Source organism: Pyrus communis, chromosome 4 (genome assembly GCF_041283825.1).
Source record: "Pyrus communis isolate YQ-2024b chromosome 4, ASM4128382v1, whole genome shotgun sequence".
Classification (NCBI taxonomy): domain Eukaryota; kingdom Viridiplantae; phylum Streptophyta; class Magnoliopsida; order Rosales; family Rosaceae; genus Pyrus; species Pyrus communis.
This window is the reverse complement of record NC_142568.1, coordinates 20,506,283-20,789,591: the sequence shown is the minus strand read 5'-3', so window position 1 is coordinate 20,789,591 and position 283,309 is coordinate 20,506,283. Positions and strand designations below refer to the sequence as shown.

Sequence of the window (283,309 nt, the reverse complement as noted above, 5' to 3'; positions counted from 1 at the left end):
GGTTGTGGTTTCTTCCGCACAAATTGTTGTACATGGTACATGGTTTATTTTTGTCCTCAAATCGCATCTTACTTTAGATAGTTTTTTTCAAAGGTTGCTGCAACATGCAAATGTAGCTAGGCATAGGGTTTTTTCCACAGACAATAAGTACAGCTAGCAGAAACAAAAGCAATGGTAGAGAAAAAAATACCAGACCAACCCTCCAAAATAGGAGGAGACACATAATTAAGATCAATATGAACCAGAAACAAAGCATATTATATATGCATGTTGTGTGTCACATAACAAAATCTTCACTCCAGCCCGTGGCATTGAACCGAGACTCAAATCATGGCTAATCAGACAACTAGAGTAACTTGTTTTCAAAACATTCTTCACTAATGCTATTGGTTGTTTTGTTGTTTACAATCATGGAATTACACTTCTGATCAACCAAATTAAGGTCTCGTGTTAAAGCAAGCGGAGATTGTACTAATTTTCGTTAATCTGGCTGTTGTTTCGGTGTCTACAAGTATGCACGTTGTGTGTCACATAATAGCAGATTTTCCTTAAACCCTGAATCTTTAGTTCTTTACCCCTGTATTGAATCATAACTTGAATCAGCTAATCAAACAACTGGAGCAGCTTTTCAACATTCTTCACTAATTTGACTACTAATTAAATGCTATGATGTTGGTTACAGGCTTGATGAACTAATGTAATATCTCATATTAAAGTAAGTGGAGGTTGTACTAATTTACATTCATTAATTCGCTGTTGGTTCAGATAGATAACTTTTCGTTCATGAAGTTCTCAGTCATTTGCTGCTAGTTTCTGAATGTACTAATTTAGCAGTATTCGAAGGGATTATTTCTTTCTCTAGTCTGTCTCATATTTAAGTAAGAGTAATGTCAAAGAGATTAAATTTTTTAAATCAAATTTGCAAACTAAATAATTTGGTTGTAGATAATTGGATTAAAATATTGATTAACGTGCTTGTTTCTTATTAGTGACACATCATTTGGTTTAAAAAATTTGGTCTCTCTCTAGCATTGCTCTTAAATAATTAAGTAGAGATTGAACTGATTTTCGTTCATTAGTTGTTGGTTTGGATTACTAATTTTTCGTTTCATTAGTTCATTAAGGTCTCAGTCATTCGTTGTCGGTTTTGATTTCAGTCGTCCTTTGTATTCCACTTCTTTTTTTTTATCGATTTCTGAATGGCTCCGCCTCCATTAACGTACACATTCGAGACATAAAAACAAATTGAGACAAGTCACTAGTGATTCCAGCCTAGTTGTTGGTGCAGTGAGAGTTGGATTTCAGTTCATTAAGGTCTCAGTCATTTGTTGTCGGTTTTGATTTCAGTCATCCTTTGTATTCCACTTTTTTTATTATTTTATTATTTTCTTTTATTATTTTTTTTTTATTTTTTTAATTTTATCGATTTCTGAATGGCTCCGCCTCCATTAACGTACACATTCGAGACATAAAAACAAAGTGAGACAAGTCACTAGCGATTCCAGCCTAAAATTGTTGGTTCAGTCAGAGTTGGATGCACTTCTGTATAGCTGTATTGAACTGTGATCTTTCTAAACCTGTATAAGTTTCACTTTTATAAGATCCCTGAGGAGTACCTTTTGATGGTTCATATGCATCGAATAATTGATTGTCTAGGGTTAACCCTTCAAAGTTCCACATAGAATAAGAACCTTCTTTACATTTTTCAAAGCACATTCCAGAGAACAATTTCAGATTCTTACACCATAAAATACAACTACACTGTGGAAAAAATATCTCACTTGCCATTTGAGGAATTTTAATTTCATATAGCCCTCTCCTTTAAGCTGTAACAAAAGATACTTGGAGAATTTCTAGGTAACGAGATGAATGTAAAAGTTATTATCACCGTGTTTAAACTATTTACATGTCTTGATGAGTGATCACTATATATTAGGATGTTTAGACAAGAAAATTTGATGTAATTTTTGTTGGAACATCACCCTGGAATTGAATAGGGCTTCTTATGATTGACAATTGTAAACTCACTTAAGGCAAACATCACACTGTTAAGCATTGCATGATTTTTCAAAAGTTTCTCACACAACTTAATGAGTCTTCCATGTTTATATTTAATTTGAATATCACAGACAGGTTACATATTAGATGTACATTCTAACTTGAACATACCAAGTGGAATATGCATTACGAAAATCTAACATTCAAAGTTTGCATGTGTAATTTATAAATAATTTGTAGAACTACGTAGGATTGTCGATGGTGATGGCTAAACCCGAGTGCCTTTTACATTTGATTTTCCAAAACATTTGTTTTCTTATTGCCGATTTCAATCCTTGTTAATTTAGTTGTTTTTATTGTTTGTCTTTTACTTTAATTCACAATTACAAATCTTTTCTAAATCTTGTGTTGAATAGTTAATTAACAGTGGGTTAAAATACAAGTTATTCATATCAATCCTTATAGAAAACGATTTTAATTGAGCTTTCTTTACTATGATAACCTTGTTATTTTGTAAATATTTTATGTTTTTGAGCTTTTTTATACTATGATAATCTTGTTCACGTATAAGTATTTTTAAATATTTTTTACCTTAATTTTGCAGGTGGTAAAAATTCTATGCAGTAGTACATAGGTAGTCTCCACATCAAATAATTATTACTTACATGATGTGGTTCGTGAGTGGGTTATATATTACAAACATATATATTAATTAAATATTTATTGTGCACAACCACGGGCAATATCTCTTTCGTACAATACGGCATCAGTTATATATATATTTTTTTATAGAAATAATAGTGTTAATGAGTTAAATGGTTAATTTTTAAAACAAAGAAAAATCAGTGAGAATCGAACCCATACTATAGCATTGATATGATTATTTTCCAAAATTGCAGTAAAGTGATGACATCTGCCAATATCAATTATATTTGGTTCCGCTGATTATTTTTCTTGACTACTTGTGGTTCTCATAACAATAACCAAAACAATAACTAAAATAAACACGGTTATATTTTCTCTCCGAAAGTGTTCTCATGATACTATAAAAATTATTATTCAATATGAAAAGTATGAACATTTAGAAGTCGTCTTTCAATATTTAAGTTGTTCTTTGTGTAAATGTTTTTGAAAATAATATAGAGAACTCTTTACGAAAACGTCTCCAACTACCTGCATGCACTTTTCTTGTCAAAATAGGTCATCTAATTTTGTTTACTTGTTGCTTAGTTGGTTGTTTGATTTTCTCATACCATATCAAGAAATTTTATATCCAAGAGGATCCACATTCAACCCTTCCCCCTCCCAGACATGTTTATATATATTTCCATGGATCTTGGAGAAACTATTTTGTATTAAAAGTATCATAGAAACAACATTGGATTATGGAGAAATTCTACAACACCATTAAATGGAGTAGCTTTATAAATCTTAGAACGCCACTGTACTCGACAAGTTTTATGTTAGTTCCAAGTACTCCATGTCTTTTCTCAAAGTCCCTTTGCAAGTCTTCCTTTACCCCTTTTACCATGAGCCTATCTCACAATCGCATTTTTTCACTGGAGCATTTGTAGGTATTCGGTTCACATGTCCAAACCACCTTAACAACTCATCTTATCTTCAATTGCAATCACTTCTACTTTACCTCCGATATCCTTAATCTTAATCTCATACTTTACATCTAACGAAGCATTCTCATCTATGTTACCTTATTTTTTACACGTTTTGATGCTTAACCATCCAACATTCCGTGCCATAAAGTATTGTTGGCTTTATTGTCGTCTTTTAAAATTTTACCTTAAACTTTAGTGGCATACAACGGTTGCACAACACATCCAATGACTATTCCACTTCATCCATTCAACTTGTATTCTATAGTTGAGATCCCTTTCCAATTCTTGGTTCTTTTGCAAGATAAATCCAAGGTAACAAAAGCTTTCACTCTTTTGTACTTCCTAATCTCCAGTCATCACCCCTATCATATTCTCACCTCAATTCTCATTGAACTTGCACTCCACTCTATCTTTGACCTACTTAGAATCCAGAACTTCCTTCCAAAGGTTAAGCTTCGCATTCACTCCGTCAAGCGTTTCATTTATTAGCACTACATCATCTGCGAAAAGCATACATCAAGAGATATCATCTTGAATATATCTCGTTAATTTATTCATTACCAATGCAAAAAGGTTAAGGCTTAAAGATTAGCCTTGGTGTAACCCTATGGTAATGGGAAAGCTTTTAGTTTGTCCTTTATGAGTTCTTATTACAGTCATTGCTTCATTATACATATCATTTATTGATTGAATATATGATACTTGTACTTCATTCTTCTCTGGAATTCTCCAAAGAATTTCTCTTGGGACCCTGTTATACGTTTTTTTCAAATCTACAAAGACCATGTGCAAATCATTTTGAATATCTCTATGTCGTTTCATCAATCTTAGTAAGAGATAGATTGCCTCAATAGTCGAGCGCCTTGACATGAATCCGAATTTATTGTTTGAGAAATGTATCTCTTTTCTCAGTCTATGTTCTATTATTCTCTCGCAAAGCTTCATTGTATGACTCATTATCTTAATACCTTTATAATTCATGCAATTTGTATGTTGCCCTTATTCTTGTAGATAGGGATCAAAGGACTTTTTGTCACTCATTTGGCATCTCTTTGTTTTCAAAATCTTATTGAAAAAGTTTATGAGCCATACTATACCCGTCTCTTCTAAGACCTTCCACACTTCGATTGGTATATCGTTGAAGTTTTCCCTTAAATCCTGTATATATCGTTGAGACCCACTGCTTATTTATGCTTCATCTTTTTCAAAGCTAAAATCACTTCCTCTTTCCTAATTCGGCGGTAGAAAGAGTAAATTTTACACTGTTCCAAGTTACTCAACTCACGTAGAGAAGTAATCCACTGCATGTCCTTCATTGAACATATTATAAAAATAATCTCTCCATCTCTCTTTAATTGCATTCTCCATAGCTAGAACATTTTCATTCTCATCGTTGATGCATCTTACTTTACAACATTCCTTTATAGCCTTAACCTTTTCTTGTACCTCCTTCTTCCACCATCATTATTCTTTTTGGTATAGAGCACAACTCTTGAACTCCGAAACGTATCATAAATCTTTACTGAGTATGACATTTGGATCTATAAATTTTTGAATGTCAGAAAGTTTCGAACTAGTAAACTTAAATAGATTATATATTTAGACACCAAAAGAATCAATAATTTATCATAATTTTTCCAATCAATCTACATATGCAATAATTTTACAAAAGTACTCACGGAAATTAGTCATCGATTAAATTCTTTCATATAATACACCTTTTTTTTTCTTGTTCAATATAGTACATATAAAAACAGAAAAAAGTTATAATTTGCGTTCTCAACGTTTTCTTACATTCTTTTAGTCCATAAAATTAGATTTGACTAATGGGTGGAGGTTTGCTTTCTAATGTTATAAACATTATTCAATAAGAAATGGTACAAACATACATTAATTAGTAGAATTCCTGTCTTTTTTTCTTTTGTCAAATAGTAGAATTCCTCTTCAAGTTATAAGTTACTAGCATTTGCCTACACATTTTGTGTGTATGAACATATTTTTTTAGAAAATGAGAAGGAGAGAGAGAGAGAGAGAGAGAGAGAGAGAGAGAGAGAGAGAGAGAGAGAGAAAGAGAGAACGTGGGGGGGGGGAGTGGTAGGTTTTTGTTTTTGGTCTTTTTTTTTTGTTTTTTTTAATTTTAAATATTAGAAATATTTTAACATCACATGTAGGTGAGGTTTCAATAAAAAACAGTAAAATTTGGACCTATGAAATTACATTATTGCCCATCATTTTTATTTTATTTTTTTGTGATAGAAGACTAAATTATCTTTTCACCCTCTTTTAGTTGACAAAAAGATTTTCATTAATTAATAGAGATTCTTTGTGTAAAGTATTTTTTATAAATAAATATAAGAGATCTATTTTTGAAAACATCCAACTCCATGGACCTTTATGATTAATTGTATTTTTTTTATAAATAAATATGAGATCAATTTATGAAAATATCGAGCTCCGTGGACCTTTATGATTAGTTGGTCCTATGATTTTGTTTGCTTGTTGACTGGTTGTTATTTCTTTGATTTTCTCATTAACATATCAATGTATCTTATATCCAGCAGGACCTACAGAATATGAATACAAAACAAACGGCTCTTATATAATTAATTTTGACTGCATAAAATTTAAGAAATAAAAGACATAAAGACACTCTGGTTTTGATGTCAAGGTAATCATGCATCAAATTGGAAACAACTTAAAACACTGTTTGAAACAAAATAACATAATACAAAACTACTTAAATAGTTTAAATAGTTGGACGGAAATTAAAGGGGCGGGATCTGATCATCAACATAGCCGAAATGTTGGTTTGACCTAAGAACCATGGAGCCGTCTGCATGGCGTCCATGTTGTTTAGATCAAACGTTTGTGTTTCCATTGCTGCATGCATGTTCTGATCAGTTGAGGGTGCTAGCACTTGTGTACGTGAAACTTAGGGTTGGTTCCTCTCCGCCAGATTCTCCTCCTTCCGGCTCTTGATCTGTGCGACAATCTCTGTCACGCACTCCTTGATCATACACTCCATATCGTTCAAATCGTTTAAGTCCAAGCCAGTCAGGGGCCTTCCAGTAAGGCACTGGTTCATGAGCATCCGAATTTGCTTCTCCCGGTTCTCTTTCTTCAGATTGTTCAGCTTCTCCTGCTGCTTTTCAATCCTCTGCTTCAAAAACATTTCATGCGTCACCATCTTCTTATTCCGCTCTGCCTCGGGCATGCTCCTAAACTTGGTGATGAGGCGTTGCGATTCCAAAAGATTGGGCCAGACAACAGGTTGAGACTCATATGGACTGTAAATAATACCACATACTGGAACATCACAAAGAATATTGATTTCATGCATCTTCTTAATGAAGCCGTTCTTCCTTTTATTGTATGACGTTTTTCGACTTGCGTCGTTCATGATGTAGGCTAGCTTCACCTTCTTCCTCCCAGCCATGATTTTTTCAAAGCGAGAAACTTTTGAGAGAAACGGAAACTAGGGAAAAAGGAGGGAAGAAAGCGTTAGTGACTTTTTAGGGTTTTAGTTGCTGTGCTTTAACGCTAAACCGCCGATGCTATTTATAGTAGTTTGCAAGGGCTTACCTTAGTCAATCATGGAAGATTTTATCCTGAAAAAGAAATTTAATATTTTTACAATGAAGAAATACAATAATTAATGTAGACTATTTTGGTATATATGTACATGTTTTGATGAATTTTTGTTTGATATTATCCAACCTTTGGTTTTATATGGAAGTTTGTCTGGAAATTTTCATACATAGATGCATGTATGAAAACGCAAATTTTTCTGTATGACTTATCCATTCATTAAATAGAGTTATTTTATCGCTATGCATTTGGTAATTACCACTAATAAGGTAAATCCATTTTTTAGGGAATTTTTGTTTGTCTCTCTTTTCTGGCACACATTACGAATATACTATAAAAATAAAGACAGCTTAAATTTCTAATTTTACCTTTTTCGTATTTAAGAGAGGGAATCAAAACATCTTAAGCTAAAAACTCTCAAGCGCGCCGGTCATGTTGGCCACCCATCCCTCCTCTGAATGCTAACCTACCACTCCGAACGAAATGATCTACTTGAATTTTCACCGTGACTAAAAAGAATATTAGGAGTGAATTTTGCTTGCTTTGGATTTTGAGGAACCTAAACGGTACGACATGAAATTATTAATCATCGAAATTTTTTTTGGAGGCGGCGAAAGCCTGACACCAACTACAATAACATGGTGTCCTGAATTAAATTAGAGCGCACCTCATGCCAAACAAAAAGGCAACCCAAAATAAAGAAAATTTGGCGTCGATGGTTCACCGTTTGCTTCACGACGAATTTAGGGTTCTAACAAAGCCACAAAAACATTAATTGTCCTCATATTACAAACATAGCCAAAGTTTTGATAATTAAAACATGTAATAGCATGAATAACTAAGTAACACTACGTAACTTATTATTTGCGAAAATGAAATTTTCCCTAAATAAATAACATTAAGTACATCATTCAAATTGCTATTAGCAATTGTGATTGTTTTACCCACTGTTCTAAAAATCTCTGCCTAGCACTGCTTAGGCCCCGCCTAGGCACTAGGCGGTTGGACATCACCCCGATTAATGCTTAGGCGTTTGAAAATTAAGAAATGGCGCTTAGACCTGTTGAGGCACCCGTCTAACCCACCCAGACCTACTTAGACATCTACCTAGGTTGCAACTCACTTAGATAGAAAATAGATAACTTTCCTTTTGTATTTTATTGTTTCCATGCAATAAATTGTATGAGACTTATTGAACACTTAAATAAACACACATTATACGATTGCTCCCCATATTTTCATTATGTTCCAATACTTCATAATATATGTCATTCTAATTTCTAGTGTATGATAAAATTATATATATTTTAAGTATAAACAAACACTTATTTACACGAAATACAATAGATTTACTTAAATCTGCCTAGTCCACCTAGGCGCCCGCCTAGGCTCCACCTAGCCACCTAGGCACTAGACCCCAACCCGCCGCCCGACTAGCGCCTAGTGTCCACATGAGTGGATATATGGGAATCAAAATATGTTGAATAACTCATGTTATGCTCATCTACACCTCTCATAAGTTCGAGCTTGATTGCAAGACCCACCTGTAGAGCAAGGACAAAAGTCGGCCTTAGTGATCTAACAGTGCCGAATGGAATGACCATCGCTCAACGGATAAAAGTTACACTAAGGATACCAGGTTGATCTTCCACAATAGCTCATATCGACGAGAAGGTTTGGCACCTCAATGTGATCATAACCACTGCCTACATTCCACGAAATTGTGCACCACAAATAGGAGCTAATAAAAAGACATGTGATCCCATAGAAAGAATCATTGAGTCTTCATCTTTCCGGACAACACATACAAAGAGACCTGCCAATAAATAGTTAAGTAATTAGTGAACTTATGAGGGATGTTTAGACTTAGTTTTTTTTCCTCTTCCATCTCCCATTTATCAATCATAAAATTAGTTCCTTAAAAAAAACACGAAAGGGCTACCACTTGATACAATGGTAATATGATTTTAGATATCGGCGATTTTTTTTATAGAGATAATTTTCGAGGAAATATCTTAAAGATATATAGGGAGTTCGATTATTGAAATACACTGAGCACCACAAGAGTCGCTCAAATGATTTTCTTTGAAGGATTCTTCAACGAGAGAGGATTTTATATATTTACATTAAGAGGTGAAAAATAAATTAATTTCAAACTCATCATTCATAAGGTACAAACCTATTATATCTTAGTAAAAAGTAAAGAGGAATCCCATTATAATGTAGCACTATTGGCTGAATAATGTGAAATACAAACCAAAATTACCAAACAACTCTTATATAATTACACAGAACTACCTCAACTATTGGTCATGAACAGTTTCATACCTCATCTTTAAAAAGTTTCAATGTCATACCTCATCTACGAATTTGTTACAATTTCATACCTTCCGTCAGTTGTCTGTCAATTCATTCGTTAAATGCTAACGTGGCTTGTGACGTGGCATGTGACGTGGCACACTTTCTATTAAAAAAACTAATAAAATATTATTAAAAATAAAAAAAAATCATTTAATATTTTTTTAAATATAATAATAATTATTATTATAATTAAAATAATAATAATAATAATAAATAAATAAATAAATAACCCACCCATGTTCATCTTCCCCCCCCCTCCGCTCCACCACTTTCTCCCCCCACCCCCTACAACCCAAAAAGAAAGAAGAAGAAGAAGAAGAAGAGAGAAAAAAAAAAAAAAAACCCATCTTCATCTTCATCTTCCTCAACCCCCCATTCGCTGCAACCCACCCCTTTCTTCCCCTTCCTGTTTTCCTCTTCCCTCCTCCTCCGCACCCACCCTCTTCCCTCCTCTACACACCCCACTCCTTAAATCCACACCCATTCCCCCTATTTTCTCCGTGCCCAATTTCTCCACCCGCGGAATCGGCGAAAGATGGGATTTGGGTTGTAGGGAAAGTGGGATCGGGGAAGATGAAGATGGCTTTTTTTTTTTTGGGTTGCAGGTAGTGGGTGCGGAGGAGGAAGGAAAGGGAAGACAGGAGGAGGAAGAAATGGGTGGGTTGCAAGGAAGGGGGGTCGGGGAAGATGAAGATGGGTTTTTTTTTTTTTTTTTTTTTTTTTTTTCCCCTTCTTCTTCTTTCTTTCTGGGTTGCAGGGGGTGGGGGGAAGACAAACATGGGGTGGGTGTTTTTTTTTTCTTCTTCTTCTTTCTTTCTAGGTTATAGGGGGTGGGGGAAGAAGGGGGTTGCCCGGGGGGGGGAAGACAAACATGGGGTCGGTTTTTTTTTTTTTAATTTTTAAATAACTTTTCTTTAATTAATTATTATTTTAATAATTAACAATTATTAAATGATTTTTTTTAGTTTTAAATAATATTTTATTAGTTTTTTAATAGAATGTGTCACGTCAGCATTTAACGGAGGAATTGACAGACAACTGACGGAAGGTATGACATTGCAACAAATTCGAAGATACGGTATGACATTGAAACTTTTTAAAGACGAGGTATGAAACTGTTAATGACCCAATAGTTGAGGTAGTTCTGTGTAATTTATCCTTAATTTTTCCTACGTAAAATTCAAGAAATTAAAAGATAGAAACTCCGTGGTTTTGATGTCAAGGTAAACAAGCATCAAAATAGAAGCTTAAAACACGGTTGAAGCAAAATAACGAAAATAAATACAACAAAAACTTCTTAAATAACTCAAGGGAATTTAACGGGGTTATAAGACCACCTAACACCATCTAACATGGTGGTCCTAATCCTTAAACCAACATGATCCATATCACCAGATTGTGGGGTCGGCACGTCCCCAGTGGACCATGGAACCACCTGTATGGCGTTCTGAATGTTTTCATCAATTGTCGCTGAAGTCACTGACGGTTGTGCACCTAAGGGTTGATTCATCTTCGCTAGCTCCTCTTCCTTCTTCTCTGAATCGCGACAACTTCCTTCAATCTCCCGTCGATCATCCACCCTATTTCCTGTATATCAGTGAACGCCAAGCCGTTCAGGGGCTTCCCAGTGAGGCACTGGTTCATGTAAAGATAGCTGAAATCTGGTTTTAAGAAAAGAGATAGAAGAGATAGAAGAGATGAGATAGAATTGTATTGATTGAGAGAATGTTTTTCTTCATTGGAGAACATATGATTTACATAGTTCACTTATATAGAAGTTTACAAACTTGCAGCCCAAGTACTCTTCTTTAACTACCTCCTTATACCAACTAACTCACTCTAGCAATATTCTAACTAACCAACTATATGTATAACCACCTATTTAATCTTGTGACAAGTGGCTTTGTCTTGACCATACATAACTTCCTCACATGGATCACTTTTATTCTTCTTACATCCCCCCTCAAGCTGATGCTCGAGAACACTAAGCATCAGATTGTGGCAATGGTGTTGAAATAATGGGGCAGACAGTCCCTTGGTTAGAATATCAGCTGATTGATCGGTCGAAGACACATGATGAACTTGAAGATCACCCCGAGTGACTCTCTCACGGACAAAATGATAGTCGATCTCGATGTGTTTGGACTTGGCATGAAACACAGGATTAGTAGAGAGGGCAATAGCTGAGATATTGTCATAATAGATCATCGGAGAGGCATGTAAAGGTATATGCATATCACAGAGTAATTGGCTAATCCAAGCAAGTTATGCAGCTGTGATTGCCAAAGCTCGATACTCAGCTTCTGTGGATGATCGAGATACCGCGTGTTGCTTCTTTGATGCCCATGAGATGGGGTTAGAACCAAGAAAGACAACAAAACCTGAAGTAGATCGTCGATCATTTGGATCACCTGCCCAATCTGCATCACTATAAGATTGCAGATGCAATGGTCCAGGTTTAAAATGAATGCCATAAGTTGATGTCCCTTTGAGATAACGGAGGATTCTCTTAACGGCAATAACATGAGAAATCATAGGATTGTGCATAAACTGACAAGCTTGATTGACAGAAAATGCAATGTCAGGTCTGGTGAAAGTAAGATACTGCAGAGCGCCAACAATACTTCGATATTGAGCTGGACTGTGATATGGCTGCCCATCATCCTTGAGAAGTCTGTGGTATGGGAGACATGGTGTAGCACACGGTTTAGAGTCCTGGAGGTCAACTTTATCAACTAACTCATTAATGTACTTTGTTTGAGACACAAACAAACCCTCTGAGGTGTAACTGATCTGCAAACCCAGAAAGTAGTGCAGAAGACCCAAGTCCTTCATTTCGAATTCTGCAGTGAGAGCAGTGATCACTTGGTTGATCAATGTAGAGCTGCTACCTGTGAGAATGACATCATCCACATACAACAGCAACAACACCGTGCCCTTGGAAGACTGTTGTATAAACAGTGAGGGATCAGCCTGTGAGACTTGAAAACCCAAGCTTGGTAAGAAGCTAGTGAACCTGTCATTCCAGGCTCGAGGAGCCTGTTTGAGACCATATAATGATTTGTGAAGCTTGCAAACATAGTGTGAAGGATGTGTGACACTCTCAAACCCTGGTGGCTGGGCCATATACACTTCCTCTTGAAGGATACCATGTAAGAAGGCATTCTTGACATCAAGCTGCCTAAGAGACCACTGGAATTGAGCAGCTAAGGCAAAAATCAACCTTATAGTTGTAGGTTTGACCACAGGGCTGAAAGTCTCCAAATAATCAACCCCCTCCTCTTGACTAAACCCTTGTGCAACAAGTCGGGCTTTATACCGAGCCACAGACCCATCTGCATGTGTTTTGATTTTGTATATCCATTTGCATCCAACTAGGTTCTTATTGGGTGGTAATGGAACCAAAGACCAAGTCTGTTGAGAATGAAGGGCCTCTATTTCCTCTTTCATGGCAATCTGCCATTCAGACACTTGGGAAGCTATTTTGAAAGTCTTTGGTTCAGAAGCAATTTTAGCTAACAAAGCTTTCTTTTTTAACACCCCATTCTTGGACCGTGTTTGCATGGGATGCACATTCATGGGGATAGGCAGAACCACATTTAGTCGCTCAGGGTGGAAATCAGGATCCACAGGGATAGGGTACTGTGGACTGGAGTTGGGTGGAGATGAGTGTTGTAAGGATGATGCACAGGGTATGTGTAATGCAGGTGTGACATGAGTAGGAGAAGCAACAAAATCTGGAGATGCAACAGGTTCCAAGGATTCTGAGGCTCGAGATGCAGAAGAGAATTCCGAATCAGGAGATGAATGCATAGACAATGATTCAGTAGTGGGAGATGAGATGGAATGCAATGAAGGTGTGACTGCTTGATTTGTGGATGTAATTATTGGAGATACCACGGGTGAATGCAATGAAATAGGTGATACAGAAGATGGCTTTGGAGTGTGTGACACTGTGAAGGTGGAGTAAGGGAAGCTGGCTTTATCAAATAAAACATGTCTGGATACTCTAATTTTCCCAGTGGCAATATCTAGACATAGGAACCCCTTGTATTGACTGGCATATCCCAAAAACACACAGGTTGCTGTCTTAGGTTGAAGTTTAGAAGAATTATAAGGTTTGAGCAAAGGAAAACATGCACACCCAAAGACCCTGAGATGATTAACCTCAGGAATAGTGTGATAGAGCATTTGGAAAGGAGACTTCATGTGTAAAGAGACACACGGCATCCTATTGATCAAGTAGGTAGCTGTAGCACAAGCATGAACCCAAAATTGATTAGGGAGTTTGGCAGTTTGAAGAAGGGTGACAGTTGTTTCTACAATATGCCTGTGTTTCCTCTCTGCTAAACCATTCTGTTCAGGTGTATAGGGACAGGATTTGTGATGTAGAATTCCATGGTGTGCTAAAAATTGTTGGAACTGGGTACTTGTATACTCACCACCACCATCACTTTGAAAAATCTTAAATATAGCAGAAAACTGTGTAGTCAAGTAGGCATGAAATTGAACAAAAGTAGCAAACACTTCTGATTTATTTCTTAATGGAAAAATCCATGTGTATCGAGTACAATCATCTATGAAGGTTACATAATACCTAAATCCTTCATAGGATAGGAAAGGGGCAGGTCCCCATACATCACTGTGAATTTGTTCTAAAGGATGTACAGATCTGGTTACAGGGAATTGAAATGGTAATTTGGTGAATTTGCCCTCTAAACATGGTGTACAAATGTATGAACATGTGTCTAGTGATGCAGGTACTTGAGATTGATGTAGGATCGCAGAAGTGATGGCATTGGATGGATGCCCTAGCCTTTTGTGCCATATGCTTGAGTGAACAGGTTTTGCAAGGAAACATGAATGAAATGTAGGTGATGCATCTGGCTTCTATGAAATGGGGAATGGTATAGGGTAGTGACCAGCTCTACACAGCCCCTTGAGTAGGATTGTCCCTGTGGATTTGTCCTGAACCCAAAAAGACACATCATCACAAATGAATCTGCAGCTATTGTCTTTGCATAGTTGATAAACGGATAACAGATGCTGAGAAAGCTTTGGAACATGTAATACATTCTTAAGAGTGAGAGAATGATTAGGAACAACCAATTTAGACGTGCCAATATTGGAAATATGCAAACCTGCACCACTGGCAGTGGTAATTGTATCTGTGCCTTGATATGACTGAGAAAGATTCAAATTGGCCAAGTCAGAGGTCATGTGTGATGTAGCACCAGTGTCTGCAAGCCAAAACTGGTCAGATGATGCTGAAGTTTGATGATCTACATGCATAACACTGAGATTAGTGGTTGGAGGCCTTCCTTGATACGCAAAATTACTTATGTGATAGCATTGAAGAGCTGAGTGGCCATATTTCCAACAGATCTAACATTGAATAGGAGAACTCGAGGCAGTGTTGGTATGTCTTTGAAAGCAATCTGCAGCAACATGACCCTTTTTGTTGCATATTTGACAAGTGGGAATCTCGGAAGGATGATCCTAGCAGTGAGATTGATACGGCTTTGGAGTACCAAGAATGCCTGGATTACCATTGGAAAATCGAGGACCTGAATTATACTGAAATCTGCCTCTCCCTTTGCCCCTGAAATTGTTACTCCTAAAGTGACCAAAGTTGTGAGAACTGCCAGTGTGATATGAGCCAGGAGTCTGATTGGAATTAGGAAGACTGGAACCTCCATTGTGCCTAAAGGATGAATCAGAAGAAGGTCGAGGTTGATCTTGATCAAGAACCAGTGCTTTCCCTTTGTCAGAGTGGATTCCAGTAACCATAGCACTACCAAAAACCAACCCAGAAGAATGATCACAAGACTGATCAATGATGGCTTCTTCAGCCAGAAGCTGAGACCTGAAGTCTTTAAGAGATATCCCATTCTCCTTGCCTCTGATCACACATCGAAATGTGTTAAATTCTGCAGGTAGACCTTTTAAGGCAAGAATGATAATGTCGTCATCATCAAAAATTACCCCAGCTGCAGCAAGATGATCTCTGGCATCCTTAATCTTTTGGAGATACACAGACACCGATTCTGACCCTTTCTTGATATTCTGAAGTTCGGTCTTCATTTGAAAGTTCGTTGCTTTTGTCACAGCAGAGAATCGCTCAGTGAGATTCAACCACATCTCGGCAGAACTGTTGCATCCAATGACACAGGAAATGGCAGTGGTGGATAAGGTTGCAATGAGCAACTGCATTAGTGCACGATCGTGCATTTTCCAAACCAGGTAGTCATCATTTTCAACCCCTTCAACATCAGAATTGTCATTGAATCGTGGAGGGCACTTTCTTGAATGATCAAGAAATCCCATAATACCATGGCTTTCCAGAAGCAATCGGACCTGAAAGCTCCAAGTGAGATAATTGGAATCATCAAGCTTTACTGTAACAGAAGTGGAGACAATGGAGAGAAGACTTGTAATCGGTGACTGAACAATCTGTAACTAAGCTGCAGTGACCATGTTGCAAATTTCGTGAACAATCGTTCTCTGAGACTTTTAATCAAACAGTTGGTGGGCAGACGGAAAGAAACCAACTTTCGGAGCGATTTGTATGTTTATCGTCGCCAAAAATTATCACAGATATATGCAAACTAGAGGGTAGAGGAGAGAAAGAAATCCTTTAGATGTTGAGCGGAAGCACCGGATCGGCCGGCGATGATACCATGTAAAGATAGCTGAAATCTGGTTTTAAGAAAAGAGATAGAAGAGATAGAAGAGATGAGATAGAATTGTATTGATTGAGAGAACGTTTTTCTTCATTGGAGAACATATGATTTACATAGTTCACTTATATAGAAGTTTACAAACTTGCAGCCCAAGTACTCTTCTTTAACTACCTCCTTATACCAACTAACTCACTCTAGCAATATTCTAACTAACCAACTATATGTATAACCACCTATTTAATCTTGTGACAAGTGGCTTTGTCTTGACCATACATAACTTCCTCACATGGATCACTTTTATTCTTCTTACAGTTCATGGCCAGCCAAATTTCCACCTCTCGGTTCTCTTTTTTTTGCTTGTTCACCTTCTCTTGCTCCTTTTTAACCATCTGCTTCAGAAACATCTCATGGGTCACCATCTTTTTATTTCGCTCCTCCTCGGGCATGTTCTCGAACTGCTCAATGAGGCGTCGCGCTTCTGAAGGATTAGGCCAGACATCAGGTTGAGGCTCATCTGGACTGTATATGACAGCACATGTTAGAAAATCACAAAGTTTATTGATTTCAAACATCTTCTTCATGAATCCCCTCTTCTTTTTCCTGAATGTCACTTTTCGCGACGAGTCGTTCATGATGAAGGCTAAATTCACTTTCCTTCTAGTCATAATTTCTCAAAGAAGAGAGAAATGAAAACTAGGGAAAGGGGCTACTTTAATTAATTATGACATATTTTGTCATCAATAGAAATTTAATACTTTTGAGGTGATAAACAAGCACAATTTTAGTTTCTCAGCATTTTTGTTTAATCATGTCCGTTATTTCTATTTGATTTATTAAATCCGATGATAAAAAATAAAATGAAAGTGTCAAAATTATCTCACAAATATTTATGCGACTAACAAATTTATAATATGAAATCTAGGCTGGAGATTTATTAGCATAATAGAAATTTATTTTCATGAGCTTGTGTTGGATTTTTGTTTGATATTATCCACCATCTGGTTTTATATGGAAGTTTATTTTGAAATTTCATTCGTAGGTGTAGGTATTACAACTTATCATTCTCCCGAACTTACACCACCCAAGTGATGTTTAAATCTAGAAATTGAACCCATCATTTGTGGTTAAAAAAAAACACAATAGAAGTGCTTGGTGACAGGATCCAAATCTTTTTGTCCATTGCCAAGCAAAATCTTTCGTAGAAGAAGAAGCCATATTCTTCAATGCCTAAACAATAAACATTCGATGCATACAGTTAAGGAACCAACAATCTATTAATTTATGCAACAATTACAGTGATGACCAATGACCATACTCAATTACTTTTTTGAATGAGATAAAGCAATCCAATAAAAAGCTTAATAGAACACTTTGAGAAGTGGACATCCAACAAAAATTGTTTGGAAAATGACTATTGAATAAGAATCAGATAATGTTCATGAACACGTACTGATTTTGGCATATATGCAGAGCAAAAATGTCTAAGACTGAACTGTTTATGACGCCTAAGCAAAAATTGCCACTAGCTCTTTTGGATCAAAAAGAGGTAATGTCTTATAGCATCTCATCTTTCCATAGCATGTGGCTATTATTTACCTCCTGATTTAATTACTTGGACTTATTTGTACATTAGGCTGGTAAAAAACTTCTACTCATTACCAGCTTAGATTATCATTAAAAATTCACATGAGGCATATTAGAGATGCACCACATAATCATGAAGAAACAACCTCATTAGTAAAAAAAAAAAAAAAAAAAAAATGGTATCACATACAGTTGAAGTTTTCCAACAATAGTACAATACTAACATGGGACTAATTTTTCAATTATTTTTATGAAACACCTACAGTCCAATCCCCTTAAGCCTTTAGCCATAATCCCGAATCCTTCTCCCATCCCCTTAAGCCTTTAGCCTCCTCCCCTTATACCTCCACTCCTCTCTATTTTTCTGCTTTCCAACTCCAAGGCTTCACACCAGTTAAAAAAAAAAAAAAAATTCAAAAAAATCAAATCCCTAACTTTTGCAGAATTTCAGAAACCTTAACCTTTAAAATAGGGGATTTGATTGTGGGTTTGCTAACAGCGCTGGGGTGATGACGGCAGGGTGATGACAGTGTGGCGACTGGGAGAGGACGATCGACTGGGGTGATGCGGCTGTGTGTTTCTGGCACGGGAAAAGAGGGTGAAGAAGGAAGTGGTCGAATCTGTATTTTGAAACTGAAAACCCTTACCCAAATAGTGTCGTTTTGGTTTGGGTGGTATTTTTTTTTTTTTAAAAAAAAGGCCAGACAAGGTGCCTGAGACGCCTTGAGGCGCGCCTCCACCGCCTAGGCGTCTCCGGCAAAGCGTTTTGCCCACTTCAACAAAACAGAGGCGTTAGCCTCACTGCCCGGTCTCAAAGATGCCCTAGGCGCTCCCCGAGGCTAGTTTTTTAAAACATTGGGTGTAGAAAGATGTTATATAGTTCAAATAATAATTTTCATATTATGTCTCTCGCACATTTCTTGTTTCTCTTTTCCGTGCCTCTTCGCACAGTCACGTTCTCTCTCTTCCTCTCTCTCACCTCCGTTTGCGCCAACTCTGACTTTACATGCGTCAGGTGTTGTAGCTGCCATTCACCTAGACTCTCTCGTGCCATTTACATATATTGATTCATTGAATATTGATTAAGATGAAAGATGACCTCAATTTTAGATTATGGAATTATTGAGTTGTCGAATTTGGTTCCGGGTTTTCTTATTTTTGATACATTGGTCTGTGACGATGTCAATGCCATGATTACATAAATTTTAACTTTCCTAAATTCTTAATGCAAGTATTTTTTTGTAGAGTGCAAGTAGGCACCTATTTATATGTTATATAGTAAATTTCATTAAATCCTCCTAGGTCCAACCTAGCCATCCAGGCATGAGGCCCCATATTGATGTCCGGCTAGAACTTAGCATCTTTTTGAACTTTTAAAAACATACGCGCGCGCACACACACACAGATATATATATATATATATATATATATATATATATATAGCAAAACTATAACACACACACACACACACACACACATATATATATATATATACACACACACATATATAGGCTTTGATTAAACCGTTGGGCATTGCACAATAGTTTAAATGAGTGTAATGTCTATATGTAAGAATCATGCAACCTAACTTTGATTTGTGTTACATTATTGTCATAATAATGTGAGTTTGATTTATATATTAAGGAAAGAAAGATAAATTGACTCCACCATCCATGAATTACAGACCTATGACCTCTCACTTACAAATAACGAGAAACACCACTAGATCTTAATACCAATAAGTAGTCTAAGAATGTTGAATACAAACCAAAGTTACCAAACAACCTTATATAATTAATTTTTTCTAGATTAAATGCAAGAAATTAAGAGGCATAGGAACCATGTGGTTTTGAGGTCAAGATAAGCAAGCATAAAATTAGAAATAACTTAAAACAACGATGAAGAAAAATAACATAAAAATAAAATACAAAAACTACTTAAATAGCTCAAGGGAAATTAAGGGGGTTCTTAGATCATCCAGCACCACCGAACATTGTGGTCCTAATGCCCAAAAGTCGACACATTATCATCCACATCAAGAACTTTTGGTCGGCACGTCCCACATGGACCATGGAACCATCTGCATGACGTTCTGAATGTTCTCACCAGCTACTGTAGGTTGTGCACCTAAGAGTTGATTCATCTTCGCCAGCTCCTCCTTCCAGCTCTTGATATTCGCTTCAAATTCCTTCAATTTTTCTTCGATCATCCTCCTCATTTCCTTTAAATCAGTGAACTGCAAGTCGTTCAGGGGCTTCCCAGCAATGAAGTGGTTCATTGCCATCCAAATTTCCAATTCTCGGTTCCCTTTCTCCAGCTTGTTTACCTTCTCCAGCTCCATTTCGACCATCTGCTTCAGAAACATCTTAGGTTCACCATCACTTTGTTCCGCTCCTCCTCGGGCATGTTTTTGAACTGCTCGATGAGGCGTCGCACTTCTGAATGATCAGGCCAGGCATCAGGTTGAGACTTATTTGGACTGTACATGATAGCGCATGTTAGAACATCACAAAGTTTATTGATTTCATACTTCTTCATGAATCCCTTCCTCTTTTTCCTGAACGTCGCTTTTTGCGACGAGTTGTTCATCATGAAGGCTAGTTTGACTTTCTTTCTGGTCATGATTTCTCAATAGAGAGTGAAATGGAAACTAGGGAAATGAAGGGAAGAAGGCAACTTTAGGTTTCAGACTTTCAGTCGGTGTGCTTTAACCCTAGATAGCTTATGCTATTTATAGTATTTACAAGAGGCTACTTTAATCAATTATGAAATATTTTGTCCTCAATCGAAATTTAATATTTTTAAAATAATAACACGAACCATTTTTAATTTCTCACGCAACTTTGTTTAATCATGTCCATTATTTTTATTTGATTTATTCAATCCAATGGTGAAAAGTAAAAAAGAAATGTGTACACATCACCTCCACTAATATTTGCGCTGAAAATCAAATTTAGAATATGAAATCTAGGCTGGAGATTCATTACCATAATAATATTTTGTTTACATGACCTTGTTGGATTTTTGTTGATATTATCCACCATTTGGTTTTATATGGAAATTTATCTTGAAATTTTCATACATAGATGCATGTATTATAACGCAAATTTTTCGGTATGGTTCATTCATTCATTAAAAGAGAGTTATTACATATAAATACATTTGGTGATTATCACTTACAAGATAAAATTCATTCTTCTTTAAGAAATTTTTGTTTATCTTTCTTTTCTGGCATACATACGGATATACTTTATATAACAAGACAATTTAAGTTTCTGATTTTTACCTTCTCGCATTTAAGAAAGAAAAACAAAACATCTTAAGAAGAAAATCTCTCGAACGAGTCAAACTCCAATAGAGATTCATGCCTCATTTAAATGCTCACCCACCCTTCTGATGCGATAATGAATTTATAATTTATTTATAAAAACATATCTCTTTTCTCGTGTGCCCATACATCCAAACGAAACATTATCATCTTTGCTGCATTCATTTTTTGCACGTATTGGTGTTTGGCTGTCCAACATTCGTGTTGTAAAGCATTGTTGGCCTTACTATGCCCTATAAAATTTTATCTTGAGTTTTAGAGGCATAAGACGGTTGCCCAACATACTTGATGCATTCTTCCAGTTATCCATCTAGCTTGTATTATGGATGAGAGATCTTCATCTATTTCTTTGTGATTTTCCAAGAAGATCCAAGATAACTAAAGCATTCATTCTTAGGTACTTCATGATCCCCTTGTCTCATTTGAACCCTCATTTCCACTGAACTTGCACTTTATCTACTCTGTCCTTGACCTACTTAGGTTAATATCTTTTGATTCCAAAACTTCCTGCAGAAGGTTAAACTTTGCATTTACTCCCTCATACGGTTCATATATTTCATTGTATCATCTGCAAAAAGCATACACCAAGGGATGTCATATTGAATGTTCCGTTAACTCATCTATTACCAATGCAAAAAGGTAAGAACTTAAAAGCTGAGTCTTGGCATAACCCTATGGTTATGGCAAAGCTTTCAGTTTGTTATTCATGTCATAGTCCTTGAATCCTTGATCCATCATACGTATCATTTATTGCTTGAATATATGCTACTCATACTCATTTCTTCTCTAAAATCCTCCAAAGAATTTCTCTTAGACCTTGTCATAAGCTTTTCCCAAATATATAAAGACTAAGTGCAAACATTTTTCATATCTCTATATCGTTTCATCAATCCCTATAAAAATATTGGGATGTGCAATCCACACACCCCTTGGTATTTTTTCTTCTTTGATCTTCTTAAATTCATTCAATTTAACAGCTGAAAAATAGAAAGGTGTGTGAGAAATAAAAAAGAATGTGTAGATATCATATCTCAAAATATTATAAATTTAAACAATAATATCAAGTGTTAGTGTGACATCTGATCCAAAAATTTCCCATCTACTATTGGGCTCGCGTGCAAAATGCTAAACACTATGAATTCAAATCCAGCCCAATTAAGTGCCGGTCTCCCAACCCGCCCAAAACTGCACCGCGACTTCTCCTTTTATACATTGCAGACACAGGGATTTCGAGATGGGAACCGGAATCGGAATCAGAACAGAATCGGACTTTTGCAGTGATTTGCCACACTTTTCAGTCCCCAGAGGGTTCAGTTTGCGATCTCCCTTGAGTTTTGTGTTAGCACCAAACCCTAGCAAGGCTCAAACCTAAACCTGCTTGCAAGATCAGAAATGGCGGGAGAAGTCGAAGAGAACACTGAACAGAATTGGTTTTGTAAAATTGTATATATGCCTTACTCAGAGAAACACAAATGGTTATATAGTAACCCAGTACAACATGAAACCTGTAAAATTGTAAACAAACTCCCTTAAAACTACAAATAGGAAAATGACCCCCAAATCTATCTCACTTATTACATTTTGGTCCAATTCCAGATCATAACAATGCCTTCCCCTTCAGAACAACCTTGTCCTCAAGGTTAAACTACAAAATCTGGAAATCGTTTCTGGAACTCATCAAAGTCTTCCCAGGTGGCATTTGCAGCGTCCTTACCCTGCCATTGCACTAGGAGTTGAACTCCAGCCACACTCCCCTTTTTATACATCCTTCTCGACAAAATTGTTGCAGGTATGTCCTGAACCAAGCCATCCTCAGACACCAAAGGAAGTTCAATCTGGGGAATCGCATTGTTTCCAACCTGTTTTTTGAGACAGCTCACATGGAACACAGGATGGATTTTGGACCCCTCAGGAAGTTTCAACTTGTATGCCACAACGCTAATCTTCTCAAGAACTGCATAAGGACCATAGAACCGTGGTTGTAATTTGTGATAACTATGATTCACCAATGAGTGCAATTGATAGGGCACCAACTTCAAATACACCATATCTCCAACATTAAAGTGTCTCTCAGTCTCTTTCTTATCTGCTTGCACTTTCATGCGATTTTGAGCTAGCTGCAAATTAGTCTTTAACACTGACAACAACCCATCTCTTTCAATCATGCATTGTTCCACAGAAGCGACTTTGGTAGAACCAACCTCATGTGGAGCGATGTAAGGCGGGGAAAAACCATAAACCACTTCAAATGGAGTATACTTTGAAGAAGTATGGTATGCAGTATTAAAACACCATTCTGCCCACGGCAACCATTGAACCCATTTCCTCGGCTGTCCTCCCACAAAGCACCTTAAGTAGGTCTCCAAACATCGATTCATTACCTCCGTCTGCCCATCAGTTTGTGGATGATAACCCGAACTCATGCAAAGTTTGGAACCTTGGAGTCTAAAGAGTTCTTTCCAAAAAGCACTTACAAACACTGGATCTCTATCACTCACAATGGAGCTAGGCATACCATGCAATCGGAAAACATGTTCTATGAATAGTTGAGCAACTATAGAAGCATTGTAAGGATGAGCAAGTGCAATAAAGTGGCTGTACTTTGAAAGCCTGTCCACAATCACCATGATAACTGATTTTCCCTTGCAGTTAGGCAATCCAACTATAAAATCCATGCTAATATCAGACCACACCCTTTGTGGCAGAGGTAAGGGTTGAAGCAATCCAGGAGGTGCAATGGTTTCAAACTTGTTTTGTTGACATATGGCACATTTAGCAATGAACTTCCTTATATCCCCTTTCATTCCCTGCCAATAAAACCCCTTTTTAGTTCTTTGATAAGTTTTAGCTACCCCTTGATGACCTGCGGCTGGTGTGTAATGATGCTCCTCCATGAGCTTGATTCTCCATTGAGAAGTTGGACTAATTACTACCCGTTTCTTGTAGCATAAAAATCCATTATCAAGAGAATATTTAGCTAAAGCAGGATTGGTGGTGCCCTTAAGTTTGTACTCAGTCACCTCCTTAATTTTGTCCATGATCCAAGTATCACTCTCATTATACCTTCTCAAGTCATCCATCCATCCAAAATACGGATAAGATATGGCAGCTAATTCCATATTGTCCCCTGCAACAATTTCCTGATGGTCTGGAATTCGAGATAATGAATCTGCCACAATATTTTCCTTCCCACTTCGATACTGAATTTCATAATCAAACCCGAGAAGTTTAGCCACCCATTTTTGTTGGAACTGAGTGTTAGTTCTCTGCCCCAAGAAATACTTCAAACTGCTATGGTCAGTTTTGATAACAAAGTGTCTCCCTTGCAGATAATTCTGCCATTTGTGTATGGCATGAACTATGGCAATAAGCTCCCTCTCATAAGTCGATAATGCCTGGTTTCTAGGCCCAAGTGCTTGACTGAAAAATGCAATAGGCCTGTGATTTTGTTGCAAGACAGCACCTATACCATTTCCAGACGCATCACACTCGACTACAAAGGTTTGAGAAAAATCAGGAAGTGCTAAGACCTGTGGTGAGAACATAATGCTCTTGAGCTGTCTAAAAGCTTCACTAGCTGAATCATTCCAAGCAAATCCCTCTTTTTTGGTCAAATTGTACAAAGGTTGACATACCTTCCCATAACCGGGAATAAATTTGCGATAATAGCCAGTAAGCCCCAAAAATCCCCTTAACTCCTTGACATTTCTGGGTTGAGGCCACTGCTGAATGGCTTTGAGCTTTAAGGGATATGCAGCCACCCCATCCTGAGACACTATATGGCCCAGATACTCAACACTACTTTGACCAAAAGAGCACTTAGATTTTTTGAGGTATAGCTGATTTTTGTGAAACACAGTGAGTACTTCCTTTAGATGAACCAAGTGGTGCTGCCAAGAGGTGCTATAAATGAGTATATCATCAAAGAAGACAAGCACAAACTTCCTGATGAATGGTTTAAACAGATCATTCATCACATTTTGGAATGTGGCAGGAGCATTAGTGAGCCCAAAAGGCATCACCAAGAACTCATAGTGACCTGCGTGGGTTCTAAATGCTGTCTTGCCCACATCCTCAGGTTTCATCAAAATTTGATGATATCCAGATCGCAAATCGAGCTTAGAAAAATACTTGGAACCATGCAATTCATCCAACAAGTCATCAATAAGGGGAATTGGATACTTATCTTTAATTGTAAGTGCATTCAATTCCCTATAGTCAATGCACATTCTCCATGTGCCCTCCTTCTTCTTGACTAAAAGTACAGGGAATGAAAAGGGGCTATGGCTAGCCCTGATAAATCCTGCATCCAAAAGCTCATGCACAGCCTTCTCAATTTCTGTTTTTTGAAGTGGTCCATAGTGATAAGGTCTTAAGTTGGGTGGTTTAGCACCCGAAGCTAAAGTAATAGAGTGATCCAGTGACCTGGATGGTGGCAGTTTAGTAGGTAGCTCAAAAATATCTTCAAATTCGCCCAACAATGCTTGTAATTCCTGCAGCTGTGAAGGGTTGAGAGTACTAGTGCCCAACTGAGTAGTGTCTAGAGAATAAAGACATAAACCAAGATTAGAACTGTTAAGTTCCTTATCAACGTTATGCAATGGAAGTTCCTGGATGAATGGGACTGTTGGAGGATTATGAAACAACTTAAACTTCTGAGCCCCCTTAGAAAATTCCATGGTTAAAAGTTGGAAATCCCACAGAACTGGACTCACAGAAGAAAGCCATTATACACCTAGCACTGCATCACATCCTCCCAATGGCAAAGCATAAAGGTCCACTGCACACTTGTAACCCCCCAACGACAGTGGCATATCCCTACAACACCCTGACCCTTGCACCTTTCCCCCATCTGCAATCATAACTTCGAAAGGCCTTGTAGATTGAACTGGAAATCCCCATTGTTTCAAAAGCTTGGAATCCACAAAATTGTGAGTACTCCCGGAATCCAAAAGGATCTTGACAGAATGGCCTTTCAACAGACCCTCGACCTTCATTGTTTGCAGTGTTTGGCTAGCAGTGGTACCATAAAAAACGCATTCACTAAGGGCCATGTAATACAATTCCGAAGTCTCGGGCAGCTCCTCAGGAAGACACTCATCAACACCATCCAATAGATCTAACATAAGAAGTTGCTTTAATCCACATTTATGGCCCCGTGTCCACTTATCGGAACAAAACCAACACTCGCCTCTCTCCCTCTTTCTTTGAACTTCCTCAAGGGATAATCGCTTAACTGGCAGATTACCAGGGCGTGGGGGCACGGGTGGAGGAGTAGGGGCAGAGACAAACTGATGTTTCAACACATGAGAAGGTTTAGCCTGACTACTCTTAAACTCAGTAAATTTCGCATCTAGTTGGACTGCAATGGCAATTGCATCATGGACAGTAGCAGGTTTAAGCAATTTAACATCGAACTTCAGCTCTTTTTTTAAACCGCCAAGGAAACAACTCTTAAGCAACACAGGACTAATATCAGAAGTACGAGTAGCCAAACGCCTAAATTCAGAGATGTAATCCTTCAAAGTACCTGTATGGCGCAGCTTAAAAAGTGTCTCCGCTGTGTCTTCAAATTCGAGTGGTCCAAATTCTAAGCACAAGGCATGAGTGAACTCTTCCCAGGTTGGTGTAGTACGCAAACAATCGCGCCACTTAAACCACTGCAACACTTCACCATCGAAATGGAAGGAAGCAGTAAGCACTCGAGAATCGGACGGAGTGTTGTAGTAAGAAAAGAATTGCTCGGCTTTGTAGATCCAAGCAATCGGATCATCTCCATCAACAAAGCGCGGAAATTCAATGCGCTGGGTCCATGGTGGTCGCGGCGGATGATCACCTCCAAAACGATTCGGACTCGGAGGTCGGAGATCAGGTGCAGATGCACGAGGATCAGAACAGTCAGGAACTATAGGCACAGGAGGACCACTACTGCTCGGAGGAAAGTGCAGCTCACGACGGAATTGCTCGAAATAGATCTGCAATTTAGTGTCGAGAGTAACAGCGACCGCATTGTCAATTAATGAAGGAAGAGAAACCATGGAAGCATCGACAGAAGCATTGAGCGACGCCATGGAATTCTCGAGCTCAGCAACTCGGCCGTCCATCACAGAGATACGATTGGTGGTAGTAGCACGGGGCATGCGCGGAAGGGAACCAGGACCAGAGGCTGATACCAATGTTAGCACCAAACCCTAGCAAGGCTCAAACCTAAACCTGCTTGCAAGATCAGAAATGGCGGGAGAAGTCGAAGAGAACACTGAACAGAATTGGTTTTGTAAAATTGTATATATGCCTTACTCAGAGAAACACAAATGGTTATATAGTAACCCACTACAACATGAAACCTGTAAAATTCTAAACAAACTCCCTTAAAACTACAAATAGGAAAATGACCCCCAAATCTATCTCACTTATTACATTTTGGTCCAATTCCAGATCATAACATTTTGATCGAGGAGTTTGTATAGGGTAGGTAGATTTGGGGTTTTACAATCAGCTAATCGAAATATCGAATTTGAAATTACTGAATTTTGGGAATATTGGGGATTTTTCTGCTAAATGTAAGTGTTTTTGGTTGTCCTAAAACGTTTTTAGCACTTCCAGAGAAACCAAATTCCCAGCCAGCAAAAAATGTCTCTGGCATTCCAGAAACACGAAAATTGAGCCAGAAACTGAACAACCAATACACAAAAAGCGAGTGATTTCTACAAATTGGTCCAAAACCCATTTCAAGAATCTGGTAAAGATAAATAATTTCGAATAGTTCAAATGATAATCAAGTAAAAAACCCCAAATTAGTAAAAAAAAAACAGGCTGTGCTGAACCAGAAAAGTGGGCCATTAGTTTATAAATCAAAACAATAGTAGATATGAACAATTCAATTAGGAAAAGAGTACCTGGATTGAACCAGAAGGTGAAAATTTCTGGCGAATGGAAGAACCGAAGATGCTCCGGAGCTCGAACCGACTCTGTTTTCTGACCCTCTTCGACTGGTTCAACACGCAAGAAATTATGACAAGTGAAATTGGGGGTTGAATAGCCCAAGTACAAATGGGTCAACCCAATGGGCCGACCCGTCTGTTGATTTGGTGGGTTTTAGTGAGAGACCACGCAGCCCAATTGACTATGGTGACGTTGCTCGTTTGGTGTCTATTATTGAATTGGAACGAATATCTAACTTTAATTTCGAACGTCAAACTTATCTTTTTGAATTTAATCCATCTTGGATAATACTAAAATTTGGCTTTGGGAAATTAGCTTATTCCTCCATTTTGAATAATGTATCTTGACTGTACAAATTTTATAATCATAAGTATTTAATTTCTTAATTTTTATTTGAAGATCATTCTTACAAAAATTCATTTCAATCGGAGGTTATTTAATCATTCAAATCTATAGAACAAAAATTGACGTTTTAGGTATCAAGTAACATATTCATGTTTAAAGGATCTCCAATTTGAATGATTTTTTGTAGGAGTTATATATGAGTGAAGATTAATAAATTAAATGGTTCAATCGTGATTTTATTCGGTCAAAATACGTTATTCGCAAATGGAGATTAGTTCATCCCCCCATGGGATGAATGCAAATGGGGATAAGTGCATCCCTCACAAGATTAATAAATTAAACGATTCCAATCCTACATATCAAAAGGTAGAAGTGAACGCTTTTTCATTTTTTCGGAATTAGAGTTGGATTAGAATGGATGTATTTCCTTTATAAATAACTCATCTTCTACCTTCAAGTTGGACATGAGTTTTTTGTTTCTTCCTTCAACATACAACCCATTCCCATCCAAATTTAGAGACCAAACAAGGCGCAAAATTAAATTATTCCCACACTGAAGGACCAATAAACAGAGGTTGAGTGCTTTCATAATTTTGTGAAATTGAATCAAAAACCATATCTAAGAATCGTGAAGATAATCAAATATTAAGAAACCCCAAACTAATATCAAAAAAGGGGATAAAAGTTGTCACTTAACTAACAAATCAAAACATTAGCACAATAGAAATAGAAAGCATTCAATTAGGCATTAGAAGTACTCGACTAAACTAGAAATTGCTCGAGAAACTTGGGTGCAACCGGAATACCTACTCTATTTCTGACTTTCTTGGAGTAGTCCAACAAGCAATAAGAAGTTTCTAGTGTGTGTGTGTGTGTGTGTCCTGCCTAACTTCTTTGCTGGCACTCATATATTTGCCAAATTAATCAAGAATTAACGTGTGAACAATTACTTAACAATTTAGCATTTTGATAATGAAGCAGCATTCTCTGCGCATAAAGAACTAAGATTTTTATTAACTTTAACTAATCAATGGGATTACAGCTTGCAAAGAAAGCATCAATATTTTAATGACTTGAAAAGCATGGTAGAGAGAAGTTGCAGGGAATAAGTTGGTGGACCATATTGCCAAACCCTGGTTTTTACAAGTAAGAGTTTTCAAATACCTTAAAGCTGGACAGCTTGCGTGCTATGCTACAACACTAGAAACTTTTGCGCACAAAATCCTTAACTGCAAATCACAACAAATCACAAGTTGACACAAATACTGAAGCGGTTTATAAAATTAGCAAAAGAAAAGATTTTTGTATATGCGTCGGACTATGATTTGTCTGTACGAAGGAAAGAAGGAAATGAGGGGATACCGAACTTTAATTATTAAAACTCTAGAGTACTTAACCAATGCATGAACCAAAGCTATCTTTCTAAAGAAGGGGGAACTTTTTACTATTATATATACCTTCTGCATTCTTGAATATCTAATGAAGTTTCCAGTATTTCTTATTCCTTAAAGTTGATGAAGGCCAAATAATATTTTTTTCTTAAACAAAACCCCATTAAATACTGATCAACACACGCTTAATCTTAATCTAAACAAGCTTTAGATCACGAGGGATGACTCGTTCTGGTGACAGAATCATATGCATAGTATCTGTTAATTAAATACATAGTAAAATGTATGCTAATCTGGAGCTAATCAAATAAAACTATACATCTCTCAAGAAAAGTAGGTCACATCCCAAAAACAGGTCAGATTTGGCTGATCATCACTGCTAATTAAATGATTTGGAAGATGAAGAAAGTGGAAAGGTTAACAATGAACTTTAGGTGGAATATCACTATTTAAAAGATTTATCTGTAAATTTTAATGCAATCTTCATAGTAGTACTTCTTTTTCCTTCTTGTGGGGAAGAGAATTTAAACTCGAGTGCATAAGGAAGCTAGCACATCCCGCTCTAGCAACATATGCAGTTTCCATGGCAATTCTTCGAAAATGAAAGTTACAATAATTGTATGAGTCTGCTTTGGTCAAATGAGAGACAATAATTCTATGAGTGTTTTGGTCAGTTGAGAAAGTAGAGGACCATAGAAAATGTACTTTCAACCTTTTTTTTCTCTGGTCTTATTTGTGAGCTCAACCATCCAAAAATTACTTCCTTAGCTGCAGTTTGAGTCCTCCAAGATTCTCCACTAGGATCACCTCCTACTATAAATACACACCACCTTCTTAATAGTCACAACAAACCAAAGTGAGTACTAAGAACTTTCTTCATCTCACTTAAACCCTTGTGTTTAATTATCTTTTCGTGTCGAAAAAGAGTTATGGCAGGCAACAGGCAGAAGAAATCCTCCTTCTCATTCTTCAACATGTTCAAATCGAGGAGGCCACACAATCGCAGAGGGGACGACATGATGGAGGATTCCTACATGAGTGCAAGGAAGGTTTGGCCGAGCGAGGAGGACAGAGGCCGGTTCGTGGCTGAGCCCGGGATTGACAACAAAGCAGCTGCTTTCATAGACAGAATCCACAAGAACATTGTCTCAGAATATGAGTGCCAAACCTTAACTGTGAACCCAGATGGAAAGGCCTAATGAGAAAGGAAAACCATGGATACCTGCATTACTTAATGTACTATATTGTGATATTTTATTCAAACAAGTTTGTATTTATTTGTAAATCACTATAATAAATGTCGTTTCTGTTGCTGTTATGCATTTTCTGTTATCTTAAGTTACAAATTTTTTTACTACCATTCTGCCTATCTTTTTCATTCTTCTATTTTGGTTTTCAAAATCAATTTAAGTAGAAAACTAATGGATATGCCGTAAACTTAATTATAAGCAGCATGAAGCTAGTGGAAGTTGTCAATGCTAATCAGCGTCGAAGTTTTCTGGTGTATTTTTTCAAAGAAAAAAAAATTAAATAAAAAAACATAGTAGAAGAGAGAAAACTAATCGGAAGTTTCAGCATGACGGTCACTACCCGAAGCACTTGTTCTCATAAGCACTTTTACCAAAAGTTATTTTAGTAGACATTAAAGTGTTTCATGGAAAAGTGCACCTCTATGACCTTGAAACAATGTTAGTTTTTCTGCCAAATGTAAGTGTTTTTGGTTGTCATAACCCGTTTTTATCACTTCCAGAAGCAGTCTTAGATATACCCTAGAATATTGTACGATTTCGTACCACCAGATATAGAATTATATAAATTACTTTCATCATCTTCTCCATGTTTGCAATCAACCATTCGTGGTTAAAAGAAAAATTCAGGTTGCTTTTGATCATTAGCATTATGCAGCAATTCCATAGCAGTCTTTGTGTGGTTTCTTCAGATTTTTAAAGATAATGTTCATGATTTAATTGTATAATCGAAAATTGGAAATTTAAGAAAATTTAAAGAGCACATAGAATCCTTTAGATTTTATACTTTCAGGCAAATTTTCAATAGATTTCTGATAAAGCAGCTGTTTCATCAAGTTCTTTTTTATTTTTGGCCTACATATTGCTTTAAAAAATTATCGTGCACAAGGAGCGTATGTAAGTTGTCTAAAGATACAAGACCGAACTCTGGCTTCGTAATTCAAGCAATTTACTCGGTTATGGAATATAAGTCAGTTCCACAAATAGGGTTTGTGGTTTCTTCCGCACAAATTGTTGTACATGGTACATGGTTTATTTTTGTCCTCAAATCGCATCTTACTTTAGATAGTTTTTTTTCAAAGGCTGCTGCAACATGCAAATGTAGCTAGGCATAGGGTTTTTTCCACAGACAATAAGTACAGCTAGCAGAAACAAAAGCAATGGTAGAGAAAAAAATACCAGACCAACCCTCCAAAGTAGGAGGAGACACATAATTAAGATCAATATGAACCAGAAACAAAGCATATTATATATGCATGTTGTGTGTCACATAACAAAATCTTCACTCCAGCCCGTGGCATTGAACCGAGACTCAAATCATGGCTAATCAAACAACTAGAGCAACTTGTTTTCAAAACATTCTTCACTAATGCTATGTTGGTATTTTACAGTTTACTAACTCAATACCAAAATATGTGGGTGATAAGTTTACAAACTCTATCACACCTCTTTCACTTTGCACTCTCAAATAAAATCGGACAAAGAAAGAAATAGAGAAAGGAGGGAAGCAACAAGCTTTGGCAAAACACTTGGACTTTGATATATGAAAAAGGTTTACAAACTGTTGGAATAAGAAAGCTTACAAGCTTCTTCACAATTGGAAGTGGGATTCGGATGGGATGATTTACAATGCTTGAGAACTTGGGTATTTATAGCAAACCAAATGATTAAACTAAGATTATTTATTACCACACAAAACACATTAATTGCACCTAATAATTTTTATTCAACCATACCTAACATTGCCTAACTTTCAATGCCTAACTTTGACATTGATTTTCAACAATAGCAACCTGTTTTGATTTGAATTTCCAACACACCTCCTCAAATCAAAACGCCTTCATTCCTAGCATTTCACGCAGTAGCCGGAATGTTTCAATTGGCAATGGCTTTGTGAAGATGTCTGCCACTTGTTCCTTGGTGTGACAGTAGACAAGTTCAATTGTCTTTTGCTTCACATGGTCCCTTAGAAAATGGAACCTGGTATCAATGTGCTTGCTCCTTCCATGTTGAACAGGATTCTTTGCAAGTTTGATTGCAGACACGTTATCTACGTGAATCACAGTCGATTCCACTTGTGGATGACACACTGACTTCAACAGATTTCTTAACCAAATTGCCTCACACACGGTTGAGGCTACAGCAACATACTCGGCTTCACATGATGACAAAGCAACAATTGATTGTTTCTTTGAAGTCCATGAGAAAGCTGTTGATCCTAGAAAAAACACATAGCCAGTTGTGCTTTTCCTTTCATCTTGGTCACCTCCCCAATCACTATCTGAATAACCAAATAATTTTGCATCTTCACCAAAATTATAAAATAGACCATAGTTTAGAGTACCTCTTATGTACCTCAAAATTCTCTTAGCGGCCAGCCAATGAGACTCCCTTGGTGTTTCCATGTATCGACTCACGAGTCCAACACCATAAACTATATCAGGTCTTGTGATTGTAAGGTACCTTAGGCTTCCAACGAGGCTTTTGTACACTGTTGAGTTTACAAACTCACCCTCTCCTCCTTTGGACAGCTTCAATCCAGTTGCGACTGGGGTATTGACAGTGTTGCACTTGTCCATATTGAACTTCTTCAATATGTCTCTCATGTACCTTTGTTGAGAGATGTAGATACCATCACTTTCTTGCTTCACTTCTATGCCAAGAAAGTATGATATTAATCCATTGTCAGTCATCTCGAATTCACTGAACATGGATTGCTTGAACTCATGGAACATTGCCTCATTGTTTCCTGTAAACAATAAATCATCTACATAGAGACAAATAATTAAGAACTCCCCTTTTTCACCATTCTTCATGTAAACTGAATGCTCGTATGGACATTTCTGAAATCCATTTTGGTGAAGGTAGTTGTCGATCCTTGAGTTCCAAGCTCGTGGTGCTTGCTTGAGGCCGTACAAAGCCTTCTTCAAACGATACACCTTATCTTCTTCTCCTTGTACTTGGAAGCCTTCCGGTTGTTCCACGTACACTTCTTCCTCAAGTACTCCATTAAGGAAGGCTGACTTGACATCTAGTTGATAAATTTTCCATTTATGATGTGCGGTAAGAGAGATTAGCAATCTTACCGTGTCAAGTCTCGCAACTGGAGCATAGACTTCATCATAGTCCACTCCATACTTCTGTTTGTAGCCCTTTGCTACAAGCCTTGATTTGTATCGATCCACACTCCCATCTGCAGTGCGTTTGATCTTGTAAACCCACTTGACACCAATAGCCTTCTGATTTGTGGGAGCTTTGTCAGCTCCCAAGTGTCATTCTTCTCGATGGCATGGATCTCTTCTTCCATGGCTTTCTTCCAACAATCTTCTTCCACAGCTTCATTGAATGAGAAAGGCTCGTGGTCTGCATACAAGCAGAAAAGGTTCGTTTCTTCTTCTTCTTCTTGTCCATAAATCTCTGTGAGACTCCTTAACCTCACTGGAGTTGAGGAGCTGCTTTCCTCACTAGATGTAGGACCACTCCTTGCAATTCTGTGCACTGGAGTTGTTGTGATTGTTTGAGCAGGCTGTTGCTCAATCGGTGGTACAACTTCTGGTTCTTCAAAATCAGTGGAGACGATCTTCTCTTTACTGACTTCTTTGTTGTTCCACGTCCATGTCTCTTCCTCACTGAAGATGACATCTCTACTAGCCACTAGTTTGCCAGTTAGTGGGTTGTAGAGCTTGTATGCCTTGGACTCTTCACTATAGCCCACAAACACACACTTCTCACCTCTATCATCAAGTTTCCTCCTCTTGGCTTCTGGAACTTGAGCATATGCAACACACCCAAAAATTCTTAGGTGTGTAACATTCGGCTTGTATCCACTCCAAGCCTCTTGTGGTGTCATCCTCTTGACACTCTTTGTTGGACATCGATTCAACAAATAAATCGAACAAGCTACAGCTTCTGCCCATAACTCTTTTGGCAAATTCTTCTCCTTAAGCATGGACCTTGTCATGTCAAGGATGGTTCGATTCTTTCTTTCGGCTATCCCATTTTGCTGTGGGGTATAGGCAGCAGTAAGTTGATGCCTAATTCCTTGCTCCTTGCAGTATGCTTGGAAAGCATTGGAGGTGTACTCTCCACCTCTATCTGATCCCACAGCCACAAGCTTGTGGTTACTTTCTGCCTCTGTGAGTGCCTTGAACTCCTTGAAAATTTTTAGGGCAGCTGACTTCTCCTTGAGAAAATAGACCCAAGTCTTTCTACTGAAATCATCAATGAAGGTAATAAAATACCTATTACCTCCATAAGACATGGGATCCAATGGACCACATATATCTGTGTGCACCAACTGCAGTGGTGCCTTTGCTCTCCATGTATCACCAACAGGGAACGATAGTCGTGCTTGCTTGCCAAGCACACAACCTTCACATACTTGGCGTGTGGCTTCAATCTGGGGTAGACCACGAACCATTCCTCCACTTGACAGCAACTTTAGGCCATTGAAATTAAGATGGCCAAATCGAAGATGCCATTTCCATGACTCATCTTCCATTACACCGATGTTGCAGCTTCCAATCTTTATGTTCAAATTCAACGGAAACATCCGGTTCTTTGACATTCGAACACGTGCAATAAGCTTTCTCCTTGCATTCCTGAGAGTGAGAAGCATGTTCTCCATATGTATAATGTACCCTTTCTGGAGCAGTTGACCAATGCTCAGAATGTTGCTCTTCATACCTAGTATGTAGTAGGTATCGGAGATGTATTCTTCTCTTCCATCCTTCTGGATGATCTTGATCTTCCCTTTGCCTTCAACTGGCAACTTTGAGGAGTCACCAAGACTTACAGATCCATAGGCCCCTTCTTTGAGTTCAGCAAAAAACTCCTTCTTTCCACACATGTGATTGCTTGCACCAGAGTCCAAATACCAAACATCTTGTTGGCTACTGGAATCATGGTGTGCTAGTAAGACTGTAAGTTCTTCATCAGTATTTCCACTTGATTCTGCCATGTTGACATGCTCACCATTTTTATGTGAACATTCATTGGCATAATGTCCATATTGCTTACAGTTGTGACACTGGATATGCGCCTTTCCTCGAGTAGATCTCCACTCCTGAGACTGACCTTGATTTTGTGCATAGCCTCGACCTCTTCCTCGGGCTCGTCCTCGGCTACGGTTGGATGAGCTCCCACGACGTGAGTTCCAATGCCCACGACCTTTATTTGGTTTGTCAATATTCAACTTTGACTCCAAAGCTTGCTCTAGCGTTGTGGGGCTTGCATTCTTTTGAATGCGTTGCTCGTGAACTAGGAGGGATCCTAGTAGCTCTTCTGCGCTCATCACCTCAAAATCCTTGGATTCCTCAATGGCAGTCACCACATGCTCAAACTTAGATGTGAGTGACCGGAGTATCTTCTCCACAACTCGTACTTCATCGAGTCTCTCGCCATTTCTCCTCATCTGATTTACTATCACAATGAGCCTTGAGTGATAGTCGGAGATGCTCTCCCCTTCATTCATATGAGCAGTTTCAAAATCTGCTCGAAGTGATTGTAACCTCACTTTCTTGACTCGATCTACTCCTTTGTAGATTGTACTGAGTGTATCCCATACTTGCTTGCTCGTTGTTGCTTCTGCAACCTTCTCGAACGTTGAATCTTCCAAACCCTGGTATAGAAGATACAGCGCCTTTTGGTCCTTCTTTCGTAAGTCCTTGAGAGTGTTCCTTTGATCCGCAGTATATACGGCTTCTTGCTCGGCAGTGGGTACAACATACCCACTACTGACAACTTCCCATAGCTCCTGTGATCCAAACAATGCTTTGAATTGGATGCACCATCTTTCATAATTTTCTTTCTTCAATGTGGGAACTTGGAGCTGCACTAAGTTGGACGCCATAACTGCTGCACCTGCCAGAATGGTATTCTGGCTCTGATACCAATTGTTGGTATTTTACAGTTTACTAACTCAATACCAAAATATGTGGGTGATAAGTTTACAAACTCTATCACACCTCTTTCACTTTGCACTCTCAAATAAAATCGGACAAAGAAAGAAATAGAGAAAGGAGGGAAGCAACAAGCTTTGGCAAAACACTTGGACTTTGATATATGAAAAAGGTTTACAAACTGTTGGAATAAGAAAGCTTACAAGCTTCTTCACAATTGGAAGTGGGATTCGGATGGGATGATTTACAATGCTTGAGAACTTGGGTATTTATAGCAAACCAAATGATTAAACTAAGATTATTTATTACCACACAAAACACATTAATTGCACCTAATAATTTTTATTCAACCATACCTAACATTGCCTAACTTTCAATGCCTAACTTTGACATTGATTTTCAACAATAGCAACCTGTTTTGATTTGAATTTCCAACATGCTATTGGTTGTTTTGTTGTTTACAATCATGGAATTACACTTCTGATCAACCAATCTAAGGTCTCGTGTTAAAGTAAGCGGAGATTGTACTAATTTTCGTTAATCTGGCTGTTGTTTCGGTGTCTACAAGTATGCACGTTGTGTGTCACATAATAGCAGATTTTCCTTAAACCCTGAATCTTTAGTTCTTTACCCCTGTATTGAATCATAACTTGAATCGGCTAATCAAACAACTGGAGCTGCTTTTCAACATTCTTCACTAATTTGACTACTAATTAAATGCTATGATGTTGGTTACAGGCTTGGTGAACTAATGTAATATCTCATATTAAAGTAAGTGGAGGTTGTACTAATTTACATTCATTAATTCGCTGTTGGTTCAGATAGATAACTTTTCGTTCATGAAGTTCTCAGTCATTTGCTGCTAGTTTCTGAATGTACTAATTTAGCAGTATTCGAAGGGATTATTTCTTTCTCTAGTCTGTCTCACATTTAAGTAAGAGTAATGTCAAAGAGATTAAATTTTTTAAATCAAATTTGCAAACTAAATAATGTGGTTGTAGATAATTGGATTAAAATATTAATTAACGTGCTTGTTTCTTATTAGTGACACATCATTTGGTTTAAAAAATTTGGTCTCTCTCTAGCATTGCTCTTAAGTAATTAAGTAGAGATTGAACTGATTTTCGTTCATTAGTTGTTAGTTTGGATTACTAATTTTTCGTTTCATTAGTTCATTAAGGTCTCAGTCATTCGTTGTCGGTTTTGATTTCAGTCATCCTTTGTATTCCACTTCTTTTTTTTATCTATTTCTGAATGGCTCCGCCTCCATTAACGTACACATTCGAGACATAAAAACAAATTGAGACAAGTCACTAGTGATTCCAGCCTAGTTGTTGGTGCAGTGAGAGTTGGATTTCAGTTCATTAAGGTCTCAGTCATTTGTTGTCGGTTTTGATTTCAGTCATCCTTTGTATTCCACTTTTTTTATTTTTTTTATTTTATCGATTTCTGAATGGCTCCGCCTCCATTAACGTACACATTCGAGACATAAAAACAAAGTGAGACAAGTCACTAGCGATTCCAGCCTAAAATTGTTGGTTCAGTCAGAGTTGGATGCACTTCTGTATAGCTGTATTGAACTGTGATCTTTCTAAATTTGTATAAGTTTCACTTTTATAAGATCCCGAGGAGTACCTTTTGATGGTTCATATGCATCGAATAATTGATTGTCTAGGGTTAACCCTTCAAAGTTCCACATAGAATAAGAACCTTCTTTACATTTTTCAAAGCACATTCCAGAGAACAATTTCAGATTCTTACACCATAAAATACAACTACACTGTGGAAAAAATATCTCACTTGCCATTTGAGGAATTTTAATTTCATATAGCCCTCTCCTTTAAGCTGCAACAAAAGATACTTGGAGAATTTCTAGGTAACGAGATGAATGTAAAAGTTATTATCACCGTGTTTAAACTATCTACACGTCTTGATGAGTGATCATATATTAGGATGTCTAGACAAGAAAATTTGATGTAATTTTTGTTGGAACATCACCCTGTAATTGAATAGGACTTCTTATGATTGACAATTGTAAACTCACTTAAGGCAAACATCACACTCTTAAGCATTGCATGATTTTTCAAAAGTTTCTCACATAGCTTAATGAGTCTTTCATGTTTATATTTAATTTGAATATCACAAACAGGTTACATATTAGATGTACATTCTAACTTGAACATACCAAGTGGAATATGTATTACGAAAATCTAACATTCAAAGTTTGCATGTGTAATTTATAAATAATTTGTAGAACTACGTAGGATTGTTGATGGTGATGGCTAAACCCGAGTGCCTTTTACATTTGATTTTCCAAAACATTTGTTTTCTTATTGCCGATTTCAATCCTTGTTAATTTAGTTGTTTGTCTTTTACTTTAATTCACAATTACAAATCTTTTCTAAATCTTGTGTTGAATAGTTAATTAACAGTGGGTTAAAATATAAGTTATTCATATCAATCCTTATAGAAAACGATTTTAATTGAGCTTTCTGTACTATGATAACCTTGTTATTTTGTAAATATTTTAGGTTTTTGAGCTTTTTTATACTATGATAATCTTGTTCACGTATAAGTATTTTTAAATATTTTTTACCTTAATTTTGCAGGTGGTAAAAATTCTATGCAGTAGTACATAGGTAGTCTCCACATCAAATAATTATTACTTACATGATGTGGTTCGTGAGTGGGTTATATATTACAAACATATATATTAATTAAATATTTATTGCACAACCACGGGCAATATCTCTTTCGTACAATACGGCATCAGTTATATATATATTTCTTTATAGAAATAATAGTGTTAATGAATTAAATGGTTAATTTTTAAAACAAAGAAAAATCAGTGAGAATCGAACCCATACTATAGTATTGGTATGATTATTTTCCGAAATTGCAGTAAAGTGACATCTGCCAATATCAATTATATTTGGTTCCGCTGATTATTTTTCTTGACTACTTGTGCTTCTCATAACAATAACCAAAACAATAACTAAAATAAACACGGTTATATTTTCTCTCCGAAAGTGTTCTCATGATACTATAAAAATTATTATTCAATATGAAAAGTATGAACATTTAGAAGTCGTCTTTCAATATTTAAGTTGTTCTTTGTGTAAATGTTTTTGAAAATAATATAGAGAACTCTTTACGAAAACGTCTCCAACTACCTGCATGCACTTTTCTTGTCAAAATAGGTCATCTAATTTTGTTTACTTGTTGCTTAGTTGGTTGTTTGATTTTCTCATACCATATCAAGAAATTTTATATCCAAGAGGATCCACATTCAACCCTTCCCCCTCCCAGACATGTTTATATATATTTCCATGGATCTTGGAGAAACTATTTTGTATTAAAAGTATCATAGAAACAACATTGGATTATGGAGAAATTCTACAACACCATTAATTGGAGTAGCTTTATAAATCTTAGAACGCCACTGTACTCGACAAGTTTTATGTTAGTTCCAAGTACTCCATGTCTTTTCTCAAAGTCCCTTTGCAAGCCTTCCTTTACCCCTTTTACCATGAGCCTATCTCACAATCGCATTTTTTAACTGGAGCATTTGTAGGTCTTCGGTTTACATGTCCAAACCACCTTAACAACTCATCTTATCTTCAATTGCAATCACTTCTACTTTACCTCCGATATCCTTAATCTTAATCTCATACTTTACATCTAACGAAGCATTCTCATCTATGTTACCTTATTTTTTACACGTTTTGATGCTTAACCATCCAACATTCCGTGCCATAAAGTATTGTTGGCTTTATTGTCGTCTTATAAAATTTTACCTTAAACTTTAGTGGCATACAACGGTTGCACAACACATCCAATGACTATTCCTCTTCATCCATTCAACTTGTATTCTATAGTTGAGATCCCTTTCCAATTCTTGGTTCTTTTGCAAGATAAATCCAAGGTAACAAAAGCTTTCACTCTTTTGTACTTCCTGATCTCCAGTCATCACCCTTATCATATTATCACCTCAATTCTCATTGAACTTGCACTCCACTCTATCTTTGACCTACTTAGAATCCAGAACTTCCTTCCAAAGGTTAAGCTTCGAATTCACTCCGTCAAGTGTTTCATTTATTAGCACTACATCATCTGCGAAAAGCATACATCAAGAGATATCATCTTGAATATATCTCGTTAATTTATTCATTACCAATGAAAAAAGGTTAAGGCTTAAAGATTAGCCTTGGTGTAACCCTATGGTAATGGGAAAGCTTTTAGTTTGTCCTTTATGAGTTCTTATTACAGTCATTGCTTCATTATACATATCATTTATTGATTGAATATATGATACTTGTACTTCATTCTTCTCTGGAATTCTACAAAGAATTTCTCTTGGGACCCTGTTATACGCTTTTTTCAAATCTACAAAGACCATGTGCAAATCATTTTGAATATCTCTATGTCGTTTCATCAATCTTAGTAAGAGATAGATTGCCTCAATAGTCGAGCGCCTTGACATGAATCCGAATTTATTGTTGGAGAAATGTATCTCTTTTCTCAGTCTATGTTCTATTATTCTCTCGCAAAGCTTCATTGTATGACTCATTAACTTAATACCTTTATAATTCATGCAATTTGTATGTTGCCCTTATTCTTGTAGATAGGGATCAAAGTACTTTTTGTCACTCATTTGGCATCTCTTTGTTTTCAAAATCTTATTGAAAAAGTTTATGAGCCATACTATACCCGTCTCTTCTAAGACCTTCCACACTTCGATTGGTATATCGTTGAAGTTTTGCCCTTAAATCCTGTATATATCGTTGAGACCCACTGCTTATTTATGCTTCATCTTTTTCAAAGCTAAAATCACTTCCTCTTTCCTAATTCGGCGGTAGAAAGAGTAAATTTTACATTGTTCCAAGTTACTCAACTCACGTAGAGAAGTAATCCACTGCATGTCCTTCATTGAACATATTATAAAAATAATCTCTCCATCTCTCTTTAATTGCATTCTCCATAGCTAGAACATTTTCATTCTATCGTTGATGCATCTTACTTTACAACATTCCTTTATAGCCTTAACCTTTTCTTGTACCTCCTTCTTCCACCACCATTATTCTTTTTGGTATAGAGCACAACTCTTGAACTCCTAAACGTATCATAAATCTTTACTGAGTATGACATTTGGATCCATAAATTTTTGAATGTCAGAAAGTTTCGAACTAGTAAACTTAAATAGATTATATATTTAGACACCAAAAAAATCAATAATTTATCATAATTTTTCCAATCAATCTACATATGTAATAATTTTACAAAAGTACTCACGGAAATTAGTCATCGATAAAATTCTTTCATATAATACACCTTTTTTTTTTCTTGTTCAATATAGTACATATAAAAACAAAAAAAAGTTATAATTTGCGTTCTCAGCGTTTTCTTACATTCTTTTACTCCATAAAATTAGATTTGACTAATGGGTGGAGGTTTGCCTTCTAATGTTATAAACATTATTCAATAAGAAATGGTACAAACATACATTAGTTAGTAGAATTCCTCTCTTTTTTTCTTTTGTCAAATAGTAGAATTCCTCTTCAAGTTATAAGTTACTAGCATTTGCCTACACATTTTGTGTATATGAACACATTTTTTTAGAAAATGAGAAGGAGAGAGGGGGAGAGAGAGAGAGAGAGAGAGAGAGAGAGAGAGAGAGAGAGAGAGAGAGAAAGAGAGAACGTGATCAGGGGAGTGGTAGGTTTTTGTTTTTGGTCTTTTTTCTTTTTTTTTTAATTTTAAATATTAGAAATATTTTAACATCACATGTAGGTGAGGCTTCAATAAAAAACAGTAAAATTTGGACCTATGAAATTACATTATTGCCCATCATTTTTATTTTATTTTTTTGTGATAGAAGACTAAGTTATCTTTTCACCCTCTTTTAGTTGACAAAAAGGGTTTCATTAATTAATAGAGATTCTTTGTGTAAAGTATTTTTTATAAATAAATATAAGAGATCTATTTTTGAAAACATCCAACTCCATGGACCTTTATGATTAATTGTATTTTTTTTATAAATAAATATGAGATCAATTTATGAAAATATCGAGCTCCGTGGACCTTTATGATTAATTGGTCCTATGATTTTGTTTGCTTGTTGACTGGTTGTTATTTCTTTGATTTTCTCATTAACATATCAATGTATCTTATATCCAGCAGGACCTACAGAATATGAATACAAAACAAACGGCTCTTATATAATTAATTTTGACTGCATAAAATTTAAGAAATAAAAGACATAAAGACACTCTGGTTTTGATGTTGCAAGGTAATCATGCATCAAATTGGAAACAACTTAAAACAGTGTTTGAAACAAAATAACATAATACAAAACTACTTAAATAGTTTAAATAGTTGGAGGGAAATTAAATGGGCGGGATCTGATCATCAACATAGCCGAAATGTTGGTTTGACACGTCCCCTAAGAACCATGGAGCCGTCTGCATGGCGTCCATGTTGTTTAGATCAAACGTTTGTGTTTCCATTGCTGCATGCATGTTCTGATCAGTTGAGGGTGCTAGCACTTGTGTACGTGCAACTTAGGGTTGGTTCCTCTCAGCCAGATTCTCCTCCTTCCGGCTCTTGATCTGTGCGACAATCTATGTCACGCACTCCTTGATCATACACTCCATATCGTTCAAATCGTTTAAGTCCAAGCCAGTCAGAACATCTTAAGCTAAAAACTCTCAAGCGCGCCGGTCATGTTGGCCACCCATCCCTCCTCTGAATGCTAACCTACCACTCCGAACGAAATGATCTACTTGAATTTTCACCGTGACTAAAAAGAATATTAGGAGTGAATTTTGCTTGCTTTGGATTTTGAGGAACCTAAACGGTACGACATGAAATTATTAATCATCGAAAATTTTTTTGGAGGCGGCGAAAGCCTGACACCAACTACAATAACATGGTGTCCTGAATTAAATTAGAGCGCACCTCATGCCAAACAAAAAGGCAACCCAAAATAAAGAAAATTTGGCGTCGATGGTTCACCGTTTGCTTCACGACGAATTTAGGGTTCTAACAAAGCCACAAAAACATTAATTGTCCTCATATTACAAACATAGCCAAAGTTTTGATAATTAAAACATGTAATAGCATGAATAACTAAGTAACACTACGTAACTTATTATTTGCGAAAATGAAATTTTCCCTAAATAAATAACATTAAGTACATCATTCAAATTGCTATTAGCAATTGTGATTGTTTTACCCACTGTTCTAAAAATCTCTGCCTAGCACTGCTTAGGCCCCGCCTAGGCACTAGGCGGCTGGACATCACCCCGATTAATGCTTAGGCGTTTGAAAATTAAGAAATGGCGCTTAGACCTGTTGAGGCACCCGTCTAACCCGCCCAGACCTACTTAGACATCTACCTAGGTTGCAACTCACTTAGATAGAAAATAGATAACTTTCCTTTTGTATTTTATTGTTTCCATGCAATAAATTGTATGAGACTTATTGAACACTTAAATAAACACACATTATACGTTTGCTCCCCATATTTTCATTATGTTCCAATACTTCATAATATATGTCATTCTAATTTCTAGTTTATGATAAAATTATATATATTTTAAGTATAAACAGACACTTATTTACACGAAATACAATAGATTTACTTAAATCTGCCTAGTCCACCTAGGCGCCCGCCTAGGCTCCACCTAGCCACCTAGGCACTAGACCCCAACCCGCCGCCCGACTAGCGCCTAGTGTCCACGTGAGTGGATATATGGGAATCAAAATATGTTGAATAACTCATGTTATGCTCATCTACACCTCTCATAAGTTCGAGCTTGATTGCAAGACCCACCTGTAGAGCAAGGACAAAAGTCGGCCTTAGTGATCTAACAGTGCCGAATGGAATGACCATCGCTCAACGTTTAAAAGTTACATTAAGGATACCAGGTTGATCCTCCACAATAGCTCATATCGACGAGAAGGTTTGGCACCTCAATGTGATCATAACCACTGCCTACATTCCACGAAATTGTGCACCACAAATAGGAGCTAATAAAAAGACATGTGATCCCATAGAAAGAATCATTGAGTCTTCATCTTTCCGGACAACACATACAAAGAGACCTGCCAATAAATAGTTAAGTAATTAGTGAACTTATGAGGGATGTTTAGACTTAGTTTTTTTTTCTCTTCCATCTCCCATTTATCAATCATAAAATCAGTTCCTTAAAAAAAACACGAAAGGGCTATCACTTGATACAATGGTAATATGATTTTAGATATCGGCGATTTTTTTTATAGAGATAATTTTCGAGGAAATATCTTAAAGATATATAGGGAGTTCGATTATTGAAATACACTGAGCACCACAAGAGTCGCTCAAATGATTTTCTTTGAAGGATTCTTCAACGAGAGAGGATTTTATATATTTACATTAAGAGGTGAAAAATAAATTAATTTCAAACTCATCATTCATAAGGTACAAACCTATTATATCTTAGTAACAAGTAAAGAGGAATCCCATTATAATGTAGCACTATTGGCTGAATAATGTGAAATACAAACCAAAATTACCAAACAACTCTTATATAATTACACAGAACTACCTCAACTATTGGTCATGAACAGTTTCATACCTCATCTTTAAAAAGTTTCAATGTCATACCTCATCTACGAATTTGTTACAATTTCATACCTTCCATCAGTTGTCTGTCAATTCATTCGTTAAATGCTAACGTGGCTTGTGACGTGGCACACTTTCTATTAAAAAAACTAATAAAATATTATTAAAAACAAAAAAAAATCATTTAATATTTTTAAAATATAATAATAATTATTATTATAATTAAAATAATAATAATAATAATAATAAATAAATAAATAAAAAACCCACCCATGTTCATCTTCCCCCCCCCTCCGCTCCACCACTTTCTCCCCCCACCCCCTACAACCCAAAAAGAAAGAAGAAGAAGAAGAAGAAGAGAAAAAAAAAAAAAAACCCATCTTCATCTTCATCTTCCTCGACCCCCCATTCGCTGCAACCCACCCCTTTCTTCCCCTTCCTGTTTTCCTCTTCCCTCCTCCTCCGCACCCACCCTCTTTCCTCCTCTACACACCCCACTCCTTAAATCCACACACATTCCCCCTATTTTCTCCGTGCCCAATTTCTCCACCTGCAGAATCGGCGAAAGATGGGATTTGGGTTGTAGGGAAAGTGGGATCGGGGAAGATGAAGATGGCTTTTTTTTTTTTTTGGGTTGTAGGTAGTGGGTGCGGAGGAGGAAGGAAAGGGAAGACGGGAGGAGGAAGAAATGGGTGGGTTGCAAGGAAGGAGGGTCGGGGAAGATGAAGATGGGTTTTCGTTTTTTTTTTTTTTTTTTTTTTTTTTTTCCTTCTTCTTCTTCTTCTTCTTTCTTTCTGGGTTGCAGGGGGTGGGGGGAAGACAAACATGGGGTGGGTGTTTTTTTTTTCTTCTTCTTCTTTCTTTCTAGGTTATAGGGGGTGGGGGAAGAAGGGGGTTGCCCGGGGGGGAGGGGGGGAAGACAAACATGGGGTCGGTTTTTTTTTTTAATTTTTAAATAAATTTTCTTTAATTAATTATTATTTTAATAATTAACAATTATTAAATGATTTTTTTTTAGTTTTAAATAATATTTTATTAGTTTTTTAATAGAATGTGTCACGTCAGCATTTAACGGAGGAATTGACAGACAACTGACGGAAGGTATGACATTGCAACAAATTCGAAGATACGGTATGACATTGAAACTTTTTAAAGACGAGGTATGAAACTGTTAATGACCCAATAGTTGAGGTAGTTCTGTGTAATTTACCCTTAATTTTTCCTACGTAAAATTCAAGAAATTAAAAGATAGAAACTCCGTGGTTTTGATGTCAAGGTAAACAAGCATCAAAATAGAAGCTTAAAACACGGTTGAAGCAAAATAACGAAAATAAATACAACAAAAACTTCTTAAATAACTCAAGGGAATTTAACGGGGTTATAAGACCACCTAACACCATCTAACATGGTGGTCCTAATCCTTAAACCAACATGATCCATATCACCAGATTGTGGGGTCGGCACGTCCCCAGTGGACCATGGAACCACCTGTATGGCGTTCTGAATGTTTTCATCAATTGTCGCTGAAGTCACTGACGGTTGTGCACCTAAGGGTTGATTCATCTTCGCTAGCTCCTCTTCCTTCTTCTCTGAATCGCGACAACTTCCTTCAATCTCCCGTCGATCATCCACCCTATTTCCTGTATATCAGTGAACGCCAAGCCGTTCAGGGGCTTCCCAGTGAGGCACTGGTTCATGGCCAGCCAAATTTCCACCTCTCGGTTCTCGTTTTTTTGCTTGTTCACTTCTCTTGCTCCTTTTCAACCATCTGCTTCAGAAACATCTCATGGGTCACCATCTTTTTATTTCGCTCCTCCTCGGGCATGTTCTCGAACTGCTCAATGAGGCGTCGCGCTTCTGAAGGATTAGGCCAGACATCAGGTTGAGGCTCATCTGGACTGTATATGACAGCACATGTTAGAAAATCACAAAGTTTATTGATTTCAAACATCTTCTTCATGAATCCCCTCTTCTTTTTCCTGAATGTCACTTTTCGCGACGAGTCGTTCATGATGAAGGCTAAATTCACTTTCCTTCTAGTCATAATTTCTCAAAGAAGAGAGAAATGAAAACTAGGGAAAGGAAGGGAAGAAGGCGGCTTTAGGGTTTCATACTCTTAGACGGTGTGGTTGAACCCTAAATAGCTAATCCTATTTATAGTAGAACGCTGCTTAACTGCTGAAGTTTCAGCAGGAGCTCCTGCTTACCTCCAATCCTGAACTTGAACACATGTTCACCTGGGATTGGGTGTAAGCAGGAGTTCCTCCTGAAACATTCAGTAGCCAAGTATTTTCCTTTATAGTATTTTGCAAGGGGCTACTTTAATTAATTATGACATATTTTGTCATCAATAGAAATTTAATACTTTTGAGGTGATAAACAAGCACAATTTTAGTTTCTCAGCATTTTTGTTTCATCATGTCCGTTATTTCTATTTGATTTATTAAATCCGATGATAAAAAATAAAATAAAAGTGTCAAAATTATCTCACAAATATTTATGCGACTAACAAATTTATAATATGAAATCTAGGCTGGAGATTTATTAGCATAATAGAAATTTATTTTCATGAGCTTGTTGGATTTTTGTTTGATATTATCCACCATCTGGTTTTATATGGACGTTTATTTTGAAATTTCATTCGTAGGTGCAGGTATTATGACACAAATTTTTCTCTCGTGCATTCATTCATTGAACAATAATTATTATATATAACTTTCTTTGATAATTATAACTTGTACAGTAAAATTAATTCTTTTTTGGGAATTTTTTGTTTCTCTCTCTTTTCTGGCATACATATGGATATACTATATATATCAAGACATTTTAAATTTATATTTTTTACCCTTTCGCATTTAAGAAAGAAAAACAAAACATCTTAAAAAAAAATTAGAAAACTTCATTTTAATCCTTAAAAAAAGATGAGTTTAGACTATGACCTTATGTAAGATTAAAATCCAATTTTAGTCCCTAATATATTTAATCATATCATATATTTTGATGTTTTATTTATTTATTTATTTTTATTTTAATGTATTAATTATATTTAAATTTATTTTTTTATTTCATTCATCATAATATATTTTAATGTCTACATTTAGGCAACTAATTTTTTTATAATATATATTCCGATAACAATTTTGTATGTTCTTCATTTAGGTAGATTAATACATTTGAATATTTTGGTATATCCATCGGTACAAACATATAGGTACATTGAACAATATAATGCATTTCATTATGTACATTTTGGTACACACATTTGAGTATTGACTTTTAGGTACATTAATTCAATATATTATATTTTCGGTACATACATTTAAGTACATACATTTTGGTACATACATTTCGGTATTGATATTTAGGTACGTACATTTCGATATTGACATTTAGGTACGTACATTTCGGTATTGACATTCGATACGTACATTTTGGTATTGACATTTAGGTACATTAATTCAATATAATACATTTCGTTACATGCATTTAGGTTCATTATAATATATTTCGGTACAATCATGTAGGTACAAATATTTTGGTACAAAAAAGTCAATTTTATATATTTCGGCATAGTCATTTATGTACACTTATGTATTTATATATTTTTGTATCACAAATTTCTTTTAATATTTTCTCATTTACGTTCATTTATAATTCAAAAACTAAATATGTGCATATTAATAAAATTAAAATTTAATGTGGAGAGAATAAATAAAAATACACATTAAATAATAAAAATTGAATGTAAATTTTGATAAAAGTACACTTCAAGGGATTAAATTGAATATGTAATCTAGCATCGGGTTTTTTTTAAATTTTAATCTTTTGTAAGGACTAACGTTCAAAAACCCCAAAAAAAAAAATCTCTCGAGCATGCTGATGCTGGCCATTCATCCCTCATTTTAATGCTCACCTACCCCTCTGATGCGATAATAAATTTACAATTTCTAATAATCAAATGTATTCGTTTCAACATAACGTCTCTCCGAAAAAAGTTTGCGTGTATTATTGGGCTCACTTGCAAAATGTAAAACACTATAAATTCAAATCCAACCCAATTAAGTGCTGGTCTCTCAACCTACCCAAAATTGAACCTAGACTTTTATTTTACAATTACGATTTTACAACTAAGCTCCATGAAGTCTTAACAACATTCTCTATATAAACGACACACTAGAATGGTCAAAGTATGCCCCACTAAGCTTAACAATCTAAGGCTATTCATTTCGGAAGATTCGCATATTGGATTTCCGATCCGTAACTTTCTGAAGACCTAAATAAGCTTCCAGAACAACATACTAAAAATTCACAACTATCTAAATGTCGGATTGTCATCAATTACGAAAATCATGCAGAGGCACAATTATCTCAAAAATGAAATATTCGAACCATCGTATCAAAATTCAACAAATGGACCTTGGATATGGGTTCAAGACATTGAGAACATCTCAATGTCCCAAATCTATGAAATTTGATTTCCTCCCACGCACCGCCACAACCGCCGCCGCACATGGTGGTTTCCAACGACCAAAAACCTAGTTTTCTGACATACTCCACTTCTATTAAAATTTACAAAAATATACATCTCAATGAGAGCAACAACTTTTATACTTGCCACAAAGTCCAAAACTGGATGGAAGATGATCAATTTTGTTGGTAAAGGCGGCGGGTACACAAAACTTCCCGTCGTCAATTTGCCGCATATGATAGTCCATTGGGATCGGGGTGGTCAAGTTTTGCTCCTAGGATGATGGGCTACAAAGCTTAGATGGTGTCATTCACCATCGCTTCACTAATTTGCCGGAAAAATGAGAAAGGTAGTTGGAGGCTGGAACTCTAAACTTTTGTTGGCCTGGCAATGCCATGTATGGTGTTAATTGAGGTGGTTCTAGTAGAGGGGAGTGAGAGCTTCAAGATGGTAGTAGTGGTGAAAATTTACGCCAGAGTTAGTTGAAATTAGCTTCGAAAAATCGATAGTTGTGGATTGCGATTGGGTTGGTTCTTGGGCTCGGCTTTGCTAATTTGGAAAGTTGGAATTTCTGACTTCTTAAAGTCAGACTTTCCACTTATAACTTTCGGTCAAAATGCCAAAACGCTCTCCAACTTAAAAAGCTTCTAACTTCATTCTAACTTGGAATTGGGTTCCGTTTGCGCCTACGCACTCGTGGGAGTGAGCTTTACCTATCCAACTTAAGAATTAGCCTAAAAGGTTAAGTAAAATTTGAAATGAAAATAATACACCCCACTTCAATTTTCTCAAACAGGAGAATTTAATGAACTAATTTCAATTAAATCTCTGAAATACTTCTAAAAATGAAATAAAATACTAAAATTTAGGATGGGATATCACAAAAAGAGAAAAGGGACAGTGAACAGAAGAAAGGTGGGGGCTTGGGTGCTTGAATGCTTGAATGCTTTAAAATTTTTAACTTTTTTAATGTCCATGCATTGTCAGATTAACATGTGGCACCCGATCATTGTCCATGGGCGCACATACGCATTAATGGAGGTTTTGACAGAAAGCGTAACAGGAGTATGAAAGTGTTCCACAATCCTTACTTTAAGTAAAAGACTGAGATGAAAAATACTTGATGTATAAAAGTTTGAAGACCACAATTCTTACCCATTTAGAAAAAAGAAAACTCAAAATCAATACTATGCAACTCATTCAAGGCATAAATAAAGCAGCATCTCTCACATATTTGTCTCGTGGTTCATCCTTTTTTTCTGCATATTTATCATTACTTGGATTCATCTGTTGACATTTGTTTGGATGTGGGGGATTTCTCAAGAAGAAATCCCATATTTGATTTTAGGTTTGTTTAGAGGAGAAATCATCTGACAAGCAGAAATCCCATATTTATCCGTAAGATGATTTCTCGAGAGGTGTAATCTATTCAAGCGTGTGAGGTTCGATATTTGGTTTGGAATAGCACTTACAATGATCACACTTGAAACAGTAGTCCACCTCTTTAAATTATGCTTTGGAAAAATTTGAGTATAAAGGTAACATAACAAATTTGTGAGCAATTATGATTTGGAAAAGGCGTTGATTTTTTTCTTGAACTCTAAAAAAGTTTTAATCAATTCATACCTTAATTGGAGAATTCAAAATGTTAAAATCATCATTAACTGGTACAAAAGAGCATGTTTTTCTCTATAAAAGCGTCTTATGGTTTCAGCTAGAATGAACGTAAGATGAAGATTGCATAGTGGAAACGTTTTATGTGATTATAGGTTTTGATTACTGGTATAGTTTTATTGATAATTTTATCTTGTACTGATGATAACTATGCAATAGGGTAAAAAATATAGTTAACATTTAAAGTTTAAGTTGGGTGTAGACAATGTATTAAAAGCGCGAGGCGTGGGTGAGGCGTCCGAGTTGAAGCCCGGCCTAGGCGTGAGGCGAAGCTTCACGGGATTAAATTTTTTTTTATGTATATGTTTTATATATTATACATATAATTGTATAAAAAAATAATACTACGTAAAATAAACATTCATTCTCAATTTTTCATTCAAAATTCATAGTCATTCAAAAGATAATATCATCTAAATTCATCATTCAAAGGTAATATCATCCAAATTCATCGTTCGAAAGGTAATACAAACAAAGAAAACAATCATTCATCCAAATCCTCTTCATATAAATCAAAATACAAACAAAGATATCAATCATTCATCTAAATCCTCTTCATCTAAATAAAAGGCAACATCATCCTTTTCATTGCCAATTCTAGATGAACTTGTTGGGTATGTCATCAATTCATCAAAAGAATCTTCCGAATCATACTCCACGTTTCTTCAACTTGAGGATGCTTCATTACCCAGTTTTCTTTTGTATGTAATAGGACCCCAAGGTTGAGTAGGCTCGCGAGGATGAGAGGTTCACGAGGAGGAGAAGAAGGAGGAGTAGGCTACGAGGAGAAGGAGGAGGAAAAGACTCTCTAGGCTCTCGAATGTATAAGCCACCTACATAAACCGGGGATGGCACATTCCTTACGGCCTCAACATTATACAATAACTCTTCCTCAAGCCATGTAGGATCTTCAGGAAGAACGGGATCTTCTGTCTCCATTATCCATTCATAATCGGAGGCAATTTCTTCCACAACAATAGGATCATACTTCTCCCTCATTTTCTTACTTCTCTGTTATAAAGCCAAATTGTACTTGGCATAGGCTAAAGCATTAAGCCTTTTGTGTTCAAGCCTATTCCTTCTTTTTGTATGAATCTACAAATAAATCAATTCTATTATTCAAGTCTAATCATCTTAAGCAAAAATGATACTTAAGATACTAATAATATATTTACTTACCATTGATAATGTGCTCCAATTCCTCTCACATCCCGACGCACTACAAGTAAAGCTTAGAACTCGAATAGCAAACTTTGTTAACTGGGGTGTTTTATGCCCAAAGCGCTCCACCAAGCAGCTAAAAAAGAACAATATTAGTAAGGTAAGTAATTTAAGGGTTAATGATAAAAAGATATTAACAATTAACTAATTAAATCTTACTTGGTGTTCGCTTTTTCCTTGTTTGCATAGCCATAGAATCCGCAAATGGACCACGCTTATCATTATATAAATCCAATTGAACATCGCCCTCTTCACGTTCTTTCCCTTTCCCAAGCATTCTATCCATGCAAGCAAACAACCCATTTCGCACTTCATCAGTATCTGAGAAATTATCCTCATACCGAAATTATGGGTTTAAGTAATAACCCGCCGCATGTAGTTGTTGATGAAGTTGATCATCCCATCTACAACCTATCTTTCTCCAAATAGGCATATATTTTTTCTCCACTTTGTTAAAATTGCTTGCAATTTTCTCTTTTGCAGCATCCATCTACTCATATATAAAACCCATAGGGGGTCTCTCCTCCGAATCAACCTCTCTCAAAACACAAGCAAGAGGAAGAACACCCTTAATGCAAAAGGAAACTTGACCCCAAAACTCACGATCATGTAACACATGATGCTTAGCCAACTTTGCTTCACGGGATTTTGCATAGGTACTTTCCGACCATTCTTGAGAGGTAAACAAAGCAAAGATTTTCCTTTTGCTTTTGTAAGCTTTGTAGTGTAAAGAAAGAAGTGGCAAACCTAGTGACCGCTGGATGAAGAATTTCTGAATTGTTGGTGTACTTTCTCATCAAAGCTAGTACCCATTGATGCCCATATAGATACTTTGAAATACACCTAGCACGTTTGAGCGTGTCATCAGACCATGCCATCTTAGAAATATCTTCTAGCATCAAATCAATGCAATAAGCCGCACATGGAGTCCACCACACCTTCTATTTCCTCTCTATAAGTTTTGTCGCGGCATTCTTGTAGTTCGAAGCATTGTCAGATATAACTTGAACCACATTCTCCTCCCCAATTTGTTGAATAACATCATCCAAATAGCCATACAACAAATCTCCATTCTTAATAGAGGCCAATGCATCAACCGATTTTAAGAACCAAGTACCTTGCGGGCTATTGACAAGAAAGTTGATTAAACACCTACTTTTGCCATCTGACCATCCATCCGACATAATAATGCATCCATATCTCTTCCAAGCCTTTTGATGTTCTTTCATCATACTCTGTACATCCTCAACTTCTTCTTTGAGTATCCAAGTTCTATATTCATGGCTTGTAGGAGCATCAAAGTCGGGACCAAAATTGGATACCAATTTCATTGCATTAACATAATATTCATTGTTTGCCGCATTGAATGGATAACACTAGTGTAGAACCATCGCGCAAGTGATTAGGATGCTTGTCTTCTTTCCTCTTTTTTGAAAGGTGCATTCAATGTGGTTTGACGAGCTTCTGATGTAACATACCTATCAAGTGGTCCCCTTGACCTAGGTGGTAGAAAAGAATCGGTTTGTTGTGAATGTGTGGCACTCACACTCCCACTCTCGCTACTTACATATGGTGTCCTTGTTGTGCCCATATCGACACTTTCACTTTCTTCTCCACCACCACGACCCAACTCATGGCTAGTTTTCCTCTTTTCTTTAGTTCTCATAACATTAACAAAGCATTCTTGGACTTTTTTACAACTTATCATTCTCCCGAACTTACACCACCCAAGTGATGTTTAAATCTAGAAATTGAACCCATGCATTTGTGGTTAAAAAAAAAACACAATAGAAGTGCTTGGTGACAGGATCCAAATCTTTTTGTCCATTGCCAAGCAAAATCTTTCGTAGAAGAAGAAGCCATATTATTCAATGCCTAAACAATAAACATTCGATGCATACAGTTAAGGAACCAACAATCTATTAATTTATGCAACAATTACAGTGATGACCAATGACCATACTCAATTACTTTTTTGAATGAGATAAAGCAATCCAATAAAAAGCTTAATAGAACACTTCTAGAACGTGGACATCCAACAAAAATTGTTTGGAAAATGACTATTGAATAAGAATCAGATAATGTTCATGAACACGTACTGATTTTGGCATATATGCAGAGCAAAAATGTCTAAGCCTGAACTGTTTATGACGCCTGAGCAAAAATTGCCACTAGCTCTTTTGGATCAAAAAGAGGTAATGTCTTATAGCATCTCATCTTTCCATAGCATGTGGCTATTATTTAACTCCTGGTTTAATTACTTGGACTTATTTGTACATTAGGCTGGTAAAAAACTTCTACTCATTACCAGCTTAGATTATCATTAAAAATTCACATGAGGCATACTAGAGATGCACCACATAATCATGAAGAAACAACCTCATTAGTAAAAAAAAAAAAAAAAAAAAAAAAAGGTATCACATACAGTTGAAGTTTTCCAACAATAGTACAATACTAACATGGGACTAATTTTTCAATTATTTTTATGTACACAGTACACAACACCTACAGTCCAATCCCCTTAAGCCTTTAGCCATAATCCCGAATCCTTCTCCCATCCCCTTAAGCCTTTAGCCTCATCCCCTTATACCTCCACTCCTCTCTATTTTTTCTACTTTCCAACTCCAAGGCTTCACACCAGTTAAAAAAAATATAAAAAAATAAAAAAAATCAAATCTCTAACTTTTTCAGAATTTAAGAAACCTTAACCTTTAAAATAGGGGATTTGATTGTGGGTTTGCTGACAGCGCTAGGGTGATGACAGTGTGGCGACTGGGAAAGGACGATCGACTGGGGTGATGCTGCTGTGTGTTTCTGGCGCGGGAAAAGAGGGTGAAGAAGGAAGTGGTCGAATCTATATTTTGAAACTGAAAACCCTTACCCAAATAATGTCGTTTAGGTTTGGGTGGTATTTTTTTTTTTTTTTAAAAAAGGCCAGACAAGGTGCCTGAGACGCCTTGAGGCACGCCTCCACTGCCTAGGCATCTCCGGCAAAGCGTTTTGCCCACTTCAACAAAACAGAGGCGTTAGCCTCACCGCCCGGTCTCAAAGACGCCCTAGGCGCTCCCCGAGGCTAGTTTTTTAAAACATTGGGTGTAGAAAGATGTTATATAGTTCAAATAATAATTTTCATATTATGTCTCTCGCACATTTCTTGTTTCTCTTTTCCGTGCCTCTTTGCACAGTCACGTTCTCTCTCTTCCTCTCTCTCACCTCCGTTTGCGCCAACTCTAACTTTACATGCGTCAGGTGTTGTAGCTGCCATTCACCTAGACTCTCTCGTGCCATTTACATATATTGATTCATTGAATATTGATTAAGATGAAAGATGACCTCAATTTTAGATTATGGAATTATTGAGTTGTCGAATTTGGTTCCGGGTTTTCTTATTTTTGATACATTGGTCTGTGACGATGTCAATGCCATGATAACATAAATTTTAACTTTCCTAAATTCTCAATGCAAGTATTTTTTTGTAGAGTGCAGGTAGGGACCTATTTATATGTTATATAGTAAATTTCATTAAATCCTCCTAGGTCCAACCTAGCCATCCAGGCACGAGGCCCCATATTGATGTCCGGCTAGAACTTAGCATCTTTTTGAACTTTTAAAAACATACGCGCGCGCGCGTGCACACACACACACACATATATATATATATATAGCAAAACTATAACACACACACACACACACACATATATACACACACACACACATATATAGGCTTTGATTAAACCGTTGGGCATTGCACAATAGTTTAAATGAGTGTAATGTCTATATGTAAGAATCATTCAACCTAACTTTGATTTGTGTTACATTATTGTCATAATAATGTGAGTTTGATAGGGGTTAGGTTTATATATTAAGGAGAGAAAGATAAATTGACTCCACCATCCATGAATTACAGACCTATGACCTCTCACTTACAAATAACGAGAAACACCACTAGATCTTAATACCAATAAGTAGTCTAAGAATGTTGAATACAAACCAAAGTTACCAAACAACCTTATATAATTAATTTTTTCTAGATTAAATGCAAGAAATTAAGAGGCATAGGAACCATGTGGTTTTGAGGTCAAGATAAGCAAGCATAAAATTAGAAATAACTTAAAACAACGATGAAGAAAAATAACATAAAAATAAAATACAAAAACTACTTAAATAGCTCAAGGGAAATTAAAGGGGTTCTTAGATCATCCAGCACCACCGAACATTGTGGTCCTAATGCCCAAAAGTCGACACATTATCATCCACATCAAGAACTTTTGGTCGGCACGTCCCACATGGACCATGGAACCATCTGCATGACGTTCTGAATGTTCTCACCAGCTACTGTAGGTTCTGCACCTAAGAGTTGATTCATCTTCGCCAGCTCCTCCTTCCAGCTCTTGATATTCGCTTCAAATTCCTTCAATTTTTCTTCGATCATCCTCCTCATTTCCTTTAAATCAGTGAACTGCAAGTCGTTCAGGGGCTTCCCAGCAATGAAGTGGTTCATTGCCATCCAAATTTCCAATTCTCGGTTCCCTTTCTCCAGCTTGTTTACCTTCTCCAGCTCCATTTCGACCATCTGCTTCAGAAACATCTTATGGTTCACCATCACTTTGTTCCGCTCCTCCTCGGGCATGTTTTTGAACTGCTCGATGAGGCGTCGCACTTCTGAATGATCAGGCCAGGCATCAGGTTGAGACTTATTTGGACTGTACATGATAGCACATGTTAGAACATCACAAAGTTTATTGATTTCATACTTCTTCATGAATCCCTTCCTCTTTTTCCTGAACGTCGCTTTTTGCGACGAGTTGTTCATCATGAAGGCTAGTTTGACTTTCTTTCTGGTCATGATTTCTCAATAGAGAGAGAAATGGAAACTAGGGAAATGAAGGGAAGAAGGCAACTTTAGGTTTCAGACTTTCAGTCGGTGTGCTTTAACCCTAGATAGCTTATGCTATTTATAGTATTTACAAGAGGCTACTTTAATCAATTATGAAATATTTTGTCCTCAATCGAAATTTAATATTTTTAAAATAATAACACGAACCATTTTTAATCTCTCACGCAACTTTGTTTAATCATGTCCATTATTTTTATTTGATTTATTCAATCCAATGATGAAAAGTAAAAAAGAAATGTGTACACATCACCTCCACTAATATTTGCGCTGAAAATCAAATTTAGAATATGAAATCTAGGCTGGAGATTCATTACCATAATAATATTTTGTTTACATGACCTTGTTGGATTTTTGTTGATATTATCCACCATTTGGTTTTATATGGAAATTTATCTTGAAATTTTCATACATAGATGCATGTATTATAACGCAAATTTTTTGATATGGTTCATTCATTCATTAAAAGAGAGTTATTACATATAAATATCTTTGGTGATTATCACTTACAAGGTAAAATTCATTCTTCTTTAAGAAATTTTTGTTTATCTTTCTTTTCTGGCATACATACGGATATACTTTATATAACAAGACAATTTAAGTTTCTGATTTTTACCTTCTCGCATTTAAAAAAGAAAAACAAAACATCTTAAGAAGAAAATATCTCGAACGAGTCAAACTCCAATAGAGATTCATGCCTCATTTAAATGCTCACCCACCCTTCTGATGCGATAATGAATTTATAATTTATTTATAATAACATATCTCTTTTCTCGTGTGCCCATACATCCAAACGAAACATTATCATCTTTGCTGCATTCATTTTTTGCACGTATTGGTGTTTGGCTGTCCAACATTCGTGTTGTAAAGCATTGTTGGCCTTACTATGCCCTATAAAATTTTATCTTGAGTTTTAGAGGCATAAGACGGTCGCCCAACATACTTGATGCATTCTTCCAATTATCCATCTAGCTTGTATTATGGATGAGAGATCTTCATCTATTTCTTTGTGATTTTCCAAGAAGATCCAAGATAACTAAAGCATTCATTCTTAGGTACTTCATGATCCCCTTGTCTCATTTGAACCCTCATTTCCACTGAACTTGCAATTTATCTACTCTGTCCTTGACCTACTTAGATTAATATCTTTTGATTCCAACACTTCCTGCAGAAGGTTAAACTTTGCATTTACTCCCTCATACGGTTCATATATCAACATTGTATCATCTGCAAAAAGCATACACCAAAGGATGTCATATTGAATGTTCCGTTAACTCATCTATTACCAATGCAAAAAGGTAAGAACTTAAAAGCTAAGTCTTGGCATAACCCTATGATTATGGCAAAGCTTTCAGTTTGTTATTCATGCCGTAGTCCTTGAATCCTTGATCCATCATACGTATCATTTATTGCTTGAATATATGCTACTCATACTCATTTCTTCTCTAAAATCCTCCAAAGAATTTCTCTTAGACCTTATCATAAGCTTTTCCCAAATATATAAAGACTAAGTGCAAACATTTTTCATATCTCTATATCGTTTCATCAATCCCTATAAAAATATTGGGATGTGCAATCCACACACCCCTTGGTATTTTTTCTTCTTTGATCTTCTTAAATTCATTCAATTCAACGGCTGAAAATTAGAAAGGTGTGTAAGAAATAAAAAATAATGTGTAGATATCATATCTCAAAATATTATAAATTTAAACAATAATATCAAATGTTAGTGTGACGTCTGATCCAAAAATTTCCCATCTACTATTGGGCTCGCGTGCAAAATGCTAAACACTATGAATTCAAATCCAGCCCAATTAAGTGCCGGTCTCCCAACCCGCCCAAAACTGCACCGCGACTTCTCCTTTTATACATTGCAGACACAGAGATCCCGAGATGGGAACCGGAATCGGAATCAGAACAGAATCGGACTTTTGCAGTGATTTGCCACACTTTTCAGTCCCCAGAGGGTTCAGTTTGCGATCTCCCTTGAGTTTTGATCGAGGAGTTTGTATAGGGTAGGTAGATTTGGGGTTTTACAATCAGCTAATCGAAATATCGAATTTGAAATTACTGAATTTTGGGAAAATTGGGGATTTGTTCTATTTCATTGCTCTGAAATGTAGGGTTGTGGGGTTTTGCAGTTGCAGGAGGAGAAGATGAAAGTCAACATCTTGCGTATCCTTCTCGCTGTGTTTATGTTATTTTGTTCTTTCTTTCAAACTACACTAGTTTATATACCATTTGCAACTAGCTCATGTAATTTTCTATACTTTTATTCCAAGATATTAACTTTGTTGCATTTAATCATATGGTAGAATGAATTTTGGCTTGATAGTTTCGAATTCCTGTGATTTTGATTTTGTTCTTTCTTTCAAATTTACTAGTTTATACCATTTAGAAATAGCTTTTGTAATGCTCTTTTCTTTCCCGTCTCTGAACTGTTGCATCTAATGGTGGTGGAATGACTTTCAGCCTGACGGTATTGAATTTCTATGATTTGTCATCCTCTGGAACTATGAATATTTAATGAGCTGTAGAGTTGTACTACCTTAATTGTAGTCTAATGTTACGAATGGCAATCACAAGATCAGTATATATTATGTTAGTCATGAATCTCTTGCATATGTTCCCCCTGTTTATGATTCGGTGCGATTATCTTTTTAACAACGATCGTGATAATTTGACAATCCCATTTGCTCCGTGATCTTATTTTAACTTGAAACATCTTTGATGGGAAATGGACGTATTATGCATTTTATCGTAACTGTTCTCTCTTGACCCTTCTCTCTTTGCGGATATCTGCTGGGGATTTTAAACAGAGTATGTCTTTTTTACCTCTTTTCGATCTCTTATGTTCATTAATCAATTGGAAATAATCAATTGCTGCATGTGTGAATGTGTCTAAATGTAAATTTGATGTGCCCTTTTTTCTGGGATATGTTTTATTTCATCTACTTTGGAGCTCTAACTCTTATCCCTTTGGACCTGCAGGTGGCATGCTGTCGCTTCATGGACATGGGATGCACAAGACGAAACATGTGGGATTTGTAGGATGGCATTTGATGGTTGTTGTCCCGATTGTAAACTCCCTGGGGATGATTGCCCGCTAAGTAAGTCACTAACATTACTGTCTTTATGCCTTGCACCATGTTTCATGTTTCACCAAATTCTTACATTTCCTCTATTATTAAGATCCAAGTCCACAAACTGAGGTTCATGTTGATCTGTAAACATGTGCTGGTCGAAAAGTGAAGCTCATGTTGCCTGTGTCCACATGGTTGTGCTTTTTTTTTCACACTTTCCTGTCATGATTTATGTGGGTAGTTCTATTCTTCCATATATAATGGCATCAACTCGTAGCAATGCTTTGATGCAAAATATTATGGAATATACAGATCAATGATAATTTACAGACATCGACATTGGATATTCTTTATTTTTCTCTTATGAAATTTCCCAGATAATACATAACATCAGATCTGTGTCAACACCTTAGAACATCATTTACACATGGTTTCATTGGACATCATGTTACACATGGTTTGCAATGCACACAGCTAGCATGATGTGCTTCTAAGCTAACAGTCAACCCCTGTATATTTGGTTATAGCATCTAGCTGCCCAACCAAATTGTTTACAGTGCAGGCATTTCAGGTAGGAAACCCTTTATTATTTTTTGCGTTGGACCAACCAGATTGTGACATTTCACGTTTTGCATTAGTAGTGTGATTTGCGTTTCTTTTAGTCTATGTTTTTTTTTCTTGTTTCCCGTTAAAATATATGGTTTCTATTGATATAATCTGACGATAAATTATTCTATTTGCAGTTTGGGGCGCGTGCAACCATGCTTTCCATCTCCATTGTATCTTAAAATGGGTAAATTCACAGACTTCTCAGGCGCATTGCCCCATGTGCCGCAGGGAGTGGCAATTCAAAGGATGAGGGAATTCTTGCTTACTCGCTCCCTCATCAAGTGCAGGTTTGCAAACGTTTGATTGTATACGGGTTGATGTAAATTATGACCACCTTATATCTGTTGTGTATTGGATGATGTGTGCTGAAGTAACTCCGTCTTGAGGCGTAACTTCTCAATCATTCTTTGTATCCCTCCGTAAAAGTGAACTTGAATCAGTAGAGCCTTTTACTCACCCCTATATGGTGTTTTTTGTTTTATAAATTTGTGCATCAATTGAGATTCAGGAAGCAGAGACAGAGCAAAAATATTTACCTTTTTTTGTCAGCGGTTTTCAGGATCGCCGCTAAAACATGCACCGAGGAGTTTTACTGGTGTTGGCGGCGAATAGAACCGCTGACAAAGACGTTCTCCCTTCAAATTGGTCATCCATTGTTTTTGCTGCTCTTAATCTTCTTACCTTGATTTTAATACACTAGATAATTTTTTATTAATGTCAATTTGGAATTGGATTATCACAAAGGGTACCGTTAATTGGGAAATATTTTCTAACTTGGTAAGCAAACGCCTAGATTAGACACCACCTGTGTTACTTCCCTACCCTTTCTTTTCGTTTTGTTTTGTTTTCACATCGGGGCAGGGAAACATAATATTTGACCAAGGATTAAAAACACAACTAAGAAAGTGACCCTTAAAATAACTTTTGTATTTCGTTACTTGATTTGATCATGCGACGAGAAAGATAGATAGAAAAAAATATACAATTGGTTATAAATTAAAATCTCTCGGGACTTGTATCCAAGGTTCTAAAAAATAATAAACGCTAGTTGGGCGGTAGGTTGGCGCCTAGGCACCTAGGCGGGGTCTAGATGGGCCTAAGCGGCCTAAGCGGATTTAGTTAAATTTTTTGTATATCTTGTAAATAAGTGCATATTGGCACTTACAAAAAACACATTAAGCATATATGTCATATAACCATAGTGATGAGTATTGTAAGATGACACATTTACAAGAAGTTCATAATTTTAAACCACTTAGACTTAGATAGGATTTTTTATTTTATTTTTTTCAATTTCATTGAAAAAACAAAAAAAATCGCCTAGCACCGCCTAGCCCGTCTAGAGCCCATCTGATTTTTTCCACCGATTTGTAAGAAAACGTCTCAGCTCACCACCGTCTAATGCCTAGACCGTTTTTTAAAACATTGCTCGTACCTTAGTTAGTTAAAAAAGAAAGGACGTTTACTTCTTGAGCTTTGAGGTAACGTCGTCCTGTTTGATTCTCCTCTGCTACTGTCGCTTGTACGATAAGAAAGCACATGGACTGGAGCCCCAACATTGTCGTTTTGCAATTGATTGGATGGTAGGTAGCTTCCTCCATTGTTTTTATTACAAATTTGCAATGTACAGGCGATCATCACGTATCGCATTTCAACAGAAAAAGTAGATGAACAACTTTTCTTTTTTGTTTTAAAAGTTAACATCCACTCTGCTCCACTTGAACATAACCACTACAAAGCCCTACATGTTTTTGTGTATATATTATTTATAAATTATATTCCGCATGGATATGATGGGGGAGCGGTTCTTTTCCTTTGTTTATTGATAACGCTACAAACAATAATATATGTTCTTTTCCTTTGCTTATTGATAACGTTGCAAACAATAATATATGAAGCATTGAAACTGGTGATATTGCATACGTGAATTATGTTACTTAGGGAGAGCATTATGCACACCCTTTAAAACTAAAGTTTCGGATCTCGTTCTCGTAAATTAATGAAGTTTAGAATATATTTTATTCAAAACACTAAAGGATAACTTGTAACCCAATTGAGAGTAATGAGAACACAAATCACATTGAAAAATAAATGATTAATGTTTTAAGAGACATTAATCAGTAATCACAAATACTACCATCCATATCCACCTTTACAACAGAGAGATTTGAAGGAAGGAGGATAAAAATTAAAAATGAGAAAAGAAAAACAAATAAATTGGACAATCACACCGAGACACACTACATGATACTATCAACCATCCACTTGGCTACACCAGATAATCAGACGGCTGAAAACAATCCCATACTGCAGAAACAAAATGACATATGTGCCCTTCACATCTCTACTACCTGTCCAACAACGGAAACAAAGAAAACAGAAATACGTGAGAAACTATTTGGGTAGATCGCATGACTTTAAGATCGGATTTTGAAGATTCGTGAATCGTGTCCGTTCACCATACATCGTGCGATTAATTTTTTATCAAGTACTATTTATGTTTATTTTTAAATAAATATATTTAAAATAATTTTTGACCGCACACACAATTAACAGATCCTCGAAATCTTCACAAAGAAGATCCAGATTCAGAATAATTTAGTAAGGAGAGATTATATTCACACACCTCAAATTACTCATGCCACATCATTTTAATTTTTTAATATTTTTTAAACATCAATAACACTTGGTAGAAAAATATTAAAAAATTAAACAGGTGTGTGGGAGAAGAAAAATTAAAATAGTGTGAGATGAGTAATTTAAGATGTGTAATTATAATCTTCCTTTAGTAAGTGCATGCCACGTCATGACTCACGTGGACCCATACCTACCCTTGGTCCATCAATGAAAGATACGTTTGCTTAATCATGTAATTTAAACTTCAACCCTCATTTTTAATTTAACAAAAATAAAAGAAATTTTGTTTTATTGGAATTCAAACACTTGAATAAAATGTCAGGGATTATAACGCTCCTCCTCAAACATTTTTCATGTGAGTGTAGAAAAAAATAGTAAAATGTTTGTCTCAAGAGTGCAGATGATTAATTAAAAGTACAAAAAAAATTCAATAAAATTTTCTTCGTCCCATCGAAGTTTAAAAATAAAAAGGGGTGTTTACAGAAATTAATTGAGGTCTTACTTGGTGATGGCATAGACGGCGTAGATAATCCCAGGGATGTAACCAAAGATGGTCAGCAACAAACAGATCCAGAATTCCACCTGAAAAAACATCAAATCCACCATATATTAGACCCAAGAAAACACATACATCACAATTATATTATATTTACAGATTAATTAGAGAAAATAACACTGTCTGGAACATCACGTCCGTAAAATTCTACTGGTCTAACGATTCAAACGGTGGTACCATGTGCGTTCGTGTGACGTATAATCTCTATAAACTAAACGACTCGGAAGAAAGAGTACTAACATGGCAGCCAAACTTGAGGAAGACACCAAGAGGAGGCAAGAGGATGGCGATGAGGATGTCAACGAAGTTTAGGGTTCCTTCGCTCGGCATACTTGCTGAGAATTTTTTTGCCGGAATGCTGAGAGAGTTTTAGAAGAAGAGGAAGTAGGGCAACTGGTGGATATGTGCGTGGTGGTGTCACAGAAACGGTGAGTGGTTTATATATACAGCTCCTCCGCGTGCTGATGGGAAACGTGGAGAGGGTTTCATTCGGTGGAGACACAGCAATACAATGTACTGCGCGGTTCCTTAACCCCGTGAAATCTGTGGATGATAAATTTTTTGGTACGTTAGAACATATTATAGTACATTAAATGTTATAATATACGCGATTGAAATTTTTGTAAGTGTTTAACTATTATGTTATACAACTTGATTCATCGGACCGTGTGTCCGCTACTGAATGTCTCTTTTTGTGGAGGACGAGTAAATCTTACTTTTGGGTTCGGGCCTTTGGGTGTTCAATCAGAATCATACACCGTGGTATGGCATGCTGCGGAATCCGAATCCGTATCCGAATAAAGAAGCAAGAATCATACAGCTAAGTTTTGATGTAGAAATTCAGATTCACGAAACGGGTGAACATGGCTCCTGCGGTTCTCACATCAGTCCCATGTGCTTCTTGTATATACAAAGTTTCATAACCCATATTGCGTTCCTTTTTTTCGGTCGAACTTATTGTGTTTCAAGTTTCAATAGTTTTGGATTAATCAAATTTTGTTCATTAAATAATGTATTTGTTCAACAAAAAAAAAAATGCTGCATTTATTGACATGTTACTGGCAAATACACTTATAAGCATATGAATATTTATATTTTTTTTCTCCATTGCACATGACCCATATATCACCGATGCTACTACCAAAAATTGTCGTTGGCCACGGGTAATTGTGGTGGACATTTTTTTTTTCTGGTCGTAAAAATATTCCAAGTTACTGTTCAACAATGACTTAAAAAAAACAATATGCGCAACTTTTTCATCTTCAGTTATATTTTGTTGTGTGAGTTTATTGTTTTTCTTCATATATACATAATATAATTAGAAAGCTTACGAGAAAATTCATTACTTAACATGTTTTTTTGAAGTTCACTGTTGAACAGTGACATTGAGACGGAAAAATTTGATCAACCGAACCCTAGAAAATTTGATCAACCGGTCATAAGAAAAAGTTGGCCAGTGAAAAAACGTTGTAGGATTGAGTGTCAATCATGTAATTATTTTGAATTATAGTAATATTTATATAATTATTTTGGTTGATTTTTTCATTGGTATCTAAATTTAAACTATTCGGTAGGGGATGACCAATTAGGAATTGTTGCATAATTCTAATTTGTTTCTAGTCTAATTTAATTTGTTGCACGAGCACTCCAATAAATCGAATTTAATTATTTGCGTGATGCTAATTATTTTCTCAGACTTTTATAAGACATGTTTTATAACAAAATAACGTGATCGGATACGTCTGCACCATTTTTTTTCTTTTCCTTACATAAAGATCCTTTCTTTCGTTTCTTTTTTCATTACAACACATTTTTTCACTTTGGTTGGGGGGTCTGTGAAATGTTGCAATGTTTGCCACCGACGACCATTGGCATGAAATCGAGTATCGACCAGCCTCCAGGCTGTCAGGAAAATCTAACGGCTCGTAGGTTGCCGCGGCACTCCGGAACTACGGCCGTGAAGGAGGCTTCAAGTATGCAGCGACCAATGAGGTATTGGAAATTTTGGGTAGAAATTTTATTGTCCCATATTAGTCACTACCAAAAGGTTTTCTCATTTTATAAGGCTTTGTCTTTTATAAAAAGTGATTGAAGTGATGGACCTTGGAGAATAAAATTTAGCTCACCCTTGGACTCTGGCTCTTTAGTAATTCAATTCTTTAATTTCGAATTTAATTTATTTTTTATTTTTTATTATTTTTAATCAACAGACTCATATTTTCAGATGAAGTCTAAAGAGTGATGAAAGAACGCAGAGAGCAAAGCGCCCCGCTGGAGAAGATGTCTCCCAACTGAGACATCCCTTTCTCGTACCTGTTGCGAATAGGCATACACCTACTATATATACATCCATATGCATGGCATTTAGCATACACAAAATCAACATTCTTCTTCTACAATCACAAATATCCTTTCTGAGAGAACCACACAAAAATTCGACAGAAGTCAAGTTTTCTGATGTTGGAATTCTGACTTGATCGTTGAATCCTGGTGAAGCAAACGTTCGTAGAACTACAAGCACTGAGTAAGGACGAAATTTCTGTTTCAATGACATTACAGTTGCAAGCCTCAATCTTCAATATTTCTATTTAATATTATTTTTTTGTTTATACACTATATTATTTATTTTTATTATAAATTGTTGACATATCTCCAACATAGGGTCTTATCTGAATCGCCTACACTATGCACGTGATCTCATCTGCATTTTATAACCTAAAGTCCAATCTATAATCTTCGTGAAGAAGACTAGACCTTCTTCTTGTCACATGGGACACGTGGGAGCTTATTAGTGGAGTAATGGGTTTGAAGTAGAAACCTGGCTCAGTTTGAAAATAAAAAAGGAACCGACGTTGATTAGACCAGTTGATTAAGAAAGGTTGATGCCTTGTGTGCTTAAGCATGAAGTTAGATGTCTTTTCTTATGAAAAAAAAAAAAAAAGATTAAAAAAAAAAAGAGAAAATACTATTGTCACATCTGATTAGTTATCCAATTGTATTTTAATTAAAGGAAAGCATCACAAAGAAAAAGAGTGGGGTTGCCCCTTGGGACATTGAGAAGATCTTATTAGATTGTTTATACCACAATTGGACAATATTATTCTTCATTTTTGTGATTCATTGGACAATATTATTCTTCATTTTTTGTGATTAGTTGGACGGTATTCCTATGAAACTTGGGAATTGACAATTTGGACAGTATTCAAGAGTGTTTACAATTAGAATGAGGTATTAAATACTAAAATCAAAATGCAAAATATCTCAATAAATTTTTGAAATGGTGTTTGATTAAGGGTTGAGATGTTTACACTCTTCATCTCTCTTTTAACACTCTTCCCTTTGTTTTTATCATTTGATTTTTCTTTAATTTATTGGATAGAGGAATTGAGAAAGGTAAAAAAACAAAGTCATTTTCCGTGATTAAAAGCTGAAGCCAAATTATGGTGTTTCCTAAGCGGTAGGAAGAATGTGATCAGTCCTCTTAAAGTAAACCTTTTGAGGTCTTAGTTTACAAGCCTTGGATTTGTAATGCTTATGGTTTACAACAAAATTGATGATGCTTGCAAAAAAAATTATGCTCAAGGAAAGGGACCAGTCAATGTCTCCGCACCCATAATTTATCTTTTTGGGGTCGAGAAGAATTACAAAAGTATTTCAATCTCTCCTCTAATCATTATGTGTAATTTACACGCATTAAGAAATTTATAACATGTCATATAGAATACAGATTTAAAATTCATCCTCAATCACTAACTCATCTCGAGGTGGTCGATGATGCTTGCAATTTACTTTGAACAAATGCGTTTTGAGGAAGGGCTGGGAATAGTCAAATCTGAGTCTTTTATTCAAATCAAAATGAAAGGACAAAAAAAAAAAAAAAAAAAAAAAAAAGGAAAAAACAATGAACAACTGCTCTAAATACACGCTACACAATTGAGATCAACCATCCATTTAGCTACACCAGATTAAGATCAATCCATCAAACTGTTGAAAACAAACCCTTGATACATAAACAAAAAGACATAGCTGCCCTTCACACACATCCTTTACCTACCTGTCCAATAAAAAACATTAAAAGGATCAGAATGTGATATGAGTCGCTAATCCTTCTTTGTTAAAGCATATATACCACATAATTATTGGTGGATGGCTATATATAAATTAGTGCAGGTCATTCAAGTTGACACAAATCATTTTCTCTGTCGAACTAAATCATATGGGGTTGATAAACCCAAAAAAGGCATATTTGCTTAAAGAGGACGTTTTATTCCTTTGAAAAATATTAGAGATAATTAGAGCAATGATCTTTTAAGTTTTAGTTTAATTGGTACTTTGATCTCTAAATTAAAATTCGTGAGTTCAAATCTGGATTTGTAATAATGTGGAGCAATGGTCATACTGGCTAAATCTGTTAGAATCTCCACATATTTTTTGCATCTTTAAACCCTTTATTTTGAATAGAAGCATTAACAGAGTTAGAAAAAATTAAAAAAACCATTACTCCACGTTATAAGAAGTTCAGGAATCAAAACTTGCGGATTTTTACTTCAAGAACAAAATCTCTAATTGAGCAAAGTTCAAGATCACAAAATCTCTAATTGAACAAAATCTCAATTTTCTCAAAAAATTAAGATATTCGATTTCATGAAATATCCAAACCAAAACAAGCCCAATAAAAAAAATTATCAAGTCCCCATTTTAAAGCACTTTATCCTCTTTCTACGTATTCCTTCTATCATCAATGAATAATTGAATATCACACTACAACTAAAAATAAATAAAAACAAGAAATATTGATTGATAGAGAAGTTGGTGCTTACACAAATTGAAAGGATCACTTGGTGATGGCATAGATGGCATATATAATACCAGGGAGGTAACCAAACAGAGTCAGCACCAAACAGATCCAAAATTCCGACTGCAAATCATCAAAATCCACCACATATAAACATCAAAATTTCTCATAAAAATAACTGCATGAAAATTCTGTTTCAAAACACACATAAACACAGACCATACACAAATTAGGGCAACGATGAACGTTAAATCTATGAATTCCACTACTATGATGATTCAAGCAGTGTTAATATGTAAGACGTGTTTGTATGATGGACTATCCACCATCATGACAGACAACATCTATAAAATAACAGACGCGAAAGAGAAAAACTTACATGACAGCCAAACCTGAGGAAGACACCAAGAGGTGGCAAGAGGATGGCGATGATGATGTCGATGCAGGTTGCTGTACCCATACTTATCAAGTTTGATCAGAGAAAGAAAACAACAAAGGGTAGAGAGTTTGACAGAAACTGCTAAGGGTAGGGGGTTATTATATAGGGCTGCAACTTCTGCTGCTGAAGGAGCCACGTGGAGGCTAACCACTGGGTACACGTACGCAATTTTATTAGAAAAACGATAAATGTTATTTATACTAAATTTTTATACTACGTGACATCTGACGTGGATAGCTGCATTATTTAAAAAATTTGCAAAACCCAAGAAAATGAAGGAGAAAGATTTCTCGTATACCACAATTATTATTTAATTAACTAGTTTATCTTAATTTATTAGTTTATTAAATAATGAATTAAATTTAAAAATATGATTAATTCAAATGATGTGACTGTTCATATCCTAATGCTTCTGATGCCTTGTGTAATTTGAGTTGTTTTTTGAACTTTGTTCTTGATAAGGACCCTCCACGATGCATAGTAAAGTATCTTTTTGAGAGGTTCCTTCGATCTAAAGATAGATAGTTCTGACTTGGAGAAATGCAATGGAAAACTATTGAAAGTGGGATTTTTTTTTTTTTAATTTTCTATTATCTTATTGTTTAATATTAATTTTCATGTTAATAATAAAAATATTGTGTTAAAAAAACATGAAGTATCACAAAGTAAAAATTTCATTTTTAAAAGAGCCTCCTAAGCATTTATATTCATAATTATGCAGTTCTCTTTTCCTCTTATTATTCAGTTGTCAATCTCTATGTATTTGTACCGTTAAAAGAACTGAATTTTAGTTCTAAAATACCTTTGCAACAGCAAGATTGATCCGAATAATTATGTTATTGCAAAGTTTCTTAATTTTTTAATTAAGGAATTCTTTGGATTTTCACATTCGAATTACGGATGCGTTTATAGTTTGGAAAAGTATGGTATTTTATAAAAGGATAAAATGAGAAAACCCATGACAAGCTCTGCTATGGTATTGTAACTATTGTTTGATATTTTGCAACTTTTTGGACAACAATACCCCTTATTTTTTTATTAATTTCATTATATACCCTCTCTCTTCCGCAGCCTTCCTCTCTTCTATCCTCCCTCGCTTTTGTAGTCTCATCCTCCTCCACCACAAACCCAGCAACCCAGGCTAACCCAATCCCAGTAAAATAAACCCATCTCAACCCAACCCCACCTTCCTCCCTGCTAGTCCCATGACGAGACCGTCGCCCTCCGTCGAGAAAACCTCAAGACCACCTACTCGCAGGACGTGGTCGACATCGTCGCTCGAGAGATGGGATGGCGATGATTAGGTGAAAGATGTGAAAGATGATGTTACTATTACAAAAAATAGTTTGCGTGATGCATGTACCTTCTTCGCACAAAGTAAAAAAATGTTGCCTGAAAATTAGCCCAATGACATCTTCGTTCCGCGCAAACCGTTGCGCAAAATCCGTAAAAACAGGATTTGCGCGACAAAGGAATAACGTGCGTCGCACAAAAGGACTTATAGCGACAACAGGAACTGCGTCGTGCGCAGTTTCTTTTTTTTTTTCTTTTTTTCAGCAAATATATTTTTTTTTGGCAAAATTTTTTTTATATTTAAATGCGTTGAGTAAGTGCTGGGAATAGTCAAATCTGAGTCTTTTATTCAAATCAAAATGAAAGGAAAAAACAATGAACATTTGCAGTAAATACGCGCTACACGAATGAGATCAACCATCCATTTGGCTACACCAGATTAAGACCAATCCATCAAACGGTTGAAAACAAACCCTTGATACATAAACAAAAAGACATAGCTGCCCTTCACACACATCCTTTACCTACCTGTCCAATAAAAAACATTAAAAGGATCAGAATGTAATATGAGTCATGATCCTTCTTTGTTAAAGCATACATACCACATAATTATTGGTGGATGGCAATATCTATGAAGAGAAACCTTCTTGTCATCTTTTATCTATTAAGAGAATCTTCTTTGTCAACTTTTTTTTTTTTTTTTTTTCCTATTTTACCTTCACTTTTGATGTACTATTGACAAAAGAAGGAAATAGTAATTTTATACATTTTGACAAAATGACAATCATATCCCTATTTTTCCTATTTTACCCTTTTTTTTTTTTTTTTGAGAAAATGACAATCGTATACTTATTTTTCTAATTTTACCCTCACTTTTGATACACAATATTTATATAAAGATGACAAAACAGTAATTATGTAATATTAAAAAAGATATTTATATAAGAACAAAAAATATTTTTCACACAAAATATATGCTCTCTGCTAGTATAAACTAATGCATGTTATTTTCAAGTACACCCAAATCATTTTCTCTGTCGAACTAAATCATAGTAGGGTTGATACGCCAAAGAAGGGCATATTTGCTTAATGAGGAAGTTTTATTCCTTTTAAAAATATTTAGAGATAATTAGAGCAATAGTCTTTTAATTTTAGCTTAATTAGAGCTTAGGTCCCTAAACTAAAAATTCGTGAGTGTTAAAATTTGAATTTGTAATAATGTAGAGCAATGGTCATATTGGCTAAATCCATTAAAACCTCCACATATTTTTTGCGTATTTAAACCCTTTATTTTGGATAGAAGTTCTAACATAGTTAGAGAAAAAGACCATTGCTTTACATTATAAGAAGTTCAGGGACCAAAACTTGCGGATTTTTACTTCAGGGACTAAAGCTCTAATTGAGCCAAAGTTTAAGGACCACTGCTCCAATTTTAAAGCACTTTATCCTCTTTTTACGTATTCCTTCGATCATCGATGAATATCATACTTTAACTATAAAAAAATTAAAAAAAAAATTAAAACAAGAAATATTGATTGATAGAGAAGTTGGTGCTTACATTACACAAATTGAAAGGATCACTTGGTGATGATATAGAGAGCATATAGAATACCAGGGATGTAACCAAACAGAGTCAGCACCAAACAGATCCAAAACTCCGACTGCAAGTCATCAAAACCACCACATATAAACATCAAAATTCCTCATAAAAATAACTGCATGAAAATTCTGTTTCAAAACACACATAAACACAGACCATACACAAATTAGGGCAACGATGAACGTTACATCTATGACTTCCACTACTATGATGATTCAAGCAGTGTTAGTATGTGAGACGTGTTTGTACGATGGAATATCCAGAGTCAATCAATTTTAGTATGTAATACGTGTTTGTATGACATACAACATCTATAAAATAACGGACGCGAAAAAGAATAACTTACATGACAGCCAAACCTGAGGAAGACACCAAGAGGTGGCAAGAGTATGGCGAGGATGATGTCGATGCAGGTCGCTGTACCCATACCTATCAAGTTTGATCAGAGAAAGAAAACTACAAAGGGTAGAGAGTAGTTTATACAAGAAGTGTCCGACTGCTTTGACAGAAACTGCAAAGGGTAGAGGGCGGTTATATAGAGCTGCAACTTCTGCTGCTGATGGAGCCACGTGGAGGCTAACCATTGGGTACACATGACATAAACAATTTTATTATTTTAGTTTCAAAATAAAGAAAAATGGATTATGCATTTCCATAAATGGGTAATCATGACACGTGTTAGTTTCCAATGTGCTTCTGGTGCATCGTGGAATTTGAGCGTGCCGACATGTTTTTTAACTTTGTTCTTGATAAGGACCCTCCACGATGCATGGTGAAATATCTAAGTTTTGAGAGGTTCGTTCGATGTAAACATAGATATTTCTGGCTTACAGAAATGCTAAGGACAAAGAAAGGTTATCATCTTATAGTTTAATGTTATTTTTTATGTCAATATTATAAAAAATTATGTAAAAAATATGAGATAACATAAAATTTATGAAGAATCTCACTTTAAAAAAAGCATCATAAGTCCTAAGTGTTTCTTTTCATAATTATGCAGCTCCCTTTTCCTCTTATTATCCAGGCTGTCAATCTCTACGTATTTATACCGTGAAAAGAAATGAGTTTTAGTTCTAAAATACATTTGCAACAGCAAGATTGATCTGAATAATTATAAATTATTGCAATGTTTCTTAATTTTCTAATTAAGGAATTCTTTGAATTGTCACATTTGTATGCAATTTCGTATTTGAATTTTCACGTTCGAATTACGGATGCTTTTATAGTTAAAAAAGTATAGTATTTTATTCCTAATCTCCAATCTCTAATATTAGAAAGCCAGAAGTGAGTTTTGGTATCTCAAGGCTTCACAAAAAAAAACTAGACCCTCTAATAATAAATCAATCCTGGTACTATTCACTTTACCTTTTATTTTGTCCTTAGCGTTAAAACTTAAAGTTTTCAAGCTCTTTTCATTAGTTTTTCTAAAAGAAATGGACATAAAAGTCCCTAAAACAAAAAAAAATTCAAACCTTACTGAAAATAATAGAACAAAATATGCAGGGATAATTTTGTCATAAAATAGATACAAAAAAAACTAAAGCAAAAAAAAAATTATTGGAAAAGATATCAAATAATTTCAAAATCAATAATAGAGACGTGCACATTCTCATCCCACGTTATGCCCACGTAGATTTTACAAATTGATCAACGTAAACTGCAAAAGTGGTTTGCTAAATCAATGGGCATTTATAAGAACCAACCTCACGTCCATACACCCACCTCTCTCTGTGTGAATCGCAGTTATAATTTTTGTATTTTCGTGTTTGAAGGGTTTTGTTGCGAAGCCAGTGACTTTACCAGATGAAAATAGTTAATTTGATGGTGTGGAATTACACGATTCATGGTGGAAGCGCTCTGACCTATGGGGCACTATTAATTTAACTGTTTTTATGTATTTTTTTTTTAATTTTTTTTTTTTTTTGGTAATATTTTCACTCAAAACTAAATTCAGGGTAAATAACTATGATGACATCAAGGGAAACTATAACCTGGTGTTTGTAATTCCATTATGCATTGGAGCAGGCAATAATCGCAAAATGTCTCTGATAGCTACCGACTGTGGAACCTGAGACTTGGCGGTTTCTAGTGAAATTGGGGGTGTTTGATTTGTAGAGATGAAGGTTTGGAGGGTGGATATTAGTGTTGATTTATGTTTTTATTCTAATTTTTCTTCTAATTCATGTTTTTAACATCAAATTTTCGTTCTTTTAGCATCTCCAAATTAGTGGTTAATATATGGATAGGTCATTTTCTTGCAATTCTGACTTCATGTATTGTGAGAATGAAAACGATTTCGATGAAGCAGGCATTCGGCATTTAATTTAAGAGCTTCCCTCAACATAACATATTCGATAAATTCTAATAAGATATTAGAATTTAATATTGTTTTGTATTTATGTTTTTTTTTTTTTCACTTTTGTATGGACGTGCATCAGCGCATGCAGGAATGTTAGTTAAAGGATAAAATGGGAAACCCATGACAAGTTCCGCTATGGTATTGTAACTATTGTTTGATATTTTGCAACTCTCAAACTCATGTCCTCGCGGTTATGGTCCAAACTACAGACTTTCATGCAAACAAGTTTATATTTACCATTGCATTTCAAGATATTAATTTAGGGCATGAATGGTTTAGAACGTCACAGTAAATAAGTGACAACAAACCCGTTGCACCTAATTCCTACTACAGTGGTACGAAATATATACAGGAAGCTCACATCATCACATGATATACAATAACAACATTCATCCACTTGATTGGTTGTGGGGTTTTGTTTCCCACGAGCATGAAATGGCGGGTAAATAGAGAGTCACGTTGTTTTTTTAAGAAGTGAGCTAAAGACAACATGATCGTGCCCCTTATTGAAGTTTTCCTTCAAGTTAGAGATTATGTCATAACGTTGATTGTCAGTAACCATAAAGCCCCGCAATTATGTGCTACAAGCATGAGTTTTGATACAATCAGTGTCACGTAAGTTTTACTTCATTATAGGAAGTACGTTGATAATTTATTTGTAAACTAATAGTTAGAAAAATGTCACATGTTATTTATGTGTAGAAGTTAAACAGTAAAAGAACCAGAACTTGGAGAATGAAGGAATTGACTTGAAAAAAATAAAAAAAATAAAAAAAAATATATATATAAATATATATATAAGTGGGAGTGGGACAAATTAGAAAGATAAATTTGATAGTGAGAGTTCTCCTAACAATAGTAATGATTAGGAAAAAAAGTACAAGTTACAATGAAATGGGGAAGAAAATGTTGAGGATGAATCTCATATTGATGTGAGGAGGGATCTTGTATGAACTTATAAATAAGTTGCCACTTTGCATATTGCCAATTAGTTTTATGATGGAACTTTAACTTTCTTCATAGGATCATAACAGGTTGAGTCACGTGCGAAGACCAATAGCCCCACGTGCTCCACGTCACCCCATTTACTCACGTGATAGGCTTGAAAATTCTCCATATGTGAGGGGACATATTGATAGTAAATACTATATTGAAGGGAACAGAGAATTTGCATGGACGTATAAATAAGTTTGATTATTCACCATATTATTAATGGATTTAATAGTGAAACGTCAACTTTCTTTATAAAAAAAAAAAAAAAAAAAAAAAAAAAAAAAAAAAAAAAAAAAAAAAAAAACTGGTTGGATTGCAATTGTTCCAATTAGATTGGCCTCAATCCAGTGGTGCACCAAAAATGGGCCCGTTGGTAAATGGGTTCTAAAAAACTATTCATTTATGAAACCCATGTTTTTGTGGGCCGTGTATTAATTGATTTGGTGGAGAAGGTGTTTGATGAAACCCTGAGACAGAGAGATGGCTTGTTCCTTACAATTCTACACTGGTGGGGTTTAGAAAAATAAATATTAACGATTAGGTCTTGGAAGATTGTGAAGAACCCATACTCCGGTGATTAAAGACAAATTTGTTTAGGTAGAATACACTGGCGATTGCTTCGTAGTCTTCTGTACTTGATACATGCTTCTGCTAACCTTGCAGCATCCCGTTCCAATTATTCCATGATCATGTAATTAGACATGGGAAGATATTTAGGGCAGGTTTGATAATCATTTTTAATTTTTTTTTTGTTTCTATTTTTTATGCTTGAGATGGGAGGAACTATATGTGGGAATGGAGGGGTGAAGAAGGTTGGTGGGAGAGATATAGAAGAAATAGGAAGAGCCAAAAATTAAAAAAAACAAAATAGTTATCAAACGGGCTTCTAAATGTGTTGTAGGTTCATCGAGTGACAAGTTCAATCATGGAGCCTAATTGATGTTAGCAGCTGCTAGTAATGTAAGATTTTGATGAAGCCAAATTAGGTAGTTGGAGTTGGAAAGCTTAAGGAATTGAGCAACATTAGGATATCTCCAACTGAAAGGGGGCCAAAGGGCCACGTTTAGTCCTATAGCCATGCAAGAAATTATTTTTTAATGAACAGTGACATGCCATATTTTATATCATCTCCAACCGAAGAGGGCTAGTTTTTAGTCCCCTTAATAATTTATTGTTTTAATTGAAATAATATGGTTAATTGAATTAAACTACCATATTAAAATAAGGTTTTCGGACATATTTTGAGTGTCATTTGTCACTAAATTAATAAGCCTCCGGATTTATTATCTTTATATAATGAAAATGATGTGAAAAATTGGTGAAGAATTGAAATTAAATGAGGTAAGATAGTATGGAATGGTGAAAAATACGTGAGAAATGGCTTAGGTCTTTATAGGAAAAAAAATTAGATTTTTTTTTAAATTTCGTCTTAAAAAAAAAAAAAAATCAAATCTAACAGTAACCTGACGTCAGGTAGTATGTGTTTGGGCTGGGCTATAAGGCTAGCTGGCTGGCTGCTCTTGGCCAGTCCGTTGGCCGGTTCTCCAATTTTTTGTCAGGTGGGGCCCATGAGCCCTTTGCCTTAGCCCTCGTTTAGAGACGATTTTCGTGTCAAAACCGGCTTTTTTTGGTCTTGACTCTTTGATTGTGTCGGTTAGAGATGACCTTAGGACTAGGGATAGATGAAGAAGACATGGACATGGTGGGAAGTTTTCAAGATCGAGAAAGGGATGAGCAGGGTCGGTCTTGAGATTTCAGGGGCCTTGTGCGAAAGTCAATTGGAGGCCCTAAAAAGTACTTAAGAATTTTATTTTTTTTGTTCAAAAAAATAATTTTAGTTTTCATTTGAGTTTCTTTAAATTCTAATAGCACAAACAAATTTAACAAATCAATAAGTGGAAATGTGGCGTATAGTTTTTCCTTAACTATTTAGAGGGTCAGGGTTCAAATTTTCATGTTATTATGTGGAATTTTTATATTATTTTGTAGAAGCTTATGTATTTAATAAAAATAAACTGAAAAAAAAAATATTTTAATAAAAATAAACTGAAAAAAAAAAAATGGAGACGAGTTTCAAACCCATCATGTCATATCCAGGCCCAGGGCGGATCACTATCCAGATCCGCTCCACCACCGTAGCACGATATTGTCCGCTTTGGGCTTACCATTCCCTCACAGTTTTATTTTTGGAAACTCGATATTGTTCGCTTTAGGCTTACCATTCCCTCACAGTTTTGTTTTTGAGAACTCACGAGCAACTTCCCAGTGGGTCATCCATCATAGGATTACTCTAGCCCCCTTCTCGCTTAACTTCGGAGTTCCTACGGAACCCGAAGCCAGTGAGCTCCCAAAAGGCCTCGTGTTAGATAGGGATGAGAATATACATTTAAGAATCACTCCCCTGGACGATGTGGGATGTTACACATCACCTATGCCAATGTAAAGAAGCGGTAATACCACTTGTGCTTAGACTCAAGTTTATAATGTTCTACACATACTGCTATATATATGTATATACATGCAAATTTGAAAAATCGAGGGCCCTTCCGATTTGGGGGACCTGTGCGGTGGCATCACTTGCATCCCCTCAGCCCCGCCCCTGAGGATGAGGACTCTTGTTTAACAGGTAAAAACATTATTTTGCAAGCCAAATCAATTGAACTCTTAAGATGTTTGGTTTCTTTATTTTAATTTTTAAACCCTAGTCAATTCAGTCGTGGCACAGGTGCTCCTCTTAAACCCTAATCAATTCTCACTTTCTTCTCGACATAGAATTGGGTTTAGTGCCTGGAAAATTCCAACCTATTTAAACTGTGTTTTACCGAATGCCTCCAAGCTAAACACACACATATATACACACAGTTATATAAGATATATATGGAGCTTAGTAAACTTCTCCTGTTTTTGCATCATGTTCTTCTCTGGTGAATGATTTGGGTTCCTGCTAGCTTCTGCAACGTTATTATACGATGGTGGAATATATTCTGATATATTTCAGATCATAACTACTAATGTGAGTGATGTTGAGCCAACAGTCAGAATAGAGCTAGATATATAGCATATGGTACAATGCAGCACGGGTTTCATCATTATCAAATAAAGATTTCATTGGAATTTGATGATTTCTTGGTAAATGCATATCTTTATCGAAAGTTAAGAACTACTGCTGAAAGTTTACCACCAGCATAATCTGGAACAAGAAAGGATTCTTGTCGGATTCTTGTCAGGTTCTTGTCAGATTCTCTTTGTGAGAGTCCGGAGATCTTTCAATCATATTTGTTCATTGTATATCGTGCGATCAATTTTCGTCAGGTATTGTTTATATTCAATTTTAAATAAAAAAATTTGCAATAATTTCTAATTGTGCACGATGTACAATGAACCGATGTGATTTGAGGATCTTTAGGATCCTCACAAAGAGGATCTGACGAGGATCTTCAAGAATCTGCAATACCTTCCGCAGTGCATCTCTAATTGTAGAGGCAAATATAATAAGTAATATGTACTATAATGACTTTGAAATTCTCACAAATAGAATCCGTTGAAGGTTCTCACGAATTTGCAATACATTCCGTAGAACATCTCCAATTGTAGAGATAAATATAAAAAGTAATTACTTTAGTCTAAAGAAGCTGGCAAAATTGCACTGTAGAAATGAACAGTGTTTTGCACCACATTTCAGTTTATTTACAGGATTGCCACTCGGTTGCTTTTAACACACTTTCGTTTTATTTACACAATTGCCACTCAGGCTTAGGAATTGATTTCAGCCGTTCGCAGCTTTCGACTCGAGGAGAGAGGGGAGGGGGATATCACGGCTGACAAATTGGAGAGAGACGATGACTGGGTGTCGCTGTGTCGAGCAGAGAGAGAGGGGGACAGAGCGACTACAGAGCATGGAGACACAGGGCCTGCATTTCAGCTTTGACTCGGGGAGAGAGGGGAAGCGGACATCACGGCTGACGAATTTGAGAGAGACAGTGGCTCCCATTTTTGACTCGGAGACAGCTGGGTGTCGCTGTGGCGAGGGAAGAGAGGGGACAGAGCGACTAACATAGGGCCTGACAGATTGGAGACGGATGGGAGCTAGAGATTTGGACTGAGTGAGAAAGATTTTGCTAGCTCCTCTGCCAGGATCTATGGGATTTTCTCCCATTTTAGAGAGAGAGATGGACAGGGAGAGAGATACACAGCGGAAAGCATGGGTGTGTGTATTCTTTAGGGTTCAGGGGTTACGCACAGAGTCGGTGAGGAGGGCATGCCTCAGGGACCAATGGCAGCGTCTGGGTTTTCATTTTTCTCCCTTGATTCAAAAGGTATTGCACTGCTTTTGTTTTCATTGTTTGGTGCCTAATTGCCATTTGATTTGTTAAAATTTTCTTTTATATTTTGTTCTTTCATTCAAATTCTAACGGATGTCTATAAATTGTTCAATTGGGTGCTAGATTATGTCTCTGTTTTTGTCAATTAGGATCTTCCACTGATTTAATTTGTTTTTTTCTTGATTACTTTTTGTGTGATTGATCTTTTTCTGTTTTAGAATTCTTAGGGATATTTTGTTCCTCCATTAAAATTGTCATACATCTTTATAGATTGTTTAGCCCACCTTAGGATTTAACTCTTTTTCAGTTTATTGTTTTTAATTGTTGTTTACTGTTTGATTAGCCATTTCATTTATTAAAATTGTCATAGATATTTTTTCTCTCATTAATGCTATCATAGATATTTTATATTGTTTACTTAACTATTAGGGCTTGCTCTTAGTCTTTAGCAGGTTGTTTAGATCACCTCTAGGATTAGCTATATGTCCACATTTTCCCTACAACCTAATCCATTGTCCTGACAACCATAATGTAGATAAATTTGTGCTGCTCCATTGCACATAGGCAGTAAGCTGTGAAGTATATCAAATATTCCATAAGATTAACCAACGTTTGACAAGTTTAAGCAGATACACCAACACAGAGAGAAAACACCTAAATTTACAGCAACATGAAAGCTTAACAAATAAAAAAAAAAATTCGTAAAACATATCTAAGTTTACACAGTTTATTGTTTTCCATTTGCTGTTGACTGTTTGATTTGCCATTCCCTTTATTAAAATTGTGATAGCTCATTTTTCCTTCATTAAAGCTGTCATACATATTTTAAAGTTGTTTAGTTAAGTTTACAGCTTGCTCTTTGTCTTTGTAAATAAGGGGGCTACACTGTTAAATTGTCACGGCTAATTTTCCCTTCATTATAGCTGTCATAGATATTTTTAATTGTTTAGCTAACTGTTACAGTTTACTCTTAGTCTTTCTAAATTAGGGGACTGCACTATGTTGATATTTGTGTGTTTTCAGAAATTTTTTTTCCTTTGCTTATGTGTAAACAAAATTCAATCTGCTTTTGAACTTTATTGTTTTTTAATTAGAGAGTTTAGGCTTTTTAGCTTTCTGTCTTTATAAATAATGGGGTTACACTCTGCTCATTTGTGTGTTTCTTCATACTTTCCTACTATTTGCTTCTCACCAAATCACCTTCAGGTTCCTTTTCCACTTCACATCATTCGAATATCTCTATGTTCCTAGGTTGTTCTTCCATTTCTTGGTTGCTTCTGTATTTTTGGGATGCACTTATAAATTTTATTTTTCATATGCATGTAGATCCAGCAAAAGCATACACGTCAAACCCCTCATTCACACAACAGCCACCAAAGAGACCATTACTGAGGTATTTCTCAATCCATTTAAATTTTTTTTGTTAACTTTTGTTTGAATTTTGCTGTTCACTGTTTGATTTACCATTCCCTTTATCAAAATTGGCATGGTTAATTTTTCCTTCATTAAAGCTGTCTTAGATATTTTAAAATTGTTTACTTACCTATTAGACTTTCCTCTTTAGTCTTTGCAAATAAGGGGACTACACAATGTTGAAAATTCTGATATTTATGTTTTTCATAATTTTATTTTCCTTTGCTTATGAGTAAACAAAATTAAGACTCCTTTTTACGTTTATTGCATTTAAATTAGGGTGTGTAGGCTGTTTAGCTCACTGTTTAGTTCACTGTTTAGCTGATATTTCTGTCTTTATAAACAAAGGGTTGCACTGTTTTCATTTTTTTCTGTTTCTTCATACTTTCCTACTGTTTGCTTCTTAACAAATCATCTTCAGGTTCATTTTCCACTTCACATCTTTCGAATCCATATGTTGCTAGGTTGTTTTTTCATTTCTTGGTTTCTTATATATTTCTGAAATTAACTTTTGATTTCATTCTTGATATGCATGTAAATCCAACACAACCTTACAGATCAAACCATCCATTCACACAGCAGCCGCAAGACAGACCATTAGTGAGGTATCTATCTATCCATTTTAAATTTTGTTTATACAAAGTAATTTCTGATGCAAATCTCTTTACTGTGTTTCAATACAAACTTTTTTTCCTTCCAATTTCTTTACTATGTGATGTATCCTTGCAGCTCAAGTATACGCACTTTTTTCAGAAACAGAGTCTCATCCACTGGAATCTGGATTTCCTAGCAGCAGGTATATCCTAACCCTTTCACAGTCATTAGAATTTTTTTCCTTCTAATTTTTTGTTGATGCAACAATGATTGATTATGAATACTTGACTTCATCTTTAGGAATGGGTTTAACAACCAAACTTAACTTTTTCTACTTAAAGCATTGAATTTTTGCTTTTGGTTTTTTTGTTGCTTTGATTGTGGTTATCAAACTTTGTTGTATGTCTATATACAAATGTATGTGCAAGTATATGTATCAATATATACCTAAGTATATGTCTAAATATATTATATATATATATATATATATAGGCATCTGTATAGCTATATGTATATGTGTGCATATATAAATGTGTATGTACATATGTATGTATGCATCTCTGTTTGTATGTACATGTATATGTATGTATGTATGCATCTATGTGTGTATGTGCATGCCTATATAGGTATGCATGCATGCGTGCATGTGTATATATGCATCTGTTTGTGTACGTGCATGCATATCTATAGACATGACTAATGTTAAATAACAGCCACCAAAAGTTTTGTTTCGCAGAGTGAGTTTTATGGTATTCCACTATGTTTTTGTGAGTTTTATGGTTTTCCACCATGTTTTTGAAGTTACCTATTTTCTGTTATGTTTTGCATAATTTTATGACTGCAAGTGGTTTGGTTTAGGGTTCAAACAGAGAGAGGTTTGGGGTATCGCAAGAGGATTTGAGACATTAGGTTTGGGGTTTGATTTGTGCAATTTGCTTCCTGATGGTGTTTATGACTGGTTTCTGTCAATTGGTGTATCTTTTGACATTTGTGCTAAATGCTTCGTGAAAATTGATGTATGTTGTCTAAATAGTTGTGTTTCAGTTGCCTTTTCTGAGCGGCTTCCTTCCTGTATGATATCTGTTTTTCTAACCTTTTTCGTAGGATATTAGCTCCATGATCTGCTGGTTGCCTGTGAAGTTTTGGTGTTTAATTTCACTGCCCAATTTCTAATTTTGTGGAATATGATTTTACCCAAGTTAATATTTTTACGAAAACCACACAAATTACATTAGAAATTGTCTCAATGGGAAAGTGTAATTTGGGATTCTGCAAGTTTGTAACTTTTGATGTTGTTCTGATGCTTTCTGTTTCTTAAGCATAATGATGTTACCTAAACGTGTAGATTTTGCATTGCTTTTGTATCATGCCATATTAACATTCTATGTAGCCTCTTAGATAATATTACAATGAATTTACATCAACTTTTAGTTAGTTTTCCTAAGACAATTTCAATTTCTTCACTTTGTTTGAAAATTGGTGTGTTTACCTTCTGACTACTTAATCGATTTAGCTTGCAGTTTAACTATTGCAGTTTTTATGGATTATGGTTTTATATGGATTCCATTTCTGAAATGAGCATGTGTATCTCATTGTATCTAGAAGTTATTTCGGTTGAAGTAACACACTTAGCATTTGTACTTTGGAGTTACGTAATTGTCCTTGATGTGTTTTTTTGTTTGGAAAATTTTAGATGAGAAATATAATTTAATTATAGCCATAACTTGCAATTCTAAATAAAAGGCAGTTAAAAAAAACAACATGGATAAACATGCTGTGAAAGGACTGATTCCAAAACACATTTTAACAGCTTTATCCGGCTGATAATTCAGAACATTATCAAGTATAAATGATTGGTCGTCAGTTAATCCTTTATGACATTTACCCTTTGTTTGTTGCACTTCACAAATTTAATCCATTCCACCATCACAGTTTTTTTTACTTTTACAGTTTTCCCATGGTTTCCAGAATGCGTTTTCGATCTTAATGCTATCTGCTCTGTTGCTTGCAATTATCAGTTTTTTAAAATTGAAACAACATTATAGTTCTAAGTAAAATTTGTGAAGACCAAGGCTGTAACCATCTTCGGTTTCATATTGTTCGCCATTAGATTTCCTAATATAAGTTTTTTTTCACATGATCTTACTGGTGAATTGTTAAAAGGCACAAAGAGAGAAAACAGCCTCCAATTTTATAAACTAAAGGTCACATGCATTTTGTTTAGTATGGGGTGTTCGAGAAAACAAGTTTAAGGATTACGTTTGGTTGGATTTCAACCATTACATTTCATACATTCCAAATCTGTTTACTATCTCATTTAATTGGTGTACGTCTGAAGTTTACCGAATGCTTATATATACATATATATATATATGTACATATACATAAATATATATATATATATATGTATGTATGCATATATATACATATATATGTGTGTATGCATATATACACATATATATGTGTGTATGCATATATACACATATATATGTATGTATGTATGCATATATACACATATATATGTATGTATGTATGCATATATACATATATATGTATGTATGTATGCATATATACATATATATGTATGTATGTATGCATATATACATATATGTATATATACGTACGTATATATACATGTGTATGTGTATACACATACACATGTATATATATATGTATGTGTATGTATATTATATCTTTGGAAATATGTACGTACCAACCGTCAAAGCATGTATATACTGGTATCCAAGTTGAGCACAACAATAACACCCCATTCTATTCAATCTCACTTATTGATACAGTGTTTGATGATCTAATTCACCTATTTTCTCTATTGCGATTTTGTCTCCATGAGCCTTGCACTCACATGCACTTGCACACAGTTTGCAGGTCATGTCTCAACCTTAGTTTTTCTTGCCTTAATAGCTTAGTTTGAACTAAGGCAGTATCAGTGAAGTCATTACATGTGGCTCTCTGATACTCTAATAGGGTCACCGTCGGCACTAGCAAGAACAAGGTTAGCATAACCAACTCTCAACTCATCCGGTAGATCTATCACTTGTCCATAATCCAGCAAGGCAACCTAACTTGGAAGAAAGGGAACGGGTAAGGGAGGTAGAGTATGGTTTTTTGCGGCCAATTTCTAGGGACCTGGTCTGGTGTTGATCCCTTCACAGGGTGTGCAATTCTAGAACACATTTTAATAGCTTTATTCGAATGGTCATTGAGAACATCATCAAATATAAATGACTGGTCGTCAACTGCCAGTGAAACCCCATCACTGTACCTGGATAGAATAATTTAAAACCCATAGTGGTTTGGGTTAGATGGGTATTTGTTAACCCAGAGTGCTCAACCACATAAGTTAGACCTCTTAGTTGCTTTCTTTTGCTCTAATCCTGTCAATTTTTTGGCTGACGTGTTCACTTAATTAAAGGTTTATATTTCCCACTAGGAAGTATCTGGGAAAAGAAAAGGGGAAGGAAACAAGAGCCGAAATAAAGGCTGTTTTCTTTTCTTTTAAATTGTTTAACGTTTACGCTTTTTATTTGTCGAGTTCATAATTTAGTTCATTTATACCGTGCTTTTGGCATGGTTAATTCTTTTAAGTGTAGGTTACCCTATAGACGTTACAATTTAGGTCCTTAGTTGTTTGATAGAAAATTGCTTTGATTCATCGTTTCTTATCGAATAGTTTGATCGCTACGCTCTTATTTCAGATCGTAACTCATTTTGATTGTGAGTTTGTTCTGTAAATTTTTTTTTCCTCTGCTATTAATAGCTTACCAAATGTGGTAGCAGAGTGATTGCATTGGTAGCTTATGTATACAAGTGAATTCAGATGACACAATGAGTTTGATATTAAAAAAAATGTCTGTTGGTTCAGTTTTTGAATCTTTAAAAACTGTTGAATCAATTTGAATATGTAATTTCATGTTTATTGTTAGGTAAATTGCTGTTTTTTTTGCTGATAAAAAGTATAAAGTTTGGTTGTGTAAATTTGTATAGTTTTATACATTTCGCTCGGTTGACAATTTGATAATGGCTGAAGTGCATTCTTTAATCAAATGTGTTTTCTTTCCTCAATCGTAAATGTCTTTTTGGTATTTTGCAGATCGAAACAAAGTGAAAGCTTTTGACTCTGAATTTTGCAACTGCTACCTTGCTGCTTTGGTAAAGTCTCAACTTCTTGATAATATCAATTAATTTTGGCTGTAATTTTAGGGTATTGAGTTGAATGCATATGCGACATGGCATAGGTTTAACATGATTAGAACTTTAATATCATGATGTGTGATGCTAATTAAGCACAATATGAGTATCTATACCAAGAAAGACATGAGCATCTAACAGATCTACTTTCTTTGCAATTTCAATTTGGGAATTGAATTTATTAATAAATTACGATCTTTTTAAAATTTAGAAAAGAGCATGTTAAAAGACCAATTTTCTTTACAAGAACTTGAATACAAAGTAGACCATCGGTGAAAACAAACCAACAACGATCATGGTAATTTAGTAATTTAAACATAACCAGCTTTGAGATTCATACTCACCCATTGTCGGTTTTCCTTGCGAGCATATTTCCTACCCAAAGTTTCCCAAACTGTGTTGTCAAACTGCTGCATCATCATATCTTTCCAACTTCTAATAGTGTTTGGTCCCCATACTTTCCACAATTCGTTTTGGATCTTAATAGTAGCTACTATATTGCTTCGAATTGTCAATGATTTCAGTTTTTCGTTTTCTTTTCTTTTTGGAAAGCATGAGTATGAAGTTTGATCACTGAGTTTGACAAACAAATATATTGAACCTTTCAAATAGACTTTAAATTTATCCCATAGATTTTCTCCTTTTCTTTTTCTGATTGTTGCTGCCATGCTGAGAAAAAAAATTATATTAATGGCTGTTCATTTATCTATGCAGTATTTCATACTTATTCTGATCTCCACCGGTTCTTTAAATGGTGTGGTTTTTCAATCAGTTAACAGTTTTTAAAAATTCAGAACATTATCAAGCATAAATGACTGGTCGTCAGTTAAACCCTTCTGAGATATACCCTTTGTTGCACTCTCACAAATTTAATCCGTTCCACCATCACAGTTTTTTTAGCTTTTACAGTTTTCCCACTGTTTCTGGAATGCATTTTCGATCTTAATACTATCTGCTATGTTGCTTGCTGTTATCAAATTTTAAAAATTGAAACAACGTTATAGTTCTAACCAAAATTTGTGAAGGCCAAGGATGTAACCATCTTTGGTTTCACAATATTAATTTGAATTATGAAGTTATGAGTGAATAAATTGGGAGTCTGAAATGTGTGTCTGCCACATAAGCTGGGTTGGGTTGGGTTGTATTAGCGACTCTGTGTGAGTGTAAAGGTGGGTGTGGAGGTGGAGGTGGAGGTGGTGGGGTGGTGGTTTTGTTTTTGCGCCATCCCAAGACCAAGGAGAATGCATGTGAGAAAATGTGATGAGTTTTAAACTCATCACTCACTTATTAGTCAAGTCAACCATTTTCCACTCAACTCTGATCTGCCAATTTGCCAATTGCCATATCGTTTTAATTTGAACAGGTTTAAGGATTAGGTTTGGTTGGATTTCAACCATTACATTTCGGATTAAAAGCATTAGGTTGAACGATTAGATTTGGTTGGATTTCAACCATTACATTTCATAGATTTGAAATCTGTTTACTATCTCATTTAATTGTTGTATGTTACCTCATTTAACTCAAATTTAATGATATTTGGTCCTCCAATTTCTCGGATTTCCTAACGGATTTACTTTCTTTGGAAATTTCAGGAACCCTGATTCTGGGAGGAAGAATACACTGCATTGCCATCTTTAAGTATACATTTCTGCACACTGATTACATGTTCAAAAGCCTAATTAGTTATACACCATTTTTTTTATTACCTTTGCAAAGCTTTTCTACTTAGATTTTAAATATGTGATTAGTTTGTAAAGAATAAACGAGACAACTAATCATGGGTACATACTTCTTTTTCGATTTTATCCTCTGCATTGTTTCCTAAATGAAATTGGATTCATAGATGTAGGGATACAACAACAACTGAGGTGTGAATAAAAGGTCTAGCCGTAACGATTTTAGGGTTTAGAATTGATTCGAAAATATGAGAAAATGCTGCATTCTCTGTTTTTTTTTTTTTTTTTTTTTGTTTGTTGCTGTAGTGATTCCAACTTAGTATATACCCACTTTTATAGTACCATGAATAAAGAATATGCAATTGCTAGGATCTCAATTTGATAATCCCATTATAAATGGATCTATATAAATCAAGGCTAATTCAGTCCAACTTGATATAGTATGACTTAATAAAACATATCCTTTGATCTTTATATTACTTATGGTTTTCTGTAGTGGTGGTTTAATTAAAATCGAAAAATGTAATAAGAATGAGGTTACTCATTCATTATATTTTAATATTTTCTAGGTTTTAAATTAACTTTGATCTATCCAAATATGATGTTAATCGATTCTGAATCAATAAATAAGAAGATTAACTTTGATCAAATCTGTTAATTCGATTTCAAATATGATGTTACATGTACTGTAGATTGGTCACAGCCTAATAAGAAGACTAACTAGAAGTGATTTAGCCCTTCATTCTCATTTTTTTTGTTCAGTCCAGTAGCAGGAAAAAACAAGGGTGCCTGAAACTCAGTTACCTAAGCATATATGTTTAACAGCTTCCTTCACTATAGATTAATACCCAACGATTCTAACCTATATTATATTGTTTATATACTTTTGGAAGTATGTCATAATCAATTTGATTTTCTATTGGTATGTGTGAAACCAATTTGATTCAGGTTACAAGGTTGAGGGTTGCGCATGGTTAATCATGTTCAATAACCTTAGTTACAGTGCCATTCACTTAAATTTTGTTTTCAAGTTATAGAAATACGGCTTTTCATTCTTACTTAATATAAGCTTTCATTACATCTTCGGTTTCACATCATTCATCATTGTATTTGCTAATATCAGTTTTTAGTGTGATAAGCTTACTGGTGTATTGTTAAAAGGTAGTGAAGTAATCTGTGCTTGACGACTTACCTGCTCAAACAGCGCTTTTTATGTGTTTTGTTAACTGCTAAGTAGGTTTTTAGGAACTTTGTATTTTCATGTTTTCACGAATTTAGAAAACAGTTTTGACGATGGAGATTGCCTGTTGAGTGGGAGGACTTGGCTTTTGGGGACATGATAAATTCAAATTTTAGCAAATGTTTGTTTCCTCCATACTAATTCAAAACCGATTACGATACCTCATCCTTACTTTAGGCTTTTAAATTAATATGGTGACAGAAGATGCATTCCCATTGTTAGCAACTTTTCTTTCGTTAAATGTGAATTTTTCGTACATTAAGTCCATTGAACTATCCCAGTTAGAGTCCATTGCACTGTCGCAAATTGAGTTACATTTCCTGTATCCATTTGTTTGCGCTTCGAATTCTAACTCTCAATCTCATTGATTTGTTGTAGTTTAGATCAAGGTGTTATTGCAACGTTGTGATCTGCTCTTCTTGCTGCCTTTCATCTAGGGATCCGCACCTATTGCATCTGAATCAAGGCTTTGGTATGTCACCTAAACCAAGATACATTGTTTCCCCGTGCTTTCTGGTTGAGTTAATGCAGATTTATCATGTTTCAGTCGATTGTTTGGTTTTATCAGCTTATGTCATTCGTTTGCTACCTGCTTTGTTTTCATTCTTCGTTATCTCTGTGATCTTTTGATACTTAACAAGTTCATTGGTTTCTTTCTTTTTGTTGGTTTTAACTTAGTCTCAACCATTCTATTATTGTTCAAAGGTGCATTGGTGTCATCTATGATTTTGCTTTAACCGAGTGTTCCTAATTCTTAGTCAAAAGTTGTTAGCCATTTTATATGTTTTTTTGGTCAATTGCTTTCTTTCTTTGTCGCGTTTTGAATCTTCCAACCCACTCTTCAAACCTTAGTTACTTTGCTTGGTTGGTGTGCTTGGTGTGGTTGGTGTTTTCGTTAGGTTTTCCTAAGAGTCAACCCTCTCATCCGTGCCAAAGTACATTAATAAGTGCTGTTAATAACTACGCTCTCCGAACAAATCTAAGTTCTTTGTAACCTCTGTTTCTCCAAAGGTCCGATAGTTCTTTCTTTTTTTTGGTTTAAATTTTGTCTATGCAATTCTGTTATTGTGTGAAAGTCTCTTGGTGTCTCTATGATTCTTATCTAACCCAATGTTTTTAATTGTTTATCAAATGTTGTTAAACATTTTATATGTTTTCTTTTGGTTCCTTCCTTTGTTTGTTACGTTCTCACTTTACCAAACCGTTCTTCGAAGGTTAGTTACTTTGGTTGGTTGGTCTTTTCGTTAGGTTTATCTGATGGTCTACTGTCTCATCCTCCCCGAAGTGCTTTAATAAATGATGTTAACAATTCCAATCTCTCAACAAACCAGACATATTTCCAAAAAAAAATCACAACTTCTATATTTAAATTTTAAAATTTTTTTTACTGTGTTATTCTAAGACCTAGAAGCTAAACAGATTTTTCTAACAAACATAAGTATTGACGTTATATTTAATTTGTGATTCAGGGTAGATAAAATGGTCAAAGAGATTGATCGAAGCGAACAACAAATTCTAGGAGGAGTTTTGGTTAAAAATTTAAAGAAACTGATTGAGGCTCGAAACAATAACAGGCTTCGAAGAACGATACAGATATATAGAGAAACTGCCCCAGGACCCAATACAAAGAAAGGAGTCAAAATAGAAAAAACAAGGATGGGTTTGCGTGTTTATGGTAAGGGTGCAAACCGAAACAAATTGGTCGTCCACACTATCCATTCACCTGCAAATCGTAGTGATTCACCGGAAGAACAACTTCCGTTGAATGAAGAAGTTTAACATGTTTTTTGGCGGGTTTTCGGTGGGATCTACAAGTTTGGTTGTTGCTACAAAATTGGAATTTTGTTGCTCTTTCTTGCCTCCGCCGTAACATCCTTCTGGGTTTTTAATGTATAGAGACTTAACGGGTGTTAGATAAGATAAACACCATGTAAACCTCTTTTGTTTGGTCATAACATCAATAATGTAAACAATTAACCCTTTTACCGTTCAAGGATGAAGTGTTGGCGTGCTAGGAATATGTTTCTCTGCTTATATATTTTTTCCATTTCTCTTTTTCTTGATAGGATCGTTTGACTCATGCTTCTTTGTTGGTTATACACTAATAAAACAGTTTTTCTATTAATGTTTTGATATTATTTGTTTGTTTTTAAATTGCAACTTTAGTTGTTTTTATGAAGATTCTGTTCTCATTTTTAACTTTGAAAATTTTAGTTGGTCCCTCAACAATTTTTAATTGGTTACTCCAAAACATATGTTTTATGCTGTGTTAGTTCATTCTTTGCAGCCATATCTGAATTCTTAAAAACTATGGTAATTAATGTGGTTTTTCGGGTGGTTTTTCAAATGGGGAAAAAGGGGTGAGCGACGAATTTATATTATTATTCTCGGTTGGTATGTAACTATTTGAATATGGAAGGCATCGTATTATGCAAACAATGCAACAATTGTAAATAGAAAAGGTCCCTGCGGTGTGCAAAGGGTGGGTTTAGAGATGGTGAGGTTTGCCTAGGTAGCAAGATTAATGCTCATGGTTTCGTAGTTGTGTTGATAACTGTGAAAACAAACGACATTGGTCGCCTCATTGTTCCTCTACAATGATTTTAATGTTTGGATCTTTAATGACTTCTCAACTTAATGGTTTTTAACTACTTCAGAGTGATTCATAAAGTTGGATACAATTTTATTAGAGGGTGTCAATTTAAAAGTATGGATTAGGGGTTTACATGTTTAGGGTCTTCAGCTATGGATACAAAGTTGTTCATCACGTTAGACAGGAATTTCAAGTTGAATTATGACCATGATAAAATGTTTCTTATGTTTACTTACCTTGGACTGACTTCAATCCATTTTTTCCACCATCACAGATTTTTCATGATTCTTTTCAATTTTTACTTCTTATAAATAAAATTGTTCCAGTCAACTTATCGACGTGTTGACATGTTTAAGTGATGGTGCTTAAACTCAAAACATCCTGGAGTATTTCTATCATTAATAATTTGTATCAAGCTCACCGTTTAATAAGAGTCCAACCTACCAACTTTGTGAAACGGAACAATGGAATCACATCGTAGATTTCTATGTTTCCCTAAACATATTTAATGAAAAAGTTTTCCAACGTTTATAGGATCTAACACATACTGAATGCAAGCTTTAATCTTCGAACTCTCAAATGATGCATATCCTTTAGCATCCATCACAAATGTTTCTGTATGTTGTTCATTAACTACGTGAGGTGCAACTCCGTCTTCGACTGTTAAAATATATTTATTGTTGGAAATTAAGGGCTTAGACTCTTAAATATACACTTTTCATCTTGCACTATCTATCGGTCTAAAGTGAGTCAGACCTAAATAATTTGTTTGTTTCTGTCAAATTTATAAATGCATGTCTTATATTAATGTCGTTGAGCCGTGCATTAGTTTTTATAGTTCGATGTTTGTTCTGTCTTTGGCTTCTCTCTAATTATATACGTGTTTATATTTTGTCTTCCTATTTCTCTAGGTTTTGTTTTTATCGTTGGAGTCCTGCACTGTTCTTTGGTGGCATTCATTCACAGCTACACTTTCGTCTCTACAACGGTTAGATTTTTGTCCCTTTAAAGAACCTTTAACTTTTTATTTTTTTATTTTTACTCTTTTCTCGGTTTACATGTTCAATCGTCAATGCATGCTTTTTTGGATCATAGTAACGTCGTTATTCGATATTTATGCTGCTTTCCTTTATCACCATATTTTTGCAATCATCGTTCACTTTAATCATTAATTTTCCACTCTGCACTGACAAACCACACTATTTCAGGAAACAATTACAAATCAATTGTCTTTATTCTTCATTCTAATCTAAAAAGATTAGGATTATGTTTTTACTATTATGTTAACAAAGTGTTTGCGATTCTGAAGACCTCTTGCTTGAATGGGTTTTGGTTCACCGCTCATTTCATATGGTTACCATAGTTGTTTCATCGTCACATTCCTTCTGTTAGAAAGTAAACCATTGCTGTGTGGTTTTTTCCGTTTATGTAGATTTATGTCTAGAAGAATAGGGCTATCTAGGAATGCCACTAGAACTGAGCGTGCTGATTCGCCTACATCTATTGCGGTTGTTAATCTTGATGATATCGTATTACAAGATGTTCCCATCAGTTATGACGACGAATACAACAATACTTCAACCTCTTTACTTTTTTTAAACAAAGGAAACAACCCTCCCCAAACATTTACATCAAGTTTTGAACAACATACTCCTGTTGGAGGTCTTCTTACCTCACATTCAGCTGCTGGAACAAGTTCTCATCAAATTTCTGTACCCCTTTTTCTTGCTGACCATGCCACTATGCGCCGGTTGTTAGCCAAAGATGCTCCAACTATTCATTCTGTTAAAAACCCGCTCATCACTGGGCAGGCAACCTATCAGAAAAAACGAAAGAGTATGCACTCTTTCAATATAACTTTGTTTACATTTTGCTGCTGATTTCAAAATTTTGCTTATCTTCGTTAATTAACTTCTATCAATTGGTTTGATGTATGCTTTTATTATTCATTGTTTTTATAGGGAATGATCCAGAATATGTTGATTTTGGATTAAGAAATTGCCAATGTCAATATTGCAGTGCTCTATTTTGGTCTGCAGAGCAGACAAAAAACCATCCTGAGCGTACTTCTTCTATTTCTACCCCGCAGTTTACTGCGTGTTGCATGAGTCAAAAAGTTCAATTCCCACGTGCTAAACCCACACCCATTTTTTTGGATGAATTGTTAAACCCCACAAATTCTCAAAGCTTTTTACAGTTTAAAAGAAATATTAGATCGTATAATTCAATGATGGCATTAACTTCAATGGGGGCCAAAGTTGATCCATCGATCAACAAAGGTCGAGGTCCATATGTTTTTAAAATTAATGGTCAAGTGCATCATTTGATGGGTTCTTTGTTGCCTCCAGAAGGCGACAATCCTAAATTTGCACAGCTCTACATTTATGACACTCAAAATGAAGTCAGTAATCGTATCGGTTGTTTGAACAGATCAGAAGCATCTGAAAAACTCGATCAAAAGGTTGTTAGTGGCCTCATTAAAATGCTAGACGAGTGTAATGAGGTTGTTCAACTTTTTAGGCAAGCTAGGGATAGAATTGATGAAAGCTCCACAAGTAATTTACGTCTACGTTTGTACGGTGCACAGAGTAACCATGATGTACAATACAATTTGCCAACATGTGACGAGATAGGTGGCTTAATAGTTGGGGACATTGGCCAATTTCACACCGAAAGAGATATTGTTGTGGAGCATAGGACAGATGGCCTCCAAAGAATCACAAAGTTACATCCTAAATACATGGCTCTACAATATCCTCTTCTTTTCCCATACGGTCAAGATGGGTACCGGAAAGGTCTTCCTTGGAATCCAAATTTTAGGGGCAAAAAACCAAAGACTGGGGGGGTATCAATGAGAGCATTTTTGGGTTATCAAATTCAAGATAGACCAGGACATAGTGACACCCTGTTGAAAGGCGGCAGATTGTTTCAACAATACTTAGTTGATGCATATGCGACACTTGAAGAAGATAGATTAGATTTCATTAGGGCAAATCAAGATTCTTTTAGAACAGAAGGTCTTAAAGGAATTCATGAAGCGCTCAAAGCAGGAAATGCAACCAGTTCTTCTGTTGGCAAAAGGGTCATTCTCCCAACTTCATTTACTGGCAGTGTTAGATATATGATAAATAATTATCAAGATGCCATGGCTATATGTCGCCACCTTGGAAATCCTGATTTATTTATCACTTTCACATGCAACGCTAAATGGCCTGAAATTATTGAAGATCTGCGTGATAAACCTGGTTGTAAAGCTGAAGACAGGCCAGATTTAATTTCCAGAATTTTTAAAGCAAAACTTGACCATTTGATTAAATACCTCAAATCAGGAAAACCTTTTGGCGATGTCGAATCTGGTTAGTTCTTTATTGTTGACCAATTTTTTCCTTTTATTTGTTTCTATTTTATCACTGCAACTCCTAAGAGTCTATGGTTTTGATACTTCTGCATATTTATTATTTTTTTAAACAGTGATTTACACGGTTGAGTTCCAAAAAAGAGGTCTTCCTCATTGTCATATCTTGCTATGGGTCAATCAACATTATAAATGTCATTCTCCTTACGATGTTGATTCTATCATTTCGGCTGAGCTTCCTGATGAAGAACGTGACAAAGCTGGGTATGATGCAGTTTCGCAGTACATGATCCACGGCCCATGTGGTGTTGCGAATCAATTTTCACCTTGCATGAAAGAAAACAAATGTTCAAAAAAATTTCCTAAATCTTTCACAAGTGAAACCACTTTTTCCACAGAGGGTTTCGTTGCATATAAGCGTCGAGATATACAAAATCTGTTTGTTCTTAAAAACGGAATCAAGCTAGATAATACATTTGTTGTCCCTTACAACCGTGAGCTATTGTTGAAGTATCAAGCACATATAAACGTTGAATCATGTTGTCAATCAACACTCATTAAGTATCTTTTTAAGTACATAACTAAAGGTGTTGATCGAACTAGAGCTGTTTTTGAGGATGACGAGTTTGATGAGGTTGTGGCTTACCTAAACTGTAGATACTTATGCCCATACGAAGCAGTGTGGAGATTGTTACAATTTCACATTCATTTTAGAGAACCATCGGTTGAGAGGTTGTCTGTACACCTTCCATCTGACCAAAATGTTCTTTTTAGAGAGACTGATGATCTAAACCATGTTGTTAACCACCCAAATCTTGAAAGCACTATGTTAACCCAATGGTTTCAAACCAATGTCCAAGACCCTGATGCACGTATGTTAGCTTACGTTGAGTTCCCTACCAAGTATGTTTGGAAAAATGATGAAAAACAGTGGACCCGTAGAAAAAGAGGTAGATCTCTAGGAAGGGTTGCGTATATTCACCCTGCTGCGGGTGAATTATACTATTTGAGGTTGCTACTAAATTACCAAAAAGGCAGCTTTAGTTTTAATGATTTAAGGACTGTCAAAGGCATTCTTGAACCCACATTCCAAGCTGCATGCACCTCGCTTGGATTATTAGGGGATGATAAGGAATGGAATAGTGCTATGTTAGAAGCTGTTGTCACTGCGTCATCCTTTCAATTAAGGCAATTGTTTGTCACATTGGTTCTCTTTTGTAATGTTGCTAATCCATCAACACTATTTGAAACACATTGGAAGACGATGTGTGATGACATTTCGAAAAACATGATGAATGCTTTTGGCCTACAAGATGTCTCTAAGTACCAAGATCAACTTAGGAATTCACTTTTGTACGAGTTAGAAAAGTTGTTTGCTGCTTCGAATAGTTCTTTGTCAAAGCATCACCTACCACAACCAAACAAGTTGATGATGGATAGAATTACAAACAGGAGTTTGAGGGAAGAGTTAGATTACAATGTTGACTCACTAAAACATGAGCACTCAAACCTATTCAAGCTGTTAAATAAAGAGCAAAAATATGTTTATGACAGTGTCATACAAACAATTCACAACAACAGACCTGGCCTGTTTTTTGTACATGGTCATGGTGGAACAGGCAAAACTTTTTTGTGGACCACCATCATAGCTAGAATTAGATCCCAAAATCAAATTGTTTTAGCAGTGGCTTCATCTGGAATTGCCTCCCTCTTACTTCCTGGTGGAAGAACGGCTCACTCTAGATTTAAAATTCCTATCAACATCACAGATTGCTCAGTTTGTGAAATTAAAAAAGGGACTCATCTTGCAACCCTAATCAGTGAAGCTACTCTCATTATTTGGGATGAAGCACCTATGAATCATAAACGATGTTTTGAAACCCTAGATAGGTCCCTTCGTGATGTTCTTAAGGGGTCAAAACCAGGTTTTGACCATTTGCCGTTTGGAGGTAAGCCGATTCTTTTTGGAGGTGACTTTAGACAAATTCTTCCTGTTGTTCCAAACGGAAGTGTTGCTGACATTGTCGAAGCTTCATTGACGAGTTCATACCTTTGGCCATATTTAACAAAATTTTGTTTGAAGCAAAACATGAGGCTTTCGAAACCAAGTTTGGACGAAAGAGAAAAACAAGAACTCACTCATTTTGCAAAGTGGATATTAGACATTGGAAACGATACTGCTACCAACTCTTTACCTTCAACTAATGAAGAAAGCTCTTGGGTTCAAATTCCAGAACAATTCCTTATCCGTTTTGATGAAGATCCTATCAAAGCTATGGTTTCAGCTGTGTACACAAATTTCAAAACTAATTTCCGAGATGTGCCATATTTGAAAGAAAGAGCTATTGTCACACCACGAAATGATACAACAACTGAAATAAACGCTTTTATGTTGGGTATGGTGCCCGGCGATAATCGTACCTATCTCAGTTTTGATACGGTCTCTTCTTCAACAGAAAATTTAGAAAATTTAGATGTGCTTTATCCAAATGAATTTCTAAACCAACTTGATTTACCTGGTTTACCGCACCACAAGTTAGATTTGAAAGTTGGCACCCCAGTGATGTTGCTTAGAAATTTAAACCAAAGCAGTGGATTGTGTAATGGAACACGATTGGTTGTGATGCAATTGAACGACAGAATTATACAAGCAACAATCATAACGGGAAGCAACATTGGTGAAAAAGTTTATATCCCCAGGATAATTACTGAATCATCTCAGCATAAATATCCCTTTACTCTACGAAGGCGACAATTCCCTCTTAAACTTTGTTATGCGATGACAATCAACAAAAGCCAAGGACAATCCTTAAAAATTGTTGGCCTATATCTATCGCAAACTGTTTTTTCACATGGACAACTATATGTTGCGCTATCTAGAGTCACCTCAAAAAAGGGTCTCAAAATCGTTATTGCTCACAATAGCGACATGCCCTACGGTTATACAAAAAACATAGTTTATAAAGATGTTTTAAAACATTTACAAGAAGGTATAACTTTGTATTATTATTTTGTGCATTTGTTTATTTTTGTAAACATGACTTCACTACTTAGTTGTTAAATCACGTTATTCAATTTTGAATTTAATTTGGTCCTAAATTGTTTATATATCTAGATTAATGGAGGAGCAAGCAGTTCGTTTTCTGACGCCATACCAGCCAGCAAACAAACTCCACATCAGGGTATGCAGAATATGGGTCACGAAAAGCATTGGAGATAATCCTCAACCTATAAGTCTTGATTGCATCTTCGTTGATAAGGATGTAAGATTTTTACACCTTCTTACTTATTGTTGAATGCTAGCATTTTTACGTATCCAAATGTGCATGCCATGTTCTCAGTACAACAAACTTTGTAATCAAACATAGACTAAATTCCACAAAGAAACTGATTTATACACTCTGCTACCCAATTATGCATCGCTTACATAATTACCATTTGTCTGATTAATTGTTTCACTAGATATGATCTTGGGCTTAACATTAAATTTATACTAGGTTAACAAGTTCATGCAAATAAACAACAAATGAAAAACCTATTTTCTCCATATGATGACATGGCTTTCAATAAATTTTGTTCAAAAAAAAAAAAAAAAAAAAAAAAAAAATTTCACAGTGCACCATGCACACTCTTCCTATCTTTGGATTTCACTACAAATATTATATTTTGTTCTGTTTGACGAAGCTTTTATGCCTCTAGAAACAAAACTAAGTATGAACTATCAAGTCTTCTTTTCCTTAATTTTTCTTCATTGTTTTTTAACCTATACAAATCAAACTAAATGTCATTTTGCAAAGTTGCTTCAACTACTACCGATTTGATTCTCTGAATAATCTCCATTGTCATCTTGCATATGATCTTAAATGCTATCTAAGTAGCCACAAATAGACTATATTGCATGTTTACATGATTCTTAAACTATATGCATTAAATGTTATCCCACTCATTTAGTATTATGTCTAATCTTAAAATTCTCCTTCTAAAAGAGAGATGCGGTTCACGGAACCATGAACGGTCGAGACATCCAATTTTTTTTGGACCATCTAAGTGTCGGCAATGCATATGAAATCAACAAATTTCGTGTCATTCACAACAAGAGATCAAGCAAGGTTGTCCCTCATGCAGCTATCATTGAATTGAATAGGAAAACCACAATCGTTCCTATTCACAAAACAAGTCAAGAACTCCCAATGCACTGGTTCAATTTAATTGAGCTTAATCAACTTCATCAAAGAATTGACAACGATGTTGAGCTTACAGGTAACAAATTTAGTTTCAAGTGCCGCTCAAACATCTAAGTTGATCATTTATATGTTTTTGTTGCCTTCAGTGTCCACTCATTCCTCCCATTAAATATTATATGTAGATGTGTTTGGTTGCCTAACGGCTGTGCAGCCAACTGAAGAAATCACTATCCAGAACACAAGAGTTGCAAAGAAGAGAAATCTAACCTTGCAAAACATTAGGTAATTACTATTTACATTAAACTCTAAATATTATTTATATGCCACCCTATTTATGACATATACCAAACCATCATCTTTTGTATTACTTACAGAGACGAAACAGTGAGAATAACCTTATGGGGAGAGACTGCAACAGGTTTTGAGACCAGTGGAATACAAGCACTTTTGCCACCCGTATTTTGTGCTTTCACAAGCCTGAAAGTAAAACAATACCAAGGTTATACCCTACCATGCTTTATCTAACTACTTAAAGTTTCAGTTTGTTAATTGTTATCTCATATTTACAGGAAAACCTGTTCTCGGAAGCACAGGATCAACCGTTTGTGTTTTCAATCCAGAGATTCCACAACTCTCTGAATACAAACACAAGTAAATCGACAACCCTTCTTTAATAACTTTTTCGCTTATATTTCTTCGATTAATCTTTCTCACCCTAAACATGCACAAAACAGGTTTAAGCATAGCAGATCACCTCTTCAAATCCTGCCCACCTCAGCTGAGATGTATACGGGCCGTGCAGTCAGTGCTACTACTGAGTCAAAAACAATTGACGAATTGCTTTTACTTGATCCTGCCTTGCACAAGGTTAGTTTGTCATCACCAAACTATTCACCGAAACCACCTCTTTTTACTAATAGATTTTCGTGCTGCATCTAACTTAACCATCTCTTGCTTTGCTTCTCTATCTGTTTATACTCCATGTTTGCAAAGTTAATTTCAAAATCTCATGTTTCCATAACAGAATGCAAGTTTCGTATGCCAAGCAACTATTGTTGAATTCGATTTGACTAAGGGTTGGTGGTACAAATCATGCCCATCTTGCCATAAAGTTGTCAAGAAACACTCTGAATCGTTTGAGTGCAATGAACATGGGTTCATAAACAGATTACCCGAACCATGGTAATATACTTTTACACCTATTTTACATATGATGCTTATAATACGTTGCTGAATCCTTTTTTATTATCTTGCAATTATGACAAATAAGTCGTCTCCCCAAGGATTACATAATACATAAATGATCCTTCATCCATACAAAGGATGCCCCTATGGTGTGCATCCCAAGCCTTGCTATAAAAAATACATTCAACAATCATTTCAAAAATTCTTCTTTGGTTATCACTTTCTGCTTAACAGCTGTGATTCTAAATAAGACCATTGTAAAATATCCTTTTAAATTTGTTCCAATTAAGAATTCTAGACTACAACAATCTATTTTCTATGTCATTGGGTTGCACTCATCCTTATTTTATGTGTTTTAGTCGTGCTTATTCATATTTACACATGTTCATTACTTGGGAATTAAACTTCCAGTGCACAACTTTTGAACATCATATTAATTGTTAAACTATGCCTTACAAACTTTGGGAACCATCATTTCCATTTGTGCTTCTACATTATAGAGCCAGCAGCTAAAATCAGCTTATAATGTTGTTCCATGATTCATTAACTCAAAACTTTCAAACATACACTTCTCATTCTGCACAATATGTTGATGTGAGGTAAATTAATTCTAAATAATCTGTCTTTCTATCCATTTTATACATGCATACCCTGCATTACAGTGGTTCTATTGCATTTGGTACATTACCCACAAGATTGCTATTAGCAGTATTCTTTTCCTAACAACCAAATATCCTCATCTTACCTAGGTTCAAAATAGATCTTATTGTGGAAGATAGCACAAATCAGCATAACTTCCTCATGATAGGAAGACATGCCGAAAAAATACTTCGTGTTTCTTGCCACACTCTGGTGATAGAGGATGGACATGAGGATCCTTTCATACTTCCACCAGCTCTAAAAAATTTGGTTGGCACAACAAAACAATTTCAGCTCTCTTTTGGAAATCAAAACACTGACTTTGGAAAGACAGACTTCATAGTTCATGGACTACTCCAAGATCAACCGCTTTCAAGCCCAACAATTGCCTTGGTCACACCAAAAACACCTACTCCCTCCGTAGGGATACATATTATGACTCAAGCGACCCCCAGCCCAGTGATGCCTTCTCACCGACCAAATCAACAACCCCAGTCAGTTGCACCCACAAAGACTTCAAAAAGAGCATTGTTTCCTAATGAACCGGACAAATCTAACAGGTAAAGTTTTCTCTTGCTTTAAAATCTCATGTGTAAATCTTCCAAACCATGCTTCTCTTAGGTATACTACAATTTTATACTTATAGTGTTTACAATCTTCCAAACCATGCTTCTCTTAGGTATACTACAATTTTAGACTTATACTGTTTACAATTTGATACCCCATTGACCATGGGATTCCATTTAACTCTTTTTTTTTTATTGGTTTGTTACGTTTTAACTTTGATTAGCCAAAACAATGTTCAACGATATTTCAGTCTTCTTTTGATGAAGTTCTCAATTCAAGAGCATATATATATATATATATTTGAATTTTTACTATTTAAATTGTGTTGAGCTTGCGTCTAACTTAGTGCTGGTGTTTGTGAGTTTCTAAATTTCTTCCAATAGCTTACTTTTAGTTGCTTTTGATTATATATTTCTCTTCAGAACAATTCTTCCACTTGCATTCTTACCAGCTATACTATTGCAAACCAAGCCAACATATTTGAGCTCTCTTTTTTCTTACTATAGGTTTCATAATGAACATCTACTTCTTCTTTGCTTTTTCAACACTTGATTCGATTGCACATGATTTTTTGTTGTTTTTCTACCTGTATCACTAATTTTAACACTAGAATGCCGTGCTGCATTCACTGTATCAATAATTCTAACACAGCAGGAATCAAACTGATTTCCATGTTTCTTTACTTCTTGCCGCAAGGGAGAAATGAAATTTACACGAAGCTGGGTTTCCAAAGTTGTCTTCTTTCACTGGTCCCATTCTCCCTTCCCTAGATGTTCTCTAACCTTATAAATTTGTACCTTCATTGACAGCAAAAAACCTCGCGGCGACCAAACAGACACAACCAATTCTGCTAGAATTGCTAAAGAATTCCACAATCTGGTTGTCCCCAAAATTGAACCAGCAGACAAAGTGCCGATAGCCACACTCAAAACAAAATCTCAAACCAAAAAAAGCAAAGATAGGTAAATTACAATTTGTTTTTCCAGCAGACACCTACATAACAAACATCATGGTAGCATTTGTTAAACTATAATTTATATTCTTTGTTATAGTGCGGAAGATGTCCACTCTCAGAAGAAGTTAACACCACAATCTCCGTGATCGACTGCAGCAGGGCTTTCTACATCTTTTTGCCTTTCAACATTTTAGCTTAAGGACTTGGCTGCTTCAACAACAACGAAACACTCTTTTTGTTTTTTGGTAACTACTGAAACAGATAACCAACCTACAAGACATATTTTGTCATCTTAAATGTAATGGCAAAATATGTGTGGACAACATGTTACTGCTGTTTCTTAAGGAAACAAACGTCTTGCATAGTTTTTACTTTGCGCGTTTGTGCTTCAAAACTATGATGCTAGAATAAGAACAAAACAGTTTTTATATGTTTTGTCAACTGCTCAAACATGTGCCTAACTCAAATGACATCTACTTTGCCACCTTTACTACAGGGCCGACATTTGTGTAAACTACATGTTACTTCTGTTTATTAAGGAACCAAAACGTTCACTTTCGTTCTGTTAATTGATCAATGCCTTTTCACATCAGTTAAGTTGAATGTATATAAAAACAAAACTACATATCTTATCAACCCCATTCACACATCTATCCCTCTCTTCATTCTTCATTGTGCTAAATTTATCCAGATAAAACATATCTTCATCATACAGCTCAACATCATGTATTCAAGTCCCGCGGCATCGCGCGGGCACATTTTCTAGTATGTACTATAACGATTGACATGATAAATATACTCAATTATCTCATAAAAAAATTATCATTCTAATGCAATAAGAAAATGAAGCAGGTAAAATTTTATTTTATTATTGTCTTTCACCTTTGATATTCACTATTCTTTTTTATTTTATATTCCTCTCCCCCTCATATGGAATACTTTATTAGAAATAGATGTGAGGGGTTCAATTTTACCTACACAGAAGTAGTAGGCAATTTTGCCAACTTTTATTCTTTGAAGGGTTGGGCTAAGTTCACCTCCTCAGTTAACTCCTCGATTGGAATTTGATTTTGCTCACGTGGCTCATTAGAAAGAATTTGACTACTCATTTGCTTATGGAGATTCTCTTATTAATATTAAAGTAGCCACTCTTATTCATATTAGTGCATTCACATTTTCATAATGCAACTACTAGCAGATAAACACACATTCTGGGTGTGTGAACAATTGCAGTTTATTTTTTGTTTTTGATTAAGAAGTGTGATTAGTTTTTTAAAATTTAAAAAAAAAAAAATGGAACAATGATATGCTACAACATGTACAATAATATCTGTCACATCCTGGTCCGGGGCGGATCACTTTCCGGACCCGCTCCACCACCGTAGCACGATATTGTCCGCTTTGGGCTTACCATTCCCTCACGGTTTTGTTTTTAGAAACTCACGAGCAACTTCCCGGTCACCCATCATGGGATTGATCTAGCCCCCTTCTCGCTTAACTTCGGAGTTCCTACGGAACCCGAAGCCAGTGAGCTCCCAAAAGGCCTCGTGCTAGGTAGAGATGAGAATATACATATAAGGATCATTCCCCTGAACGATGTGAGATGTCACAATATCTCATGTAAAATTGCACACAAAAAAAATTTCTCATGTAATATTGCACTGCGTAATTGATATGCTACAACATGTACAATAATATCTGGTTACATGTAAGTTATTGTCGTAGTGCAGGGATATCTCATAGGGTTTTTGTAATGGCGGGACAAACCTGGACCTAGGCACTTGTGGCTATACGAACAGATGAAATCTTCCATGCCTGTACCAAATTTGCAATGTCCCATATTGTTGTGGAATCTTCACAGAGCTGTCGTCTCACTGAATTCCATTTATTCCTTCCCACCATTTCCTCTTTGATATTCTGGGCCAATTGTGCCAGAATGCTAAACAAGGAAACCATCTCTGCAGCCAAAGACAAGATGCACAAATAAGGAGGTAAATTTGTCGACAGTCATCCATTATAATTTTTACTTTATTTTACAATTTTTTTAGAACTTAGTTTATATTTACTGTTAAGCATACATTTATATGCATCTGCATGCCCTATGCTCAATTAATTTATTCAATCATAAAGAAATATTGGTAACACAGCAAGTTGCATATCTGTTGGCAAATGTGGATAGTTTGAGAGATCTGATGCTCTAATTTTTATCTGTATAGGATCTGCCATATTACATCATTTGATCAAGTTGCATTTGCAAGACTACTATTCTAGTATATCTCTAAAGATTGAAACCCTATCTCATCTACTCTATCATATAAAAGCAGCAAACGGCCTACAACAGCCAAATGTCAACAGTTATAGTGATCACACTGGACTGTTACATTTCTATCACCGATTAAAGTGTTCTCGTTCGTTTTTGAATGAGAATTGTTTGTATATCACCCTTTGTACGCACTCGTGCAAACTATTTCTCTCATCACGTGTAGTTACATTGATATACACACATGAACAGTGAATGAAAATAATGTCTCGTGCATTCGCCAACTGTACGGTACTAAGCATTTTCTGCCCAAATTAATTATCTTTTTCTAAAGTCATGCTTATATTGGTCCTGCACACGCTCATGTTATTTAACAGTTGTCCCCTCCCCTCCCCCTCACATAAACATGAAGAGCAGCATGGGCTAAGCTATATATTATAATAGAAAGAGGTAGCTAGGCCCTAGGCAAAACTGAAAAATGATTGCTCTCATCACACTATTAAAAAGGAAAGAAAAAGAAAGGCTGCCCTCTACTCCTCTCTTTATTTATGCTTGTTTCCCACTTAGAAGTGTTTTGAACATATGCCTTGTGTAGTTGTGTGTGTGCAAACTAAAAAGTTAAATAAGAGGACATATATAATTATATATGGTTTTATCCCACATTTGCTAAACCTTATTGATTAATTTGATTAAACTATAGGACTAAGTTACTAACAATAATCTTATCCACTTGAATAGAATGCTATCTTAATACTTCTTTGTTGTAAACATTGTTAATTTTATGATTGTTCACTTGAGGCCAATATGTAATATCTTAATAGATGAACACATTTCTCTATAAACCTTAAGACTATAAATAAGCAATCCAATAAGAAGAAAAAAGATACTCTGATTTCTCTACTCAATCCCTCTCTAGTTTCTCTCTATTTCGTCTATTTTATTTCCAACATTCTTTGGTTGTGCACAAACTATGAAGGCTTATTTAAGAAGAAATAGTTACCTAAATCATTCTTTGTCACATGAGATTATCTAGTGAGTGAGAAGGAGAGAGCCAATATATTCCCATCGTATGAGTGTTTCTCTTATTTCCTAGGCACAAACGAAAGCAATTTGCATAAATCTTATGGTTTGTTTGATAACCATTTGGCTATTTTTTTTAGTTTTCACTTTTTGTGTTTAATGTAAAGAGGAAATCATATAGACGAAATGTTAGATATGAAAATGACTGGATGAAGTTTGGTGGGAGAGAGGTAAACTAAAGTCCTATCAGCACCAAGGAGAGATGTAAACTGAAAGTCTAAGCAAAAACGCACAAAAATTGATAATACAAGACCAAAAACTGCATATTATAAGCTGTTTTCACTTTTAAGATTTTCTTTTCTTCGTTCTTCTTTATTTCTTCCACATCTCTCCCCAAGCTTTCTTGGTCCTTCATTTTTGTATTCATTTCCTCTCATCTCAATTATAAAAAAGTGAAGAAAAAAAAAATAAATTACGGATCCTTACATAAAACTAAAATCCTAAAAAACAAGAGGAAAAAAAAAATAATAAAAGCATGCGGGCGGTGGTGGTTGTTTACAACGTTATACCCTGCAGAAGCACAGTGCCTCTGCATTTCTTTCGGTCTTAAATATCTATTGCAATCAAAAAATTTTGAGTCATATAATGTACAATAAAAGCATGAATGATATATCTGCAGAAATGGTTATTGGATGGGTCCGGTGGTCATGTGCATATTGCAGAGGGAAGGCAGACAGACAATGGCCAGCGAATTGCTAGTGTGATAAACCACGATCCATGTTTTGGGTCCATTTTAATTTAAAAAAAAAAATGACTCCACAACCAAGAACGCATGCCTTAAATTATTACAAGGTCAGCGACTCAGTACTCCAACCTCTTCCTCTTTCATCCAGGTCCCATGAAGGGTCATATTTTCAATTATTTATATTCTGTTCTTCCCACATCTTTAAATTCCTGTATGGCTGTCCTGTATCCCGCTGTATTTTCTTCACAAATCTTTGTATCAGTCTTTTTTTCCTTAAATTTACTTGGGATCTTCATGCCATTTCCAACATGTTTAGCCTACAGAAATTTGTTATTTTCTCTCCCATGAATCATTGCCTGCATGTCTAACTCTAAGTACGGTTTTCATTTGTTTAATCCCTGCTTGAAATAAATAGTAATAGCTCCATTCAGTACTACTTTACAAATACGTTTATTTGACTATTTTTGTCTCCGGTTTTGTAATTTTCTAAATGTTATAGTTCTTAGGCTTTAGACGTGTAAGGTTTAAGGATTCATAGAGGATCTTAGCTTAACTACTCTGATTGAAAAGAAAAAAAGCGCTCTAATTCATAAAATAAAAAACCAAGCTGCCATAATATGGCAGTAAACTTGAACATTAGTTTGTTGTGTCTCATAAAATAGATCATTACTTGTAAATGAACTCAAATCCATGCTCACAAAAATGTGTATGCAGCTTTCATAGCTGCAGGACGTTACATAGTTGCCAGCTAGCTCCAAAGAAATAGAACTTTTTTTTTAACAAATGATATTATCTATACTAAAGGAGAGGGAGGTAGACTTAACCTCATAATGGACTAACAATAATGTGCATAGTTCAAATTTATCTTTGGCGAGAATCAAACCTAAGACCTCATTTACAAATGAAGAAGAATACCACTTGACCGTAATACTAAGTGGCTCAAAGAAACCAAACTTTGGTTCCACATTTTAGATCAGTGGCAGTGATACATTATGCACATCAATTCATGATATAACTAAAATCACTGTGAAACAAATTAATTTCTGGATTTGTCTCTTTGCTGGGGCACTTGAATAATACATCCTCAAATATGGGACACGTGCAGGAAAATAGAAAGCATGTCTTGCATGACTAGGTTCACCTTTATAATAATTTGTATGACACGGTTCACCTTCATAATAGCGTTTTGTGCAAATAACACAATAACATATGTAAAAAACTAACACATATTCTATAATATTGACATGAAACACTATAATGGTAAACTTTTGCCATGCAATCCTTCTCAAATCAGTCCTAGCGGGCTCAAGCAATGAAAACGCACACACTGGACACACTAGATGTTTGGATGCCAAATTCCAGGGACATGGAAACAGTAGTCACGTGAACTTCATACGTGCACGTGAATTCCCGCACCTTCCATATCTTTTTCTGGTTAAATATCCCGCACCCTACAAATATCTTTGCTGATTAGTCAATTTGGAGGGCCTCAAATCCTTCGTCTCTGAAAAAGCAGAAACCCTAGCTTGCTATCACAGGACTCTTTTCTGTCTGTTAATAACGGTTCACGCATCAACCAGAAGATGAGAAAAAGATGCTCCGTCATATTCGGGTCCACCCATTGATGGCGCCAAATCCAATTGTTGGGTCAAGAAGGGTCCACGTGGACATAACCCATTACGTACCCATGCTTGAGACAACTGTGGTTAAGAAATTTTTCAATCTATCGAAAACTGTTCGGTACAATAAATTCTCAGCACACTAAAAAAAAATTTCAGTGTAGTGGTCCACCTGCAGTCCCAAACCCTAATCTTTTGAATTTTGGTTTGGCATTTGGCTTCGCACATTTCCATTCATATACAGTTTGATGAACATTTTCATGTCATCTACGAAAAGAAAAAAGCATAAATTAAAGGACATCGTCCTCTTCATTGAAGACATATAAACACATCCAATCAATTGGCCCTTCTGATTATCACCGACTACGACCTCACTATGTTATCCATATTTCTTTATCTTGCATGTTACATCATATCTTATCACTATTAAATTACTCTTTTTTTTTTTTTGTTTGTTTGTTTTTTTTTTTTTTAAATTTAATTTCTCATTGAACAATAAAATACTAGCTATTTTCTTATTCAACAATCTTTTATACCGGATACAATTTCATTTCAAAATGTGAAATTTTGATGTTGAAGCAGATTGATTATGACTGTCATGCTGTTTGTGAAATTCACAAAATATGAACGATATGAGTGATTAATTTAATAGGCTTTAGTAACTTCTAGATTGTCCATCACTTTGTTGAACTTCTTTTATATGTTTTTAACATTACAATTTGGCCGGGGTCCTACAAATAACCAAGAGTATAAAATTTGTGATTTGGATGTCCCCTAATACTGTTGCCTTTTATAATACACCATGCATGAAAACTAAAAAGGCTATCATATCCTTGGTATAAACCCTTATGCTTCAATAAATTAGAGGGCAGCTTCGCCATTTTGTTTGCCTTAATCAAGGGAAGCACTATATAACTCCATTATTCAACTGTGATATAGATTCTACTCGATCGATGAGACTGCAAGGTGATGTTTTTTTCAAAAGCAATTCGATTCGTTGTTTTGGATAAAGATGATGCGCTCTAAAGCTTTAGATCGACCCTGTTTGTTTTTTCTTTTTTCCGAGTAACTTTTTTATATCATAGATTGGTGATTTGGTTTGTTTTTTTAACCTAAATAGTGATTCAGACGACGATGAATGTAAACTGTAAATTAATTTTTGCGTGCTATGCTTTGGTTGGTTCCCACTCCGCATTCATCTGGTTCATAACAACAATGCTAGGTATATCAAAATTTTAGACCATATTTGCAAACTATATGTAATGTGTCGTCAATATGAAATAAGCACGTTAATCAAAATAATATAACCATTAACAACAATGTCATATGGTTTATAAAATCTAGTCTAAATAGTTAGTATTAGTAGCTTTATCAGGTTTCGTAATATCATCACTCTTACACAACAAGAGGATTGAAACAATCTAAAAGTCCAAAATATTTGATTCAAGTAAACTTTCGTTAATCATCTAATTAAAAGGCTGTTTAATTATTTATGTAATTAAAGTTGAAAATTACAGGAAAACATTGCAACCAAAACAAAAAAAAGACTAAACCTTTACGTCATTGCTGTGCCACTGCCACTGCTACAAACCGACGATAATATATAACGAATAAAAGTCTCTCCAAAAATGAAGGGGAAGAATAATTTTTTTAAAACTCGTTAATTATATGCAAGTCAATAGATTATTTATGCATTATGCCTTAATCCCTAACTTTCAAATCTAACGTGATTATTTAAGTTCAAATTTTAAAAAGGGACACCAGCCAACAACATATAACGATCGATGTATATTAGTGTATATATAGGAATTCATGGCATCAATTTTTTTTAATACAATTTTTTATATAAGTTCTTGTGGAGTCCACTCCGTAATATATTTTAACGGTCCGAACCGTCTATCTTTTAGAACATTATTCATAGATCATTCTTGTAAAAAATTAGATAAATACAAAACCTTTTTTTTTTTTATATATATATAATCAAATCTAAAACCATTAAAACATTCATTTATAGTGAACAAAATGATTCATACATTTCTACAAAGTAACCATAAACCCTTAACCCAATAGTGATATGGTTTCAGATTCGAATTATTGAAATGCATTACAGGGTGGGCTCACAAAAACGTGTGTAAAAAAATGATGTCACATATCTGATATAGACACGCGGCGCACACACTCAATAATGATGTTGTTGTTTGCATTCTAAATCCAAAACATAAAGTCCACAACAAAACCCAAATCCACATCCAAATTTATAAGATAATAAGATAAGATTAACAAATACCATAGGATAATATGCTCTGTTCGAGTAGAGAGTATAAGGACATCAAATGCATCTATCTTATTAAAAAAAACAACCTGCCAGCTGTGGCCCTACTTTTATGATCAATGCACATCAACAAATGGATTCAAAGCATCGGGAAAGGGATTACCAAATAGATCCAAAGCATACACTTGGAATTATAATTCAAGTGATAGAAAACTAAACAGTGAATCAAAGAGCTTAATTTTACTAAAGTAGGCGCATATTGTTTGATGTTAGAGGACTCTATAGTTTACCTCTTGTCCTTCCATCTCTTAAACCCTCATGTTTCCTCAAAACGAAAACTAAATAAACAGATAAACAAATGCATACAAAGTACACACAACACTTTAGGTGTTTAAGCATGGAGTTATAATGATGTTTCATGTTTTTATTACCTTGTTTTGCCTCATCTAGTCGAGACAACATTTTCTTTTAGGTTTATTTTTAGGTACGGTTTTTGGAACTCGATTTTAATTTTACTTTACTCTATGTAACTCAAAAGTTGTCATTTTACTCTCTAAACTCAAAAATCGCTTCACTTTTGCCCATGGAACTCAATTTTGATCTTAGTTTACCTCTTGAAACTTGAAAAGTCTGTCTCTATAAACTCAAAAATTTCGCTCCACATTGCCTTAGATATGTTAATTAGTTTCTTATGTAGGTTTGATTTGGGTGAGCTAGAGTAATCAATTTCTGTTTTTTTTATTTTTTTTATTTTTTTTATTATTATTTTTTTATCTCTTCAATTTCTTTTAAATTTAATATTCTCTAATTGTTGAATGTTGACTCATAATGGAGACTTATAATGAAATATATTGCACATGTGGCATAGTCTTATTGGGTGTTGGGTTCCATATATATTTTAGGAGGCGACCTATAAGTTTTAAGGAGGAGAGAGTCCACAAGTCAAAGTGGAATGAATTTTAAATTTGAAGGAATACAGTGATGACTTTTAAATTACAGAGGACAAAATGAGATTAAAAATGCAGTTTTAAAGGATGTAATTAAAAATAAACTTTTCTTTTATCTGTTACATGAAACGAGTGTCTCGCATTTATAACCTTGTATAGCTCACCTGATTTCACAAATGTAAGACACATGTTTCATTAAGATGTGCATGAAAGTTTTTCTTTGCCTAGTAACCCGCACCTTCGAAAATTCGATTAGTAAATTTACAATGACAAATTTTAATCGTCTCCTCTAACCTTCGAAAATTCGATTAGTAAATTTATAATGACAAGTTTTAATCATTTCCTCTAATTACATTGTATCAGGGGCCATAACAATAAAAATGGCTATGTTCATGCCTTTTAATAGTAAATGTGTCTGTCTTTATTCTAACAAGACATTATAAAAATTAGGGATGTAATATCCACACACCCCTTTTTACTTCTCTCACATTCTTTTAATTTTCAGCCGTCAGATCAGATGAATTGAAGAAGATCAAATGACAGAAATTAATAAAGGGTGTGAGAGAAGTAAAAAAAGATGTGTGGAAGCACACCCCTAAAAATTAATGCTTGGTTATGATCATCCAAGTCAAAGCACTACCATGTTTAAGGTAGCAACTAGTGAGATCATGATCAGATTTGATAATCACACGTTGACAACAAGAGTATGGCTTAGTGGTGGCAGCTATCATCTCCGGTTCAAATCATTTGCATCCATTTTGTATGTGATCTCTTTGTAATTTTGATCATTTATTAATACGTGTTAATCAATTTAAATCTCGTTAATTTTGTTATCATAAACTTAACACGTGTCAATCAATGATAGAGATCATAACAAAACCACATACAAAATGGATACAGAAGATTTGCTCTAATCAACTTTGACTGAAAAAAGAAAGATATTTAAGTTAGGATTAGCGTTTGATGTAATGATAAGGAAAATACTGACTCTTTTCATATACAAGTCTCTTTTGCTAAAAATTACATTTTCTGTTAAACATTACCTTATTTTGGTGCATGTGCCTTGTTCATAAGTCACTTCAGTATACACATAAATTTGCAATTTCCAAGTAAATATGAACAACTCTTGATTGAATGGAGCTGAAGAATGTTCATTAGGTAGTATAATTATGGTACATAAAAAATAAAGACAAACGAATTGGGGAACAAAAATAAGACACGTAAGAGAATGGGTGTGCGGTAATCATTTTTTAATCAAAATTCAGAGGCTAAATGGCTGAAGCATTCAAGGCATGATACGATGTTTGACCATGGTTAAAGCCACTGATGGCTTCAAGCTGCACGGGTAGTTGTAAGTTGAAGCTTTTACCAAACCCCGTCCCCCCGCAACTCAGCTAGCCTTTCGCCGTCTTCCACGTCCACTTGGATTCTCTATCTCTCACTCTGTGAAATCATGGGTTCTCTTTGCTCGAGCTCAGTTGCTAATTCTTAAAGAGTTTTATATGATTTACCATCTGGATTAGTGTAATTTGGCTAATCCAAGAAACTCCGATTTCCCCAAAATCAAGTGTCTTGCTTTCCTTCTAGCTTTCTAGCTGGGTTTTGGGCAGTGAAGATTTTGCTTAAAGATTGCTGATTAGTTTAAGTAAATTTAATCTGTTTTCTGGGTTCTTCGTCCAATGATTAAAAGAAGTGAAAAGAATCAATTTTTTAACCCAAAGTAGCTTAATTTAGAGGGTTTTCAGGGATCTTTGGAACCCATTAAAGAATTACTTTGACTGCTTACTTTTTATGTTTTAATTCAAAATCTGCATATTTTATTTTCTTGTTGACAGAGACTTTAGTATTTAAAGTAAGATTTTATTCTGTAAAATTATATAACTGTGAAGAATATATATTTCTTTTCTTTTCCCACTAGAGGTTGAACTGGGATTGTCTTATACTGGGGGTTTGGTTGGGAGTTCACGTCTCTGTCTTCAATCACTCTTTCTTGGCATTCTATATGTACACATATATGTATTAATTTCTGGTGCTTTGATCTCAGCACAAATGGCTCGTTTACTAATCTGTAATCGGACTTTGTAAGATCAATGATGTCTGTGTTCTTGAAGCTGTGTGCCGTTTCAGAATAACAGTGATTTTCCAGCTCCTCACAATGCCTTTGTCGGAGCTTTATCGGATAGCCGGAAGGGTTGATTCAAGTCAAGACTTTGAGTAAGTTTTCTGTTCCAAATTTTACAGTCTTTGCAGTTTTGCCCCTTTTGATTCGTGCCATTGAATTGTTTTGTGTTTTGGGTGCTATCTCATTTAACATTTGAAAATTTGTGGATTTGTTGTGGGATTTAATGCAGAAATGATTTTCTTGAGTTGGTATGGGAAAATGGTCAGGTTGTGATGCAGGGTCAGTCCAGTAGAACTAGGAAGAATCCATCTTGTAATAGCTTACCGTCTTCTAACACCCCGAAAAATCGAGATAGAGATGTAGGAAATAGCAACGTTGGGAAGACAGGGAAATTTGGGTCTGTGGTGGATTCTGGATTGGATGAAATTCCGTTGTCGGTGCCATCTTCTGAGATGGGTTTGAGTGAGGATGATGACATGTTGCCTTGGTTGAATTATTCCATTGATGAGCCTTTACATCATGAGTACTGTCATGATTTTTTGCCTGAATTTTCTAGTGCAACTGCAAATGAGGCTTCCTCCAATCATAATCTTGCCTTGATCGATAAGAGGAGTAGTTCTAGTCAGGTGCTTAGGGATTCCAATCCGAATTCTGCACATGAAGATGCTAGTTTGCAACAAAGGAATGTGGGAAAGGTTGCTTTAATCGGCCGTGCTGATGTTAGCAGACCTAGAACTGGTACTAGTCAATTGTACTCGTTATCATCGCAGCAATCTCAAGCATCGTATCCATCTTCCAGATCAAGGGTTTCAGATACTGCTGGTGATAATACTAGTGCCACCCATCGTGGTGTTGGCAAGAATTCAAATCAGATTTCATCTACGGGCGGTTTTCCTGGAATGAAGATGCAGAGGCAAGATCCAGTAATGCCTAGAAACACTAATCCATCCATAATGAACTTTACCCATTTTTCACGGCCAGCTGCTCTTGCGAAAGCTAATGTTCAGAACAACGGTGCAATGGCTGGCTTAGGTTCATCAAGCATGGAAAGGATTGGAGACAAGGACAAGTTTTCAGCTGCAACTAGGAACAATCTGCCCGAGTCAATGCTAATTGATTCAAGCAGTGGTGCACCGAAGGAGTCAAATTCACAATGCCAACCAATTCTAGTGAGGTCCAGTGATGAATTGAAGCCAACAGAAACAAAGACTCTCGAGGAACCATGTACTGCTAAGCGGTCTGAGGGGGCATGCCAAGAAGAAACCTCTAAGAATGACATAAACGCCAATGATAAACCTTGTGAAAGTGCTAGTAGGGTATCTCCGGGTGGTGAAAAAACTCTGGAACCTGTTGTTGCTTCTTCTGTTTGCTCAGGCAATAGTGTGGAGAGAGGTTCAGATGACCCACCACATGCTTTGAAGAGAAAATGTCGTGAGACTGACGAGTCTGAATGCCATAGTGATGTAAGTTGAAAACTTGGTATTCAATATGTCTTGGAGTTTTCTTAATGTTTCCCTTTCCTTAAATTAAGAAAACTTCCTCCTGTGCAGGACGTAGAGGATGAATCTGTGGGTGTCAAGAAAGGAGTGCATGCTCGGGGCAAGGGTTCCAAGAGAAGCAGAGCAGCAGAAGTGCATAATTTATCGGAAAGGGTGAGCAAGACCATTCATTGATGGTATTCATAACAGGGAATATGTTAGTTCCTTCGTAATATGCTGTTTGCAAACTCTAAGATCATTAAGTTGTACTCATTCTGGATTTCTCTGAACAGAGGCGAAGGGACAGAATCAATGAGAAGATGCGTGCGCTACAGGAACTCATACCGAATTGCAATAAGGTTGGTTTTTTTTTCTTTCTTCGAAGTGTTATATTTTATCATCTTTCCGAAAATTTGCTTGTGATGTTTGATGGATTTCAGAAGTTTAACAATTTTAGTGTTAAATCAAAGATCTAATTAAAAACTCCTGGAGTGAAAGCAATTTCATAAAATAGTATTCATGCCTACGAAAGTCTATTGATTAAATCTGAAATGTATCTCTACAATCTTTCGAACTTCAACTTTTGTTTGAACTTGGTTGCTTAATGTAATAGATATTACTGATAATCATGGAAGTTTTAACATAACCTACTATTGGTTGATATCTTCTGTAATTTGGTTAGACTGAAATATTCATTATGACATATAAGGTGGACAAAGCTTCAATGCTTGATGAGGCTATTGAGTATTTAAAGACGCTTCAACTCCAAGTACAGGTAAACATAATCTTTATCACTCCTTAACTTAGTCATCTTTCGATGTTAATGTCCAATCAACTGAATGTTTGAGTATAACACGGTTATTATTTCAATATCTATGCAGATTATGTCAATGGGAGCTGGTATGTATATGCCACCAATGATGTTACCACCAGGAATGCAACACATGCATGGACCCCGTGTGGCTCATTTCTCACCCATGGGTGTTGGAATGGGAATGGGAATGAGATTAGGCATGGGTTTTGGGATGGGTATGCCCGACATGAATGGTGCATCTTCTAGTTACCCTATGCTTCAGGTGCCCCCCATGCAAGGAACACATTTCCCTGGTTCACATATGGCAGGGCACAACGCCTTCAATGGGATGATGGGATCTAACCTTCAGATGTTTGGGCTTCCTAGTCAAGGAGTTCCTATGCAGATGCAATATGCGCCCTTAGCTCCCTCATCAGGAGGTCCCCTTGTGAAGTCATCTGCAGGACTAAATGCAGGCAGTTCAGGAGGACCTGTGGAAAATGTGGAATCAGCTCCAGTTTCTGGTTCAAAGGATTTGGTTCAGAACATGAACTCTCAAGTGATGCAAAACAACAATGCCAATAGCTCTATGAATCCAACATCTAGTCAGGTTTGTGCATTTACTATGAAGTCGATTTTTGTTTATAATTATATGAATGTTAGTTTTGGAGTTTTGTTTAATTGATGCTTCATATCCGTTGGGGTTCTTTGTTAGTGTTTACATTAGACCATCAAACCTGAATCAATTAACAATGTGTGAAAAATCCCAGGATTTTGTGTGTGTGAGATAACGTTATGATAATTGTCAAGAACCTTGGATTGTTGCGTTATTTTCGTGCCTAAATCAAGTTTTTGTTGTTCTTTGGTGTTTCCAGGGCCAAGCAATTAATGAGGGATTTGGACAGACTGCATTGGTTGGAAATAATGTTCAAGCGGCTGATGCTAACAACAACAGAGCTAACAGATAACAGAATGATGTCATGCTTAGTTGAGCAGCTAGTGAGTGTATAAAGGCATTCTCCACAAATTTTAATGTTCACACACACACCACAGTAATAATTCATTTTTGGAAGAAATTTGAACTTATCTCCGCTTGTATATTCAGGTTTCGGTTAACTAGCAGTTCTATCTGTCATTGGAGGAGAGAAATCCATGTTGCAGCATCCTGAGATTGGACCTTTTTGCCTTGCTTCTGATCTGGGTAGATACATTTTACAAGTACACAAAAAACTGAAAAAGTACGAGTCGGTGAGGGTGTTTGAACCTCGGCAATAACCATCTGAATTCTAATTTCAGGAGAGAGTACAATTACATATTGCACAGATTTTGGTCCTTGAGAAGACTCTGCAGTACCTTCTAGCATTTGTACATTCACTTTGTAGCCGGTGAGTTAATGCGATGTCTACGAGTTGAGAATATACCGGACATATGTGTTGATTAATGAAATGATAGTAATGTCTTAGTTCATCTGTCGTTCTTTCTATCTTTCTCTGAAGCCATTTTGATGAAATATGTTACGATCGGTTTCTTTTTTATGTCCTGAAATTCCTTATTAATGAGAAATTTTGATGAAATATGATGAATTTTTGTCGAAAAATCTTGGTTTTCAAGGTTCCACGTTCGGTTTCTGCTCCCAGCGGGTGTTCGCAAACCTTCTGTTTTGGTGTTTTCAGTTTTCTTGATCTCTTGTATGTAATCTACTTATGGCTTCAACCGAAATGCACAATGATCAGAAAAATTGTGATCAGATGATGATACTAATATTTGCAACTTTTAACATAAATCTGCATTCCATTTTCACGCTCATAAATTTCCTTCCCGATGAAACTGACAAGAATCAACGCCGAAAACTCAGGCAGTAATTACAATTAAATCAACAGCATCAAAGGGGGAAGAAAACTAACAAATATACACACCACATTACAGTACTGATTATGGCAGAGCCTTTATATCTTCTATATGCACACATCCTTTTACCATCAAAACACAAGCCAGATGCAAATTAATATTCCATCTCGTTATTTAACTTTGATAGCCTCCTTAGTTCCGGTGGCAGGAGTTCGCGAGCTTGGAGATTTCCCCCCGATGATAGCCTTCTTTGCCTTCACCAGTGACTGTTTTACCTTTGACAGAAGGTTATTCGACTGTTTCTGAGAGGACTTAGCTGGAACTTCCTTTGGCAGGTCCTTGCAGGGTTTTGCCTGATCACTATCCTTGGTGGGAGGAGGCTCTACATTCTGATCAGGTTTCGCAACTTTGTCCGTAATTTTCTCCAATTTATCAGCATCTGTTTTAACAGTTTCCTTTCCTTTAACTTCTAATTCATTTTGCTCGGAATTGTTAAGTGGTTCATCAACTTCAACAGCTCCAGTGACTTCATCCGGCTTCTCCACCTTGGTTTCAACTTCAGCTGGAGTCCCATTTTCTATCTTTTCTGCTGCTTTGCTTTCCACCACAGGTTCAACATCTTTCGCAGCTCCCTCAAATGATTTTTCTATAAATTCATTGAGAGAAATAATAGAGTTCTTGACATCCTCTTCAAGTACAGTTTTGTTTTCGTCGTCTTCAAATTTCACATTCTTTGTTTCATTCTTTTCTGCAGGCTTTTCTGTTTCCACCACTGCCTCTTCTGCTACCTTCTCAACCACATCAATTGGTTTTGTTGAATCCTCAGTTACCACATTTATCTTTTCGTTCTCTTCAATTCCGCCATTCTTTGCCACCACCTCTTCTCCTACACTTGCCACCTTCACTGCCGCCTCTTCTGCTAGCTTCCCAGCCACATCAGACCCGCCTAATTCTTTCTTTTCACCCTCTTCAATTGGCGGAGCCGGATCCTCAGCTATTGCATTCCTGTCTTCATTATCTTCAGTTTCGACATCCTTTGCCACATTATCTTCTCCAACCTTTTCCAACTTCACCTCAGCCTGCTCCGCTAGCTTCTCAATCACATCACCTCCATTTGATTCTTTCCTTTGTTCCTCTATGATTGGTTGAATTGAATCCTCAGTTACCAAATCTCTCTTTCCATCCTCTACAGTCTCCACCTCGTTTTCTCCAACCTTTTCCAGTTCCACATCTGCCTCGTTCACTAGCTTCTCAGCCACATCAACGCCAATCGATTCCTTATTCTCATCTTCTTTAATTATTTGAGTTGAACCCTCAGGAATCACATTCCTCTTCTCGTTTTCTTTGATTTTCACATTCTCTTCCCCGACGTTTTCAGTCTCCATAGCTGGCTTTTCTGCTAGCTTCCCAACCACATTGACAGCACTTTGTTCTTTCTTTTCGTCTTCAGTTGCTAACTTTTCTGTGACGTCAGGTAGAGAAGCATCCCCTTCATCTTGTACTTCAATTTGAGCTTCCCGACTAAGTGAAGCCGCTCCAAGATTTTCAGTTAGTCTAGGCTTGTTATCTTCATCATTTTTCGCTTCTTCCACGACTGTTGAATCTTCAACCTTATCAACTGAAAATCCTTCATCTTTCACTTCTTCAACATCAACACTTTCCTCAGGCCCAACTTCATCCTGTTTCTTTTCTTGTTCCACGATTTTGGGCTGTTCTGGTTCTTCCTCCACAGCTAGACTAGGTGCGTCCGTTGTTTCAGTTATCCCTTCCTCCAAGACTCTGGTAGGCTCAGTCTTTTCAGCTATAGAGCCTTCATCTTTTTCCGTCTCATCCTGCACAATGTCTTCAGGCTCTACGTGCTCAGATTCTTCTAGTTTGTCCTTCACATCTAAGTCTTTGACTGTTGCTATGGATCCTTCGTCCGAAGTGACTTCCAAAGGCTTCTCTTGATTCTCAATGGTTACAATTGATGATAGAGGAGCATCAACTATCTTCGGTTCCTCCACTTGCCCTACTTCAAAGCTATCTATGGATGGTTCTTTCGGTGCTTCTCTCACTGAAGACGCAACCGCACTTTGAATATCTAATGTTTGTGAATCAGGAATGGATTCATTTTCCATCTTTTTTTCTTCTGCGAGCGGAACATCTGGCACAGGAGCATCAGCTATTTCAATGCTATCTATGGCCACTTCTCTTCCTACAGACTTAATTGCGCTCTTAATCTCTACCAGGCTCTCAACAGCATCAACCGCTTGCTTTGGGATATCGAGTATTTGTGAAGCAGGAATGGCTTCATTTTCCACTTTTATTTCTTCTACAAGCGGAACATCTGGCGCAGGAGCATCAGCACCCTTCTCAGCCTCAACTGCTGCAGCTGGAGGCTCAGATGATGTTGCAACGGTTAAGGAAACACCATCTTGTTCAGAACCCTTTTTGCCTTCTATTTTCTTCTCAACTTGCTGCAATGGTTAAGAATGATCGGAAGGAAAATAAATGAATCCGTCCAGAAAGAGAACTTCACATAGAAATAACTTTGCTTCTAATCTCTTTTGGAATCTGTAATTTTACATAGATCTCTTGATATCCAATTCAAATCATAAAATCCCAGATATGTATACAAATTCAAAACAACTAATATATATATATATATATATATATATATGTATGTATGTATGTATGTATGTATGTATGTATATCACTTGCTGAACAGCTTAAACATACACCACCCATCAGTTTATTCATGGTAGGGATAAATTTTCAAAACCCTAAATATGAAAGTTACATAGAGTACATCCGATACCCCACATATTCTTATCTGATCAGTTTCCATTAATTAAACAGAAAAAAAAAGGTAATGATATGATGGATACAAGTGAAAAACAGATACCTCCAAAATTACAAAACCCTAAGTGAAAAACAGATACCTCCAAGTTGGTACTGATGAAAAAAAATACAGATGATAAAAAAAATACATAATCATGAACAAAATCTTTCATATATACCCAGTTTAAATTCCCAAAAAAGTTCATATACTTAATCACTAAAACACTTAATTATCACAGTAAAAACTGAAGAAACAAACCTCATCAGTGGTAGGAATTTGAAGTGATGCAACAGTTTCAGCAGCCATGAGAGTGATCAACAGAAAAAGTTAACGCTTCTGCTTGGTAGTAAGTGAAGATCAAATGACTAAAGCAGAAGCAAAAGAAAAAGGAGAAAAAAGGCAATGTAAGAGTCCCAAAAGAAAAGCAAAAGTAAAAAAAACTTTTGGGAAGGCCACATCACATGGTTTGCCACAGCAGCAATGATTAGATTAGAAAACCACTTTGGTTATTTTTTGTTTATCCACTTAAATACGTAGATGTTAATGATTGAATTATTACTTAACTGTTGATTAATGTGTAATGTGCTTACTTATTTTTTATTGGTGACATAAGAAATGAGCATATTTATCAACGTTTAAGTAATAATCCAATCATCAACTTTCATATCGTTTAGTTTACAAAATTTGATTTACAAATTTAATCTTCTAGATTTACTCATATATAACTCGTGTAACAACTATAGTTATTTTTTCTTTTTTGATACAACAATATTGAAAAAGGTCAATCGAATTTGAAACTTCAAAATGCAAGATAAATACATTTAACTTACATACAAATTCCTTGCGTGTGATAACTAAAGTTGGGGTCATGGGGTGTGAAAAAACACCAAAAGCTTCTGATATTTAACGAAATGAAAATTATTGAGTCAGTGTCGTTGGGGTCATGGCGGCCATAGACAGCACCAATTAATAAATCCCAAGAAGCTGGAATCCAGGGTGTACTTGTTTATAGATATGGAGAACCAGTTGATAATATTTATATTTTCTGTGATTTTTTTTTTATCTTATGTTCAAACGTTTTTTTAACCTTGGGAAAAGGAACTAGACGGGGATTCGGCTATGTACAAGCTTTATACGAAATATAACCATTGCAAAAATCATTAGATTCTTATATAATGATAAACTTTTTAGGTACAAGCCGTTTTATCACTAATATTATTGATGTTATCCTCAACTTAACTAATTATTGCTAAATGTGGGGGTTTTATCATGAAGCCCTAGGTGATATTAGGGTGAAAACTCCTTTATATTAATGATATATTTTTTTATCATATACCCGATTTAGGATCCTATTCTCTAACACGCTCTTTCACGAGTGGCTCCACACGGGGTCACAAAGGAAACTACCTCACATCTAGAACTGATTAAGTCATTATACTGGAGCTAAAGCCAATATGGTCGATAATTTTCAATCACTCGAGAAAACACCAATATTTTCGAAGGCCAGTCATCTCAGTTGGTATTTAGTCAATGGAGCCAATGCCAATCTTTTGGAAGACCCAGTCCTTCAGTTAATACCCATAAACTGGAGCTACGTAACTTTTCGAAAGCTTTCCTTGCAAACAGTAGTACTCCTCGCCTCCGGGCAAGTAATCCCACGGCCGAGGTTTCCAGGTAAAGCTCTAGCTAGATGATCACTGGTCTCAACTTAAAGAAGCAAATTCAGGCCTAGTAACCTGGGTCCATGACATGTCGAGATAATAGCTTGCTTTGTTACCAAGATAAACATTTTAGGCCCATCACAGACCACCACCAATATCACCGATATTGTCTCAACTTAACCACCAATCGTTAGGTGCAATGTTTCATTATAAAAGGCCTCGGTGATAATAGGGGTAAAATCTCTCATATACTAATTGTATATTATTTTATCATATGACTGATGTGAGATCATATTCTCTAACATATGCATGATCTAATCATTGATTTTTTTAAACCACTCAGTAGTACACGATAAAAGAGAAAATGTAAAAGAGAGATTCAAAAGTCATGGGATTTTGAATGGAAATGATTGCAAAGTCGTGAAATTTGGAATCCTTGGTCACGTATGAATGGTCCGAAGATTAGGCTCCCTTGGTTGAGAATCAAAGTGTCAGGTTTCCGGGTTTAAACACCAGGTCAGGGGCCGGTTGCGAAAATCGAATTGCCAAATAAGGTACTTTAATTCTATGATGCAGCTAAGTCCCATGTAACCCCAAATGACATCTAAGAATACCTCATCCCAAACAAAACCTTTTTTTTTTTTTTTTTATAACAAATGACAACATTAATAGATTAAATTGTTAAATATTAGGGGAAGGAAGATCGATGAAAATCAAACCTGCAACAAAGTGATTAAACATTATTACTTTTCACCAATGCGGTAAAACACATATGCCCGAACTCATGTTTAAAAATGTATTATTACTATGTGGATGAATGTGATGGAAATTAAAACAACATGTTACCTTTACTTGTTGGTAGAATTTTACTAACCCTAAAGCAAAGTAAAAGTAAAGCATGTGATGTGACGGACATTTTGAGCCCACCAGTGGACCAAAAGCAAAAAGAAAAGCCCAAAAGCTACTTGTGGGCATCGTTTCATGTGGGAATGCTTCATAAGTTTATATAGATGTCTCTTCCTCCTCTTTTCAGAGAGCTCCATGCCTCGTTGAATAAAAGCCCATGGTCTTCAGGGTTGGGTTTGAGCCTTCTTGTTTTCATCTTGGCTTTTAGGTTTGAGAGGCTCTATATCCAGTATTACCAAGTACCCACAAAGCCTAACCTTCCCAGAAACCAAAAATGCAGACCCATGCATTCTAGTCCACTAAGGTTTTGTTTGTTACATCAGACTGTCATGGAGAGGATTGGCTTCGGGGATTAAGTTAGATTGACTTGGCTCGAACTAAGCTGGATAAGAATAGTGAAACTTTTAGTGCAGCATTGATAAACTCAAATGGGCATAGCATTAGCATGGAGAAAAGAGGACAACCAAATGGCTCTTCTTCAATTCAAGAGAAATAACTATAAATTTTTAAGGCAAATTGACCAAGTTCATGAGCAACTCTATTGGCCTCACGGCCTTGCGAGCTTCACGACAACTTGCTAAAATATTCGCCAAGAAAAGAACCCTAAACAAAGTAAACAAGAAAAGAAAACTCCCACAATTCCATATCGATCTAGTAGAGAGAAAGAGGAGACTTGTTCTGGATGAAGCTCACTCGATGATAGATAGCTTTGATGAAGAACAACAGCTCACTTTCACCAATTCACTTCACGCAAAGGTGGCGGCGTGGTGACAGTGTAGTAAGGTTTCTTAGCAATCCCTTGCTTTCGCATGGGACTAATTTTTCACGACTTAATGAGGTCTAGAGTCCACACAGTCCAAGCTAATCTCATTTAACTTAGTCCAGAGCCATACATCCCACACCAAACTTGTGACATTAGTACTAGCTAGTCCAATCCTATCTAATTAAAACAAACGAGGCCTAAGAGCGTATATACCCAATTTATATCATCATTAGCTGAGATCTTATTTGTAATGCACTTGTTAAAAAATTGTTGTGTGTTACTGAAATACTATCACATGATAATGTTGCAAAGTCCAAACAGTCAGTTATTTATAACATCACCAATTAGTATTCTCAATATCTCTAAACTTAATTAGAACACATTTGAAATTGTCATCTTGCAACCTATTTGACGGAATGTGTATGTTGGATAACTAGATTCACTCTTTAGGCTGTGAAACTTGGAAGATTTAGGTGTAACGATCACATTATCATGTGATGTTGGTCATCTACGTGCGATGATTTGAGTAAACCATAATTGATATTTTACGGACTACGCATAATATAATATGAGTAAATTTGTAACACTAAGTGACAGTGTGATTGTATTAAAAAGTTTTTCATTAATCTACATAGCAATGGGTGTCTACCTAAACGAAGCTTCCAGCAAAATTGAATTTACAAAAATGCTGGTGCTCTTCAAGAATCTCGAGTTTAAACCACCCAGAAAAGTATGATGTGATGTACAAACCCTAATCAAGTGTCAAGTTCTAAGTAATCTCTGCTAATGAAAACGCCATGGGTAAATCGTACGTGTAAAGAGTGGTTAAAGGGGGGAAAATATTATTGAGCACAAAAAGAGGGGAAAAAATATTTAAGTGAATGCCAGTCGCATTCATTCGCGTGTATGTCAATTGCAATCACTCATGCGTATGTTAATAATTATCAACTATTGATATATGTATATGCCATTTCATTGTAAAATTCACATACAAAAAGGGATAGAAGTTCAAATTTTGCAATTGAGATTATAGGAAGGGATGGATTTCAAATTAGGCCCTAATTAAGATTGAAGTGTCCGCCATGGTCCTCCTTGTTCTTTTTTTATTTTTTGTTATGAATTTGATTAGACACCTCTAATCAAAATCTGTTAAGGAAAGCCCCAATGAGAGTCTGACATCAGTTCTTTGAAGCACACTGATTGAGAAGACAATTTCGGAGATCATTCCCATTAGAATCTCAAACAGTTCAATTAGGGGCAGAGGCTTTCCCCCAAAATTAAAAGTAATCATGTAAACGAGGCAAGAAAGTTGACTATCATTTCATTTCCCACTATAAAGCAAAAGCAAATATGTAATTATTCAAAGATGGGGTACAAGGGGAGCATTTCAACCAGACAAAGCTTTTGATAATTGATGGGATTAATAACTTAATTGGCTACCTTCAGACCCTTCTTATAATTAGTGTTTATCTTCTTATTAAAGTCAATTCACACAGTAATTAGAGAAGGTCTCGGGTTTAACATATATAAATGCAAAAATGATGTATTTGAAGTGAATTCAATACTAAGTTATGACAAATTATTAATTGTTACGGACTAGTTAATTGTAAATTGTAGAAGTATTCTTTGTAAAAAAAAAAAAAAAAAAAAAAAAAACAAGGTTGCCCCTATAATTTGCACCTTCCCCCTCTCTTTTCAAGGCGGTTTTATGTCGCTGAAGATGCTAAAACCCTATTAAAATAACTATCATATATATGGGGATCACAGCGGAATTAATAGTAGCATTTTTACATAATAATGATTGTTAATAAGATCTTAAGCTTCCATATATGGTAATTAAGCGAACGTCACGATTCATGATGCTGATGCTCTCGTGCTTTTCCTATCATCATCACTCTCCCTCGGACAAGATAATTAAGTTTTAGTTGTGATTTAACTTAATTCTTATGAGAAGCCATGTGCTTATGTTTCCAATTGGCGCTAATGGGCCAATTGAGTTGATCACATTAAGGTCATCTCAAATGTAACCTTTTCTAGGCTCCATTGGATCCATCTCCCCAGCAACACAATGTGGTGTGTTTCCCACAAATTTTCTTTTTTTCCCTACATTTCATACCTGTATTTTGCTCAATGTTCTAAAAGATGCTAGGTGCTAGTTGGATGGGCAGGGGTCTAGCGCCTGGGCGTCTAGGCAAGGACCTAGGCGGTTTTTTATTTTTATTTATTTTTAATTTTAATTAAATTTATTGTACAACATATAAATAAATGTCTACTTATACTTAAAAAAAATGCATAATTGTATTGGGATACATAAATTGCAAAACGAAATGACATATAAATTATAAAGTATTAGGACATATTGAAAACCTGGGGAACAAACATATAATGAGTGTTCATCCAAGTATTAAACAAGTCTCTTACAATTTATTGAAAAAAATATGTAAAATGAAAGTTTAATCTATTTTCTATCTAAGAACCGTGACCTAGACATGTACTTAGGTGGGCTAGACGGGCCCCTAGGCAAGTCTAGGTGCCCTTAATTTTCAAACAGGTAGAGATTAATCGGGACAGGAACCAGTTGTTTAGTGCCTAGGTAAGGGCCTAAGCGAGAATTTGTAAAACAATGATTTTGCTGCAGCACTTTCTAGCCATAAAATTTGGGTAGTTTGTGGAAAGGGTATCTATCTTATTCATAATCTTAGCGCACAAACATGCATAATCACATAAAACCCAACCAAAATCCAAAAAATCCAGAATATTATTGTTTGGCTGCTATGATGGTTTGCAAACTTTGAGCTTTAATTAGATTATGGGCAACTTAAGAGCTGCTCTACTCTTGGAAAGATAATGCAGGCAGAAGATTGAGTGAGGTAGAGTCTAACTATGTGAAAGGGAAATGATATGTAAGATGACCGCAAAGCCAGTCAGTATGCATGCATACTCACATTGAGAAAGACTTGGCTAGCTGTCACAATGTTCATGTAGTGCTCACCTGATGAGTGATATACATCATGTGTTGAGAGTATCAATCCTATATTGGAGAAAGAAGGAACTTTGTATATGTTTAAAAGTAATTTGAATTATTCCCTATATTGGCAATTGGTTTTATGGTGGAACCCGAATGTTCTTCATGGTATCAAAGTAGTTTGCCCCTCGTGTAAAGCCTAACGACCACACGTACTCTACATCACCAGATTTGTGTTCTATGTGTAGGCTTGAAAATTTTCTACACTGATTGTGGGGGGGGGGGGGTGATGTTGAGAGTATCAATCCCACATCAGAGAAATGAGGGACCTTACATGTGCTTATAGGTAATTGGACTACTTCTCATATTGCCAATTGATTTTATGGTGGAACTCCAACTTTTTTCAGTGTGGTGCATGCTATCATGAGGGCATACCTCGGTTGTTTGTAAATGTTTCCCTCATTGAAGATATTCTAATGTATATATAACACGTGATATTTTTTCATATTAATCTCTCTCATCACGTGACATATGCTAATAATAAGGGATGTACTTCACTTACACCCCAAATTAAGTTTTCCCATGTTGACTTAATTTGAGTGGGTTGGAATTAATTTCTGCAATTTAGTTAGCAAAAAAAGTGTCATTTCTTTGATTTTGCTGTCAACTAGTTGTCTGTTTTGTGAATTAGCTTATGAAAAGATGGCTTTAAGGATAAGGCAAAAGAGGCATCTTTCAAGGGGCATATGGATTGTGCCTCCCTCCATTTCAATGATTTATTATTTTTATTATTATTTATTAGGGTTTTTATCACAAATAGTATCTGAAATTGATCCTCACCATCAAGATGGTCCCTGAAATTAAAAATCAATCAATGTAGTCTCTGAAAATAGGTGTCGCAAATCAATGTGGTCATTCCGTCACAATTCTGTTAAAAATTCTGTTAAGTGTTGATGTAGTAAATAAATGGGCCCCACAAGATTTACGGGTTTTTATCACAAATGGTCCTTAAAATTGACCCACATCATCAAGATGGTCCTTGAAATTGAACTACACCATCAATATGACCTCTGAAAATGACCCACACCATCAATATAGTTCTTGAAAATAGGTGTTGCAAATCAATATGATCATTCCACTGCTATTCTGTAAAGTTTTTTGTTATGTGCTGATGTGAGTTTAATAATTAATTAAAAAAGTTGTCTAAATACCTTTTTGCACAATGAAATTATTTTTTCTTATAGTAGGGCCTACTCCGAAGAGAGATCCCTTCCATAAATCCTCGAAGGCACAAACTGCTTAACCAAGGCCTAAAAGGGGGTGTGGAAATATTTTTCAACCAACAATAGACGCACCTCGGCTATAACCTCATTATCTCAAGAGAGACCTCACCATTCTTTGCATCACCAGACCACCAAAATTGTAACGGAATGACCACATTGATTTGCAACACCTATTTTCAGGGACTACATTAATTGATTTTCAATTTCAGAGACCATTGGACCATTTGTGATAAAAACCCTACTTATTATGATCTAAATATCTCCTCTCCTCTCCCTTCATGAATTTCATTTACATTGTGCCTTTTCTAGTACTTAGATGTTATAATTTTACACTTACTTGAATGATGAGTTTTATTAAAGTAGTGCTACTAGTTATCAAAACCTTCCACTTGATGCATCACACTTTGCCTAAGATACAGAAAACTAAAATCTGATAAGACAGACTGCCATGTTTCCACAGAATCTATGTAAACCTGAGTGGAAGATTTCTGTAAAGTGAACTCACATATTTATCTTTTGTACATGAAGGAATGAATGGAAGAAGATAACCAAGTTCTGCAGTACATGTATGATTTGTCATGTGATTGATCGTGAGTAGTTTAGCTAGATTACAAGACTTGATCCATCGGAGTGACACCGGATTAGGGTTTAGGCCTCCTCTTACACCGTCTGTCACAAGCTGGACGCTTGCGCTTGCCCATGCTTATCTCCAACGTGGTTGTAACCCTAAGATCAAACCCATTAATTCTTATCTGATGCAAGACATACCGCGTGACACTATGTTGATGTATAATAAACTGTTAATTGATTTTTTTTATTTGGTCGACATTTTTGACTGGAATGCTAATGACTTCAAATCAACAGAGAAACCATGACACAGTTAAAGAGGTAGTTTAATTACATAGAAGTAGAAAAATTCAAAAAGAAGAAAGAGGAAAAAGAAAAATGCACGGCCTTGATTTTAAGGGAAAGCCCCCAGCACAATGATGGTGTTGTGATGACTGTTTGAATAAAAAAATTCACTGTCTCCCCTATAAATAAATATTTACACAATTTTATATAACTAAAATGATACTACAAAAGACACAAGTCATTCAAATTAGTAGAAAAACTTATCTGATACGGGATTCATATCATCGTGATATTTCATACTACTAATATAAGGTTATTTATAAGACTTTTTTTCATGACCTTGTATAAGTGATCAAGGTCACTATGATCAAGGTCTTCGAGAGAGAGATGTTACCAATTAGATACATTTATATATATGTGTCGATATTTTTTATTCCAAAATTAATTATGTGATCATAAATATGATTGTATACAACTGACACTGGAGCAAATGTTATCCTCCTCCCCTTCAAACGGTTATAATCTCTCCATTATGGCAACGTACATCGTGGACTATTGAGTTAATAATAAAGGCAATATATGGGCCTAAATATTTTGCTAATTGGTGATTAACAAAGCCCCACAAACCTTTTTTTATGCAATTTCAGTTCGATGTGTTCTTCCTTGAAGCTGATAAACTTGGTGGACCAATATTTCTTCCTTCATATTGTAAGGTCTCGAGTATATATTCATTCACTCAGTTGAACCTTTTTTCTGTAGCCAAAGTCCAGCTCAGCAATTCGTAATATACAAATACACATTAATTTCAAGAAGTGATTTTGGATTAGATCTGTCCCAAGCTTTGTCTGGCCATGATTACTTAAGTGTTTAAGAGCCACAACCTTATGTTCCTCTTGTCCTTGTGACGATTGTACAGTAATGAAAACATTATCTTCACTGATGATATCAACTTTAATAAGATTAGCCTGTTTTTCTTGAGGCTTTAAACTAAATGCATGCACCAAGAAACTGCAGGTAATATTGCAGTTACCAATTTACCATGCCTAAGGTTTCTCATTTGGCAAAATGATTTAATGATCAAAACTATCTACCTTCGATGTCATCCTTCAAAGATGTTCCATGCAAAAATCCAACCACCATGTAAAATGTTTAATCATCTAACTGTTGTGAAATACAGAGAATAACTCTTTGACCGAATATCACACTAGTATTAATTCAACTTGATTAATTAAGGAATGAATATAATCAGACAACTAATAAATTTTCATTTAATTAATTTAGTTGATTTTTTGCAGAATTATTATATAAAAAACAATTTTGATGTTCATGAAACATTAGACAATAATACAAGAGAGAAGATAAAAGAGAGGATAACTAGTATTCCTCCCAAAAAAACTGAAGTTACATGTGTTGGACTGTGAAATTTTTTAAACCTTCCCAATCATTTGATGGCAGAAGACAGAGATTCATTCCCTATAATGGAGGGTCAAAAAGATAAAAAACGACCAAAAATATTATATTATATAAGCAAAGAAGTAAACCTAATTAAAAAAACCAGTTTCAATATGCAGAAACATAGATTAAACAAAAGTGAAAATATAAAAATGACAGCAAAGCCGACAGATTATCATTAAACATATATGATTTTACCAACCTAAAAAGAACAAGAGAGAATAAACATGCAAAAATAGTTGACTTCATAAAAACAGCTCATATGGTTCATATGATGAGGAATGGAGATTACGAGCATCTTCTCGTAGGGTTTTAATATCCAATTTCCCAGCAGGATGTTCTGAATTCAGACATTGCTAAGGTCAAGGGAAGCTTCATAATACAAGAACAAGTTGACAGGCTATCACAGACAAAAAAATTATTATTAATAATAAAATATGATTAAGGAGATTTTTTATTTATTTGGGAAACTATAAACATTTACCAGTTTTGGATGTTCGTTGCATAGACTCTGCAATACAGAATAATAGAATATTCCGTCATCCAGAACTATAAAGAAGATGCTATATTCATTCTTATATTCATTAATTTCGCTTTTTCTTTTCTTTTCTGATTTTTACATTATTTAGCTTATCAAATTACTATTGTAATTTATAAATAAGAACATTTAAGTTATTCATACCATATTAAGGTCTTTGCTTATAACATTTGCCACGGTATATTTTGAGAAGTTTGGGTAAGTGGCCTCGTTAAAACCTTGCTCGGAAAAAATCTGGTAGGAAAACATTTGAAAAAAGAAGAAAAAGTAACACCGAATATTACATATAACAAGAAGAATATCAAAAATTAAATCCGATCGTTCCTCAAGCAAGTAATGCACTACACCAATATCCAATAAAATTTGAGCAAAGCGATGATCAACACAGTTAGCTTGACAACAAATATGGGTATCAAAACCACCAGTGATCTCTTTCAACAATTCATTTGCGTCCTCAATCACTAATTACCCTATTGGAGTGGTGTGTCAAGACTTGGACGAAGAATAACTGAAAGGATCCGGAGGGAATCGCTCTCAAAAACAATTTTCGAAAACCCCTTTTCTCACCGCAACAACAATACCTTCTCTAACCTCCAAAACCTTTCATTATAGAGCTGATGTAACCCCTTCAAAACCCTTAGCCATGGCAGCCATAGTGCCTCAACTGTATAAATTTTGCTTCAATTCAATAATGTAAGTTTATCATGATATCGATATTGTCCAATTAGTAGACGCTTCTGCCAACACAAGTTTATGGCCTTTTTCTTAATTATGTTTTTTTCCATATAGATAAACTAATACAGAATGGTGAAAACACATCGTCTTAATTGAACTCACCTTGCAATTAATTTTAATAATTCATTCCATTTGTCCTCATTAAGCTTTCAAAATACATAATCAACTAAAAAAAGGACAGCTATGCTAATTGTCATTATTGTCAAATTTATATTAAAGAAATTTTCCTTTAATTAGTGATTACTTCTTTCATTTGTCATACCTTTAATTAGCATTTCACACAGTAATACAACTTGCTGTATGCAGCAAGAAGATAAAATGAAATGGGAAAAAAAATTAAGGCAGCCCTTAGCCATGAAAAGTGTGCCCTACCATCTGCATCTGAGTTTGAATCATCCTTCACGTAATTTAGATAAATTTAATATAGTATATCGTTTATATTGGAAACAAGGAGGCACGACAGAGGAGTTGGCAGAATTTGGGTTATTTTTCTTTGAAATTTCTCAGCTATCTTGGGAATATTTCATTCTTTTGCATCAATTATGAAACTTTTCAAAGTAATCATGATTTGGGGAAATTACCCAAAACGCAAATAGAAAAGAAAAAAAGTCAACATAATACCAGAAGTATCTGACAGAAAAGTTGGTCAATAAAGGAGTGTATCAATGGAGTATTCAGTATTTAATCATCTACATAATTAGGAAACATTTAATTGACAATATTTTTTGATAAATAACGATTAAGAAGTTCGCTCTCCTAACGTTTTTTTTTCTTTTCAAATGGTCAATTTAAGTCATACAATTTTTTTTTTTTTTTTTTTTGAGAATTTACTTCATTAACAATTCAAATACGTAATATGTAAACTATAAACACAAGAATAATTCTAAATAGTGAGTGCGCAAAGATTCATTTATCAACAGTTTTTTTTTTTTGGTAACAAAAAACTTAGGGGGAGATTGACTACTCTTAACATCAGCACCAAGACATATCCACAACCTGAAGAAGGAAAGACTTACACATGACATCTAATTACTAATTGTCGTCGATATAGATTTACATAGAAATTTTATAAATTGCGCATCCTGTTGGCAGAAGAGATCAAACTTGGATTGAAAGTTAACTATAAGCACGTTCTTACTAACTGAACTAACCTTCGTTCGCATTTATCAACAATTTATTACAGAATCATATATGAGCAAACATTACTAGTCCTAGAGATTTCTTTTGATCAGAAAATTTCCCTTTTCCAATACACGTGGCTGCTTTAGTGTTTAGAATCTTAGGATAAGAGTTTGATAAGATAGGGTCTTACTTAAAACTCAAAGCAAACAACGGAGTTGTCATTTTCCATTTTTACAAATGTGTTTATGGATTGATATTCATCTACATCACCTTAATCCTTAATTAGCATGTGCTTCTCTTTTAATTGAAAATGATATTTTATCTAAGTGGGTAACTCAAACTTGAATGCAAAAAAAAAAAAAATATGCTTCTTTAATCAACTTATTTACGCTCAAATTTACAGGTAACATGCGCTTCTGAAATTGAATTTTCAAGAATTGGTTATATGTCTCATAAGAAATGCCCAACAAGTAGTGCTGCCAAATACTTATAAACTCTCAACATTGATGAGACATATCAAAGTCAAATAATTGGAGCTCCATCTCCCTGAGCTAGTAGTACTCCTCCTATGATCTTATCCGTCTACTAGGGTTCATCCAAATGCATATGGACCGTCGGATAGTGTCGGACCACCACCCCCGTATAAAGGGTCAAGAGCTGACTTCGACCCTGCAGTGGAATGTAGAGGAGCCTACCTCAGCAAAATGAAATTTAATTCAAAACTATAATCTCCAATCGCCCTCAAGAATGTGACTTTTCTCTTTGAGCCTTCTCCTATTAATTTGATTCCCTACCAGGCTGCCATTTCATTTTCTTAACCCCCCCCTTATCTCTCTCTCTCTCTCTCTCTCTCTCTCTCTCTCTCTCCCCCCTCAAAATTCACCACTTTCTCACTTCCTAGAAAGAATACATATCAGAGGCTTCCTCTCTTGCTGTTGTTGACAATTCACATCAAAACTCAGCCACTTTTTTGTAAAGTTTTGTGCCAGCATTGCAGGTGTAGCTAGTGTTGGACTCCACATGGGGAGGCACTCTTGTTGCTACAAGCAGAAGCTAAGGAAAGGCCTCTGGTCTCCTGAAGAGGATGAGAAGCTTCTCAATTACATCACCAAGCATGGCCATGGCTGCTGGAGCTCAGTCCCTAAACTAGCAGGTACACTCTAATTCTCCATTCAATTTGTTCATCACTTTCCAAAGGGGGGAAAAACCACAGGACTAAAGTTGTGTCGGTTGTGATGGCCCGTCCCAGAGAGTAATTTAGAATATCGTCCTGTTCAGAAAGAGTTGTCTTTCTTCAGGTGACATATAGTGTGATATATTGGCAGGTCTGCAGAGGTGTGGGAAGAGCTGCAGGTTAAGGTGGATAAATTACCTGAGGCCTGATTTGAAGAGAGGGCCATTCTCACAGCAAGAAGAGAATTTGATAATAGAACTCCATGCAGTTCTTGGGAACAGGTAATATATATTTTATAGTTTTAATAACTTGGGTTTTTCTTTTTTCTTTTTCTTAAAATTTAAGATTTTTGTTCTTATTTATCTTCTGGGCAATTATAAAAATCAAATCTTTTGGCTGCTGCAATCTCAGATGGTCTCAGATTGCAGCCCAGCTACCAGGAAGAACAGACAATGAGATTAAAAATCTATGGAATTCCTGCATTAAGAAGAAGCTGAGGCAAAGAGGCATTGACCCCAACACTCACAAACCACTCTCAGAAGTGCTTGATCAAAATATTGGCAAAGAAATTAACAACAACAATAATATTACCCTCTCCCCAACTTACAAAAGCAATGAGAAGGCCTCTGTGGGATCCAATGAGCTGAGCCTGGTTGAGGCAGTGAGTTCAAAGCACCCTACTTCAGCGTCCGAAAACCGGTTCAACCCGGTTGAAGTTTCTTCTACCTCCAAACTCATAAGCAGCAATGGCGGCAGCAGCAAAAGTTTGACACATGAAGGCTCCCCCAGTAGTTGCGGGCCTTGTGATTTTGTGGGATACTTTTCTTTTCCTCATCACAATAACCAAAACAATTATGGTTCGTCGTCAGATATGGGGCTGCAGGCAGTAAATCAAAACACCACTTTCAGCTTCCTCAATCAAAATCCAGAGTTCCTGCAACCGTCCATGTCATCAAGCTCCGCCATATTCACCGCCCCTCCTCCTCCTCCCACACGTGTGAAGCCTTCCATCAGCCTTCCATCCGATAACTCCTCCACCTGGGACTCCAATGCCAACAACAGCAACAGCAGTGGCGGCGGCTACTTCGACAGCTCTGCAACCTTTTCTTGGTGGCCGCCGGAGGCGGTAAAATCCGACGACCCAGAAGAGATCAAATGGTCTGAATATCTCCACAACACCTCATTTCAGATGGGAACCCACCAAGCCTCTCAGCCTGCTACTTACTCAGAAATCAAACCAGAATCTCAGTCACACATTTTATCAAACAGCTTGAGCGCAACATCTTGGCAGCACCAGAACCAGCAGCACCAGCACCAGCAAGCTTTACAAGCTTCAGAGATGTACACAAAGGATCTTCAGAGACTTGCTGTATCTTTTGGTCAAACCCTTTAGAACCAAAAAACCAAAAAACAAAACAAATCAAACCAGGTGCAGCACAACCCACTCTAAGCTAACTTCTAGTTTGTGAGAGAGAAGGGTTTGGAAGTTGGTAGAGTTCTTCTGGGTTTTACAATTTACAGGTGTGTGCCATAGAATTTTCTTTTGATTTTCATTTTTTGTAAAGTGTCCAATACCAAATTTATTTTTTCAGCCTTTTTCAAATTTATTATTGTTACTAATATATTTGTGATCTCTCCAATATCTGAGCTTTATGTTCATAAAAAAAACTCCCAGCTTTGTCCATGAAATTAATAGGGTTGAGAGTTACAGAAATAAGGGCTTTTGTTACATGTTCCTCCATCTTATGTCTCTTATTGTTGTTCTTGATTCAATTATTGTAGATTTAATTGCAAACAATCAAAATACATTATTCATTCGCCCGTGTGCACGAATTTTGTGGCCACTTCGTGCGGCCGAGTTTGCCTTCTTCCCTCTCTGATGTGTACTGTTCGAAAAATATCTCGAGTGTGTAAAGTGAGAGGGGATAATTAATTCTCGATATTAAAAATAACATAAAAATAAAGCGTTTCTATAAATTTTCAAAAAAAATGTTCTGGTGACGAGGAATCTCATGTGTTCTTGTCACACCAGGATGTCAGTAGTCAAGAACTATACACACACGTATACATACATACATACATACATATATATATATATATATATATATATCTGCCTGTATCTATAGAATTAAGTTTCCATAAATACAGGTTTGAAGCTGGATGATTACTTTCTTTCGCCTTCACCTCTTTCAAATCTGCAAGACAACCAAAAATACATCTGGTTTCCTGGGATCCATTGTTTTTTTTCTTTTCAAATGACATACATCACTTTCTGTCTTGATCCTTTTCAGGTTTGAAAAAAAATACAGAACATTATATTTTCTAAAGTTCAAAAATTCAAGAGGCCATTTTTCTCAATTGAGTTTTTGTCACTATTTGCTTGAGATGGAGATGTTTTCACCTTTAAGTTTTTAACAGTGTCTATGGCACTATGCCGCTACCTCTCCTTTCCAAACTCGCTTTAACAAAACTTAGATAAGAATGTCTGACAATTCGTCTGTTAACACTTTTCACAAAGATTTATAATTTTTGTATTTGGTTCAGTGCGTTTTTATGTGGGTCATATCCAACGTGAACGCTGACCTAATCAAACATCCCTTTAAAATATAAAATAAAAAATAAAAAAATAAAATTGGTCAAAAGACTCAATGGTTAAAGGCATGAAATGAAATTACAGTCTTCCTTTTACGCTGATTCTACTCGTAGTGAAAGCTGCTCCAATCAAAAGCCCTAACAAAGTTTCTCTCCTCTTCTAGGACTTGATGGTTGAAAACATGAATTTATGGCCTTTCTTTTACTACGTCAATCTCATATACAAAAACAACAAAATGATTCGAAATAATTAGACAAATTAAAATGGAAAATAGATGAGGGAGGCAGGATTCCAACACTATATTGATGAGAATCCAGCTGCTAGCTAGAAACGGTCAGAAAACATATGAAAAATGACTTGTAATACAATAAAAGCCATAAATTCTTGTCTGATTGTTTTCTTGGTGGCAAATAGGCAAAAGACTACGTAGTCTCTGTGGCTATAACGTTATCTTAAGAAGAATAGACTTCCAATTCAGTACACAGAAATATCGATATTTAATTGCACAGTAGCTTAGAGGAAGGTGACATATTGTGAGAAAACTATATAATTTCGTACTATATACTGCATCACAAGAGCTAGCACACCGTGTGCTGTGTCCCAAGAGTGGGCCTGAACCTTTTACTACTTCGATATGTGAGGAACAGAGAATTGGGTCCCTGCAAGATGCTGAAACTTCAAAGAAAAAGAGGAAGTGGGAGAGAAATATTTTATATGGCACTTGTATACTGACACATGGTTTTTTTCGCTAATGAAAAATGATTTATGAACAAAAAAATTTGTACATGTGTTTATTTCATTGACATAGGACATCACTGTAATGATGAACTCGTGTGGTGTAAGTTATTCTCGAGATTGAGAGAGAGAGTTTAGCAGTGGAACGTGTAGAAGAAGGTAGAATTGACTTTGCAGAATTATGAAGAGGGAAATTTATAGTAGTGGTACTGTGGAGGAGGGTTTTCAACTTTTCATGAATCATGTCATGACCAAGCATCTTTACCTTATGTAGCAAGACAAAGGGTAAATCTTGCTATTGGGAATGAAAAGCACAGAGTAACATTGTATATGCATTAATATAACCAATTTACATGGCTAAAACTAACATGAAATTAGGTATATTTAATCTATGATCTGTTTTTCTCCTCATGTGATGTGTTTGGTAAAGAGAAAGACATATACATAAGGGCATACACATAAAAAAGAGACACGCTAAAAGAAAAGATATCAATCATCATTGATATATTGTTATGACTCTTTATCTAACATCACGTAGCATTTAACTGTATACAATCGATGACATAAAAAATCTCTCATGTAGAAAACAAAATTCATAATAGCAGTACTGAGGAGGAGAAGAGTTGAGTGGGATCTGTATATACATAATGAGAAAAAAAATGTTGGATCATCAACCATATACACACATGTAAGCGGTTATACTTGTCGTCGCATAACACATATTGCATACAATTAGTGACGCTAAAAAATCTCTTGTATAGATGGTAAAAGAATTGACTTTGCACTATAAAGACTCGACTCATAAAAAGAAAATTCATAACAGTACTACTGTGGAGGATGGTCCTCATGACTCATGAGGTGAATTGAGCATCTTTACATTATTTAGAAAGACAAAGGGTAATATATCATATATGTACATCCATTCATATCACACGCACTTTATCATTGGTACATTGGTGGCTAATGACTATTCTACCATTTCTGTTGTTACAATTTACAGTGCCTGTCTGCCTAATAATTTGATAAATAAAAATGAAAATTTTAGTTTCGAAAATTTCCATATACTATTTCATACCATTTGAGGAAAAAGAAACGATGAAAATAATAGAGGCATGGGTAAAATCAAGGAAAAGCTATTCAAGTGCAAAAAGCCACGTCTTTCCTCCTCTGAAATACACGACAGACTCCATTTTGTTTGTCCATGCATTCTCACAGACATCGTTGTATGGTTTCCCTCGTACAATATGCCCAAGTTTTCTTTTTATCTTTTGCAGATTAATATATAAATAGGACGATCTCAAGCTAACAAGTTTCTTTACTTTGTAAGGGTGGGGAGAGCATTTATCATACACATCTATATTCTTGCTTTGCAAAGAGGTTGTTTTAACAATTCGAACTCATGACCTTTTAATTACAGAGAAACAACTTTTTCATTGCTTCAAGACTCACCCTCTTGCAGATTAATATATAAATATCAATTTATATTTACATAAATATATATAAACATATACTATGTATAAACATATATAAACATTATGTGTTTATATTATATATGGAGATGCATGTGAACCAAATTATTGGTCTACTGTTGGGGACCTACGATTTAAAGGGTGTTGGTAAAGAACAAAAAGCATTGCAATATTGACCAGGCTGAGAGAGGAGAAGATGGGATTACAGTAATGCAGTTGCCAATTTTGATTTCTTTGGTGTTTTTTAATGTTATGCTTATACCATGTGAATCTTTAATAAATTGGAATCTTTACTTCTTTTTTTCTTCTAATATATTATATTAATACTTCTTTTGGTCGAATATGCTAATAGTTCTATAAACAACTGAGATGAACGGAATGTGATTAAAATGATTAACCTAATGATGATCGTATAAGTAAAATATTATTGTCAGAAGATTTTGTTCTGGTGCAAATGTACAGGAAATATCAAGATGATCAAGAACTTCGACACAAGGCAGGAATTAAAAAGTGTTAATGTTTCTTGCATTAGAATCGATGTTCATAGAATGTTCTTTTTCACCTAAACACTTTGAGGTTCAGAAGGAGATTTAAAAAGTGATACGAGTATTAATTAGTTGTTCTTTGTTGGCAGAGATTCCATCGAGGAATCTGCTGCACAGAAAAACCAGCATAGTCTCTCATTTGTGACAATATATAAGTGCATGGCCGTCATGCACAATTAAGATTACCGACCACGTCATTTATAGAGCATTACTTATAAAAATATTTAGGCTTCTTTTAATTTGTTCATACCAACCTCATACAGTACCATCAAAATGTGAGAAACTGTCCTAATCAGGCAGCACTACTTAATATCTTTTCCTAGTCGTTTATCAATATCTCTCTCTTTGAACGACTTATCAAATGAGGAGAAAGATAGAAAAAGATATAAACCGTGACATGTATGTTTCTCTCACAAATACAGTACTTGAAATCTCCATAGCAAGTGCAACATTTATTACCTCACATGATTGTTATAGACATCCAGCACGCGCACACACAGAGTAAAACCACTTTGCCATCAACTTATAAAATATAGTCCGTAACAACTGGCAAATTGTCGATATGCTTTTTTTCTTAAACCCTAAACCCCAAAGTATCATGGAGAGTTTCTTTAGTTTACTTAATATTATTTTGATTTTAAATTAAAGCTAACTATTAATGTATATAACACCACCGTTTTAGTAGCTTTCAATGTATAGATAATTTAATGTTGAGTTGAAGCAGAAGAAAACACCGAAAAAAATTGGCCCCGGAGAACAATACAATTAATCATAAATTATCATTATCCATCCCTGCTGACAATCAAAGGGTTAATGATGAGGAATCTTGCACATAAATCATTCCAAATAATTCGAGAGAAAGTCTAATATCTTGCCACAATCATTGAAGATTGTTAATTTCAACCCTCTCCAAAATGTGAACTGAGAGAGAGAGAGAGAGGGAGGGAGGAAATTTGATTCCTGCACACAAACACAACACCTTTCTCTAGCTAATATTAAAATATGTTGCAAATTATGAAGAGTAACATGGGGGTAGGATCACTAATGCAACATAATACACAAATTAAAATCAACTCTCTTTGTCTGGTTTCGAACTTTGGAGCATAATTTAATCAGAACAGAGAAGCAGCTAAAGCAAATAGCAATTAATTAATTAATTAACTAAGTAGAAAAGGTTTATATATAAAAAGATTTAGAGATAGAGGAGAATAAAAAGATGCATACAAAGAGAAGTCTCTGAAAACATGATTGTTCAGGGACGGCGACAATTGATCCCTAGCTACTTTGTCAACGGATGGAATTAAGATTAAAACTATCATATCGTGATAGTTTAGTTCACAGGAGTGGATACCTTTTGCAGGGTTCTACCAGCGCCGCAAAATGCAGTAAATTTTGTGTGCCCTTCATTTATGATATGGTGAAAAGGGAAGAATGTTTTACTCTGTGTTTTCCAACAACTCTCATAACATATTATGCTATCCATTATACCACATACATCCTACGTGCAAGTTGGTTTTTAGGACGTTACTACTTGTCCCTTTAAAACTGATACATAATGTAGAACAAATGGTCGAGTGGATTGAAAATGAATTAGACCGATGGAAAACGCAACGGGAATTTGCAAATTTGACGTCTGAGCTCCGATTTGGGCCTTGATACCTTTTCGAAAAGGGAACTACGATGCAGTTCCAACTCATTGATTGTCGTGATATATGATGAATTTTAGCCATCCGAGACCGTTTAGGCTTCCAAAAGAGCATTTGAAATTTTGTAATAAACATCAAACATTTCGACTTTCGTCCAAATTAAATCGTATTTTGAATTTTCTAAGGCCTCTGAGTTTCCCTAGAGCTAAATTAGTGTCCTTATAAGCCATTTGGTTGTTTATGTAACCTCATCAATTCAACAATTAATCAAAAATACTTTTGAGATTTTTCTCTCTAAACTGTTGGATTCCATAAGTTTGTACTTCGAGGAATTACGCTTATAATCCTCCTACGCTCGTGCTGCGTTAGTAATACATTCTCTAATATCGGTGAGATCCACATACAATAGTAAGACTCATCTGTGTCAGCAAAGTGTGTTAGTTTTATGTTTTCGAATAGTTTGAGGGAGTTGTTACAGGCACTCCCAAAAAAGTTATTTTGCACACTCCAAACATATAGAAATATACAAAAAAAATACACTTTAGTGGGGTGTTTGATGCCATTTTTTGGAGTCCCTTACCAACATTTTAGTTTTATTGCTATTTTCAGGGTGCGTAACAATGTGGTCTATAAGATTTCAAAATTTGAAAATTTACCCTGAAGTTTACAAATTGGTACACTGTTGTTCTCTCTCGCCGTCAAAAGAAAAATGTTTTTATTTATTGTCGAATTGTATATGTTAATCAACATTTCTTCTATATAAGCAAAAAGCATAAGCCAACCGAGTGTGTTACATTCGGAAACCAAATGTTGAAAGGCACGGGTCAACCCGTTAGATGGCCCAAATTATTTGAGCACGTAGTATCATTAACCATTTTTTAATGAACAAACTGTTAATCAAGCAACTACTTTACTTGCATATTGGGCTAAATGGGTTTGATATCACCGGGCCTTAGCATTTTCAAAAAGATTTAGCAAAAGCCGACATAAGTTGTATATAGGTATATACAATATATATTGTGACTTTTCACCAGTGCACATAGAAATGCACATTTGAGTTACATATTTGAACAAGAGCGGTTAGATCCGGTTAGTTTAAGTGAGGAGGTTTGGTGCATGGGTTGTTTGGTAGCCATTAAATTCATCTATCAACATCAAAATTGAACAAAATGTTTTTCAAACGGTGGTGCTATCACACACCAATTTTTATCTCCCACATGCCTTTCTCAATTTCTGGCCATCGGATCATATAAATTGAAAAAAATCAAATGATATAAATTAACAAAGTGTGTGTAAGAGATGAAAATGGATGTGTGGATAACACCATCCTTTTCAAATCTCAATTGCTGAAATGATTTTTCAGTATGTCATTGATATTTGATCGCTCTGTTGTCAATATTCAAATCATCGTTATTCAATTTTAATATATTCAACAATTGAAATTTAGTCTCTAATCATTTTCTCCACAATCGAGTGGCTCTTTATACACCCTGCAACTAACAACTTGCTCAACACCCTTTAGTATAGAAGTTCTCTAAGATATATATTAGTTGAGAGTTTTTACTTGTTAATCCATTCTAACTTTAAAAGAGGAAATGAATTTTTGAGGGGTAAATCAACTAAAGCTGCTCAGAAATGGGGAAAACATGATAAAATAGCTGCATGGATGGATTTCTTAAATCTAACAAAAGCTTGGAGTTTTCGAAACGATCAATTTATGGCCTTTCCACTCCTCCATGGTAAGCCAAAACTATTAGAAGAAGTGATTAATACTTCAACGTACTTCTTAGATTTAAGCCAAAAAATGCCCTCTTATTTCTTGGCCAGCAAGTTTACACAACTTAGTCTATAAAGTGTTTCTGCAACAAACACAGTAATTTTGATAAGCACAAGAGTTTTGATTGATACTTTTCTCTATAGAGGGATCTCACTCAATCATAGCTGGATTGGTATCCACATGGAGAACGTATTGTCAACGGTATACATACTAATACAATAGTTGCGGATATGTTATCGACATGGATCCCGCTTGTATAGGAAGAGGCCTGATTTTCTGCACACTTTACTGGGATAATGGAGATTTGATTGTGCCTACTTTACTGTGTTACGTCTCTTCGTAATGTTGCAAAAGTCCTGCTCCAGCTGCAGATGAACGGATTCTGCTTAAGAATTGGCCTCATTTTCTCTATACACATATAAATTATGAATGTCAAAATACAAATCAACCGTGAAACGTGTACATAGAACTAGATGAGAAAGGCCATGTATGCGCATCCAACAATAAATATCATCATACTTCAATGTAAACCGTTTGAATTGTGTCCGGCAGAGTTGAAGAAATTGTGTCCAGACCACGATGGGAGATTGACTGTGCTGGAGACAAGGAACTAGTACATCTTCCAGACAAGGAATCTGGTGTCACCGCACTACTGATCGTTGTCACCATGGAAGAATGAGAATATTGTTCAATCATCTGCCAGCGCTTTTACCGTCTTTTATCCAATTCGTTCATTTGTTTTTTGGTCTTTGAACTTCGATAGTAGAATTCTATTGATTTCAATTATTACAAAATTATTTCATTAAGCAGAAGGGGTAGTATTATAGTGCAGACAACTCAATACAATGACAGTGTAAATAATTTGATCAAACAATGGTCATTCGAGAGCCAGATCGCAGCAAGTTTCATCAACAACCTTAACCTCTGCTCTATCAAAATACCAATCTCCAACAGCTTCTCCAATTGTCTGCAGTAATCCGTCACATACAAAGTTTTAGATATCTTCGAACTCTCTCTACAGATAATGCATGTGTTTGTGTTTGCTTGTGTTAGTAGTTAAACAGGCTCACCTTGTTTCCAAGAGCTGGAAATTCATGAGCAAACAATGCACTTTCCTTCGTTTGACAGTGCACCAAACACGAATTTATGAACATCCCATTTTGATTACGCATTGAGAATTGTTTTACTGCAATCAGCATTTGATTCCTGAATCCTGTTACATATATAACCGAAAGTTAACGTCACAGAAGTTACATGTTTAGTTTGTTTCTCAATTTTAAGACTTCAAAAAAAAAAAAAAAAATCTTGTGTGTGGGATTTCACCTTGCAGAATTTGAATCTGTGATGCAGAACAACTTGCAAGGTTAAATCTGCAACTCTCCCACTCGCTGCACGGATCTGCTGATGGTGGAACGAAACTGTTATTGATCTGATTTCAAGGGGGAAAGTACAATTCAATGCATTCTTTCAGTAAACGTCTGTCCAGTAATTCTCAAATAATTAAGACCATATTCAAACTCAAAATGAACAATTACCTGCCATGAATCGTATGCTGAATTGAGTATAAATAGCGGGGTTGTAATGTTCACAATTAAGTTCTCCGGGAAGAAGCACTGCAAAGTAAGTAGTGTACAACTTATTTTATGTTACTACCTATTTTCAAACCAAAACTGCCAAGAGGAAAACAACTTGTTTACCGAAGTAGGATCGAGGTGACTAGTACAGAATCGCGGCAGATTTTCTTGCACCCCCTGCAAGCTTACAACACCGCTATAATAATCCCTCAGTGTGCGTTGACCGGAAATATCAACCCTACGATTCCATACAGGATATCACCAATAAAATTTTAAGTGTTAATAACTAGCAGGGAACATTGACAAAGAGAAAAGACATTACAGATATAGTACTCACGCGTCAAGAAAAACTCCAGCATCACTCAGGCACTTCACTTTTGTACTTGTGGGAAACATGCCCCGAAACTCATCACAGTGCAAAATTGTTGACAGACCGCCGGCAGAGCAACCACAAAGAAGTGCCTAATGGATGATGGATTAATATGCATTGAGAAGTGGCTTAACATGGCAACACAAAAAATTCTTTAGAATGAAGAAATGTAGTACATTTTTCGCGTCACGCATTCCCTTCGACATCAAATCGTCCATTGCAGATAACCATATACGCTGTCCTCTAAATTGCAGTTTTGCTTCCTAAAAGCAGAATCACTATATTTTAGCTTCTCATTTGCACTTATGAACAGAAATACACAAAGTACCTTCCAATAGCTGCAGCACTACTACAGCCCCTATCATACTTTTGTGGAAAAATGTAAATGGCAAGATCATCCCACCAACCTGACTTTCGCTGTCCCCAGAAAATGAAGCACCGTCGCAATAGCGGAGCTCTACTCTATTCCAGTTGAAAAACTCTGCAGTCCCTTACAAGATAATGGTTAAGATGGCTAAACTAAAGGGGAAAAAAAAAGGCAGATGCAGGCATCAGCCTTAAACAATGTACCATTAAGTTTGAGGAGAAACCGGGATTTTCCTCAGATTGGTTGCTTAGTATTCCAGAAAATGCCATATATGGTTCCATGTACGCTGATGATCCCAATCCGAAAAGTGAAGTTGTGCGGTTAGAACAACTTTTGGTGTCGTTACACCATGCTCCTCCCTGCATCAACAAGGACTTCAGAGGGTTGCTTGGTGATCAATCAGCTAAAAGGAATCATGAAGTCGAAAAGAAAATAACTAGAAGGAAACACGAGCTTGCCATTTTTCTCAAACTATCTTTATGGTATAATAATCCCAATATCGACATAGAAACTTATAAAATATGTCATTTTTTCTGATCTATCTCACAGACCTGAAGGTGAATGAGCCAACTGTTCGCTCCCGATCCATATCCACGATGTAAATGATAAGCAGGTGCTGTTCCATCCAAGCAGACTGCAGAGTAGGTAAATTAAAAGGAATAAGGATTAATTAAGAACCGCAAAAATTTTAGAGCATACATCATTGTATGGCATACCTGCTCCTTTAGCAGCAGCTTCTTGGACGAGTGTTAGCTCTACCATGAGTAGTGTGTCATTAAAAGCCTTGGAGCTTCCATCGGTCTCCAACAAAGACGGCACCGTCTCATCAAGATTCTTCTCTTCCACAAACCCATCAACCCAAGTTCTGAACACAAGTGCTGTTACAATGCCAATCCACAAGAACTTCACCATGGCTCTCCTCTCCCTTCAATCTCTCCGCCACCCAAGTCTTCGAAGACGTAGATATAAAAACGAAACGCAAATGAAGAACATGGGTATAAATCAAGGAAAAGCTATTCAATTGCAATTGGCCATTATCTTTATTCATCCCTCCAGACGAGGGGTCAATGGTGAGGAATCTTACACACAAGTCATTCCAAATAATTCGAGAAAGTCTCATATCTTGCCACAATCATTGAAGATTGTTAATTTCAACTCTCTCCAAAATGTGAACTGAGAGAGAGAGAGAGAGAGAGATAGGAAATTTGATTCCTTTACTGCACACAAACACGAGACCTTCTCTAGCAAATATTAAGATATGTTCCAAATTAGGAAGGGTAACATGGGAGTAGGATGATTAACGTAATACACAAGTTATTAACTCTCTTTGTCTGGTTTCGAACTGTGGGGCATAATTTAATCAGAATACTGAAGCAGCTGAAGCAAATAGCAATTAATTAATTAGTTATTCAATTACCAAAGTAGAAAGGGTTTTTATATATTTACACACACACACACATACACATATATAAATATATACATACATACATACATACATATATATACATGCATACATACATACATACTCAGAGAAGTCTCTAAAAACATGGTTGTTCAGGGAAGACGCCAATTATCTACTTTGTCAACGGATGGAATTAAGATTAAAACTGAAAAGGGAAGAATGTTTTAATCTGTGTTTCCCAACAACTTTCACTACATATGTGCAATCCATTACACCACATAAACCCTACGTGTACGTTGATTTTTAGGGCGATGCTATTTCGACCTTCAAAACTGACACATTTGTTGATACACTCTCTAATATTGGTGAGACCCAAAAGTTATTTGTAACTAGCTATTTAAAGTACGTTTATATCATCAACAATTTACGCATTCAACAGTAAATATCATCATACATCCACGTAAACTGTTTGAATTTGTGTCCGGCGGAGTAGGGGGAAATAGTGTCCAGACCATGATGGGAGATTGACTGCGTTGGAGGCAAGGAACTAACACATGGCCCAGACAAGGAATCTGGTATCACTGCACTACTCAACATTGTCACAATGGAAGAGTGAGAATGGTGTTCATTCATTTGTTTTTTGGTTCTTGAACTTGGTAGTAGAATTCTATTGATTTCAGTTGTTACAAGTTATTTCATTAAGCAGAAGGGATGGTATTATAGTGCAGACAACTCAATACAATGACCATGTAAATAATCTGTCAATCAATTCTCATTCGAGAGCCAGATGGCGGCAAGTTTCATCAACAACCTTAACCTCTGCTCTATCAAAATACCAATCTCCAACAGCTTCTGCAATTGTCTGCAATAATCCGTCATATACGGTAAGTTTTGGAAATCTTTAAACTCTCTCTACATATAATGCATGTGTTTCTGTTTCTGTTTGTGTGTGTTAGTAGTTAAACAGGCTCACCTTGTTTCCAAGAGCTGGAGATTCATTAGCATACCATGCACTTTTCTCCGTTTGACAGTGCACCAAACACGAATTTATGAACATCCCATTTTGATTACGCATTGAGAATTCTCTTACTGCATTCAGCATTTGATTCCTGAATCCTGTTCCATATACAGCAGAGAAATAATGTCACAAAAGCCACATGTTTAGTTTGTTTCTCAAGCTGTTGCAACTTTTATGAGTTGAAAACTTCCTCGTATGTGGGATTTCACCTTGAAGAATTTGCATCTGTGATGCAGAACAACTTGCAAGGTTATATCTGCAACTCTTCCACTCGCCGTGCGGATCTGCTGATGGTGGAGCTAAACTGTTATTGATCTGATTTCAAGTGGGGAAGTACAATTCAATGCATTCTTTCAGTAAAAGTCCGTCCAGTAATTTTCAAATAATTAACACCATATTCAAATTTACAATGAACAATTACCTGCCATGAATCATATGCTGAATTGAGTATAAATAGCGGGGTTGTAATGTTCACAATTAAGTTCTTGGGGAAGAAGCACTGCAAAGTAAGAAACAGTGTAAAACTTACTTAGAGATCCCCCTATCTTCAAATCCAAAACTGCAAGAGGAAAAAAAAAAATTGTTTACTGAAGTAGGATCGAGGTGACTAGTACAGAATCGCGGAAGATTTTCTTGCACCCCCTGCAAGCTTACTACACCACTATAAAAATCCCTCATTGTGCGTTCACCGGAAATATCAACCCTACAGTTCCATACAGGATATCAGCAATAAAATTTGAACTGTAAATAACTAGCAAGGAACATTGACAGAGAAAAGGCATCACAGATACAGTACTCACACGTCAAGAAAAAGTCCAGCATCACTCAGGCACTTCACTTTCGTAGTTGTAGGAAACAAGCCCCGAAACTCATCACAGTGCAAAATTGATGACAGACCGCCGGCAGAGCAACCAGAAAGAAGAGCCTAACGTATGATGGATTAATATGCTTTGAGAAGTGGCTTAAAACGGCAACACAAAAATTTCTTTAGCATAAAGAAATGTAGTACATGATTCGCGTTGCGCATTCCCCTTGACATCAAATCGTCCATTGCAGCTAACCATATACGCTGTCCTCTAAATTTCAGTTTTGCTGCCTAAAAGCAGAATCACTATATTTTAGCTTCTCATTTGCACTTAGGAACAGAAATACACAAAGTACCTCCCGATACAAGGAAGTTAATTTTTCGTTCCAATAGCTGCAGCACTATAGTCGCTATCATAATTTTGTGGGAAACTGTAAACGGAAAGATCATCCCACCTACCTGATTTTCGCTGTCCCCAGAAAATGAAGCACCGTCACAATACCGGAGCTCTACTCTATTCCAGTTGAAAAACTCTGCAGTCCCTTACATGATAATGGTTAAGACGGCTAAACAAGTTAAAAAAAAAGGCAGATGCATCAGCTTTAAACAATGTAGCATTAAGTTTGAGGAGAAAACCGGGATTTTCTTTAGAGTGATTGCTTAGTATTCCAGAAAATGCTATCTCTGGTTCCATGTGCGCTGATGATCCATAAGGTGAAAGCTTGCGGTTAGAACAACTTTTGGTGTCGTTACACCATGCTCCTCCCTGCATCAACAAGGACTTCAGAGGGTTGCTTGGTGATCAATCAACTAAAAGGAATCATGAAGTCCAAAAGAAAATAACTAAAAGGAAACATGAACTTGCTATTTTCCTCAACCTATCTTTACGATATAATTATCCAATGTCAACATAGAAACGTATAAACTATGTCATTTTTTCTGATCTATCTCACAAACCTGAAGGTGAATGAGCCAACTGTTCGACCCCGATCCATATCCACGATGCAAATGGTAAGCAGGTACTGTTCCATCCAAGCAGACTGCAAAGTAGGAAATTAAAAGGTATAAGGATTAATTGAGAACTGCAACAATTTTAGAGTATGCATCAATGTATGGCATACCTGCTCCTTTGGCAGCAGCTCCTTTGACGAGTGTTAGCCCTACCATGAGTATGTCATTTGCAGCCTCGGAGCTTCCATAGGTCTCCAACAAAGACGGCACCGTCTCATTAAAATTCTTCTCTTCCACAAAACCATCAACCCAAATTCCGAAAACAAGTGCTGTTACAATGCCAACCCACAAGAACTTCACCATGGCTCTCCTCTCCTCTCCTCCAATCTCTCGGCCACCCAAGCCTTCGGAAACTTAGATATAAAAACGAAAGTCAAATCCTGATTAAACTGGAGAGGATTTGAACATACGTACGTTAGTGCTTAGTCAAATCTGGCAGCTCCAGACGTCCCATCAACAATTTTTTACCAACTTACCAGAAAATAAAAGGAAATGGACTGAAAAAAGAGGAAATGAATTCTTATAGGACTAAGTCAACTAAAGCTGCCCAGAAATGGGAAAAACTAAGAAGAAATGTCCGGTATGAACTTCCTCAATTTAGCAAAAGCTTGGAGTGTTCGATTTCGAAATGAACAAATTAAGGCCTTTCTCATCCACCATGGTAAACCAGACTACTTCCGATTCCGCATGGTTATATATACAGATACTGTCATTGGATGTTGTTGATGCTTCAAGGTAATCCTTCGATTAAGTCCGAAAACCGTCCCCTCTTTCGTTTTTGTTATCTCAGAGTTTACGCAACTTAGTCTGTAAGTTGTCTGTATAGAAGAGTGTTTCCCAAGTCATGTAACAGACGCTGATTGACAGTGACTGGTGAACACAAAAACCATCACAATTATCAAATAATCCCTGAAAAATATCAATCAAAAGTTCAACTACGGAGGTTCCAAGGCTTCAAATAACATACTGATGGTAGGAATAGCCACAGTGCCGACGCACATGAACTTCACCATGGCTCTCCTCTGCCTCAATCTCTCTGCCACCCCCACCTTCGAAATATGAAGATAAAAACGAAACTCAAATCCTAAACTGGTAAAACATTCGACTGCACGTTGGTTCTCGGTTAAATCAGAATGTTTATTGAATTCTTACTTCACTGTGGCCATCTTATCACAACATAAATCGAAATAAGATTTAACAGAGGAGATGAATTCTTGTGGGAGTAATTCAACCGAAGTTGCCCAGAAACGGGAAAAAATCGAATGGCTGCAATACAGAGTTGCTAACACCTTACATAAAACACTGAACAGAACCCAGAATCAAAATCATCACATAATCTATTACAAACTCCTTAAAGAAGTGAGACTTCTCTCTACCTCTTCAACTACTAATTTGCTAATGCACCAACTGAGTTTGTTGGAGACATACTCAAAGATATGAAGAACTTGCACGAAAAACATTACATCAATTGCGAAATGCTTGCTGATGGCATTTGCTTTTCTCAGCAGATTTCCTTTTTATTGTCTTCTATATCAATTTTCAATCATACTATAAAGCTATTTCGTTCAACAAAAGGGAAAACTAAGCTCTTTCGAAATTCAGATTGTGGCAAGAATTGTCACATGGGTAGGGACAATCTATGGCCTTCACGCTTGTTCTGTCGAAATACCAATCTCCAACTGCTATAGCGATTGCCTGCATATCATTGGTCACACATAAACATAAGAATTTAAAATTTAAGGTCGCTTGATTTTTATGATTGGACGAGAACTGGATATAGTATGTTGCATCAGAGGCTCACCTTCTTTCCAATAACTGGAGAATCATCAGCAAACCATGTATCCTGCCTCTCGGATTGGCAGTGAGCAAAACACGAATTTATAAACAGCCCATTTTGTTTAGACATAGAGAACTGTTTTACTGCATTCAGCATTTGATTCCTGAATCCTGTTTAAAAGAAGAAAATTGAAGATGCTAAGATTCAGTTAATTTGTTTCTGAAAATGCTAAGATTCAAAGTAGTTCCTCAAATGTGGGATCACCTTGAAGAAAATTGATCTGTGATGAAGTACATTTTGCATGGTTTAATCTGCAATCGCGCCAGTAGCCGGCAGGATCTGCTGCTGGTGGAGCTAAACTGGACTGGATCTGTTTTCAGGCAGAATCATTCCATCATTTCTCAAACACTGTGCAGCATATAACATCAGGTAAAACCAAATTTTAAAATCCTATAATAACGAAACTTTACCTGCCACGAATCATATGCTGCATTGAGTATAAACAGTGGGGTTTTGACGCTGGAGATCAAGTTCTGAGGGAAGAAGCACTGCAAGGAAGGATGGTAATTGAAGTGTAAATACTAAATAGCAGTGCACATAACTTTTCTACATTTCCACCTATCTTCAAGTTTTTTTTTTTGGTCAAACCACCTATCTTCAAGTTAGAAAAAATATATAAGAAGGGAAAAGGAAATTATTACCGAAGTTGGATCAAGGTGATTAGTGCAAAAATGTGGCAGATTTGGTTTCACCCCCTGTGATAAGCATAATATAATACCATAAGCATACATTGAAAACATGCACACAAAAAACATGAAGATGAAACATGGATTGGTAGTGGGTTACAATTCTTTAAGATCGAGTCAATACCTGCAAGCCAACGATGCCACTATATAAATTCCTGAGTGTGTGTCCACCAGAAACGTCATGCCTACAAGATACAGGTTCCCAATTAAAATCTGTGTTAATAAGCTAGAGCATGCCTTCACACTGGAAAGGGAAAGGGCATTCCGGATAGTACTTACGCATCAAGAAACAATCCAGCATCACTCAGGCACTTCACCTTCGTATTTCCTGGCATTAAACCTCGGAACTTATCACAGTGCAAAATAGCTGCCAGACCTCCGGCAGAGCAACCTGAAAGAAGAGCCTGAAACACAATTGGTTAATATACAGTAAAACGTGGCATAGCATGTGAATAGATCATAAGCAAGAAGTATTGTACCTGCTTGGCGTAGCGCATGCCCTTTGATTTCAAGTCTTCCATTGCAGCCAACCATATACGCTCCCCTCTAAATTGCAGTTGTTTAGCCTAAAAGAAACACTATATTTTAGCATCTCATGTACACATATGAATGAAAATAGTCGAGTTATCATCCAGTACTACCATATTTATGTTGGATTTATCAGTTTGAAGCCAATTTTTAGCTGCCAAATGATATCAATACCGCCATTTGGTAGAAAAATGTAAACATTGAGAACATCCTACTAACCTTATGTTCACTATCCCCAGTAAAAGAAGCACCATCGCAATAACGAACCTTTACTCTGTTCCAGTTGAAAAAATCTGCAACCCCATACATGATAAGGTGAGGGTCAAGAAGACTAAACTAGAAAAAAGCAGATGCAAGTATAATCTTAGACAATTTAGCATTAAGTTTGAGGAACAAACCAGGATTTTCTTGGGCTTTATTGCTCAGTATTCCACTAAATGCTACCTGTTTTTCCATGTATTTTGATGATCCCCGCCTTGATGTTTTTCGGTAAACACAAGTTCTAATGTTGTTACACCATCCTCCCCCCTGCCACAAGATGTTTATTCAAGTCAATTCCTAAACTACGCAAATTGTCAACAAATCAAAGGACTTGAGAGGCTTGTTTGGAAACCAATCAACCAAAAGGTAACATGATAAAAACATGTTTTACGTATCTAAAAAACATTGCGGATGATTTTAAAACTAGTCATCTGATAATTTTCATTCACGACACGCTTGGAAGTTCGTATTTCAGAAACCATCTTTAAGATTTTGATATACAAAAGAATGAAGATAATACTGCATAATTGCAAGATGTCATTGTTTTTTATTTGGGAACTTTAACGAAAGTTTTCGGTACTGTTCACTTTAATGAAAAACCATATTTTTACATTAAAAAGTCAATTTTGGTATTATTCACCTTACCCTTTATTTTGTCCTTATCATTAAAACTCAAAGTTTTTGAACCATTTTCATTAGTTTTTCTTTTTTATTTATCTCAGAATCACAAACCTCCAATTGAATGAGCCAACTATTTGCTCCTGATCCATATCCGCGATGCAAATGATACCCCGGTAAGGTTCCATCCAAGCAGACTGCAAAATCCGAAAACTCGAGTACGTAAATTAAGCCAAAATAAAAATAAGATGGATCTCAAATAAATAAATAAAACTCAAGCCACTATCATTCAGGAACAATGAATATGAAATGATTCACAATATGAATTGATAAATAAATAAATAACAAATTCAACACGAATCACGTCAGCTTCATGATAAACAGTATGCTAATCATTCAAGCAGGAATCTCACTCAGAATGTTAGACCACTGAAGGAATTAAAGAACTCAGAAAACAGAATTTCAAAAAGTAATAAATAAGATGTTTCCAGGAAAATTGCAATACAAGCTACAATAAATACATAAATCGAGGGACAAAACAAAGCAATCAATATATAGCATATAATCTGTTTTCTCACCTCTCCGAAAGAAGTACAGAGAAAAACAGGAAAAAGGTACTAACTTTATCTAAATCAAGCAATATGCAAAATGTTTCGAATCGAAAAATGAAAAAGACAGATGTGGGTTACGCCAGTTCGTCAGAGTTCGATTCCCAATCCCCGTAAATCAAATCAGAGTAGTTTAGAATATCGTCTTGTAACACTATGCAAAATGTATATCATAGGAGTGGAGATTTTACCTGCTCGTTTAGCTCCAGCTCCTCGAATGAGGGTTAGTCCGACCATCAGCAAGTTAGCTCCGACCTTGGACTCCCCGTAGCCCTCCAACAATGCTATCTCTGTTTCATTGTATCCGTACTCCATAAACCCAGCAACCCATTTGCTGCAAGCAAGTGAAATTACAATGCTAACCCAGAAAAGCTTCATCTTTCCTCTCTCTCTCTCTCTCTCTCTGGTTCAGTGATTCAAATCTCTCTGCCACCACCCAAGTTTTGAAAAATATAAACTTTACTTATAAAAAATCTTCGAAAAGAAATTGAACAAAAAATGCAAACTTTGATTTGCCTTGGTATTTGGAGAAATGGGCCAAATGGGCAGTGACTGGTTTCAGTAAGTGCTATACCATTTCATGGAAGATTTCTTCAGCTTGGGAGCTGATAAAACTCAGTAAATCTAGAGAGTGTGAGAGAGAAGAGTGTTTGGGGGGCTTTTAAAGGTTTAATTGCACCACAGGCACGTTTCGAATCTTAATTACGTCATTTAGGAGAGCAATGCTAGAGAAACGGGATTTCAGGGACACGGCAGTCGCGGACAATGTCAGCCGTTGATTTGAGTGAGAACAAAAGGTTGAGAAAATTAGGTTGTCCATTTTTTTTTTCAAGAAAATTAGGTTTTCATATAGTGTTATTAGTCTAGGTGTTGTAATTAATTTACGATGGGTTTGATATTTTATGTACTTAAAAGTATAATATTAATAAAATAAATTTATCTGTTATAAAATGGATAGTCACATCACATAATTGTAAAAATAACGCTCTACGTAAACTTATGTGCAATGAATTAAATCACTTTATTTCCGGCAATCGAAGTGTCTCCCTTGTTATGTAAAACAACTATTTTTATATGGATAGAGCTATTCGCATGCTCATTTTTACTTTCACACATTTTTGTCAATTTTTAGTTATTGATCATCTTCAATCTATTCGATTTGACGACCAAAAATTGATAATAATGTATGAGAAATTAAAAATATATTTGCCAAACTATTCTTCAACATCATCACCACTAGTGGAATCACATATCTTCGTGTCAGAACAAGAGAACAACCCGAGAGAATAGCAAGCAAGCATAAACTACACTACATCGTGCTTTGTTCTTGAGAAGTAACCTGCATGGAACTGATTTATTACCGCATGAGATTTAGGTTCAATAATACAATGTCATATAAACTCATTCTATGTATGTCATTCTCATCTTCTTCCGACAAAGTCCGCTCCTTCAACCGGGTAATTCTCCTATTTTGACTTGGATTCCAACAACCCGTTTACTTGCGGGTCTGCGACTTGCTTTTTAGAAGACCACCGGCTGTGACAGGTGACATTACATAAATTAAGGGGTGTGATATTCACACATCCTATTTTACTTCTCACATACCTTTTTAATTTTCGGTTGTCGAATCAAATGAATTGAAGAATATAAAAAAACATAAAGTATCAAAAGATCTGTGAGAAGTAAAATAAGATATGCGAATAGTACACCCCTAAACTAAAAGTGGTTGGCTCTCTCCTCTGGGTTGGAGAGCAGAAGGAAGGTGGTGGTGGGGTTGATGATGGTGAAACACTGAAAATAGTTATGACTTTAATGTGGGTGTGGGGGATTTGTTTGCTTGAGATGCATACAGCTGTTTATGTGTTTTAACACTAAAAACAATCACATCACCACCTTGATCCGACGGTCCATATTGAGTGGACCTACCATGGTCATTATTGTCGTTGATCTTTTGTTCGTGAATATTGTAGTTTTGGGAGTTCAAATTTTACATGTGCAGTGTTTTTCGCTGAAGATATTGACTCCCGTCCACTGATAAATGGAAACAAGTACATGTATAATTAATCCATAATTTTGGCGGCAATTAATTTCCTTGTCAGGCAAAATTTAAATTTAAGTATGACCCAATTTATATTATCTTCCCTACAACCCTAGCTAGGTACTATCTAGAGAAAATATAAAAAGGAAAAATCCCTCAGCCGCTGACCCTGGCTGTTGGTCTTAAGAACAGCGGCAATCTCTTTTGGTCTTTTCCTTTTATTTTTTTACGCACTTCTTTTTTAGTTGTGGCCGTTCTTTTGTTGTGTCAAGAAGAGCTTTCGTGATTGTGATTATTCTCTTGTTATGTCACGAAGAGTTTTTGTGATGATTATAACTTATGGATCACACTTAGATCTTTAAGGAATAGCTATTGTTTAGAGTTAATGTTGGTTTTTGTTTTTGTTTTTGCTTTTGAGCATGGCAAAGGACTATGAAAAGAAAGCTCGACGTTTTCTGGAGATGACTTATAGCAGTACTTCTTTTTTGACAATTGCAAGATCATCAGAGGCGGTGCGGTCTGTTTCTCGTAATGTTGTTACATTGATTCTACAACTCACAAGGTTGTTATATTTCCTGTTGGTTAGATATGCGTCCCCATGCCTATGGTAGTTGAGGATGTAATTGTATTCATGATGAGTTTGTAAATGTGAAATTTTATGATGTTTTTTGGCATGTATAACCTTTTGATTGTATCGACATGCATGTCCTATGTACGTTCTTAAAGGTTTCTTAATAAATTCTTATTGCCTCAAAAAAAAAAAAAAAAGGTTATGTCCACTTAATTAACTCTTATCATGTAACTGAGAGTACGTTACTCCATCACGTGATAAGAAAGAATGAAATAAAATAATTTTGTCCCTGGTTAGAATGTATAATCTCCACGACTAAAAGGTGTGTGAAATTTCTCTAACTTTGACAGCAACATTTACTTGTACGGTTTGTTCCTAAGATTATTCACCTACCCTTCTCTCTCCTGAATTTTTGTCATAAAAGAATCAACATAAGCTTCAAGCACATCATACACTTTTGGAAAATAGCACTGTGAATTGTAAGCATTGGATAAACAGAAACGGGAGAACGGTAATTGAAGAGGGATTTTTTAGTATGCATGGCATGGCCCATGGGTGGGGTGTATGCTATGTATAAACCGGAATCCTCTTATCTATACTACACTTATATTGTATACATACACACTGATATATGTTACATCATTTGCTGCACATTCAACACTTCATTCATAGAATGACTATAAAGAACTATATCTCTGACATGATGATTCTTTCGGATAACTAGGATGAACTTACTTAAGTAGTTAACTCAAGGTAAGGTTGTTCAAATCTTCTATATTCATTTTGTGTGCAATCTCTTTGTGTCTCTATCATAATTGACATATACTAATAAATTTAATCAGTCTTAATTTATTGTTATAAGCTTAACACGAGTCAATCAATAATAGATGCCATAGAAAAACGACGTGCAAAATGTGTGGAAGAAGATTTAATCTCGACATAAAACTTTGGGAAGAAATAATAGTGAAGATTGATGTAGATTATAGTGTGAATGGGGTAAAGCATTGTAATATAAAGCCAGCTAACTAGAAGCCAACGAAAAGCTTGGAATGTTCGAAATGAACAAATTATAGAGACTAGAGAATGCTTAATTATGAGGTGGAGGAGACGTCAACGTTCTTCCCAATGCTTAATTATGAGGTGGAGGAGACGTCACAATTTAATTACCGCAGCTAATGCTAATTAAGATTAGGTCAACAAACCATACTTTTTTTTTATGTTTTTTGTGGTAACAACGAACCATACTATGCGTTTTTAAGATTAGGTCAACAAACCATGCTTTGCGTTTCCTTAACGAATTGGTCATCTATTAATAGACACCACGTACAAGTACATACATTCACACGTTGCGTAATCTAGGTTTTGTGGACTCGTGTTTTCTTTTGTCAACTGTGTTTTGAATTCATTGCTTCATTAGGATGAATTTTCATGTACTTGTGTGTGGTGTGTGCTCTTCGTGAAAAGATTTTTAGGTGAGATCCGTGAGCAGATTCAAGATTCCAACGTTAAGTGGTCCTAATCAAGATACGTAGGCATTGATTGGACTGAATTGGGGCTTAGAGCATGTGCGTCTAGATAGGGCCTAAACATGAGCTTAGGTGGACTAGACAGATTTAAGTGCATTTATTAAATACTATACAAAAAAGCCTTTCTTCTTCGTTGCAACCAAGGACCGAGAACAGTAGAATCATGGTGGTCTTCTCTGTGTTCCTCTTAATCCGAAATTAGATCTTTCTTCTTAGTTCACGCTTTTGTATCACGCCACTTAATACTACGGTCAAGTGATATTCCTTTTCACTTGTGAGTGAGAGGTCTTAGGTTCAATTATTGCCAAAGGTGAATTTGAACCATATTATTGCTAGCACATTATGAGGTTTAGCCCACTTCCCCACCCTTTTAGTATAGATTATATCATTTGTTTCAAAAAATAAAAAAATTTGTAGCACAGAGTTTGCATCTACACAGCCATGGTGATTTTCTCTCTTTCACCACATGCCCAAACTGTTGGGTGGTCCTCGAAGCGAAGGTCCTCACAAGCGCTTATTCGGACTTCCGAGTAGTCCCGAAAGCACTTAGGTCCATGAATGGATCCCGTGAGTGTGATTGTCCTTGTTGGAGTTTGAATACAAATAAATCATGCCACAATTCCCCATCGCTCAAATCTCATTTGGTATTAGGCTTTATAAACCCTTGTGCATTGTAGTTAATTAGACAAGGATTAAAGTGGTGGAAGGGCCTTGGGCTTATATATATAGTCGAGTATATCTTGGGAGATGATTACGGCACCCAAAACAAAAAATATATTATTCTGTTTTTGCGTTTTGGGCAGCAGCAGCGTAAAAATCTTTCCATTCGCATAAAGGGAGAACCATACAAAAGTTCGCCGGAGATAAAAGATCTGTTGCCGGTAGAAGCTTAGTTAGGACTAATAAGAGAGCAGATGTAAGAAAAGTCAGTTTAGAATCTAGAAAACACTTCTGTGACAAGAACTTTTACAATAAACACGCTGAGAGTTTTAGTATAAATTCAAATGCTAATTAAAAAAATACTTGAAAATGCTTCCTAAAACAGTATCTCATATGTACTTCTTTAAAAAAAAATCACGTCTACGAGTCAAAACAACTTTTATGTTTTCTAAGAAAAAGCAATCCCAAATAGACCTTAAATATTTGAGAGTTTTAACAAAATACTTCCGCCATTGTTTATTTTTAACGAAAAATTATATTTTTACCTTTCTCTGATACTATTCACTACACATTTCTTTGTCATTTTTCATTAAAACTAAAAAATTTTTGAACTTTTCGTTAATTTTCTTTAAATATTTTGCATATTACATATCTTGAGATAGTCAAAGAATTCGAGAGTGTATTCAAAAGAATTATTGGATCTCAATGCGTTTTGTTGGGCTCCAGTACCGATCTGCATTATATAATAGTAACTTTCATTATAAACCCGTCTTATGAGCGACACATCCAAGATCCTTCCCCTTTGTTCCCTTTGTTTAATATGTTCTCTTAATGCAAAAGGTTTGTTAATCATGTGTATGTACTTTTCCACCTCTAATATCCTTTGTATATATATGTGTGTGCGCGATCGATTAAAACATGATTAGTTTGTACATGGTTAATTAGTTTAGCTATTTATATATACATAATTAACTAAAAGAAAATTCAGATTCAATTGCATGGATTCAATGTACATAATTTTAGATTTTGTAGTTGCTGTCCACGCTCGTGACCTTAAGTTTCATCTTGTTTTTCTTTTTCGTTGATGTTTCTTTGTTTTTCTCTTTGAGGATTTTGGCTTTATCCCCTTGCTTGCATTTTTTTTATTTTCGTTTTTTTCTTTATTTAATAAATTTTGGAGATAGGGGATCAGGGGAGAAAGAGGGTAGTTCTATCAGGGAGTTAGCATTTTCTAATCGTTATAAGTAAAACGAAGTAGCCTACTTTTAATTCATGACTAAATCCCGGGGTCTTAATTTTTACTTTCCACATTATACAGTTTTAGAGAGTAAGGTTTCTACTATTTTAGTTCGATAAATAAATCTTATGCGTACTTTGACTCACTTGATCTATTATCATCCTTTGAATAAGAAAAAAACGTTAGATAGAGTTTGCTTCATATTTCATCCCATGATCGTTTCAATTGCTGCAAAATCTACCATGCTTCATTTTTCTATATCATAAGTGATCCAATTAGGCGAATGCTTTCACATTATGGATCTAATTTAAACCACATAATTAAGTGTGCTGGTCTTTTATGACCAAAAAACAAAAAAAAGTATGGTGCAGTCACGTGTAAGAGACACAATAATTAAATGATGAATCCAGTTAATTTGGAAAACCACCAAATTAATGAAAAGAGGTGGTGGCATGTGAGCTAGCTAGCTGAGCTCTTTGTCATGGTCCCATGATCACATGCATCTTTTGAAGCTTGATGGCACAACCCATCAAGTTCTGTCACGCACTGCTGTTACTCACATATTGTATTCCACCAACAAATCGGGGTTTGGTCTGCACACTTATTTTTGCAACTCCAAAATTCCTCATTAATTAGCCTACTTTCACTAATTAACCACACAATTAGCATGGTAGTATCATTGTGGAACTCATCATCCAAGCAAGAACCATTTAGAATATGAACCTGTTCATTGCATAGTCCAGAGTTCTTAGTCGTTGGATCTTAGTTATTGTTATTAGTTAAGGATTCAACAACTAAGGACCTAGACTATGACATGAGCTGGTCCTTACTAAAAAAATCTGCAAGAAACAATATCATAGTAACACTAATTTAAGAGGCATTTGATAATCATTTTGTTTTCATTTTTCACTTTTTAGTCTTCAAAATTTGGTTTAACATTTTCATTTTTTTGAAAACTGATAGTTACCAAGCAACTAAAAACTTAAAAACTTAAAACGAAATGATTATTAAATGTTCCGTGAATAAATTGTAATATAATGCAAAGACTGGAATACTTGCAGATTATCTTTTGGCATGCATTTTTGTAGGACACACAAAATGGACATGTCCTACAGTCCTAGTCCGAGGATTCCAAGCTTCACTAATGGCGAAGCCAGTAAAAAGAAAACAGGAAAATCTTGAAAGCTCCATACCACTGTACTAACGTGGGTTTGACCTAATAAGGCATAAAGATGGAATTGTGAATTTTACGTTTTAGTTTAAAGCTGTAGTCTGTAGACGTGAGTTACGTTAGTATCTGAGTTAGAATCTCCCTGCATGTAGAGTAGACTATAGAATACGCCATATGGAAAAGTTAAAAAAATCTGGTTGAAGCCATGTTTGGGAAACTTGATGAGCTAATTTCATTTAGGTCAAATTTAAGCTAAGGGCATCATTTTTGGGTCTTATTTTGTATGTAGGTTGAGCTGACATTGGGCTTAATCATTTGAGCTGTAGAGCAGCAGCCCGGCCCAAATTCTACCTAAGGCACGTGGACGTCATGGATGTGCTAATGAACTTAGGAACACTTCGAAATGAGCAACAAAAATGTTGGATGGAGGAATTTTAGAAGACAGATAACAAATTTATTAATGTAGAAATTTCAGAATTCCTCAATCTCTCTTGTACTGTGTTTCTAATTAACTCAAAATATTGCCTACGTAACCTAATAGTCAAATTCAAATACGACTATGCAATTTGGATTGAACGCAGGAATTGCTTCTACAACTCATTTGGAGGGGTTTTTAAAGTATGCATAAAAAGGCGATTCCATGCCAGCATGGTTTTTCGCCTTGCGAGGGTTGAAGAGGAGGGAAGAGGAGTGGGGGAGAATGGTCTATTGTACGAAGTCTTACCTTTACTTTGCAAAGAGATTATTTTCAGGATTCGAACCCGTTTCGGTCACAAAAGAGGAGAGAAGAGGGGTGGGGGAGAACGTCTATTGTACGAAGTCTTACTCTTACTTTGCAAAGAGGCTGTTTCCATGACTTAAACCCGTTTCGGTCACAAAAAAGCAACACTTATGTTGCGCCAAGGCTCACCCTCAAAGAAGTATACATAGCAAAACAAAAACACTTGAATTACCATTTTTTTTAGCACAACGATATATTTTACACCAAGAGGAGGAGGAGTTCGGCTAAGCCATACAATGAGCAACCTAATTGGGCATTGAATTCGTCATTTATGAAATTCGAAACTAAGACATCTTACTTATAAGTAAAGAGAAATACCACCAAACATTATTAGAAAGTTTTTTAATAATTTGAAAGTTTTTTTAATTATTCAAATGCACTTCTAAACAAATCTTAAGTGCCTTTATTTTTTTGGACCAGTATACTAACACATGCAAAATGCCCAAGATGGTTTTTGCAAGACAAATTCACTTTTCTTTATTCATGAAAACGTGGTAGAAAAACTTATTAAACAGAAAATTCACACATTCAATGTCCCAAACACACTATATCTTACAATTCCCAAAAAAAAAAAAAAAAAACACACACACAAAAAAAAAAAAAAAAAAAAGAAGATAAAAATAGAGAAAATAAACCCATTAATTATCATTATAATTCCTCCCCTTGGTTAATTATATATGATCTATCTCTCCCTTTCTTTCTTTTCTGTTTTTTCCCTTTTAAATTGGGCTTCATAAAGTTGCCACCTTTTCTTCTGTATTTTCCTCAGTGGAGGCAGCAGCTTCATTAGTCTTGCTTCCACTTTCTTGAACAACACTTGAATCATTGTGAATGGCAGGTGTCTGGTGCAAAGCTTTAAGCTGCAGCTTTGGATCTGCCTCGTCTGCTTTGTACTTGTACCATGAAGCCCAGTAGACATAGTTCACAAAGTTGATGCAGCTAAGGATTGCCAAGAAATAGTAAAATAGCTGCAAATTGTTTTTGTTTAGGTCATTGCCATGCAGCCATCCTAGTTTGCTCGGAGTAATCCTACTGGTCACAACATTGATCACGTCAACGAAAATCGAGCTCAAGAAGTACCCTAAAGAAAGTGACAGAAAAGTGAACGAGGTGGAGAGCGATTTCATGCCCACAGGAGCTTCCTTGTAGAAGAATTCAAGTAACCCTACCAGGGTAAACATGTCAGCAATACCGAAAATAGCGTATTGGAAAGAAAGCCAGAAGAGAGATATCGGCTTTGTGAAGTCCTTGTTGGCTTGGCTCTTTCTCTTTACTTCTACTATGCCAGCTACTGCCATTGAGATTGCGCAGAGGACTAGTCCAACGCCGACGCGCTGAAGCTGCGTGATACCTGACGGGTGCTTTGTGATTTTTCGCGCAAAGGGGATGAAGAAGAACTCGTAGAGCGGGATGAGGATGGACATGAAGAGGAGAGGGATGACGGGGATTGATGGTGCCGGAACCTCAATGCGGCCTAAGTGGCGGTCCATGATGCTTCCTTGTTGGACTGAAAATGTTTGGAGCTGTGCTAAACAAGTGTTCATGATGATGGTGCTGAAGAAAATTGGCAGCATTCTTGTTAGGACCTTCACTTCTTCCACTTGTGTAACGGTGCAAACTTTCCAGGGTTGGGGCTTGGAGTCTTTGCCAAGTATGGCAGCTTTGTCTAGACAACTGATTCAATACCATTAGGCAGTAATTAATTAGTACTCACTACTCTGTCATAACCAAAGGCACTAATTTCTTGCACGAAATCGTCACTTGAGCCACACATAAAGGTAAATTTGACAAATTTCAGTGCGGGGCACATGAAAGGGTAATTTTGACTGACTTTGTATACGAAATCAACAAAAGTTGAGGGATGTTTTTGGGTGGAAAAATCTACAAACTACAGGAAATGCGGAGCAATTGAAAATACATGAATGAAAGTTTGAACTTTGTGAAACTACAGGTACAATACTATGCAGTAAAAAAAGACGCTAATTACCTAGTTACGGTCTAAATTCGTTTTTAATCCACGTAGTTATCACGGAGATCTATTTTTATTTTATATTTTCAATTGCAACAAATCTGATCTCTTAGTTTATACCAAACTCGAAGTAATTGTAAATAAAGGAACGAAGTGAAACTTTATAAACTATTTAAATTTAAGGACATCCGTCGACTTTTGCTAATATCATGAATGAAATCGTCAAGTGCGCGACACATGGGTTGGAGGCGGGGGTAATTTGACAGATGTTTCTTACAAAAAATTATCATAAGTTGACGAATTTCTTGAATGAAACAATCTGCATACTTCCAAAAACTAAATTCAGTGCAATTGGAAATACATGAACGAAAGTATTACTCCATGAACTAGATGGAAAATTCTCGTGTTTTTTAGCACTTTTTTTTTTTTTTTAATCGATCTTCTTTGTGAAATCTTGTTCAGAACTGTAAGCTACAATGCCACGCCCATTTTCTAGAAGTAAAAAAATGAAGTGATCTCCATAGTTGTAAATTGCTATCTAATGAAGTCAACAAAAAAATGATTAAAAGATTCCAAAAACTTCACATCCTGTCTACCCCTCAAATAAATAAACAGATATCATGGTCCAAAAAGTTCGCTTCATAAAGCAAAACCCTATCACATGCACAGAAACTTTGATGTGAACTTTTCGTTGTATTATCAATTTCCTCCTTAGTCATATGTTTTTCTTTTGTTTTCTTGTCAATTTTGAAGAATCTTGGCATGCCAAGATGGGAACATACCATCTGGTAAGCCTTGTTTGAATTATTGCAAATTATTGGCGAACTTTAACAAAAAATTAATGTAATGTTACCTGAATTGATCTGTATGTGCAATTTTCTCTTTAGTATACTTTGGGTCATTTTCACTGATCTCATACAATTCATGAGAGCTCCCCGGCTGCAGTAAACTTCTATTTTTTATAGCGACAACAATAACCTGTCACATCATTTCGCCACATTACACTAGTTAATATTAACTAGTAAAATAATCAAGTTTTTGCGCAAAGAGTCTGATAAGAGAGAAAGGCAGACCTGAATGATTCTAATGATGGGGCTGTCGCCGGGGATTTGCAGGCGATAGAAAGGTTTGCCCATCGCAAGAACAGCGAACCCGAAAAATGCTCCAGCCGTGCATATAAAGAAACCCCAGTACCAAGCTACTTCAGTGCTAATGGTCACAATGGCGGTGACGCCAATAATTGATCCAACTGTAGTACTAAGCAAAAGCCAGTTGAAAAATGTTGCGAGTGATTTTGCTTCCTCTTTCCGGTTAAACTGATCAGCACCAAGTGCGGGCAGTGCTCCCCTCACGCCACCTGTTCCCAGAGCTAACAAGCACAGGGATGCATAGAGCATGACAGCGATACGGCCTTCGACACACTTTGTCAAGCAAGTTTCTTTTGGGTGCAAATGCTTTGAGTAAGCTTGAATTGTCATCATCGCCAAAGCCTAAGTGCGAATAACAAAATTTATTAAAGTTTGTGACATAAGTAGAACTAGAACAGGAATAACAAAATATGTGAAATTTTTTTGTAACCAGTATTTCAACTGCGCCAAAAATCAGGCATGTTGTGAATCTGCTCAAGTATGTGTCAGAAATGAAGCCTCCGACGAGGGAGAGGAGATAATTTGATCCCATGAAGTTTGTGAGAAGGTTGGCGGAGTGCGCCAGATCCAAATGCATCATGTACAGAAAGTACAGCACCAAGCTGCACATGTTCGCAACGAATCCCATGTTGTCCAATGCCAGCAACACTACACAAGCCGAATAAATGCATTGTAAACCATAATTAATATACAAAAGCAAGGATATAAATAGCATGCTGGGAAGTGATTTCCCTGCAACCCTTTTCTGAGAATGGTTGCTTACCGAAAATGAAGCTGGAGGCGGTGAATCCTCCCTTTTTCTTGTCTGTCGGCTCGAGGGAGCTGTAAACTGGCTCGGCATTCTCTTCTGCCTGGTGTGGAGAACATTGTGAAACCTATTAACAAGAGTAACACAAAAAACACAGAGACATAAACAGAAAGAAGATTTAGGGCTTTTTGACTTACCATGGTTGAAAATTGAGAATAAATTAAGTTGAGAATGTTTGTTTTTGGTACAAGAGGCCTTGAACATATAGCATTCAAAGATGCCTAGTTTTTTTATATTTAAGGCATCAGATTGATTGCCTTTGTTGCCAGCTTTGCTCTCTCTCTCTCTCTCTCTCTCTCTCTCTCTCTCTCTCTCATGGTGTGTCCCTCAGTGTTGGAGGAATGCAACTTGGAACTTTACCCTTTTGTCATGTTTCATTAGGTTTGATTGAGTGTCTGGATTATGATGATTTTGAACATATGAATGCCGTTAATTGTATGTTCTCGGACAACTATGCTCAAATGGTTTCTCCATGAGGTATTTCAATGATTAGGTTATATGTCGCTGATCAGTCTTACTAGATAGTCACGGAACATTAAAATTATACAAACAAAAAGCACTCAATTTGTAATATCACATGTTGTCTATCAGCCACAATTAGATATCAAACTTGTTATATTGAGTTGTAACTTGTAACGAATTAGTTAGGAGATAAAAGTTGATAATTATAAATGAAATGAAACCTGCACAATTCAATAAGTGAATACAATATATGCAAAAAGTCTCGATGCAATTATTGTAATATTATCATTATATGCTGTATTTTAGTTTGTTAATTAACCCTAATACAGACTTATTGAACATCTCATTAACCTTAATACAGAGATCTTAGTGAAGCAAATTCACAAGTATCATATGAGAACCTAAAGTATATTTAGCAAGAAATCCTAATAAAAGGGCTTGAAAACTTTGAGTTTTAACAATAAGAACAAAAAAAAATGATAAAATGAATAGTACCAATATTGACTTTTTAGAGTAAAAATATGATTTTTCGTTAAAATGAATAGTACCGGAACTTTATCGTTAAAGTTCCCTAAAGCAAATACACTGAACAGTTCATTAGAATACGGCGGTGGTGATTTGGCATGACCATAATTTGTTATTGGCCAAGTGCACCATTAATAAAATATTTTCGATCCACCACATGATCAAGCTTTATAACTTATATTATTCTTTCGCCTTATCTAGTAATTTGATGTTATTGAGTCATGTATTATAATATATGTTAACAATAAGGTTAATATTTTACTGAGTTGGGGTATGGTACTATTAATTATATGTATATGTGTATTGCAAAACTAAACTAGTAATATTATGTGTCGATAAATTAATAATATCACGTGTTAACATGACAATCACACAGAAAAATTTATCATGTACCACTTCTACTCTCTTAGTGCAACCCTCCTAAAATGAAACCGTGGGGCCGAGTTGAAAGCATCTGACCCAGTTGCAAACTTAAAGGGGAAGGGAAGCACATGAAGTGAACCCTCATCTCATTATACTTTTTTAGTAGTAGTTGACAATACAGCTCAAAAGGATCTTGATTTCATCATGTTTTCTGGGACCAAAGCTTCAAAAAAATTCATTTTTCTTAAATATTTGTAGTAGAGAAATGATAAACACACATTTTTTAACTACTCACGTATTCATGTTAAATTTTATTTGATACTCAACTGATATGCTTTATCATTTATCCAAATACAATTAAGTGAACCGTCACGATATTATGAAAGATATCCAAAGCTCTCAAGCAATATTTCTTAAATTTCACACTACCCTAATCAACGGATATAATTCACGTCTATCATTCTAGACTTATAATGACCCTTTAGGTTATGGGGTCATGCTCCCATACCTGTTTCTTTAAATTAGAGGAAGCAAGCCAAATGGGCCTTAACAACCGTGTACAACTCGACTTGATCGAAAGCTTCTTTAGGTCATGGGTCCCTATTTATATACTAATTAATCCACTTATCCATTCACCATTTTCGTCTAATAGTACTTCGGAGTTGCTACCAAGCAAGATGACAATGCCATTTGATAAAGCACTTAAACAGAGGCTGTTCAGAGAAATTGACAAGATTCATTGGGTGGCCATGCAAGGGTAGAATTTCCCTCTAAATAGTTGTGTGTGGGTATATATATATATATATATGTATATATCTGTGTGTTTATTTCTTCTTATTTTGTGATTTAATATGGTTAGTGATATTACAGAATTTTTTTTAGACAAAAACAAAATAGATACCGTCGATGATTTTATTTTTTAGTCAATGAAACTTCATTAAATGGAAAAAAAAATAAAATTAAAGGGAATTATATTATAAAAAGGCCTAATAAATTTGGATTGATTGGAATTGGAGACTATATCTTTTTTACAACAGATGATGGTTAAGAATTATTCATAAGAGATACATTTGACAACAAGTGATAATTAAGAATTAATCAAATTTATAACGAAAATGGGTACAGTGTCAGTCAACTATATGCATTATGAAATTGAAATTCTCAAGTAGATTTCCCATCAATGGGTAGCATGGGTGAGGTAAAGTTCAATCAATTAGGACCAAAGAAAAGGTTCAATTAATTTGATGTCACTGTCAACTTTAAGGACACCTTGATTACTAGGCTCCAAACAACAAAATTTTAACTTTTTATTTGGTAGGACTAAGGACGACTTCATAACGGATCATGTCAAAAATAATGTTCCAATTTTCATTACAAAATTTCATAATCAGACCATAATTTTTAAATTCAAAATTTTGGGATAAGAGTAATCTAAAAAACTTTGAAATATAATTCGAAAATTTATATATTAAAATTTTAATATCCTCGAACCTTTTCCTACATGCACTTTATTGTAATTTTATTTTTGAACAAACTATATTATCTACACTAAAGGGAGGAGGTGGGTTTATCTTCACAATGAGTTAGCAATAATATGGTTCAAATTCGTCTTTAGCAAGAATCGAACTTAAGACATTTCATTTACAAGTAAAGAATAATACCCCTAGAATGTAGTACTAAGTGGCTATTGTACATTCTTAATATTTGTTATATGTTGATGTATAAATCCAAGAAATTTTGTTGTATGGTTAATATAAAAACAATGAGCAAAATGTAAATGTATCCAAAACTAACAATAATAAGTTACAAAAATGATTACAAAATATATAATTTTAGTAAATAATTAGCTATAAAAAAATTGGAATACTTCGGGATTTTCTTTATTGGAATAAGTTTGGATTCTAAATGCATTTCAATTTTCATTAACTTTATGAAAATATTCGGATTCAGACGGTTTAAAGACGTGATCAGAATTCTGATACCAATTTGTAGGAGGAAGGGGGATAGAAATCTTAAGTAAAACTTTATGTAGTGAAGAAGGGAGAGGCTTTTAACGTGAAAAGTTTCAGATTTCTTCACACATCAAAAACCGATAACAATACATGATTTTCATAGCTGCTACAATACATCTTAATTTATTTAGCTAATTAAGAACAACTTTGTAGCTGAAACATCTGGAGAAATAAATATTATGACCGACTCTGGTAGTTTCAAACATTACAACTCTAGGGCTTCTATCTTCATTAATCCTTATTCATGCCTCTAACTCAATAACTGAAATTTGTTTTAATTCTCCAACAACTTGAACTTGACAAGGAAAACCAGTCTCCCTAAATAGTTGGACCTTCAGCTCAAAAATGGCTTTGATGTAAGAAAAGTTAGTCACAGAGATTGCTGATGATGTTTCCTGTCTAAGTGCCTATGCATTTTCCAGAAATATTCTGTTACATGATTAAAGCAGGAGTTGCCCCCACCTCCCATTTCTATTTCCATCATCTTTCTTTCTCTTATCTCCATCAACTCCTCTTTTGATTTTTGTATGCTTTTTTCCAAAGTTGTTGCATATGCAGCATGCTCCACCTCCTTCCCCTTTGCCTTCTCTTCTTTTTACCCGAAGATTTTACCGTCAGTTGTAGCCTTTTTCCCGCAGCTTTTTATCAGTCCACATTCTTCATAGTAAGTACTTGTTTTGTCAGATTTTATCTGTTAAGGTTCATGTTCTTTTCCAGTGCCAAAAAAGGGTTCATATGTTCACTTTCAATTATGTGATTCTGGTATGGGTGGTGCATAGAGAAAACCCCAATGGCTTCCAGTAAGAGTAGCTAGCTACCTGCTACACAATGTTAGGGGAGAATATGCCCCAGTACCACACACACACACACACATATATATACATTTTATCTTTATCTCAATCATCATGCAACTAATAAATTATTACTCACAATAAAAATATCTACAATGGCGGATTCAAAATTTTAACTGAGAGGTTCTAATTTAAAACGTTTAAAAAAAATTGGATGAAAATAACATTGAGAGTTACACAATAACACTCTTTATTCATAAATCATGATAAAACAACATTACAATTTAGTAAATTACAAAAATTTACCTCAACGTTGTTTTTAGCCAGATCATAAAATATAGCTTTACTATACTTTATGGAGAAAGAAAAGAAAAAAAAAGTTTTTCTATTAGCTATTCTAAATAAAAGTTCAACTTATTGGGCTTTCTCACTCTTTAAGTTCATTTGAAATCTAACCCATATTGAGTGAGGGTCATGTCTGTGAAACAGTTCATTTCATTTAAAGTTAGTAAGATAAAGCAAGAAATTACTGACACAGGACCAAGAAAAAAAAAGTGTGTCAACATGCCTCTTCTTCCTTGTGAGAAAGCTTCTGCAACTTCACAACTCCTCCGTGGATGCATCATGCACTAGAATTTTGATTGGCGTAACTATATGTCATTTAACGTACAATAAACAAATTGCCCGGACATAACCCGTATATATCCATAGGCATAAACCAGTCTCCATGTCGAAACATTGGAGGGTCCCCGGAGGACCTTCATTGGTGTTTTACCAACATTGGGTGCGTGCCGGGATAACCTTGGTCCATCTATGGATCTTCCTTTGAGCATCTAGAGAATCTAAAAAAAATTAAATACGTTTTTCCTTTTTTATGAAATTAAAGGATTATAAACTTAAACCTTGCCTACTCCTACCAACCATCATCACTAGTCACTAGCTAACCCCAAAACTCTCAATAACAACAAAAATTATAGGAGTAGTATTCTGCTTAAAACAAATAATCTAAACTTCAAGAATAAAGATTTAAACTTGGTGCCTATAAGGAGAGCACATTCTTTTTCATACCAGAATAACTACGTATCATATAACTGTTGAGGTATATTTATCACATATGAACAAACAAAGATCACTTTAAATTTATTTCATACAATCAAACATGTATCTCATTTGATTCATACAATTAAACAGAAACATACTAAGAAAAATTTCAGTGGAGTAGAAAGCCCAAATTACAGTCCATAATCTTATATCAAGAAGGCTCCCAAAGTTTGAGGGCCCAAATACAAAAGACTACCCAATACAGAGCGTAAGCCTATCTGCACGGTGCAGCCGAACCATTGTAAAGAGTCTTCTGCGTCCATTCCTAAACTCAAGCCAAAAACCCTCTCTCTTCTCCCTCTGCCTTTCACTCTTTCTCTCTCCTCTTTCCTTCTGTAATGGGCATAAAGGTACGATAATTTTTATTCAGAGCAATATTATTTATTAGCTAATGGTTTTTCATGATCTGTGGATTTTGTGATGTTAGGGTTTAACAAAGCCTCTCTGTCTGTCTCTCTCCCCCTTTCTCTCTCTCTCTCTCTCTCTCTCTCTCTTATATTTTGACCTTCATGTTGCCACCTTTTCTTCTTTATTTTCCTCAGTGGAGGCAGCAGCTTCATCAATCTTGCTTCTACTTTCTTGAACAACACTTGCATCATTGTGAATGAGAGGTGTTTGGTGCAAAGTTTTAAGCTGCAGCTTTAGATCTGTCTCATCTGCTTTGTACTTGTACCATGAAGCCCAATATACATAGTTCACAAAGTTGATGCAGCTAAGGATTGCCAAGAAATAGTAAAATAGCTGTAAATTGTTTTTGTTTAGGTCTATTCCATAGAGCCATCCTTGTTTGCTCGGAGCAACTCTTCTCGTCACGGCATTGATCAAGTCAACGAAAACTGAGCTCAAGAAGTACCCAAAAGAAAGTGAAAGAAAAGTGAACGAAGTAGAAAGCGATTTCATCCCTGCTGGAGCTTCCTTGTAGAAGAATTCAAGTAACCCTACTAGGGTAAACATGTCAGCAATGCCGAAAATAGCGTATTGGAACGAAAGCCAGAAGAGAGATATCTTTGTTAGGTCCTTGTTGGCTTGGTTCTTTCTTTTCACTTCCACCAGGCCCGCTACTGCCATTGAGATTGCGGAGAGGACTAGTCCAACACCAACGCGCTGAAGCTGCGTTATGCCTGCTGGGTGCTTTGTGATCTTTCTCGCGAAAGGCACGAAGAAGAACTCATACAGTGGGATGAGGATGGACATGAAGAGGAGAGGAATGACGGGGATAGATGGCGCGGGAACCTCGATGGAGCCCAAGTGGAGGTCCATGATGCTTCCTTGTTGGACTGAGAATGTTTGGAGTTGTGCCAAACAAGTGTTCATTATGATGGTGCTGAAGAGAATTGGCAACATTCTTGTCAGGACCTTCACTTCTTCCACTTGTGTTACTGTGCAAACCTTCCATGGTTCGGGCTTGGAGCCTTTGCCAAGTATGGCAGCTTTGTCCAGACAACTGATTCAATACCATTAGAAAAAAAAATAGTACAATGTGTCATAACCTATAAGGCACCAATTTCTTTTGGAAATCGTCACGTGTGAGGCACATAAAAGGTAATTTGACAATTTCAGTGCATGGCATATAAGGGTAAATTTAACTCTCACTAATCATAAATTAATGTAATGGTACCTGAATTGATGTGTATGGGCAATTTTTTCTTCCGTATAATTTGATTCCTTCTCACTAATCTCATACAGTTCATGCGAGCTTCCTGGCTGCGGTAAACGCCTATTTTTTATTGCAACAACAATAACCTGTCACAATATTCTGACATGTGTTAAAATGTAATTAATAAAGTTTTTGTGCTAATTGAGATTGACTAGATGGAAAGGCCTTTAACAGAGAGAGAGAGAGGGGGAGAGAGAGAGAGAGAGAGAGAGAGGCAGACCTGAACGATCCTTATGATGGGGCTGTCGCCGGGGACTTGGAGGCGATAGAAAGGCTTACCCATTGCAAGAACAGAGAACCCAATAACGGCTGCAATAGTTGATATAAAGAAACCCCAGTACCAATCTACATTCATGCTCACATACACGATGACTGTGACACCAATAGTTGCTCCAGCTGTAGTACTGAGCATAAACCAATTGAAAAACGTCGCCAGCGACTTTGCTTCCTCTTTCCGGTTAAACTGGTCAGCACCAAGTGCTGGCAGCGCTCCCCTCACGCCACCTGTTCCCAGTGCCAACAAGCACAGGGATCCATACAGCATTGCAGCGATACGGCCTTGGACACAATTTGAAGGGCAAGTTTTTACTGGGTGCAAATGCTTTGAATAGGCTTGCGTTGTCATCATCACCAAAGCCTAAAAGTGAAACAAAGTTTATAAAATTTCGTGACATAAGTAGAACTGGAGAACCAGAAGAAAATATACCAAATCATGTGAATTTTTTTTCTTTACCAGTATCTCAATTACGCCAAAAATCAGGCATGTTGTGAATCTGCTCAAGAATGTGTCCGATATGAAGCCTCCAACGAGGGTGAGGAGGAAAGTTGATCCCATGAAGTTTGTGAGAAGGTTGGAGGAGTGCGCCAGATCAAAATGCATCACGTACATAAAGTACAGCACCAAGCTGACCATGTTCGCGACGAATCCCATGCTGTCCAACGCCAGCAACACTATACAAGCAAGAAAAAAATGCAGTGTAAACCAATGTATACAAAAGCAAGCAGTATAACCAGATAGAATTCTGCACAGAAGGGATTTCCGCACACCCTTTTTTCTGAGAATGGCTACTTACCGAAAATGAAGCTGGAGGCAGTGAGTCCTCCCTTCTTCTTGTCCACCGGCTCGAGGGAGCTGCAGGTTGGCTTGGCATTCTCTTCTGCCTGGTGTGCAGAACATTGTGAAACACATTAACACGAGTAACACAAAAAACACAGACATGAACAGAAAGAAGATTTAGGGTTTTCTTACTTACCATTGTTTGGGAATAAGTTGAGAGTACTTGTTTTTTGACACGAGCCCTTGAACATATAGCACAAAAAGAGGCCTAGTATTTAACGTTGAAGGCATCGGATTGATCGCCTTATGGTTGTCAACTTTGTTCTCTCTCTCTCTCTCTCTCTCTCTCTCTCTCTCTCTCTCTATATATATATATATATATATATATATATATATATCTAAATTTACGATTCTGTCTCTCTTCTCCCTACCTCTGTCTTTCTCTGTCTCTTTTTGTCATGGCGTGTCCCTCAAGTGGAGGAATGCAACTTGGAACTTTCACCTTCTTTTTTTTTTTGCTGTGAATTTTTGTCCATTTTGCATTTGCGAACATGTCGTTTTTCATTAGGTTTGATTAAATGTCTGGATTATGATAAATGAAGTTAATTGTATGCTCTCGACGAACTCTATGTTCATTTTTTTTGGTTGATTCCTCCATGAAGTTTTTAAATGATTAGGATATGCGAGCAAGGACGGATGTACATTGGGGCCAAGTGATACCAGGACCGCCTGGAGGCCCTGAAACAAGCACGTGAAGGTCTTTTGGAGAATCTTCGAATGTTTGATTCGGGTCCCCTTTTAGTACACACTATGTGTTGATACAACAATGGCAAGAAAAAATTTCTCATGTAACGGTCTTTTTTCTTAGGACAACCCAAAAAAGGAAACCCTGGAACCAAAGACTTTGAAAGCATCAACCGAGTTGCAAATTTAAAGGGGAAGAAAAGCACATGAAGTGAACCGTCTTCTCATTTATCCAAATACTCTTTTAGTAGTAGACAATGCAGCTCAAAGGGATCTTGATTAATTTCACCATGTTTTCTGGGACCAATGCTTCAAAATTTCATGTTCTCATCATGTCTTTGTAGTTTCAAAATCTGCCTGATAATAACTAAGTATTAATATATGAGAAATGCTAAAGAGATTCTCAAAAGTGAGACTCTTTATAGACTCTTTGACATCTCATGTTTTGACATAATATTTTATAATGTTGACACGTAACTATGAGGTGGCAGAGAATCTACAGAGAATCTCACTTAGCATTTCTCTTAATATTATTCACCAATCATTTTACAAGTCCAAAACAGAAACCAGCATCAGAAAAAAGTGTGAACTTTGGCTTGCTTTGGTAATTTCACATTTCTTGTGACGGACGAAGCAAGAATATTTGTATCGGTACCATCGATATTGCAGTTAATTTAAGAGCTGTTTTCTTAATCATAGACTAATTAAACAAAGATATCCAAACCTCTAAAGTAATATCCTTAAATCTCAGTTAAAGTATTATACAAGCGGCATAATATATTAATATTACGTAGTTAATAAAGCACTTAAACAGAGTGTTCTAGGAGGCATTGATAAAATTCATTGGGTGGTCATACAACCACTTTATCTAAGAGATAACTAGCAAAAGTGTATGCGTGATATTGCGGGTGTTTAAAGTGTTTTAGAAATATATACATACAACAAACTCATATTATAGAAAATAAATATATATACATAAGTTCATAGTTATTAAAAGATTAGCAGTGCTCAATTGCTCATTGTTCAAATGATCGATAAGCTACGAAAACTAGATTTTCATTCAGGTGTACATAGTAATTAGAAAGTTGGCACTGGTAATCCGGTCAATATTCACAAAGATGTTTCTAAAGGCTGGTTTGGTATTACTGTGTTTTGAAAAAAAACTGCTTCTGCTGTGCTGTGAGAATAAACAGCTGTGAAATAAAGCAGCAGAGTGTTTGGTAAACTTTTTTGTAAAAGTGCTTTTGAAAAAAAAAACAGTATTATAGTGTTTGGTAAACTTTTATGTAAAACAGATGTGAAAAAAAAGCCGATTTTTCAAAGCTGGGTTTTGCAGCTTCTTGTTTTTGGTTTTTTTTCACCCAAAACTGTGAAAAAAAGAAAAAGCTGAATGTTTACCAAACACAAAAACAACTCCCAGCTTTTTTTTATACCAACTTTTTTTTAGAATCACCTCAATACCAAATCAGGCCTTACTAAATTTCAAAACCAACTAAAGTGACTTTCGTAAAAATGCCAATTAACTTTACCCTTCATGCCGGTCACCTCTCCTATCCTTCCCTTTCGATTCCTAACCTACCACATGCAATTATTTCGATTTTAAATTGACTACCAAAGTTAAATCTAGTGCAACTGAGTGGACTAAATATTGACATAGACAAATAGTAGTGGGAATGATGATGGATTTAGTATATCATTTTCTTTCTTCCGCGTTCTGATTATTTGAGATTTGCTACGAAAAACTAATCCATAACTTATTTAGGTTCCAAGTGGAAAAATAGTACAGTCAACTATGAGCTTGAAATTCTCAAGTAAACTTCCCATCAAAAGGCAGCATGGGTGAGGTGAAGTTCAATCAATTAGGACCAAAAAATAGGTTTTTGGCCACGAGCATCTATCCAAAAGCAAGTGTGGTTCACCGGTTTCATCAAATGTTCTTATCTCTTGTCAAAAATCGTGTGAATGTGTAGTTATGCTTCGGATACTTCATCATAAAATAGATCGACCGAGTTCCCGTTCTTTTCCGGTGCACTGGCTTTATAGCACACTAAAAAATTTCTCCACAATAAAAACAGAATCCGGGAATATTTACCTCATGAAAAATGGGTTCATTAAAGATTCCAATATATTTAATTAAACAAATAATAAAAAGTTCCAATATGGAATAGAAAGCCCAAAATATAGCCCATGAAAGGGACTAACCAATGCAAAAGAGTAAGCCCACCTGCACGAGCCCCAACAAGCACCAGAGACTTCGGCCTTTGGGAGTTCGAGGGCGGGAAGCAGATTCATCCCTAACCTCCAGCCAAAACCCTTTCTCTTCTCTCTCTTTCCATTTCACTCTTTCTCTCTCCTCTTTTCTTCTGCAATGGGTATAAAGGTACAATTTTTCGTTTCCAGATTAATAGTATTGAATTAATTCTGGGATTTATTGGCTAATGGGATTTTATGATTTGTGGACGTTGGATTGTTAGGGTTTAACGAAGCTGCTGGCGGACAATGCCCCGAAGGCCATGAAGGAGCAGAAATTCGAGAGCTATTTCGGCCGAAAGATCGCCATCGATGCCAGCATGAGCATTTACCAGTTCCTTGTATTCTCTCTCTCTAATTTATGTATTAACTGCATGAATTTAGATTAAGGAAGCTTAATTTTGAAGTGGGTTTTTGTGGAATTTTGTAGATTGTTGTGGGAAGAACTGGGACTGAGATGCTCACCAATGAGGCTGGTGAAGTTACTAGGTACCCTTTACTAAAGTTCTAAACTTTTAGTTACTTAAGTGGGTTTGCTAAAAACCTTATATTTTGCAAATAATGACATGGGTTTTGTTTATCTGGGTTCATTGTAGTCATCTGCAAGGCATGTTTTCACGGACGATTAGGCTTCTGGAAGCTGGAATTAAACCACTGTAATTAGTTTCTTTACCCTTAATATATGTTCTGTTAGTCTTGATATTGTCCTTCTTGTTGTCCTATCTAACCCAAAAGCTTATTGACAAGTGTCGGTCTAAAAATTTGTTTTTCAGCTATGTTTTCGATGGGAAGCCTCCAGAATTGAAGAAACAAGAGCTGGCAAAGCGGTAGCTTTCCTGTTGACTAATTCCTTAATCATGGTTACTGATCAATGCACTTGTTCAATAATGCTTGACATAATGAACTTGTGATGCAGTTACTCAAAGAGGGCAGATGCCACTGATGATTTGGCAGCGGCTGTGGAGGTGCGTGTATATTATTTTTGACTTTTTCATTGGTAAAATGTAGACAACGTAAAGTGCATTTCACAGTGTTTTTATTGTCTTCAACTCTTTCCAGGATGGCAATAAGGAAGATATTGAGAAGTACAGTAAACGAACAGTAAAGGTTGGTGTGCCTGTATTTCTTTTGTTATCTGTAACCATAATTACCATCACTGCACTTAAGATATGTTATATGAGAAATAGAATGTTTGAGTCCATGTGGTTCTTGTATTGACAGGTGACAAAGCAGCACAATGATGACTGCAAAAGACTTCTAAGGCTCATGGGGGTGCCTGTAGTTGAGGTGGGAAATAATATATTTTAAGCAAGCTGTTGCAGATTTGAATTTCAGTGCGAAAACAAATATGAATGTTTGTAATTCACGATGTTTTGATTTTCACAGGCTCCCTCAGAAGCAGAGGCACAGTGTGCTGTGCTTTGCAAATCTGGAAAGGCAAGTGACCAGTTCGTTACGAGTTGTTTAAGGATTCTTACAAGAATGCCATTTACTTTAGTATTTCATTTTTTTTATATTTCTACAGTATTTATGTGGACCATATTTGTGCAAAAAGGCTTCGTTCCAAGGGGGGATATACGGCATCAAATTTTGTTGAATTAATAGGAGCCATTTCTTTCCTGGCCTGAACATGTCCTTAGAAATATACGACATTAATTAAACTTCTGTCTGTTGCAGGTTTATGCTGTGGCCTCTGAAGACATGGATTCCCTTACATTTGGAGCACCTAAGTTTCTTCGTCATTTGATGGATCCTAGCTCAAGGAAAATCCCTGTCATGGAATTCGATATAACTAAGGTGCTTACAAATTTTTAAGAATGTCGTGATTGCCTAATATTTGATTCACGGTTTTAATTGTGGCCTTGCTTCAGGTCTTGGAGGAGCTAAATCTTACTATGGATCAATTCATTGACTTGTGCATTCTTTCCGGATGTGATTATTGTGACAGCATTCGAGGTACATAGGAGTTTCAAATTCAGTTTGTGACCACATCTTCTCTCATATATAATATTGAGACTCGTTTCTCTAGTTTCCTTGAAATCTTAGCTATGCATCCATTACTCAGTACCTTATAAATTTACACTACAGGGATTGGAGGACAGACAGCTTTGAAGCTCATCCGTCAGCATGGCTCCATTGAGAGTATACTCGAGAACATAAACAAAGAAAGGTTCATCTTGTATTTTGGACTTGTATTTTATATATACGACGGTGCATGAAAATGAATTTGTATTTTTTATGGGTGCACTTTGTGCTATTACCCTGGTTTGTTTCTGCTGTAATTATATGCACATTTATTGTTTTTCTATCTCCAGGTACCAAATACCAGAGGAGTGGCCCTATCAAGAGGCTCGGAGACTTTTTAAGGAACCAGTTGCTTTATCTGATGAAGAACAAGTTGAGATTAAATGGACAGCCCCAGATGAAGAAGTAAATGACTTGCCAGTTGACGGTTTTTATATGATGATGTATCTTTTTGACTCTTGCATGTCAAAGTACTCAAATTGTCTTCTCGTTTTTACAGGGACTGACTGCGTTTTTGGTGAATGAAAATGGATTTAACAGTGACAGAGTGACAAAGGTGTGCTCCTACTCAGCAATTTTACGTGCTTTCCCTGAGATTAAGTTGATTCTTTTTCCGTATCTTGTAAGCTTTATTTATCTCGACTTCTCTGTTGATTAGGCAATAGAAAAAATTAAAGCAGCCAAGAACAAGTCATCGCAGGGAAGGTGAGTGATTTAGCATGAATAGCTATGAATTCACAAATTTCCTTCTTTATTGGGATCTAAGGCATCATTCATTTTATCGTTCACAGACTTGAATCATTTTTCAAGCCGACTGCTAACCCATCTGTACCCATTAAACGAAAGGTATGGTTCCATTAAGTGTTTTAAGCTTCCATTTTTCTTCTCTCTCTGTCTATATATATGGTTAGAGGCAGACAACACTCTTATGCATTAATTGGTTGTATCATCTATCTTCCTTGGGCATTTATTTATGTTTTATTTGAGGCTTAAGAGTTCTTTGTTGGTCTTACACGTCATTACTGTGAACTCACTAGTGGTCTCTCAGGTTATTACAAGTTCCCTTTGCTGAACAGAATTGATGATATGAATTAAATGCGTTGCTTTACATGATAAGATATTCATTCCTTTGCACATCTTATTGAATCTTAATCGGAAATTCGTAAGGCTACATGCTGAAACATTACAGGTTCCCCTCATTTCGATTTTGATATCTGTCTCTGTCAGATTGCCTTTTCCTCCCTAACTCATGAAAAGAACAAAAATGGCGGAACAGGTTATCATTCTTTCTTGCTACATTGAATGACAGGGAAGCAAATGTGTGCTTAAATGTCCCAAACCAGCAACCAGGCATAAGATGTTCTTTCTACAAGATTGTAATCCTTCGAGGCCCACTGTCATTGGCAGCATAAGTCTGCCAATTCTTCATTTGGGCTCCAAGCACTTGATGCTGTTAGCCAAAGGCGTCTGTTTTGGCACATGAAGCTGAAAACCTTGGTGAAGCTTCACAGACAATCTGTGCTTAATCCAATCTCATTTAATTTATATCATCAGTATCATAGGAAAAATGAATTGTTGCTATCATGTTTTGCCACAGCTAGAATGCAGAACTTTATGAAAAGCTTGTAACCGGGGTCTTACAGTTCTAGTTTCTTGAGCTCAAGCTGTAGTAATTAGCATAAATATGTGCGTGTGAAGGCCCCTTGTCTCTAATTTATAGCAAAATCACTTGTTTATTCCTGCACTCTCATCTTGCATTGCCTTTTTAAGGTCTTTTTAATAGGACTTTCTATCATCTTTTAGTTTTGTTTTTGTAATATTTGTTTATCCTTGTTGCAGGAAACACCACAAAGCACGGCTAAAGAAACCGCGAACAAAAAGGCAAAGGCTGGTGGCGGTAGAAAGAAAAAATAGTTGAATTTGCGTTGTAACTTCAAGCGAGATGGAGTTGAGTAAAGCAAACTCGCTACGGATTGACGCCCTTTCATTTTCTTACGTTAGGATTGCAAGACTTGGGTTGTTTTCAGAGGAAGTTTGATGTAAAATTTTGAAGAGATTATGCAGTGTTTTAACGCCACCTTAATTGGAGGTTAAGGACATCAAACCTGGTGTGTAAGTCTCCTTTCATGCAATCTCTTGTAACCAGAATTGTCCAACCAGTGAAATGTCGAACTCCCGGTTCATCAGAACGTCTCCTGCCGTGGTTGCTGCTTATTCCCGATCCGGTAATGGCTTACCGGATCTGTAAAGCCATCAAAGTAGACAAAACATTTAGATGATGTTTACTAACCATGGATGGGTATGCAAGGTACAACATGTTTTAAAATAAGTAGGGCTTACCCTAAAATGGTAAAACTAGTTATCTCATACCTGAACGGTATCTTTTTGATTCATGACTTTTTCGACTCCAAGTACATAAGACTTTACATGTTCAAATTGATTTTTTCACGTCACACAAATACTTTATTCAATTCTCCTGTTCCAATATTGCTTGTATAAAAGACCGGTATGTGCCTCTACTAAAACATTACACACTTCCACCCGAACCCAAAATTAAGTCAAATGTGCCAAATTTCAAAAACCAAAGCCATCCGATCCCTATTGCAAGGATGCAACAGCCTCAAACGGCTCAAAAAAATCCACGCCCACGTCATCACCAACGGTCTTCAACCGGATCCCGCCATTTCAAACAAGCTGCTCAACTTCTGCGCCGTCTCCGTCTCCGGCAGCTTGCCCTACGCGCAGCTGCTCTTCTACCATCACCTCCAAAACCCACAAACCCAGGATTGGAATTCCCTCATCAGAGGCTTCTCCAACGGCCCTTCTCCTCACCACGCCATTTTTTACTACAATCGCATGCTTTCGTCTGGTTCCGATTCTCCTCCTGATACATTCACTTTCTCCTTCGTGCTCAAGGCCTGCGAGAAGTTGAAGGCCCGGAAGAAGTGTGAAGAGGTTCATGGAGCTGTGGTGAGATATGGGTACGAGAAGGACGTCGTTGTTTGCACCAATCTTATGAGATCCTATGCGGGAGATGGGTTGATTGAGAGTGCAGAGAAGGTGTTTGATAATATGTCTGAGAGAGACTTGGTGTCTTGGAATTCTATGATTTCGTGCTACTCTCAGAAGGGTCTTCACCATATGGCGTTGAAGACGTATAGGCTTATGAGATATGAGAATGTGGGTCTTGATGCGTTTACGATTGTTGGGTTGCTTTCATCTTGTGCTCACTTGGGCGCACTGAATATCGGAGTTCAGATGCATAGAATTGCTAGTGAAAAGGGGCTTGTGGGGAATGTTTATGTTGGGAATGCGCTTATTGATATGTATGCTAAATGTGGTAACTTGGATAGTGCTCTTTGCGTCTTTGAGAGGATGAGGAAGAAAGATGTTTTTACTTGGAACTCCATGATTGTTGGGTATGGAGTACATGGTCATGGAGAAGAAGCAATCTCATTTTTCGGGCGGATGTTGGTCGAAGGAGTCCAGCCAAACTCCATCACATTTCTTGGTTTGTTATGTGGATGCAGTCACCAAGGTTTGGTTGACAAGGGTGTCGAGTACTTCAATGTGATGAGCTCCAAGTTCAGTGTCAAGCCTGGAATTAAGCATTACGGGTGCCTGGTGGATCTGTTTGGCAGAGCTGGGATGCTCGAAAAGGTGCTTCAATTTATTGGGACTTCGCGTGCCCAGGAGGATCCGGTCCTTTGGCGGACTCTGCTTGGCTCTTGCAAGATTCATAAAAATGTAGAAATAGGAGAAATTGCCATGAGGAATCTAACCCAGCTAGGGTCAGCTAATGCAGGGGACTATGTGCTTCTTGCTTCGATTTATTCTACAGAGAAAAATGCAGATGGTGTTGCAAAGATGAGAAAATTGATCAAAACTGAGGGAGTAAAGACCACTCCTGGTTGGAGCTGGATTGAAATTGGTGATCAGGTTCACAAATTTGTCGTGGACGACAAGTCACATCCAGATGCTAATGAAATTTACCAAAAATTGAGGAAAATAGTTCATCGAGCTGCTCTGCATGGTTACGTGCAGGAGGATTCCCTCATGACAGTGTCTGAACTTACTTCCACAGACACAGATTGTTTGGGAACTTCCGGTTCATGTCACAGCGAGAAGCTGGCAATTGCTTTTGGCCTAGCAAGAACTCCAGAAGGAACGCCTTTACGAATAGTAAAGAACCTGAGAGTCTGCAGAGATTGTCATTCGTTTACAAAGTTTGTTTCACAAGCTTTCGATCGGGAAATAATTGTTAGGGATCGTGTTCGGTTTCATCACTTCAAGGGTGGATTGTGTTCATGTAAAGACTATTGGTGACCAATCTAAATGATTATTTGAATCAAACGAGCACACAATGAGGCCTAATCTCCAAATTGATTTCTGCTATAATTCAAAATCCAGTTCTTCAACTTGTACATTTCAAGCAAAAGTAAGGTTGTGTATAACAGATGTTCCTCTCCTGGCGCTCGCAAAATGGAGAGCCTTATTGGCTTGGGGTTGCATTTTTTGTTCAATATTCTTTTATTTTAATAAATACTTGGAAAATGTACCTTTTTAGGGTTCCAGATTATCTTCATCCTTATCCAGTTCAATGTCAACTCTACGAGATATGTATAGACCGGAGAATCAGGAATGGCAATTCTAACAATTGACTTGCATAATAAATCATATCTGTGAATAAAAATACGGATTTAATCGCAATTAAATGCTTGCATGTGACATGTTTTCTTCCTTCATAACTTCCAATTGATAAGCTGCACTTAGAAGCAAGTCCCATCGCCTGTATAAATCTTAGACCGTCTTTGTGCTTGATTTTGTGCGAAGTTCTCCGTTAGATCCAAGTACTCCATATTTTTTTATAAATTTTTCTTCAAGTCTTCCTAGTTCTCCGTCTACCACTTTTGCCTTGAGTCCCTACTTCATAGTTGCATCTTTTAACTGGAGCATCTGCAAGTTTTTGGTTCATGTGTCCAAACCATCTTAACTGATATTCTCTCATGTTATCTTCAATTGCAGTCACTTCTACTTTACCTCGGATATCCTTGTTCTTAATCATATATTTTCTTGTGTACCTACACATTCAACAAAGCATTCTCATTTTCACTACACTCATTTTTTATAAGTATTTTTTTTTACCACCCAACATTCCGCTAAATCCACACTATATTCGTTAAAAATAAATAAGGTCTACAATGAGCTCAAATTTATATCAATCAAACACTGTCACGTTTTTTATTGACCCCTAATCGCACTAAACATAACCAAAACAAAATTCACCAAAGTTGTTCTTAGTAATGGGTTTGGTTACCTAATGTGAACCCAACTACATATTCCCAAAGTCAGTGGACTGTACAGCTAATTTCCAAACACGTGAAGCTAAAACTAGGACATAGATTCTCCAAAACAAGCATATGCTCTTGAAAGTTTCCATCTTATTTTCTAAATGTAACCAGTAAGGCGCTTAATGATGCTGACGTGGTCGTCTTACAGCTGCTCAAAGCATGATTAGTATTTAAGAAAGGTGGTTTAGTGATGGGGTTAGGAAAATGATTGATGAACTTGGAGATGGAGGCCCTCCAACCAACCAAAGTTACGACATTCTAGTGCAATTGCAAACAGTGTGACAGATAACAGAAAAGCCATTTGCAGGAAGCAACCACCAAAACATGTCAAATTCTGGGAAGAAAAAACTAGAGAATGTTCCTAAAACAATGGAGTCTAAATTAAATAAAGGAGTTTTTGGGAGCCCACTGTGGCGGTTGGAGGATGGAGCCACTCTTGGCTTTCCATACTTTCTGAAAACTCAACCAAAGGAAACAACAATTGCAACCTTTAGAAGCAATAACCAATCTTTATCCCACTAAGTGATGTCAGCTGTATGATTTTTAGAATGCTACTGCACTCGTTTTTTGCCAAGCGTTCGGTTAGCAATTGCAACCTAACCAATTTAGCAGCGTCAAGTTTGTTAAAGAATAAACTTGTATACTTTTCCAAAACGCTTAGTTTTAGAATTTATTTATGTGAGTCACTTTGTCTAATTCATGTGATGACTAATATTACATGGTCGCATTGCATTGGATTTGATATTGAAAGCACATTTAAATTTATACAACTCGTAATATCAGATCTAATAATGAGTGGTCATGGATTCTTTGATCATGGTCACGAAATGATCAAGAGAACATTTTTATTTATAATATATTGTAATGACATTATTATAAGAAATTTTTAGCTGTACCAACTTAATTGGAAATATAAAAACAAAAGGACAAATTATTTATTTTTGTAAGGTTAAGAACAACTAATGACAAAATTAATGAAATTCAACTTCATGACAATTTTTTTTTTTTGTCGAACATACATAATCATTTTCTGATTGGTCCAATTAAAAAAATAACACGTGTTATTTTTAAAAAAAAATTTAAAAAAAATTAAATAACATATGCACTATTTTTTATAACAATAAAATATGTGTTAAAATATCATAAGAATAGATCTATAAATATATATATATATATAAAATATTTACTAATAAGTATATTATATGTCGATATCAGTTGTGAGAAAGTAAAAGAAGTGAACGAGTGTAAAACCATAAGTCAAAAAGAAGGCAATATTGTCTACTCATCAGATTGAAGTTAAATGGTCAATTAAAGAATAGAACATAATAGAATGAGGTGGCTCGTAACCTTTACCTGGTATTTACTCAAATGATCAAATCTATCCCCTTCCATGAATTGAAAACCCTCCTACTTAATTATCTATTGGAAAAAAAACTACAGCGTAATGAAAAAAAAATACAACCGCTTAGTACTAAAGTCTAGTTATAATTTTTTTTTTACTTGTAAGTGAGAGATCTTAAGTTCAGTTGAAAGCAAATTTGAATAAAATTAATATAACTATCCCATTGTGAGATTTAGCTAACTGTCTTACTTTTTAATATAGATAATATTATATCTATAAAAAAAAAAAAAAAAAAAAAAAAAAAAAAAAAAAAAACTTGCTTATTGGGAACCAAAAACTTACCAAAAGGTCAAATTCAAAGCAATAATATCATGAATGATGTGTCACTACATATGTCATTGAGTTTATATAAAAAAAACAAAGTAAGATTTAGGGTTAGCTCATATTGAATGAATATAAAGCTCCGAGATGACAATACAGTGTGAATCTTTGTATTCCAATTTCTCTCACTTTTCATATTTAGGTTGCTAATAGAATTTTTAAAGGAGATGTCAACAAATGCCAAGTAGATAAATAATAGTAAAAAATAGCAACAGACCCTCTCCAACCGAGCTTTCAATTTCTTACGTGACACTGAGTTAATTGAAGACAAAGTCTTTTACTGTCAAATTTATTAAATGATTTTCTAAGGGATCTAATGCAATATATAATAAATGTTGTTGTGTGTTCAAGTATTTGATTGGTTGTCTCAATAATTGGATCTCAGACATATTATTTAGCATATTAAGTGGAGCAAAAAATTGTACAAAATATCAAATTGCCCCATGAGTCATCAAATATCATTTTGATGTTTAAAATTTGACATCTCTCTTAGAGGAGAAAAGAGATGCTCCAAAATTTCGGCCGAATATTTGCTACATAACAATTAATTCTCATTACAAAATATCGCAAAAACGTATTAAATAATACATAAAAAAATATAAATAAAAAAATTATACACACTTATTAAATTGTAATTGCCAGAAAATCAAATTAACGACTTTCAAACGAGGAGTTAAACTTTTGATATATGAAATTGTGTAGTACATCTCACTGTGTACAATTACTAGTAGAATAAATAAAGATGCATAGAGACAAAAATACTAAAAATAAACAAAAACAAAGACAAGAGGGTAAGATCCGGTGGAGGCGCAAATGGCTGCAAATGGGGTCAACGGTTTGCTCAAGAAGCAGATAGATGGTCAAGGACTCTTATGTCATGACGTTGCTTTGGGGGCATGCCTCATGCTTTACCTTTACCTTCACTCACAACGTCGACAACAAATATTACCAGCTTCAGCAACAGTTTCAATTATGAAAAGCGATTTCTGCAAATCGCGTATCGTGGAGCACGTGTTGTTGTTAAAGTTTACGTTCATAAGTATGACAACTTGTTTTGATTTATAAAAGAAATTAGATTTTTACCGTAAGATTAATTAACAATATGAGAAGTAACTCAGTTACTTCTAAGCACATGTTAGGTTTGCTTTCCCGATGTTTGCAAATTATGAAATTTGACACATTACTTTGTTCGCAAATTTTTCTACAAATATAATCTTTTAAACATTAATCTTTGAAAAATGACGAAACTTTTCAATACGATACCAAACAGCTCTAAGTTTTCTTATAATATTTACCACAGTACGTACCAAAGGCTTCAACTTTCACCTACTCCTTTGCTATAAATACTAATCCTACCAATCATTTCCTATTCATTCACACATCCAGACTCTTCTCTTCCTCTTTCTAATTAGCACCACCACCAATGGCGGCTGTCTTTGCTCTCTTTCTTGTGGCTTTTGCCACCGTCTTAGGCAGCTCTGCCGCTGATCCCGACATGCTTCAGGACATTTGCGTCGCCGACCTCACCGCCGGTAACTTCCTCTTCTTCTTCTTCTTCTTCTTCTTCTTCATCAATTCTTCATCTATATTTCCAGTGTTTCAGTATTCTAGTGCTAAAAGTGAACACAGAAATTCATGTCAAAAGAACAGAAGAAAATAAAATTAAAAAGCTAAAGTTGCCACTTTTCTTTGTCCCCTCAATTATTGCAAATTACAAGTTGACCCTGTTCATTAGCAACTTTTCATGTTCTAATGATTTCAGGAGAGATTTGGTATTTTCTTTATTCTTTTCTGTAACTTGCTGCGTTAATATTCTTAGCTTTTCTTTTATTTATAATTCTTTTGCTGGTTATTCACTTTATTGTGTTTATGTCTGGTAATCATGTCCTTAATTGTCCCCAATAATTAGGATGAGGATCCCATCCGGATCTAAATAGCGGGGATGTTAGGAATCATTACATCCTAGCCGTTTATTGTATATTGTGCGGTGAGTTTTCATCAGGTACTATTTGTGTTTAATTTTAAGAAACTGTTATTAGCATTCTAAAAATCGCATTCTATACTTTTCACAAGTGTATTTTTCTTTCTAATTATAGAAAGTTTGGAGTGCCAAATGAGAATTTTGGAGTGCTAATAACAATTCCCTAATTTTAAATAATAAAATTCAAATTATTTCTAACCGCACGATATACAATGAACGACTACGATATGCAGATCCCTAGGATCCCCATCATTTGGATCCGGATGGGATCCTCATCCTAATAATTAATCTCATTCAGCCATTAAACATATACTTGAAGCTGATTAAGTAAACCCAAACCATGATTTCTGGAAAAAATTAAGAAAAATCCATGATTTGATTACTCGACTCTTGCACAACAGAGAGTCTTGTTGGCTTGGGGTCATCCTTTGATTAGCTTAATTTTCTCTCACTTTATTGTTGTTGAGCCTACTAATCATGTTTCTGCAAGGAGCTTGTAGTTCGGTTGGTTTAAGACCATCCTCACTTGCATCCAAGGTTCCGAGTAATAAGAACCCTAATTAGCCCCCAACAAAGAATCACATTGATCCACTAATACACTAGAACCTGATTAACAATAAACCCAATTCATGATTCATGATTTCAGGAAATTAAGTATCAGTTTTAGTACAATTTCTTGCTTAATCCAAGTGAATTGTGGTATATAACACAGCGGTGAAAGTCAATGGATTCGTCTGCAAGGACGCAGCAAATGCAACAGCAGAGGACTTTTTCTTCACCGGACTAGCCAAACCAGGCCTCACCAACAACACATTCGGCTCCTTGGTGACTTTAGCCAATGTCGAAAAAATCCCCGGCCTCAACACCCTCGGCATTTCGCTTGCCAGAATTGACTATGCCCCCGGCGGAATTAACCCACCCCACACTCACCCCAGAGCCACAGAAATTGTCTACGTTCTAGATGGAGTATTGGACGTTGGATTTATCACCACAGCAAACAAGCTCATCAGCAAAACTATTAAGCAAGGTGAAGTCTTTGTGTTCCCCAAAGGGTTGGTTCACTTCCAGAACAACAATGGGAAGAGTCCGGCTTCGGTGATTTCCGCGTTTAACTCTCAGCTGCAGGGCACCCAGAACATCGCCCTCACGTTGTTCGCTGCCACGCCGGAGGTGCCAGATGATGTGCTGACCAAGACGTTCAAGGTGGGAACCAAGGAGGTTAACAAAATCAAGTCTAAGCTAGCACCGAAGGCCTAGAGAGCTTTTTGGGTTCTGAGTTGCGTTTGTTTTGTAATTTGATGGAAGGGGGTGATGATCGTTGTATTTTCTCTCTTTGATTAGTCCAAATTTGTTACATGTTTTGTTCTTCAAGTCTTCAAATCAGCTGCCTACCTCACCTAAATCTCACACTATAAATAAAAGTCTTTGCTACATACATTTCCCATTTTCTAACTAGAAAGTCAGCAAACCCTTTGGATTTTTCAAGAGTTACAAGTTCAAGGGTAGCAATTCTGAGACTCCCGGTTTAGCGTACGACGCTCACATCCTGGGTAAGGAAAAATAAGGAAAACTCGATTTTAAGTGCCAGATACTAAAATCGAAGTGTTAGAATCGCTACTCTAAGTTGCATATGGTCTAATATTTTAGTAAATAAGATTTTGGATTTCCGCCATGCGTTCCAGGTTCGGAACTTTCCTTGCCCTTAATAATAATTTTTTCAAAAAAAAATGTTCAAAGCATCCTCCAACCTCAGGTAAAAGTCAATGTACTCATAAGCACCTAACTTGAGATGTGGATCATCCAAGGCACGTTAGCATGGCCTACTTCTCTTGTTCAAACCCTGGTTTGAAACCAAACTTCTACTCAAGAGGATAAATGGGGCTATTTAGATAAGATCCGAGGTAGATCCAACTTTCTATTCACTTGTGGAATCCGGGCGATCTGGGAGGGACCATTAGTTAAACCCAAAACGAAACAATAAAAGAAGGGCATGTAGGCAATAATTAAGAAAGAATAATCAGCATGGTTGGGGGAGATTAGGTGGATAATATGTTTTCTAAGGGCAGAAAGATGACTACATATAAACCACTTCACAACAATGAGAACAGAGAAAGATGATTAAATATGTTAGAAGGTTGGATATGATAAAACAAGCCTAAACTTAATATTCTAGCGTTAAAACCATGATTAGTTGCAGCTAATGACACTAACTATTGTTTAATTATCATGGTAACGTTTCAGCATGGGCCTATTTATTTTAAATTAACGTTTAAACTATGATGATGTATTAACTATACTATATTCTGGTGGGAATATGATTTCCGCACGCCTATTTTCTCCTTCTGCACTCCTCTTGATTCTCTTTTGATCTGTTCAATTCAAAGACTTAAAAAAGAGTGCAGAAATCAACAATGCGACAGCCAGTTCAAACACAAAGATAAACTGCATTTCCATAAAAATTAGAAGTACTAAACCGAAATGTAACCAACAATACATAATGCAGTTAAGACGTGTCTAGAACAGCAATGTAGAAAACACGATAAAAAGGTAAAGGTTTTACTTCAATCCAGTCTGCTGCCTGCCGTCGGGGATTGCAAATAGAACAATGGGCTTTGACGGCCTGAGGTAGGGAACATCGCATCGGAAATATCCTTTCCTCTCGAGCTGCAAAATATTCCCACGCTTGAGATTTCGCATGTTGGAATCCCCAAGTGCTGCAGTCTCCTTTTCGGTACATGGGTTAACAACATCAACGAAATTCTCATCTTCTTCGAGCTGCAATCACAAGTTACAAAAACAAATATGTAACTCAGCCTGTACATATTACATCACTTACAGAAGAAAAAAAAAAAGAATCAGCTAAAACGTTTTGCTCAGATCGGTCTTTTATCACTTATATTTCTATCTTATAATATGATTTTCGAGATAAACTCCGCATATTTCCCCCTCAAACATGAAATCTTCCATACACTACAATTAAAGGTACACATATGAAGCATCCTTTGTGACTGAGTTAAGCATCAGGCTGTTAAACAAACTACCCCAACCCCAAGTTCCCTTCCCATCCTTATGAAAAGAAAATTCAAGGTGTTTTACAATCGACAGACTAATTGATTAGTAATACGCTAAGAACAAAAACTTCACATTTGTTGATTGGCACGTACCTTCTTCTTTGTTATCAGATGATCAAACTCCATCAATGAGAGCTTAACAAGCTCATCTGATTCAGGGAGCCAGGTGAGCTTCAATTTTGTGGTCTTAACAGAACCCTCGGGATGCAAGACCCCTGTGAGTTTGAGATTTCCGTCTTCGTCCTTCTCAATTCCCTTAACTATGGCATTCCCCCAATCCATCAAGGTTACTTCCTCGTCTACTTTGATGGCCTCCGCATCAGCATAGTCTAGCCATATCCTCCCTGTGTATGTTGTTGCCTTCTCCCCAGCACCTTCATACTTCTTATGCCTAGGAATGATGCGGACAAACGGTTTCTCAGGACCATTGGTCAGGGTCAACAACACGCGGCGCTCTTCAATGACGGCAGTATGTCTTGGGCATACAGGATCAATTATCTTCTTATTAATAGTCCAGAGTTTGTCCCATTCCATGAGATTCAGATTTTTCGAAGCCCCCTAAAAGTAATCATTCAGAAGGGTGTATAAATTGAATTTTCATCTTATGTACACAAACTAGTACCGAGTATGGAAAAACAATTAAGGACATAATAAGAAGCATTGGTCGGGCATTATATATATATGTGTATATATATATATATGTATATATATATATATGTGTATATATATATGTATGTATATGTTATAGGCATAGCTCATAACTTCTTTATGCATAATACTACGACAGACTAGTGTCTTACCTGCTCAAGAATGAATTGTATTAAAGCTTCAACTTTGAGACCTCTGCGCACAATTCCTTGGACAGTTGGAAAACGAGGATCGTCCCATCCACTAACCTTCTCATTTTGAACGAACCACAATAGCTTGCGCTTGCTGAGAAGCGTATAAACCATGTTCAATCTACTAAATTCATAGATATGAACTTTTCGCAGTCCCATGTCCTCTTGAACTCGATAGTACTGAGCATTGCGATCATGATACTCACTAGATCGAAGTGCATGTGTGATACCTTCTATGGAATCAACAAATGGACAGGCAAAATCATAAGTTGGGTATAAGTTGTACTTGGACCCAATCCGATGATGTGGTGTTGGATTGCAACGATAATAAACTGGATCACGGACAGATTTATTTGGATCCTGCATATCCAGCTTCCCACGGACACAGCACTCCCTACCCCTCTTAGACCCAGCAATCATCTCATTCCATAATTTAAGATTCTCCTCTAGACTGTTGTTTCTACATTTTGATTCAATGCCATCCATCCTTTCTTTCTTCATCTCTTCACGTGGCGTATCATCAACATATGCTTTACCCTGGCGAATCAAATTCTCGGCCATTTTCATTAACTGAGGAAAGTAATCTGAAGTATAGGTAACCTTTTCATACTTGATACCCAAAGTCTCAATATCCTTGAGAATATTGTCCACAAACTCATTGCTTTCTTTATCAGGATTTGTATCATCAAACCGCACAATAAGCTGACCCTGATACCGTTGAGCAAAATACTGATTCAATAACGCTGCTTTTGAGTGCCCAATGTGAAGATAACCACTGGGTTCTGGCGCAAATCTCAGTCGAACCTTCCCAACCTCTGCTTCAGGAAGATCTACTTCAAATGTTGGTTTGCTTCCTGCTTTACCTTTCTCAGATGCATCTCCATTTGCACCCTTTGACTGTGGATCAGCCTGATTGCCTTTTGCTTTAGCTGCAATTGGCTTTCCTGAGCCTTTCTTGCCGATGAAGGTAGCAGTGACTTCATTCAGAGCATCACCATATCCGGCTAATAGGGAATTGAACCACCGAGAAAGGTTTGGATACTTCTTTGAATTCCTCAAACTCTCCCATCTTTTCCCAGTTCCTGCAAAGAAACACGTATTAGGGCCGGTTTGAGATTGCCTTTCTGGCAGCCAACGTTTGATAGATTAACTTAAAAAGCACTTCTGGGTCATGGAAGCACTTTCTGGAAAAAAACACCTGCTAGGTGCTCCTTCAGAAAGCACCTCCTTTGATAAAAATTAACAATGGTTGCAATAAAAGCACGTCTAGCAGAGTCGCTCTCGAGCAGAAGTACATTTTACAGAAGCAGTCCCAAAGACCCAAAAAGCACTTGCATTTATGTTACTTGTCCTCAAATTTCTACTTCTTCATAATCATGCTAAAAAAAAGATCATAAACAACGACCAACAAACCGTAAGGGAATCAAAGCTATACCTGCAAGACCGGACCAGATTGCGATATCAGCGATCGACAAAGATTGATTGGCGAAAAAAGTATTGCTTCCCAAATATTCATCCAAATGCTTACAAGCAATCTCAAACGCAGAACCCTGTGAGAGCACAGGCGCGTACTCAAGCCACTCATCAATCTTCCCAGCTTCTAATGCATTCTCCCCATACAATTTCGCAATCCGACCCATATATCGAAGAAGTACATTTTTTCCATGTAATTTCAACCTAAATCCACAGATGCATTCAACATCTAATTTAACCCTTCGCAAAAAAATAACAAATGACTGATAAAAAAATACCAATCGGAGAAAAGTAATAGGGTTTAGGGTTTACCCATTGGAGAACTGAAAAGAATAAGGGGAATGAGGAGGGAGAGAGGCGTCGGTTGGGAGAGAAATCCCGGCGAGCTTGGCCGCGACGAGCTCCGCGAGCGGAGGGTTCTCGGCGGGGAACGAAACAACCTTAATCTCCATCGTCAAAATCCAAGGTGTAGATTTTGCTCCTGGACTAGTTGCTTGATTGCTGGATTAGAATTGAACGAAGAAGACGAGATGAAGAGAGAAAGGACGAACGAGGGCGACGATGTGCGAATCCAGACAGAACTGATTCGGTGGGCACACTAAAACCCTAAAACTCAAAACTAATGGGCCGTCGCAGAATCGCAATTATAAAAGTGGTGTAGGATTCTCTCTCCCATTTTTTTTACCTCCCCTCCTATTTGAATGATAACGATTAAATCACATCAATATCTTATATTACTTCTTTTTAAAATAAAAGAATGTAAGAGGAGAGGATAGAAGGTAATGAAAAGACGGAGAGAATCCTAGTCCTGTAAAAGTGGGTGGGAGAGAGAAAGATTTAGGATTTAAGAAGACAGTATTATCCATACTGACATTTTTGTTTTTCATTACTTCTTTTTTTGCTCGTTTTTCATTTTAATAAAGGAAAAATGAGAGTGAAAATAGATGAAGACGAAGTGAAGCCATAGATAACTCTGTTTAAAATGAATGGTCGGATATTGGCACATACAAAGAGCACATTTATTTCAACTAATATGATTACGCTTACGTCTGTAAGTGAAAAATGGAATTAATTCTTACTTTATGAGTGGACTATAGTGCTACATGCTTGGGATTTAAGCAAATTTGTTTTCTTTAATGCTAGATTTTCCCAATTTTTCCACCATTTAAATCTTGTCACATGTTGAGATCAATAAAAACAGTCCAATCATTTGAACGACCAACGTCTTTTTATTTTATTTTTCTTTAAAAATAGGATTAGCTAGTGATAAAATCACGACAGTCCATTTTTTTAGAGGTTTGAAAGACTTATCTAAACATTTCAGCTTTTTTATGTCACCATCGTGATATTCACCAGCTCCTGACATCGAATCCAAGATGAGCCGTGACCAAAGTACCTTTATTACTTAAGCTAAAACAAAGCCAAAAACATGAAATTACGGACAATTACAAACTTCATCCTCAGCAGAAATTCCAAAATCTTTCACCATTTTCTCTTTCAATTATTCTTCACACATTGCTCTCAAGTTCTGCAAAATCCGTCACAAGCCAAAGACCACTTAAAGAACACGGGACAGACATGCGCATTTACAGGTTAAATCGATACAAATGGTCCAACGGAAGAAGGATGTGTTACTTGAAACTACAAGGCATGTCAAAGATACAACGTTCAACTCTCACGCCTTTTAGGTTGGTTGTATGCACACTTGAGGATCGGTGTCGTTTGCCGTTGAAAATTGTCTTAGGGCTTCATCTTGTATGCAGCCGCGAGTTCCACGGATATCAAGAAGGTTGACTTGCCTTCTTCCCTAAGATACATTACTACAAAAGTGGCTTATTATGTCGGAGACTGGTGTCGGTTTTATATAATATACTGGCATATAAGACATTTCCGACAGCCTCTTTACATGGTGTTGGAAGTACTGTCGGTTATAACCAACATAGAATGTTAATGTTGGACAAAACCGACAAAGTTTTCAATTTTTAACTGACATAGATTGTCTATGTCACTTATAACCGACATAGTTTTTAATTTTTTAAATGATGGTGTCGTATAAAAAGGGAATAGTGTCGCTTTTAAGCGACATAAAGTTAATGTTGATTAAGGAGCTATTTCTTGCACTTCTACCCGACAGTATATTTTTTTTATAAATATTTTCAAACGTCCTGGCGGTTGTAGCTGACAGGTTGGTGTTTTTATTTTTTTAAATACATATCTCGTGTGATAAAATTTTGGGTGGGATATTTCCCACCATTTTTTCAGACGAAAAAGAGGATGTCAGTTCTAGCCGACAGATTTTAATTATATTCTTTACACATAAAAGAGTGATGTCGGTTTGAGCCGCTAGAAATATTTTAACCCTACATAAAACCCTTTTCTCTCTTCCTTTCGACGCTGCCTTCTCGCTTCCCCAGTTTCTTCTTCTTCCCGTTGCATTCATTCCCCCTTTCCTTCTCCTGTTCTTCTCCCCTTCTCCTTCTCCCTTCATCTCTCCCAAAATCACAACTAAAAATCCCAAATTCATAGTCACAGTGCCACTGCTCTGCGGTTTTCCGTATACGAATTGCAGTCTCAGGCCACTCCCATAGCACTACAGTAGCACCACCGTATAGCTGTCTCTGCAAATTTCTTCACTCCGTTGCTGCTATACAACTCACAGTCGCATCACCAGGTGAATATACTTTAGGTTCTCATATGATACTTCTCAATTTTAGGACCGCCAATTATAGGTAATTTTGTAGTAGTGATACCGTACGTCTCCATTCATGAGCTTCACCAGTTTGCTGCTGACGAGCAGGCTAATGCCCTCCTCAGATATGTCTCCTTTATTTCCAAACATCTGGTTCAGCAATGCTTCTGGAATCCCACCACCGGCGTGTGTGATCCTGATCCAAAATATCAAATCAGCATCTCGTGATGATTGGTTAACTTGTAATCCAAGCAACCGAATTATCCATGAAATCCATAGTAAGTATTCAATATCTATTAGACATCAATGTTATGAATTCAATTGCCAAGCTGTACCTGAGCTCCAAATGCACGAGATGAACGGACTGTCCTAACTGATCTTCGGTCAAATTAGCTTCGATCAACCAATCTAATGAATCTATTGTACAAAGGTTGCTACAGTATTTTGGATAACAAGCGGTTCATAATGTACATGAAAAAATATGGATGAGCCACATTACATTATTTTAGTTGTAGCATACCAGGGTATGTGTGCCCAAATGCATTTAAGATTTTCTACATTTACACAACCGACATTTATATTTTGTGATCTCTAAAAACACTTCAGATGACTTTTAGATTCTGCTATGGATGTAAATAGATTTCAATATATTTCATACGTATAACATAGTTTTACAACTCGCGGCATCGCGCGGGCTCAAATGCTAGTTTGGACTAATCAAAGAGAGAAAATACAAGGATCATCACGCCAGTCCATCAAATTATAAACACAAAGAAACAAAGCAGCTCTCTAGGCCTTGGGTGCTAGATTAGACTTGATTTTGTCAACCTGCTTGGTTCCCACCTGGAACGTCTTGGTCAGCACATTATCCAGCACCTCCGGCGTGGCAGCGAACAATGTGAGGGCAATGTCCACTCTGCCCTGCAGCTGAGAGTTGAAGGCGGCAATCATGGAAGCCGGACTCTTCTCATTGTTGTTTTGGAAATGAACCAACCCTTTGGGGAACACAAAGACTTCACCTTGCTTAATAGTTTTTCTGATGAGCTTGTTTGCTGTGGTAATAAACCCAACGTCCAATTCTCCTTCAAGAACGTAAACAATTTCTGTGGCTCTGGGGTGAGTGTGGAGTGGGTTAATTCCGCCGGGGGCAAAGTCGATTCTGGCAAGCGAAACGCCGAGGGTGTTGAGGCCAGGGATTTTTCCGACATTGGCTAAAGTCGCCATGGAGAAGAAACGTGTTGTTGGTGAGGCCTGGTTTGGCTAGTCCGGTGAAGAAAAAGTCCTCTGCTGTTGCATTTGCTGCGTCCTTGCGGACGAATCCATTGACTTTCACCGCTGTGTTATGTACCACAATTCACTTGGATTAAGCAAGAAATTGTACTAAAACTGATACTTAATTTCCTGAAATCATGAATCATGAATTGGGTTTATTTTTAATCAGGTTCTAGTGTATTAGTGGATCAATGTGCTTGTTTGTTGGGGGCTAATTAGGGTTCTTATTACTCGGAACCTCGGGTGCAAGTGAGGATGGTCTTAAACCAACCGACCTACAAGCTCCTTGCAAAAACATGATTACTAGGCTCAACAATAATAAAGTGAGAGAAAATTAAGCTAATCAAGGGGCAACCCTAAGCCAACAAGGCTCTCCGCTTTACGAGAGTCGGGTAATCAAATCATAGATTTTTCTTAATTTTTTCCGGAAATCATGAATTGGGTTTACTTAATCAGCTTCGATTATATGTTTAATGGCTGAATGTGTTTAAATATTGGGGACAATTAGGTACCGTTTAGTACGTGGGATGGGATGGAACGTACTCGTCTCACGTTTGGTGCACTAAATTGTTTGGGACGTGCTGTCCTGTGAAACGAATTTTAGTCATTTTTTTGTTCCACCTTCCCCGGGAAGTGACTTGTTCAAGCACATGGAACACAAAATTATAATTTTTTTGGACAATAATACCCCTACTTTTTTTTCATTAATTCCACTGTCTAGCCTCCCTTTCTTTCTCGTAGCCTCCCTCTCGTCTACCCTCCCTCTTTCATGTAGCCTCCTCCTCCTCCACCACAAACCTAGCAACCCAACTATGGCTAACCCAATCCCAACAAACCCATCCGAACCCAAACCCAACTTCCTCCCGCCACCTCCCTCCTCCTTGCTAGTCCCACGATAAGACTGTCGCTAGTGACGCCCAGGACTCGCATAGCATGCACCGCCAAGCCTTTTCCACCGACGACAAAAAACACAAAGAGGAGACCAAGGCCGTCATTGACGATGTCGAAGCTCCTCCACCGCCGCCTGTTCAATTCTTCTGCGCTCCACCTTCTTCTTCGGTGCCGTAACCATAGCTAGGTCATCACCGTAAGCCTAGGGAGGACGACGACGACGACGACGACACTACAAGGAGGACGATGACTATGCTGCAGAAATTGATTGAAATGAATTTGCAGATCCGACGAGGCCTCAGTTAATTGAAAAAAAAATAATAATAATTTGGGATTTTTCTGTGTTTGATTTGAAGAAAAATAAATTAACAGAAGAGAAATATGGGTTTGAATTGAAGAGAAAGAAAATGAAATGAAGAGAAAGTATGGGTTTGATTTACTAAGTTTGATTTTTACTAGGAGCAATCTGGGCATGTGAAGAACAAGAAGTATATGGAAGAAGAGGTAGAGAGACAAGGGAGAGAGCGAGAGTCAAATAAAAAAGTGTAAATAATAAACAATTAATAAAATGAATTAATAAAACAACAAAAAAGTATTGATATTCGCTAGTGTAAAAAATATGATGATTTAGATTTTGGCCCTTGTAATTCAAGATTCTTAGATAAAAACTCATCTACAAATAAACGTTCAATGAAAGCCCAAATTTAAAATCTGCAACCACAGCGAAACACTATTGACCTACTAATACAATTTATTTACATCCATGCCACTTTCCCAAATCCCTAAATTTATTCCAAATTAAAAGTTGTAGAAAAAGTGCAATGAAATATATAAACTGTTGTATTGCATTAATTGTATCCATATCATACCAAAAATTTACCTTTTTGTGATATATATATATATATATATATATATATATTTTGCATTAATTGGGAAGTAAATTAATTTGTTCCAATTATTAAAAAAAATTATACTAAATCCGTATTATATATTTTGAATCAAATAACACTTCTCTAACTTGTAGGTAAATTATTTTTCATGTACTGTTGCATATATTAGGCACGTTTTATTGTTGTATAAATATAGGTATGACATAATATTTTTCAATATAATACATCAAATTATATTTCTTCTTGTTATGGGTAAATTATTCTCCATGTATTAGTGAAAAAAAGATATTATATTACACATGGGGTATAATTTTTTGTAGGTAAATTATTGGAAATTAATTTGTAGGTAGGTAAATTAATTTGTTCCAATTATATAAAATATATATATACACTACACCTAGATTATATATATATATATATATATATATGTCACATCCCGGCCCGGGCGAATCACTTCCTGGGCCCACTCCACCACCGTATTACGATATTGTCCGCTTTGGGCTTACCATTCCCTCACGGTTTTGTTTTTGGGAACTCACGAGCAACTTCTCAGTGGGTCACCCATCATGGGATTGCTTTAACCCTCTTCTCGCTTAACTTCAGAGTTCCTACGGAACCCGAAGCCAGTGAACTCCCAAAAGGCCTTGTGTTAGGTAGGGATGAGAATATACATATAAGGATCACTCCCCTGGGCGATGTGGGATGTCACAATCCACCCCCCTTAGGGGCCCGACGTCCTCGTCGGCACACCACGGCCAGGGTTAGGCTCTGATACCAAATTGTCACATCCCGGCCCGGGGCGGATCACTTCCCGGGCCCGTTCCACCACCGTAGCACGATATTGTCCGCTTTGGGCTTACCATTCCCTCACGGTTTTGTTTTTGGGAACTCACAAGCAACTTCCCAGTGGGTCACTCATCATGGGATTGCTCTAGCCCCCTTCTCGCTTAACTTCAGAGTTCCTACGAAACCCGAAGCCAGTGAGCTCCCAAAAGGCCTCGTGTTAGGTAGGGATGGGAATATACATATAAGGATCACTCCAGGCGAATCACTTCCCGGGCCCGCTCCACCACCGTAGCACGATATTGTCCACTTTGGGCTTACCATTCCCTCACGGTTTTGTTTTTGGGAACTCATGAGCAACTTCCCAGTGGGTCACCCATCATGGGATTGCTCTAGCCCCCTTCTCGCTTAACTTCGGAGTTCCTACGGAACCCGAAGCCAGTAAGCTCTCAAAAGGCCACGTGTTAGGTAGGGATGAGAATATACATATAAGGATCACTCCCCTGGACGATGTGGGATGTCACAATCCACCCCCCTTAGGGGCCCGATGTCCTCGTCGGCACACCACAGCCAGGGTTAGGCTCTGATACCAAATTGTCACATCCCGGCCCGGGGCGGATCACTTCCCGGGCCCGTTCCACCACCGTAGCACGATATTGTCCGCTTTGGGCTTACCATTCCCTCACGGTTTTGTTTTTGGGAACTCGCGAGCAACTTCCCAGTGGGTCACCCATAATGGGATTGCTCTAGCCCCCTTCTCGCTTAACTTCGAAGTTCCTACGGAACCCGAAACCAGTGAGCTCCCAAAAGGCCTCGCGCTAAGTAGGGATGAGAATATACATATAAGGATCACTCCCCTGGGCGATGTGGGATGTCATATATATATATATATATATATATATATTTTTTTTTTTTTTTAATTGAGAAAACCTAGATTATATATTTTGAATCAAATAACATTTTTGTATACATGGTAGGTAAATTATTTTTCATGTATTATTACATATATTAGCCTATTAGGGACATTTTTTGGTAAAAATATATAAAGTAATATGTATATGATTGTTTGTAGGTAAAAGATAAAATCAAAAGTATGATCCAATTCCTAAGTTTATTCAATATTTTGTTGTTGGTATACAATATTTTGCATAATTGGAAATGAACAGTTAAAATAATAGGTAGATAAATTAATATGGTCTAATTATATAAACACACACACACACACACACATATATATATATATATATACACATTTTGAATCAAATAAAAATTTTGTACATGGTAGGTAAATTATTTTTTTTTTAATGTGTTATTACATATATTAGGTTTTTTTTTTTTTGTTTTTGTAAAAAAAAACCAAATACATAGAATTGAGCCAACAATTCTCATATTTGATATTAATATGCAATGAATTTTTTAACATTAATGTCTTATTTTTCTTTTTGCAAAATCATTAACTCTCTCTATGCAATCTGCATAAAATTAATTGTGCACATCAAATATGCAATAGGGGTATTTTAGGCATCTAAAAATGTAAAATGTGTAAAGTAAATGTAATTAATGAATTCACTTAGGTGGATCCTAGTCACTGGTTTTTTTGAGTAAAAAAATTATGTCGGGTTTGAAATAGAAAAAATTGAATTTGAGGGGTTCAAGTCATATTTTCAGTAAAAAATATATGTCATAGATAAGCATATCGCATAAACATTGCATCATATAACATACATAATTAGGGCATGTTAGTTATTTAATTTTTTGGTTCCATTCGCCATGCGCTTAACAGACGCAGAATGGAACAACTGCCCTGTTCCATCCTGCACGTACCAACCATAGCATGAAATCTTCATTCTATCCCATTCCGTTTCGTCTCATTCCATCCCGTTCTATCCTGTCTGCGTACCAAATGGTACCTTAGGAACATGATTACCAGACATAAACACAATAAAGTGAATAACCAGCAAAAGAATTATAAATAAAAGAAAAGCTAAGAATATTAACACAGCAAGTTACAGAAAATAATAAAGGAAATGCCAAATCTCTTTTGAAATAAAACTTTAACGAAAAGATCCCGGTACTGTTTATTTTGACGAAAATCATATTTTTACACTAAAAAGTCAATCCTGGTACTATTCACTTTACCATTTATTTTGTTCTTATCGTTAAAACTCAAAATTTTCAAATCATTTTCATTAATTTTCCCTCTCCTGAAATCATTAGAACATGAAAAGTTGCTAATGAACAGGGTCACTTGTAATTTGAAATAATTGAAGGGACAAAGAAAAGTCGCAACTTTAGCTTTTTTTTCTTTTTCTTCTGTTCTTTTGACATGAATTCCTGAGTTCACTTTTAGCACTAGAATGCTGAAACACAGGAAATATAGATGAAGAATTGATGAAGAAGAAGAGGAAGTTACCGGCGGTGAGGTCGGCGACGCAAATGTCCTGAAGCATGTCGGGATCAGCGGCAGAGCTGCCTAAGACGGTGGCAAAAGCCACAAGAAAGAGAGCAAAGACAGCCGCCATTGGTGGTGGTGCTAATTAGAAAGAAAATGCAGGTTAGTGCCAAAGAGGAAGAGAAAAGTTTGGATGTGTGAATGAATAGGAAATGATTGGTAGGATGAGTATTTATAGCAAAGGAGTAGGTGAATGTTGAAGCCTTTGGTACGTATTGTGGTAAGTATTGTGGCAAATCTAACATATGCTTAGAAGTAGATGAGTTACTTCTCATATAGTCAATTGGTTTTACAGTGAAAATTTAACTTTTTTTAAGAATCAGAGTAAGTTGTCACACTTGTGAACATGACCTCTAACGACAACACGTGCTCCACGTTACGCGATTTGCAGAAATCGCTTTCCATAATTGAAACTGTTGCCGAAGCTGGTAATACTTGTTGGCACTGTGAGTGAAGGTAAAGATTATAAAAGTGGATGGCAGAGAGAAGGTTTATGGTTTAGGAAGGCGGTACTATCCATTTTTATTTTTCCATACTTTTTTATTTGCTCGTTTTTCATTTTAATAAAGAGAAAATGAGAGTGTGAAAATAGACAAAGGAGAAGTGAAGCCATAGATAACTCTATTTAAAATGAATGGTCAAATATTTGCACATACAAAAGAGCACAAAAGAGCACATTTATTTCAACTAACGCGATTACGCCTACTATAAATTTGAAATGGAATTAATTCTTACTTTATGAGTGGTCTATAGTGCTACATGCTTGGGATTTAAGCAAATTTGTTTCCCTCAACATTAGAATTCTTACTTTATGAGTGGTCTATAGTGCTACATGCTTGGGATTTAAGCAAATTTGTTTCCTTCAACACTAGATTTTCCCAATTTTTCCACCATTTAAATATTGTCATCTGTTGAGATCAATAAAAACAGTCTAATCATTTGAACGACCAATGTCTTTTATTTTATTTTTCTTTAAAAATGGGATTAATTAGTGATAAAACCACGGCATTCCATCTTTTTAGAGATTTGGAAGACTCACAAAAACATTTCAGCTTTTTTATACCACCATCGTGATATTTACCAGCTTCAAACATCGAATCCAAGATGAGCCGTGACCAAAGTCCCTCTATTACTTAAGCTAAAACAAAGCCAAAAACATGAAATTACGGCCAATTACGAACTTCATCCTCAGCAGAAATTGCAAAATCTTTCACCATTTTCTCTTTCAATTATTCTTCACACATTGCTCTCAAGTTCTGCAAAATCCGTCACAAGCCAAAGACCACTTAAAGAACACGAGACAGACATGCACATTTACAGGTTAAACCGATACAAATGGTCCAAGGGAAAAAGGATGTTATTTGAAACTACAAGGCATGTCAAAGATGCTACGTTCAACTCTCGCGCCTTTAGGCTGGCTGTATGTACACTTGAGGATCTGTGTCGTTTGCCGTTGAAATTTGTCTTAGGGCTTCATCTTGTATGCAGCCGCGAGTTCCACGGATATCATGAAGGTTGACTTGCCTTCTTCCCTAAGATAACGTACGTCTCCATTCATGAGCTTCACCAGTTTGCTGCTGACGAGCAGGCTAATGCCCTCCTCAGATATGTCTCCGTCATTTCCAAACATCTGGTTCAGCAATGCGTCTGGAATCCCACCACCGGCGTGTGTGATCCTGATCCAAAATATCAAATCAGCATCTCGTGATGATTGGTTAACTTGTAAACCAAGGAACCGAATTATACATGAAATCCATAGTAAGTATTCAATATCTATTAGACATCAATGTTATGAATTCAAATCCCAAGCTGTACCTGAGCTCCAAATGCACAAGATGAACAGACTGTCCTAACTGATCTTCGGTCAAATTAGCTTCGATAGTAAGCTGGCCTCCAGTTGGCACAAAACTAATTGATACGGCTAAGAAATCAGCTACGACTTGTTGAAGCCTAAGACCATCCCCATATAAAGTCTGAGTCATGATCTCTTCCGGTGCATCTTGGACAACACGGATGCTCTTGGCATTGCTCTTCATCATGACTTGACTGACAGCGGCATTCAGTACATCATGCAATGTGAACTCAACCATTTCCAGGTCCAAGTAGCTGTCGAGGGATCAGAAAAACACAAAAACATTAACAACCAGTCAAAATAAATAAAATCAATAGCATCTACAGAAAAGAACAAGTTCATATTTAATCTACCATTCTATGTAACCTAAACTAATTATCTCATTCCTTGTAGCTCAGGACTTGATAAAGATGAAAGCAGTCAAGAATTTTATGAGGGAACTGTCTTCACATGAGGTAAAAAATGTAGACGAAAGATAACCAGCAAGGTGAAAAAAATCAGTGTTTAACGACTGGACTTTATCATACCCGTCAATGATCGTATCAAGATCCGAGTCATCTAGTATTTTGTTGAGCTGGTTCTGGCACTGGGCGCTCGTATGCAGAAGCAGTTGTTGTTCTTCTCCCAACTCAGTATCCTCCATCATTTTCCGAGAAAATATTATTCCGGCTAAAGGATTCCGGATCTGCCTTCTAATATAAGACAATTCTTTCGATCTCTTCACTGCGGTTTGTTCTGATAAGCGCTGGACGTGAAGTGCTTGTTGCAGCTCTGGGCTAGCAAGCTGCAAGAAGCAAAAGACCCCAGTGACCGAGCCTTCGCTGTCCAATTTCTTAGTCACACACAGCAGGCATTCTATGTACTTTCCATTGCGAGCACAGAAACCAAAGGGAACCTTTTCGGACACCTGACCTGTCATGGCATGGTTCAGGACAACACCAAGATTTACAAAAGATTCCTGGCTTTTGAGAGGACAACATGCCATGTGGATCCCAAAAACCTCTCCCAGAAGCATTTTATCCATTACCTCCTCTCGTTTCCATCCTGTTAACTTCGTCATTGCTGAATTCCACTCAGAACACCAGCCAAATTCATCTGTACCAAATATTGGGGGAATCAAGGGGTTAGGGTTTTGTACAATTGCTTTGTAATCACCCTCAATCCGGGTGAATCTGTCCATCACATTCTTCTGACCAGTGATATCTTGTGCCACAAAACACACCCCCACAACATTTTCCCGAATGTCTCTGCTTGCACAAGCATTCACAACTAAGCTGATGGGACCAAGGTCAGCCCTAGAACCATGTGTTTTTATCTCGAATTGGATGTTTTGTTCCTCTTTGCCTGATCAGAAGAGAAAAAAGAGGACGAGTTTATTACAAACAGAAGACTATAATTGAAAACATCGTACACAGCCATACGAGCATATGGCTATTTCTAGTAATATTTGAAAATCTAAAATGCCTAAAATGTCAATAGAGTAATGAGTGACATACCATGCAATGCCGAGTTCAACATCTTTTTCACCGTGTCAGTCGAAGAATCTTCCACGAGTGAGAGCAAATGCTTACCGATTGCTTTATCAACAGGAAGACCAGTTAGCTCGCCAATTTTTGTATTCCACCCATTAACCAGCCCATGAACATCAACAGCCAAAATGGGAACCGTCGCTGTTTCAATCAAACGGACCATCTCACTCGTCACAGCTTCCAGTTCTTGCATCCCTTCAAGTTTTAGGTCACTAAGCCTTACATTGATTGCTTTGGTGTTTGCTTCCAAGGTGGTTCCGGCATCTTTGAATGCATTCCTCAGAATAAGCTGCAAAGAATGAATTGCATCCATTTCATAGTCCTTCCAAGGCAAGCTCCTCCTTTTGACAACTTCAAGGAAAGCCTTGAATGATGATCTAGGGTGCATTTTGCAACCATCATCTTTCTCACCGGTTTCATGTTTTGCACCACCCCATCGAATTTCAGCAGCAGTGTTGGATCGAAACCAAAAGAGCATGTCCTTGGAAGTTAACCACACAGCTGCCATTCCACATACTACATCACCAAGAGCAAGAGCCCCGGGGAATCCTGCATCATACAAGCTATCTGTACTCAAACCCGTAGAATCCATATGGTACTCGGAGAGCCAAGAAGCTATGTCATGAAGCTGGAAGTCACTCGGAGTCATTCCAAGTCTCCATACCTTGTTCTTGTACAAAAGGGCAGCTCCATCACATTTCACCAGATCCATAATATTAGGGCTCTGTGACATAATACCCAAGGGTGCATCTCGTAACAGCATATCACACAACAGTGTTTGAGTGCGCAAGATGTTCTTCTCAACCATCTGTTCTTCCAACTCTATTTCCTTATTGACATGGATGGCAAACACTTGAGTTAAAAACTCACAGGCATACCTGAGAGGGAAAGGAACAAATCTTGGACTTGTATTATGGCATACTACCAAACCCCAAAGTCTCTTTTTTTTTTGAGGTGGAACAGAATCGGGATCGGTAACCTCGTCATCCCCCTCATTAACAACTACTGCCATAACAAGAGATGCAATGGAATTCATATTCTTCATGTATTCTAAATGACAACTGTGTGGGGCTCTCAGGGTTGAACCGCACAATGTGAGATCCAGCGGAAGCTTCTCATCTTGAAAAACCTTCACATGTTTCGCACAACAATCGACAATCATGCGGACCTTATTCTTCATAAATAGGAACCGTGAAGCCTGTGGGATGTCAGTGGATGGATAATGCAAACCTAGATATGGCTCCAGGCCAGGCTTCGTAAGCTCAGAGACCACTTCTCCATGATCATCATCATGAAATTTATAGGCCATCACCCTGTCATAACCAGTGAGTTCAAAAACCTCTTGTACCATTGTATCACAAAGCCTCTCCATGCTCCCACTAGGCAAAGACTGCAATCTGGCAATTGCTTTGGCCGCAAGCTTGTACGATTGCAGGGCCCCGGCAGCGGTCATAGGGACTTCATAAGGCTTCACCGGCTCAAAGTCAATGATCAAACTGCCCGTTACACGATGGGTTATTGCATAGAAAGGCTTGCCAGAGGTCTTGCAATGGACTAAGATGGGATTTAAGAGAGAAACCTCTCCAAATCCTAGGGCCTTATGCAGTGCAGAGGCACTAGGTGCAGTGAAAATTGTTCTAATATCTGTTCCTACGCCAAGAACAGGGGAGTCCCCGACACTTGGGACTGCATGACTGACCGTAGTCAGCATTTCAGGGGCATTCGCACTGTAAGCAATGACCTTGAAAGTCTTCTCATCTAAGGCTAGCAAGCATCCAAACGGTTGGATCGTCTTGCCTTTCTGTATGTGATGGAGATAAGCAGTGGTCACTTTGTCAGACCTAGGTTGTTGATCCCCGCCAACTGAACTGCCAGCGCGCACTGAGCTCGAGTAGTCAAAGGAACTACCTGACTCCTCATAATCTGCATGCAGCTTTGCATCAACAGTTGTCTGAGCGATAACTCTAGCACTGTGTCTAGACCGCCCTGAATTGCTGGACGAGTTGCTAGGTCTTGAAGAAGACATTCTCACACAAACTGCGAACGGAAAATAAAATTAATCTGGTTGTGGTTATCATTGAGTTTATTTTCATCATAGCAATCGCCGTTCGGATCATTGTAATACTAGAAGTAAAAAATCAGTAGCAAAGCTCAGGATTATTCTACTAATAAGCTTAATGATGTTGAAAATACCAGTATTTTTACAGGACTACATCAACATTTTAACATATGAAAACTTATCACAAAGAACAGAACTATTTCTTCCCAAAACAGTAAAAACACAAACGTCTTTAGCATTTACAAAAACTAACAGAAACAAGTGAAACTAATTACAACAGAAACTTCGGTGAAAGTAGAACAATTACTCAACTTCAAGTTGATCTGATATCTTGAACAAATAACTAAAAACCAATTACTTAATTAAACCAAACCCAGGTAAGAAAAAGATTGAAACAACTAGTAATTAAAGAAGCCAAAGTAACTGAATCAAGAATATCAGTTAAATCCCTATGATCTTGAGTTCGAGTTAGATTAATTTAAAGTAGAATATCGTTTGTATCAAAAAAAATTAGTCAACAACAATTCTAGATCAAAAGGAAAAACACCCAACTTCCTAAAAGTGATCAGAACTACATATTTGCTGCTAAAAACAAATTAAATTAGGCAAAAAAAGAAATGAAAACAGCCTAACCTTTCTTCAGCTGCAGTACAAGCAAGCAGAACTTAACTCAGTCTCTCAGATGCAAACCCAACTTATAGAAAACCCAAATCCGCAAACAAAAACTTGGGATTGCTACAGAACTGTTACTGAATTAACAAAATGGCCACTAAAGTCTCGAACTTTCAGTCCCATCCCCATCTGTCCCTGGACTGGGACTCCAATCCCAGCAGCAGGACTCGACTGTTAGTGCACAAAGGAACCGCCTTTAATAAAATAATTAAAAAAAAAGTACGGTTTTACAGAGAAAAGCAAAAATTAGGAGATCGGGTCCACTCCAAAAACACAAAACAATGGATCCAAGATGGAGTTTCTGCAGCCGGATAAAGCTACCAAACTTGGTGGGGGGATGGGGAGTGATTGGATGAGTATTTTGGGTTACCTTTCCAAATGGGTAAATGGAGTTAGTTGATGACAGCCATAAATAGCAACGATCACCATCTCCCACTTCCCCTTCCAATTAAAATATTCATGGATATCTGGCGGTTCCCAGCTGAAATTTGGGAAGAGAAAGCAACCCATTGGGCAGAATATCATGGTTGTATTAATATTGTCAATGGCGTAGTTAATCTGCTTCATGATTGCTTCATAAACTAATGGGAAAATTAGGCTTCCTTCCAGAGAGGGTCAGACAGAGAGAGAGTGTGCGAGAGCTTGGGATTTTCTTGGATTTGCGATAAGGAAAAAATAATAATTAAAGGCATGGCCCTTTGCGTTTGGAACCTTTTTTTACTCAATGGGATGGATAAAAACAAAAGAACGAGTAGGGGGGGCTAATGGGGATCACGTGCCGAACCCTATCGGCGGATTTTGGATAAGTCTTATTGGTGATGGATTGGATTGGATTGGATGTCATGTTGCTCTCGCACTCAACGTTGTGCTATTGAGCCGGAACACGTAATAATATTACGATAGTTATTCAAAAGTATGTGTAATACTTTGATTTGATTAGTGTTTAGTTAATTATACAATTTTACGTTGATCATCTGAAACATGTAACATTTATTATTGATTCGCTTTGTCACATTAACGTCTTGAGAGTTGTAGGCAAGACATTTCGCATAGTCCGGACAAATTCTTAGGTATGTTCGATCGCATGGTCTTTGCTCTAACAAATGTGTGACAACAAAGAATCACACATTGAATCCTATATTTTTGCCGACTCTAAGTTGTGCATTAAAAATGACTCGTTGCAAACCCGATAACATTTCATGCTAATAACATTTTAAAATGTGTTTCAAATTTCTCACATGATATATAATTAATCCAGTGTGACGCCCTGACAAGTGTGTGTAAGTTTGCTCCTTGTGTGTTGCTCAGTCCATCTACTTGAGGGTCAGCATAATGTGTCATGTTGCTTCAAATCGTGAAAAGAGAAGTACATGCCCCCAACCAAAAAGACTGGACTTGAGATGTCACGATAGCATCTTGAGATATGTTACATGTATATAAGTCCTTTTCAAGCTTGGGAAAATTATTGATAAAAAAAATAAATTTGGGAAAATTTTTGTGTATGTATGGCTGTATAAGATCTCTCTTTTACAAATGTGAGAGCACAAATAGAGTACAGAGATTTACCGAATACGAGATCCTAGTTAGTGTGTTGCAGACTTGCAACCATCTGATATGCTCGTTGAATATTATATTTTACAGTAACTCTACATTGTGCATCAAATGACTTTTAAGCGTCATGGAGAGAGTAAAGTCTACTTTTATTGGCGTTTCATGCCAATAACATAATAAAAATGATTAAATAAGATCACGTTTTTCTTTTGTGAATAGTAAATCTAACTTTGTTATCTAATTATTACTCTTCTGTGTATATTCCGCTAATTATGCGTAGCACTTCGACCTAATGATATAACGTTTGTTTAAAAGTGTTTTTAAAATTACTGAAAATATTTTTAGAGAAAATGTTTGTAGTTCCAAAAGCACTCGAAATGTTTTTTAAAAAAACACTAGTTATGTATTTCTTACTAGAAGCAGTTCAAATATTTTTTTCACGACTCATAAAAAAATGTTTCATCATTTTAAAAACACTTTCAAACGAGCATATAGTAACATGACCGCTAACTTTTTCACGATACGAAGGACAGGCGCAGCGTCCCAGCACGTGCATGTGAGTCTCTCTTTGGGTGTTGGCCCATCCCTCTGCTCGAGGGTCAAATCCCCTGATAACCGGCACTAGAGGGGAACCACTAGATTTGACCCATAATCGTATGGGGCCCACCTTCTTTTGCCGTCTTCCTTATCCTTTGGCATCATCTGCCAGATGCAGTGAATAAAGTTTGGAGCTGTTTCTGCGAATTCTGTGAAATGGTAAATGGGTCGGGCACAGAATCGGGTCAGACTTTGATCACATTTCAGGCCCATCTTTGTTCCAAGTCTTCCCAGATATTTTTGAGTGCGGAACTTTTTCACCGACCTAAAAAAGTAAAAAAAAGGTGCGGACCATCTTCTCTTTTTCTACTTTTGTTGGCGCTTGAGCTTTTATTGGTAATAAACATTTGAACATGATGGATTGTGTTGCCTCCCTCTTGGTTGGTAATTGTGTGTGGATGTAGATAGGTGAGTTTTTACACAAGCGATATGGGGAAGAATCGAAATTGAAACCTCGGGTGATTGTAAATGTGCTCAACCACCAGAGCTACAAGTTCTTTGTGACTTGAATAGGTTATCGTTGTTGAGATGGGAGTGCAAGAGTTTAAAAACACGAGACTCATTTTCATGGTCATCTGGTGACTAAGAATTCATGATCACTCGCCTTTGGTTTTGATATCAAGGGTTGATATTAAAACACTAAACACACATCCATTTGATCATACCCCTTGATTATCAGACGACCAAGAGAACATTTGTGTTGAAAACCCGTGTTTGAAAGTTGCACAAAAGGAAGGACGTCCAAATTGAGATGTACTATTTCCTTGTTGGGGGCGGAATCAAACCAATATACCTGCTCCCTTCACCATCACCGTAACCACCTTTGCCGCCGGCAATCGCCCCTGCCTTTAACCTACAAGTTGATAGTCCGCCGGCAATCAAACCAATAGCTTATAACTATCATGCCTTGGAACAGAGCAATTTGTCTATCATCAATCCTCCATTTGTACAGTTTACATGATCATGAGCAGGTACTTGTAATATGTCACATTGAGATCGGGGAGCGGTCATCTTGAAGAGCCGACGTCGTTTCCACCTCCGACAGAGAGTATTGGAGGTAGTTTCTTGATGCTGGCCATGTATGTACTCGACATTCTTGTTCTTCCAATAAAACAAGTCGATATAGCTCATCCATCAAAACCAACCCCAGAAAACACGACTTAGTCTTACTCGCTTAAAGGACTGAAAATCCAGCGATGCATCAAACAACTCATATCCAAACGCTGCACCTGCCAGAGAAGCAAATACAAGTCCGATGTCAGTCTACGTTTGCATAAACAATGGCCACCAAGCATCAGAAGAGGCTACATTTCAGATCCACATCGGACTCCTCATATGAAGGTCTTTATCGCAAAAGACGCCCTACTACGGCAAGGATTTTTAGTGAAAGGTGTGCCTTTACAAACAGTGTTAAAGATATGGAGCCTTTTCTTATTTCAGCATGCTCTCTTGGAAACCAGAGAGATTTGTAATGCATCAGCTTGTGTTTCTAAGAAATAAAATGGATAATTGCTAATATAATTGGCTCTAAACTTCTGGTGTTGTAAATTCTAACTGATTAGAAAGCTTCATCCTGCTATGCTACTTATAACCAAACTTCAAAACACTTCAAGAGTTTATGGAAGATAATATTTTTATGAGACACATGCAAAGATTATAGGATTCAAATTCCTTTATGGTGAAAGTCTTTGTCGTGGCAAATTTCGATCTGTCCATTAACATGGAGATGGGTAGGAGTAGATAACTCACTCCTACGTCCAGGGTTTGAACCCTGATAGTGCCAAAAATTCAGGGCTTGTTTGGTGCCTAGGATTGAATTAGATAACTCACTCTATTGAAGTTGAAGGAAGAAACAATGAAGTTTCGTCCAACTTTGAATGATGAAAATGGATTACTCATGAAGGGATCTTATCCCGTCGAATCTAATCCCCCCATCATTACACCGGGAAAGAGAGATTCCCAAAACAGAATCCATGAAGTCCTCTCAGATGAGCAAAGTCCAGTGAAAACAGAATGAAGGCAGAGAAAAGCATACCGCAGATTCTCATTAGCATAACCGCAATATCTCATCCAAGACGCCTGTCAATGAGGCACCCCCGAACTCAGTCATTGAATTGACAAAGTTTTAAACTTTACATTCTACAATCTACACACAATATCAAGAAAAAAAAAACCACATAAAAACACAATGTATGAATGAAAAATTACAAATTCAAAGAATTCATAGGTTTCAACCTTTTCCAGTCCTACAGTTCATCAAAAATACACTCCTCGTCCTTCAAATGTGCACCCTGATACCGTCGTGCAGCACCTCCTCCTTGCACCCAGAATTAGCTTTAGGAAGAGAGCAAGATGAATGCGGTTTCTCATATGTACGAAGGGCTTAGATTTATGAATCATTGCATAGAATGAGAAGAATATGTTCTTGAAATCAAATCAAAGCTTGACTTCTCCATCTACTGTCTCGAAGCTGTCCTAAAGCATATATTCTTAAAACCAATGTGCACTATCAAAACCGACAAAATGCGCGTAAACTATCATGACAACAAGATCAAAAGCTTTTAATTTCAAAAAATCCAATCACCCTTGTCATCAACACCAAAATTCCACAACCCCTTCAATTCGTTTCGAGAAAATTGTAAATGACCATCACCTCCACACAACAAAAACACCAAAAAAGTGCAGAAATTGATAATAATATCCTTCAAATTCAATCCATTTTATAAGGGGAAACATCAATATCTAAGTGGGGATTGCAATCTTTGGAATAAAATTCATTGCTCTCCACAAAAGCTCTCAACATCCCAAAGGTGAAATTTGGGTGCTCAGGGTCGCTGGTTGGAGACCCCATTGGAGAGTCCAAAGTTGGGGGTTTCGTGAAACAAAAGTAACAACCTTTATTACCACCGCCGTTACCGCCACCTCCTCCAAACATCTTACCTGAAGAAAAAGCACAAGACGACCCCAAAGAAGAAGCTCCAGAAGCAGAACCCCTTGTCTTGGCTTCTCTGGGAAGCAGCTTTTTGGATCTTCCAAACGGATGAAGGACCACCTGCTTGGCCCTTCCGAAATTTCTCGACAACCCACCAGCACTAAACCCTCTCTGCTTCTTCGCCTTCTCCTCACTGCATCTGCATCTTCCGTGGGACCCACCACTACCACTGCCGCCGCATTCGTCGTCATCATCGTCGCCATCATCGCCCACCACACAACCACCGCCACTGCCGCCAACAACGCTTGATATCTCCTTTTCAACCAAAGACATCAATTTTGTGTATCAATTTCGATGCTTTTCACCAAAAACAAACTCCAAAAAGTACCAATAATTTCATCAAAGTTTTGAAAATCGATCAAAAGGGTTGGACCAGAAGAGGAAATGGCGACTACCCAGATGAGAATTCGAATAGGATTTTCAGATTTTCTTGAAGAACGGACAGAAGTTAGAGATTTCTCCGCCAATGTTGTAGGAAAAAATTTCGGTTCTCAAGTCCCAACCCACAAGAACTGCAAATAGCGTTTTTCAAAATTTTAAAACGTTCTTTACACATCTGCCACTCCAAATTATGACCACAAGATTAATCTTAAAGGAAGAGGACACGTGGTGGTTTTCTGGTGGGTTTAATGGCATTTGGAGGCATACTGGGGAGAAATTTTTAATAGGATGTGATATCTACACATTATTTTTTACTTCTTATACGCTCTTTTAATTTTCTTTTTTAATTTTTAGCCGGATCGAATGAATTGAAGAAGATCAACAAATAGAAATTAACAAATGGTGTGTGAGAAGTAAAAATAAATGTATAGATATCATATCCCTTTTTAGTAACACAATTCAACACCCTGATTGAAAAAAAAATTCAAAGTATTCAACTACTTTATTATAACATTTGTTGTATCAAATCATGTTTTTGAAATATTAAAAAAATTTCGTACTGGTATTACGTGTTTTATATGACTTTGATTAGTTTTGTTTTAAGCTAAAAGCCTAATCCTTCTCAAGTCTTCTAAAGCTTCAATTAGATTGGAAAGGGATCTTCTTTGAATCCTTTCCTTCTAATTTACCAAGTCGAAGATCTAGGCCGTTGAAATTTGATCTAACGGCTAAAGTTATTATAACTTTTAAAGTACTTTTAAAGTGAGCCCCTGTTTGTAGCTGTTGGATCAAATTTTAACGGCCCAAATTTCCAAACTTCGTGAATTAGAAGGAATGGATCCGGAGAATGTCCATTTCCAGTTAAATTAATAGAGAAAACAAAAAAGTCTTACGCTCATTTTGGACCTGTTTTTGTATTCATTTATACTCTTTTACTCTTTTTCCTTTCACATGTTTTACGAAATGTGTTTTGAGATATGGTATCGTGTTCATTCGAACGTGGCTTGTATTTATTAGTGTATAAGAAAGAAATTAAACGGCCTTGAGTAGGCAACAAGCTTTTGTAAATGAGTTATTTGTTATTGTCATATGTGTTCTTGGATAATATGATAAGAGATTAAATGACATTATTGTTAGACTGTAAACTTGCGACACAGGTAAATTAAGTTTCTAATCAAGTGAATGTGCCATAAACGGGTTAAGAATCTATGTTAAGTTCTTTTCTATCCCTTTTTAATTAAGGGACTGCAAATATTTTCTTTGTGTATGCCAAGTGATAACCATAAACTGATTGGACCTTTATTCAACTCAGTTTGCAATTTTCCTATGAATATAACCATAGAATATATGACAAAATATATGAAAATTAACAAACATAAAAGAATGGAGTTAAATACTTATCAAATGTTCAACAACAAAGTACAACTTGAAAATAAATGAGAAATACAAGCAATTGGGCAAGTTTTATTGACAGCCAGGCAATTCTTCCAGGTAGCTGAAGAGTTTTGAAATGAAATTTTAATATTAGAAATCGATACTACAAGCAATATAGCAGAGTTGTAAACATAAATGCAATTGCAAAGGTGTTGAGTCACAAAAGAAAATTGAAAAATGTAGGTTGCAGAGCTTTAAAGTTTTTTTGTGTTATGAGTTGAGTGCCTTTATCTTCTGCCTTTATGCTACCTTTTATAGAATAGGCCTTTCTTCTCGTTCGAGCCTTTCAGTCTTAGATTAATCCTCTTTGTTTTTAGTTGTTGATGTGAATGTTGTCTGAAGACAAGAATTTACATTGCAACTTGAGCTTTCATCTTCTTAAAACTATCGAAATGCCATAAGAAAGCACCTTTTCTTCTGTAAAAACCAACTAGGTTAATCACACAGTGTGAAAGGGTGTTTGCCACCCACAATGCTATGTCTAAGGTACCTTTGAATTCCTAAACTGGTGCACTATTCATTTCCTTCAAAATAAAGGAAAATGATCATGTTAGGAATCTCGTAATCGTGATTGTTTATCGTACATCATGCGGTTAGTTTTCGTTAGGTACTATTTATATTTAATTTTAAAATTTAAATTTTGAAATGATTTCTGACTGCACGATATACGATGAACGATCACGATCACGGAATCTCTAGAAAAAGGATCCAGCGAGAATCCTTTTCCCTAAATAAACACCCAATTGCGTTTTAAATGAAAATAACGAATTTGGACGTTGATCACGCCGGATGCTTATTTTAGGTCCAAACACTAATCGTTCGAAAAGTTTATAGGTGTGAGTTGTGATTTAATTATGTGACCACTCTCCCGCTATGATTAGGGATGTCAATGGTTCGGTTTGAGGACGGAAATGCTATATCCATCCCCATAACCATGAAAATTAACCATACCCATAACCGCAAAATAACCATCGGGGATTATCCATAACCATATCCACCAGGTAACGGATTTTCAATCGGCTATCGGTTATATCCATCTTCGTCAAAAAAAAAAAATTATATTCATCCAATTGACGCATTATAAATTTTAGTAGATACTAATTTTACCATTAAACAGCCACATCCAATTACAAAAAACATAACAATATATATTTGAAGTTGTTCATAATAAGCCAATATGATAAATTGGTCCAATAAAAAAGAAAAAGAGGACAAAAACAAATACGAAGGGAAGATAAAACATGTAAACTAAATATATGACAACAAACAAGAAGACAATTATTGATTTAATTTTGCATAATTCTATGGGCTCATAACATATGTAATAAACTGAAAAACTGACGCTAATTGATAATTTGCATGAATCAAATAACATGAAAAAGAATGAAAGATTACCTATTGAGCTTACAACATGCACCAATTTCTTGTTACTGAGACTCTTGACGAGAGATGAATCTAATAAACTTGGAACATTTGATAATTAATATATAAAATGATTCAATGAATTAATTTGGTTGAGTATAACAATAAGAGTATTGAATTGATGAGGTTGTTGGTATGCCCCATGTATGATGTTTGGTGCATAATAAATATAGTATAGGGTTTAATGCATGCATAATGAATTAGTACTATAGGGATAGAAATAATTGAATACGTTGTGGGCATGATTCCAAGACTTCAAAAGGTATAATTGAATAAAATAATATATATATATATAATATATATATATATATATATATATATATAATATTCGGATCGGATTTGGGTACGGATATGGATTGGGTACCTGTATAACCATATCCAAAACCATAACCGAATAAAGTTAACAGTTTTTCCCCATATCCAAACCATACCCGAATTTTCATATCCAAATCCAATCCATTCGGGCGATTATCCACGGTTAACGAGTTTAACGGTTAGAATTGTCATCCCTAGCTATGATTGAATTTATCAATTAGCTTACCAAAAGTTTTGATATGGAGATAAGAGATATCCGAAGGAATATACACTTTTAAGTCCATCATTATTTTATAAAATATGAAATAAAGGTAACAATCCATTGGGTGAAGAGTAATGTTAGGAAGATCAAATTACAAATTATACGACGTGTCATTAATAAGAAACAAGTACGTTAATCGACATTTAATTAATAATCTAATCATTTATAACTAGCTCATTTAATTTACAAATTTAGTTTAAAAAATTTGACCTCCCTTTACATTACTATTACGTGAAACATCATGACATAATTTTGAATGTGATTAGTTTTTAATTTTTATATTGATTAATGTCCCAAACACGTATGGAGATTGCCAAATTTCTTGGTAACCGCTTTCAATTATTTAAAAATGCTTTTATTTATTTCAAAACACTTAGTGAAACTAGCCTTAAATTGGCGAGCCTCTAGTCAGCTAGATTTGGATCCTCTCCATGTTTTTTTAGAAGAAATGCTAAGGATGCTCTATAGACTCTCTACCTCCTCACATTTTTAACACAATATTCTATGATATTGACATGAAAATTAACGTTAAATTATAAAGTAAAAAAGAGTTTATGAAGAGTCTCACTTTAAGAGAGTCTCCTTAACCTTTCTCTTTTTTAAGTGCATGACTATAAAAGACTTTTAATACAAATTGTATAAGGTTTGGTCAGCCTTGAGGCATGACACTTGGACAAAATTAGATAAGTGCTTGAAATCGTGTATATATATATATGGATTTAGGATTAAAGGAAAAATATTTTAACAAACATTTTTATACTTTATTTAAATTTTTAGACTTTTATAAGAGTGATGTGGAGATCTTTAATCACTAGATGACTTGGAGCCTGACATGAAATTATAATTAGTAAGAAAAAAAAAGTAGATTATATTTTCATACCTCAGATTAGGGGTCTATTTCAATTTCTTATTACATTTTTAAAACATTTAACTTTCATACCTCATGTACTATTTTATTTCAAAACAATACCTCCATACCTCAATGTACTATTTTATTTTAAAACAATACCTCCATTAGATTTTCCATCTATTGGTCTGTTAAATGCTGACGTGGCTGCCACATTTGTGCCACGTGGCTAAAAAATAATTTTTTATGCATTTAAAAATAATTAATTATAAAAATAAATAAATAAATAAAAATAACCTAGAACCCATCTCTTCCCCTTCCCCGCAATGCCCAGCCCTTTCTTCGATAATCTCCAGCTTCTCGTCTCCGGCCTCCGCCTTCTTCCAACACCACTAGGACCAAATATGAGGTCCCACACAATATGTAAGTACAAAATATGAATCATATACGAAGCTGTGGCGGAGAACTTGTGATAGTCCCACACAACGAAGCTGTTGCGAGCTTTGCTCCAGGAAACAATGGCGTCCGTGGAAGGATCCTCCACCATTTCAAGCGTCTTCGTGAGAAACGGCGGTAGACCCGCCTCGTGCAGCCCCTCTATTGGCTGCGGCGAGAAGCTTGAGGACGACGAAGACGATTAGCCGACAGTGCATGTCACAACCTCCTCCTCTTTCACCAACACTCCATCCATGGTTATTGGTTTCCCCAAATTAGTTATTAGCAGGAATCTCAACACCAAAAGACAGGATTTTTACATGTGGAAGAGGATTTTGAGAATTGGGTTTCTGGATTTGAAACTTACCTGCAATATTTTTCCAACCCAAAATTTTCTTGTCAATGTTTTCAGATCCAATGGCAATGGAGAGAGGGTAATTGATGTATTCGTAGAGGAGGAAGAGGTGGTAGATTAGCATGATCAGCAGTCCGAACGGGACCAGCACAACATCTAAGTACTCCTTCTGAAAACCCATAGCTGATCGGTGGTGAAGATGTTCAAGGAGAAGGCCGGATGGACGCTGATCGGTGGTGGTGGTGGTTGTGGATCCGCTCATTGTAGTATTGGTGGTCTGATGGTGTTGGAAGAAGGTGGAGGTCGGAGACGAGAAGCTGGAGATTGTCGAAGAAAGGGATGGAAGTTGCGGGGAAAGGGAAGGGATGGGTTGTGGGTTTTTTTTTTTTTAATTAATTATTTTTAAATGCATAAAAAATTATTTTTTATCCACATGGCATAAATGTGGCAGCCACGTGGCACAAATGTGGCGGCCACGTCAGCATTTAACAGACCAATGGATAAAAAATGTAACAGAGGTATTATTTTGAAATAAAATAATACGTGAGGTATAAAAGTGAAATGTTTTAAAGATGTTGTAAGAAATTGAAATAGACTCTAAATTTGAAGTATGAAAGTGTAATTTACCCTAAGAAAAACAATAAAGAGTAAAACTGAAATAAAATAAAAACTGGAAGGGGAAAAAAAGAGCCTGTAAACTGGAGGGATGGGGAAAAACATGGAGCCCTTCTCACCTGCGAATCATGGTCAACGAAATCATGGCAAAGGGCTTCTCAATTTTCTAAAACAATATTAATCGAGATTATCACATCCTTGAATTAATAAAGCAATTTTATTATGAACTAATTAATTTTCCTGCAGTGTATATATTTCAAACGCAATATGTTAAACTACTCTAATTTATAAAAAAGAAAATTTGATCTCTATATAAGGTAATGAGCATACTATCATGATCGACGAGCATTGAGATATACAATTCTATCTCTGATGCAAGGGAACGAGCATACTAGCATGATCAATTATGCTAATACAGATATAAGAGTCTCTACTCTCTATCATTGTTATTAGCAAGGTGCCACATCAGTTAACAGTTTGATAATTCCATGAATCGATCCTTTTTTCAAGATATGTAAACTTCGAAAGTAGAAAACATATTTCATGATGTTTCAAATAGAATAAAAGTTTGGTAGGTTTAAAAAGATTATCAAACAAAAGCTGATCAGTATGATTGAACCATCGCTGTAAAGAGAGGGAAGGTTATGCCTTTTGCTCCCTCCCCTTTCCATTTCCTAGCTTTCCAACTAATACCACAACCCTAACCCACTTTCTTAAAGCCTCCCTCCCTCTTATCACACCCTACATCTGTCTCTCTCTTTATCTATAGGCGAGGAGAAGAGCATTGTTTATGGTCCAAGTTTACTTTCCTCGTCCAAACGGAGGGTTACAGGTGATGAACTCAACTTGAAATGAGGAGGGCATATCGAAAAATGTGGCGGGCAGTGCCGTGCATGAGTCGGAAATATTTCCGGACTGACTCCTGGAAGGACACAGAGGAAATACTCAAGAGCAAGCTAGCAATTATTAAGGAGGAACCGGAGACGTGTGAGGAAAACCTTACGCCGCCGCGACTATGGCGGCTGGTGAAGAAGGGGCAGAATAAGATGGGATCAAAGTTGGACGTGGCAAGGCACTTTCGCATCCCAAATTTCAGCCTCAAGGAGTCTTATTGTCTGTTCATCCCTGGCTTTGCACCTAAAAGCAGGTAGCTTTGGTGGACTGGACTCCCTCCCAATTCCAGTGCTGATTGTAGTCTTGTGCATTAGAAGTCGGAGAGAAACTTACATATGCTTGGGATGCTGTATATGTCGTATCTGAAATTTATTTGTTGTTCTGTTTTTTAATTTTTTTACAAAACAATGCGTAATTAGTTTAAAAAACCACTGTTGTGGCATCGTATAGGTGCATGGAAGTTCATCTCTCTCGTATGCCGTCTCCATAAGTGCCACCTAAAATTGTAATAACTACAAGAAAGAGATCACATAATTAAAGGGGCCAATTAGGCTGCATGTGTCATCTTCTTTTAACATATATATAGTCTGTTCCTGTCATATTCAAAGTCCACCTTTGCCTTTACATGTAATTGTTATATCGGTGCTTTTTATCTATTTTCAGTTGTGTAATTCTTATGAAAATATGTTGATAATCTCATTAGCATAAATGTTATTTATATATTGGGAATATTGTAACATTTTACTGATTATAAACAAAATTACCCGGAAATTCCCTGATGCCTGTTCTTCATGTGTAACATAAAGTAGGAAGTGGAAAAACAGACATGAAAGAAACGTATTCTTCTAAGCTTGCCATTTTGTGGAGATTAAAAATGATTAGTTTCCTTCATAAGTAATTCATCTTCTACTTTTCAGTTGGACAAAATTTCTTCGTTTCTTCCTTCAACTTATCATAATTAATATAGTGAGTTATCCAGTCCAATTCAATTCGAGGCACCAAAGGATTACGCAAAAATTCCTACACATCAAATGGAAGATTTGCAGGACAATTGTGCACAATGCTCAATTCACCTACTGCAAATTCTGCTTGCTGGAGGGTAAAAGTTTAATTATGTGAGAAACAAACAAGAAAAAAAATATAAACTGAGATAGAGATATAAAATAACATCAATGAAGGCATCATGCTATTTGATACAGTTCCTAATTGATGCAATATTAGGACTGCAATATTTGATGCTGCAGCTCCTAACAGAAGGATGGGATAGAACTGGAAGCCCCCATTGAGTGGAGAAGATAATGGTTGGATAAGCTCCATCAACCTTCATTCTGTTCACAGTGTCACTGCATATCCTTGAAAGCCTGCTTGTCCATACAACCACAGAAAAAATCTTCAGAGTAAGCTTCCGAGAGCGCGATAACCGAAAACCCTTTAGCCTTCCATTCATTTTCTTCACCCATTGTTGCCTTCCTGGCCTTCCCAACTTCTCATTGCTCTTGGTTAGCTTCTGATAGTTGCATCCCAGCCTTCCCCCAACAATGTCTTGGAAACCCATCAACACTGAGAGGGACAAAGAAGATAGAGCGATGTGAATGTATAAAGGGGTGAGATTGTTCTAGGACTTCTAGTACTCTTGTGCCTTATATAAAGGGGAAGAGCTAGTGGGGGCTAAATGGAGATACAGAATCTTGTTTTAATGTTGTTTTAAACATATAGTGGTTGTTGGAGTTGTGGGGCTCGATACAAATCATGGATTTACACTTTGATTGGTTCATCGGGTGTAATTTCACAATAATATTCAACTTGGACAGTTAAGTTATAGATAATACCGGTGTTGAATTAGACCTAGTAGTGACAGTTAAGTTATAGATAATACCGGTGTTGAATTAGACCTAGTAGTGAGTCAAACTAATTTTTGTAGCTCGATGTAAGTCATGAACCTCATCGCACATGGCTTCAATAGGCGCAGTTACGCACTTGGTATTGGATCTAAGGTTAAGTTGGAGACTATATCGGTACTCAATCAAACTCATTAGTGAGTCCACAATGATTTTTGTAGATCGTTATAAATCATGAAACTCCATCTCGATGGAATCACTGTGCATAGTCTCACTCTAAATATTTGTGATGAAAGTTGAGGTTCCACCATCGATGTGCAGGCTTGAAAATCTGCTACACGTGCGGGGGCGTGTTGAGAGTTGTCCCACATCGATGTGGGACAACTCTCAACAATTTGAACTTTACGATTAAGTTGGAAACAATATTAACGTTGAATCGGACTTAGATGTGAGTCTGCACTGGTCGGTTACTCAACAAATAATAATAGAAAGAGGTTCAGGTTGAATAAATTGCAACATTGAGATTCCCTATGACACATTTGATGCCATTCATATTCTAGCTCAGTATACTCTGCATTTAAACACATGGCTACCACCAAAGACATAACCACCGCAGTGCAGCTCTATCTTGCTCCCTTGAGTTTATTAATGCAGCAGAAGAATTGGGAATATTAGTGGCATGTGCAAATGATTGATGTCCATGTTAGGGTTGCAAATCAAAACCAATCATTTGCTAGAGAAAGTGAGGTTTGCAGTTGTGATATTTAAGTAAAAGCTGATTTAGATGTTTTGTTTAATTATCTTACACTAATGAGTCCATAATCTAGTCAAGGCTATGATCTGTTGGTCTAATCAGTCCAAAATTGAAGAAAATAAGTGGGTGGGAATTGGCAGCTTTTCTTTAATTAAAAACTCGTTTAGAAATGCTTTTAAAATTACTGAAAATGTTTTTAGTGAAACTATTTTTGAAATCAATCTTTTGTAAAAATCTAAATGAATCCTGGAAAACAGTTTACGCATATATGTTGCTTCTTCCAAAATCAATTTTTCCAAAAACGTTTTCAATCATTTTAAAATTACTTCCAAACGAGCTCTATGAAGATTATTTTGTATTTTTGTGCACTTTATTTTGAGTTGGCTTGGAAACCTGGACCCAACTGCATTTTGTGCTTACTGAGAGAGGCTGGTTCAGGTTGTATGAACAGCCCAAAATTTGGTTGGGCCAACAATTCCTTGGCTCAAATTTGACAGAATTTAAGGGAAGGATCCTAAGAATTTTATGATTATCTGAAATGAAGACATGATAGTTTAAGGGAAGGATCCGCAGCAAGGACTATAATCATCCTCCGAATACTTCTCCACGACCTCTCCCTCGGTTCTCAGGCGAATCCAATTTCTTGCTCTTGGCTCTCTAGCAATCTCCTCATGTGCTCTCTAGCAATCTCCTCATGTTAGACATTGTTGAAAGAACTATCTTTAAAAATAAAAGAAAACTAATGAAAATGGATTGAAAATTTTGGGTTTTAACCAAAAGGACAAAAAGGTTTTGTAAGTGAATAGTACAAATAGTGAATTTTTAGAGTAAAAATGTCCTTAATGTTAAAAGTGAACAGTACCCTGAGTGTTTCGTTAAAACTCCCTTAAAAAAAAATCTATGAATGGAGATGAGTACCGAGGATAGAGGTGATTGGTGTGTGTAGATTTGGTGGGTTGAATGGTTTTATGAAGAAATATGAGGAAATTAAAAGATCGGATAAGGATATGTGGAGGCAACGTGAATGATCGAAAATCTTACAAAAAATTTGAGTGGATATTATTAATGGATATTGACACTTGATGCGATGAAAGTGGTTAAAAATCTCAGCCGAAATCTAAGGTGATAACGACACGTAAAGGATAAGACCAGCTATATATATATATATATATATATATATAAATAGTAATCTCATGGCAATGATAAACGCCTGGAGTAACACAAAAACAATTCTTTTTAAAGTGAATAGTAACTGTCGATGGCCTGCTTTTGCATAGGCAAAACGGGTGAAAAGTGCCCTAAGAAAGCGCAAGGAAAAGTGATAAGTTCTGCCTCAGCATCTAATCACATGATCCTTGAAACCAATCAAACACTTCTTTCCTCGAATTTTAGTTGTGCACATTTTAGATGAGCAAACAATTAGGCACTTGGTCTCTCTCATAATACGATACCAGTTGCTGAGTGGCTTTATGGTCTCTCTGCTACCATGATATAACTGCCAAAACCAAAAATTATTCACCCAAAAGTGAAAGCTTTCTAATTTCTATCATGTTCTAGCTTTTAGGTTGATAGCCTGAATTAATCTATTCAATTATCTCAAGGGCGGAACCAACCTTAAATTGAAGTTACTGTTGTAACGCGGCGTGCGTGTTTTTGAAAAACCAAAAACTTAGTGTTAGTTTTAAAATAAAGATTTAACGGTTAAAATACTCATAATATTAGATATTTCAAAACATTCAAGAAAGTCTAGTTAGCCATTCGCACGTAATATATGAAAAACAGAAAATTATAGCCCACCCCTATGATTACTACAAAATCTGCCCCATGGCAAATGTTAAACAAAGTTTTCCTCTTACCACTGCAGTTTGGCTAGATCCAATCTAGAATAATTATAAACAAAGTTTTCAACACGATCTTATTTTTTATTTATTTTTATTAGCAAGTATATGCGTAAAAAAAATTTGGGTGCTCCAGACTAAGATCTTTTAACCATTAAATTAAATTTTTATATTTTTAAACAAAAGTTTAACAATTAAAATATTTGAATATCCAATACTTCAAAGTATCCAAAAAATTCCGTGTCACCGTTACCATGCAGCCAGTTCTTTAAGGGCTGGTTTGGTATTGCTGTGCTTTGAAAAAAAAGTTGATTCTGCTGTGCTGTGAGAATAAGCGGCTGTGAAATAAAGCAGCAGAATGTTTGGTAAACTTTTTTGTAAAAGTGCTTTTGAAAAAAAAAAAAACAGTATTATAGTGTTTGGTAAACTTTTATGTAAAACAGATGTGAAAAAAGCAGATTTTCAAAGCTGGGTTTTGCAGCTTCTTGTTTTTGGCTTTTTTTTCACCCAAAACTGTGAAAAAAAGCTGAAGCTGAATGTTTACCAAACACAAAAACAGCTCCCAGCTTTTTTTATACCAGCTTTTTTCAGAATCACCTCAGTACCAAACCAGGTCTAAATCTGGTTGACTTTGGAAGCCAAAACATTAGTATAATATATATCGTACATGTTTCTTTTCCAGCGATTGCCATTTCATCCTCCATTTCTCAAGGAACCATTTTTTCTTGATCAGGAAACACATGCAACAAAACGTGATTCATCTTTTTTCCGTAAATTTTAGACAAATGTATGAAATAATTAATCAAATACTGTTAATTTACACTAGATTAAACATCTCTAATGCTGGTATCTATCTGTACAGGCTCGTATCTCCTTTTCTCGCCTAATTTTTGTGAAATGTCAACTGACTACATACATCTTGATGATGAGTTGTTCATGAAAACTTGAGTAAGGCAATTTGGATACATGATTGATCTGGCCATACTGTCATATTATGTTATTTTGTATTTTGGTCGCGTCCAATTCTAACACTTGATTTTAAGAAAATCCTTATCTGATGTGAAAACTATCTTATCCAAGTTTCTCTTCTCTCGCTCTTAAATTTTCATCCCAAGTAATTGGATCTGTCTCTGTCAGCACATGAAATGAAATATTCTTCCTCCTCCTTCCCAGCGAATCCATTAAAAAGTTGAATTAAAGATGAACACTAAAGGAAAAGCCCTTTTATACATCTGTCCCGATACTGCAGAATGTAACAAAATATTGATTAATCTTGCCCCTTCATTTTTATATTCATAGATTTCCACCTATACCTTGACGTTGATTCCATATGAAGCCATTAGGCATGTGATTATATTTATATAAATGACCAGAGCTTTCTGCTTGCTCCACCATGCCACCTTATTTTGGTAGTAATTTATAATGGAGTAAAATATTAGATTTAAAGTAGGGTTTAGAACATATTTTGTAAATTACATGGTTGATAGTTAGATTTTATTTTTACCAATTTAAAAATAAATTCAAATATTAACCGTTACATCATGCGGTCTACAGAATATGGTATCTCTAACATTATTCTGTTATAAACTACTCTGATTTATAAAACAAGACTTAAACGATGGTGCAAGCGAGATACACAGTACCCTAATCCGCATATGCGTAGTAAACAAAGAGTTAAATCAGACGAGGTGAAATTTAATAAGACGGCCAGTCTAACTTATAGAACACTTAATTCAGTGGCATGTAGTTTTTATTGACTCTTTTATTTGGTCTCATTATCCTACCTATAATTTTTGGTGACGGATGAAAATACCAATGCCCCATGAATCAAAACTGTATTGTAGACCTGTAGTACTACTTAACACAAGTTCTCCAACGCGAGATATGAGCGGAATATCGACCAACTACTCATAACCCGTAATTGTAGCGCAGGATTTATCCCGCACTAGAGAAAATCCTGCCAGCAAAGCGAACCACAAAGAGAGAAAAAAAGGAAGAGAAGTAAAAGCAATATAGTTGTGTGATCAATTTCAACTGTAACAGCATGCAAAGTGCAAAAGTCACACTTCCACAATACTGACTTATCGCTTCATCTCGTTCATTCAAACTTGGATCTTTGAACTGCTTGACTTTTCTTTGGGTTTGCAACTCCCTTGATACTCAAAGTTCTCAAACTTTGAACTTGATAGATTTCCACATCGGTTTCCATTTACCTCTTCCAAAAATCGACCTCAAACTCTGCGTAACCTAGAAACCAAACCCCAAGCCGGATGGTGGCCTCCATTACATTATACTCTGAGATTCTCAATCTCATCATGCAAATTATTATTTCGGGATTCTCATAACAATTAGAAACACAGTTTATTTTATTTTATTTTATTTTATAGTGATGGTGATATATCGACAATCATACCAATAGATAATCAACAACTCTAATATCAACAATTTCAACAATATAAAAATACAGTTTAACTACACTATGGACAAGTTTTAAGACACAAATATAAATCACCCAAAAATACTGAAACTCACCATTTTCCTAAATCTCCCCTACCTTACCCACCACACAACCCCCACCCCCCCCTCTTTCTCCCTTTTTTTACAGTGAGAGCAAAAACCCTAACTAAAATTAACAAGTATCACAAAATAAATCGAACAGGAATTCATCATGTATGTAACTCTTTTCTTTTTTTTTTGAACTCTTGGAAACAAGATCAATTGTGGGGTGTGAATCTAATACCACAAATTCTAATGCTTTCAAGTTCAAGCACCACTTTTTTTTCTTTGAAATTACATATAAACAAAAGGAATTGTAAGACTAAGTAATTTTAGCATTCCTCTTTTAACCTCATACGCTCATTCCGACCCAATCGGTGCAGAAAAGAGTCAGAAAATATTTAATTTCGATTGGAGATGGCTAAAAGATAAGTACAAGAAACCCGAAAACAGAGGGAGAGAGAAGAATTAGACATTGACACGAGGTTCGAGTACTCCCTACCAGAAGCAATAGGACTTATCGCATTTGCGGGTATGACGGTAATTATTCAGCAGACGGCAAAGTCTTCTTCTCCGGTAAGAAACGCCATATCTGAGCCTGAAACAAACCAACTTCCGGAGCTTCCTCGCCGACCTCAGCCGCAGGCATATCACCCTCTTGACTTTGCAAAAAGACCCTTTTATCCTCTCCGTCAGGCTCTTCTTCCTGCTGAACTGGTAGCTTCTGAGAAAAAGCTGCCTCTTCTCCATCAACGTGTAGTTGCTGCTTCCCTGCTCCATGTAGCTGTTGCAGTAGGACCCACTGCTAGTACTCCTAGCCAATGAGGTGCTTCTGCTGATTGATGGGTCGGTTCCCACGTGGTGAAAGCTCTGTCCCCACAGGCCGGCCATGGAGAAGAACTCAGCCGGAGAGAAACAACAGAGACGCAGAGAGAGAGAGAGAGAGAGAGAGAGAGAGAGGAGAGGAGAGGGCTTTGTTGTCCTTCCTTTGGGGGTATGAAATCTGGAGGTTGAAGATGAAGAGTAACGGTGCGGTTTAAAGAGAAATATAAAGGTCTGTGGTAGACTCTTAAGATTGTATAAATTCGACGAACCTTGGGTGGGTTAAGGCATAAGTTGGGTTTGCCGTTTTGCTTAGGAAGGCAATAGGCAAGCGAGGACTGCGCCGCCACATGAGCGCTTGCTGAAGCGAGGAGAGAAACTTACCTACAACGGAAGTAGTGACACATTGCTTCTTCTCTATCTAAAATTATAGTCCCCTCTCTCTCTCTCATGTGTTATATAGTAATCATGCTTTAACACCTGGATAGAGGTCATTTTAGATGGACGGTCACATGCCTTTTGTGTCTTGCTTTTCCCCTTGCCTTTTCTTCTTGGACTTTGTTTCTTCCACTTTTTTTTTACCCTACATGAAAATCCTTTTAACTTCATAGGTTATTCTAGGACCTTGTAGCTTATGTTTGGTGGGATTCTACTTAGGTTTAATTCATTGTCTAAGTAAATCACCGCCCTATGAGTTGTCAACTCAAATGGATTAAAGTAAGGTAAGAACGGTTGCAGACGAGAGTTAGTTTAATTAATCAAAATTATACGAAATACTCTTACTGTATGTAAAATGAAAAACGAACGGCCATCAACAAAATCCCACACTGACCACACATCACTATATGCTTGTAGTTCAAGTAATTAAAGACATTCACATCTACACCTAGAGTCTCATGTTCGATTTCCATCACCGATTAAAAAAATGTTCCAATCGAGTCATCAATTAGAATTTGATCACATTCTATTGTTTGTTTAACTATTTTGGAAATCCTTGAGTTGTTTTGACTTGAACCAGCAACAACAGAGTAGTAATACGGATAAGCCAGGGTGCTTAGGTAACTTGCGTAAGATAAGAAAACTGCCCAAATACCAATTAGATCACAGATTAACTGCCCAAATGCCAATTAGAGCATAGATTAACTCCCCAAATACCAATTAGAACACAGATTAACTCCTCAAATACCAATTAGCGAAGAGATTAAGCATTTAGTCTCAACAAACTCAATACATTTTGCATTATCTACCTTGACAAGTTTAGCACTTACAAGTAGATCATGCAATTTACAGAGTCTTGTTTTGCAACTCCCTTGTCAATCACACCACCTCAAAGTTCAAATCAGATGCACTAAGAGTCATTGGGTGGACTTAGCTTCTAAAAGTCATCATAACAATTTCTGTTCCACCTCATCAAACTTAAACAAAATTCAAAACCAATCCAGCAAAAACCAAAATCAAGGGCCATCTATAAAGAATATATCCAGAAGCACGTCGCTTTCGTTCGCAGCGAAAGCAACCCGATAGTCATGGAGTTGTTGCCAGACTAACATTAGTCTAACATCATCATTGCCTCATCAAAGTAAATGAATAAGCACCTCAATCAATCCACCAAAGAACAGGTGTTTATGTGGGTCTGCATCAAACAGATTTTTCAAACCTTTCGTCGAACAGAAATACTCTTCATCTAAGACATCAAGAGGGGTGGAATATAAAGTTCGATTCGCTCGGAAAGAAGGTAAAAAAATGAATAAACATGAACCATGTACCATGTTACAGTTCAGAATAATATTTCAATATCAAGTCCAAGACATCCAACAGACAACATAACTCTTTCATTGTGCAACGAAAAATGCGAAAAAAAAAACAAATCGATTTTCCTATTGTGACCTAGCAAGTATGACAATTAGATTTTCCATATCTACAAAACAAGTTATTGAAAGCAATCTCAGTGGGAAGCAAGATATTAGTGACGAAAGTGCATATCAAACCACAGAGAGAAAAAGGGAATATACCCAGCACCAATTTCACCACACTATTAAGCAAATGAAGCTTTCCCGAAGGCCCCAGAGACATTTTAAAACTGTTTTCCTTGTAAGAATATTCTTCATACGAGTCTACCACAGATTATCGTTGTCACCTAGTGCCACCTTCATTTGCTGAAGGAACCTTCGCGGGGTAACTGTTCAAGTCTAAGTCGATAAGTGACATGTCATACGGCACTGATGCAGAATTTGAGGTATCAACAAGAAGGGAAGACTTTATTGCATCTGAACTCGCAGACTCGGGTACTGGACCAGAACTATCCGGGGTGCTTGAGCTAGAAGATGAAAGACTTGAAAGCTGTATGTCATCTATCTTGTTCCCAAACATGTTCTTGTTTCTTCTGACAGTATCCATCTCTGGGCCAGTCGGCACAAAGGTGCGTGACCGATACTTCCTCTTTCCCTCGTCACCCTCACTAGGGTTGTAGAGTACATAATCATGGTAAGTAGGGGCAAACTGCACACAGTTCAATATTCTCATCAGAAAGGTTGAGCAAAGCTAAAAGAGAACTCTTATGCAAGGGGATATCAGAAAAAAATAATTTGAAAGCTCACCTGGTGGACTGTATCATGGTAAAAGTCATTCAACTTTAAGGCATGTGAGAGGCTTCCAGTCAGACCTCGAGGCCCGCCAATATTTGCACCAGCATACTCCTTATAAGGGAATGCATATAAATGACCAATAGCAGCAATAAGCATCTCAACACATATTATGAAATCTTGGTACTGAGCAGCATTCTCTGCATTCTTTATTAACCCAGATTTCGCAGCAAGGAAGACCAACACACCCTAAATGGCAGACAATAAGAATCAGAAACATTGAATAAGTTAAAAACTTAGACTTCACTATCAACGAAAAAAAGGAAAGGGAAACAGACAAAGAACGTAAAATACAATACCGCAAATCAAATTATAGCTCTCTTCTATGAAATAATAGGAATAAACGACAAAGTTATTTCTTTGGTACATGTTTATACACAGTTACAAGTTAGTATCATATGAATAATCCAACGTTATATGCACCAACTTTTATCCACATTCTGCTACTAATGTGCACCTATTTCACAGTTCCACATTTTCAAGCAGCATTTGGTGAGCCTAAAGGAAGTTTGGCCCCATATAGTTTGTTTAAATTAATGAGGCAATATATGCCATCCACACTCAAAAACTGCTTTTAGAGGAAATCATCTTCTGCTCTTAATGCATAAGAATGTGATCAACAACCAAGTGCAAATTGCTAATACACAAGACACTGAACAATAAGTAGATTACTATGACTAATACAGTGAGAAAAACGTTTACCTGCCAATAAGTGAGGAAAACCACAGATTTGATTATAATAAACTTTGGAACTGGATTGAAGGGCTGGAGTAGATCTCTGCAAGCAAAGTAAAACAATGCCAAAGCATAGAGAGCTGTTGTGTATGAGATAGTGTAGATAATAGTGAGATACAGGTATGACTGTCTTGGACTGAAATTTCCATCTGCATATTTCCCCTTAGCATAAAGTATGAGGGTAACAACAGCTAATACAGGCTTCAGGATCACAAACTGCAAACATCCTTGTTTGCACCTACGTATAAAGCGCCTGCATTAACAGTTTCATATGTGTGAGTTTATCAAACAATCATCTCATACGTATGATACGATGACATATTGTTATATAACAAAATCTCAATATTGTCCAGAAATCTCCTTAGTCATGCACGGAATCTTCCCATTATGTAAGAAGCCTGATTTTATGCATGTAAATTTAAACAAGGTATTCCCAAGTAAAATGAAAACCGACAAACATTTTGAAAATAGTACCCAGATAACTGAAATAGACAAAGATGTTCCCGTGTAATTCAGAATTTTGTGATTCTTTTTACAACACAAATTCCTGGCTTGCAGATAACATCTTGGTAAATTAAGCATAGATTGTACTCACCCATCCAGGGGTATGGGAGGGAGGCAACATGTCATCAGAACCACGGAAGGCTTTAGAACCCTACCGCTGAGACTTACAACAACAGATCCTGGGCCACCAACCCATGCCAAGCACAGCGATAAAAAATTATAAATGACCCAAGCTTCATAGCTGAAACAGAATGGGAAAAAAAATAGCATGAGAATAAAACAATATAGTGCCTGCAATAATCAGACAAACTGACACTTGAGCCCTAGAGGGTAATAAACAGGTGAGAATGAGCGAGTACGAGGGTGAGAGAGAGAAACAAATGGGAGGAACATTTTCCCTTGGGTTTACAGGATTCTCTCTCGACAAGAGGTTTGCCCTTATGCCCTGAATTTAAGGGGAAAATGGTGGAAACAATTTAATTTCCTCCTTTACTTTATCCCTCTCTATGTTCTTATCTAAAATGGGAAACAAAGGCAAAGAAGGCCAGAAGATAAACAAAGTATTCTTATCAATTATACGTGCAGTAAAACATTTGAATAAATGAAGACATACTTACACTTCTCTAATGGAATTAAAGTAGATTGAACCCGCAGGATTAACAAGGGATAAGAACGACATCAATGCATATACCTGTAAAGGAAAACAAAGTTCATATTGGTTACGTACAAAACAAATGCGAAGAAATGCATATCTTGATGTTCAACCAATACCCAAACAAGCGAAATTTCTATCAATACAGATTACAGTAACAAAGAATGCAAGAGTTCCACTGATTCTATCCCAATCTTCAAATTTCAAAACCTTTTGTTCTTCTGGCCTTACTTTGTCCATTCTATAGTGTACGCACGACCATAACAGGCTTATTCAGGAAAGAAAGCATGCACTCACACTATCAGATTGGAAAATTAAATGGCCAGATAATATGAAGCAGGTAAACCACGTACAAAGAACCATTTTCACTATATTCTCGTATAATTTCTTTAAATTCAAATACATTGAACAAATCCTAAAAGGTAAAAACAAAGAACTAAACCCAATTCTTCATGTGGGAATGCATTTACATAGCATTTCATAGTGGGTTTTTTCTTCGAATTAAGTACTCACCGGGACCATGAAGATGATGCGGACAATGTATCTCTGATAAGTCGGTTCAGTGTAATTCATGAGGTGCCTGTAGATGTGCATAATGGCCAAAGCCATGGCTCCAACAGTACAGAAAAAAGCAATAATGCTCAGGTAGATTGGGGTCGACTCCGCCATTCCGAAAACTTAATCCAATCAAACCCCTTTGCACATTAATTGCAATAAAAACTCAAAAGTATTAGCAAAACATACACATTTACACCCGCGAAAACAAAGGGCTATCGAATGATCAAAACCTGAGCAACACCAGCAGTGTCTATTCTCCCTCTAAGGCAACAGCTTTGCTTGCTACAAGTTGAAGAATTCCATCGAAGTGAGGGAAGGGAAGGGGAATTCGTAAACCCTAACCCCCACACTCTATTTGAAATTGCTTGAAACGCCTGCAACCGTTGAAAAAAGAAAACCCCAAATTTTTTTAAAAATTACTAAAAAATGAGAATTGAAAAAATCTCAATTCAATCGGATGGAAATTAAGGTTTTGACCGAAATTAATTGGGGGTAGACGAAATTGAAAGCGAAAGCTCGAAGCAAACATACCTTTGAAGAGTTCCAAGGATTTAGAAATTGAAAGCGCGGTGAATTTCGAGGGAGATCTGCGAACCAGATGCGAAAAGCTGGTCCGATAGATCAAAGGAAGAAGAAGAAGAGGAAGCAATTCGAGCAAATGGCTTCCCACACGAAATGATTTACTGGCTGGAATCTAACGACGGCTGCTTCCACTCCCGCTGTATTTACAATTAATCGACAAAAATGGGAATCCACCATGAAAATTTTATGAAATGAAATTTGATAAATCCCCAATCTTTTTTAAACTTCTATTCGATGATAGCTGTGTTTACAGTTATTATCGAATATTTTTGCAATTATCACGTAAACAAATTATATTTTTTCAATTAACCATATGAATTTTAGGGATTGACTGTAATACTGGCTCGTCTAGAAGTTTCTTTAGAATTGTTGAAATCGTTTTTCAAGAAATTAGTTTTTAGTTTTAAAAATACTTGAAGTTTTTTCATACATGAGTTATTTGCTTATTATAGAAAACATTTTAAATATTTTTATAAAATTTATTTGCATTTTTATTAAGAATTGATTAGAAAATATTTTCACCTAAAACTCTTGCAATTATTTTAAAAGCACTTTTCAAACAAGTCATAAGAGCTCGTTTGGATGTGCTTTTAAAATTACTGAAAACTTTTTTAGTGAAAATGTTTATAGAATCAATCATTAGTAAAAATGTAGGTAAATTTTGGAAAAACACTTAAAATGCTTTTGAAACCCAAAAACATTTTTTGTAAAAACGTTTTCAATCATTTTAAAAGTACATCCAAATGAGCCTTACATTATCATAGTTTTGTATAATATGAGTGAAGTTCTGCATAAATTTTTGTCAATTTACAGTTTAAAGTTAATTTTTATATTAACATTATAAAATAATTTGCTAAAAATATAATTTAATAAAGAATCTGTAGAGAGTATAAATTTGAAGGAGTTTGATAGCATTTCTCATGATGAATTAACGACTTGGATAAAAAGGCAAAATGTAATAACGGCCGGGTAAAAAGGAAAGCCGGTTCTTCGGGTCGATCCGCAGTTTGAATTCCGACCCGACAAGAAATATCCGCTTTTCGGGGAGAATATATTAACCGAGGTGGAGGTTTGGGAGGCCATACGTTCTCCAAAGGGCTGGACTGCGGCCTTATCTCCCTCACACTCTCACTCTCGCTCTCACTCCTCTGTCCCTTGTCTATATAAACCCACAGCGGCCGCTTTCCTCTCCGCTCTCAATCCTCCAGACCTAATAACGATATCTTCCGAGCCTCCCTCCCTCGTTATCATCTATCTTCTTCTCTGAGGAATTTCAGCAAACATCTTGCGTGCAAGGAGAAGGAAGAAGGAAGAAGCAGGGCGAAGAGAGTTGTTATACCATTTCTGCTGTAGTTGCAGAAATGTCTTCTATCATCGGAGTTTCCTCTGTATATTCCCAGACTCCGTGCAGCGAGCTGTACAGAAGAGCTGCGCCGGCGGCGGCGACGACGAGTAGTGCTACTCTTTCGCTTGCGTTCCCGGAGAGGTCGCACTTCAACAGTGTTTTGAGAGGAAAGAGTGGGTTGGTTAGGCAGGGCTCCGGTGTCGTTTGTTCGGCAATTGCCACTCCGAACTCGGTGCTCAGTGAAGAGGCGTTTAAGGGACTCGGTGACTTTTCGAAGGACGGCCTCGACTCGGACTTGGAGTACGAGTCGGAAACCGAGCCGGGTTCTGCTGCCAGTGACGACGATGAGCTCGCCCTTTCCAAACTGGGTTTGCCTCAGCGGCTTCTTGATAGCCTTGAGAGACGTGGCATATCGAGCCTTTTCCCAATTCAGGTGCTTCATTTCTCTCTGTGGTTTTGCTTCTCTTATCTATTTCTTTGGAATTTAGTGCTAATTATACCATAAATTGATTGTAATTTAGTTTTTCTTGGAACCCTTTTGAGCATTATCCGTAAAATTATGTGTGTTATGATAAAAATGTAAGCTTTCTTCAGATTATAACAGTTTAAAAGATGCCCTAATAATCTAAACCCTAAACCCCGAGCCCTATATATGTATATATATGTATGTAGGTGTATGTAGTGGTTTAGTGATAGCTTTCTCTGTTGAAAATGTTTAGAGAGCTGTTCTAGTACCTGCACTTGAAGGTCGAGATATCATTGCTCGTGCCAAGACAGGGACTGGAAAGACATTAGCCTTTGGAATCCCAATACTCAAGCGTCTCACAGAAGATGATGAACAGGGAGGCTCTCATAGGTACCATTTGTGAAGCTTATTATTCACATTATATCTAAAGACATGTTCTTTTGAAAAATATGTGATAAGTTTCTGTTTTTGTAGGCGGACTGGTTATCTTCCAAGAGTTTTGGTGCTTGCACCTACTCGGGAGTTGGCAAAGCAAGTCGAAAAGGAGATGAAAGAATCTGCACCTTATCTTAACACCGTTTGTGTCTATGGGGGAGTTTCCTACATAACTCAACAAAGTGCTCTCTCCCGTGGAGTTGATGTAGTTGTTGGAACTCCTGGTCGGATTATTGACCTGATAAATGGCAACACCCTCAAATTGGGCGAAGTTCAATATTTGGTACTTGATGAGGCTGATTCAATGCTTGCTGTTGGATTTGAGGAGGATGTGGAAGTGATTCTGCAAAAGCTTCCAGCTCAGAGGCAGAGCATGCTTTTTTCTGCAACCATGCCTGGTTGGGTGAAAAAACTATCGCGGAAATATTTGGACAATCCAATGACAATTGATTTGGTAAATGTCGTTGTTCTTTTCTTTCTTTCTTCTGTTAAGTTTGAAACTTTCATTATTTGTATATCTGTCATTAGAATGTGGCATAGAGTGATGCCTAAAATATTTTTACTGGATATTGAACACTTAAAGCTGATGGAAGTTGTAGTTGTTTAAAGCAATGCGGTAGATGTCAAAATTGTAATACAGGAAAAGCTAATTAATAAATTTTGCATCTTGTATGTTTGTAGAGTGGAAAGTGAGTCTTACATAATTCCTTTTCTACTTTCTTTTTTCCCAAAGGTTGGCGACCAAGACGAGAAGCTTGCAGAAGGGATCAAACTTTATGCTTTATCAACCACTTCAGCTTCAAAGAAGACCATTCTTAGTGATCTTATAACAGTAAGAGTTGGAACTCATTACTGACTCTTGTTTTGGCTCATACGTATGATATGTTGCCTCTCTTTTTAATATGATGTTTAATGTTGTTGTGGTGTTTTCCTTTGAAAGTTGTTTAGTTTATGATAAAGATGGTGATGCTGATTATAATATGAATCTGCATAGAATTACTTCAAAAAGGAAACATTTTCCACACAACTCTGAAGAATGTCATATCTTCAGGTGTACGCAAAGGGCGGGAAGACCATTGTATTTACACAAACAAAACGAGATGCTGATGAAGTCTCAATGTCATTAACAAGTAGCATAGCTTCTGAGGCATTGCATGGAGATATATCACAGCATCAAAGAGAGAGAACATTAAATGGTTTTCGGCAAGGGAAATTCACTGTGCTCGTTGCCACTGATGTTGCATCCCGTGGACTTGATATTCCCAATGTTGATTTGGTAAGCTTGGGAGCTTCTTATGATTCCTAATCAAATTTTTAGTATAGTTTTATGGATCCTTGTATATGTGTATATAAAACTATAACCAATCTGTATGCCAGAAATAGATTTAGATGTTTTCTTAATATATCAATTGCCAACACCTTGATAAGCCTTTGACTGCAATATTATTATTATTATTTTTTTCCTTCCAGGTTATCCACTACGAGCTTCCCAATGATTCAGAGACATTTGTGCATCGCTCTGGGCGTACTGGACGTGCAGGGAAAGAAGGTACTGCCGTTCTGATGTTTACTAACAACCAGAGGAGAACAATTAAAACACTTGAGCGTGATGTGGGGTGCAAGTTTGAGTTTGCTAGTCCACCAACTATTGAGGAGGTTTTGGAGTCATCTGCGCAGCATGTGGTTGCTACTCTTAGTGGAGTGCATCCTGAATCTGTACAGTTTTTCACACCAACAGCACAGAGATTGATTGATGAACAGGGAACAAGTGCTCTTGCTGCTGCACTAGCACAGCTCAGTGGATTTTCTCGACCTCCATCATCCAAGTCCCTTATCACTCATGAGGCGGTAATAATTGAAGTCAATAAACGCTTAATTTTCTGTATAGTAGTTTATTTTCTTGAAATTTGGTGGAGCAGTAAGATGTTTTCAAATGCTCACTTATTTTCTTACTCATGATATCCTGTGTGGTTCATTTTGAAATCAAATAATCACATACTCAAGTAACCTTCTGGATATTAAATACCGTAGAATGTGAAGTGCATCTTATTTTCCAGTTTTTTGGGGCATGTGTAATGTCAGTGCAGTTCTGGTATCAGTATATTAATAGAACTGTAAAATTATATGCAGGGATGGACGACATTGCAACTTATCCGAGATCCATCTTTTGCCAGAGGGTTCCTGTCTGCTAGATCTGTCACTGGGTTTCTTTCAGATGTTTATTCTACGGCTGCTGATGAAGTTGGAAAAATACATATAATTGCAGATGAACGGGTTTGCATCTACAACATCTCATGTTTATTTTGATTAGTGCATCAATTCAATTCATTAAAACAAATATTGAATTTTGATGGCGATAATATCAGATTCAGGGAGCAGTCTTTGATCTTCCAGAGGAGATTGCCAAAGAGTTGCTGGCTAGGCAAATACCTCCTGGAAACACTGTTTCCAAGATATCCAAGGTTTACTTTTGCTTTTCGTCATTTTCTCACAACAGCAGCTTTTGCATGAAAAGCTACTAACATTGGTGTTGTGTGCATGTACTATTTTGTGTTGGCAGTTGCCAGCCCTGCAAGATGATGGGCCGGTGAGTGACTACTACGGCAGGTTTTCAAGCAGAGATCGCCGAGGAGGAGGCCGTGGAGGAGGCCGGGGAGGAGGTTCTAGGGATCGTCAAGGATCATCAGGTGGTTTCAGAAGCTCCAGGGGTTGGGGTGGTGATGGTGGTGCCGACGATTCATTTAGGAGTAGTGGCCGAAGTTATGGATCTAGCAACAGCAGACCTCGGAGTCCAAGAAGCATCGATGATGATTGGCTTATTGGAGGCCAACGATCAAGCAGGTCACCATCCCGAGACAGGTATATTATCTTTTTACTTTCTCATCCTTTCTCGTGTCAGAAATAGCACAATGAGAAATTCGCAACACATCAGTTAACACTGAAATGGTATCTGAATTTGCAGTTTCAGAAGCTTTGGAGGTTCCTGCTTCAATTGTGGGCAGTCTGGCCACAGGGCATCGGATTGCCCTACCAAACAAGGATTCTAGACATGCTTCCTTAAACATCAGTTTTCCGTCACCATTGGTGGGTTCCGTGCATGTTTAAACGTCAGTTTTTCAGCACCAATGGCGGGTTAGAAGCTGCTGCCACTGCCGGCAGGCATTGCTTTCTACTGTATTGTGTTTGTGGGTTGTGCAATGTCAATGAGATTGGGAGATGCTCCTCCAGAGTCTTACAAGAAACGAATTGAACTGTACTTAGTTATAGGAATTATGTTTGAACTGCTCTCTCTCCCACTCATGTATTTTGTTTTGGCATTATAATCATTAAATGTACGTGTTCATTAAATTAGAATATCGCTCGAATTAAACTAGGATTTCATTTCAAATGCTAAACATTTCAATTTTCAACGAAGATGAACAGAGAACAAATGAAATGAGCAAAATCGATCTACTTGCCAAACAGAATGTTGATGACGGTTCTAACTATAGGTCCTCTTTTGCTCTTAAGAACCTCCCTCACCGCCTTCTCGTCTGGTGCAAACCCCTTACCTTTCATCTCTTCCAGTAAGAACCTCCCCTCCTCCGCCCTATCCTGCCTCGCAAACCCCTCAAACACAGCCGTATACGTACCGGCATTAGGCCGCATTCCTTTACCCATCATGTCCAGCAAATACTTCTTAGCATCCCCAGGAAAATTGCCAGGGTCGGCCGCGAGCGCCTTGATCAGCACACTGTAAGTGTAGGCGTTCGGGGCGACCCCAGAGGCCAACATCCGCAAATACACCTTCAAAGCCTCCTTCGTCTTTCCGGCATTGGCGTAGGCCTCAATGACGGCGGTGTGCGAAACAACGTCAGGCATATGACCCTTGTCCTTAATCTGAGCAAAGAGCTCCAAGGCCTCGTGGGTCAATCCGTCTTTAGACAATGCGTCGAACATCTTGACTGCATTGTTGGTGAGGCCGTCGCTCCGCATTTTGTGGAAGACTTCTTGCAAGTCCTTCGGGTCCTCCGGGTCCTCGACGGCGGGCTTCTTGCTGAAAGGGTCGTACGGTGGAGGGAGCTTCGACTTGTCGATCTCTTTCGCGGTGGCGGTTGGCGTAGTTTGGTCATCGTCTTCGTCGTCGGAAGGGAGGGAGAAGTTAACCTTGGTGTTGATTTTGGTGCTGGGTTCGCCATCGCGGCTATGGCGACGGTGGTTTTCTGTGGTGGAATCGCAGCAGGAGCAGCTATGGCTCCGTCCTCTAAGGGTGTTATGGAAACGAAAAGGGGTCAGTGAAAATGGAAGAAGTGAACTCCTGTGATGGTTTTCTGAGATGGTTTTATTGGAGTGGCTGGCAACGGCTATGGCTTTGAGGCGGGAGGAGACGGCGGAGTAGAAAGGATTAGACTTGGTGGTAGCAGAGGCGAGAAGATGAAACGCCCGAGATAGCAGTGTGCCTGCCATTGTTTTTCTCTTTGCGTTTGTATCGGTATGTGTCTTCGAGCCGTCGGATTTTGAGTTTCTGGTCTCTGCTTCCAATTTGTTCGAGAACGTTCCAATTTACTTTAAACCTATCATGTAATGTCAAATATTAGGGAACTGGATCTTCTCCTCCAAACAGGATCCCTTTAAAACTCATAATAATTGGATCGGATCATCTCCTGAGCAAATGGAGCTGATCATTCTGATCAGGCTCATCGGGCGGTTCAATTTTTATCCAACTGCTACAAATAAGGAGCTCCTCTAAAAGTTATAATAATTATAACCGTTGGATAAAAATTGAACGGCCCAATGGGCTTGATCAGCCATCTGCTCAGGAGAGGATCCTAATCCATAATAATTGCAGCCGTTGGATCAAATTTGAACAGTCTGGATGGGTTGCTCATGAAGATCCTCATCTTGAGCCCAGGAGAGGATCCAATTCCAAATATTAGAATTAGGATCCTCGTCGGATCCTTTTTGTGAGGATTCCAGGGATCTGTAAATTGTATCCGTTTATCGTACATTGTGCGGTCAGAAATTATTTTAAATATTTTTATTTAAAATTAAACACAAACATAACTTGATAAAAACTGACAAAAATGTACGATAAACAATATGATTCACAAATTCCTAGGATTATCACCAAAAAAATCCAGAGAGGATCCTGTTGGCAAATATTAAAACACGTGTCGTTGCATGATAAGTTATGACACTGTCAATTTGGTATTTCCGTTTCATGTGATACGTGTCACTAAAAGATTCGCATATGTATTTCAGTCTTTCCCTAACCACTATTATGCAATTCCTATAAATCTAACTTAGGATGTACAGTGTAGAATGCAAGTCTAGAATTCGTGCCCAATTATTCATCCTGTGGTGGTTAGTGCCCCTTCTACCTTGGTTTCGCAACACGTGACTTCCAATTAAGCGTGGGAGTAATGTGGCACACAGACATTTGCTAGTCCAATTTGCTTGTTTGTGTAATTTTGTCTTTGGACCTATGCTTGTACAGTTTATAAGGCTGTTTGTTTCTTCTGATAATATATTTACCTTTTTACCACTCAACGGAACCAATGAGAAAACTTTCATATACCACTCCTCAACCCTAGAATCTATCCTTTGTCAAGGGGTCAGGTGAGCCCATTTGTGAATCGATGTGGATGAGTGCACCATTAGGGGAAAAAAAAAACTACAAATAGTCGAAGACAACATACTTTGTTAACTACAAATCCTCGAGTTTAGGTATTGTTCCTCCAATGATTATACTACCAAGTACTTCTTGGTGAGCTCTAATATGATCAAATTTATAGGTAAGCATCTCCTGTAAAATATGAACAATACCAAATTCCTCTAGAGTCAAAACTTCCATTTCTCCTACCCGTTGTCCCCCTTGCTTGGCCCTTCCTTGTAACGGCTTGTTGTATATATGTTTGGGTCTGAAATAATATCGTTGGGCCGAGCATAGGGTGGTGCTCGGCCCAAAGTTGTGTCAAGTACTATGGGCTGCCTGGTGGATTCCGAGCCAGTTGACAGGGTCGGTCGAGTCTTATCCTAAGAAAGAGTAGTCCAGATAAATAAAAAGGGTCGAGGAAATCCTGGTGCAACTAGGATTCTCGGCCAACAAGGAATAAAGCCTCGAAATGGGGTAAGTTCAAATTCCTAATGGAAGTAAGGTTGTTCGAAGTAAAGTTGGAACGGGACAAGGACTCCCAATCCAGGTAGGAGTTTGATTCTGTCTCAAGGAGTGGGTGCTATAAATACAAGAAATCATGCAACAAAAGTGGACCTTCAATTCAACACACAACTGCCCTGCGCAAAACTTCTCAAACATCTTGAGATTTTTTATTTTCTTTTTCCGCCAACACACCTTCAGGTTGGATAAACAACACCATGAAGGCAACCGGCGAACATCTTCAGTTTGGATAAACAGCACTGTTGTCGTAGAATCAGCCGACCAAGGAGCATCTTTAGTTTGGATAAACAGCACTGCGTCGAGGCCGACTGGTTACCTATCCAAGTCTCGGCCTAGGAGGGTTTTCGAATCCTTATTGGCAGGGGTCATCTTATCAGCCTTCTCGGCGAAGTAAGGTGTCACGAGTTACGACATTTGGCGTATCAGACGCTGAGTGATTTTATGATTGGGTATTCACAAGTGAGTTTTAGAGTTCGGCATTCTGACGGCCGAACCACGTTCACTATCAAGACATACATCACCTTTGAATATTTGTGTCCGTATAGTCTGGTGTCGATTCGACGTGCTTATACTCTTACGAATATAATCACGGTGACCGAATTAGGCACCGACGATTTGTGAACTTCGCAGAACTAGCAGCCTCGTCTTCAGGCTCTAGAACCCAAAGACCGAGAGTGTTCCTTCCTCGGTCACAGTCGCAAGATTAAGAAGTCAGCAACGCGCTCAACGCGACAACAATGAATTTTACTCCTTGGCCGAGCTCGGCCGACGAGTTGACACGCCCCGCATTCAACCGAAGAACTTAGTTAGCTGATTAGTTACTCGGCCTGCGCGCCACATAGGCTTTATAATTTATAGGGTCAACAATATCAAGTGCATAATGTCCACTAGAACGTCCATGTATTTTATCATCAACTTGATGAATTAATTTCAAGATATAAGACTTTCCTATTATAACAAGTTGTTCAAAAGGATCTCCCGTTTTTCCATCAAATATTCTACTTTTTCCTAGATACTCAAGTTCAAATACCCATGGGGATTCACTGTTTGCTTATTGGCTTCATATAATTCAGAAAACACTAGTTTTCTCGAAGCCTCTTGTTTATATATCTCATCAAAAGATGCTATTCGATAATGTCAAATTGGAAGGATTGCATCCATACAATTTTACACTTCTCAACAAATATAATCTGTTTCGGTATGAAAGACAAATGTGAAAGTTGGCAAAAATAATTTTGGGATGAAGGTTAGAAACTTCTATGCAATTTTTGTGCAGCAATTGGAAGAGTGGGAGTCAACCAGTTGCTGAACGGAGGAGAGAGGGGGGGGGGGGGGGGGGGAGGGAAAGTCTGTTGTAAAACTGAGAATATATCTCTTTGTACTTACAACTCTTGTCTAAGCGATAAAGTAGATTTTTTCAAATGTTGAACTTAAGAATCTTCGAAGTCTGCCGAATATACTCAATTTGCAAATATCGCTAAACATCTAGAAATTACATCCACTGGATCCATATTTAAGGCATTTTGCTTACTGTAATGCGCAGGCAGCCGGTTGAAACGGTGAAAGTAACAACGGTACACTTCGTTTATATCAATTGAATTGACTTCCTTGCTCAGAAATTAATGAGCATTAATCTTAATTAATTACTGTAAACTAACTTTGTTTATATATACATGCAACATGCCTTGAATGCATAGAGGAAGGGTGAAGTGAAGGGAAGTGAATTGTTGCCGAGTGCTTTTGACAAAAGGGCTTTTGAGAAAAGCAGTCCTAACCATGGCAACTGTGCGAATGCTGCTTTTTCTGGCTATCGTCTACTCTGCAGGGATTCATGTGATCGTCTCCCTTACAGACCTTAATGATGGTATTGTGTTGTCTTAAGCATCAATGTTAAATGTGTTCGTATATTTATCTCCGAGTTAAGCCTAGTGTAGTGCAAAATGAGCATGCTGCAAATTTTATGTCTAAGAACTCCGTTAAGGTAGTGATTGATCGATTTATATGTGTATTGTTGCAGCTGCTGTACTCCAATCCTTGAAGGGGGCATGGCAAAATACACCTCCCAGCTGGGACAAGTCGAACGATCCCTGTGGTTTGCGCTGGGAAGGAGTCACCTGCAACGGTTCAAGGGTGTCTGCACTGTCAGTACTCTTGATCTTTCGTTGAGGTTTGCTAGCAACGATCACTTTACTGAACATATTTTCACATTTATGCGTAGGGCATTGTCAAGCACCGGTCTGAAAGGGGAACTTACTGGTGACATTGGGGGACTCACTGAATTAAGATCCATGTGAGTATGATTAATCCTGTTTTTGCAACAGCATTACGTTTGAAGCTGAAACGCTAACATTGTGCAGGGACCTTTCATTCAACCCTGGCCTCACCGGTTCTCTCTCTCCGCGACTAGGTGATCTGAAGAAGTTAAATGTCATGTAAGACCAAATGAGCGAGCAATCTTCGTATTTGGAACTTTTGAACATTGCGCATAAATTTTTTATATTGAATATGAAAAACCGATGACTCTTGTGATCATTTTAGGGTCCTCGCTGGGTGCAGCTTCAGTGGTAATATTCCAGATGAATTAGGCAATCTTGCAGAGCTAACCTTCTTGTAAGAATTAGAACTATTAAAAAGTTCGCTGTGATGACGGTAGTCTGATCTAATTATGCATTGTCTATCATGTGAGAAAGTTAAAATGCGCGCATGACAATGATGATAAACTTGAAACACTGTCACAGTAGCATTCTCGGTTATGTTTCTTTTCCAATCTTTTTGTAAATCTTTGGTCCTTCTCAGGGCTCTGAATTCAAATAACCTCACTGGTGTTATACCTCATCCTTTGGGTAAACTCTCAAACCTCTACTGGCTGGACCTGGCAAAAAATCAGTTGAGCGGACCTATCCCTATTTCGACCTCTACTTCCCCAGGCTTAGACCTCCTGCTTAAGGCTAAACACTTGTGAGTATCCATCCAATTCCTAGTTCTTCTCAACTGTGAAATAATGAAAAGTTTTGATTTGGATATTCTGCCACTGCATATTGCATAAGCATTACACTGGTTTGATGAATGCGCAGCCATTTGAACGAGAACCAGCTTTCAGGTTCCATTCCGCCCCAACTTTTCAGCTCCGAGATGACACTGATAGACTTGTAAGTCCATGACATGTACATGTTTTTGTTCGGTATTTTCGGTCATCTAACCGCTTGTCATTCTTCAACCGCAGGTTTTTAGACGGAAATAGGTTTAGCGGTTCTATTCCAATAACATTAGGACTTGTTCACACTCTTAAAGTTCTGTAAGTAAAAAACTGTCTTCAATTTGTTCTTCCACATACAAGTATCTGTTTCTTGACATATTCGGAATCAAAACTTTCCTGTTTGTAACAGTCGGCTTGATGGAAATTTTCTGACGGGAATTGTTCCATCGAATCTTAAAAACCTTACAAATGTCTATGAATTGTAAGCATCAATCTTGTAATCTGCAATGTTCTTTTTTAACCATAATCTTTTTCGGTCATGTTTAAGCCCAACTTTGACACCCTAAGCCGAAAAGCGCTTACAGATGTTAATCACATTTCACATGATTCACATTCTCTTCCAGAAATTTAGCCCGCAACTCCTTGACAGGCCCTTTACCGGACTTAAGTGGAATGAATCTCCTCAATTATGTGTGAGTAGATTACGGGGAGCTGCCGTTTCCAGTTTAAAGTTTCGACATTCCTGCAAGATTTTCTGCTGTTGAACTGAAAAATGTAACAATTTTACTTTCAGAGACCTTAGCAACAACTCGTTCGATGCGTCAGAAGCTCCGCTTTGGTTCACAACCATACCCACACTCACCACTTTGTAAGTCCTTAGAGGTTTGCATAAGATTTTCATTGTATCTCTTCGCAAGTCTTAGAATACGTAACTTCGAAAACTTATTGAATTCTTTTGGTGGAAATCTCTGCTATGTTATGGCAACAGGGTAATAGAATTTGGATCACTTCAAGGGACTCTACCGGAGAAGCTTTTCGGCCTTCCAGAATTACAGCAAGTGTATGTTTTAGAGAGAACACTCGACGAAAACATGTATCAAGTTTTAACTGTAATTATGGGGCCGTTTGATAATCATTTCCTTCGAAACTCATCATTCATATTCTCCTAACTCTTGACAGGAAACTGAAAAACAACTCGTTTAATGATACGTTGAACATGGGAGATAACATCAGCAAACAACTGCAGCTTGTTGATCTGCAGTACAATCAAATTTCCAAAGTAACTCTTGGTTATGAATACAAAAATGAACTAATGTGAGACAGTTCATGGTTCTTGATCTCTTTTGATTTCTATGATACTGTGTATGCATTTTCCGCTCACAATCACTTTTGGTTGACACTTTTACATGTTGCAGACTTTTCGGCAACCCGGTATGCAACGGTTCGGGTGCCCCAAATCTTACTTTCTGTCAGCCTCCCCATCAAGCTACAAAATCTTAAGGGGTTTAAATAAACGATATTTCACAAGAGTTGGCTAGAACAATGCACTACCATCAGCACTTCGTTTGATTCTTTATTCTGTAATTAAAATTAAATTAAAACGTCACTCAATAAAAAAATGAGAGCTTTCGTCAACACTGTGAAATAGGGAGTTATATATTCAAGTCTTTTCTCTCCTCCTTATCTTCCATGTGTTCTTTACAACACGTGTTATAAACTCGTGCTTTGAAAAGTTCCATTCCACATGAAATGCCTTCTGGCCAACTGCTAATATTTTGAAAAGGTCAAAAGCAGCTTTTAGCTGTTGTTTCTACTCAAATGTCAACAAAGTTCCATTCCACATGTAATGCCTTCTGGCCAACTGCTAATATTTTGAAAAGGTCAAAAGCAGCTTTTAGCTGTTGTTTCTACTAAATGTCAACAAAGTTCCATTCCACATGAAATGCCTTCTGGCCAACTGCTAACGATTTGAAAAGGTCAAAAGCATCTTTTAGCTGTTGTTTGTACTCAAATGTCAACACAAGTAGAGCTGAGATATTTATGGTTTAATTAGGATTTGACTTTTGTATTTGCTATTTTTTTCTTCGAGAAATGACATTCTGCAGTGGTGCAAAATAGTTATGTTTGTGCCTTCTGGTACGTTTTCGAATTTTACCGATTTTTCTCTCCCTATGGTTGTCTCCAACGGGAGGGTGGAAACAAAAAAAAAACCCCAAATTTTTGGGTCCAAATCATTTGTAATAGGTGTAGTTTGAGTGTGGGGTGGGTATTTGGATCTCCCATCCCCCATTAAGGTTTCTTGTGGGCCAAGGGCCCCATGCAACTTTACTCCATCACGTAAAATAAGGCCACACGGATCCTACGCAACAACATTCTCTGCGGTCGAGTGCACGACAAACATGGGTTTTACGGCCCAGATTGGAGCGCCATTTGAATCCAATGGTTGTAACGCCTCATGGGTTATGTTCCAATGTGGCGTGGCAGCTATATCCTTTTTAAATTCAATGACTCAAATTCAATTTAATCAATTTTAACGGTAATAAAAGATGAAATGGCTCAAATTTAAATGCAACTGTCAAAATAACATTATTTATTAACCAAATCATATCCAACACCAAAACTATGTAAATACACATCCACGTGTTCATTAATCCATTAAATTTTCAATTTTCTTAACAATTTTTATTTTTTTGTTCAGAATTTGAATTTTTTTACATCAAAATGTTTGCAAAAATAAAACAACATAGATTATACAAAAAATAATTCCAAAATTATTAACAAAAAAAAAATCAACTAAATATAAAAGATTAACAAATTATAAAGTTGAGGGTGGAAATTATAGGTGTCTTACCGTTGAAGCAAAAAAAATGTCTAACCTCAAGTGTCGAACTCACTATTGCTGGCAGTAGCAATGCTAATACTGGTTTAGGTGTTCACAACACAGATGTAGGCCAGCAACGTTTGGTTTGGGATGAAAGGATTCTTTGCCATCCAAATGGAAGTAGATATTTTTGTGTCAATTGTCTCTCCTATCCAAACGTCAATTTAGTTGCAAGATCAGGGAAGTATCAAGTGTCCCTCCTCACTTGGATAAGAAGTATAGTTATTGCAACATGCTCATTGTCACGAGAACAATTTACATGAAACGAGTGTTGCTGTGAGTCAACGTTTTTCATATTTATTGTAAATTTGTAATTTCTTTATGGATAGGGATTTCCTCCTTGATTAGGGATTTCATGTATCTTGTACTTTTATCAATCTTCCTCGAGACAAGAATATACAATAATTACCCTAAAATTCTCATACAATTTTATAGCCAACTACTAGCTACTATGACGTTACGGTCCAATAATACATTCTCACATATATAAAAAAAGCCTTATACATGACAATGTAATATTATATCAGGATGCATAATAGTGATACACTTGTTCGATGTATGTCTTCCTCCATACCAACCATATGTATAGAGAGAGGAATAGGCTTTTAGCTACTTATGAGTTGGAATTAAACTTGGGATGTTGACTTTATTTACATATGTGACTTTTAAGATGGTGAATCAAACTCAAAATCTCATTTATAGGAGTGAATATGTCCGCTTGGTGGCTTGATTTGGAACTAATATCTTACTGTTTCGTGAACTTATAAATGCTGAGACTCAAAACTTATTATTTTACACAAAACTTAATCATTTGACAGGATGAACCTTTGTCCAAACGATGCCAAAAAGTCAACAATTACAAGTCATTGGCAATTGTTAGAGCTGAGTTAATTGTGATTTTTATCATTTGACATAAGACCTTAATCAAATAGTACCGTGTATATGTACGACTTAGTCATCAATGTCTCTGTTGCAGTCTGTCATTGGTCGTAGACTTAAAAGTTTAGCCAACAGGATCCTATCCGAATCATTTTGGTGAAGATCTTGAAGGTTCGTGAATCGTGTTTGTTCATTGTAAATCGTGTGGTCAATTTTTGTCAAATACTAGTGTTTGTGTTTAATTTTAAATAATAATATTTAAAATGATTTCTGACCGCACGATATATGATGAATAGACACGATTCATGGATCTTTGGGATACTCAGAAAGAGGATTCGACGAGGATCCGAATTCAAAGTTTAACACTACAAAGCATTAGGCATAGACCTAAAGTCTAGAAGGCTTATAAATGAATCTGAGACTCATTTGGAGGCGACATCTTTCAGGCTCTTACGTTATAGCGATATCATATGTTTTTGGTTTTGTTTTTACAAATCAAGAATAGAATCTTAAACCTTCAAAGCAAGAGTGATACTCTTAACTAAATGAGCCACAACTGTTTGTGATATTGCCTTCAACTTAACCACAGTTAAATATTTTGTCTCAAACTATCTCAATTCAGCATAAGGCAATTAGGCCAACTCAATATTGGATACGTTACAACCATTAGAGGGGCCTAGTGGTTGTGGACGAATTCCAAGTTCGTATTCCATATGGCACCTCCTGGATTTGATTCTTGGCATTGATGAATCATAAGACGGTAGCCAATGAGAGTCTTAAATGCCTTTATGAGTCTGCCCTCGAAAGATGAACTATAGTAGTGAAGCTACTAGCGAGTCCCCTTTATAGAAAAAATAGATATGATACATACGTACAATAATTGTTCATGGTTGATGGCCTCTGCTACTTATTTAGGCATGTGAACAACGCACACGTAGGAAAGGGGAGAATTAAACTCCAAGTTTCAATCACAAAGTTAAATACTTTTCACCATTCAAGCTCCAAATCTCTTCCAAAATGGTGCGTTTTTTATTCTCTAGCTTGAATTTTCTTTGTGAACGAAAAACCGTATCGTTGGAGTTGTTCTTATTGGTGGGTGTTAAACGGCAATTTGTACTTGGTCTGTGTATTTGGTCTTTGACTCACTAAAAGAAAGAATTTTCTTTGTTGCAGTGAATTTGGATATTTTATTTATTAGACAATCTCGATTAAGGTGGTTTGACTGTAAAAAATGAATGCATATACGGATATTCCGGTTAGAAAATACGATTATGAGACAAAGGCTTAGGGCAAAATAAGTAGAGGAAGACTTGGAAAGAAACTTTAAGAAAAACCATGGAGTATTTGAAGCTAACGGAAGACTTAGCGCAAAACCGAGCGCAGTAACGTTCTAGGATTTATATAGCCGACTCCACTTACTAAAATAAAGTTTTATTGTTGTTGTAGACACAGTCGCAGTCTAGAAATCTTCTGTTTCAATAAGATGTAAATTTTTATTCGACAATCACGGGCATCTCATCTTTGATGAAATATGCTTGAATGCTAAGAAAACAAAAGGAGAAGAAGACCCTACTTTCATAAAAATGGCCTCAACCGTCACCACCACCTAGTGGAGGCAATGACATTAGTTACAGACACACCTAGGCCGTCCTTACTCCTTACTCCTCTTATCCATTTCTTACGAAAACTGGTTCCTAGTTGCAGATAAATTAGGGTTTAACTTATATGTTATTTTAATGCCATGTATTTCTAATGTACGAGAGAAACTTGTTTGCAAGGACGCTATTGGTGGCATCTTTGTTAATAACGTGTGGTCATGTGTTATAACTTGTTCAATATCTTTTAAGCCTGTAATGCGTCCTCGTATACTTTAGTGTGTCGACCTAGACACGAATACAATCAGTTTACCAAACTGATTGCATGTAAGTTCTTCTGATTTAAGACGGACGATGCACTTAAGAAAGAATGATTCTATAAACAATTACTATATATATATATATTGTTTGAATCCTTACATATAAAGAGTTATTTTTCTTCCAAATGAACATCTTTAAAAAAAAAATATTTGATTTAGAAATCCTTTAGTCATTCATATGAATCACACAAATTGATGGTTCATAATAAGGATGTTACTTGTTATCATAACTACCGATTGGTCTGGTATATGTGGATGACTAAATGATGTCCAAATGAATGAACTTTTGTAAAGATGATTGTTAGATGGTGATAAAAAGGATGAACAATTCCGATAATAATACGACAAAATTATGTCATGTCATGTTTGAAGGGGGAAGAATAACCTCATGTATTGTCTATTAATTTTAATTGGCCAAACTGATTATTTTTTAAATTACAATTGTTTGATTATCGATATTTGATCGTAATGTACTTATCATGTGATCGATATATCATTATTTAATTTTGATTAGTTCTGAACATATTAGATATTTCCTTAGAAGACGACCAAATTGTGTTCATTATTTCATGAGTAAATTGTAGCAATGATCCATCAACTAAAAATCCATTACCAATGATCCCTCAACTCATCAAAATGTATTTTAGTTGAAGAACTCTTGCTCCAATTGAGTTAAAGTTAAGAAATTATTGCTACAATTTACACTTATTTCATTCAACAAGAAAATGGATGAAACCAGGAATCGGTCCCAGCCGGAGGAGGAGGAGCCCGTCGCCTTGAATTTCATGTCAGCGTTTTGGGACCCACCTCCACCTAAAGTCGAACTGTAGACATTGAATCGCCCAGTTTAATTTGCAAGTTGCAATCTTAATTAAATTTAAATTTAATTTGCAAGTTGTAATCTTAATTAATTTTCATAATTTAATTGAGAGTCCCTTTTGGTCATATACCCAAAAGAAACCTGCTTTGCTTGTTCATATTGCTGCCTACACTGTATTTGGATTATGCGTTTTGTCCTCTCAAATTGCGCGGGCGGAGGAAACGGTAAAACCTCCCTTTTTATCTAATCAATTTAATCACTTTGTTTTATTAGTTTAATTTAATCTAATTATACGCTAATGGAATATGATTACGATATAGAGTGATGAGATGATGGTTGGTTTTTGCTCTGGACTAAATCAAATTGCTTTGGCTTCTAAGACAAGGCTTAAATATTTAAAAGAAGCTGAGAAAAGCCAGCCCTAAACCTTTTTCTCTTTAGTTGCTCTCTCTCTCTCTCTCTCTCTCTCTCTCTCTCTCTCTCTCTCTCTCTAGATATTGTGGCCTGCAGGGTATTTTTTTTGGAGATGGTTGAAAGAACCCAACTCAGGAAATCCAGCTTCATTGCTCAGAAATAAGCAGAGCGTAAAAAAAAGCACTTTTTTGGTTGCTTGGTGGGAACATGGAGATTTAGCATCTACATGCATGCGTGGGACTCTTAATTTTCTTCATTAAATTTCCAACCATCCAAGTGGTGTGTTAGGTGGTATGCAGATGCAGTGGAAGAAGATATGTTTGAAGAGTGCTTTTTTTGACATTTCAAGGAAGTAAAATTTTGTACAATTGTGCTTTTCGGCTTCTGCTTACTAGCTGATCGGCCTCACAGATTCACACACAAATTTCCCAAGGCAACCATGCGGCTGCTGCTGCTCTTTCTGGCTTTCTGCTTCTCTGGAATTCATGTGATCTCTTCTTCTACACACCCAGATGATGGTATGTATAGTCTTAAATATCAATACATACATACATACATACATACATACATATATATATATATATATATATTGATCTCTTAATTCATGGGAAAATTGGGTTTTGCGTAGTTTCTACTTTTGGTCTACAATTTCAAAGCTACCTTCATATCCGTTGACTTGAGAGATCACATGTTATTATATGGGTTTTGTGTAGTTTCTTCCTATTCTCTGTGACGATATTCCAAATCAATTATCTGTTATTATATGGGAAAGTAAAAACTGATGACACAGTGTGATTGGTTTGGGATATCAGTATTATGCATCCTTGGTGTAGATTCTTTCGTGTGTGTACTTAGCGATTAGTCCATTTAATTTCAGTCTAATGTGAATTATTTTGAAGTTTTGGTTAAATTTCGTTCTAAACCCTCATTGTTCCTACTAAGGGTAGTTTATTGATTTACAAGTGTGTTGATCCAGCTAATGCACTCCAATCCTTGAGGCAGACATGGAGCAACGTTCCACCCAGCTGGGACAAGTCAAACGATCCATGTGGGGAGCGCTGGGAAGGCATCACTTGCAGCGGTTCGAGGGTGACTGCATTGTGAGTGTTGTTCATCTTCAAATTCTGATGTGATCGTTGTAATTACGAGCATTCTTGCATACTTTCTTAATCGGATTTTGAACCAGAACCTCTTCTGATGTTCATTGTGCAGGGGATTATCAGGAATGAACGTGGAAGGAAAAATTGAAGGTGACATCGCGGGGCTCTCTGAGTTAAGATTTTTGTGAGTGTGATTGTTCCTCCTTTCATACCAGCATTATGTTTGCAGTATATTATGAACTGAGCAACAAACAACAAATTTGATGTCTGATTATAAAAATTTGCATAAAACATGTTTGTTTTTGCAGTCTCAGTTATTTTGTTTAGCTCAATCTTGATTAGGGATGGAATTCTTTTTGTAACGAAGCTGAAACATTAACATTGCAGGGATCTTTCATTCAACAAACGCCTCACCGGTTCTCCCTCTCCACGATTAGGGGATCTGAGCAATCTAAACAACCTGTAAGAACAATTTACCAAGCAATTTTTCACATCTGCACCTTTTGAACTTTATGGAACATGAGTTTTTATATCGGATAATTATACGAGACTGTTTCCATCTTTTAGGATCCTAGCTGGTTGCAGCTTCAGTGGAACTATTCCAAGTGAATTGGGGAAACTTGGAGAGCTAACCTTCCTGTAAGAATTGGACTAATTATTCGTACTGTTAGTACTGCAAACCAATATGATGTTTTTCTTTTCCCAAGTTTATTTAACTTTGGTTTTTCTCAGGGCTTTGAATACGAATAACTTCACCGGCAGTATACCTGCTTCTTTGGGTAATCTCTCCAACCTCTATTGGCTGGACCTGGCTGACAATCAGTTGACTGGACCTCTCCCAGTTTCAAGCGGCACTACCCCCGGCTTAGACCAACTGTTTAAGGCTCAACATTTGTGAGTATTTTCCGTTTTGAAACTCTGTCCATTCTGAAAAGAAAATGAAATTCTAGTAAGGATTATGCCACTGCTTATTGCATAAACAGTAAACAGATTATATGAATTTGCAGCCATTTGAACCAGAACCAGCTTTCAGGTACCATTCCACCCAGACTTTTCAGTTCCAAGATGATACTGAGACATGTGTAAGTTGATCTGAACAATCAGTTTCTAATTTGTCCGGATCCTATCTATCAGTTTATGTTCTATACTTAAACTGCTTGTCATTCTTTATTTGCAGATTGTTTGATGGAAATAGATTCAATGGGACTATTCCATCAACAATATTTTCCGTTCAGACTCTCGAAGTTCTGTGAGTGAAAAGCCATCTTGATTTTTCTTTTTCTTCCACATTTAAGTGTATCTGCTTCTTGACACTTATTAGACTAAAACCGTTCTTTTCTGCAACAGTCGGCTTGATAGAAATGCTCTGACGGGACCAGTCTCCTCAAATATCTCCAACCTAATAAATCTCAGTGAATTGTGAGTACAAACTCTACAAGATAATACTTTGGTGTGCTTTTACCATAATCTTAGTGATGGTTAATCAGCTTTTACACGGTTTTTATATTCTCTTCCAGAAATTTCGCGGTCAACAATTTGAACGGCTCTTTACCCGACCTAACTGGATTGAATGCCCTCCATTATGTGTGAGTATATGGCGTGGAGCTGTCATTTTCAGCTTCAATTTTCTGAGTTTTTCTTGTGTTGTACTGATAAATCCTAATGATTTTGCTTCAGAGACTTTAGTAACAACTCGTTTGATCCATCAGAAGCTCCGCTTTGGATCTCAACCTTGCCCTCTGTCACCACTATGTAAGTCCGATGGTGGTTACACGAAAATGTCTTGGTATATATGTATGAGTCTTGGATAAGGACAGTGAAAACTTTATTGTGATATCATTTTGAAATTATTTACTGTTATGATGCCAGCGTTTTAGAAAATGTAGCACTTCAAGGGACTGTGCCAGAGAGGATGTTCAGCAAACTGTCATTGCAGCAAGTGTAAGTATAAGGCGAATAACGGAATAATTCATCTACGTGCTGCGATTTCAATAAACCAGTCATTCATCTTTTCTGTGACTCGACAGGAAACTGAAAAACAATGCGTTTAACGGCACATTTAACATGGGTGATAACATCAGTCCGCAACTGACGCTTGTTGATCTGCAGAACAATAACATTGAGAAAATAACTCTGGGTTATGAGTACAAAAATACATTAATGTAAGACAGTTCACGGGCCTCGATCTTAATTTTCTATGATGCTCTGTATTTTCTTGGGTCAATCATTCTTAGTTGTGACTTTTCCATATTGCAGACTGGTTGGGAACCCATTGTGCAATGAATCTAGCTCGAGTTCGTTCTGTCAGCCTCCACAATCAAATACAAAACCGTATGCTACTAGCACGGATTGTCCATCCAATAATTGCCCCGGGGGTCAGCAGCCAAGCCCGCAGAGTTGTCAATGTGGATATCCTTATGAAGGAACACTGGATTTCCGAGCGCCCTCTTTCGGGGAATTGACAAATATGACTCTGTTTCAATCCCTAGAAACGAGCCTATGGCTGCAACTTAAACTCACTCCCCATTCAGTGTCACTTAATAACCCTTTCTTCAACATCCATGACCATCTTGAAATACATGTGGCTCTCTTTCCACCTACAGGAACATATTTTAATAGGTCTGAGATTATCAGGATTGGTTTTGATATGAGCAATCAGACTTACAAGCCGCCAAACGGGTTTGGACCCTTCATTTTTATTCCAGCTCAATATAATTTCCCAGGTAATTTTAAATCACAGTGTTCATGTACACTTTCCCTGCATTAGAAGATCAATTAAACTGACAGTAAAATACCCGAATTGTTTCAGACACGCATACAAGATCTATGAGCACTGGTGTTATTGTTGGGATATCAGTTAGTTGTCTCATTCTTGTTGTGGGCCTCGTGGTAGTAGGAATTTACGCCATTAGGCAAAAGAAACGTGCGGAAAGAGCCATTGGTTTAAGCAGACCTTTCGGTGAGTAACCATTCCTGTTGTGGATGATTTGTAGACTGAGATTCTGTCATTAATACTAGATACTGTTCAGCTTATATTCACTACTCTCTTCTTATCTTCCAGCTTCTTGGGTGCCAAGCGGAAATGATAGTGGCGGTGCACCACAGTTAAAGGGAGCAAGATGGTTTTCGTATGATGAGCTTAAGAAGTGCACCAATAATTTCTCTGACAGTAATGAGATAGGATCTGGCGGCTACGGGAAGGTATATATACAACTCATTCAGTAACATCTATGAAATTGTGCTTGAAGGTAAAAGAATTTTTTTCTTTACTTTTCGGTTGGCTATCCATAGGTTTACAGGGGCATGCTTTCTGATGGACAAGTGATAGCAATCAAAAGAGCCCAGCAAGGATCAATGCAGGGAGGCCTCGAGTTCAAGACTGAAATTGAGTTGCTCTCTCGCGTTCATCACAAAAATGTCGTTGGTCTTTGGGGATTCTGTTTCGAACAAGGAGAGCAGATGCTGGTTTACGAGTTTATGCCTAATGGAACACTTAGGGAAAGCTTGTCAGGTCAGTTCTAGATTTTACTTCTCGCTAATTCATATTTTTAGTTTTATGTTATTGGAAGTTGGAGGTTATCGGGACTCTCATTGCCGCAATCCTTGTCATTTAGGGTTAGTGTTTTACCCTGGATACTTAGTCATGATGTTCTTTTCCTTCAATTAATCTGTTTCTTCACTCCTCTTCTCTATATATGTTTGAGTCCTTGTAAAGTGTTTCCTTACGTAAAAAATACACAACACCTCTAAATTTTCCACATATGTGTTTCATTTAGTACCATTGATTTAACACGTAATGATAAGCTTTGTTTTAATATGAGTTGCAGGGAGATCTGGTATTCATCTCGATTGGAAGAGGAGACTCCGAATCACTCTTGGCTCGGCAAGAGGACTGGCTTACCTACATGAGCTTGCAAATCCTCCTATAATTCACAGAGATGTGAAGTCCACCAATATTCTATTAGATGAACATTTAACGGCGAAGGTTGCAGATTTTGGCCTGTCGAAGCTCGTCAATGACAGCGGAAAAGGACATGTCTCGACTCAGGTCAAGGGAACAATGGTAAGTTTACAATTAAGCATTTCGAATGTTATCATTTATAACTACCTAAAATGTTGGAACCCATTTGCCTCACATCGGACAGAGGGAAGGAGAAAGAGTACTTTACATAGAATTACCCCACTCTAACTAATACCGAGGCCTTTTGTAATAAAACCCCACACCTGAGGATTGGGCAGGTGGTAAAGTGGGGACAATATCGGTGTTGTTGGAGTGGGCCCTCGGCCCGTCAACCTGAAAAATTCTACTTAAAATGTGATCTGCTAGCTTAAGCACTAAGCCTGAAAATCGTGATTTCCAGTTTCAACATTTCTTGTATAGTAAGTTTATTGTCTACACTTTCAGGGCTATCTGGATCCTGAGTACTACATGACTCAACAATTGACCGAGAAGAGCGATGTATACAGCTTTGGAGTCGTTATGCTTGAACTGATAACTGCTAGGCAGCCAATCGAGAAGGGAAAATACATTGTCCGCGAGGTACGATTGGTGATGGACAAGAATGACGAAGAGCATTACGGTTTGAGGGAGTTAATAGATCGAAACATTAGGAACTCAGGAACTCTTATTGGGTTTGGGAGGTTCTTGGAGCTAGCCATGCAATGCGTCGAAGAATCATCTGCAGATCGTCCCACGATGAGTGAAGTTGTGAAGGCTATCGAAACCATTCTGCAGAACGATGGTTTGAACACAAACTCAACATCGGCATCTTCATCAGCCACAGAGTTTGCAGCATCAAAAGTTGCTCCGAAACATCCCTACAACGATGGCTTGCGGAAAAAGGAATTCAATGACAGCACCGGCTCCTTTGATTACAGCGGTGGATACACTGTTTCAGCGAAAATCGAACCCAAGTAGTAATTATGGAGTGCAACGAAGTTGTGTTAATTAGTTTCTTGTTTCGTATTGTAATTTTCTTGATTTCAACTGACAAATAGGCATGTAATATTTTTACGTTGTGTCTTTAGATCTTTTGGATTTGATGCAAGACTTCTTTAAACGTGCTTTCTAACATTTCTTCCAGGAAAAAGATTGTTTGAAAACTCAAACAGTTGAATTTTTACTGAAAGTTTGAGCTAACACTCACGATTTGTAATCGGGTTTGCGATTATCCAAAAATAATTGTAAAATTTACTTTTGGCTGTCATTTTCGCTGCAGACGTAGCTTTTAAAAATTTATGTAGGACGTTTGAGAGATGTTCCGACTGTCAAAACGGATCTGATCGTGGTCACAAATATTTTTGGTTGATTTTTACTATTTTTTTTTGTCAAACGATAAATTTTGTTAGAATAGTTATCGACGGAGTTTGATCTCACTTCGTCATGCAAGAACTCAACCAATTTTCAAGTTGTAGTAAAATGCCACTTATTTCACAAGATTAAATATTCAATTAAAATACTACGTAAATTAATAAATGGTGAAATTGCTTACAAATGGTTTAAAACTCAATGGTCGCAAAAGTGGGTGAGTGTTACTCAATAATCACATTTTCACAAAAAAAAAAAAACAAATGAAAATATTAGCAAGCATGCATCAACAATTAAGCGTTCGTTTGGAAGCTTTTAAAATAGTTGAAAGCACTTTTGATGAAAATATTTTTGAAACCATTCTTAATAAAAATGCAAGCAAATTCTAGAAATCTAAAAACATTTTCATTACAAACGCTTTCAGCCGTTATTTTAAAAACACTCTCAAACGAATCATAACAATCTTTCCATACCTTAATTACCCGATTCTAACATGTATTTAATTATCTACTAGTAATCCTTCCATCCTTTTCTCTCTAAAATTAATTTTCCCCCCAATTGTTCGATTTCAAATATAAGGCAAATTCTGATAAAAACGTAGGTAATGATAAGGACTTATTTTATCATCCAAATCAAGGCACACTATTTTATTTTTACCAGAATAAAAGGACTGTTTCATCGACAAAAAATTTAAATGACAAAAACTAGTTTAACAAATCGAGAAAATTAATAGATCATCGGGCAGGCAACGGCCTCTATTTTTGTATTTTGGTGCCATTTCTGAAATTCAGATACCATAGTTAACTAACAAACATATATAGAACTAAAACAATAAAAAAGTATGTAATAAATAATGTATAAGTGTACTCTATATGGTTTACCTGTACCAAATACAAGAGAACAACCTGTATGGAATAAATTTATTGTCATTTTGCATTTCATTATGATTAGTCATGTGTACAGAAACTTAAGCATAATATTGGACTAAAATCGTAAAACGCTATGGTGACGATGAACTCGTTTTATGTAGATCATCTCCAGTCAAGGGGCTAAGGCAATATTTAGCTCTAAAATTGACAAAATTAGTTGCAAATCAAAGCGCTAAAGAGAATAAGACTAAAAGAATCATAATAAGTTTGGCCTTATCAAATGTAGCATGCAACCTCAAAGTAGACTAAAGTTTGTAAAATAATATAATATCAAGAGAAATAAAATATAGCCTTGCATAGATGGAGATAGAAAAACTTAGCCCTAAAGTAGTCGTAAAATTTGTTAGACTAAAACATGGTTAAGCACTACGTTTAGCCTTCCATTACTGTAGATAGCCTATGTTCCTTTTTAGAAACACAAATGTAAAATAATAACGCTGCGCGTGTCTATGGATATACAGGGGATATTGCTCCTATTTTTAGCTTTATAAAAAGGAAAAGCAGTCCAGTGACGAGTGATATCCTCACAAACGTTAGAGAATTGGATCTGACCCAAAAAATAAGTGGTGTGATATCCACACATTCCATTTTACTTCTCACACTCGTTTTTTATTTTTAACCGTTATATCGGATAAAGGGAAGAAGATCAATGAACAAAAATTATAAAAAAAATATGTAAGAAGTAAAATAAGATGTGTAGATAACATATTTCAAAAATAATAACAAACAAAAAAATAAATAAAATATTAACCGCAAGCTCTTCTTTAAAAGAAGAACAAGATCACAGTTTGTTGTGCCAAAAGTAGGAAAATCCAATCCGTGCTGGACTGTCCAATCCAGTCCAATCCCATCCCATCCAGCCTTTGATTCGGAAACGAAGTGAGAGAGACAGTGAGCTCAGAAACAACCAATCGAATCATTAGAAATTATGATTCATGCCACCGAGGAAGCACTGCGTTTCAGTTGTTGATGCGACGGCGACCGCGAAGGCGTTTGCGAGTGCGAGTGCGAGTGGGACTTCGCATTTGATATTAACACTGCAACAACAACCGGAGGAGGAGGAGGAAGAAGAAGAAGGAGAAGGATTAGTGTTAATTGTGGTGGATTTGGTGCTTAATCGCGGCAATGAAATCGGATTAGGAGGGGCTGGCGGAGCAATGAAGGGCGGGTTTGCGGGCGGTAGTTATTCCGGGAAGCGGCGGTGGAAGGGGTTGGTGATTGGAGTGTTGGGTCTGGTTTTTCCTTCCATGCTCGTTCCTCTTCTCTTCCTTCTCGGCCTTCACAATGGCTTTCACCCGCCCGGTTACACACACACTCTCTCTCTCTCTCTCTAGATCTGTTTCTCTCAGATCCGATTTTGCTTTTGCAACGGTAGTTTTGGATCTCTCTCAAATCTCGATTTGTTCTTTTTGTTCATAATATGCAGGATATGTACCAGAACAACGAAATTCGCCTTCAGTAAGAACTAGAACTTTGTTTTGTTAATTTGGAATTGTTTTCTGTATCCTACATTCTTGGTGTTGATCTGTTTTATTTTTCGTTTTTCGAATTTTCGAATCGGTGTCAAATTGGAGGATATGGTACAAAAATCATCATAAATGCTTATAATCTGTAAGGGGTAAACTATACTAGCCAGCTTTGTAAATCGAATTCATGGGTAGAAACACATTGGTGAAGATAAATTACTGATTATTTGGTTTCTTGCAAGGGGGTGGTTCGAAGCATGTAGATGATTTCGTGAAAAATTTCACACCAACCCTTTCAAAGGTTCGTTGCCTACTGCTCTGGTGTTAGGTTTTTTATGGTACCGCTGCTTTTCGTTTGATACAATGCTTAGTTAGTTATAGGGAGATAGGCTTGTAGATGAAAAATCACTTAGCTTCCAGACAAATGCTACTGAAATGTGTGATATTTATTGATAAGGGCAATGTTTACATGTTAAAATTCTTCAAAATTAGACATTGTGTCTCGTTGAGATAAATTCTGCTAGGAATTTGTTTATCTATTTAAGAGTTGTGATGCTGGAAAGTCTTAACTACTAATGTGTAAGGGGCCGGAAAGAATTTACATACGGTATTCATCAACTTCCTCATCCACCCGGGTCATCTAAAAACTTTTAAGTGTTGGCGTGGTCCTCTAAAAAGTGTTAAAACTATGGGAAAATACAGCAATAATGCAAAATAAGCTCTGAAGTATCCGAGTACTGTACATTTTAATTCATCACAACAAATTAACGAGTCACATGCAATTAACAGGTTTTGATTTTTCTTTCTCTATGTTTAGGCGTTGGCTAGATCCAATAACTGGATTTTGAATTATTCTAACACGTCTAAGAGTTCTTCAGGATGTGTTTTAGACTTTTTAGTTCAGGAGCTTGAGGAATAAACACTATAGTAACCAATAGACACTTCCTTTCGAATTAGGACAAGTACAACTGTTTTGTTCCATTATCAAAGATCATAAAATTTTGATTGGTTCTTGTGAATTGTACTTGATGGGGAAATCCGTGGCCCTATATTTTATGTTTCTAACTGTAGGATATGTGTACCTTCAGAGGATCTGAAAACTAATTATGGGCACATACAAATTTTTTTCTGTAAGTCTTGGCATTTAATCTGTCTTTGAGATGAGAAAATTAAAGATCCACAGTGAAGAAATATCTTTATAATTTACCATACTAGTTTCTCCATCTGTGGTTCTATTTATTTCGCGGGTCTTCCCACTCTTTCATAGTTGCTGCCTAATTAACAGAATTTGTATCTTAGGAACACCCGCCTATCCAGGTTCTTGGGGTTTGGGTTAAGGCAGCCATTCACTAATCCATAATATGAGAATTAATTTTTTGACTCTCGTGTTTGGCATTTAAGGCCTATAGGAACCAATGCAGCAATATTTTATTCATTTGGTCTACAAACACGGTCAATAATTTGAGTGATGTGATTCAGGCATCTCAAGTCTTCAATGACCTGATTGATTTCTCTACCTTTATTTGTTTTGTGCCAGGATATACTAAAGAATATTTCACATAAAGTTATTTCACATAAAGCTGAAAATGAAACCAAAAATATCAGTGCCGTTCACAACAATGAACAAGCCAGTGTCGTTCTCAACAATGAACAAGCCAGTGTCATCCACAACAATGAACAATCAAAAGGCCTGTTAATGTTCAATGCCTTCTAAGGTTTGTCTATCCTTTTTACTCGCCACGTAATAGATTCTAACTCGAATTTTGTTTTCAGTAACTGCGGAGTTTCAGCTCCACCTCATGATGGTCCGCACTCGCTTCCCATTGAAAATGTATGCATGAATCAGCCATCTTTTTTGCTTGGAATCTGATTAACATGCTAACAGATTCTGTTCTTGTATAGCTATTGCCTTCTGCTCTGTTTAATTTGAATCTTTGCGGCAGAACTCTAAAGCTGGTGACTCAGCTCAAATCATTGATTATGCGAAAGGTGGTGTGGATCAAAGTGGAAAATCATGCGAGTTGAAGTTTGGGAGCTACTGCCTTTGGTGTGAACGACAGAGAGAAGACATGAAGGATGCTATGGTGAAGAGATTGAAGGTTCAACTATTTGTGGCTTGAGCATATTTTCCTAATGTCGTGAAACTTCCATCACGGGACAAGTTGTCTCGTGAGTTGAGACAAAATATTCAGGAGGTGGAGCGTGTTCTTGGTGAAAGTACTACAGATGTTGATCTTCCCCCACAGTAAGTCATGGAAACTATTCGTTTATATTCCCATTTTCTGCTCATTCAATGACAACAAAAAAGGGTTTGTGCTACAGATGTTTGTGCCTTCTGGTGCGATTTGGATTTTTACTGATTTTTTTCTCCCTAAGGTAGTCTCCAACGGGAGGGTGGAAACAGAAAAACCCCAAATTTTTGGGTCCAAATCATATTATATGTATTAAAACCCAGTTTTCGGTTACCGTTGATCTATAGTGTGTGGACGGACTTGCCCCTCCAGCTGTTACCATCAACCTATTTCCCTGAATTGCACAGTAAATTTACTAATTTGCCCCTGATGTACAATTGTTGGTCATTGTGGCTTTTCCATTTGTTTCCAAAACAAAGCTTTTTCATTTGTTCATAGATGAATCTCTCCATTTTCCCTTAAATTGAAACAAAAACCTGCGTTCATCCAAATCAACCCTACAATCCTGAAACCAAAATTCATCCAGATCGTTCCAATCTTCAATCTCAAATCGAAATCATAGAGTATCATGAATGGCTCACCTTCCCTATCTCAAAAACAAAAACATCTTAGAAACTTAGCCTTCCCTCTCGCAGTTGAATCCCGTTCGGATTCGGAGAAAATTTTGAAACCTAGAAAAAGCATGGGTTTCCTGGTGAGTTCTCCGATTTTAGGAAAGACTATCACTTCTCTCTCTTCCATCCCTCCCACTGTCTCCGACTCTTGACCTTTTGCATGTGTATTTTACTGTGGAAAAGTTTGAACTTGAATGAATATTTTTAGTTATTTCTGGCAATATTGCATAATGGTTTGAATGTTTGCTTGATTTTGCACTTCCATTTTATACTTTTGTTCGTTTTCTGGCTGGTTGGTGCTGTTTTGTCATTTATTTATACCTGCATACATATATCTTTGCTTTTAAAGGTATGCGTGTTTGGGCACGAACACCATCTCTTACATATGAGTTATCCTTGAGGAGATGCATATGAATTGGATTGCAGCTGAGGCAACTATTTTGTCGCTGTCCCAGACTCCCCAACCATGCCAGGCGTGTAATTCATTACTGGTACGTTAAAGTATGTTAAACACAAGTTTTGGTTTTTTTGTTCCGTAATTAGCTATGTATTTGCCTTAATCTGCATGTGTGTAGTGTAGATAATCTCAACCAACATTATAGAATCCATGTTCTGTGGAAAAATTAGAATGTTCTGAGATGGAAAAGGTTACGATAAATTGGAAGGTAGAAATTCTATTATGAGTTCTCCTGTTGATTTGGGGCAGGTAATATAAACTTTTATGTAAATTTATTTTTTGGATGCTTAATTTCTTCCGAAAACAAATAGTGTTTATCATCACCAAGTGGTACAAAGAATATTTTAAAGTGTTTTTTAACCAATCTATTGTCAAGTTTTCTGGCGGGTTTCTTATTTTATTTTTCGTTGTTTTGCAAGAAACCAGAGCCTTTCCATGCTCAAGAGTTCCACAGGTATGTCACCGCTCTTTTACATATTTCTGCTTTGATTTCCAATACGAGGTTAAAGCCTTTGATTTCCAACAAATTTGAGTTAGGTAATTTGATTTCCCTCAAAGGACATAAATTATGTGTTTTCTTTAATCATTTTGTTATAATATTGAACCCATTTCAATTTATTACCAACCGAATCCTAATTTGTTCAATTTCTTTTCATCTGGCAATTGAGTGTGGTTGTTTGTCGTTCTCTTTGAGGTGAGATAAAGTTTATATCTGTAAATATATGTATCTTAACAACAATCATGGGGGTTGCTAATGGCTTTTTTATTCACTAAATTTTTTGTTTTTTTCAAGTGCTTCTCTAGAATTTAATCCTTTTTGTCATTATTTATATTGCAGAAATTACAAGCTATGCTACAATCCCAGTTAGTGTTTTAAGTTGTTAACTTACTATTTAAACTTCAATTTTCCAGCCCCATTACGAAAATTTGCTAGGCTTTTCAGGTGATGTACATCCATTGCCGACCAGGGTGGACTGTGCATCAAAGATATATATCTTTGTGTGTCTATTTACTTACCCTTTTCGAACTTTATACTTCTCTAGTGAAATGGTAATTTAATTTCTTAAGCTTCCCATTTATCGCTGTAAAAGATGGCCTATTTTCTGAGCATTATATTGTCTACGTTTACACATTATCCAACTTGCTTCCAGGAAATTAAGATTATTAAATGCATGTATAGAATTTTGTTTAAGGGGAGAAAGAATTTTGAATTTAAGTCTTTATTTGATTCTTAAATATTTGTATAATTCAAGGAAAGAACATGTATGCTTCTTTGGTGGATTTCGGTAAGAAAGAAACTTTAATTTTTTCTTGTGGCGGTTTTAAGAACTGAAATGGACATGCATGAGATTGAAGAATTTTTGGTTTATCTTACTGGGATGAGAGGGTATTGTCAGAACAATTGTTTAGCATGACAGTATTAAATAATCAATTTGATAAATTAAAATGGTGTGATTGAATAAGATTATCTGTTGGGTGAACCTATATATGCTTAATAAATTGTTTAATGAATTTTCAATCTCTGTGTATTTGAGATTGCCTTTTTTTTTTTCTTTTTTTTTTTTTAATTTAAATTTTATTTGTGCATGGTCAAGGAAAATTCTGGTATCCAAATCATTTGACTTAATTTTATTTCCAGTTTTAAAAGTTTTTCCTGTAATTTTCTGTAATAAAAGTATTGTTTTGTTGCAAATAGCAGGGCCACTCTGTTTAGGGCTTGAAGATTTCTACATTCACCAGGTTTATCTTCGACTTCAGGTATTTCGTTACTTAAAGTCAACTGCAACTGCACAGTTTGGTTATGATTGGGTAAAATAGGTTGATTATCTGCATATTTCATGAGGATATCAATAGCGACTATCTATCAAATTTTTGTGTGTAAATAGTGTGTAGATGCACATCAAATATTATTTTTTGTATGTAAATAAAATTACATACAAAAAAATTTGTACGGTTAAGGACAGTTAGGAGTTCAATTTGTAAAAGATGTAAATATTAGAACAATGGCAATAGAACCGCCAATCCATATGGTTGTAAATAGATTCCTACATGTAAATAGTATTGCATATTGTATGTATTTAAAACTTTATACATATTTTATACAGTTTTAAAACCTACAGCATCGCGCAGGCACCGTTGCTAGTATATACTAAAACGGTTTCCGATTTTTTCAACTTTGCCATTTTACCATTTCCTGCCTACTCCCCCCTCTCGCTCTTGCTCACCGCTTCATGCCGCTTTATCTCCTTTGTCGCTCACAATCATCGCAAACAACCTCAAACCAACAAATCCATTTTCGCAATTTCTCTTAGAATCGCGGCTTCTCTCTCGCTCACCGCTTACAAATCTCAACCGCAGCCGCACTACAAACCCATCTGGACGGAAAACCCATGAAGAAATCTTGGTCGTCGGCCGACAACCGGACTGCAACATCGTCTTGACTCACCCCATCATCTGCAGATTCTAGCTTCAAGCCCTCTCCGACCCTTCTACCCAAAAGCTCTCTCACCGATTTGTCATCAGGTAATATACTGGAGTTTTAATTTGGCATTTGATTGAAGTTTTCTTTGCATAAAATAAGAAAACAAACTCAAATCCTCAAACTAACATATAAAATTCTACAAATTCTCTCACATTTAATTGAATCGATCTCAAGTGTTAAGGTTTTAGGGTTTAGGTCTCCAAATTCCGGCGAATTGTTTCCGTCTGAACATCGGTGACAAAATATGTTGTTTGGTTGTCGAGAAAATATGTAAAAAAATGATATTCTTCTCAACATATTTAGATAATTTCGTTGGATAAATTCGTCCATGAACCTTAAATTTTATGTTTGATTGGTATATGTTTTCATAATTAGATCATATCAAGCTCCATTCAAGTCCACTTCTATTCATAAGAGCCCATCTTCTGTCAATAGCAACAATGGAGGCTAGGCTTGAAGCCGAACTAGAACCAAAAGAAATTGAAGAGAGTTCTGAACCTCTTCTCAAATACAAGGTAATTAAAACTAAAATATCTTTTTTATGAACCCCAATCAGCTTCTTTGCCCGCTAGGTCTATTGTTCTTCATTTTGCATGTCTTTCGAAGGATATCTGAGGATAGAGATTTAATACTCCTCAATTTGGGATTTCTGTGTTGTAGATTTTGCAACATCGGTTGCATGGGAGATAGGGAAGCCGTTGGTGATGTAGAGGGTGAAGGTTGCTCCACCTAAGGCCATGTAAATAAGGGTAAGGGTCAATATACCTCAGTTTATCACACTGAACTCTACTTCTGCCGAAGGTCAGCAATAATAGCTACTACATACATATAATATACATAATACACACACACACACATATATATATATATATGATTTTATATGATTAACCTTTAAGAATACACACACACACACGTGTATCTATATATATATATATATATATATATATATATGATTTTATATGATTAACCTTTAAGAACACACACACACACACACACACACACATATATCTATATATATATATATGTATATATATATATGATTTTATATGATTAACCTTTAAGAATACACACACACACACACACACATATATATATATGTATATGATTTTATATGATTAACCTTTAAGAATTGCAGATTTGTAAACTATGAGTAGAGTTTTCTAGGCACATTTACTTCGAGTGAATACATTGCTGTTCATTCTGACCTTCTTTCCAAAATCAAGCCCCTTGCTCAGTTGGACAAAGTTTTCATCCTCAGTTGTGCCATACCGACATGTTTGGTGTCCTACTCAATGCTTTAGAGTGTTGAATATGCATCCTAAATTGATACTACATATTGAATCGTTTGAACTGTACTGAATATTTTGTTTTTTAATATCAGGTTTGGGTGCCCCTCTCAATGTAGCAAAAACAAAAAATTATCCTCAGTTGCTATTTATTGGCCTCGCTGTAAGTTTGGACAAACTTTGTTGATCCCAAATTCTTTGTTCTAATAAATTGCATTTATTTTCTTTTCCAAATACTGATACGTGCATGATCTAGGCTACTGAAGGTGCAAGAATTTCTGGTGCACCACTAAGTATTGGGGTGGAGTCGATGGACTTGAAGCCCAAGAGGTTTGACAAAGGTATTTATTTTTTTTTTTTTTACGTTTGGATTTGTATTATTATATCTGGATCCGGAATAGTGATAAACTCGTTGGATGTAAGTCTTCCTCCATACCAATGTTATGTATAGAGAGAGAGGAATAGGCTTAAGCTACTTATGAGTTGGAATTAAACTTGGGATGTGGAGTTTCTTTACATAAGTGGCTTTTAGGGTGATGAATCAAACTCAAAATCTCAAATACAGGAGTGAATGCGTCCGCATGGTGGCTTGGTTTGGAACTAATATCTTACTGTTTTGTGAACTTATAAATGCTGAGACTCAAAACTTATTGTTTTACACAAAACTTAGTCATTTGACAGGATGAACCTTTGTCCAAACGATGCCAAAAAGTCAACAACTACAAGTCATTGGCAATTATTAGAGCTGAGTTAAGGAAAGAGATCCTCTTCAGATCCCTTCCATCAAGTCCAACAAATCCACCCATCCGGATCATTGAAATTTGATTCAACAACTATAAATAGGGGATCCTTTTAAAATTATAATAACTTAAGTTGTTGGATCAAATTTCAATGACCCATATAAGTGAACTTGATGAACTTGGTGGAAGGGATCCGGAGTATCCTTTTCCCTGAGTTAATTGTGATTTTGATCGTTCGACATAAGACCTTAATCAAATAGTACTGTAGATAGTATATGTACGACTTAGTCACCAATGTCTCTGTTGCAGTCTCTGTCATTGGTGACTTAAAATTTTAGCACTACAAAGGATTAGGCATAGACCTAAAGTCTCGAAGCCTTACGGATGAATCTGAGACTCATTTTGGGGGCGATGTCTTTCAGTTTTTACAAATCAATAATAGAATCTTAGACCTTGAAAGCAAAAGTGATAACTCTTAACTAAATGAGTCACAACAGTTTGTCATATTGCCTTCAACTTAACCACAGTTAATTGTTTAGTCTCAAACTATCTCAATTCATTGTAAGGCAATTAGGTCAAATCAATATTGGATACGTTACAACCACTAGAGGTGTCTAGTGGTTGTGGATGAATTCCAAGTCCGTATTCCACACGGCATTTTCTGAGTTCGATTCCTAACATTGGTGAATCATAAGACGGTAGCCAATGAAAGTCTGAAATGCCTCTATGAGTGTGCTTTCGAAAGATAAACTATACTGGTGAAGCCAATAGCTAATCCCATTAAAAAAAAAAAAATTAGATATTATACATACGTACAATGATTGTTCATGGTTGATGGCCTCTGATACTTATTTACGTGTGAACAACGCAGACGTAGAAAAGGGGAGAATCAAACTCCAAGTTTCAATCACAAAGTTAAATACTTTTCACTGTTCGAGCTCCAAATCTCTTCCAAAATGTTGCGTTTTTTATTCCCTTAGCTGGAATTTTCTTTGTGAACGAAAAACCCTATTGTTGGAGTTGTTCTTATTGGTGGGTGTTAGACGGCAATTTGTACTTGGTTTGTGTATTTGGACTTTGACTCACTAAAAGAAAGAATTTTCTTTGTTGTAGTGAATTTGGATATTATATTTAATAGACAATCTCGGTTAAAGTAGTTTGATCATGTGAAACGAAGGCATATACAGATGCTCCGGTTAGAAAATGCAATTATGAGATAAAGGCTTAGGGTAAAAACAGTAGAGGAAGACTTGGAATGAAACTTTTAAGAAAATACATTGAGTATTTGAAGCTAATGGAAGAGTTGGCGCAAAACCGAGCGCAGTGACGTTGTAAGATTTATATAGCCGACTCTACTTAATAAAATAAGGCTTTATTATTATTGTAGACACAGTCACACTCTAGAAATCGTCTGTTTGAATAAGATGTAAATTTTTATTCAACAATCATGGGGATCTAATCTTTGATTAAATATGCTTGAATGCTAAGAAAACAAAAGGAGAAGAAGACCCTACCTTCATAAAAATGGCCTCAACCGTCACCACCACCTAGTGGAGGCAATGACATTAGTTACAGACACACCATAGGTCGTCCTTACTCCTTACTCCTCTTATCTATTTCTTATGAAACTGGTTCCCAGATTGACCCGCCATTCGAATCCAATGGTTGTAGTGCCTCATGAGTTTTGATCTAGTGTTGCGAGCTAACTATATCCTTTTTAAATTGAATGACTCAAATTCAATTTAATCAATTTTAACTGTAATAAAAATATCAAATGGCTCAAATTTAAATTAAACTGTCAAAATAACATTATTTATTAACCAAATCATATCCAACACCAAAACTCTATAAATACACATCCATGTGTTCATTAATCCATTAAAATTTCAATTTTCTCAACAATTTTTTTTGTTCAGAATTTGAATTTTTTTACATCAAATGTTTGCAAAAATAAAACAACATAGATTATACAAAAGCTAATTCCAAAATTATTAACAAAAAAAAAAAATCAACTAAATATGAAGTTTAACAAATTATAAAGTTTGGGGTGGAAAAAAAATGTCTAACCTCAAGTGTCGAACTCACTATTGCTGGCAGTTGCAATGCTAATAATGGTTTAGGGGTTCACGACACAGATGTAGGCCAGCAACGTTTGGTTTGGGATGAAAGGATTCTTTGCCATCCAAATGGAAGTAGATTTTTTTGTGTCAACTGTCTCTCTTGTCCAAACATCAATTTAGTTGCAATATTAGGGAAGTATCAAGTGTCACTCCTCACTTGGATAAGAAGTATGGTTATTGTAAGCTCATAGTCACGAGAACAATTTACATGAAACGAGTGTTGGCGTGAGTCAACGTTTTTTATATTTATTGTAAATTTGTAATTTCTTTATGGATAGGGATTTCATTCTTGATGAGGGATTTCATGCATCTTGTACTTGTATCAATCTTCCTCGAAAGAAGAATATACAACAATTACCCTAAAATTTTCCTACAATTTTATAGATAGCTATTAGCTACTATGAAGTTCCGGTCCAATAATACATTCTCAAATATATGGAAAAAAGCCTTATACATGACAATGTATTGTTCGAGCTCCAAATCTCTTCCAAAATGTTGCGTTTTTTATTCCCTTAGCTTGAATTTTCTTTGTGAACGAAAAACCCTATTGTTGGGGTTGTTCTTATTGGTGGGTGTTAGACGGCAATTTGTACTTGGTTTGTGTATTTGGACTTTGACTCACTAAAAGAAAGAATTTTCTTTGTTGAAGTGAATTTGGATATTTTATTTATTAGACAGTCTCAGATAAGGTGGTTTGATCATGTGAAACGAAGGCATATACAGATGTTCCGGTTAGAAAATACGATTATAGGACAGAGGCTTAGGGCAAAAGGAGTAGAGAAAGACTTGGAAGGAAACTTTAAGAAAAGACATGGAGTATTTGGAGCTAATGGAAGACTTGACTCAAAACCGAGCGCAGTAATGTTCTAAGATTCATATAGCCGACTCCACTTAGTCAAATAAGGCTTTATTGTTGTCGTAGACACAGTCACACTCTAGAAATAGTCTGTTTGAATAAGATGTAAATTTTTATTCAACAATCACGGGGATCTAATCTTTGATTAAATATGCTTGAATGCTAAGAAAACAAAAGGAGAAGAAGACCCTACCTTCATAAAAATGGCCTCAACCTTCACCACCACCTAGTGGAGGCAATGACATTAGTTACAGACACACCATAGTTCGTCCTTACTCCTTACTCCTCTTATCCATTTCTTACGAAAACTGGTTCCTAGTTGCAGATAAATTAGGGTTTAACTTATATGTTTTAATGCCATGTATTTGTAAAATACGAGAGAAACTTGCTTGCAAGGATGTTATTGGCGGCATCTCTGTTAATAATGTGCGGTCAAGTGTTATAACTTGTTCAATATCTTTTAAGCCTATAATGCATCCTCGTATATTTTAGTGTGTCGACCTAGACACGAATACAATCAGTTTACCAAATTGATTGCATGTAAGTTCTTCTCATTTAAGACGGGTGATGCACTTAAGAAAGAATGACTCTATAAACAATTACTATATATATATATTGTTTGACTCCTTACATATAAAAAAGTTATTTTTCTTCCACATGAACATCTTTAAAAAAATTATTTGATTTAGAAATCCTTTAGTTATTCATATGAATCACACAAATTGATGGTTCATAATAAGGGTGTTACTTGTTATCATGATTGTTGATTGGTTTGGCATATATGGATAACTAAATTGGGTCCAAACGAATGAATTTATGTAGAGATAGTTGTTAGACGGTGATAAAAAGAATGAACAATTCCGATAATAATACGACAAAATTATATCATGTCATGGCTGAAGGAGGAAGAATAACCATATGTATTGTCTCTTAATTTTGAGTGGTCAAATTGATTATTTTTTAAATTACAATTGTCGATTATCGATATTTGATTGTTATGTTCTTATGTGATCGATATATCGTTATCTAATTTTGGTTAGTTCTGAACATATTAGATATTTCCTTAGAAAACGACATTATTGCATTCAACAAGAAAATGGATGAAACCAGGAATCGGTCCCAGCAGAAGGAGGAGGAGCCCGTCGCCTTTAATTTGCAAGTTGTAATCTTAATTAATTTTCATAATTTAATTGAGAGTCCCATTTGGTCATATATTCAAAAGAAACCTGCTTTGCTTGTTCATATTGCTGCCTTCACTGTATTTGTATTCTGCGTTTTCTTCTCTCAAATCGCGCGGGCGGGCAGAGGAAACGGTAAAACCTCCCACTTTATTTAATTAGTTTAATTTAATCTAATTCTATGCTAATGGACTATGACTACGACAGAGAGTGATTAGGATGATGGTTGCTTTTTGTTCTGGACTAACTGGAAAGATCAGATGATTTTGGTTTGTGGGTTTAATCAAATTGCTTTGGCTTCTAAGACAAGGCTTAATCATTTAAAAGAGGCTGAAAAAAGCCAGCCCTAAACCTTTTTCTCTCTAGTTTCTCTCTCTCTAGATATTGTAGCCTGCAGGGTATTTTTTTGGAGACAGTTGAAAGAACCCAACTCAGGAAATCCAGCTTTACTGCTCAGAAATAAGCAGAGCTTCCAAAAAAAGCACTTTTTTGGTTGCATGGTGCTTGGTGGGAACGTGGAGATTTAGCATGTACATGCATGCGTAGGACTCTTATTAAATAAAATTCCAACTATCTAAGTGGTGTAGTAGTTGGTATGTAGTGGAAGAAGATATGTTTGAAAAGTGCTTTTTTGGACATTTCAAGGAAGTAAAATTTTGTACAAATGTGCTTTTTGGCTCCTGCTTACCAGCTGATCGGTCTCACAGATTAACACACAAATTCCCCGAGGCAACCATGCGGCTGCTGCTGCTCTTTCTGGCTTTCTGCTTCTCTGGAATTCATGTGATCTCTTCTTCTACACACCCAGATGATGGTATGCATAGTCTTAAATATCAATATATACATATATATATATATATATATATATATATATTGATCTCTTAATTCATGGGAAAATTGGGTTTTGTGTAGTTTCTACTTTTGGTCTACAATTTCAAGGCTACCTTCATATCCGTTGACTTGATAGGTTTTTTGTGATATCATGTTCATCTTCCTATTCTCTGTGATGATATTCCAAATCAATCATCTGTTATTATATGGGAAAGTAAAAACGAATGACACAGTGTGATTGGTTTGGGATACCAGTATTGTGCATCCTTGGTGTAGATTCTTTTGTGTGTTGACACGCCCGACCCCGATATCCTCCAAATACCTGAGGTAGGCACGTGTTGTCCGACACTCGAAGGTGACGAAGCCATACAAACATTGATGTGAAGTAACGAACATACATAAAACTTATAAATTTAATTACAATACTTATGCAATTGAGGAACGTGTTCAGAGCATACAACTAATCCTAGACACTAAAAATGAATAATATAAAATTGAATGAACAAAGAGATGGGTCCTACACTGAGAGGACTCGAAGATGCCGATGCGGGAGTGCCTTAATGTTAGGATTGTACGCCTTGATTCTAAGTCCTGAGGGGGCGCAAAACAAAACATGAGTGGACCAAGTTGATATATATATATATATATATATATATATATATAAGTAGTACAAAAATAGTTATTCAACAATGTACTAACCCCCAAAGTTTATGAAAACTCAATAGCATAAGATATAATAGGTTTTCCAAAACCCTAGCATGCCATAAAAACCTTCATAAAACATATATTGTATATAGTGTGCTTAGTAGTGGTATATATATATATAAGGCATATACATATATATAATATTTCATTCGCCCGAAGGCATATAGAACATTTCTTCATTCATCCGAAGGTTTTACATCACGCGCTCGTAGGTAGATCATTCGCATGTAGGTCGTAGGCACTACATCTCCCAGCCGTAGCCAATATAAATATCTTCCGCCCATAAGCCCTACACACGTTCGACCGAAGCCAATATAAATATCATTCGTCCGTAGGCCCTACACACGCCTGGCCGAAGCTAATCATATATCTTCTGCCTGTAAGCACCAACTAAACGCTCGGTTGAAGCCAATCATATGTATCCAACCCACACCCGGTCGTAGCCAATCATATATATATATATATATATCCAACCCACAACCGGTCGTAGCCAGTCATATGTATCCAACCCACACCCGGTTGTAGCCAATCATATAAGTATCGTTTGCCCGTAGGCAGTAACATTCGAATAACCACTAAGTAAGTACATAAGGACATTAACATAATATTTCTAATATCTATATATATATATATATATATCTATTTTAATCGGACTTTAGTAGCTAAAACGTCATATCGTAAAACCTATTCGTAATATATAGTCATCAATCATATATACTACGAAGAGCGTAAAATCAATAAAGCATGGTAATTCGTAAAGCATGAAACTAATTTACTCATAAACGTTTCATAAAACGTAGCCATTAAATCATGTTTTTCATGTATGCATTTCTAGCAATTAAAACATGCATTTTGGAAAGGGTCCACTCACCTTACACCGTTGGCAAAGAGCTGTGCAAACAAGCGTGGATGGAAATGCCACTAACAATTGCACCTAAGCACATAAGGGTACCAATTAATAAAACTATACTAAAACGATTGAATTAGAGAAAACAGATGTCGAAAACGGATTCAGGACGTCAAATTTAGTCTAGGAGGGGTCTCAGACCGAACCCGAAAAAGTCAACCCAAAAGTCAACATTGATGGGTCAACGGTCAACGGTCAAATGGGTCAGTCAAACGGGTTGGGTTGGATCCGGTTAGGGTTTAAGGTTTTGGACTTGAGTTAGGGTGAGGTTTGTGGGTTAGGGCCTAGGCTAATGGGTAGTAGATTGGGCTTTGGGTTTGGGCTGATTGCATGGCCCAAAGGGTTAGGTTATTGGGTTGAACCTAGGTTGGGTTTGATACAAATTTGGGCTTGGGTCACAAAGGCCGAATGTTTGGGCTGGTTTCAGGTTGGGTCACGGGTCGGGAAGAAAGAGGGGGAGAGGGAATAGTGGGCCGGGGGACAAATTTGTAATAGTGACCCCCAAGTGGCTTTCCAATTAAGACTAATCATCAACCCCAATTTAAAATAAAATATCCCACCCATAGTGCAATTATGAAATTGCCCTTCCGTTACATAATATCCGAACGGGTCGTTACAGTGTACTTAGCAATTAGTCCATTTAATTTTGGTCTAATATGAATTATTTTGAAGTTTTGGTTAAATTTCGTTCTAAACCCTCATTGTTTCTATTAAAGGTAGTTGATTGATTTATAAGTTTGTTGATCCAGCTAATGCACTCCAAACCTTGAGGCAGACATGGAGCAACGTTCCACCCAGCTGGGAAAAGTCAAACGATCCATGTGGGGAGCGCTGGGAAGGCATCACTTGCAACGGTTCGAGGGTGACTGCATTGTGAGTGTTGTTCATCTTCGAATTCTGATGTGATAGTTGTAATTACGAGCATTCTTGCTTACTTTCTTAATCGGATTTTGAATTCGAACCTCTTCTGATGTTCACTGTGCAGGGAATTATCAGGAATGAACGTGGAAGGGAAAATTGAAGGTGACATTGCAGGGCTCTCTGAGTTAAGATCCTTGTGAGTGCGATTGTTCATCCTTTCATACCAGCATTATTGTTTGCAGTATATTATGAACTGAGCAACACACAACAAATTTGATGTCTAATTACAAAAATATGCATAAAACATGTTTATTTTGCCAAAAAGAATTACAAAACAACAGCAAAACGAGTCCGAGGGACTCCAGTAGCATCATCAATAAGAGCTGATCTAATTCAAATGGGAGGCTCATCAAAAATAAGAACACCAATATCCATATTATTGTTGGAGAACAATTTAGAAACAATAAAATAACAGAAATACAGAACTGAAATACTTATACTTTATTATTAAAAAATATTTGTAATACAGAATGCAATTATGTTATAGTAACAAAAAAATTAAAATGATACTAACTTGAATGAATTGAAGGTGGAGGCTAGCGCAAACGCTATGTCCTTCGAACACTATTTCCGTCCCACTCGTGTGCTTGTGGTTCTACAACGTCTGCTCGACCAGGATACAACTACCTAATTCTACAACCCGCACTGGATTATAGAACTCTAGCGAATTGCTTTGTGTGTTTACTCTCTGGAAATTTTGTACGGAAGACAAGGGGGAAGAAAAAAAATATGATCTTTGATGGAACTGAGGACTCTAGTTATATAGGCTCTTTCATACCTCTTCATACACCTTTTGGATGTATTTGAAGCTATACAACTCTTTCCAAAGAGATACACCTCTTTCCAAAGAGTTGTGTCTATTAATCAAAACGTTTTTAATTAATTTAATTAAAAACTTAATTCGAAATTAAAACTAATTGATCAAATTAATTTTAATTCCTTGGCCCTAAGGCCCAAGGCCTTTGTCTTGATTAATTAATATTAATTAATATTAATATTATAGTATAATCTTCAAGCCTAATCCACACAACTATAAGGCCTAAGCCTTCAATCCATTTCCAAATGGTCCAAGTTCTAATTACTAAGATAAAGGAATAAGCCTATATAAAGGCTAGTGAAAAAATACTGTTGACCAATGTGAGACAAGAGGATCTCAAACTCCTACAATTATAACTCCAGTTAGCCAACTGATCTGCCACAATATTCTTCCCTCTGTAAATGTGATTCAATTCACACCTCCTCAATTGTCTCATTATTAATCTGCAGCTATGCATAATTGTCTCCAAAGGATGGAAATTATCAACTTGGGTTTGCTTCAACAACATAACAATAGCCTTGGAATCCATCTCAATATGAAGATCAATAGCACCCTTATCAATAGCAAGCTGTAAACCAAAGTATAAACTCCATAATTCAGCATCACAAACTTGCCCTTGTCCCAAATTCACAGCAAAGCCACCTAACCAGTTGCCATTATGATCTCTTAGTACGCCACCAACCCCGATTCGACTAGAATTTGTCCTTCTAGATCCATCCACATTTAACTTACACCAACCTACATCAGGATGATCCCAAGAGAGTGAAATTTGCGTCTTGACAGGATTAACAGAAGACTTCACACAAGCCTTCAACCATTCAGCCACATCTCTCACGATGATTGCTTTCGGATCCATAGGCATGACACATTAACAAAAAAAAATCTGCTTGTTTCTCCATTTCCAAATATACCAGCAAATAAAAAGGAAAAGAGTACACCAAACACCCTTATTGGTCCATTTTGAACTTACTTTCAGATTTGCCAGCAGCCAAGCTTTAAACTCAAGAGTTTGGGCATTCCTCAGTTGCCTTGGAATTCCTATACTTTCCCAAGTACACATAGCCCTGGAACAATCTTTAAAAAATATAAGCAATGGATTCAATTGGTCCACAACAAGTCATACAAGAAGAATCAGACGTTATTTGTCTTTTAACTCGCTGCTCATTAGAATGCAATCTCCCTTTACTCATCAACCAAAGAAAAACTTTTAGCTTGAGTGGAACATTAATTTTCCAAATAAAATCCCAACAAGAATCAGGCAAATCCTCTCCATCAAAGCAAAGATTATGAGATGACTTAACGGTGAAAACTCCATTAGAAACACATCTCCAAATAATTTTATCCATACCTGCACCAGTAGTACCAGCAGGCCGACATATAACTTTTTGAACCATATCTTATGGCAACACATCTCTGAGTTTTTCAAGATCCCACCAACCATTACTTAAAAACTCAGAGACAGCACAATCAATATTGGAATTAGCAACATCAATAGTTTCAATTAAAGGGACATTTAAGACCCATGAATCCTTCCAAAATTTCACTCTCACCATTGCCAATTCTCCAAGTCATGCCCTTTTTAAGAAGATTAGCTCCATACAGAATTCCTTTCCAAGAATGAGAACACTCATTTCTTTCATGAATTTTGGGGTCTAAAATAGAATAGCCTTTCAAATACTTGGCCTGATAAATTTGAGACCAAAAGAGCCTTTCAAATACTTAGCATGAATCCTCCACCCTAACTTGGCCAAAAGAGCCTGATTCATTACACAAGCTCTCTTAATCCCCAAACCACCCTTACTTTTAGGTCTGCAAACCATACTCCATTGGCACAAATGAACTTTTTTCTTTTGATCGGTATCCCCCCACAAAAAATCCCTGTTCAGCTTGTCTAACTCTTCACACACACTAGCAGGAAGCTTGGTCGTTTGCATGGCATAAACTGGTATGGACGAGGTAACAGCTTGAATTAAGGTAATTCTTCCAGCCATGGACAATACCTTGCTCTTCCAAGTTGCCAACCTCTTCTGAACTTTATCAATAACGCCTGAATAAGTAGCCTTTGAAACTCTAGTATGAATTTGAGGCATTCCTAAATAATTCCCAAGACTCTCAGAGACTGGAGAGCCACAAATTGCACTAATACTATTAACAACATCCTTGGATGTGTTTGGAGAACAATAAATAACAGATTTTTCAAAGTTAACAGCTTGACCAGAAGCTTTGCAAAAAATTTCAAGGAACCTTTTCATTAATCTTGCTTGCTTTGGAGTAGCTTCAGAAAACAAAATTAAATCATCAGCCAAAAAGAGATGAGAGACCCCATGTCCAGATTGAGAAGCCTTAACAGGTTTCCACCTTCCTCTGTTCACAGTTGCAGAAATTAAATGAGAGTTTCTCAATACATAGCACAAACAAATAAGGGGACAAATGATCCCCTTGCCGAATACCGTTTTGAGGAGTAAAACAATCTGTTTATTCACCAGTGAAACAAATTTGGTACTTAACGGTGGATACACATTCCATCTTAAGTTGAACCAAATTCGAAGGCAACCCAACCTCATTCAGTACATACTCAATAACTTCCAATTAAGTCTGTCATAAGCCTTAGAGAGATCAATTTTCCAGGCGAAAAATCCTTTTTGGCCTTTTGACATTCTGAACTTGTGAAGAATTTCTTGAGCAATAAGGATATTGTCAGAAATTTGTATACCAGGAACAAAACTACCCTGATTAGGACTAACCAGATGAGGCAAAAGAGGTCTGATTCTAGCAACAATGATTTTAGAGAGCACTTTATATAGAGTTCAACAAAGACTAATAGGTCTAAAATTCAACATCTTTTGAGGATTATCAATTTTAGGGACCAAAGTTATCAGCATACTGTTTAACCCCGCAGGCAATCTCATTGGGTGAAAAGCATTCCATACCATTTCAAAGATATCATTAGCACATATATTCCTCTGACTTTGATAAAAGCAAGCAGGAAAACCATCAATACCTGGAGCTTTACGGCCTCCAATATTAAAGAGGCTTTCCTTGACTTCAACCATATCGATATCTTTGATAAGAGCTTCATGATCATCATCATGTATATCAGGAAAAAGATTAGGAAAAGATTCCATTTGCTTAGACTTTTGCCCGTGGGAAAAAATAGTTTGAAAGTACTCCACTTCCAACTTTTTCAGATCAGAAGACTCCGATATCCAAGCACCTTGATTGTTAATGAGCCCCTCAATTCTATTTCTTCTCCTCTTTACAATAGTAGTGAGATGAAAAAGTTTGTATTACGATCACCTTCTTGAAGCCACCTCAACCGAGACTTTTGATGCCAAAATATAGCCTCCTCATTCAAAACTACATTATATTCAGAAATCAACTCATTCTCCAATTTAAAAAGAAATTTATTAGGCCCACGACACAAAGCTTTTTGAATCCCATCAATTCTTGCTAGAAGTCTGCACTTGAATATTCCACTTCTTAAGCGGTTCAACAAGAGCACAAGTTTTATTAACAACCGAACCTCCACCATTACTCCAATAACCATCAACAAACTCTTTGAAATTTTCATGCCACAACCACATAGCTTCAAAACGAAAAGGATGATGCTTGGGAGAAAATGAATGATGAGAATTTAAGCATATCTTAATTGGGCAGTGATCTGACTTGGTTCGCGGGAGATGGTGAACATAAGCTTCAGAGAAAAGGCTCCTCCAACTCATATTACAAATCCCTCGATCAATTCTTTCTAAAAAAATTTTATTAGTCCAAGTAAATTTAGGACCAATAAAACCCAAATCAATCATATAATTCATATCCACCTAGGATTTGAAGCCTTTTAATCTGCATAATGGAGCACCACCCAGTTTATCTTCCACACACAACATGTCATTGAAATCCCCAACAATTAACCAAGGCAATTGATGACAATCGGCTACAAAAACCAAATAATCCCACAATCTCTCTCTTTTAGTAGCACAAGGGCTAGCATAGACAGCAGTGAAAATCTAATGGTTCTGACCAACGCCTCTCACAACAACAGAAATAGCTTGGTCAATGGTACCGATAACTTCCACCTTTAATCTAGAATCCTTCCACAAAATCCACAAACCACCAGAGAAGCCAACAACCTCCACAATCTCAAAGCACGGAAAACCAAGAGATTTCACTACTAAAACAGCTTTCTGACCACTAATCATGGGCTCACAAATAACCAAATTCTCCATTTGGTGAATATTAATTAAATCTGCAACATTATCTTTAAACTCAGTGCAACCAGCACCTCTAGAGTTCCGTAGTACAATGTTCATCATAAAGCTGGAGGAGATAAATAAAACCAAGGCATAAAGCCTAGCAACCCATAAGGGTTGCCTCCACATGGGGGGCACACATCTCATCAGACTTAGCTGAATAAGAATCCTCGGATGAACGAGATCACTGAATAATTGAACCTGGAATAGCATGATCAGTATTCATCATCTCTTCACCTGGATTCAGATCACACGCAGCTCACTCAACACCGCTGCCACTTGCATTGGATGATTGGTGACCAAAAATACATGTTCCCTTCGACATATTTGAACCATAGTACATATCATTCTTGAAGGCATTAAAATTAAATTTGAACGGCTGAGCCTCAACATTACTAATAGAACTAGAACTTAACCTTCTCACCAAAGGTTGTCTTAGCTGCCCCAAATTATCAGTGCTCAGTCGGGAATGAGCATTTGGCTTACCACCAAAGTTAGAGATTTCAGCAAGTGCATCCCGATCACCAGTTTCCTTCTTCCTAGCCACCCAAATTTTCCTTTCAATAGACCCTTCACCCTTCTCACCATCTATGCCACTTCCCACATTGCCCTCATTCAGACTTTTATCTTCCCCATTAAGCGCACTGAACCTTGACCCCTGCCCATTAAAAGAAACATCCACGCCTCCCTGTCCATTATTTATTTTCCAAGGTATACCTCTAGGCTTAACTTGCATCCATGTACCATGAATAGCAGAAACATCATCTCTACTTTGAGTAGACTTTACTATAGGCTCATCCACATTCATACTATTACTCTTATTTTCACCACCATCAACCTTTTCCACCGTAGGATCAATGATATGCCCCGATCCCGATGTCTGAGGGACATCGGGATGGCCCCGTACTGGCCAACACCCGAAGGTGACGCAAGCCATTTAATGAATGCATATGCTAAGAACATGTAAAACATGCATATAAATTTCGCTCGAAATACTAATCAAATATAAGTCTTAAAAAATACCATAAAAATATTCAACTGCCAACAATGAATATAATGATGATGCATGTTATGTTCAGAGCATACATCTAAGAAAGAATACAAGTGGAAGGTGTTATTACAATGATGTCAAAGCAGAGATGATGGCACAATGTCACTGGTGGGGGAATGCCTCGTAGGTCGGATCGTATTCCTCGTTCCTATGTCCTGAGGGGGCGCAAAACAAATATAAGTGGACCAAGTTGATATATATATATATATATATATATATATATATAATACTGAAAGAGTTATTCAACATACTAACCCCAAATTTTTAATGAAAACTCAGTGTAATATGTAGTTGGTTTTTCGAAAACCCTAGCATGCCATAAAACCTTTCCAAAACATATCTCGTATATAGTGTGCTAACTAGTGGTATCAGTTGTAACGACCCAAAATTCTTATTTGGAAGCTAAATCCAGTAATAGGCCAAAATAAAGTCATGGTTAATCTCTACACTATTAACCATAACAAATTTCTTTCGTTAAAAGAAATTCAGCACAATATTA

The 283,309-nt window shown here is 36.4% G+C and overlaps 29 protein-coding genes and 4 pseudogenes across 95 annotated transcripts in view; 13 read left to right on the top strand and 20 right to left on the bottom strand.

Annotated features, from left to right (window-relative positions):
- Positions 1–6,543: 6,543 nt before the first annotated feature.
- LOC137722133 (agamous-like MADS-box protein AGL80 pseudogene) lies at positions 6,544–7,047 on the bottom strand (annotated as a pseudogene).
- Positions 7,048–16,476: 9,429 nt separating this feature from the next.
- LOC148697615 (agamous-like MADS-box protein AGL80 pseudogene) lies at positions 16,477–16,908 on the bottom strand (annotated as a pseudogene).
- Positions 16,909–52,411: 35,503 nt separating this feature from the next.
- On the bottom strand, positions 52,412–54,614 carry LOC137722132 (uncharacterized; annotated as a pseudogene).
- A 2,404-nt stretch (positions 54,615–57,018) lies between these two features.
- Positions 57,019–57,861, bottom strand: LOC137722131 (agamous-like MADS-box protein AGL80). The gene has a single exon (XM_068461108.2). The coding sequence runs from the start codon at positions 57,792–57,794 to the stop codon at positions 57,207–57,209; it is 588 nt and encodes a 195-aa protein (XP_068317209.2). The 5' UTR covers positions 57,795–57,861; the 3' UTR covers positions 57,019–57,206.
- A 2,218-nt stretch (positions 57,862–60,079) lies between these two features.
- APC11 (anaphase-promoting complex/cyclosome 11) lies at positions 60,080–61,990 on the top strand. The gene is made up of 3 exons (XM_088692931.1): positions 60,080–60,098; positions 60,834–60,952; positions 61,669–61,990. Coding segments are annotated over exons 1-3 (237 nt in total). The 5' UTR covers positions 60,080–60,096; the 3' UTR covers positions 61,785–61,990.
- A 2,589-nt stretch (positions 61,991–64,579) lies between these two features.
- LOC137722884 (hydrophobic protein RCI2A-like) lies at positions 64,580–65,184 on the bottom strand. The gene is made up of 2 exons (XM_088692928.1): positions 64,968–65,184; positions 64,580–64,753 (listed from the first exon to the last, which is right to left on the bottom strand). Exons 1-2 carry the CDS (start codon positions 65,055–65,057, stop codon positions 64,670–64,672), a joined length of 174 nt encoding a protein of 57 aa, XP_088549054.1. The 5' UTR covers positions 65,058–65,184; the 3' UTR covers positions 64,580–64,669.
- Positions 65,185–68,386: 3,202 nt separating this feature from the next.
- LOC137722882 (hydrophobic protein RCI2A-like) lies at positions 68,387–70,110 on the bottom strand. 2 transcript variants are annotated; one of them, XM_068461994.2, is made up of 3 exons: positions 69,902–70,110; positions 69,546–69,645; positions 68,387–68,778 (listed from the first exon to the last, which is right to left on the bottom strand). In XM_068461994.2, exons 1-2 carry the CDS (start codon positions 69,980–69,982, stop codon positions 69,562–69,564), a joined length of 165 nt encoding a protein of 54 aa, XP_068318095.2. In that variant the 5' UTR covers positions 69,983–70,110; the 3' UTR covers positions 68,387–68,778; positions 69,546–69,561. The 2 variants fall into 2 exon arrangements, with proteins under 2 accessions (XP_068318095.2, XP_068318094.2); XM_068461993.2 differs by having other exon boundaries at positions 68,551–68,781; positions 69,548–69,645; positions 69,902–70,053.
- Positions 70,111–71,581: 1,471 nt separating this feature from the next.
- LOC137722883 (hydrophobic protein RCI2B) lies at positions 71,582–73,379 on the bottom strand. 2 transcript variants are annotated; one of them, XM_088692929.1, is made up of 3 exons: positions 73,201–73,379; positions 72,818–72,915; positions 71,582–71,782 (listed from the first exon to the last, which is right to left on the bottom strand). In XM_088692929.1, exons 1-2 carry the CDS (start codon positions 73,279–73,281, stop codon positions 72,832–72,834), a joined length of 165 nt encoding a protein of 54 aa, XP_088549055.1. In that variant the 5' UTR covers positions 73,282–73,379; the 3' UTR covers positions 71,582–71,782; positions 72,818–72,831. The 2 variants fall into 2 exon arrangements, with proteins under 2 accessions (XP_088549055.1, XP_068318096.1); XM_068461995.2 differs by having other exon boundaries at positions 72,813–72,915; positions 73,201–73,378.
- Positions 73,380–80,025: 6,646 nt separating this feature from the next.
- LOC137740457 (replication protein A 70 kDa DNA-binding subunit D) lies at positions 80,026–103,566 on the top strand. Its single transcript, XM_088692927.1, has 17 exons — positions 80,026–80,522; positions 81,855–81,921; positions 82,499–82,546; positions 82,671–82,737; positions 86,647–86,705; positions 90,039–90,132; positions 93,165–93,241; positions 98,724–98,871; positions 99,595–99,868; positions 99,975–100,074; positions 100,167–100,291; positions 100,362–100,443; positions 100,527–100,659; positions 100,817–100,974; positions 101,727–102,176; positions 102,993–103,145; positions 103,236–103,566. Exons 8-17 carry the CDS (start codon positions 98,728–98,730, stop codon positions 103,282–103,284), a joined length of 1,668 nt encoding a protein of 555 aa, XP_088549053.1. The 5' UTR covers positions 80,026–80,522; positions 81,855–81,921; positions 82,499–82,546; positions 82,671–82,737; positions 86,647–86,705; positions 90,039–90,132; positions 93,165–93,241; positions 98,724–98,727; the 3' UTR covers positions 103,285–103,566.
- Positions 93,690–98,728, top strand: LOC148697614 (uncharacterized). Its single transcript, XM_088691963.1, has 4 exons — positions 93,690–94,089; positions 94,215–95,609; positions 95,725–98,598; positions 98,724–98,728. Exons 1-4 carry the CDS (start codon positions 93,690–93,692, stop codon positions 98,726–98,728), a joined length of 4,674 nt encoding a protein of 1,557 aa, XP_088548089.1.
- Positions 103,567–113,192: 9,626 nt separating the features above from the next.
- LOC137722327 (transcription factor PIF3) lies at positions 113,193–117,861 on the top strand. Of its 4 annotated transcripts, none has more exons than XR_011066753.2 (9): positions 113,285–114,215; positions 114,353–115,586; positions 115,674–115,775; positions 115,895–115,960; positions 116,311–116,376; positions 116,483–117,004; positions 117,270–117,393; positions 117,500–117,595; positions 117,691–117,861. XR_011066753.2 is itself a non-coding variant. In XM_068461294.2 (8 exons), the coding sequence occupies exons 1-7, from the start codon at positions 114,157–114,159 to the stop codon at positions 117,360–117,362; spliced, it is 2,142 nt and encodes a 713-aa protein (XP_068317395.2). In that variant the 5' UTR covers positions 113,193–114,156; the 3' UTR covers positions 117,363–117,393; positions 117,500–117,861. The 4 variants fall into 4 exon arrangements, 2 of the variants coding, with proteins under 2 accessions (XP_068317395.2, XP_068317397.2); XR_015961805.1 differs by having other exon boundaries at positions 113,345–114,215; positions 114,680–115,586; XM_068461294.2 differs by having other exon boundaries at positions 113,193–114,215; positions 117,500–117,861.
- A 296-nt stretch (positions 117,862–118,157) lies between these two features.
- Positions 118,158–121,483, bottom strand: LOC137722328 (uncharacterized). The gene is made up of 2 exons (XM_068461297.2): positions 121,325–121,483; positions 118,158–120,701 (listed from the first exon to the last, which is right to left on the bottom strand). The coding sequence occupies exons 1-2, from the start codon at positions 121,370–121,372 to the stop codon at positions 118,413–118,415; spliced, it is 2,337 nt and encodes a 778-aa protein (XP_068317398.2). The 5' UTR covers positions 121,373–121,483; the 3' UTR covers positions 118,158–118,412.
- Positions 121,484–133,753: 12,270 nt separating this feature from the next.
- On the top strand, positions 133,754–136,332 carry LOC137723118 (transcription factor MYB61-like). The gene is made up of 3 exons (XM_068462287.2): positions 133,754–134,496; positions 134,669–134,798; positions 134,929–136,332. Exons 1-3 carry the CDS (start codon positions 134,364–134,366, stop codon positions 135,908–135,910), a joined length of 1,245 nt encoding a protein of 414 aa, XP_068318388.2. The 5' UTR covers positions 133,754–134,363; the 3' UTR covers positions 135,911–136,332.
- Positions 136,333–144,059: 7,727 nt separating this feature from the next.
- LOC137723459 (pectin acetylesterase 12-like) lies at positions 144,060–146,637 on the bottom strand. 2 transcript variants are annotated; one of them, XR_015961803.1, is made up of 11 exons: positions 146,310–146,637; positions 146,145–146,227; positions 145,817–145,952; positions 145,634–145,707; positions 145,403–145,489; positions 145,194–145,318; positions 144,980–145,094; positions 144,818–144,895; positions 144,606–144,680; positions 144,353–144,495; positions 144,060–144,249 (listed from the first exon to the last, which is right to left on the bottom strand). XR_015961803.1 is itself a non-coding variant. In XM_088692925.1 (11 exons), exons 1-11 carry the CDS (start codon positions 146,503–146,505, stop codon positions 144,160–144,162), a joined length of 1,233 nt encoding a protein of 410 aa, XP_088549051.1. In that variant the 5' UTR covers positions 146,506–146,637; the 3' UTR covers positions 144,060–144,159. The 2 variants fall into 2 exon arrangements, 1 of the variants encoding a protein (XP_088549051.1); XM_088692925.1 differs by having other exon boundaries at positions 144,606–144,711.
- Positions 146,638–147,627: 990 nt separating this feature from the next.
- On the bottom strand, positions 147,628–150,580 carry LOC137721788 (pectin acetylesterase 12). Of its 2 annotated transcripts, XM_068460806.2 has the most exons (12): positions 150,306–150,529; positions 149,940–150,218; positions 149,776–149,858; positions 149,455–149,584; positions 149,278–149,351; positions 149,023–149,109; positions 148,814–148,938; positions 148,602–148,716; positions 148,435–148,512; positions 148,223–148,328; positions 147,969–148,111; positions 147,628–147,857 (listed from the first exon to the last, which is right to left on the bottom strand). In XM_068460806.2, exons 2-12 carry the CDS (start codon positions 150,130–150,132, stop codon positions 147,768–147,770), a joined length of 1,224 nt encoding a protein of 407 aa, XP_068316907.2. In that variant the 5' UTR covers positions 150,133–150,218; positions 150,306–150,529; the 3' UTR covers positions 147,628–147,767. The 2 variants fall into 2 exon arrangements, 1 of the variants encoding a protein (XP_068316907.2); XR_015961804.1 differs by having other exon boundaries at positions 148,223–148,297; positions 149,940–150,580.
- Positions 150,581–151,040: 460 nt separating this feature from the next.
- Positions 151,041–155,185, bottom strand: LOC137722786 (pectin acetylesterase 10). 2 transcript variants are annotated; one of them, XM_068461873.2, is made up of 13 exons: positions 154,884–155,185; positions 154,559–154,793; positions 153,874–153,956; positions 153,279–153,408; positions 153,100–153,173; positions 152,832–152,918; positions 152,632–152,756; positions 152,477–152,537; positions 152,308–152,361; positions 152,077–152,154; positions 151,871–151,976; positions 151,631–151,776; positions 151,041–151,524 (listed from the first exon to the last, which is right to left on the bottom strand). In XM_068461873.2, the coding sequence occupies exons 2-13, from the start codon at positions 154,743–154,745 to the stop codon at positions 151,411–151,413; spliced, it is 1,245 nt and encodes a 414-aa protein (XP_068317974.2). In that variant the 5' UTR covers positions 154,746–154,793; positions 154,884–155,185; the 3' UTR covers positions 151,041–151,410. The 2 variants fall into 2 exon arrangements, with proteins under 2 accessions (XP_068317974.2, XP_088549050.1); XM_088692924.1 differs by having other exon boundaries at positions 154,559–154,701; positions 154,884–155,053.
- A 7,617-nt stretch (positions 155,186–162,802) lies between these two features.
- Positions 162,803–166,862, bottom strand: LOC137723378 (protein NRT1/ PTR FAMILY 4.5-like). The gene is made up of 6 exons (XM_068462569.2): positions 166,414–166,862; positions 166,232–166,319; positions 165,899–166,116; positions 165,394–165,810; positions 165,174–165,298; positions 162,803–164,025 (listed from the first exon to the last, which is right to left on the bottom strand). Exons 1-6 carry the CDS (start codon positions 166,414–166,416, stop codon positions 163,083–163,085), a joined length of 1,794 nt encoding a protein of 597 aa, XP_068318670.2. The 5' UTR covers positions 166,417–166,862; the 3' UTR covers positions 162,803–163,082.
- A 5,175-nt stretch (positions 166,863–172,037) lies between these two features.
- On the bottom strand, positions 172,038–177,280 carry LOC137722128 (protein NRT1/ PTR FAMILY 4.5-like). The gene is made up of 6 exons (XM_088691962.1): positions 177,191–177,280; positions 174,261–174,348; positions 173,921–174,138; positions 173,408–173,824; positions 173,149–173,273; positions 172,038–172,974 (listed from the first exon to the last, which is right to left on the bottom strand). Exons 1-6 carry the CDS (start codon positions 177,278–177,280, stop codon positions 172,038–172,040), a joined length of 1,875 nt encoding a protein of 624 aa, XP_088548088.1.
- LOC137722583 (5'-3' exonuclease family protein) lies at positions 177,176–181,452 on the top strand. Of its 3 annotated transcripts, XR_011066776.2 has the most exons (19): positions 177,223–177,368; positions 177,463–177,579; positions 177,669–177,727; positions 177,835–177,894; positions 178,012–178,065; positions 178,155–178,203; positions 178,298–178,345; positions 178,460–178,525; positions 178,625–178,675; positions 178,916–179,035; positions 179,110–179,194; positions 179,327–179,408; positions 179,554–179,668; positions 179,763–179,819; positions 179,922–179,968; positions 180,055–180,109; positions 180,573–180,760; positions 180,861–180,949; positions 181,103–181,143. XR_011066776.2 is itself a non-coding variant. In XM_068461621.2 (18 exons), exons 1-17 carry the CDS (start codon positions 177,357–177,359, stop codon positions 180,744–180,746), a joined length of 1,251 nt encoding a protein of 416 aa, XP_068317722.2. In that variant the 5' UTR covers positions 177,176–177,356; the 3' UTR covers positions 180,747–180,760; positions 181,103–181,452. The 3 variants fall into 3 exon arrangements, 2 of the variants coding, with proteins under 2 accessions (XP_068317722.2, XP_068317723.2); XM_068461621.2 differs by lacking the exon at positions 180,861–180,949 and having other exon boundaries at positions 177,176–177,368; positions 181,103–181,452; XM_068461622.2 differs by lacking the exons at positions 180,573–180,760; positions 180,861–180,949 and having other exon boundaries at positions 177,182–177,368; positions 181,103–181,452.
- A 322-nt stretch (positions 181,453–181,774) lies between these two features.
- Positions 181,775–183,817, top strand: LOC137723762 (pentatricopeptide repeat-containing protein At3g56550). Its single transcript, XM_068462951.2, has one exon. The coding sequence runs from the start codon at positions 181,826–181,828 to the stop codon at positions 183,587–183,589; it is 1,764 nt and encodes a 587-aa protein (XP_068319052.2). The 5' UTR covers positions 181,775–181,825; the 3' UTR covers positions 183,590–183,817.
- Positions 183,818–187,691: 3,874 nt separating this feature from the next.
- On the top strand, positions 187,692–189,751 carry LOC137722300 (germin-like protein 5-1). Its single transcript, XM_068461266.2, has 2 exons — positions 187,692–187,869; positions 189,031–189,751. Exons 1-2 carry the CDS (start codon positions 187,761–187,763, stop codon positions 189,573–189,575), a joined length of 654 nt encoding a protein of 217 aa, XP_068317367.2. The 5' UTR covers positions 187,692–187,760; the 3' UTR covers positions 189,576–189,751.
- Positions 189,752–189,921: 170 nt separating this feature from the next.
- LOC137722299 (glutamate--tRNA ligase, cytoplasmic) lies at positions 189,922–194,511 on the bottom strand. 2 transcript variants are annotated; one of them, XM_088692922.1, is made up of 6 exons: positions 194,014–194,341; positions 193,664–193,905; positions 192,190–193,310; positions 191,483–191,947; positions 190,879–191,093; positions 189,922–190,259 (listed from the first exon to the last, which is right to left on the bottom strand). In XM_088692922.1, exons 1-6 carry the CDS (start codon positions 194,151–194,153, stop codon positions 190,238–190,240), a joined length of 2,205 nt encoding a protein of 734 aa, XP_088549048.1. In that variant the 5' UTR covers positions 194,154–194,341; the 3' UTR covers positions 189,922–190,237. The 2 variants fall into 2 exon arrangements, with proteins under 2 accessions (XP_088549048.1, XP_068317366.2); XM_068461265.2 differs by lacking the exon at positions 189,922–190,259 and having other exon boundaries at positions 190,743–191,093; positions 194,014–194,511.
- A 2,668-nt stretch (positions 194,512–197,179) lies between these two features.
- LOC137721683 (germin-like protein 5-1) lies at positions 197,180–202,872 on the bottom strand (annotated as a pseudogene). The gene is made up of 2 exons (XR_015961258.1): positions 202,640–202,872; positions 197,180–197,725 (listed from the first exon to the last, which is right to left on the bottom strand). The product of XR_015961258.1 is annotated as a germin-like protein 5-1 (transcript).
- A 918-nt stretch (positions 202,873–203,790) lies between these two features.
- LOC137722246 (phytochrome A-2) lies at positions 203,791–209,491 on the bottom strand. Its single transcript, XM_068461204.2, has 6 exons — positions 209,161–209,491; positions 208,752–208,961; positions 206,027–208,096; positions 205,058–205,874; positions 204,494–204,784; positions 203,791–204,354 (listed from the first exon to the last, which is right to left on the bottom strand). Exons 3-6 carry the CDS (start codon positions 208,083–208,085, stop codon positions 204,144–204,146), a joined length of 3,378 nt encoding a protein of 1,125 aa, XP_068317305.2. The 5' UTR covers positions 208,086–208,096; positions 208,752–208,961; positions 209,161–209,491; the 3' UTR covers positions 203,791–204,143.
- Positions 209,492–212,952: 3,461 nt separating this feature from the next.
- Positions 212,953–214,485, bottom strand: LOC137723165 (uncharacterized). Of its 2 annotated transcripts, none has more exons than XM_068462341.2 (2): positions 213,174–214,485; positions 212,953–213,084 (listed from the first exon to the last, which is right to left on the bottom strand). In XM_068462341.2, exon 1 carries the CDS (start codon positions 214,201–214,203, stop codon positions 213,649–213,651), a length of 555 nt encoding a protein of 184 aa, XP_068318442.2. In that variant the 5' UTR covers positions 214,204–214,485; the 3' UTR covers positions 212,953–213,084; positions 213,174–213,648. The 2 variants fall into 2 exon arrangements, with proteins under 2 accessions (XP_068318442.2, XP_088549047.1); XM_088692921.1 differs by having other exon boundaries at positions 212,953–213,017.
- Positions 214,486–228,030: 13,545 nt separating this feature from the next.
- Positions 228,031–229,082, bottom strand: LOC137723554 (uncharacterized). Its single transcript, XM_088692920.1, has one exon. The coding sequence runs from the start codon at positions 228,705–228,707 to the stop codon at positions 228,315–228,317; it is 393 nt and encodes a 130-aa protein (XP_088549046.1). The 5' UTR covers positions 228,708–229,082; the 3' UTR covers positions 228,031–228,314.
- Positions 229,083–230,382: 1,300 nt separating this feature from the next.
- On the bottom strand, positions 230,383–234,743 carry LOC137722671 (uncharacterized). 3 transcript variants are annotated; one of them, XM_068461729.2, is made up of 8 exons: positions 234,261–234,743; positions 233,960–234,103; positions 233,685–233,866; positions 233,137–233,210; positions 232,611–232,760; positions 231,983–232,268; positions 231,236–231,469; positions 230,383–231,137 (listed from the first exon to the last, which is right to left on the bottom strand). In XM_068461729.2, the coding sequence occupies exons 3-8, from the start codon at positions 233,838–233,840 to the stop codon at positions 230,772–230,774; spliced, it is 1,266 nt and encodes a 421-aa protein (XP_068317830.2). In that variant the 5' UTR covers positions 233,841–233,866; positions 233,960–234,103; positions 234,261–234,743; the 3' UTR covers positions 230,383–230,771. The 3 variants fall into 3 exon arrangements, with proteins under 3 accessions (XP_068317830.2, XP_068317831.2, XP_088549045.1); XM_068461730.2 differs by having other exon boundaries at positions 233,685–233,848; positions 234,261–234,591; XM_088692919.1 differs by lacking the exons at positions 233,960–234,103; positions 234,261–234,743 and having other exon boundaries at positions 233,685–233,948.
- A 633-nt stretch (positions 234,744–235,376) lies between these two features.
- LOC137722311 (DEAD-box ATP-dependent RNA helicase 3, chloroplastic) lies at positions 235,377–239,911 on the top strand. Its single transcript, XM_068461279.2, has 10 exons — positions 235,377–236,089; positions 236,376–236,512; positions 236,597–237,011; positions 237,291–237,389; positions 237,609–237,833; positions 238,028–238,405; positions 238,688–238,831; positions 238,924–239,019; positions 239,118–239,416; positions 239,520–239,911. Exons 1-10 carry the CDS (start codon positions 235,673–235,675, stop codon positions 239,602–239,604), a joined length of 2,295 nt encoding a protein of 764 aa, XP_068317380.2. The 5' UTR covers positions 235,377–235,672; the 3' UTR covers positions 239,605–239,911.
- A 6-nt stretch (positions 239,912–239,917) lies between these two features.
- Positions 239,918–241,096, bottom strand: LOC137722312 (uncharacterized). Its single transcript, XM_068461280.2, has one exon. The coding sequence runs from the start codon at positions 241,001–241,003 to the stop codon at positions 240,008–240,010; it is 996 nt and encodes a 331-aa protein (XP_068317381.2). The 5' UTR covers positions 241,004–241,096; the 3' UTR covers positions 239,918–240,007.
- Positions 241,097–244,490: 3,394 nt separating this feature from the next.
- On the top strand, positions 244,491–247,191 carry LOC137722127 (leucine-rich repeat receptor protein kinase HPCA1-like). The gene is made up of 14 exons (XM_088691961.1): positions 244,491–244,578; positions 244,732–244,855; positions 244,933–245,004; positions 245,072–245,146; positions 245,253–245,324; positions 245,511–245,672; positions 245,789–245,863; positions 245,938–246,009; positions 246,101–246,172; positions 246,315–246,383; positions 246,485–246,559; positions 246,680–246,751; positions 246,871–247,005; positions 247,107–247,191. Exons 1-14 carry the CDS (start codon positions 244,491–244,493, stop codon positions 247,189–247,191), a joined length of 1,248 nt encoding a protein of 415 aa, XP_088548087.1.
- A 4,883-nt stretch (positions 247,192–252,074) lies between these two features.
- On the top strand, positions 252,075–258,760 carry LOC137723691 (leucine-rich repeat receptor protein kinase HPCA1-like). 3 transcript variants are annotated; one of them, XM_088692916.1, is made up of 20 exons: positions 252,075–252,410; positions 252,681–253,118; positions 253,577–253,700; positions 253,813–253,884; positions 254,088–254,162; positions 254,268–254,339; positions 254,433–254,594; positions 254,708–254,782; positions 254,878–254,949; positions 255,048–255,119; positions 255,218–255,286; positions 255,378–255,452; positions 255,570–255,641; positions 255,728–255,862; positions 255,957–256,423; positions 256,510–256,659; positions 256,762–256,901; positions 256,992–257,211; positions 257,528–257,763; positions 258,106–258,760. In XM_088692916.1, the coding sequence occupies exons 2-20, from the start codon at positions 253,040–253,042 to the stop codon at positions 258,616–258,618; spliced, it is 2,880 nt and encodes a 959-aa protein (XP_088549042.1). In that variant the 5' UTR covers positions 252,075–252,410; positions 252,681–253,039; the 3' UTR covers positions 258,619–258,760. The 3 variants fall into 3 exon arrangements, with proteins under 3 accessions (XP_088549042.1, XP_088549043.1, XP_068318985.2); XM_088692917.1 differs by having other exon boundaries at positions 252,397–252,629; positions 252,782–253,118; XM_068462884.2 differs by having other exon boundaries at positions 252,397–253,118.
- Positions 258,761–260,708: 1,948 nt separating this feature from the next.
- LOC137723692 (uncharacterized) overlaps positions 260,709–283,309 on the top strand; it is a 56,220-nt gene continuing 33,619 nt past the window's right edge. For 2 of the 50 annotated variants that reach the window (XM_088692904.1, XM_088692899.1), the window contains exons 1-8: positions 260,712–261,239; positions 261,364–261,396; positions 261,646–261,704; positions 262,941–263,091; positions 263,177–263,234; positions 263,347–263,648; positions 264,559–264,700; positions 265,086–266,424. In XM_088692904.1, coding sequence (XP_088549030.1) covers positions 260,873–261,239; positions 261,364–261,396; positions 261,646–261,704; positions 262,941–263,091; positions 263,177–263,234; positions 263,347–263,428 — 750 coding nt within the window. In that variant the 5' untranslated portion in view covers positions 260,712–260,872 and the 3' untranslated portion in view covers positions 263,429–263,648; positions 264,559–264,700; positions 265,086–266,424. Of the gene's footprint in view, positions 261,397–261,645; positions 261,705–262,940; positions 263,092–263,176; positions 263,235–263,305; positions 263,649–264,558; positions 264,701–265,085; positions 266,425–266,771; positions 267,190–267,523; positions 267,664–267,808; positions 268,598–268,690; positions 269,039–283,309 lie in introns of those variants that run through there. The other 48 variants (XM_088692905.1, XM_088692888.1, XM_088692873.1 and 45 more) reach the window with 48 other exon arrangements.
- LOC137723693 (leucine-rich repeat receptor protein kinase HPCA1-like) overlaps positions 273,281–283,309 on the top strand; it is a 22,950-nt gene continuing 12,921 nt past the window's right edge. The window contains exons 1-4 of the mRNA XM_068462888.2: positions 273,281–273,463; positions 274,036–274,142; positions 276,521–276,644; positions 276,757–276,828. Coding sequence (XP_068318989.2) covers positions 274,064–274,142; positions 276,521–276,644; positions 276,757–276,828 — 275 coding nt within the window. The 5' untranslated portion in view covers positions 273,281–273,463; positions 274,036–274,063. The remainder of the gene's footprint in view (positions 273,464–274,035; positions 274,143–276,520; positions 276,645–276,756; positions 276,829–283,309) is intronic.

Coding starts and splice junctions, on each gene's coding strand:
- APC11 (XM_088692931.1), top strand. Junction 60,953..61,668: donor TGGGGATGATTGCCCGCTAA/GTAAGTCACTAA, acceptor TTCTATTTGCAG/TTTGGGGCGCGTGCAACCAT.
- LOC137722882 (XM_068461994.2), bottom strand. CDS start 69,982: ATGGGTACAGCAACCTGCATCGACATCATCATCGCCATCCTCTTGCCA. Junction 69,646..69,901: donor TCCTCAGGTTTGGCTGTCAT/GTAAGTTTTTCT, acceptor GATGATTTGCAG/TCGGAATTTTGGATCTGTTT.
- LOC137723459 (XM_088692925.1), bottom strand. CDS start 146,505: ATGGTGAAGTTCTTGTGGATTGGCATTGTAACAGCACTTGTGTTCAGA. Junction 146,228..146,309: donor AGCTGCTGCTAAAGGAGCAG/GTATGCCATACA, acceptor CCTACTCTGCAG/TCTGCTTGGATGGAACAGCA. Junction 144,712..144,817: donor CAGCATACGATTCATGGCAG/GTAATTGTTCAT, acceptor CCTTGAAATCAG/ATCAATAACAGTTTCGTTCC.
- LOC137721788 (XM_068460806.2), bottom strand. CDS start 150,132: ATGGTGAAGTTCTTGTGGGTTGGCATTGTAACAGCACTTGTTTTCGGA. Junction 148,513..148,601: donor GTCACCTCGATCCTACTTCA/GTAAACAATTTT, acceptor CTTACTTTGCAG/TGCTTCTTCCCCAAGAACTT. Junction 148,112..148,222: donor ACAGATGCAAATTCTTCAAG/GTGAAATCCCAC, acceptor TATATGGAACAG/GATTCAGGAATCAAATGCTG.
- LOC137722883 (XM_088692929.1), bottom strand. CDS start 73,281: ATGGGTACAGCGACCTGCATCGACATCATCCTCGCCATACTCTTGCCA. Junction 72,916..73,200: donor TCCTCAGGTTTGGCTGTCAT/GTAAGTTATTCT, acceptor GATGACTTGCAG/TCGGAGTTTTGGATCTGTTT.
- LOC137723165 (XM_068462341.2), bottom strand. CDS start 214,203: ATGTCTTTGGTTGAAAAGGAGATATCAAGCGTTGTTGGCGGCAGTGGC.
- LOC137722311 (XM_068461279.2), top strand. CDS start 235,673: ATGTCTTCTATCATCGGAGTTTCCTCTGTATATTCCCAGACTCCGTGC. Junction 236,513..236,596: donor GAACAGGGAGGCTCTCATAG/GTACCATTTGTG, acceptor CTGTTTTTGTAG/GCGGACTGGTTATCTTCCAA. Junction 237,012..237,290: donor ATCCAATGACAATTGATTTG/GTAAATGTCGTT, acceptor TTTTTCCCAAAG/GTTGGCGACCAAGACGAGAA.
- LOC137723118 (XM_068462287.2), top strand. CDS start 134,364: ATGGGGAGGCACTCTTGTTGCTACAAGCAGAAGCTAAGGAAAGGCCTC. Junction 134,497..134,668: donor CTCAGTCCCTAAACTAGCAG/GTACACTCTAAT, acceptor ATATATTGGCAG/GTCTGCAGAGGTGTGGGAAG. Junction 134,799..134,928: donor CATGCAGTTCTTGGGAACAG/GTAATATATATT, acceptor CTGCAATCTCAG/ATGGTCTCAGATTGCAGCCC.
- LOC137722328 (XM_068461297.2), bottom strand. CDS start 121,372: ATGGCTGCTGAAACTGTTGCATCACTTCAAATTCCTACCACTGATGAG. Junction 120,702..121,324: donor AAATTCCTACCACTGATGAG/GTTTGTTTCTTC, acceptor TAACCATTGCAG/CAAGTTGAGAAGAAAATAGA.
- LOC137723378 (XM_068462569.2), bottom strand. Junction 166,117..166,231: donor CGCCTCCAGCTTCATTTTCG/GTAAGCAACCAT, acceptor CGGCTTGTGTAG/TGTTGCTGGCATTGGACAAC. Junction 164,026..165,173: donor GCACATACAGATCAATTCAG/GTAACATTACAT, acceptor GTATTGAATCAG/TTGTCTAGACAAAGCTGCCA.
- LOC148697614 (XM_088691963.1), top strand. CDS start 93,690: ATGTCTAGAAGAATAGGGCTATCTAGGAATGCCACTAGAACTGAGCGT. Junction 94,090..94,214: donor CTATCAGAAAAAACGAAAGA/GTATGCACTCTT, acceptor TTGTTTTTATAG/GGAATGATCCAGAATATGTT. Junction 95,610..95,724: donor TTTTGGCGATGTCGAATCTG/GTTAGTTCTTTA, acceptor TTTTTTAAACAG/TGATTTACACGGTTGAGTTC.
- LOC137722786 (XM_068461873.2), bottom strand. CDS start 154,745: ATGAAGCTTTTCTGGGTTAGCATTGTAATTTCACTTGCTTGCAGCAAA. Junction 153,174..153,278: donor TAAAGCCCAAGAAAATCCTG/GTTTGTTCCTCA, acceptor ATGGGGTTGCAG/ATTTTTTCAACTGGAACAGA. Junction 152,919..153,099: donor CTGGGGATAGTGAACATAAG/GTTAGTAGGATG, acceptor TGTTTCTTTTAG/GCTAAACAACTGCAATTTAG.
- LOC137722246 (XM_068461204.2), bottom strand. CDS start 208,085: ATGTCTTCTTCAAGACCTAGCAACTCGTCCAGCAATTCAGGGCGGTCT. Junction 205,875..206,026: donor GTTGAACTCGGCATTGCATG/GTATGTCACTCA, acceptor TCTTCTGATCAG/GCAAAGAGGAACAAAACATC. Junction 204,355..204,493: donor CTTGTGCATTTGGAGCTCAG/GTACAGCTTGGG, acceptor ATTTTGGATCAG/GATCACACACGCCGGTGGTG.
- LOC137722300 (XM_068461266.2), top strand. CDS start 187,761: ATGGCGGCTGTCTTTGCTCTCTTTCTTGTGGCTTTTGCCACCGTCTTA. Junction 187,870..189,030: donor CGTCGCCGACCTCACCGCCG/GTAACTTCCTCT, acceptor TATATAACACAG/CGGTGAAAGTCAATGGATTC.
- LOC137740457 (XM_088692927.1), top strand. CDS start 98,728: ATGGAGGAGCAAGCAGTTCGTTTTCTGACGCCATACCAGCCAGCAAAC. Junction 100,975..101,726: donor AACAGATTACCCGAACCATG/GTAATATACTTT, acceptor CATCTTACCTAG/GTTCAAAATAGATCTTATTG. Junction 102,177..102,992: donor GAACCGGACAAATCTAACAG/GTAAAGTTTTCT, acceptor CTTCATTGACAG/CAAAAAACCTCGCGGCGACC.
- LOC137723762 (XM_068462951.2), top strand. CDS start 181,826: ATGTGCCAAATTTCAAAAACCAAAGCCATCCGATCCCTATTGCAAGGA.
- LOC137722131 (XM_068461108.2), bottom strand. CDS start 57,794: ATGACCAGAAAGAAAGTCAAACTAGCCTTCATGATGAACAACTCGTCG.
- LOC137722583 (XM_068461621.2), top strand. Junction 177,895..178,011: donor GAAGCTGGAATTAAACCACT/GTAATTAGTTTC, acceptor TTTGTTTTTCAG/CTATGTTTTCGATGGGAAGC. Junction 178,204..178,297: donor ATTTGGCAGCGGCTGTGGAG/GTGCGTGTATAT, acceptor AACTCTTTCCAG/GATGGCAATAAGGAAGATAT.
- LOC137723554 (XM_088692920.1), bottom strand. CDS start 228,707: ATGGCCGGCCTGTGGGGACAGAGCTTTCACCACGTGGGAACCGACCCA.
- LOC137722299 (XM_088692922.1), bottom strand. CDS start 194,153: ATGGAGATTAAGGTTGTTTCGTTCCCCGCCGAGAACCCTCCGCTCGCG. Junction 193,906..194,013: donor TCTTTTCAGTTCTCCAATGG/GTAAACCCTAAA, acceptor CTGTGGATTTAG/GTTGAAATTACATGGAAAAA. Junction 190,260..190,878: donor AGGCAGCAGACTGGATTGAA/GTAAAACCTTTA, acceptor GGTCCCTCCCAG/ATCGCCCGGATTCCACAAGT.
- LOC137722127 (XM_088691961.1), top strand. CDS start 244,491: ATGGCAACTGTGCGAATGCTGCTTTTTCTGGCTATCGTCTACTCTGCA. Junction 245,005..245,071: donor CTCACTGAATTAAGATCCAT/GTGAGTATGATT, acceptor AACATTGTGCAG/GGACCTTTCATTCAACCCTG. Junction 246,752..246,870: donor CTTCCAGAATTACAGCAAGT/GTATGTTTTAGA, acceptor AACTCTTGACAG/GAAACTGAAAAACAACTCGT.
- LOC137722327 (XM_068461294.2), top strand. CDS start 114,157: ATGCCTTTGTCGGAGCTTTATCGGATAGCCGGAAGGGTTGATTCAAGT. Junction 114,216..114,352: donor GATTCAAGTCAAGACTTTGA/GTAAGTTTTCTG, acceptor GATTTAATGCAG/AAATGATTTTCTTGAGTTGG. Junction 115,587..115,673: donor AGTCTGAATGCCATAGTGAT/GTAAGTTGAAAA, acceptor CCTCCTGTGCAG/GACGTAGAGGATGAATCTGT.
- LOC137723691 (XM_088692916.1), top strand. CDS start 253,040: ATGCGGCTGCTGCTGCTCTTTCTGGCTTTCTGCTTCTCTGGAATTCAT. Junction 257,212..257,527: donor ACTTAGGGAAAGCTTGTCAG/GTCAGTTCTAGA, acceptor TATGAGTTGCAG/GGAGATCTGGTATTCATCTC. Junction 257,764..258,105: donor CTCAGGTCAAGGGAACAATG/GTAAGTTTACAA, acceptor CTACACTTTCAG/GGCTATCTGGATCCTGAGTA.
- LOC137722884 (XM_088692928.1), bottom strand. CDS start 65,057: ATGCCGAGCGAAGGAACCCTAAACTTCGTTGACATCCTCATCGCCATC. Junction 64,754..64,967: donor TCCTCAAGTTTGGCTGCCAT/GTTAGTACTCTT, acceptor ATGTTTTTTCAG/GTGGAATTCTGGATCTGTTT.
- LOC137722312 (XM_068461280.2), bottom strand. CDS start 241,003: ATGGCAGGCACACTGCTATCTCGGGCGTTTCATCTTCTCGCCTCTGCT.
- LOC137722671 (XM_068461729.2), bottom strand. CDS start 233,840: ATGGCGGAGTCGACCCCAATCTACCTGAGCATTATTGCTTTTTTCTGT. Junction 231,470..231,982: donor TTTTCCTCACTTATTGGCAG/GTAAACGTTTTT, acceptor TCTGCCATTTAG/GGTGTGTTGGTCTTCCTTGC. Junction 231,138..231,235: donor ACCATGATACAGTCCACCAG/GTGAGCTTTCAA, acceptor AACTGTGTGCAG/TTTGCCCCTACTTACCATGA.
- LOC137722128 (XM_088691962.1), bottom strand. CDS start 177,280: ATGAATCTGCTTCCCGCCCTCGAACTCCCAAAGGCCGAAGTCTCTGGT. Junction 174,139..174,260: donor TGCCTCCAGCTTCATTTTCG/GTAAGTAGCCAT, acceptor TTGCTTGTATAG/TGTTGCTGGCGTTGGACAGC. Junction 172,975..173,148: donor GCCCATACACATCAATTCAG/GTACCATTACAT, acceptor GTATTGAATCAG/TTGTCTGGACAAAGCTGCCA.